Source organism: Aquarana catesbeiana, linkage group LG08 (genome assembly GCF_042186555.1).
Source record: "Aquarana catesbeiana isolate 2022-GZ linkage group LG08, ASM4218655v1, whole genome shotgun sequence".
Lineage (NCBI taxonomy): Eukaryota > Metazoa > Chordata > Amphibia > Anura > Ranidae > Aquarana > Aquarana catesbeiana.
The window spans coordinates 133,570,516-133,849,997 of NC_133331.1; the positions used below are offsets into that span (position 1 = coordinate 133,570,516).

Genomic DNA, 279,482 nt, shown 5'->3' on the forward strand with positions numbered 1-279,482 from the left:
CTGCTGTAAGAGGGAGCTGTGGCTGGTGGTTTTAGCAGTAGCTTCTGGGCTATTTTGTTATGCAGACCCCAGGTCCTGCACTGCACCACTCAGTAAATACAGGGGGAAGGGGAAGAAATGCCTTACCTACCTCTTTCCCATCTGAGGTGGTTTAGGCACACTCGCTCCTGTGCGCCACCTGTCCACCATACAGCATCTCTGATGTAAGAGGAAGCTGTAGCTGGTGTTTTTAGCAGAAGCTTCTGGGCTATTTGAATCCAGAACCCAGGGGAGATTATCTCAAATGCCCAGAAACCATCTGGCTGGCATTGGGGATTTTGCCACAGCCACCGGGCTTGCTTTTCCATCCTTATGGTCCACACGCAAGGAGGATAGCCACCAAAGTGCCCCCCCAACTGCTGTCCCCGTAGGGAGCTACAAGGTTAGGCTGTGTCCTGCCAGTCAGTATATACACCTGGGGGGGGGGGGGACAATGCCGTACGTTCCTCATTCCATTCTGAGGTGGTTTAGGCAGACATCCACCGTAGTGAACTGGTGCCTCCTCAAAAGGAGGATGTGGGCGCCTGCTCCTGCTGACTCTCAGCCTTCCCTCCTGGGTAAGAACGCGGGTCATTCAGGCGGCGCCCTCCCCAGCAGCCCACGCGAGCTACCAGGGGCCCAGGAAAGAACCGACGGCCAGCACCCCTGTCTGAACGGACGCCCGGACAGGTAAGGGGGAAGACAGGAAAAAGGCCCCTGAAGTTCTGGGGACACCACTGTACCCAGGGGCCTTCAGCTCTTAGGGGGGGCTCTTCCAGTTTCTGCTGCCCCCCCGAGGAAAGGGATAGGGGAACCCCCCAGGAAGGATAAATATATCCGGCCAGACCCAGAGGCCCATCAGGTACTAACCAGGCCCGACCCTGCTTAGCCTCCGAGATCAGACTAGATCGGGCAGGCAGCGCCCTCTTTCGCTTTCAGGGTGATGTGGCCGTAGGCCTTCCCAGGCATTTGGTCCGGCTCCCAGGGGGAGACCACCAGCCCCAGGCTTCGGGTCATTTGGAAAAAAAAAAACAGTTTCGCTGTGTAGGGAGAAACACAATCAAAAACTGAGGATCAAGGGGAAGGGTGGGGACTTAAAACAGCTGTCGATTGATTGTGTTTCCTGTAGAGAGGAGCCTCTCATCTCTCAGGTGTGCCGTCCTGGAAGATGACTAAGAGAAAACGAAAAATTGAATACTTACCTTTCCGTAATTTTCCTTTCCTGGTGCCTACCCATGGCAGCATACCAATGGTTGGTTGCTCCGCCCCCGACCAACCCACAGGACCACTTTAACTCTATAAATAAAAGAGTTGTTCCTCCCCACCGTCATTCTTGTAACTAGATCTCAGAAAACTAAGGATTATTGAAGGGAGGGTGTATGCTGCCATGGGTAGGCACCAGGAAAGGAAAATTATGGAAAGGTAAGTATTCAATTTTTCGTTTTCCTGGTGCCTCCATGGCAGCATACCAATGGTAAATAACTCGCTTACAGGGAGGGTACTGCAATAAGAAATTTAATGAAAAACTACAGCCTTGACATCTGTAAGGTTCTTTCCCCAAATTCCCGGGAAGTAAGAACCTCTGGGTCTACACTATAGTGAGACATGAAAGTGTTGAATGACGACCAACTAGCTGCTCGGCAAATTGTCTCAGGGGAGACCTGCGCCAATGCTGCCCAAGAAGAGGCCATTCCCCGAGTGGAATGCGCGCTGACCGCATCTGGAACTGCCAGACCACTAGCCTGATAGGCCCTTTGGATTAATTTTACGATCCAGCTTGCCAAGGTCGTCTTGGATGCTGCCATTCCCTTTCTGGCGCCTTTTGGGATGACAAACAGTCTTTGATCTTTGCGAAACTGTTGTGTTGAGCTTAAATAGTGTCTCAGGGATCTGGCTACATCTAGCTCATGTAATCTTGAAGACTCTGGATCTTCTCCAAATGCTGGGAGAACCCATTCCTGATTAAGATGATAGAGAGAAGGTACCTTAGGAATGAATTGATGGATGGGTTGCAAAACCACCCTGTCCGGGAAGAAGGTGATGTAAGGTTCCCGTGATCCTAAAGCTTGGATTTCCAATACTCTGCGAGCCGAGGTGATGGCAATCAAGAATACTGCTTTTAAGGAAATGTCCTCTAGGGTGCAATCTTCTGTGGGAGCAAAGGGAGGATTTGATAGGACATCTAGCACAATCGTCAAGTCCCATTTGGGGTATAATGCTTTCCTGGGAGGTTGCAATCTCAGGACTGCCTTCAAAAAGCGTTCGACCAGAGGGTTCAAAGCCCATCGTGTATCTGTCAGGGCTGAGAGAGCCGAGACCTGGACCTTAAGAGTGTTTAGACCTAAACGTAGATCCAAGCCATTCTGTAGGAAGAGAAGCACATTCTGGACCCCAGGATCCAGGGGATCGAAATGATTAAGCTCTGCCAGTTCTGTACATTTTCTCCATTCTGTAATAGGTGGAATTAGTGGAAGACTTCCTTGCCTGTAGAAGTGTTTGAATAACATTATGTGAGCACCCTAAATCATCCAGCCTTTTCCGCTCAATTTCCATACCCTCAAGTCTAGGATTTCCGGATGCGGGTGAGAGAAGTCGTTTTGAGACAGAAGGTCGTTCAGGCGTGGAAGAGGAAGCGGTCTGCATACAGCCAAGTTGACTAGGAGTGTGAACCACGGTCTCTTGGGCCAGTATGGGATTACTGCCAAGACTGACTTTCTCCGTCGTCAGGTACTGAAGAAACCTCAATATCAGAGGAGTCGGAGGAAATGCGTATCCTTTCTGAAAATTCCAAGGCTGGGCTAGAGCGTCTACTCCTGCTGACTCTGGGGACGGGAACCTTGAGAAGAACAGAGGCGTCTTTGCGTTAAATGGAGAGGCAAATAGGTCGATTTGGGGGGTGCCCCATTGTTGGCATATCCAGTCGAAAACCTTGGGATTCAGGGACCACTCGTTGACGAATGATCTTGACAGATAGTTGGCTAACTGGTTCTCGGACCCTGGGATGTATGAGGTCCGCAGGTTGATTAAGTTCCTCTCGGCCCAGGTCAGAATGGGCGTGATTCTGGTCATAGGCCACTGCCGCTTTGTTGTCCATCTGTAGGAGTATGGATTTTCCTCTGAGGTAGGTGGCTAAATGTAAGATTGCCATCCATGCCGCCCTTAGTTCCAGTATGTTCGATACTACCGCCTCCGAATTAAACTACCATCTCCCTTGGACTAGTTGATCTTGAAAGTGCGCACCCCAGCCCAACTGACTTGCGTCTGACGTAAGAATGGTCCATGAGATGGGCCCTAGGGAACAGAGAACCTGCAGGTTGGATGGTCTCGTCCACCACCAGAGACTGGACTTCATTATGGATGTGACTAATATCCTCTGATCCAGGCGATTCTTCCTCCACTGTGCCAGAAAGCCCAGTTGGAATCCCCGCAGATGCCACCTGGCCCACTTCACCATGGGTATACAAGAGGAAAGGGAGCCCAGGAGACTCAGACAGTCTGATGCCAACATGGAATGGCTTGCCAATACTCTCTTTACCTTCCTTATCAGGACAGGAATCTTTTCTAGGGGAAGTGAAACTGCCCTCTCTGGAGTGTTGAAAAGTGTGTAGGTGTGAGCTGGCTTTTCCAGTAATTGATTAACCACCCGAACTTGCTCAGGGTGTCTAGGACCAGCCGTACATTCATTTCTAGGCTCCTTTTGTGCTGGGATAGAATGAGGATGTCGTCCAAGTAGTGAAGCACTCGAATCTCTTTTTCTCGAAGAGGAGCTAGGATTGCCACTAGCACCTTTTTTTTTTTTTTTTTTTTTTTTTTTTTTTTTTTCTTTTCCCGCTTCAGTTAACTTTGTCCAGGGACTATCGTCAGTATGTTGTTCACGTATGTCCCAAATCCAGTCACATCATTACGGCCATACAGTGCTTTCCCCCTTTTTTTTTTTTTTTTTTTTTAAAGCATTAGGCTGTGCAGGTATTGTATTACAATATAAATTTCGGTATGCACAGTTGCAATGATATCGCCTTACAAAATACATAACATACAGGGCCAGTTAGCCGTCTATTCGCCTGAAGCTATTGTTCATACTTTCCTATCTGGTGTATCCCCCCATCCGCCCTCCTATATCCCCCCCCTGTTTATCCCCTATATGTGCAAGGCACCTAGGTTCCATACATTGTTTCCTTTTTTTCTCTTTCTTCTCGGCTCTGGCCTCTGGGCTGCTCTTAGCTCAACCCACCCCATTAATAAGAAGCGGATGTTCTCGGCCCTAGGATAGTATGGATGAGGGGGACGGCATTGTTTGAATCCAGAGGTTCCACATTCCTATGAATTTATTGTGACTGCTTGACCTAGTGTGGAATGTTCTCTCATTCCACACTGTGGAGTTAACAGCTCCCAACCAATCTTCCGGGGTAGGAGGAGTTCTTGATTGCCAAGACTGTGCGATTAATTTTCTGGCTTGGAACAGGCATCTTGCTACCGCAACCGCCATGTTCCTGTCTCTTAGATCCTTAGTAACGTGCCCCAGCACGCAGGTCCTAGGATCTATCTCTAGCTTAATTTTAAACGTGGTGTTTATTTTCTTTACAATCTCAGACCAGTATCTCACTAGTTTTGGACATCTCCAAAACATATGGATCAGATCTCCTGTTTCCCTGCATCTGGGGCACTCATCATTGATTCGACGGCCAAACATAAAGAGCTTTTTTGGCGTATAGTAGGACCTGTGCAATAGCATCAGATGGGAGGCCTTATGTGAGGGAGAGACCGACACCTCCGGTCCTAATTCTAAAATCCTTTTCCACTGTGTGTCCGTTATCTCCCCCACATCGGCCGCCCATCTGTCCCTACCCCCGAAAGAACCTACGTGCGTATTCATTTTCTTTATTAGTTGAGTATATATCTCTGCGATTAGCCCCTTGGAGGTCTCTGATTTTATTATTGTTTGTAATAGTGGGATATTACACCATGTGGGGGGTTGGCTCCCGAACTGCTTGCTTAGGGCGTGTCTGATCTGTAAATAGCTATAGAGTACACGGCTTGGTAGCCCGTATTCGTGCCTTAGTTCCTCAAAGGGTTTCAGGGAATTCCCTTCATATATCTGAGTCAGTCGACGAATCCCGTTCCTTTCCCACAGTTTGTTCCTATCGACAGGTAATAGTTCCTGCAGATTCTTATTGTTCCAGATTGGTGAGTATTCTGAAAGTCCCTTGTACCCCATTATTCGCTTAGCTGTCTGCCAGACCCTAGTGATCATTTTAAGTGTCGAAGTCTCTCCCTGGAATGAGTCTGCCTCCAGTGCCTCAACCAGTGAGCTATGTGGGCTTCTCTGCAGAGCAATCTGGGCGTTCTTGCTTCCCCCCCCGTCAATGGCGCATCCCCCAAGTTGCTGCAACTGTGCTGCCAGAAAGTAGGTAAACGGGTGTGGGACCCCCAGTCCCCCCTCCGTGGCGGGGCATTGCAACTTTTGTAGGCTTATCCTGGCCTGTCCTTTTTTCCAGATTAGTTCCCTAAAAAGGGATTGGATTCTTTGGAACCACTTCTCCCCAATCCATACTGGGGAGTTGTGGAGCAAGTATAGTAGCTGGGGCAGCCATACCATCTTGATCAAGTTAACCCGGCCCGCCATAGAAAGGGGGAGTCTACACCAGATGTCACATTTTTTTTAAAATTTTTAATAAGAGGGGGGCCAGGTTGTCTTCGATGAACGTACCAGGGTCCTTGGACATCACGACACCCAGGTACTTCATTTTCCCTGTAACTCTCAGTTGGGGTAAGCTCATTGAGATAGAACTGGTCAGTGGATCGACCGGTAGGAGCGATGATTTCTCCCAATTGGTATTCAGCCCTGAGAGTTTTCCAAATTCCTCCACTAGGTGCATTACTTTCTCCAATGAGGAGGGTATATCCCCAATGAAGAATAGAACATCGTCCGCAAAAAGCACTATTCTCTCTTCCTCGCCTTTTCTACGGAAACCCTGTAGATCAGGTGATGATCTCACCACTCCCGCCAGTGGCTCCATAGCCAAGACGAACAACAACGGGGATAGGGGACAACCCTGTCTTGTCCCTCTTTCGAGGGGGAAGCTTTCCGAATAGTCGTTGTTTATTTTGAGTTTTGCCCTTGGATGGTTGTAAAGTTAATGTCTAATGTTGGTGCTGGTGGACCGACCGGGAATAAATCCCGATTGATCTGAGTGCACGAGTTTTGCAATACATTTGTTTAATCTGGACGCTAGCACCTTTGCTACAATCTTGGCGTCTGAACACAGCAGTGATATTGGTCTATATGAGGTGACTTCCAGTTGGTCTCTTCCCTCTTTTGGTATCACCACTATGTCAGCCTCCAACATTGATGAGGGTAGCCTCCCGTCCTTAGATGCTTGTTCCAGTACTTTTAGCAGCTCCGGAAGTAGGACCTCCCCATACTTTCTATAGATCTCCAATGGCAGACCATCCGGGCCAGGGGATTTCTGGCCTGACAGCTCTGTAACAGCCTTTTGCAGCTCCTCCAGGGTCAGGGGGGACTCCATCTCGCTCCTATCCCCTTCCGAAAGCACTGGCAGATCCACCCCCTCCACAAACCCATCCATATCGCGCCGGTTCGACCTCCGGCGCGACCTGTACAGGTCCCTGTAGAACGCGGTGAAGGTCTCTAGGACCTTAGCAGGTTCGGAGGTAACCTCGCCAGCCGGTGTCCTAATTGAAAGAATGGCCGATGGGGAAAGGTTAGACTTAGTTATAAGTGCCAGCATCCGACCTACTTTCTCCCCTTCGCCATAGTAGTTTTGCTTTTGGAACAGTCTTTTATTTTCTGCTCTTCTGTTAATTAATTCCCTATATTCTAGTTGTTTACTGAGCCAGACCTCTTGCTTTGCGGGGGTTGGGTCCGTCACATACTGTGCCTCTGACTCCATAGCCTCCCTACTGGCCCTCACCTCCCATTCCCTTGATTTTTTCTTAACTATGACAACCTGTTGGTGTAGTAGTCCCCTAAGGAACGCTTTTAAAGTGTCCCACACTATCCCCGCAGGGGCTCTGTCTACGTTGAACGTTACAAACTCTTTTAGTTTGGAAGTAATTTCTGCTGGGCTGCTTATTAAATCCAACCATAATGGTTTTATTGTCCACCTTTTCCGGCTAGGTCTAACATTTAAATTCAGGGTCAGGATCAGGGGGGAGTGGTCTGAGATACCCCTCGGCTTATACTCTATGTCCCCTATTATTTGCAGAGCTTCACTGTTGCCTACTGCCATATCTATTCGTGAAAGAGTGGAGTGGGATCCCGAATAACAAGAGTACTGTCGGGTTTTTGGGTTATGGGATCTCCACAGGTCACACCACCCGACTTCTACCAGAAGTTGGCCTAAGCGGCCTTCCGATAGCCTTTCTGCCCAATTTATAGGCGGAAAACAGTCCATTTTATTATCCAAAACTACATTAAAATCCCCCACCAAAATTATCGGTACATCTAGCTTGTTCTCCACAAATTCCAGCAGCTCCAAAATGATCTCTGTTTTAAACGGGGGAGGGATATAAATATTTGCTATTACCAGAGGCTTGTTTTCTATGACGCAACTTAAAAAGACATAACGACCCAACGTGTCGATTCTGGCTTCCCTGCAGGAAAACGGGATGCCTCTCCCCACCAATATGCTCACCCCTCTTGAATATGAGGTGTGGACTGAATGATACTGTGCTTGAAATTTATAGTTCCGAACATGTAGTTTGGTATCGTTAGTGAGGTGAGTTTCCTGCAGGCAAGCCAGTCCAACGCCATGAGCTTCCATTACTGCAAAAACTGCTGCCCTTTTAACTGGGTCACCCATACCCCTGATATTCCAAGAGCCTATCTTTAGCATTTTAAGAAATGTTTTGATAGAGAAGGCAAGAGTGCATCAAGAAGAGAGGGAGGAAAAAAAAAAAAGAAGAGACGAGAAAAAGGGAAAAAAAAAAAAAAAAAAAAAAAAAAAAGAAAAGAGAACCCAAGAAAAAAAAAAAAAAAAGGGAAGAATATCCAAAAGGAGAGAGCGTTTTGTTTGTGTGCTGGTGAATGCCAAATTGTTCGTGAGCACTATGGTTGTGTTAAAAAAAGACAAAGAATAAAAAATAAATAGATTTGGGACGGGCGGAGGGCCCCCGCGTCCGGGGGCTCCCCCCCCCCCCCCCCGTATTTCCAAGCTGCAAGTGCAAACTCCACGTGCTAGTATACTTTACATTTATTATTACAGGCCCACCCTTCGTGACTATATGTGCCTTGTATTTGCCCCATTGCCTAGCCCTATGTCTCACTATAGACCCCCCTCCCCCCCCACCCACAGCTTTGTGCATCCCCCTTGTTACCACCCATGTTTGTGACCCCCCCCTCTGCCTAGTTAGGCTAGCCCTAGGGGCTGTGCTTGTGACCTTATTCTCCCCTCCCAGCCATACTAAGAATACCTCCCCTTGATTGTGCTGAAAAAATATATTATAACTCGCTACCACATACTTACCCCCCTTCCCCCCTCCCTCCCCCCTCTTCCAAAACCCCAAGACAACATTTAAAGCATACAAAACTAGTGAGATCACATCCTTTCTCCGTGTTCCCATCTCACACCCCACCCCCCTTCCCCCCTCCCGCGTCCCCCGTGTCCATTGCTGGTTGCTATGGGAAAAAAAAAAAAAGACAAAAAAGGATAACAAACAAAAAAGAGAAACAAAAAAGAAAAACCCAAGAAAAAAAAAAAAAAGATTTCACATTGTCCTCTTTTCCTATCCAGGTTTGATCTTATTTGAACACTAGCCCTGCAAATCCGCTTTGTTGTCGTCTAGCCACTTTGTTGCCCCCGCTATAGTGTCAAAAAAGTGGGTGGACCCCAGGGGTGGACCGGAGCGGTGCGAGGGTCCCCAACCTGAGGAGTTCCTGGAGAGGTGGCTTAGGGGAGTGTTTGGGATGGAAACCTATCATTGATAATTGAAGCATCTACCGTTGGAAGCAAATCAAAAAGCTGGGCATCTGCTTCAGCAAGTGGGTATAATTTGAGAAAACGATTGTAAGCTAAGGGTCTTTTATCCACCTTCTGCCATTCATCGGTCACAACTTCCTTTATTTCTTCCATTAAGGGGAAGGTTGATAATTTTTTCTTTCAGGTGTGGAAAATATTTCTTTGCTTTAGATGGAGGCTCTGGATCTTCCTCCCATTGGATTGCGTCCTTTACCGCATTGATAAAGGGTTCCACTAGAGCAAAATCAAAGGCTGAAGCATTCTCTTCTCCCACATCCGAATCGCTTTCAGAAATAACCTCTGTGTCTGGCTGTGGATTGGGTGTATTCACTGCTGCTTCATCTGCGGGTGGGGTTGCTTGATCTTGGGATAAGGCTAACTCCCGGATAGAGCCTTTGATCATTCTTTTGATTGATTCCATTGACTCGAGTTTCTCTCTCTCTTTGTCTCCTGTAGCTTCCAGGAGGCATTGACCACATACCAATTTATCAGGGAGGGCTTGTTTGCCACACACCCAGCATGCTTTCTCTCCTGGATACACAGGTCTGTGCTGGGAGTCCTGTTTACTAGAGGTATGTCAGGATGATCTGTGCCCACTGCGGGAAGTATGGGCCGAGGATGAATGAGAATGACCCGAGCTCCTATGGTCCTTTGATCTTCTATCCGTAGAATCTCTATGGGATGATCTGCGGGAAGATCCGTGATGCGGGCTAAGACAAAAAATAGAAACAAAGACAAGGGTGTTTCAATCAGCCCGGGGTGCTCTTTTCTCTTGATAAAAAAAAAACTTACCTGAAAGTTACAGCCCTTACCTAGTGGTATGTTGAGGATCTTTTTGATGCGGCATTATAGTACTAGGGACAGCTGAAAAGGAACGATTAAAATTTAATATAAAAGTAGTTAAAAACAAAAAAGGATTTTGCAGAGGAGGGAAGAACAAAAATTTTTATATATATATATATATATATATATATATATATATATATATATATATATATATATATATACTCCCATTCCTCCCTGGTACCTTGGCTGGGCTCCATAGCACAGAGTCAAAAAGGATAAAGGAGCTGGAGAGGACACATCATAGATGCTTCCTCTAAGGCAGCTGCTCCTCTATTGACAGTAAGCTCTCTTATATACTAGAGAGCGGTCTGGGAGTCCCCAGATGGCCGCCGTCGGCTTCACAGTGCTACCCAGGAAAGCAGAGCCGAACGGCGCGCGAAGCGCTGCACACTCAGAGGAGAGCTACACAGGCACATGAGGCATGCTGTGGAGGTAGGCAAAAACCTCATAGCGTTTTTGTAAAAAGCACAAGCATTTAAGCATTCAGGGTTTTAGTATGCCGAACAAGGGAATATATAGGGGAGAAAACTGGCTCCTGTTAACCCACCAAGCCCCAAAAAGATCCACAGAAAAACGGGCTCCCATACTTATCTGGCGCTTTTAGCAGCCCAAGCAATGGGACTCCATACTGCAGGAGAGCATGAACCTGCAATGGTCACACCATAAAGCGGTGAGGTAGGGCTGAGCGCTTGATCCTGTAGGAATGAGGACAGAGAAAATAATGACGGTGGGGAGGAACAACTCTTTTATTTATAGAGTTAAAGTGGTCCTGAGGGTTGGTCGGGGGCGGAGCAACCAACCATTGGTATGCTGCCATGGAGGCACCAGGAAAATTGTTTTTTATATATATTTTTGGGGATATTTATTATAGCAAAAAGTAAAAAAATAGCGCAAAAAATAAAAAGCGCAGGGGTGATCAAATACCACCAAAAGAAAGCTCTATTTGTGGGAAAAAAAAGGACGTCAATTTTGTTTAGGAGCCGCGCAATTGTCAGTTAAAGCGACGCAGTGCCGAATCGCAAAAAGTGCTCTGGTCAGGAAGGGGGTAAATTCTTCCGGGGCTGAAGTGAGGAAAAAAAATGAACTTAAATGATTTTAGCAAATGGCTGCAATGTAACAAAGAGTGAAAAATTTAAGGGGGTCTGAATACTTTCCGTCCCCACTGTACTTGCCAAAGATTTCCAGCTTTGCTCTACATGATTCAGAATTTGCCACAGTGTACTGCCTCCTAACTAATCCCTTCCCCCTACCACTGCCACGGATCCCAGGAGTCCTAGGATCCCTAGGAGTTTTCTGTCTATTGATAGGTCCACTCACCTCCCCAGTCCATGGTGTGCAGGCAGTGTGCTGTAACCTTTAGCAACCAGTCAGTGAACAGTAATGATGTGCACTAACCTCTTGCAACCAATCATTCAACAGTAAACTCTAGCAACCAATCAATGAGCAGTAATGATGTGCAGTACCTCTAGCAACCAATTAGTGAATGGTAAGGATGTCCAGTAACCTCTAGCAACCAATCTGTGAGCAGTATTGATGTACAGTAATCTCTAGCAACCAATCAACAAGCAGAAGTCATGTGCTGTAACCTCTAGCAAATAATTAGTGAGCCATGTGTGCTGTAACCCTTGCAGTCAGTCAGTGAGCGGTAATGATACACTGTAACCTCTGACAACCATTCGCAATCACTGCCCGATCTGATTCAGGAAACTGCTATTTTTTGTATGTCTCAGAGCAGGTGGAGAATAAAATTGCATGGGGGGGGGGGGGGGGGGGGGGGGGGCGGAACACCGCTTTAATGCTAGATATGTCAAGTTTTCAAGCATTAATGCATTCCAGTTGCCAGAAAACATTCATATTGGCCATTGAATTAATTAACACTCAAATGCTTGACACACCTAAACCATACCTCCCATCTTTCTGAGATTGTAATGAGGGACACCTATTAGCAAATGTAAGTAGGCATGGGACAAACCCCCCTGCCACGCCCCCTTAAAGGAGAATTGTACAAAAAAAATGATTAGTTAAACCCACAAGGGGTTTATTACTACTACTATTCCTTTATATTGGCTTTTGACCAATGCAGCAATTTAGAAGTTGGATGAAAGGTTTAGCACTGTGAAACACTTTTTTGAAAGATAAATACTGCATTTTATATACAACTATACAGATCAGACCAAAATGAGGGACAAATAAGGGGGAAAGAGGGACTTTGTTGCAAATCAGGGACAGTTGGGAGCTATGACTAAACACATGTGCAATGCTCTGCTTTAGGCACGTCTTCTAAGCAGCCTTCTCTTGCATTCAGAGTGGCTAACAAAGCGTGTGTATAAGGCCTAGAAAGCCTTGGGTATGCACTCATCTGCTGTGCCGCTCATCTCTCATGTGGGGCTTCTAGCCCTACAGCTGGCACCTTTAAGGAACCAGCAACCACCCTGGAACGCAAACACGTCTTCCCAGCTCCCAGAACCCCCCGCGACCGGAAGCTGGCCGGAGTTGCGTGTAGACGCATCATGTGACCGCGGTGCGTAGGAGGGACGTTCCTGTCAGACCCCCGGATTGGGGAGCTCCTTGATTAGCGGTGGGTCCCTGCCCACCACCACGGAGCGCTTTACCGGCAGCAGGAGGTGGCGGCCCCTGCAGCGCTCCCGGGGGCCGGCCTGGCCGCAGCTCGTGTAGGCAAATGGTGGGTCCGGAGGATGGCGGCGGTCCTGTATTCCAGCGCTGCGGGGAGGACCTGAGCGAGGAGAGGGAAGAAGAAGAGGAGGCCGGGGACGGCAGAGACATCCTGCAGCTCTATATCACCGGAATGAGGCTCACCAACGGTGAGGTGGGCGGCTACCTCCCCCCCGGGGGCCCGGAGCTCCGGCTACCCAACGGAGGGCTGAGCGAGAGGCCGCCGTGCTCCTGTCACCGTCAGTGCTGCTCCTCAGACAGCCACCCTCTGGACGGCTCTTCCCCGTCCGGCGCCCCCCCATCTCCTCCGCCACCGGGCAGCTCGTCCAGCTCCGACTCTTCCCCGCTCAGCGCGCACACTGTGGCCGGATACTTCGTCTCCGCCGAGGCCGATCGGTTCCGCTTCTTGGATGTCACCCGGAGCTCCCGCAACACGTTCGAGGTGAGCCGGCGGCAGAGCGCCCCTGACCACCTGGATGACGGCCTCAGCCTGCCGGAGGGGGGCCCCGGGGCCCAGGAGCAAGACGGGGAGCGGCCCTGGAGGATGGGGATCGCTGACTTCTTCACCAGGTGAGCTCCGCCCTCTTTACTCACATCTCCATGGTGAAGGGACCACGAGGGAGGGGCCAGGTGTGTGCTCCATCGTGGGGGCCCCACGTTGTGCATTCCATGACAGTCAGAGCAGGGAGGCTGCCAGAGCTGAATGTCATGCCTGGCCTTTAATGTCACTGAGCTGCTATGTCCACACAGGCAGTCAGTGTGCTTTGCACAGGCCTGCTCCACTCCAGAGGCTCCCCATATGTAGGGATCAGAACACTGTGCTGTCTGTACATGCTAAAGTTGGTCAGTGATAGCAGAGTGCTTGTAGGCGTATATAGCATGATCATTGACCTCAGTGTGATCTCCTTATACCAGATCCTAACATGTTCCCAATGCTGCAGCCGCTGTGTGTCATCACTTGCCTGATGAAGGGGTCCTGTATGACTCCGAAATGTTGCACTAACGTTTTGTAATGTGATCCTGCTTCAATAAAAAAAAACGTTTGCACTCTATCTGATGATCTGTGGTGCGCTGGCAAATATCCTTATTGTGGTTTTCTGATTAAGTCTCCAGCTGGTGGTTGCTGCAGCACCGAAAACTCTTAGGGTCCTTTCACACTGGGGCGGTTTGCAGGCGCTATTGCACTAATAGCGCCTGCAAACCGACCCGAAAGTGCAGCTGCTTTCACACCGGAGCGATGCGCTGGCAGGACGGTAAAAAAAAGTCCTGCTAGCAGCATCTTCTGAGTGGTGAAGGAGCGGAGTGTATACCGCTCCTGCCCATTGAAATCAATGGGACAGCGCAGCTATACTGCCGGCAAAGCGCCTCTGCAGAGGCGCTTTGCGGTGGTTTTTAACCATTTCTCAGCCGCTAGTGGGGGGTAAAACCGCCCTGCTAGCGGCCGCATACCGACGGTAAAGCGCTGCTTACAATAGCGGCGCTTTACCGCCGACGCCCACCCCAGTGTGAAAGGGCCCTCAAGCTTTCTCCAGGAACGTATGCAATGGGAATACTGAGTACTACTTTTTTTTTTAACTCAGCCGCGTTATTCATTCACAGAGTTCTGTGTGTGAATGAACTACAGCCCTGACATCCCTTGTGGCTGTCTGCTTGTAGTTCTCAATGAACCACCACAGCACTGTGTTAGTTTGATTCTTCCTGTCAGTGTATCTGCTTTCCTGTACGGGGACTCTGATAGATCTGCAGTAGACCTGCATGGCACCAGTGTTCTGCTGATCGCTGGTGCTATGCTTTACATGCTCCAAAAAAATAAATGCACTTTTTTTTTTTTTACCTGCAGAAAAATGTACATTTATTTAACTTTAAAAAAAAAAAAAATAACATCCTTTAAAGAATACATTCACCTTTCATAACATGTTCCACCCATATGCAGTGTGTAACATGTTACTGTAGCAGAGGTCTGTGAATACTACAGGTACCAACATCCTTTGCAGCTGTCTGCTTGTAGTTCTCAAAGAGGAAGTAACCTTTCCTTGATTGTATGTCACACTATAATAAGGCTTACCTATAGGTACTGTATCTCTTAAACTTGCACCGTTTAGGAGATATTCACTGTATACTGTGCCGATGACCTCACCGACACATGCGGTCTGAAGAACTGCTGCCTGTGCTGTTTTCAGAGCCCTGTGCCATGACCTGCGTCTCCCACGCGCAAGCACAGGAGTGATGTCACGCAATTTCGTCCAGTCACACAGCCGGAGTCTGCGGACCTGGGAGGAAGATGGGTGAAGATGGATGTGGCCTCCAGCGAGGTCAACGAGGCCTTTGTTTGCAGGTAAGTTTCACATAATGTGGTAGTATGTGATGCATGCTACCACATTATGCCTTTACTTTACAGGTCAGCAAAAAAAAAAAAGGGGTAGTGTTTACTTCCTCTTTAACTGCCAGGGTGCTGTTGAGCGCTGTGGTAGTTTAGTTGATTCTTACTGTCAGTGTGAAACTGCCTGCCCATATGATGTACAAGCAGACAGATACACTGACAAGTCTGTGGAGGCCCTGCATGATCGCTGGTGCAATGCTTTCTAGGCTCCTATAAAAAAAAATAATAGTAAATGCACATTTTTTTTTTTACCTGCAAAAAAATGCATTTATTATTTATCTTAAAAGTGAACATATCCTCAAAGGGTTACTAAATCCTCGTGTTTTAAAAAAACAAACGTCATACTTGCCTCCACTGTGCAGATCGATCCTCCTCTTCTGGGGTCCCCCGGTAGCTCCTCCCCGCATCGGGAAACCACCTAGGAGAAGCGCTCTCCGCGTGGGCGCGCTCCCGAGTCCAGCTTTTGCGTCCATAGACACAGAAAGCCGGACTCGGCCCCAGCGCCCGCGTCGTTGGATTTGATTGACAGCAGCGGAAGCCAATGGCTGCGCTGCTATCAATCTATCCGATTTAAGAGCCGAGCCAACGGGCAGAGAGGGTGTACGCGTCTCCGGTGTGGGAACGAATGCAGGGAGGGCTGGGGTTCTTCTCAGTTACAGAAGTTTTTTCACCTTAATGCATAGGATGCATTAAGGTGCAAAAACACAAGGTTTACAACCTCTTTAAATTGAACAAGAAGCTGATTGGCTACTGTGTACAGCTGCACCAGCTTTTAAACTCTCCAGTTTTAGTAAACCAACCCCACGCTGTGTAGCTGCCCTTGCTATAAGTGTAGGCCATTTATGTACCTCATAAAGCTTGACTTGAAAACTCCTAGGACATTGTCAAGCAAGGCCCAGCCTACTATTCGCCTTCACCATCGCAGGAGTAAGCTCTCAAATGTGTAGCTCAGAGTTGCTGCTCCAGGGGAAAGAGAGAATATGTTAGTAGGCTTGACTGCTTGTCAATCGCCTCTAAAAAGCAAGGCATTCGGATGGAAACTGACAGGCAGTTTGTTTCCATCTGAACTCCCCATAGAGGAGAGCAGGCTTTGTCCATGTCAGCTCTGCATAGTGGAGCAGACACAGACCTGTTATCCGCCTGCTCAGCAGGGATCAGAGAGAGATCCACCTCTGAGCAGGCGGATCTGCTTGATGGAGTCTCCCCCATCTGAAAGGGGCCTAAATATGGCAACAATATGTTCTATATAAAATTGTTCTGTGTATGGCCACCATTAGACATGCCTCATGTGTGAAACCGAGCAAAAGGTTTCAAGAACCTGATGTATAATGCAGAACATTTAAATGCAACTTAAACTTCACACCAGGGCTCGAAAAATCCCAGGCGCCAGGTCACCATAGCAACTAGAAATTGTGTCCTTAAGCCTGGGCTTTTGTCAGTCGTACGCATACGACACTCACTTGCCAACTGCGCTACAACGGAAAGACGGCTACAGCTTGATCGTCTATTGATGTCTTCCCAGGACACTGATAATAAGGGCACTGATCATCAAAATTTTATAAAAGAAATAGAGAAAATAGGTTTTGTTTTTCAAAATTTTCGGTCTTTTTTTGTTTACTTAGCAAAAAATAAAACGAAAGCTCTATTTGTGTGAAAAAAATGATAAAAATGTTATATGGGTACAGTGCTGCATGACCGCGCAGTTGACTTTCAAAGTGTGACAGCGTTGAAAATTGGCCTTGGCAGGAAGGGGGTGAACGTGTCTAGTAGGCAAGTAGTAAAAAAAAAAAAAAACTGGCTCCTAAATTCAAAAAAATTTGTCAAGGCCTGACTAAGCCCCGGTTCACATCATTGCGATTTGCCAGCAATGGAACCGTCCAAATCAGTGCAACGCCGCACCGATTCTCAAAAGTAGTTTCTGTACTACTTTTGGCGATTTCAGGTGTGATTTCAATAGACTTCTTTGCAGGAAACCACACGGATGTCTCTGAAATCATCAGACTAACGTGGGCATGAACTCGCACGATTTCAATACCGCAGCAGTGTGAACCTGGGCTTAGACCCCTTTCAAACTGCAGCGCTGCTAAAGCACTGGTCGTTTTTGCGGTGCTTTAGTGCCATTTTGGGCGCTAGCGGGGTGGATTTTTTAAGGTCACGTTAAGTGACCTAAAAAAAAGTCAATTTTTGAGCCGCTTTTAAGGCACTTTGGAAGTGCTATCCATTTATTTCAAATAATGGGCAGGGTCATTTTGAAAGCGCTCTCGAGCCGCCCCAAAGATGCTGCTTGCCGGACTTTGTCTAATGTCCCACAAGCACGCCCGAGTGTGAAAGCACTCATTGCAATGAATGAGAGGCAGTTTTCAGGCGCTTTTTAGAGGCTATTTCTAGTGTTAAAATGCCTGAAAACTGCCTCAGTGTGAAAGGGGTCTTACAGTGTAAATTACATTGTCAGGTGCTTGCTGGATTTTTCTGAATAATAACAGTTAGAGCTGCACGATTCTGGCCAAAATGAGAATCACAATTTTTTTGCTTAGAATAAAAAGATCATGATTTCAGCAACATAAAATCTTTCACATTATACAAAAAAAATTGGGCTAACTTTACTGGTTAGTTTTTTTTTTTTAATTCATTAAAGTAATTGAAAGACCGCTGCGCAAATACAGTGTGACATAGTATATTGCAACAACCACCATTTTATTCTTTAGGGTCTCTACGAAAAAATATATATAATGTTTGGGGGTTCTAAGTAATTTTCCTAGCAAAAAAAAATATTTTAACTTGAAACCAACAAATGTCAGAAAAAGGTTTTGTGTTTAAGACCCCTTTCACACTGGGTCGTTTTGCAGGCGCTATTGCGCTAAAAATAGCGCCTACAAACCTACCTAAAACAGCTGCTGCTGTGTCTCCAATGCGAAAGCCTGAGGACTTTCACACTGGAGCGGTGCGCTTGCAGAACAGAAAAAAAAAACTCCTGCAAGCAGCATCTTTGGAGCGGTGAGGAAGCGGTGTATACACCGATCCTGCCCATTGAAATCAATGAGGTAGCGCGGCTATACCACCGGCAAAGCACTTTGCGGGCGGTTTTAACCCTTTTTCGGCTGCTAGCGGGGGTTAAAACCGCCCTGCTAGTGGCCGAATAGCGCCGCTAAAACGACGGTAAAGCGCTGCTAAAAATAGCGGCGTTTTACCGCCGACGCACCCATCTCCCCAGTGTGAAAACCAGCCTAAGTGGTTAAACTTTCCTAATTTACACACAAAGCCTATTCCTTTGACAAATTGTTACAATGTTTAAACTTAGTTCCACTGTAAGAATGCTGTGATTCTTGGCAGACTGCCCTTTTTTTTTTTTTTCCTTTCTTTTGACGGCTGTCGGCTTCAGAAGAGCAGTGAGAATTCTTTGCATAGAAAGAATCATGAAACACTTTTGTCAAGATCACAATGGGGAAAAAAAATCGCGATAAAGATTCTTGACAATTAATCGTGCAGCTCTAATAACGGTGAACCCTGGGCCTGTCTATGAAGAGTGTTAGTAATTGCTTGTATTCTTGATATAAAATATTACCTGTTGATCCTGGCAGAAATTGTGTCCTTGTAACTTCTTATACCCTGAACTAAAATTTCAAACCATGTTTATTGACCTTACCAGTTTTCTTCTGTGGTTTGTAGAACACCCTCCTATGCTATTCAGAGGAGGGTGGGTTTATAATCCATATCATAAGAGCAGCCTAGGGTGACAATGCTGCTCCTCCATAGATACTGTACAGTGAGTAAGAGTTGTCACCCTAGGACAGGAAGTGTTACTGACAAGATTACCAGATAAAAGGCTGAAAAAGAAAACTGTGACCCATCTACTTTATCTAAGGACGGCTAAGCTGCAATAGATAACCTTTTGTGTTCTTGGGTTTTTAGATACACTTTACCTGTCAGATGCATCTGCAAGCATCATGACTTTCTTTTAACATTGGATCACTTTTCCAAGATATCATTCCATTTGCATCCCCAGTGCAAAATAATGTTGTCCATGTATATGTATAGAAAAAGTGCATGAGCTTTAAGTCACATTTTTCCTTAGGGCTGATAAATCTGACAAAGGTTTATTGTATGTCATACCCTGAAAAAGTCAGTTTTTATGCTGTGTGTTTTCTTAATTGCACTGAAAAGATAGTTTTCCCTGATTAGTCATCAAAGTACATTATAACAGTCACAGAAGTCAACTTTTTGTACAATTACTAAAATGTATTGGGTTTGTTTTTCAAGAAGTGCCATAAGACTGGAGCAACAAAAGTGTAATTGATAACCAAAAGGCACACTGGGGTTGATTTACTAAAACTGTAGAGTGAAAAATCTGGTGCAGCTCTGCATAAAAACCAATCCGCTTCCAGGTTTTATTGTCAAAGCTTAATTGAACAAGCTGAATTTAGAATCTGATTGGGTACCATGCAATAGCTGCACCAGTTTTAGTAAATCCCCCCCCCCCCCCCCCCAATGTCTTAACAAATATATAAAGGTAAACAAATCGGTGAATAAAAATTTGTTTGCAATTGTGCGTCCCACAATTGCAAACAAATATATTAATCTAAAAGAAAGAACAGAGTTTTTTCTTTAACTTTATGTTGGTTATCCCTTCCCTCTTCCCTCCTATGGATAGATGGAGGAGAGAGGGTAGGAGGGATAAAAGTTTTGTGTCTTAGACCCTTTTACACTGGGGCAGTTTTTGGGAGCTTTAGCACTAGAACAGCACCTGTAAAGCGCCTGAAAACTGCCTCCCTTGCCACCCCAGTGTGAAAGCCCGAGTGCTTACACTGGAGCAGTGTGCTTGCAGGACGTTAGAAAAAGTCCTGCAAGCAGCATCTTTGGGGTGGTTCGGGAGCGGTGTATACACCACTCCCAGGCCGCCCCTGCCCATTGGAATGAATGGGCAGTGCTTCCGAATCCGGCTGAAGACCGCTTTGGAAACGCCGCAATACAGGCTCTTTTAACCCCTTTTTGTGGGTCAAAAGCACCCCGCTACTCCCCCAATAGCGGCGACAAAGTGCCGCTATAACAGTGGTATAGCGCTGCTAAAACGAGCAGCACTTTACCGCTAATGCTTGGGCAGCTGCAGTGTGAAAGCAGCCTTAAGCAGAAGATAACGTGTGTGTGTGTGTGTGTATATAGATATGTAATATTCTCTATATCTCTTGAAAATTGCAGATAACTAGATGTTATCCGGTGAGCTGTATGTCTAGGGGAAATATAATTTATCAGTTGCTATGGCAGTGTTAGTGCATTTTTTTAATATTATTCATTGTATTTTCTTCTTACTTGAATTCACAATAAAAATTAATTATTAAGAAACAAAGTCCGTCCACAGGCGAAGAAGTGCTGATTGGAAATCACACCTGATTACTACTATGCTCCAACACCAAACCCAACATCTTATCAGACCTCTAACATAAAGCTCATAAACTCATGAGGACTATCCAGGGTAACTGTCGGATGAACCCTTATAAGTGGGCATCACAACTCCTCAAATCATTATGAATGGACCATGGAGAGAGAGGAAAAGGACAGACTCATTTTGCAATTCTGTGAGTTTTATTATAAAAGGCACCATCGGGTAAGAGAAAAAAAGAAATGCAGCATGTATCAGCCAAACGCTGTCTGCCAGCAAAAGTGATGGTGTCAGTGACTCGGACTCTGCCCAACATGTTTCATGGCTGAAGAACAACTTCAGGGGCCAGTGCCATGCAAAGAATAAAATGGTGATTGTTGCAATTTTTTATGTTTCATTTTCGTGCATACAGACACAACATAATTCCAAACTTCTTAGTAAAATATAAAAGATGATGTTTTGCCAAATAAATACCAAATATGTCAAGATTTAAAATGTTGCACTCCTGTGAAATGGTGACAAGCTCTATGGTACCTAAAAAATCTCCAGTGTCAGCTTCAAGCCCTGTAAAAGTGATTAGGTGGCTGTAGAGCTGCTCGGATCACTTCTACATGAAAGCCAGTTGTTGACTCAAAAAAAAATCCAGGACGTTTATATTGGTACACTGGACAGGAAGCAGCTAGGTAACTCCCACAAGTAATGCTAATGCCTCCTAGATTAAAAGAGCTGAAATCCTATAAAGAAAAGGGCTAAATAATGCTTGATGTCCTTCAGACAGGAATGAAACCGGATATATTTGATTTGCTGCAGCTCACAATGTGCAGTGAAATTGGAGTAAACCATTTCAGGACAAGGGAGGAGCCTGAGGGCTGACTGAAGGTAAGGTTGGAGATCTGTCTTAAAGCGGAACTCCACCCAAAAGGGGAAGTTGTGCTATAAGTCCTCCTCCCTTGCCACATTTAGCATGCCATTTTTTGGGGAGGGAAGTGGGTATCTAGTTTTGACAGGTACCTGCTCCCACTTCTGCTTGAATGGCCTAGTCGATCAGAGCGGAAGTCTTCCTCTCGTTTTCCCTCCCTGCAGTCTTCTGGGACATATCGCTGTCTTCTGGGACCATTAACAAAGTGCAGTGTGGCTTGCGCATGCCCAGTGGGTAGCTGGCTGTTAAGCTGAAAGCAGCATTGGCTGCCCACAGTTAGGATGCTGGTGCCAGGAACCTGAAGGCTAGTAAAGAACCAGCCCGGGTGAGAACAGTGCTGGATCCCTGGACAGATAAGTGTCCTTTTTAATTAAAAAGTCAACAGCTATAGGATTTGTAGCTGCTGGCTTATTAATTTTTTGTTTTTGTTTGTTTCCCGGAGTGTACCTCCTCTTTTAAAGAATAAAAAAAAAATCCCTGTTGGATGGTCAATGTACATTGCAGGGATTTTTTAACAAACTGTTAGGCTACTTTCACACTGGGGCGTTGGGGGCGTCGGTGGTAAAGTGGCGTTATTTTTAGCGCTTTTAACCCCTGTTAGTGGCCAAAAAAGGGTTAATAGTGCCACTATGCCGAAGGATCGGCGGTGCTGCCCATTAATTTCAATGGACAGAGGCGCTTACAAAGATGCGGCTTGCAGGACTTTTTTTGGCGTCCTGCCAGCGCACCGCTCCAGTGTGAAAGCACGCGGGCCTTCACACAGGAGTGAGAGGAGAGGCTCTTTACAGGCGCTATTTTTAGCGATATAGCGACTGTAAAGCGCCTCAGTGTGAAAGCAGCCTTAAGCCCCATACACCCTATCAGATTTTCTGCTGGTTTTTGTCTTCAGATTTACCAAAACCATATAATATGAGGTCAAACCTTAGGAGTTTTAATTTGTATGCAATCAGGCATGCCCTTGCACTACATGGTTTTAGTAAATCTGAAGACAAAAATCAGCAGAAAATCTGATCGTGTGTATGGGGCTTTAGAGTCTTACCTGTTTCTCTTACGAAGGAGTAGCAGTTTCTTCTTCTGTCTTATGTCTTTTAGGTACCGATTCCCTTTTTAATTACTGATCAGCTAACACACTAGCAGGGCTCTAATGAGGAAAGGTGGAGCACCTGCATACCTTTTTAGAAGTGGTTAACCCTTTAGGAACATGTCACCAAAAATTAAATTTTTGTTGCAGAGGATGCCTAAAATCTGACTTGTATCTTTAGTGCAGTGTTTTTACTCCAGTCCTCAAGGCGACCCAACAGGTCATGTTTTCAGGATTTTCCTCAGATGAAACGGCTGTGGTAATTACTAAGGCAGCGAAACTGATCAATTACCTCTGCAAAATAATGGAAAGCCTGAAAACATGACCTGTTGGGGTGCCTTGAGGACTGGAGTTGAGAAACACTGTCTTAGTGAAGACTTCTGGGAAAATCAGTGAACCAATCACAGAAGCAGTAAATTATATTTCTGGGGGTGTTCTGTACACCAGCTCTGTATAAAACACCTCCAGGTTGATTATTACATTAACATTTTTACAGCAAGTTATACTAATTCAGATTGAAAAGGGAAAGGTACAGTATGACCACAGGTTATGACCGCTCTGCTCCTGTTCAAACGCCCTTGCAATCTGTCACTTGCACTTGTAAATATTTTATTATATATTTTCATGTGACAACACTGAAGAAATTACACTACATTGTAGCAAAGTAGTGAGTGTACTGTACAGCTTGTATAACAGTGTAAATTTGCTGTCCCCTCAAAATAACTCCATACACAGCCATTAATGTCTAAACAGCTGGCAACAAAAGTGAGTACACTCCTGTGACAGTGAACATGTCCAAATTGGGTCCAAAGTGTCAATATTTTGTGTGGCCACCATTATTTTCCAGCACTACCTTAACCCTCTTGGGCATGGAGTTCACCAGAGCTTCACAGGTTGCCACTGGAGTGCTCTTCCACTCCTCCATGACGACATCACGGAGCTGGTGGATGCTAGAGACCTTGCACTCCTCCACCTTTCCATTTGAGGATGCCCCACAGATGCTCAATAGAGTTTAGGTCTGGCCAGTCCATCACCTTTACTCTCAGCTTCTTTAGCAAGGCAGTGGTCGTCTTGGAGGTGTGTTTGAGGTCGTTATCATATTGGAATACTGCCCTGCGGCCCAGTCTCCGAAGATAGGGGATCATGCTCTGCTTCAGTATGTCACAGTACATGTTGGCATTCATGGTTTCCTCAATGAACTGTAGCTCCCCAGTGCCGGCAACACTCATCCAGCCCCAGACCATGACACTCCCACCACCATGCTTGACTGTAGGCAAGACACACTTGTCTTTGTACTCCTCACCTGGTTGCCGCCACACACGCTTGACACCATCTGAACCAAATAAGTTTATCTTGGTCTCATCAGACCACAGGACATGGTTCCAGTAATCCATGTCCTAAGTCTGCTTGTCTTCAGCAAACTGTTTGCAGGTTTTCTTGTGCATCACCTTTAGAAGAGGCTTCCTTCTGGGATCACAGACATGCAGACCAATTTGATGCAGTGTGCAGCGTATGGTCTGAGCACTGACAGGCTGACCCCTTCAACCTCTGTAGCAATGCTGGCAGAACTCATACGTCTATTTCCCAAAGACTACCTCTGTATATGACGCTGAGCACGTACACTCAACTTCTTTGGTCGACCATGGCGAGGCCTGTTCTGAGTAGAACCTGTCCTGTTAAACTGATGTATGGTCTTGGCCATCGTGCTGCAGCTCAGTTTCAGGGTCTTGGCAATCTTCTTATAACCTAGGCCTTCTTTATGTAGAGCAACAATTCTTTTTTTCAGATCCTCAGAGAGTTCTTTGCCATGAGGTGCAATGTTGAACTTCCAGTTACCAGTATGAGAGAGTGAGAGCGATAACACCAAATTTACCACACCTTCTCCCCATTCACACCTGAGACCTTGTAAAACTAACGAGTCACATAACATCGGGAAGGGAAAATGGCTAATTGGGCCCAATTTGGACATTTTCACTTAGGGGTGTACTCACTTTTGTTGCCAGCGGTTTAGACAATAATGGCTGTGTGTAGAGTTATTTTGAGGGGACATCAAATTTACACTGTTATACAAGCTGTACACTCGCTACTTTGTAGCAAAGTGTCATTTCTTCAGTGTTGTCACATGAAAAGGTATAATATATTTACAAAAATGTGAGGGGTGTACTCACTTTTGTGAGATACTGTATATGCTATATTTTATTTTTTTTCCTACAAAAGTCACATTTTTTAAGTTCTGCATGCTGCCTATATAACTTCCTATACTGCGTGTCACTTCTAATAGCTTAACCGGTTTTCTTCTAAAATTGCCCTGTATTTGGTTTCATCCATCTTCCCATCAACTCTGACCAGCTTCCCTGTTCCTGCTGAAGAAAAGCATCCCCACAACATGATGCTGCCACCAAAATGTTTCACGATGGGGATGGTGTGTTCAGGATTATGTACAGTGTTCGTTTTCCGCCACGCATACCGTGTTGCTTTCAGGCCAAAAAGTTCAATTTTGTTCTCATCTGACCAGAGCACCTTTTTCCACATGTTTGCTGTGTCTCCCACATGTCTTCTCACAAACTGCAAAGGGGCTTCTTCATGGCTTTCTTCTTGTTACCCTTCCATAGAGGCCAGATTTGTGGAGTGCCTGATTAATAGTTGTCCTGTGGACAGATTCTCCCACCTGAGCTGTGGGTCTCTGAAGCTCCTCCAGAGTTACCATGGGCCTCTTGGCTGCTTCTCTTATTAATGATCTCCTTGCCCGGCCTGTCAGTTTAGGTTGACGGCCATGTCTTGGTAGGTTTACTGTTGTGCCATACTCTTTCCATTTTCGGATGATGGATTGAACGGTGCTCTGTGAGATGTTCAAAGCTTGGGATGTTTTTTTATAACATAACCCTGCTTTAGGCCCCTTTCACACTTGTGACTGTGACGTGACTTGAAGCAATGCCTGTATTATCTTGGTCTATGGACCTCAAGTTGCATCAAAGTCAGACCATAGTAGTGCAGATGCTACTTTGAAGTCGCACAGATATGAATGGTACTCCTTGGAAATCATAGAATATGACTTGTCATGGGACTTTGCAGTCCCAAGTGGCAGGACAAAGTCATACAAGTGTGAAAGGGGCCTTAATCTTCTCCACAACTTTATCCCTGACCTGTCTGGTGTGTTCCTTTGCCTCCATGATGCTGTTTGTTCACTAAGGTTCCCAAAAGGCTCATTGTTACACAGTAAGAAAATTGGGCGAACATTTTCGTCCAACTTTTAACAGCTGTTTTTGCATTTTCGTACGAAAATTCCCAAAAGGACTAACTCCAAAATGTTTTTCGTTTTTAATGTGTACTGTTTTTGTACAAGAAAAATTTGAAAAAAGATTGCGCATGATCAGAAACCATAAACGACAAAAAAAAAAAAAAAAAAAAGCCTTTGTCGTATGAGAATTTTCGTTCATCGGTTCTGATTTGCTGTGAGACATCGAGAAAACTTGGACGAAGGTTTTGCCTGATTTTCACATAGCGTGTACCCCACTTAACCACTTCAGCCCCGGAAGGATTTACCCCCTTCCTGACCAGAGCACTTTTTTACAATTTGGCACTGCGTCGCTTTAACTGCTAATTGCGCGGTCATGCAATGTTGTACCCAAACGAAATTTGCGTCCTTTTCTTCCCACAAATATAGCTTTCTTTTAATGGTATTTGATCACCTCTGCCGTTTTTATTTTTTGCGCTATACACGGAAAAAGACTGAAAATTTTGAAAAAAAATGATATTTTCTACTTTTTGTTATAAAAAAAATCCAATAAACTCAATTTTAGTCATACATTTAGGCCAAAATGTATTCGGCCACATGTCTTTGGTAAAAAAAATGTCTAAGTGTATATTTATTGGTTTGCGCAAAAGTTATAGCATCTACAAACTAGGGTACATTTTCTGGAATTTACACAGCCTTTAATTTATGACTGCCTATGTCATTTCTTGAGGTGCTAAAATGGCGGGGCAGTATAAAACCCCCCACAATTACCCCATTTTGGAAAGTAAACACCCCAAGGAAATTGCTGAGAGGCATGTTGAGCCCATTGAATATTCATTTTTTTTGTCCCAAGTGATTGAATAATGACAAAAAAAAAAAATTAAATTACAAAAAGCTGTCACTAAATGATATATTGCTCACACAGGCCATGGGCATATGTGGAATTGCACCCCAAAATATATTCAGCTGCTTCTCCTGAGTACGGGGATACCACATGTGTGGGACTTTTGGGGAGCCTAGCCGCGTACGGGGCCCTGAAAACCAATCACTGCCTTCAGGATTTCTAAGGGCGTAAATTTTTGATTTTACTCCTCACTACCTATCACAGTTTTGAAGGCCATAAAATGCCCAGATGGCATACCCCCCCCCCAAATGACCCCATTTTGGAAAGTAGACACCCCAAGCTATTTGCTTTGAGGCATGTTGAGTCCATGGAATATTTTATATTTTGACACAAGTTGCGGGAAAGTGACAATTTTTTTTTTTTTTTTTTGCACAAAGTTGTCACTAAATGATATATTGCTCTCACAGGCCATGGGCATGTGTGGAATTGCACCCCAAAATACATTTAGCTGCTTCTCCTGAGTATGGGGATACCACATGTGTGGGACTTTTTAGGAGCCTAGCCGCGTACGGGGCCCCGAAAACCAATCACCGCCTTCAGGATTTCTAAGGGTGTAAATTTTTGATTTCACTCTTCACTGCCTATCACAGTTTCGGAGGCCATGGAATGCCCAGGTGGCACAAACCCCCCCCCCCCCCATGACCCCATTTTGGAAAGTAGACACCCCAAGCTATTTACTGAGAGGCATGGTGAGTATTTTGCAGCTCTCATTTGTTTTTGAAAATGAAAAAAAGACAAGAAAAAAAAATTTTTTTTTTCAATTTTCAAAACTTTGTGACAAAAAGTGAGGTCTGCAAAATACTCACTATACCTCTCAGCAAATAGCTTGGGGTGTCTACTTTCCAAAATGGGGTCATTTCGGGGGGTTTTGTGCCACCTGGGCATTCCATGGCCTCCGAAACTGTGATAGGCAGTGAAGAGTGAAATCAAAAATTTACGCCCTTAGAAAGCCTGAAGGCGGTGCTTGGTTTTCGGGGTCCCGTACGCGGCTAGGCTCCCAAAAAGTCCCACACATGTGGTATGCCCATACTCAGGAGAAGCAACAGAATGTATTTTGGGGTGTAATTTCACATATTCCCATGGCATGTTTGAGCAATATATCATTTAGTGACAACTTTGTGCAAAAAAAAAAAAAAAAAATTTGTCTCTTTCCCGCAACTTGTGTCACAATATAAAATATTCCATGGACTCGACATGCCTCTCAACAAATAGCTTGGGGTGTCTACTTTCCAAAATGGGGTCATTTGGGGGGGTTTTGAACTGTCCTGGCATTTTATGCTTAACATTTAGAAGCTTATGTCACACATCACCCACTCTTCTAACCACTTGAAGACAAAGCCCTTTCTGACACTTTTTGATTACATGAAAAATTTTTTTTTTTTTTTGCAAGAAAATTACTTTGAACCCCCAAACATTATATATTTTTTTAAAGCAAATGCCCTACAGATTAAAATGGTGGGTGTTTAATTTTTTTTTTCACACAGTATTTGCGCAGCGATTTTTCAAATGCATTTTTTGTGGAAAAAACACACTTTTTTAAATTTTAATGCACTAAAACACTATATTGCCCAAATGTTTGATGAAATAAAAAAGATGATCTTAGGCCAAGTACATGGATACCAAACATGACATGCTTTAAAATTGCGCACAAACGTGCAGTGGCAACAAAATTAATACATTTTTAAAAGCCTTTACAGGTTACTACTTTAAATTTACAGAGGAGGTCTACTGCCAAAATTACTGCCCTCGATCTGACCTTCGCGGTGATACCTCACATGCATGGTGCAATTGCTGTTTACATTTGACGCCAGACCGACGCTTGCGTTCGCCTTAGCGCGAGGGCAGGGGGGACAGGGGTGCTTTTTTTTAGATAGATTTCTCCTCTGCCCTCAAAGCATCTGACCACACCAAGATCGGTGTGATAAAATGCTTCCCCAATTTCCCAATGGCGCTGTTTACATCCGGCGAAATCTAAGTCATAAAATGCTCGTACCTTCCGGTTTTTTAGGCCATAGAGATGTTTGGAGCCACTCTGGTCTCTGATCAGGTCTATGGTCAGCTGGCTGAATCACCGGCTGCATTCTCAGGTTCCCTGTTGAGACAGGAGAGCCAGAGAAAAAGACGGTTGGGGGGGGGGGCATTCCCTCCCACTGCTTGTAAAAGCAGTCTAGAGGCTAATTAGCCACTAGGATTGCTTTTACATGAAAGCCGACTGCTGGCTGAAAAGAATGATACCAAGATGATACCTAAACCTGCAGGCATCATTCTGGTATAACCACTCAAAGTCGTGAATGGCGTTCCTGAAGACAAAAAAATGGTTAACAATAAAGCACAGTAAACGGTAAAGTATAAAAAATTGCATACCTGAAAAGCAAACATGATAAAACATAATAACAATAAAACATTCCAGAATAGAATACAGTAAAAAAGAGCAGAACAATAGAGAGAGAACAATAAAACGACAGCTATTTTTTTTTATTTTGTGTTTTTTTTTTTTTTTTACACTTTTTTTTTTGTAACTGTAACTTTTATAACTGTAACCGGTTCCAGGTTCAGGTCTCTCAAAATGCGATGGCATCTTGGGAGACCCTGTGAAAGTGTGCCTAGTCTGTGCAATGCTGTACCCTACGCTAATACTCAACTAGTGCATGGTAGCGTTCAAAACATTCACCAATGCAAAGATCAGGATTGTCAGGACAGGAGGGGAAATAATAGTGGGTGTCACGCCTATATCCATGCTTGCTGCAGACACAACATCTTTTTTGGGGGGGTTCGTTGGGTAGGGGTACTCGGGAGGACATAAAGAAAATGCCTCTCGTGCAGCCGACTGCATTTGGTTGGGGATGTGAATGGGGGAAGTACAGGCGCTGCAGAAGTGGTGGGTTCCCAATTAGGATTGGCGAATGCAGCAGGATGGGCACGACGGGCCTGTGTTTGTCTTTTTGGTGGAAGCGGGACACTACTTGTGCTTGCCACCTCGCCAGCTTGAACTGCACTTATGGGACTCGCCACGTCACCACGTGTTACTGCAGTGCTGGTTTGACTACGACCGGGGTGTACTAGGCCGCTGGCGCTTGCCAGTTGACCAAAACACTACCAAAAAAACTGTTAGCGATCGCAGGGATCAGGCCTGACTCTGCGAACGCTGCAGTTATGTGTTTAGTGTTTTGTAGGTGTCAGTGATCGATTGATACTGCACTTGGATGGGCTGGGCCGGGCGGAGGGGCAAAACGCAGGTGATAGCAGGTATCTGGGCTGATCCCGCTAACACTGCGTTTTTTGGGAACCCTAAACTGCTGGGGACGCTAGTATAGATCTGATCAGATCAGATATTGATCCGTTCAGATACTATACCACTAAGAGAGGCCTATGCTGCGTGCGTGGGTGTTAGCGGTACTGGCGCTAACCTGATGCTGCTTGGGGCTGGTGCTTGCCAGTTCACCAAAACGCTACCAAAAAAACTGTTAGCGATCGCAGGGATGAGGCCTGACTCTGCGAACGCTGCAGTTATGCGTTTAGTGTTTTGTAAGTGACAGTGATCGATCGATACTGCACTTGGGTGGGCTGGGCAGGGCCGGGTGGAGGGGCAAAATGCAGGTGCTAGCAGGTATCTGGGCTGATCCCGCTAACACTGCGTTTTTGGGAACCCTAAACTGCTGGGGACGCTAGTATAGATCTGATCGGATCAGATATTGATCCGTTCAGATACTATACCACTAAGGGAGGCGTATGCTGCAAGCGTGGGTGTTAGCGGTACTGGCGCTAATCTGACGCTGCCTGGGGCGACGCATATCACCGCCGGGCGATCAGGGGGCTAAACCTTTATTCGGTAATAAACGGCGGGTGCCCTGACACTATAAAAAATAAACTAACTAACCAGCGTCACCCGTAACAGTTATACGGTGATCAGTGGTGAAAGGGTTAACTAGGGGGCAATCAAGGGGTTAAAACATTTATTAGGTAGTATATGGGGGTCCCTGTCGCTATAAAACGCTGACGGCGAACCTAAATATTTACGTCCCTAACTAGCGTCACCAGCGACACTAATACAGCGATCAGAAAAATGATCGTATAGCGACACTGGTGACGGGGGGTGATCAAGGGGTTAAAACTTTATTGGGGGGGTTAGGGGTATCCTAGACCTCAAGGGGGCTAACCCTAACTGCCCTAACACAGTAACTGTCACAAACTGACACCATGCAGTAATCAGAAAAAAAAAAAACTGCTTGGTGTCAGTGTGACGGGGGGGGGGGGGGGGGGTGATTGGGGGGCGATCGGGGGTGTAAAGTATGCCTGGCATGTTCTACTGTAAGTGTATGTGTTGTGCAACTCACTCAGATGTCTTCTCTCCTCGCTGCCAGAACGGGAACTGCCGAGCCGAGGAGAGATGACATCACATCCTCTGCCTGTGTGTACCACACACAGGCAGGGGAGGATTCTCATTGGCTGGGAGCGATCACGAGGGGGGGGCCACGAATGGATGGCCTCCCCCTCATCACTGAACGCTCCCAGACCAAAGCCGACCGCCTCGGGCACCGGGGGGGGGTCCGATTGGACCCCCCAACCGCGGGAGGCAGATCACGTATGGGTACGTGATTCTGCCTGCCCGTGCCATTCTGCTGACGTATATCAGCGTGAGGCGGTCGGCAAGTGGTTAACAAACCCAAGGGTTTCACAGAACAACTGTCTTTATACTGAGATTAAATTGCACAGGTGGACTCTATTTACTAATTAGGTGACTTCTGAAGGCAATTGGTTCCACTAGATTTTAGTAAAGGGGGCTGAATACAAAATGCACGCCACAGTTTGCAGATATTTATTTGTAAAAAAAAAATTGAAAACCATTTATCATTTTTCTTCCACTTGATAATTATGTGCCACTTTGTGTTGGGCTATCACATAAAATACCTTTTACATTTTTGGTTATAACATGACAAAATGTGGAAAATTTCAAGGGGTATGAATACTTTTTCAAGGCACTGTATGTAACTGGTAGCATGGAAGAGAACTTTTATTACTTACCACTTTGTGTTTTAGGTTACACGTTCAGAAGCAGTCTGTTACCCAGTGTGTAGTGTAATATGTACTGTACATGCATGGTTCAGTGCAGCACCTTCTGGAAAAGTATAGAAAAGAGAAGTGAAAACAACCCCAGCTGTGAGAGATAAAAAAAAAACTGTCTAGCAGAGCATAGAACCAAACAAAGCTTTTTAACATTAAGGACTGAGCCTCTTTTTGAGATTTGTTGTTTACAAGTGTAAAAAATGGTTTTTTTTGCTAGAAAATTACTTAGAACCCCCAAACATTATACATTTTTTTTTCTAACACCCTAGAGATTAAAAGGGCGGTTGTTGCAATACTTTGTCACACTGTATTTGCGCAGTGGTCTTACAAGCGCACTTTTTTTGTTGAAAAAATTCACTTCTTTGAATTAAAAAATAAGACAACAGTAAAGTTAGCCCTTTTTTTTTTTTTTTTCTTTTAATAGTGTTAAAGATAATGTTACGCCGAATAAATTGATTCCCGACATGTTACGCTTCAAAATTGCGCCCGCTCGCGGAAACTTTTACCCTTAAATATCTCCATAGGTGACATCTAAAAAATTCTACAGGTTGTATATTTTTGAGTTACAGAGGAGGTCTAGGGCTAGAATTATTGCTCTCGCTCTACCGATTGTGGCGATACCTCACGTGTGGTTTGAACACTGTTTTCATATGCGGGCGCTACTCACGTATGCGTTCACTTCTACACGCGAGCTTGACGGGACGGGGCGCGTTTACATTTTTTTTTCTTATTTATTTTACCTATTTTATTTTTACACTTTTAAAAAATAAATAAAAAATGGTGTCACTTTTATTCCTATTAAAAGGAATGTAAACATCCCTTGTAATAGAAAAAAAGCATGACAGGACCACTTAAATATGAGATCTGGGGTCAAAAAGACCTCAGATCTCATATTTACACTACAATGCAATAAAAAAAAAATTGTAATTTAAAAAAAATATGGCCCTTTAAGAGCTATAAGCCCCTCTCCCGCTGTCGATAAAAGTGATCTTGCGGCGAATCCGCCGCAGAGACCACTTTTATCTGTAAGGGGACCGCTGGGCGAAGAAGAGCTAAGAGAATAGCTGTTGCCATAACAATGATATTCCTCTTCAAAATTAAGACGTACATCAGCGTGCAGCGGTCAGTAAGTGGTTAACTGTTCTGCTGTGTTGTTTGCATGGCTTGGAAGCTTGATGTCCTATTTTTTTTTCATTACAATCAATTTCTGGAGTTGGCCATATGCCATAACTGGTATTTCATTCTAAAATACTCTATTAAATCAATCAACAAAAAACAGTTTTCCAGTTCTGTTGCGGTTTGAAATACTGAAAGGGTGATAACCCAGGTAAGAAAACCGGAGGTAAACGAGAAGGGGCTCCAAGTGGAAAACGCTGCAGCTTAACCCTTTCATGACTAAGCCTATTTTTGAAATTTGGTGTTTATAAGTTAAAATCCGTATTTTTTGCTAGAAAATTACTTAGAACCCCCAAACATTATATATATATTATATTTTTTTTAGCAGAGAATCTAGAGAATAAAATGGCGATTGTTGCAATATTTTATATCACACGGTATTTGTGCAGCGGTGTTTTAAACGCAAATTTTTGGGAAAAGGGACACTTACATGAATTTTAAAAAACCAAACAGTAAAGTTACCCCAATTTTTTTCTATAATGTGAAAGATGATGTTACGCCGAGTAAATAGATACCAAACATGTCTCGCTTTATAATTGCACGCACTCGTGGAATGGCGACAAACTACGGTACCTAAGAATTTCCATAGGCGACGCTTTAAAATTTTTTTACGGTTACCAGGTTAGAGTTACAGAGGAGGTCTAGTGCTAGAATTATTGCTCTCGCTCTGACGATCACGGCGATACCTCACATGTGTGATTTGAACACTGTTTACATATGCGGGCGCGGCTTCCGTATGCATTTTCTTTGCTGCGCGAGCTCGCAGGGACGGGGGCGCTTTAAAAAAAAATTTTTTTCTTATTTATTTTATTTATTTTTATATTTATAAATTGTGTTTAAAAAAAAAATTGATGACTTATATTGCTGTCACAAGGAATGTAAACATCCCTTGTGACAGTAATAGGTGGTGACAGGTACTCTTTATGGAGGGATCGGGGGTCTAAAAGACCCCCGATCCCTCCTTTGCACTTGAAAGTATTCAGAACGCCGAAAACGTCGATTCTGAATATTGTTTTTTTTTTTTTTTTTTTTTAAATCGGCGCCATTGGCAGCCGAGTAAACGGGAAATGACGTCGCTTCCATGTTTACATTTAGAAGGCTGGAACAAAGCCGCCCACAGCTTCGTTCCAGCCCGCCCCCAGCCGCTGGAGGCAGCCGATTGGTCACCTGGCCTCCCGATCGAACGGGAGGCCCGGTAACAGCGGCGGGAGGGGGAGACATCCCCTCCCGTTGCTCCGGTATAACACCCGAGCGGCTTTTAGCTGCATCGGTTGTTATACCCGGAAAGCTGATCGCCAGCTGTAAAAAACGGTACCGGGATGATGCCTGCAGCTGTGGGCATCATCCCAGTATAACCCCGGAAAGCCAAGTACGCACATCTGCGTACGCTCGGTGGGAGGGGGTTAAGTATAATTTAAAATGTATTTATTAGTAGAAACATGTATAATGCCAATAGAGAATTGTCAAACATTCACCACACCATATAAAAGGCACTCGTGACTAGAGGTCGACCGATATATCGGCCGGCCGATATATCGGCCGATATTTGGCTTTTTTTACTTAATCGGCATCGGCCGATTGTGCTGATAAAAAAGCCGATTATAACTTCAGCGGGACTTGCAAATGACTTCTGTAATAGAAGTCAATTGCAAGCTGTTTGAAGTTTGTTTTCTCTCCTCCTCTGGGCAGCCTGCCAAATCTGATAAGAAGATACATTTGTATCTCTTAGGGTTCTTTTTATCAATAGACTGAACTCCGTGGAGAAGTTTTCAGTTTAACCATTTAAAGACTAAATCTTTTTTGACATTTGTTGCTTACAAGTAAAAATCCTGTATTTTCTGCTAGAAAATCACTTAGAACCCCCAAACATTATATATATTTTTTTAGCAGAGACCCTAGGGAATAAAATAGCGGTTGTTGCAATATTTTATGTCACACGGTATTTGCGCAGCGGTCTTTCAAACGCAATTTTTTTTTAAAAAATACACTAATTAAAAAAAAAAAAAATAAAACAGTAAAGTTAGCCCATTTTTTTTTTTTTCGTCCAAAAGTTTTGATTACCTGTTTTTGTGTATTTAATATTTAAGATATAGTTTTTTTTTCAATCTAAATTCTACATACAAGTGAACTGATTGGAGGTTTGTTTTGTTCAATAAATGTTTAAATGTAAAAAATTTTCTGTATCACTTATTACTTAAGGCTGCTTTCACACTGGAGCGGGCATGCGTTGACGGTAAAACGCTGTTAGTTTTAGCGGCGCTTTACCGTCATTTTAGCGGCGCTATTCGGCTGTTAGCGGGGCGCTTATAACCCAGCTAGCGGCCGAGGAAGGGGTTAAATGCGCCCCTGAAGTGCTGCTGCCAAAACGTTATGCAGGTGCTTCGGCAGCGGTGCGCATTCATTTTAATGGGCAGGAGTGGTGGAGCAGCGGTATACACCGCTCCAAAGATGCCGCTTGCAGGACTTTTTTTTTACATCCTGCCAGCGCATCGCCTCAGTGTGAAAGCACTCGGGATATCACACTGAGACTGGAGGGGAGCCGTTTTACTGGCACTTTACAGGCGCTATTTTTAGCCTAAAAAAATGCCCCAGTGTGAAAGGGGTCTAACTGTTAGATTTTATGAGATGAAGGGGGAAAAAGAAAAAAAAAAAAAAAAATCGGCCTAATATATCGGCCCAAAAAAATCGGCATCATATATCGGCCATCGGCCACCGCGATTTCTAAATATCGGCATCGGCCAGAGAAAAACCCATATCGGTCGACCTCTACTCGTGACAATGTTGTCAAGGGCAACAATTAAAAAAAAAAAAACCCGGGCTCTCAGACATTCATCCAATCATACCAGAGGAGGACACTGATTGCTCAATGGTGGGAGAAAAGGATCAGCTGTCAAATTATATCACTTATGGCCAATGGATACAGCAGAAAAGGAAGAATAGAACGGTAAATCGATGCATTTGTAGTGCCACATTCAATATTAGAGTCAATAAATAGGAAGAAACCCCCTAGAGTGGACTTTTTAGGCACACTTAATTAATTAGCAGTGAAAGTATTCTTGAGTAGTAACATCGTAGTAAATTGTTTTATTAATTGTTAGACATATTAGATAAAATACATAGGGAATAGAATGTTTAAACAATTGATAACATTGTCACCATATCCTAAAATGACAAAAATGATCCTCTTGCATCCTATGCTTTTCGGAGTACAGATATCTCCTTCTTCAGGGTTGTATATTGAAGATAAAAATTATCTACAACATAATTTGCGGAAACAGTAAGTATCTAGCAATGAAAGTACATTATGATATAAATGATATTTACAAATTTTGTAGATACATTTGCATTTACTTTTTAGATGGCGCAGTGAATTAACATTCCATCATATTAAATTTAAAAATGGAGAAAAGAAGAAAAGCATCAAAAAGGGAGACTGTGCTGAGTTCCTGCTTGGGTATCACACCAATCACAAGGAAAAGTAGAACCGCATGGTATGCCTATTCCAGAGAGCCGATTCTCAGCCCCTACTAAACCCCCACAGAGGGGGGATGGCCAAAGGAACTCGCTGGGGTCAAAAATAGGTAGCTCCTGCAATGGACAGTATAAATATTTACCGAGTATAATAAAAAGTAAAACATTGTATTATACATTTATTGAGTCCTTAAGTGCCAGTTCACACTGGTGCGATGCGAGAACACTGCGAATCCACTGCGTGTTCCCGCATCGCATGTCAGTTCACACTGCCATATGCGAATCGCTGGGGAGTGTCAATACATTGTTAAGGCCCCCCCCCCCCAGTTCAGCTCACATATCGCACTGCGAACTGACAGTTCAGACATGAATCGGATTGCATATGTCCAAACAGAAAAAAGGGTCCTGTGCGTGTTTGCACCGAATGCGGTGCGATATCAGCCATACTATCTCTATGGCTGATATCGCACCACACAGACATCGCATGTAATGTGAACGGCAGTGCGCTGCGAATTACATGCGATGTCTGTGCGATGTTTGGCATCGCACCAGTGTGAACCGGCACTTATATCCAATTATCAATTATCAGTGGCTCTCATCCTACCTATCCCAACGCACCTTCAGTGTCACTTACAATTCTACTTCCTCCACTCCTCTTCCCTTCTCTGTCGGGGTCCCCCAAGGTTCTGTTCTTGGACCTCTTTTATTTTCAATCTACACCTCTTCCCTGGGTCAGCTGATAGCCTCTCATGGCTTTCAATATCATTTCTATGCTGATGACACACAAATCTATCTCTCCACCCCTCAACTCACTCCATCAGTCTCCTCACGCATCACTAACTTACTAACTGACATATCTGTATGGATGTCACACCACTTCCTCAAACTCAACTTGTCCAAAACCGAGCTTATAATATTTCCTCCCCCACGTGCCTCTTCCCCTGACTTCTCTGTGAAGAGCAATGGCAAAACCATCCACCCGTCCCCACATGTCAGGGTGCTAGGTGTTATCCTAGATTCTGAACTCTCCTTTCAGCCCCACATCCAATCACTTTCCAAAGCTTGCCGCCTCAACCTCCGCAACATCTCTAAACTACGTCCCTTTCTAACCAGTGAAACTACAAAGCTCCTGATTCACTCCCTGGTTATCTCTCGCCTTGACTACTGCAACTCACTCCTCATTGGCTTACCTTTAAATAGACTATCCCCCCTTCAGTCCATCATGAATGCTGCTGCCAGACTCATCCACCTTACAAACCGATCAGTGTCTGCTACCCCTCTCTGCCAATCCCTCCATTGGCTACCACTCGCCCAACGAATTAAATTCAAAATACTAACAATAAGTTACAAAGCCATCCACAACTGTGCCCCCAGCTACATCACTAACCTAGTCTCAAAATACCAACCTAAACGCCATCTCCGTTCCTCCGAGGATCTCCTGCTCTCTCGCTCCCTCATCACCTCCTCCCATATCCGCCTCCAGGACTTCTCCCGAGCCTCACCCATCCTCTGGAATTCCCTACCCCAATCTGTCAGACTGTCTCCAAATTTATCCACTTTTAGGCGATCCCTGAAGACTTTCCTCTTCAGAGAAGCCTATCCTGCCTCCATCTAACAACTGCATTATTTTCTCCATTAGCTCATCCCCCACAGCTATTACCCTTTTGTATAACTTGACCCTCCCTCCTAGATTGTAAGCTCTAACGAGCAGGGCCCTCTGATTCCTCCTGTATTGAATTGTATTGTACTTGTACTGTCTGCCCTAATGTTGTTGTAAAGCGCTGCGTAAACTGTCGGCGCTATATAAATCCTGTATAATAATAATAATAATTATCGATATTTGATGTTGCTATTTTGATTGTGCCTGAATATTGTAGATGATAGGCAGCCAGGGCAGAGGAAGGGTTCTGTTGTGAAGGAGCTGATTTCAACTTCAAAGGTATAATGGACTGAAAATGATTTAGTAATTTGTAGGACTAGACTAGAGAATAGAATGCTTAAACAATTGATTGTCACCATATCCTAAAATGACAAAAATGATCCTCTGAAAAAAAAATCTATCTATCTAGATATATATCCAAATAACACGCACAAGCTCATCTCTTCGCCACATACAGCCACAAAGACAAGAGAATTCTTCTTGGGCAGTGTAATAGTGCTCAGACGAACACACTTAGACCGAATTTTAATGGTTCGCAAAATGGTCGGCCCTCACGCATGTTCACTTCATCAAATCTGGCCCTCTTTGAAAAAAGTTTGGACACCCTTGGTATATATAATGTGTGTGTGTGTATATGTATAATATGTTTTGCCTTTCATTCCTATTTTAAACTGAATGGGTTGTTTTATAGGGTGAACGTATACTATCACTTTTTTTTTTTTTTTGAGAGAGAGAATCTGCTTTCTCTGTGGAGTTCTGCAATGGACACCCTGCCTGTTCAAAGACTTGTGTATGGTACACTTATGAACAGGGATGTTTGCCAGTTCCAGTGATGTCTTCAAGCCTTTAGCTGTTACTCATTTGTTCGTTACCTCATTGAAAATTTTGTGTTGTGCCTTGGGAGTCATCTTGGCTGTGTGCCCACTTCCTGGAAGTGTTAGCCACAGTACTAAACTGTCCATTTATAAAAAATTTGCCTTGACTGATGGATGCCTAAACGCTTGAGATTGATTTGTATCCATTTCCAGCCTTATGTGCTTGATCATGTCCTCAGAGCACTCCTTTTTGTGAGGCATGATTCACATCAGCCGTTGCTTCTTTTCAACAGCAATCTTAAAATGTCTGTCTTATTTAAAGTAGTTCTAAACGACCTCTCCAAACTCATTTTATTAAACTCCAGGTAGCTGTAGTTGAAGTAATTAGTCTATGAGTTCACTTACTTTTTCCTTCAGCACTGTGACTGTTTAACCACTTGCTTACTGAGCACTTAAACACCCCCTCCTATCCAGGCCAGCTTTCAGCGCTGACGCACTTTGACAGTTGCGCGGTCATACAACAACACTGTACCCAAATGAAATTTTTATCTTTTTTTTACCCACAAATCGAGCTTTCTTTTGGTGGTATTTGATCACCTCTGCGGTTTTTATTTTTTGTTAATAAAAATGTAAAAAGACTGAATTTTAAGAAAAATTTTTTTTTTTATATATTTCGTTATAAAAAATTTAAAACGGGTAATTTTTTTTTCTCCTTCATTGATGTACGCTGATAAGGCGGCACTGATGGGTGGCAATAATGGGCACTGAGCAGTTACACTGATAGGCAGCACTGCTAGGTGGCACTGATTGGCACTACTGGTGGGCATTGATAGGTGGCACTGTGGGCACTGTTAGGTGGCACAGATGAGACAGATGTGCCTCTTCCACTTCGGGACCGATGTCCCTCGCATCTGAGCCCTTACTTGGATCGGTGATCACCCGAATCTCGGTGATTCGGTGATCGCAGAGCATATGACGGCCTCCCGGGAATTCAGGTCCGCGCTGTGGCCGTCATTCAGCCATAGCGCGGATGTCCAGTGGTTAAAGGATATGTAAAGGTTTGTTTAAAAAAAACAAACATGTCATACTTTCCTCCTCTGTGCAGTTGGTTTTGCACAGAGTGGCCCCTATCCTCCTCTTCTGGGGTCCCTCAGCAGCGCTCCTTGCTCCTCCTCTTCTCGAGTGCCCTGTTGGAGAGCCACTCTCCCTCAGGGCACTCATGCGAGCACGCTCACTTGTCCTGCTGCGTCCATTGACACTGACAGCAGGACTCGGCCCCGCCCCCCGGGCCCGCATCATTGGATTTGATTGACCGCAGCGGGAGCCAATGGCTGCGCTGCTATCAATCTATCCATTCAGGACTCGAGTCACCGGCTGGAGCTGGTGTGCTCGTCCTCGTCGCTGGAAAGACCAGGTTCAGGTAAGTAAAAGGGGGGCTCTGGGGGGCTGCTGCATCACAGGAGGTTTTTCACCTTAATGCATAGAATGCATTAAGGTGAAAAACCTTGAGGGTTTACAACCCTTTTTAAATGGTGTGTTCATTAAAGACATGAGAAATTAGAATTGTTATGCTTTTTCTTGTCACTGTAAAAGCTGACCATTATAAGCACCCCTGTCTCTGTTAAATGGTTTGTCTTAACCCTAGAATTGCCACATTTGCTAGACATCTTGGTCTGTTAAAGGAACTTAAAAAAAAAATAGGGCTTCTTTTACACGTGGCTTGTCCTCTGAAAAGCAATCCGTGGTGGATCTGATGTCTCCTTACTGGCTGCGGTAACCAAAGAGTACCATGCTGCAACCGTATGTAATGAAAACAGGTCATGGTGCACTGGACTCTTAATGGTTAACACACACGGTCCAGGTGAAGTTGGTCAACTGGTCACCTTATTATTTTTTTATTTATGGATGTCTTCAATCAGGTCTTCATGAAGAATCCTACATACAGTGCCTTGCAAAAGTATTTTCCCCCCTTGGCATTATTCGTGTTTTGTTGCCTCACAACCTGGAATTAACATAAATTGTTTGAGGATTTGCATAATTTAATTTACAGAACAAGCCCACAACTTTGAAGATTTTTTTTTTTTTTTATTGTGAAGCAAACAACAAATAGGACAAAATAACAGAAAAAGTCAATGTGCATAACCATTCACCCCCCTAAAATCAATACTTTGTAGAGCCACCTTTTGCGGCTATCACAGCTCCAAGTCGCTTTGGATAAGTCTCTATGAGCTTGCCACATCTTACCACTGGGATTTTTGCTCATTCCTCCTTGCAAAACTGCTCCAGCTCCTTCAAGTTGGATGGTTTGCGCTTGTGAACAGCAATCTTTAATTCTGACCACATATTTTGTATTGGATTGAGGTCTGGGCTTTGACTAGGTCATTTCAACACATTTACATGTTTCCCCTTAAACCCCTCAAGTGTTGCTTTTAGCAGTTTGTTTGGGGTCATTGTCCTGCTGGAAGGTGAACCTCCGTCCTAGCCTCAAATCACACACAGAGTGGTACAGGTTTTGCTCAAGAATATCCTTGTATTTAGCACCATCCATCTTTCCCTCAACTTTAACCAGTTTCCCAGTCCCGACTGCTGAAAAACATCCCCACAGCATGATGCTGCCACCACCATGTTTCAATGGAATGGTGTTCTTTGGGTGATGTGATGTGTTGGGTTTGCACCAGACATAGCGTTTTCTCTGATGACCAAAAAGTTCAATTTTAGTCTCATCAGACCAGAGCACCTTCCTCCACACATTTTGGGAGTCTCCCACATGCCTTTTCGCAAACTTAAAACGTGCAATTTTGTTTTTTGCTGAAAGTAATGGCTTTCTTCTGGCCACTCTGCCATAAAGCCCAACTCTATGGAACGTACGGCTTATTGTCGTCCTATGTACAGATACTCCAGTCTCTGCTGTGGAACTCTGCAGCTCCTCCAGGGATACCTTAGGTCTCTGTGCTGCCTCTCTGATTAATGCCCTCCTTGCCGGGTCTGTGAGTTTTGGTGTGCTGTCGTCTCTTGGCAGGTTTGCTGTTGTGCCATGTTCTTTCCATTTGGTTATGAGAGATTTGATAGCGCTCCTAAGGATCATCAAAGATTTAGATTTTTTTTTTTTTTTTTTATAACCTAACCCTGATTTGTACTTCTCAACAATATTGTCCCTTACTTGTTTGGAGAGTTCCTTGGTCTTTATGGCAGTGCTTGGTTAGTGGTGCCTCTTGCTTAGGTGTTACAGCCTCTGGGGCCTTTCAAAAAGGTGTGTATATGTAATGACAGATCGTGTGACACTTAGATTGCACACAGGTGGACATCATTTCACTAATTATGTGACTTCTGAAGGTAATTGGTTGCAACAGAGCTTTTTATGGGCTTCATAACAAAGGGGGTGAATATATACGCACATGCCAATTATCAGTTTATTTCTGAATAGGATGGAAACAAATCCAAACAATCACATTGTCTGTCTGTTTTTTGAAAGAATTTATTTGCAAATTATGGTGGAAAATAAGTATTTGGTCACCTACAAACAAGCAAAATTTCTGGCTCTCACAGACCTGTATCTTCTTCTTTAAGAGGCTCCTCTGTCCTCCACTCATTACCTGTATTAACCACTTAACAACCGGCCCATAGCCGAATGACGGCTGCAGGGCGGTTGCTTAACTCTGGGAGGACGTCATATGACGTCCTCCCGGAATTCCCCTCTCGCGCGCCCCCTAGGGCGCGCACCCGAGCACATCCGTGATCGCGGCCGTTTACCATGTGACGGCGCTATCACATGTAAACAGACCGGCGTCATCTGATGACGCCGGTTCCTCTCCTCCCCTCCTGTGTACCGATCGGTACACTGAGCGGAGAGGGGGATGGATGGATGGCTGCAGCGCTGTGGGCTGGATGTGTAGTGCCCACAGCGCTGCACAGAGACATCCAGCCATCCATGCTCAGCCATCCCTTCTGCTGTGCAATACTCTGCAAAGCCCACATTACTCTGCAATACCCCCATAATACTCTGCAAAGCCCACATTACTCTGCAATACCCCCATAATACTCTGCAAAGCCCACATTACTCTGCAATACCCCCATAATACTCTGCAAAGCCCCACATTACTCTGCAATACCCCCACAATACTCTGCAATACCCCCACAATACTCTGCAATACCCCCACAATACTCTGCAAAGCCCTGCCATACTCCGCCATACTCCGCCATACTCTGCAATACCCCGCCATACTCTGCAATACCCCGCCATACCCTGCCATGCTGAGCCATGCTCGGCTGTACTCGGCCCCTGTATGTGGCCAGGCTGTGGAAGTCTCACACGTGATATCGCCGTACTCAGAAGTAGGAGAATCTATTTTGGGGTGTCATTTTTGGTATGAACATGTTATGTGGTAGAAATATTGTATAAATGGACAACTTTGTGTTAAAAAAAAATGCGTTTTAACCACTTCCCGCCCGCCGGCCGTCATACAACGTCCTTGACTTTGTGCGGGGATATCTGAATGATGCCTGCAGCTACAGGCATCATTCAGATATCCGCTTTTTCAGCCGGCGATTCCCTACACCATAAGAATGATCATAGTGGCTGTTCCACTGCTTGATCGTTCTTACGGGAGGCAAGAGGGGATGTCCCCCCCCCCTCCCGCGCTTCTACCGACTCACAGCTACGATCGAAGCCAGGATGTTTTTTTTTTTTTTTTTTTTTTTTTTTTTAAATTTCAGGCTTCCCAGGATAGAGGTGAGATGTGGGGTCTTATTGACCCCATATCTCACTGTAAAGAGGACCTGTCATGCCATATTCCTATTACAAGGATGTTTACATTCCTTGTAATAGGAAAAAAAGTGGTCAACTTTTTTTTTTTTTTTTTTTTTTTGGAAAAAAGCATCAAACTAAAATAAATAAAGTAAAATGAACAATAAAAAAAAAATAAAAATTTTAAAGCGCCCCTGTCCCTGTGTGCTCGCATGCAGAAGCGAACGCATACGTAAGTCCCGCCCACATATGAAAACGGTGTTCAAACCACACATGTGAGGTATTGCTGCGATCGGTAGAGCGAGAGCAATAATTTTGGCCCTAGACCTCCTCTGTAACTCAAAACATGTAACCAGTAAAAAATTTTAAAACGTCGCCTATGGGGATTTTTAAATAGCAAAGTTTGGCACCATTCCACAAGCGCATGCAATTTTGAAGGGTGACATGTTGGGTATCTATTTACTCGGCGTAACTTCATCTTTCACATTATGCAAAAACATTGGGCTAACTTTACTGTTTTGGTTTTTGTAAAGCACAAAACAGTTTTTTTTCCAAAAAAAACGCGTTAAAAAAATTGCTGCGCAAATACCATGCGAGATAAAAAGTTGCAACGACCGCCATTGTATTCTCTAGGGTCTTTGCTAAAAAAAACATATATAATGTTTTGGGGTTCTATGTAATTTTCTAGCTAATAAATGATGATTTTTACATGTAGGAGAGAAATGTCAGAATTGGCCTGGGTGCTCCAGAACGCCTGAAGGTGCTCCCTGCATGTTGGGCCTCTGTATGTTGCCATGCTGTGTAAAAGTCTCACACGTGGTATCGCCGTACTCGGGAGTAATAGCAGAATGTGTTTTGGGGTGTAATTTGTGGTATGCATATGCGGTCTGTGAGAAATACCCTGCTAATATGACAATTTTCTGGAAAAAAAAAAAAGTAAAAAAAAACATTGATTTTGCCAAGAATTGTGGGAAAAAATGACAACTTCAAAAAACTCACCATGCATCTTTCTAAATACCTTGGAATGTCTTCTTTCCAAAAAGGGGTCATTTGGGGGGTATTTGTACTTTTCTGGCATGTTAGGGTCTCAAAAAATTAGATAGGCCGTCAGTACTTCAGGTGTGATCAATTTTCAGATATTCGCACCATAGCTTTTGAACTCTAACTTTCAAAAAGACCAAATAATATCCACCGATTTGGGTTATTTTTACCAAAGATATGTAGCGGTATAAATTTTGGCCAAAATATATGAAGAAAAATTAATAATTTGCAAAATATTATAACAGAAATGAAGAAAATGTATTTTTTTTACAGATTTTTCGGTCTTTTTTCTTTTACGGCGCAAAAAATAAAGAACCCAGCGGTGATTAAATACCACCAAAAGAAAGCTCTATTTGTGTGAAAAAAAGGACAAAAATTTCATATAGATACAGTGTTGCATGACTGAGTAATTGTCATTCAAAATGTGAGAGCACCAAAAGCTGAAAATTGGTCTGGTTAGGAAGGGGGTTTAAGTGCCCAGTTGTCAAGTGGTTAATGGCACCTGTTTGAACTTTGTTATCAGTGAGGATACAAAATAAGGTAGTACTGAGTATTACCAGGGAGGCAGACTTTTTAGGCTAAGAAACAGTGGAGAAGATATAGCAGTATAAAAAATACAAATTTATTGAAAAATACAAATATCTAAAAAACAATGACAATTGTAACATATAGCATCTATGATTATTGTGCAGTGAGCCCTTGTATGTCTACGCGTTTCACCGTTAGGCTTCCTCAGGACACGGCCAAGGTTCACAGATGAGACAGAGAAGGGCATATGTCTCTCTATCTTAAATTGGAATGCAAAATCATGCAAGTCACGGTAGCATGAGAAAGTTCAATCAGCAGTAAGAAAGTATTTTAGATATAGCTAAATATCTCAGAAGGGGCATGTAAACAATATTCCTAATTAAGGGAGCAGCCATTAGAGGGAGGAGGGCCAACACCGGATGCACCACTTAGATCCTGGATTTAGTATTAGCAATGCTGAAGGCTCAATACAGTCCCATCGCTGCATATTCAGGATACAAATAATCTAGCGTGCCCCTGGGAGACAGCAATACACTGCACAGGTAGTGCAAAAGCCAAGGGGGTGAATACTTTTGCAAGGCACTGTATGTTTTGCAGTTACGTGATGCAAGATCCTCCCTTTTTTTTTTTTTTCTTTTTTCTTTTTGTTTTGAAGTTTTATGCTTCACACAGCAGTCTTGGTTATTGCTCTGGCATGTCCTATAAATCGTTTTTTAATCTCGGGGTTAGAAACTTTTTATCTGACCTTGCAAAGTCCTTAAGGGCTCATTTCTTTCAATTCCATTCCACTTTTTTTTTTTCCCTTTTTATTGGCACGCATGGCCTCCAAGCCAAGTTACAGTAACAACTGTGTTCACAACTGCTGTAGCATCATAGCAGAAGAATGTAAAAAGATGTTTCTGAAATGTATGTCTTCACTGAACCCGCAGTGTTAAAAATAATTGCAGTTTATGATGAGAAACTAGGAGATCTTTAGTAAAAAGCAGCCCATTTTACACATTGTTAGGCATGCATTTAACCCCTTGTTCACCCTAGATGTTAACCCCTTCCCAGCCAGTATCAATAGTACAATGACAGTGTATAGTATTTGCAGTGATCACTGTATTAGTGTCACTGGTGATGTCAGTTCACCTACTAGCGCCAGTTAGTGTCAGATTGCCCACTGCACTATTGCAGCCCCATTATAAGTCACCATTAGTAGAATAAAAAAAATAAAAACAAAATTCCGGTCCGTATATAAACACCATAGTTTGTAGATGATATAACTTTCATGCAAACCAAGCAATAAACAATAATTATTGAGATTTTTTTTTTTTTTTTACCAAAGATATGTAGCAGAATACATTTTGGCCTAAATGTATGAATACATGTGATTTTATATTATTATTTTTATTATTATTATTATTATATTTATTGGATGTTTTATAGCAGAATGTAAAAAATATACATTTTGTTTTAAAAATATTCTGTCTTTTTTTTTTTTTTGTTTAACCACTTCAATACCAGGCACTTAGACACCTTCCCGCCCAGACCAATTTTCAGCTTTCAGTGCTGTCGCAATTTGAATGACAATTGCGCGGTCATGCTACACTGTACCCAAACAAATTTTTTATCATTTTGTTCCCACAAATAGAGCTTTCTTTTGGTGGTATTTGATCACCTCTGCGGTTTTTATTTTTTGCGCAACAAATAAAAAAAGACCGAAAATTTTGAAAAAAAACAAGTTTTTCTTTGTTTCTGTTAAAACTTTTTTGTAAATAAGTACGTTTTCTTCTTCAATGACGGGCACTGATATGGCGGCACTGACGGGCACTGATACGGCGGCACTGATGGGCACCGATGAGGTGGCACCAATGAGGTGGCACTGATGGGCACTGATAGGCGGCACTGATGGGTACTGATAGGCGGCACTGATGGGCACTGATAGGTGGCACTGGTATGCGGCACTGATGGGCACTCATAGGCGGCACTGATGGGCACTTATAGGCGGCACTGATGGGCACTCATAGGTGGCATTGATGGGCACTCATAGGTGGCATTGATGGTTACTTATGGGTGGCACTGATAGTTGGCACAGATGGGCATGGATGGGCACTGATGGATGGGCACTGACAGGTGGCATGAATGGACACTGATGGGTGGCTCTGATGGCACTGCTTGTTTGCAGTGATGCCCCTAAGGGTGGCATTGCTGGGCATCACTGCAACATAATGGTGCCAATCAGTGCCCATTTGTGGGCACTGATTGGCACAGATTTGGCACACTGGGCACATGTGGATGGCCATGGGGTACATACCTGGCCATCCACATGTTGCCCCTTCCCTGGTGGTCCTAGTGGCGATCCCTGGTGGTCCAGTGTGGCGATCTGCGGGGGGGCTGCGCTGATAAACAATCAACGCAGACCCCCCCTGCCAGGAGAGCCGCCGATCGGCTCTCCTCTAATCGCGTCTGTCAGACGCGAGTGAGGAAGAGCCGATCAACGGCTCTTCCTATTGACAGCGTGATCAGCCGTGATTGGACACAGCTGATCACGTGGTAAAGAGCCTCCGCCGGAGGCTTTTTACCAAGATCAGTGTAGCGGTGTGTCAGACTGACACACCGCTCCACCGATCGCCGCGATGCGCGCCCCCGTCATATGACGTCCAGTCAGGATAACAGAACCACTTCCCGGACGTCAATCCGCTATAGGGCGGGCGGGAAGTGGTTATAAATGTATGAATACATGTGATTTTATATTATTATTTTTATTATTATTATATTTATTGGATGTTTTATAGCAGAATGTAAAAAATATACATTTTGTTTTAAAAATATTCTGTCATTTTTTTTTTGTTTAATAAAGGAAAACCCCAGTGGGGATCAGAGAAAACTCTGTGTGAAAAAAATGCTATCAATTTAGTATAGGTACAGCATTGCATGATTGCGCAATTACCAGCTAAAATAGCACAGTGCTGAATAGCAAAACATGGCCTGGTCATGGAGTGGTTCTGGAGCTGAGGTGATTAAAGCATATACAGTTGCTACACAAGACATATAATTGAATCCCCTTTCCTTTTCAATCTGCAGCGCTGTAATTTTTTCTTAAAATGCAATATGGCAATCCAATCCCACTGTTGCTGGGAATAGCGGATAATATACCGGCCCCACAATCCAAGAAACTGTTTGTTTGTGTTTTACACAGTCTTTTACGCTAGGAAGGCAATACTGCTTAGGTGGAAGGGGACTGAACCACCGATGGTACAACAGTGGAAAAAGCTCATTAACTATACAAATTGACCTACCTAGGCCGCAATTGTCCGAAAAAATTGACTAAAATATGGGGCTCTTGGGTGCGTGAAGAAGAAATTGACCCTTGACTAAGAACAGAGACCCGAGGGCACCCACCCTGAACCCTTTGAGGCTCTGGATGGCTCAGCTTGAATAGGTGAGGTCACGCCCTTATGAGGGGATCCCTTCTACATCTTAGATATAGAACTTATAAATCAGGGAGATTGGCTTTTTGTATATTAATGAACAGACTGATATCACTCAGGTATAGGCATCTTATCCCCTTTTTTCGGAAAGGATGAAGGAGATTTCATGGATCGAGCTCCTAATTCCTCTTCCCCCCTTCCCTCTCCTGTCCCCAACTGGATGTTTCTACTTTGGTTATTAATATTTGACTGCTAGAAGGTTAATGATTTATACCCGCATCTGCTATATTTGATTTCACTGCATATTGTATGTACAATATTTTAGTTTTCCCTCTTTTTGTGTTTGTTTTTCCCCTCCCTTTGTATTATTTCTGTTTTGTTACACTTGCTTCATAAATAAAAAACATGCAATATGGCAGCCTTGAGGCCCTCTATACACAGATGATTTTCCAGAATGCCCTCCCAGGAACGTAATTTCCTGCTTGCATGATTGGCTCACTGATTTTCCTAGAAGTCTGCACTAAGATACAAGTCAGATTTTAGGAATGTAATGTATATTACCCAGAAGGGAAAAGATGTGATTTTCCTTCCTGCAACCACGGAGCACACACCTCTCACTTCCCAGTATTTAGGATAGCAGCGAGATGAGCTCTCTAGTGCCTGGTGCTCACTTGCTGACACATAGCATAGAATGACTGCCTGAAGCCTGAAACTCGTGAATATTCTCTTCAATTTTGTTTTTAGCAAGAGAAAAGCATGTTCAGTTGGCATAAAGATGAAGTCTATGTATGAATTGTCTTGCATAGTTACATTGGCCCAGCTTGGACCAATGTAAATAAGCATATCTCATACCTGAGTGATCCCTGTGGAAGCTGGAAATCACTGTAGTAGTTTCTGCTACCACGGCGATAGCTGCAGGCTTTGGGCCCAGGGCTGGGAGGTTGCCCTTCTACATAGTAACCACAAGGCTTCATTGCGCTGGTTTCCCTTAGCCGAGATGGCGATGGCAGTACCCGAGATCCGATTAAAAAATCGGCCCGAGTAAAGTCACCCCTGCATTCGTGGACAGGTAAGTGTCCAATTACTTAAAAGTTGGCACCAACAATATTTGTAGCTGCTGACTTTTAATTTTTTTCTGAAGGAGCCTGGAGCTCTGCTTTTAAGTGCTAATTGGGAGTCTATTTTCTCCCTTTACCTAGATTGCTTGTAGGGAGCGCCAGGTGGTTGTCCTCTCCTCCTGAAGAAGATAACTTGTCATTTACTGTTTAAGTGCAAGTCTCAACATACACTGGCATTCCACAGTTAGTTTCGTGCATATTTGTTTTTAATTTATTATTGTGACTAACTTGTTTCCTAGACATCTATTCAGTGTTCTGGAACAATAGGATTTAACAGAATTTCAATGTAAGCATGTCACAATGTCCTGCTGGCTTTTTCTGACAAGTGTGTTTTATCTGCAAGCAACAGTCTGTCTTTTTATATTTTTCAAGCTGTGCCATCCAATGCCCTGTTGTGTTTCCTTTTTTTTTTTTTTTTTCCAGCTGAGCCTGCCTCTGTGATAAGAGCCTTGGTGACAGTAATGGTGACCAGTTTTCTAGACCTTATCTTTGTTCAGTGTAAGCTGTTAACTCCTTTCAAGTGTGATGTTTTGTAAAGGTCCTCAAAAAGATGGAGGAATAATCTTAATTTTTAGAATTTGAGGTTTTCTTGCTTCATATAAATTGTCCTTGTTAGGGTTTTGAGAGAATTCCTAAAAGTGGCTGTAAAGCCTGAAGGTTTTTTTACCTTTTTATGTAGGACTGCAACTAACGATTATTTTCATAATCGATTAGTTGGCCGATTATTGTTTCGATTAAGTTAATAACCTTAAAAAAAGTGTGGTGTATAATTTAGTTAATATGTAAAGTTAAAAAAGGCAATTTATTTTTTAATATCTATGCAGTGGTAAATATAAATAACCAACTATATGGTTAGGGAGCAAAATATCTAATCCGCTCTGAGAATAACAGAAGAGATGTACTGTATATACTATTATAGGAGATATACTGTATACACTATTAGAGGAGAGATATACTGTGTATATACTATTAAAGGGTGGATCTGGTAATTATCAGACTCAAATTTTTTTTATTTAAAAAACAAACAATGGCTTCCTTCAAAAAAAAATGTCATTTTAAGAACGTTTGTTCAATTTTCTAATTGCTAGTTGGGTCAAATTGACGTTCATTTTCAACCACAGTGACGGGAAAATTTGGAAATAATAGAAAACTTCTTGGTCAAAGGAAATTTTCAGACAGTGTATGTGGTTTTCGTTCAGAAATTACATTTGGTTTTATGTGGCCAGCATAAGGCTGGGTACACACCTATGCTGTTTGCTTTTGATGTTTTTCTGCAGTGCTTTTTGCTGTGCGCTTTGATTTTTGAGCACGTGATTTTGCTGCGATTTGCATTTTTGGCCAATTTGTTATTGGGCAAATTGAAAAACACAAATTGCTGCAAAAACGCATTACATGCTTTTCTGCAGCTTCCCCATTCAAGTATACAGAACCAAAAAAGCACCGTTTTGCTTTTTAAAAAAAAAAAAAAAAAAAGTCCCTGACCCTTTCCAAATACGCAGCAGCTGAAAAAAGCAAAGATGTGAATGTGTCCCATAGGAAACCATGTAAATGAAATGTGCGTTTCTGCGAAAAGCACCAAAAAACACATAGGTGTGAACCAGGTCTAAGACGTTTAGTAACATAATGGGGTTAAAAAAAAACTAAAATTAGCCCTTTATAGTACAAAAAAGAAGATAATCACTGCTGTAAGGGGTTAAATTTTTTACTGTAGAACTGTGAAAGTAATATTTACAGTAGTGATTATTTGCTCGTTTTGTACTATAAAGGGCTAATTTTTAGTTTTTTTTTTTTTTTAACCCCATTATGTTACTGGCCAATTAATCGATTATGAAAATAGTAATCGATTAATTTTATAATCGATTAGTTATTGATTAATCGATTAGTTGTTTCAGCCCTACCTTTATGCATTCTATGCATGAAGCTAAAAACCTCCATTGTGCTGCTCCCCCTTATACTTAAAGCCCAGTCTCGATCCAGGGATGTGTACAAAACCCGAGGCTCTCCCGGGTGTCTCCCTCCTGATTGGCTGAGGTGCAGGAGTCATTGGCTCACTGCTGTCAATCACAGCCAGGGGGCGGGGCTGAGCCGTGCTCTCTGTGTCTTATGGGTGCAGAGAGTCGGCTCAGGAGCAGGCACTCGGCAAGGAGGAGGGGGAGCTGAGAAGAGGCTTGGGGCTGCTCTGTGCAAAACCATTGCACAGAGCAGGTAAGTGTGACATGTTTGTTTTTTGTTTTGTTTTTTTTTTAATAAAATTTCCTTTACAATCACTTTAAGAAATGTATATTTTTGTTTGAACAGTTTTCTCTTTATATGTTGTAGCCTTTTGATTTATATTTGTATCAGGAAAGTTGATTTGCTTTCAAAGTTATAGTTCTTGCTTGCTATCCGTAAGGTCAAGGTTTGTAGCACTGATGTACACTATCATTTCTAGGGTGCCCTTGGCACTCTGCATTTAGATCTTTGGGCCAGTGTGAACTGAACGTCGTGAGGTTGTACCTGTACTGTAGATGGGTACCTAGCTCAGGACAGCTTTTTATCTGCACGGATTACAAAATAAAGCATAGTGACTGAGAGAAGGATGCTTATAGATGGACAGATAATGGGGAGACCTTTGCCCACCCTCGAGCACACCAGTACCTGTTGCTATATTTCACCAGTAAACAAAAGCAACCCACGTGTCATGCAGCTCAGAAAAAGAGATCACTGCAGGGGCATGAGTGAGTAACAATATCGTTTTTAATGCTTTTTTACCCATTTTTTGATTATCCATATCAATATTCATTAATCCCTTTTCCAACTCCCCTTCTCCCGGAGCATAGATTCATTTCTTCCAAACATTCCCAGACTACTGCTTCAGGTCTGCTTTATTCACAATCTATTGAATGCAAATAAACGCAGTGACCCAGAATGATGGATTCTCATACTTGGATAAGTAACAGGTGGAGAGACATTTACTCATCTTCACTCGCACCAGCTGCAGTGTGCATGAGGCCTAAGAGGCTTGTCTGTGATATATTAAAAATACTGGCTACAATAATGAAAAAAAGATGAGGAAAATAGATTGGGCCAGAGATGAAGGACATTTTTTCCTAGCCTGCCACTGAATTGACAACTACACTGTAGAAGTATACTTATATCTTTAAAATGATTTACAATAATATATTGACCAATTTGTATTTTAGAAAGTGTGCAGAATTTGGTTATCCAATAGTTTGCATGTGCAGTCCAAGTTTGGCCACTTTCTCACTTTCTTTTGTTCTCTATTATCCAATAACAAAACGGGCATTAAGCTGTTGCTATGTGTGTGTGTGTGTGTGTGTGTGTGTGTGTATATATATATTATATAATCTATAACTTAGTTATATATAGTTTTATTTTTTTATTTTTTTCATATCCCAAGTAACACAAAAGAAACTAAAATAAGCCATTTGTTAGGAAATCTATAATGAAATTTGATAGAAAGTTGAAATTTGTCTTGATTCAATAGCGTTTTCCGGGTAATGGTCCTCATACCACATAAGGAATTTTAGTGCACAGCTTTTTGGTTGACAGCCTTTGGAAAATAGATCACCAGTCATATCTGTTGCTGTTACTGAAGTTGGAAAATAACATTGAGATTTACCAGAGCAGGGAAAGTTGTATGTTCTGTATTTCCAGGTTTCCTCTCTGCATCACTGGAAATTTCCAGCTTTGCTTGTCTAACCCTTGGATATTTTAACTGTGACATGAACAGCCAGTTAAGGTGTGTGTGTGTGTGTGTGTGTGTGTGTGTTTGTTTTTTTTGATAATTTTCTTTGCTTCTGAATGAATATCTTCTTCAATTTAATAAATCAAATAATTTCTTTCACTACAGAAGGTGAAAAATTGTGTATGCCTTCTTACATACTGTGTACTGATGGAGACAAATGCTAATTTGCAATGCACCTATTGGCATAGTTTTCAGTCTGTAGGACAGATTTGTTTTACTTTTAACTACATTCGCTGTTACTTCTCTAGGAGTGTATCTAACAACCGGAGTACCTTAAGTGTGACATGTCTACACCTAAATAAGGAAAGTAATGGCTCCTTTGTTATGAGCCTTGGCTACTGCTCTCTGCTCTGTTATGTAACAGTTTCCAGGATGCAATCAATACCTTATAGTGGACCTAGCATAAGATATATGTTTACATCTGAGGTACATACTTGCTAATTCTTTTGTATGTGAAGCAATCAGGGCCCATTCACACTATCAACATTGGGCTGCATTACCTAACACAGTCCAATATAAGAACAAGACAAATAGCCCTATGCCCTATTGTTTCCATTCATACCAGTGCACTGCGTTGGTGTGCACTGAAAAAAGAAAAGACCTGATGCATTTATTGGGCAGCTCCTTTTGATGCGTTGTAACGGAACACATTGCAAAACCTGGCAGCTCATAGTAATGACAAAGAGAACCAGTAAAAGTATTTTGGATGGGATTTTTTAGGTGCATAGTTAACAACAAATGCAATAGAACACAATTTCTATTTTCAATTTTCGGTCAAACGAGACATTAAGTGATACTATATAAATATTGTAGGTTTTGAAAAATAACCCTTTACATGTTTTGCCATCCTGGCTTCATCAGGAAGTACGTTCAAGGGATATGTCCTAATAATAGGAACATATACTTTTAACTTCATTCCCGCCTGGCGCCGCCTGAAGAGGAGTGGATTGGTCAGCCTGACAGGTGTAAGTGGACGCTGGTGGAGATGCGGTGCACATGCGCAGGTTTCATCTAATCGTCCACATCCCGCTGTGACGGCACACGCTGGTGGAATTGAGTCGGCGGCCATCTTACCAGAGCCCATGAGGGAGACCATACAACACATGTGAGTCAGCAAATGGAACTTGCTGTGCTTGTCATTCCTAACTTGTTTGTAGTGGCCATACAAGCATTAGCTGAGATTTAGTCATAATTGGGACTATACCTTTTGCTTTATATTAGCCTGGCCAGCCTGTCTAGTGTGGAAACCATCATTTATTGCCCACTTACATGCCCTTTAAGGTAATTTATGTTTATGCACAGCAAATTACATCCATACCCAAGTGCCTTTTTATAGATGGTAAATGTTTTTAATGAGCCTCAGTTATCTCTCTTGCCTTTCAATTGGTAGTTTTATTTCTTACATATACTTTTATGAATATTCCTTTTGATGGTAGAAGGGCAGAAAGGTTCCATTATGGACAGTAGGTAAGAGTATGACCCCTTTGCTTTATGGGTGCCTCTTTTTTCCATATATAGATTTGTCATTACCATACTGAGCTACATCCAGCAGTGCTGATTTGGCTCCCCCTGTTGACTGCTTATATTATTGCTTTTAGTAAGTAAAGCTGAAAATTATGTTATACTTTTAAAGTGTTACTAAACCCACAATAGTAAAATCAGTCTGTATATGCAGTAAAGCATGCTTGTTATACTCACTGTGGAACCTAAGGGGTTAATCCTGTGCATTGTGTAAAAAGGCTTTTTGATCCTGTCTTCTCTGATCCTCCCCCTTTTACTGTCCCCAATCTGTCTCCTGATAAGACAGAGCCTTTGGAGTCGCTCTGCACATGCTCAGTTTGGTGTTATTGATAGAAAGTTTTTTTTCTTTTTCTTCTTCTCTTGGGAGGGTGCGTGTGATGAGCACAGGGCCAATCAGCACTGTCCCTGCTGTGTATTGGGCCAATCCCCTTTTTATTTTTCATCCTTCCATCTTGATGCATAATAAGTGGCGAAACATGTGGAAGATTATATGCAAAGGGTTATTTTTTAATATCTACAATATGTATACAGTATCGCTATATTATTGTCTCATTGTTTTAACAAAAATTTGTAAATAAACATTGTGTTCTTTTAACAGTATTACATTTGTTAATAACTACGCACCTAAAAAATCCCATCCAAATTACTTTTACTGTTTTTTTTTTGTTTTTTTTTTTTCATTTAAAAGGGGTTAGTTCACCTTTACAGATAATCTGTAAGGTTAACTTACACTGGACCCCCCCGTCCCACTGTACCTGAGGCATAGGGCTTAGACTGGGGATGGAAGCAGGTTTAAGCTTGGATAGGATTTCACTGGACTTCAACTTTTAAAGTGGTTGTAAAGGCTTCAGTTTTTTTTTACCTTAGCTAGTTTAGCTCTTTGAACATTTTACGTGTGTTCACGGAGTGAACTTTTAATAACAAGTTGATGGCTGCTACTGCTTGTTTTTCAGCTTTTTGCTCTTCTTGTGAAAGTGATGTGGCGGTTGTATAGCCCTTCAGCAAAAGCTTCAGACTGGGTTAGAGCTACAGCCAGCATTTTAGAGAAACAAAGTTGCTTTCAATATGCAGCAAAGCCTCCAAACAGGACTCAGCTGATGACTGATCAATGTACCGACCCCATACCCCCTGTACCGGTACCATGTGACCGCTGTAACCAATCACAGCAGGTCACATGATAATTGTAAACAATGGATGGCTTTCTTTCTTTGTGTAGTGTTGCTAGCTGTGATTGGTCACAGTAAACGCATGGTACAGACTGGGCCAATCAGCCCATCTGTGCCATGTGATCAGCTGTGGCCAATCACCGCAAATCACAACAAAACAAACTCAACCGATTTCATTTAGTAAAATGCTTGTATACAGCAATGAAATGAATTGCTATACACGAACATAATATGTAAAAAAAAAATATTGATCGCTTCCCCAGAGTAGTACAATCTTACTATGGTAACTGTTATATTGCTCTGGTCAAAGTGTTTTAACATATTTTTATTTATTTATTTTTTTATCATATATTTTTTTCTTCTTTTTTATTAAAATGTTTTTTTTTTTCTATTGTCACCAGTCAGTGTTTCTGATCACCCCCACACCAGTTAGATTGAGATGCTGTACTGCACTAGTCACTGTATGTAAAAGAAAAAAAAAATAATAATTTCCTAATTTTCCAAAAAAAATACAACTTAAATAAACTCGCCATGCCTCTTACTAAATACCTTGGACTGTCTGGATATCTGTGCTGTCCTGACATTTTTGTGCCTCCAAGAAATGAGATCGTCGGTACATCCAGGATTGATTAATTTTCAGATATATACCATACGTTGTGGACTGTATAACTTTCCTACAGACTAATAACACTGATTTGGGTTATTTTCAACAAAGAAATGTAGCAAAATAAATTTTGGCCTAAATTTATGAATAGAGATTATTTATTTACAAAATTTTATAACCGAAACGAAGAATGTGTTTTTGTTTTTTTTTTTTGTTTTTTTCCAAATTTGTTTAGCAAAAAATAAAAACAGTGGTGATTAAAAATGACCAAGAGATGACCAATATGACCAAGAGAAATGATGACAGTGATGCTTGAATGCGCAATTGTTATTCAAAGTGTGACAGCGCTGAAAGCTGAAAATTGGCCTGCTGGGCAGGAAGGGATTAAAAGTGGTAAATGTTTTGATTAGGCTACTTTCACACTGGGGTGGAGCGTTGGTGGTAAAGTGCCGCTAATTGTAAAATTTCGTCCGGTAGCGGTGCGCTGTTAACCCCCACTAGCGGCCAAATAAAGGGTTAAAAGCGTACGCAAAGTGCCACTGCCGAAGCGCTTTGCAGGCGCTTTGGCAGTGGTGCCCATTGATTTCAATGGCAGAGGCGATGAAGGAGCAATGTATACACCACTCCTCCACCGTCCGAAAGATGCTGCTTGCAGGACATTTTGTCACGTCCTACAAGCGCACCACCCCAGTGTAAAAGCACTCGGGCTTTCACACGGGCTGCAGGGGAGGCGTTTTTCAGGCACTTTACAGGAGCTATTTTTAACCCAAAAGCACCTGAAAAATGCACCAGTGTGAAAGGGGTCTTGAGGTTCTTGTAAATTTGTTTAGCTGGATGCTGCCTAGGCAGTTTTGACAATCAAAAAATTTCGGTAGTAGCAACCCTTAAGTGATTGTAAAGTCATTATTAAAAACAAAACAAAAAACTAAAAGTTTTTTTTATATACTTGTCTCCTCTGTGCGGTTGGGTTTGCACAGAGCAGCCCGGATCCTCCTCTTCTTCTAGTGTCCCTCTTTGCTTCTCCTGGCCCCTTCCTCCCTATCGAGTGCCCCCTCAGCCAGCAGCTTTCTAAGGGGGCTCCCAAGCCGAGTCAGAGCTCCATGTGTCCATTCAGACACGGAGCCCCGACATGGCCCCACCTCCTTTCTCCCCTAATTGGCTGACTGACTTTGGCAGCCACGCTAGCCAATAGCCCTGCTGCTGTGTCTCAGCCAATCAGGAGGAGAGTCCTAGATGGCTTGGACACTCTTAGAGATCGCTGGATAGAGATGGGGCTCAGGTTAGTAATTAGGGGGTGCTGCATTAAGATAAAAAACCTGCCTTTACAATCCCTTTAATATTTTTCCCTAGATAAATTAGCATTTAAAGTCTCCTTGTTTGCTTTTGTGTGATGATCATAGGTGTGGAAGTAATCTCCCTGGCTAGATTGGTTCAGCATACAGTGCTTTCCAGCTCAAAGTAAATGAGCTGGTCGGGAAAATCAAGAAATTGTACTTAAAGCGTCATCAGTTAGATTCCCTCTAGTTATGACTAGAGCCTCTCTATGTTTACTGCACATTTTACAGCAGCGTACTTGCCCACGAAACGTACAGTACCCAGTTTGTTTCCTTTTTGGAACAGTTCCTAAGTGCAAATCATAAGTATGAAGTAACTATCTTCCTTAAGAGTCTTCTCTTTTGACTAGTAAATATGGTCTTATTTATAAGGGTGTGTTTTCTACATATTGTTTCTGGCAGGAAAAGGATTGAGATTGCAACAATGTCATTGACATTCCTCCTCCTCATTCAGAGATGAAACTGATAGGCTAGCTGGCATCCCCAAAAAAATAAAATCAGAGGAATTACATTGTTCGTGTGTTTATTTAGATTAGGTCTGACTTTCTGTAATGTCCTTTTTTTTTTTTTTTGTTTTGTTTTTTCTTAACTGATTTTATCAGATTATTAATAGCGCCACAATAAAGTACACTGCAGTAGAAAATAATTGTGACTTAGGGTCGATTCACACATGGGTAACACGACTTTAGCGCGACTTTGTACCGCGACTTCAACGCGGCTTCAGCGCGACTTTAGCGCGACTTCAGCGCGACTTCGGCAAATTACGAGGTGACTTGAAGTCGCCTCCATGACAGGCGACTTTGCCTGTGGCCAATCACCTCTCTGGGAGGGAGGGGGGAGGGAGGGGTTTTCTCTGCAAAGTCGCTTGAGAGATCCGACTTGCAGGCGACTTACATTGAGTTGAATGGGTACAAGTCGCCTACAAGTCGGATAGAAGTAGTACAGGAACCTTTTCTGAAGTCGGAGCGACTTCAGTAGTGTCAATTAAGACGCTCCCATTGCCTACCATGATAATCTAAATGCAAAGCGACTTGGGGCGACTTGAGGGCGTACAAGTCGGATCCCAAGTCGCCCCAGTGTGAACCGACCCTTACAGTACTGTGTAAAAGTTTTAGGCAGGTGTCAAGAAATGCTGTAAAGTAAGAATGCTTTAAAAAATATACTATATTTTAATTGTTAATGTACAAATTGAATTGAATGGCTGAAGCCATTTATTATCAATCAACTGTGTTTACTGTTTTTAAATCATAATGGCAACAAGAACCTACCTAAATGACCCTGATCAAAAGTTTACATACTCTGGTGATTTTGGCTTGATAACATGCACACAAGTTGACCCAAAGGGGTTTGAATGGCTATTAAAGGTAACCATCCTCACCTGTGATCTGTTTGCTTGTAATTAGGGGGTGTGTATAAAAGGGTCAATGAGTTTCTGGACTCCTGACAGACCCTTGCATCTTTCATCCAGTGCTGCACTGACATTTCTGGATTCTGAGTCACTGGGAAAGCAAACAAAATTGTCAAAGGATCTGCGGGGAAAGGTAGTTTAACCAGGAAAATAGTTCAGGATGCAAAGAAAAACCCACAAATAACTTCAGGTGAAATACAGGGCTCTCTGAAAACATTTGGTGTGGCTGTTTCAAGATGCACAATAAGGAGGCACTTGAAGAAAGATGGGCTGCATGGTAGAGTTGCCAGAAGAAAGCCATTACTATACGCCAAACAGCACAGAGACAAGCCTCAAATCTTCTAGCACATAGTCATTTGGAGTGATAAGACCAAAATTGAGCTTTTTAGTAGGGGTGCGCATCTTCACTGGCCTCACGATTCAATTACGATTATCCGGTCCACTATTCGATTCGATTTCACGATGCGTCACGATTACTGCACACAGTTTTCATCCAAAAAATTCAAGTAGTCAGAAGAACTCCATTTTTTAAATTTTATCTGTTCTTAAAAAAAAAAAAGACAACCCTCCCCTGCATGTAGCAAAGTGTAAACACAGCAGAAGAGGAGCTCCAAGCTGCCCCCAAATGACTACAGAAGATGGTAAGAGACTGCAGACATGATACAGGAGATGGTCAGAGACTGCAGACATGGTACAGGAGATGGTCAGAGACTGCAGACATGGTACAGGAGATGGTCAGAGACTGCAGACATGGTACAGGAGATGGTCAGAGACTGCAGACATGGTACAGGAGATGGTCAGAGACTGCAGACATGGTACAGGAGATGGTCAGAGACTGCAGACATGGTACAGGAGATGGTCAGAGACTGCAGACATAGCCAACGTGCACACAGCGTCCCTCCTTGACGCAGGGCAGTAGGGGGATGACGTCAGTCAGGGGCAGCAAGCGGGAAAAGCCGGCGCGGCTTACTCCTGCGGCTCTTCGGCGGCTTTCGGCTCCGTTCGGTCATGGAGGCGGGGCTTAATGCGGCACAAGGATGACGTCATCAAAACATCGATTACACCAGTCGTAACATCTATGCCGCATCGTGTATGGTCGAATCGCGATGTTACGATTAATTTCAACAGCCCTACTTTTTAGCCACATCCATAAACGCTACATTTGGAGAGGAGTCAACAAGGCCTATGATGAAATGTACACCATTCTTACAGTGAAACACGGAGGTGGATCGCTGATGTTTTGGGGATGTGTGAGCTACAAAGGCACGTGAAATTTGGTCAAAATTTATGGCAAGATGAATGCAGTATGTTATCAAAAAATACTGGAGAAACATTTGCATTCATCAGCTAGGAAGCTGCGCATTGGACGTACTTGGGCATTCCAACATGACAATGATCTAAAACACAAGGCCAAGTCATTGGCTACAGTAGAAAAAAGTGAAGGTTCTGGAGTGGCCATCTCGGTCTCCTGACCTCAATGTCATTGAGCCACTCCGGGGAGATCTCAAATGTGCAGTTCATGCAAGATAGCACCAATCATTTACAGGAACTGGAGGCTTTTTGCCAAGAGGAATGGGCAGCTTTACCATCTGAGAAGAAAAAGAGCTTCATTCACAAATACCCCAAAAGACTTCAAGCTGTCATTGATGTTAAAAGGGGCAATTTACGGTATTAAGAACTGGGGTATGTAAACTTTTGATCAGGGTCATTTGGGTAGTTCCTGTTGTCATTATGACTTAAAAAGACTAAACAGTTGATTGATAATAAATGGCTTCAGCCAAACACTAAACATGAGTGAAAGAGAAAAGTTTTTGTGTTATCATTCATATTCTCTGAAAAATGGCCAAGAAATCATAAATTCTGCTAGGGTGTGTAAACTTATGAGCACAACTGTATATTGGTTATAAGATTAACCAGTTATACCAAGCAGGTGCTAATGCTAATCAGTTTCATGTAGGTTGAAACACAGTCATTAACTTAAAGAGGGAGTCCCACAAAATTTTTTTTAAAAAAAGACTGCAGCTGCTGACTTTTTAAATATGGACACTTACCTGTCACAGGGTCCAGCGATGTCAACACAGGAGGCCGAACCGTCCCTCGGTCCTCGGATGTTGTCACTGCCATCTTCGGTATGGGAATCAGGAAATGAAGCCTTGCGGCTTCACTTTCCGGTTCCCTACTGCGAATGCGCGAGTCGCGCCGCGCAATCTGAATGGTCCGTGCTGTCTCTGGGACCCGTGTGTATCCCGGCAGACAGCGCGGCGGGACAGGAAGAGGCATAGACTCCCGTGGGAGTCTATGCCCAGAAGTGGGTGCAAATACCTGTCTTAAACAGGTATCTGCACTCCCCTCCCCCCTGAAAGGTGCCAAATGTGACACCGGAGGGGGGGTTCCCGAAAAGATGTTCAATTTTTGTGTGAACCTCCGCTTTAAAGAGCTGTGTAGGAGGCCTAAAAAGTGGGTGAGGAACAGCCAAACTTAGGTGAGGTTATGGAACACAATTTAATGTCACAGGTCGTACACCATGGCAAGACTGAGCACAGCAACAAGACAAAATCAGCAAGGTCTCTCCTAGGCAAAGATTTCAAAGCATACTGTGGTTTCAAGATATGCTGTCCAAGCTCTATTGAAGAAGCACAAAGAAATGGGCAACACTGAGGACCATAGACACATCGGTTGGCCAAGGAAACTTACAGCGGAGCTAGAGCCCCCCCCCCCCCCCCTCCAAAAAGGCAAAGTCAGCAGCTACAAATACTGTAGCTGCTGACTTTTATTATTAGGACACTTACCTGTCCAGGGATCCCTCAATGTCGGCACCCCGGCTGATTTTCCAATTGGCTTTCGGGTGCTGCCGCCGCCATTCATGCTAACAGGGAAACCGGCAGTGAAGCCTTCGACTTCACGTCCGGTTCCCTACTGTGCTCGACACATCTCGCTGCAGCCAGGTCTCCCGGACGTGGGGTCAAAAACAGGTACCCATTCACCCCCCCCCCCCGATCTGCTGATGACCTTAACGTGGAATTAAACCCTCTCATCCTTTATAGCCATGGAAGTTGCTTCTGTTTGATCTGCAACTGCCATGGTGCTGCACATGTGATCAGTTATGACATCAGCCATTTGATGGTTTGACAGTTTGGTTGTGGAAAGAAGCAAATGTTACAGTTAGCAATCCCGGAATTCCAGGAATCAGTTTTTTGAAGCCGCTAAAAAATACACCGGTTTAGTTCTGCTTTATGCTTTACTTCTGCTCAGGGGTTCTGGGATTCAGCAAAATGGCAGCCTCCAGCAAGAAGAAACAGGAGCAATGCTGAAGACAATTTACAGCACACGCTCATTTTGGTAGCGTAATTATTAATGTGGAAGGTATGTTCCTTGCTAAAGAGGGTTTTTTCTCAAGTTATTATAAAGTTCTGCTTTAATGCAGCTTCCCTTCAACATTGGAAGACGTCTAGCAGTGCCATCAGTACAGAACTGGCAGAAACCGGTTGGACCCAGGTACACACATACCTCTGACTTGGAAACAAAGCTAAGCAAGTCAACTATGCACAAAAACCTAGAAACTGGGGTGCAGAAAAATGACTGAGCCTTCGAAATATGAAATATTTGACTGTAGCAGAAAGCAGTTTGTTCACTGCAGAGCAGTACAATAATGAGTGTCTGCAGGCAACAGTGAAGCATGGTGGAGGTTCCTTGCAAGTTTGGGGCTGCTAAAAATACCACCAAGAGAAAGCTCTCTCTAAAAAAAAAAAAAAAAAAAAAGCTAAAAATTGTGATTGGGTACAGCGTTGCATGACCGCGCAATTGTCATTCAATGTGTGAGAGCGCTGAAAATTGGCCTGGGCAAGAAGGGAGTAAAAGTGCCCAGTAGGCAAGTAGTTAAAAAAAATTCTAGTCAGCAGCTGTAAATACTGTAGCTTCTTACTTTTTAAGAAACAGACACTCGCCAGCACAGGAGTCCAGCGCTGTCTTTACCTGGGCTGGTTCTTTGTCATTTTCAGATGCCCAGTGCCACCCTCTTGGCTGTGGTAGCTGGGTGTCACTTCTTGCTGTTTTACAGCCAGCTCCCCACTGCATATGTGTGAGATCGTGCACTGGCAATCATTAGATGTGGTGGCTGCATTTGTTTTCTTTTGTAGGCTTTTTTTCCTCTGTTTTCACCTAGTGATTTGGTTAGTAACTTCTTTGTTAGAATGCCCCTACCCTGGATGAATATGCATAGAGGGCACGGCAAACGGTAGTATTGTCAGTCTGGGGGGGGGGGGGGGGGGCGCGATGTTAGCTGTATTAGCAGATTTAAATATCAGTTACCGCAATTTTTTTCCCCTTTTTTAGGATAAGGTTTTACATGAATAAATAAAAGCTCTTTGAAATCCTTTAAGGCACTCTGCCGCCAATTCATATCTATCAATACAGTTAATTCTTCTAAATGCCAGTAAGCATTTTTGGTAGACAGAATGTCTGCCCTATTAGGCTAATTTTGTAAAATGAGGAGAGTGACAGGCTTGGCAATATGCTGTGCGTTTAGCGACCTATACAATAATGTAATAAATTCCCCATTTTATATAGTGTTTCAATCCAGGACTGTACGCTCTGGTGAGGTTTCTATGATCCTTTTGTTCGTCTTGGTGTAGATAATCCTGTGTTTGCAAATGTGGTATTAGTTTTGTGAATGGTATTTGAGTTTGTGGTTTTGCGGACTATTCATAATTCCACGGAAGCACTGAACCTATGTCTGACTACAGGTGACCCGCATTGTATTTTTCAATAGTTTTTCTTTTCTCATTACATCTTGCAACAGGCGATGCCAAGGGCTCATTTCCACTTTTGCATTTCACATGTTTTTTATGAGCATTTTAAAATTGCTTTTTAATATGAACACCAGGTTTAATGCAAAATTCACCATAACAAGTTCTAAAACATTGTGAAAAAATAAATGCATTTGCAAAAATGTAAAGAGTTAACAGGGAATCTGTGTGAGACATTATATTGAAACTTTCTGTAACTTTGTGTCTGCTTGAAATAATTTCTGACATGTTGCAATCCGCAGCAAAGACTCTCCTTTTTATCATTAACCACTTAAAGTGTATGTAAACCCAATTCTTGAAATTTGAGCTGGGCGCATATATCTGCAGTGTTTTTTTATCTCTCTTCATGGCTTTCTCCTGCTCCTCTTCTATCAGTATAACTTCTGACAAGTTCTCTGATAAAACCAGCCTGAAATTTGTGTCAGGGTGGGTGATTAGCAGAGAGCTGGTCTATTTACAAGTCTCTGCCTATGTGGAGAGGGGATCTGTGCCTTTCCTCCAATCAGCTGCCTCACAGTGTATGGCAAGAATCCACACCCACAGATAAATCAGGAAGTGAAAATTCTAACACGATGTGCACTTTCTAAACAGTATATAAAGCTGAAGACAGCAGATATACATGTAAAACTTATGTAGGAGGATTTGTTTCATCTCAGTGCATCATCTGAGGCTGTTCACTTCACTGGGTATATGTGAGAGTGACACGTACCTCGTATGTGAGCCTGACGTGCAGAGGGAGACCTCTCGTACAGCCCTGGTTCCCAGATCACTGGAGTTGAGGACAGTGACCGTAGGAGCACAGTGGGGTATGAGTGCCTGGTGGATTCTCTGGAACTGGAGATGTTGTCCACTGGGAGACACTGGAACTGACTGGAGTGCCGGGTGCAGGTAAGCTGGATACAAGTCAGCAGGTAAGCCGGATGCAGGTCAGCAGGGTGCAGGTGAGCTGGATGCAGGTGAGCTGGATGCAGGTGAGCTGGATGCAGGTCAGCAGGCTGCAGGTCAGCAGGCTGCAGGTGAGCTGGATGCAGGTCAGCAGGATACAGGTCAGCAGGGTGCACACAGCAGGCAGAAGCAAGGTCAGACAAGCCGGGTCATACACAGTGGATCAGTTCAACAGATTCGGCAGGCAAGGAATAGTCAAGTTCGGGCTGGTTTCTGGTAACAGGAGATCAGACAGGCAGGTAAACAGAATCAGAGTCAGGGAAAGCCAAGGTTCAGGATTGGAGACAGCAGCGTGGTCAGAGAGCCAGGTCAGGTGATCGGATGCTGATTACAGGAACAGGTCACAGGTGAAGCTGCAGATCAAACAGCAAGTGCTGAATTGTGGAAGCCCCTCTTAAAGGCCACTGGGCGCCAAAGCCGAATCACTGTGCGTGCGATCTCTGCGATCGGCACATGCGCATTGGCGCACGCCTGTTCATTACTGGGAACCTGTTGGTGGGGATGCACCTGAGCCCTGTTGCAGGTCTGGAAGTAGTATGTCCATGACAGAGAGTTTACATCCACTTTAACCTCTTCCGGTCCGCCGCACACCGTTATACGTCCTAACTTTGACGGGGGATATCGTTCTTATGGCAGCAGCTAACTGCCGTAACCCGGGTACCCTTGTGTTCGGCCAGCGGTCCGGTTTCTGATAATAGTGGTCTCTGCGGCAGATTCGCCGCATGATCACTTTTATCGGTGGCAGGAGAGGCCCCCCCCTCGCCGCGCTCTGGTGCCCTCCTCTGATACCCGGTTCCGTCGGTAGCGGAGGCAATCGGATCTTCACCCTGGCTGGGCATGGAGACGAGTGATGGGAAGATGGGCCCCCACCCGTCTCCATAACGATACAGGGCGGAAGCGAAGTCAAAACGTCACTTCTGCCCACAGCTCTTAAAGGGACATTTTTTCCTTGTCAAAAGAAGTTTATTGAGTATACAATGTTATAAAGATACATAAAGTAAGTTTACAAGGATCTATAAAGTAAGCTCATTGTTTTACAGTAGGGTTTATATAGGTAAATATCATGAAATTTCAAATATTAAACATTGGGTTCACGTAAACCTAAATTAAAGATATATATCATTTCCTTAGTTACTTTTGTAGGTATTTAAATGATTTATACCTACTATACATATTGTTTACAAGTAGAGTGTATATAGGTCAAATAAATTCTGATAATGAGCTTTAATCGTAAGGTGGAGAAAAGGAAAGAGAAAGAAGAAAAAGGGTTGAAAGGTAGAGGTATGGTCCACAAGGTTGTCCCGCTCGTCAGTTTATTATTCTTTTTAGTTCTCTTTGAAGCCTTAGAATGGGTGTCTCTGTAAGTCATTTAATCTGTTACCATGGCAACAGGACAGAGTCATTGAAGTTTGACAGGAACTGTTGTTTTATCCAAGGATGCCAAAGTTTTTCAAATTTTGGAATTTGATTTTGATCGATGACTACCATCTTAGCATGGGACATTGTATTATTCATTCTGTGAATTGTTTCTGCTAGTACCAATGTAGGAGATTTCCATGCCTTGGCCACTGTTTGTTTTGCAGCCGTTATTAGTTGGATCATAAGTTTGAATTGAGAGAGTGTTAACCATTCCGGTTTTAGATTAAGTAAAGTTAAATATGGATCTGGTTGTATTATTTTTTTAAATATTTTAGATGCAATCACGAAGACTTCCTTCCAGAAGGTTTGGATTACTGGGCACGTCCACCATATGTGTAAATATGTGCCTATTTCTGGGCATCCTCGAAAACAAAGAGCTGAGGTATTAGGTGAATATTTTGCCACTCTAGCGGGTACAAGGTACCAGCGAGTTAGGACTTTATAATTTGTCTCCAGTGCTAAGATGTTGGGTGAAGATGACTTAGATGTGAGCCATATGTTAGACCAGTCCGTGTCTTCTAAAGTTCGTCCCAGGTCCTCCTCCCACCTCTGAACGTAAGAGGGTCTATTAAGATTTGCTACTCCATATAATTGATTATAAAGTGATGAAATTGTACCTTTAGCAAATGGATCTTTTGTACAGATTGATTCAAAAATGGATAATTGGGATAATGGTGTATCCCCCTTTAGGAATGGTGTATAGAAATTTTTGATTTGGAGATATCTAAATATCTCAGAGTTTGGTAGATCATATTTTTCTCTAAGCGATGGGAATGAAAGGAATGATTTAGATGCTATGAAGTCATTTAGTGTCTGAATGCCTGATGTTGTCCAAGCTTTAAAAGAATTTGGGTAGATCCATGCCGGAAAAAAGGCCGGATTTCTGATAAAAGAAAGGAGAGGATTGTGTGGAGATTGTAACTGATATTTGGTTTTTAGTTTATCCCAGTGAGATAAGAAGTGTTTAGTTATGGGATTATGAATTTTAAAGTGGTCTTTAGGATCAAGTCATAATAAATTTGATATTAATAGAGGGTCATTTTCTGAAGCCTCTATAAATACCCATAATGGGATTTCCTGTTTTGCATGGTATTTGGACAGACTGGCCAAATGTGCTGCTCTGTAGTAGTTAGTAAAATGAGGGTATCCCAGGCCTCTTTTATTTTTGGGAAGATGTAGTGTGTGTATAGGTATACGTGGTTTAGAAGAGCCCCATATAAACGAAGTTGCTCTTTTTTGTACTATTCTCAAAAAATAGGAAGGAATTGGAATAGGGAGGACTCTGAATAGATAAAGCAATTTGGGTAGAATAGTCATTTTGATTGCATTAATCTTCCCTATCCAGGATAAAGGAAGTTGCGACCATTGTTTTATTAGATTTGTGATCTGTCTTAATACAGGAGGATAATTGGTTGAGAATAAGTCAGAATGAGATGCTGTTAAATGAATTCCAAGATATGGGATTGATTTTTCTGCCCATGTGAATGGGAGTGCAGCCCTAGCCGGGATCAATTCCATGTTTGTGAGTGAAATATTAAGCACTAGGCATTTCTTAGGATTAATCATAAGGCCGGATAGGGCTGCAAATCCATCAAGAGCTGGTATTAAGTTAGAACCAGAGACCTGTGGTGATGATAGAAAAAGTAATATATCGTCTGCAAATATACATAATTTGTGTGTAATACCTCCTACTTCAATGCCAATTATAGTTTGGTTTGTTCTGATGTATTGGGCCATGGGTTCGAGTATAAGGGCAAATAATAAGGGAGATAATGGGCAACCCTGTCGGGTACCTCTTTTATTAAAGGCTTCAGATTTGTGTCCAGCATATTTTATATAGGCTTTGGGTTTATTATATAATGCTTTGATCCATGTTAAAAAGTGGGGTCCAAAACCCCATTTTTGTAATGAATATTGCATATATTGCCAGGATACTGTGTCAAATGCCCTCTTAATATCGAGAGATAGAAAACATAAAGGGATTTTCCGTTTTTTAGCAATATGTGCCAATAACACTGCCCTGCGTATATTATCGCCTGCCTGTCTATTTGGCATGAAGCCTACTTGATCTCTATGTATTAATTTTCCTATAATGCTATTGAGGCGTTTTGCTATTATTTTTGCTAATAATTTAATAATCGAGGTTTAACAGAGAGGCCGATAATTCACACAGGAAGTATCATCAGAAAGGGGTTTTGGGATCATACAAACAATTGCCATTAGTGTTTCTTGCCGAAAAGAATGTCCATCTAGAAGTTTGTTAAAAGTTTCAGTGAGAATGGGAGAGAGAATTTCTGAGAATGTTTTATAGTATAAAGCCGAGTAGCCGTCTGGGCCTGGTCTTTTGTTAAGTTTTAGGTCTTTTATGGCGTTAGCAACTTCATCTATAGTTATAGGCTCATCCAAACTGCTTTTTTGATTCTGAGATAACTCAGGTAAGGTTATTTTTGAGAAGAAGGATTCAGCCTCTGTAGGATTAAATTCATTGTTTGTCTTGTATAAAGTTGCGAGATGTGAGTGAAATTTATGGACTATTTTAACTGGATTACAAGTGTAAACATTTTTTGATAATTTCAAACGTATTGGTTTGAAAGATTTGTTAGTTGAATTTAATGCCCGAGCCAAATATGTACCTGGTTTGTTTGTATTCATGTAGAAATTGTGTTTGGAGCGTTTGAGGGATTTATCAACTGACTCAGTGAGAAATAGATCGTATTCCAATCTAGATTTTTCCAGATGAGATTTTGTACTCTGAGATGGATTATCTTGAAATGATATGTAGGCTGCATTAAAATTGAGTTCTAGTTTTTTGCTAGATTTTTGCGTTCCCGTTTAAATAGTGCCATTTGTCTTTGTATTGTACCATGCAAGACAGGCTTATGAGCTTCCCACAGTGTTATTGGGGAGATGTCTGTTGTATTATTAATTGATATGTATTCCTTTAAAGCTTGTTCAATGGCCATCTGATGTAGTGGGTGTTTGAGCATTATGTCCGGTAAGTACCACGTTGGGTCATGCGCTTTTGGTATGGCTGAGGCTATTAGTGTATACTGCATTATGGTCAGACCACGGAATCGGAATTATATCTGATGCAATAATTTCTGGTATCATTCCTATTGTTAGAAAAATATGATCTATTCTGGTGAAGGTTTGATGAGGGTGCGAGAAATAAGTGAATTTCTTTTTCATTGGGTTACTTTCTCTCCACGAATCTACCAGATTGTATTTGGAAAGAAGTTGAGAAAAAGGTAATCTAGAGGTTATTTTGGATGGTGTAAAAGGTGATTTATCTAGAAATGGGAGGAGGACCTGGTTCGAATCCCCACGCATTATCACTGTTCCTATTTTGTGTGTATTAATCACTTGTAATATATGCGAGAGGAATGGTGTAGGTTGTTTGTTAGGAGCGTAGTAGGAAATCACCGTGATTGCTGTATCCATTATATAACCCATGAGTATCAGGTATCTACCTTCTGGGTCTTTAATTTCTGATGATAAGGTGAATGGTGTGGATCGGTGAAATGCAATTAGAGTTCCCCTTTGCTTGGTACAGGCAGAAGCCGTGTAAATTTGTTGATAAAAAGGAGAAATATATTTTGGAGTAGAATCTTTGGTGAAGTGTGTTTCTTGGAGGCATACTATGTGAGCCTTCTTGTTATGGAAAGTACGGAAGGCTTTGGTCCTTTTTTGAGGGACATTTATTCCCTGAACATTCAGGGAAAGTATATTCAGTGGTGCCATGGCAATAGATCAAATAGTTTTGACTTACTTTTTGTTATGCAGAGCTGACTGCGCAGATCAACCTGTGTGGACTGAAGAGATGAAAAGATAGAAAAGAAACCAGTGAATTCTGGAGTAAAGAGTAAACAAAAAACATATGAGATTAGATGATACATTGTATAAATTATTTTTTGCAAGTAATCACAATTTACCCGTGAAAGAGAATAAATATCTCTCTCAGGGGAATAAGTGCCTTCGTCACACTCCCACATAATATGGTTGGGAGAATGAGGAGGGCTAATGGGGGTACACGGATCTTCCGCTTACAGGAGAGAAGTGCTATGTCAAAAGACATCAAAATGATGTTTCATTAATTGGAGTGCAGAATATAGTTTTTGTTGAAATTATTTATTCCAGGGTGGTTGTATATGGTTAGTCTTGCCCTAGGCTAAATAATTCAGTTAGAAAGGTACTGTTAATAACTTTGGTATTGATGAAGATAGTTTGAATTATTTTGGGATTTTAACCCTTTTAGAGTAAACAATTACATATTTTATTCATATGTAACTGTTTAGATATGTTAACTCATAAAATTGAGGTTGTATTGCTTCAGATTAGAATAAACAAAAACATAATTCTAGGAACTAGTTAGGTAATAATATATTTGTTTTAAGAAAAGAAAGAAAAAGCTTCCATTACTTCTGGATTATTGAACATATTTGTCCTAAAAAGTAATAAATCTATTGTTATTACCTGATAATATATAACTGAACAAGAATTTCCTTATTTCACTTATATATTCTAAGGCTATATGAATCAGAAGTAATAAGAAATATAACTGGAATGTAACATGATCCCACACAGTGTGTGACTATCAGAGTGCAGTTACATTCAGTTATAAATATAAGTTTTTTATAGAGAACCATCTCTTAGTATAATAAATGAAGAGATATCAGGAATTAGGATGTCAGTCCATTGAATCTTCTTGGTCCATGGATGATGTGGCATAACGGCCTCTTTTGTGAGAATGATGATTCCCATTTTGTTCTGAAATTTTCTGAGTGCTGCCTGAAGGTGAAGATGATGCCATTCTTCTGCGTGTGGGAGAGCTGCTGCTTGTGGGTTCTGTCAGATTTAATTTTAAAAGGGTTTGTTGTAGTTCATCTGCTGATCTGCTTCTGTAAATTGTACCTTGGTAGTTAAATCTGACTGAAAAGGGGAAGCCCCATTGATACATAATGTTGTGGCGTTGCACTTCCATTAGTTGGGGTTTCATGGATCGTCTTTTAGTAATAGTAAGTTGGGATAGGTCAGCAAAAATTTGATAATTGTGTCCTTGAAAATTAAGTTCCTTTTTTTCTCTTGCAGCAATTAGTATTTGTTCTTTCGTTCTGTAATAATGAAATTTTGTGATTATATCATGTGGGGGTCCATCTTTCTTTTTGGCTGTGAGGGCTCTGTGTACTCTGTCCAGTTCTAAACGTTCAATAGGGATATCTGGCTTTAGTTCTTGTAATAGAGCAGTAATAGTAGATTGCAGGTCTGTCACAGTTTCAGGTATTCCCCTTATGCGCAAGTTTGAACCTCTGGCTCTATTTTCGTAATCTTCGAGCTTAGTTTGAAGTATTAAATTCTCTTTTTTTAATTGTTCCAATTCTGTTATATTTTCTTGGGTTGTAATTTCAATTTCATCCATTTTTATTTCTAAGGCTGCGGTGCGGTTTCCCAGCTCTCTTATTTCTTTGGTTAGGCTTTTTGTTATTTGGTCTGAGGTTTGTTTTAAAGCCTTATGAAGCATCTTTTCAAATTGTAATAATATTACTGGGGATGCTGAGGAGGCTTGTGGAGAAGTTTGTGAGAGGATTTGTTCTGTGTCTGACTCAAATGGAGAGTCTTGCTGTGACATTTTCTGTCTGTGAGAGCGCCCTGATGCTGTATATTGTGAGGTGACTGGAGCTGCTTTAGTTGCAGTGAGTGCCTGTGAGCTCTTTGTGAGGTGATTTTTATTTCTGCCACGGTTTCCTCCCAGTACCATATTTCCTGCCCAAACTTTCACAGTTTGTTCCCAGGGGCAAAAAGGTTCAAATGGATACCTTTTGAGCCTGCAGGCTCCGCTTTGTCCTTCTCTTCTCTCCTCAGCGGTGTGGAGCTCTAACAATGCATGTCTGCTCCGCTAGGCTCCGCCTCCTGCCCCCCAAAGGGACATTTTTTAATAATTTTTTTAAATGACTTTTTTTTTTTTTTAATTGTATTTAAATGTAAATATGAGATCTGAGGTCTTTTTGACCCCAGATCTCATATTTAAGAGGTCTTGTCATGCTGTTTTTTTTATTACAATGGATGTTTACATGGTATTAGTTTTGTGAATGGTATTTGAGTTTGTGGTTTTGTGGACTATTCATAATTCCACGGAAGCACTGAACCTATGTCTGACTACAAAAGAAAAAAAAAAAAAAGGTAAAATAAATAAGAAAAAACATATATTTTTTTTTTTTTTAAACATGCCCCGTCCCACAGAGCTCGCATGCAGAAGTGAACTCATACGTGAGTAGCGCCTGCAAATGAAAACTGTGTTCAAACCACACATGTGAGGTATTGCCGCAATCTGTAGAGCGAGAGCAATAATTCTAGCCCTAGAACTCCTCTAACTTAAAACATGCAACCTGTAGAATTTTTTTAAACGTCGCCAATGGAGATTTTTAAGGGTAAAAGTTTGTCGCCATTTCACGAGTGGGCTTATTTTTTTAATTCAAAAAATTGTATTTTTTCCAAAAAGAGTGCACTTGTAAGACCTCTGCGCAAATACGGTGTGAGTATTGCAACGACCGCCATTTTATTCTCTAGGGTGTTAGAAAAAAAGTATAATGTTTGGGGGTTCTAAGTAATTTTCTAGCAAAAAAAACAGTTTTTAACAAGTCCCTAAGTGGTTAAGGACCGAGCTTCTTTTTGAGATTTGTTGTTTACAAGTTAAAATCTTTTTTTTTTTTTTTTTTTTTTGCTAGAAAATTACTTAGAACCCCCAAACATTATATATATATATTTTTTTCAGACACCCTAGAGAATAAAATGTCAGTAATTGCAATACTTTGTCACACTGTATTTGCGCAGCGCTCTTATGCCCCGTGCACACGGTCGGACTTTGTTCGGACATTCCGACAACAAAATCCTAGGATTGTTTCCGACGGATGTTGGCTCAAACTTGTCTTGCATACACACGGTCACACAAAGTTGTCGGAAAATCCGATCGTTCTGAACGCGGTGACGTAAAACACATACGTCGGGGCTATAAACGGGTGGCAGTGGCCAATAGCTTTCATCTCTTTATTTATTCTGAGCATGCGTGGCACTTTGTGCGTCGGATTTGTGTACACACGATCGGAATTTCCGACAACAGATTTTGTTGTCGGAAAATTTTATATCCTGCTCTCAAACTTTGTGTGTCGGAAAATCCGATGGAAAATGTGTGATGGAGCCTACACATGGTCGGAATTTCCGACAACAAGGTCCTATCACACATTTTCCGTCGGAAAATCCGACCGTGTGTACGGGGCATTACAAGCACAATTTTTTGGGGAAAAATACACTTTTTTTAATTAAAAAATAAGACAACAGTAAAGTTAGCCCAATTTTTATATCTCTCACATGTGTGGTTTGAACACCATTTTCATATGCGGGCGTGACTTATGTATGTGTTCACTTCTGTGTGCGAGCTCGGAAGGAGGGGGCGCTTGAAATTTTTTTTTTTTTTTTTTTTTTGCTAATTTATTATACTTTTTATTTTTTATTTTTACACTGTCATTTAAAAAAAAAATGGTGTCACTTTTTTATTTCTATTACAGGAAATGTAAATATCCCTTGTAAATGGAAAAAAGCATGACCTCAGATCTAACATTTTAGACTTATCGTATTTTCCGCACTATAATACACACCTTTTTCCCCCAGAAAGATGGGGGAAAATGTCTCTGCGTCTTATGGAGCGAATGTATGTTAGGCACCGCCGCCGGCAATGCCCCCCTCTGCGATCTTCCGGCTGGGCCTGGCATTGTTGCTGAGACAGAAGACGGAGCATTCGGCTGCTCTGTCTTCTGTCAGGAGGATGGAATGATATGCGGTAAGGCTGTGTTAAGCCATTAGTAAGGCTGTGTTTATGGCAATGGTCAGGCTGTGTTTATGGCAATTGTAAGGCTGCATTTCTTTGTCACTGGTAAATATTTTAGGACATCATTTGGTGTCAAAATATTTTTTTCTTGTTTTCCTACTCTAAAACCTAGGTGCGTCTTATGGAGTGGAAAATATGGTAAATGCTCTTTCCCCTTTTAAGATCAATGGGCGGGAGTGACGTTTGACATCGCTTCCGTCATCCATCATTTTATGGAGCCGAGTGGGGGCCATCTTTCTCTCACTCAGCATCCAGTCTCACAGGGGAGAGGACCCGATCGTCTCCACCACTACCGACAGCCCCGGTAAGCAGTAGAGTTGACCGTAGCAGGGGGCACCTCTCCCACTGCCGATAAAAGTGATCTTGTGGAAAATCCACCACCGGGACCACTTTTATCTGAAAGCCAGCTGCCCACCGTTTAAGAGGATTCCAGGGTTATGGCAGCTATCTGCTGCCATAACAGCGGTATTCCACGTCAAAGTAACAACGTATAACGACGGCGGCTGGTCATTAAGTGGTTAAAGTGGACCTTCAGTCATTCTTTTTCAACTTTTCCATTTATTAAATCTTCTGCCCTTGTTGTTTTACCTTTTGGATAGTAAAACATTTTTTTTCTGCCAGTAAATATCTTATACAGCCCACTTCCTCTTTCTGGTCTGGTCATAAGTGTTAATTTTTGGCAGCAAATTTCGATTTAGTTTTAGTCTTAGGCTCCTTTCACACTGAGGTGCTTTGCAGGCGCTAAAGTGCTAAAATATCGCCTGCAAAGTGCCCCGAAAGAGCTGCTCAATGCACTCCAGTGTGAAAGCCCAGAAGGCTTTCACACTGGAGCGGTGCGCTTGCAGGGCAGTCATAAAAGTCCTGCAAGCCGCATCTTTGGAGCGCATTAGGAGCGGTGTATTTACCACTCCTAAAGTGCCCCTTCCCATTGAAAACAATGGGGCAGCGCTGCAAACCCGCCCGCAAAGCACTGCTGCAGCGGCGCGTTGCAAGCGCTTTTAACCCTTTTTCAGCTGATAGCGAGGGGTTAAAACCCCCCCCGCTAGCGCCGCTAAAACAACGTTAAAGCGGCGCTATATTTAGCGCAGCTGTACCGCCGCCGCCCGCACGCCTCGGTGTGAAAGTAGCCTTAGGACTAAAATGGCATTTTAGTTTTAGTCCCATTTTAGTCTTCTGCAATTGTTTTTTAGTTTTAGTCATATTTCGTCAACTAAATCTCCAGTACATTTTAGTCGTCTAAAATCGAATGGGTGTAATTAAATTGTAATGCATTAGTTAACATTTCTCCACGATTTCCAAACTCATTATATACTGCTGGAGTTAAAAATCAAATATGCTATTATTTATGGTATTGAGGTATGAACATGCACTACAGACCAGTGTTAATTTTGAAGTCAAATTTTTAAATCTAGTTTTAGTCTTAGTCGTTTTGACTAAAATGGCATTTTAGTTTTAGTCCCATTTTAGTCTTTTGACTAAAATGCCATTTTTTAGTTTTAGTTGTATTTTAGTCATCTCAATTGTTTTAGTTTTAGTCGTATTTTAGTCGACTAAAATAGTATTCAGTTAGTCAACTAAAATGTTTTAGTCGACAAAATTAGTGCTGCTGGTCATTAGCCTAGGCTTATGACATCATGCACAGCTCTCTCACTATCATGAGAGTTTGCCAGGAAGGGAGGGGGATGAGTCATAAAAGGGCCAATGAAAGCTGCAGAGCTGGAGGAGGCCTTGCGTATTTGTACTTTCGACTTTTTTGTGTGACGGATTTGTGTACTGACCATACGAAAATCTTACGTCAAGCCTTTGTCCGCCGAAAATTTACTAGCCTGTCATCCAACATTTGTTGGCCGAAAATTGGACAACAATTGTCAAAAGGAGTGTACTAACGGTAAGATTTTAGAACAACAGTCTGTCAACAGACAACCCCCTGCCAACAATCATACTGTGTGTACGAGGCTTTACACACCACAAACCCAAGTATGCTGGACATGTTCTTTATTTAAACAGATGGCATGCTGCCAGGCTCCCTAGAAATATATACTGTAGAATATTATATCTTTTGCAAGTTTAATGGACTTGGGTAGGACTGTGACCATTTATAAAACATTTTACATTGTTCTTTATAACTGGTTAAAAAAAATCTGGATGCTGCTTTGTTATTATTATTATTCGGGATTGATATAGTATAGCGCCAACAGTTTGCATAGCGCTTTACATCATTAGGGCAAACAGTACAGTTACTATACAATTCAATGAAGGGTGAATCAGAGGGCCCTAAAGGAAATAGATGGGATTTCTTAAAGCGGAGTTCCATTGTAGTTGCTGACTTTTACTATTAGAGCACTTACCTGTCCAGGCATCCAGCTGTGTCCTCACCCGTTCTCAAGTGTTGGTGCCGCCATCTCGGCTAAGGTAAACCGGCAGTGAAGCCTTGCGACTTCACAACCTGCTTTCTACTCTGCATGCGTGAATCGCGTTGCACTCTATGAATGGGTGGGCTGCATGGGAAGGAGGAGGGGGTCGAACTTCCGGCTCACTTTACTGCATCAAACTCAGCCGAAAGTGGAAGTGTGTACCTGTCTAAACCTTCCTCTTCATGTTCAGCTTTCTAGCAGAAGCCTGAAAGTTTTGTGCCAATATTGATTGGTATTTGGAACTGTTCATAATTCTCTCTACCTTGTCCAGCTGAATAAAAACAGCCCCAAAGTATGATGTTGCCACCACCATGCTTCACTGTGGGTATGGTTTTCTTTTTGTGACGTGCAGTGGTCTTTTTGTGCCAAACATATCTTTTGGAATTATGGCCAAAAAGTTCAACCTTGGTTTCATCAGACCATAACACGTTTTCCCACAGACCAGTTAGCCTAACATCAATAGTATGTAAACTATTGAAGGGGATGATAAGGGACTATATACAAGATTTTAGTAATAAGAACGGTATTATTAGCAGTAATCAGCATGGATTCATGAAGAATCGTTCTTGCCAAACCAATCTACTAACCTTCTATGAAGAAGTGAGTTGCCATCTAGATAAAGGAAGGCCCGTAGACGTGGTGTATCTGGATTTTGCAAAAGCATTTGACACAGTTCCCCATAAACGTTTACTGTACAAAATAAGTTCCGTTGGCATGGACCATAGGGTGAGTACATGGATTGAAAACTGGCTACAAGGGCGAGTTCAGAGGGTGGTGATAAATGGGGAGTACTCGGAATGGTCAGGGGTGGGTAGTGGGGTTCCCCAGGGTTCTGTGCTGGGACCAATCCTATTTAATATGTTCATAAACGACCTGGAGGATGGGATAAACAGTTCAATCTCTGTATTTGCAGACGATACTAAGCTAAGCAGGGCAATAACTTCTCCGCAGGATGTGGAAACCTTGCAAAAAGATCTGAACAAATTAATGGGGTGGGCATGGCAAATGAGGTTCAATGTAGAAAAATGTGAAATAATGCATTTGGGTGGCAAAAATATGAATGCAATCTAAACACTTGGGGGGAGAACCTCTGGGGGAATCTAGGATGGAAAAGGACCTGGGGGTCCTAGTAAATGATAGGCTCAGCAATGGCATGCAATGCCAAACTGATGCTAACAAAGCAAACAGAATATTGGCATGAATTAAAAAGGGCATCAACTCCAGAGATAAAACGATAATTCTCCCACTCTACAAGACTCTGGTCCGGCCGCACCTGGAGTATGCTGTCCAGTTCTGGGCACCAGTCCTCAGGAAGGATGTACTGGAAATGGAGTGAGTACAAAGAAGGGCAACAAAGCTAGTAAAGGGTCTGGAGGATATTAGTTATGAGGAAAGGTTGCGAGCACTGAACTTATTCTCTTTGGAGAAGAGACGCTTGAGAAGGGATATGATTTCAATATACAAATACCGTACTGGTGACCCTACAATAGAAATAAAACTTTCGAAGAAGAGAGTTTAACAAGACTCGCGGCCACTCATTAAAATTAGAAGAAAAGAGGTTTAACCTTAAACTATGTAGAGGGTTCTTTACTGTAAGAGCAGCAAGGATGTGGAATTCCCTTCCACAGGCGGTAGTCTCAGTGGGGGGCATCGATAGCTTCAAGAAACTATTAGATAATCACCTGAATGACCGCAACATACAGGGATATATAATGTAATACTGACACATAACCACACACATAGGTTGGACTCGATGGACTTGTGTCTTTTTTCAACCTCACCTACTATGTAACATGCTTTTGGGAGATTTCAGATGTGTTTTTGCAAAATTTAGCCGGGCTTGGATGTTTTTCTTTGTAAGAAAAGGCTTCTGTCTTGGCACAAAAAGAACGCCATACTCACACCTTGTTGACTGTTCTTTTCTACCTCCTCATGACTCAGTGTCTAGCCTGCTTAGTTCATCCATGTGAGAGCTAACAAACCCATTGACTATTTATACACAGACACTAATTGTAATTTAAAAAGCCACAAATGTGGGAAATTAACCTTTTAATTGCCATTTTAATCTGTGTGTGCCATCTTCTGTGTCTTTACCAAGGCCAAACATTCCAGGGTATGTTCACTTTTTATCTGGGTCATTTGGGTGATTTCTGTTATCAGTATGATTTAAGAAGGATCCAAAAAACTATGTTGTGAAATGGCTTCATGTGATGGCTATGCTTAAATAAGAGAATATGAATGATAGCACAAAAACTTTTCTTTCACTCATGGTTAGTGTTTGTCTGAAGCTATTTATTATCAATCAACTGTGTTTACTCTTTTTAAATCATAATGGCAACAGAAACTACCCAAATGACCCTGATCAAAAGTTTACATACCCCAGTTCTTAATATCTTTATCTTCTCAGATGGTAACGCTGCCCATTCCTCTTGGCAAAAAGCTGCCAGTTCCTGTAAATTCTTGGGCTGTCTTGCATAAACTGCACTTTTTGAGATCTCCCCAGAGTGGCTCAATGATATTAAGGTCAGGAGACTGAGATGGCCACTCCAGAACCCTCACTTTATTCTGCTGTAGCCAATGACAGGTCGACTTGGCCTTGTGTTTTGCATCATTGTCATGTTGGAATGTCCAAGTACGTGCCATGCGCAGCTTCCTGACTCGTGAATGCAAATGTTCCTCCAGTATTTTTTTGACAACATACTGCATTCATCTTGCCAACAGTTTTAACCAAATTTCCTGTGCCTTTTGTAGCTCACATATCCCCAAAACATCAGCGTCCACCTCCGTACCTTTCATCATAGGCCTTGTTGACTCCTCTCCAAATGTAGCGTTTATGGTTGAGACCGGTTTTTATTTTCTTTGCGCTATAAACAAAAAAAGACCAATTTTGAAAAAAAAAAAATGTTTTACTTTCTGCTATAATACATATCCCAAAAATATATTAAAAAAACCTAATTTATTCATCAGTTTAGGCTGATATATATTCTTCTACATATTTTTGGTAAAAAAAAAACGCAATAAGCATATATTGATTGGTTTGTGAAAAAGTTATAGCCTCTACAAAATAGGGGAAAGATTTATGGCATTTTTATTATTTATTTATTTTTTTTTTATTAGTAATAGCGGCGAGCAGCAATTTTTAGCGTAATTGCAGCAGACAGATCGGATACTTTTGACACTTTTTTTGGGGACCACTGACATCTATACAGTGATCAGTGCTATAAAAATGCACTGATTACTGTATAAATGACACTGACAGGAAAGGGGTTAACACTAGTGGTGATCGAGGAGTTAAATGCATTCCCTGGGAGGTGTTTCTAACTGGGGGGGAGGGGACTGACTGGAGGAGGAGAGAGATCGCTGTTCCTGATCACTAGTTAAGTAATATAAATTTTGCTTCTGTTGAAAGCAGCAGCTGCATTTGTTTATCTTGGTTTTTCATCTGTCTGATAACCTGATTATATTTGTTGTCAGAACCTTCTTGTGCCCAAGGCTGTAGGTAAAGTATCTACCCTTGGAAACACTGGTGAAAGCTAAAATAGCTGTCGTAATATGTAGGTGTGTTTAAAATGTAGGCAGGTTTAACCACTTCCATACGACCTATTCTGGCACTTCTCTCCTACATGTAAAAATCATATTTTCTTTGCTAAAAAATTACTTTAGAACCCCCAAACATTATATGTTTTTTTTTTTTTAGCAGAGACTCTAGGGAATAAAATGCCTATCATTGCAACTTATTACGTCACACAGTATTTGTGCAGGAATTTTTCAATGAATTAAAAAAAAAAAAAAAAAAAAAAAAAAAAAAAAACAGTAAAGCTAGGCAATTTTTTTGTATAATGTGAAAGATGTTGCTACACTGAGTAAATAGATACCCAACATGTCACGCTTTAAAATTGCGCACACTCGTGCAATGGGGCCAAACTTTGGTACCTAAAAATCTCCATAGGCGACGATTTAAATCTTTCTACAGGTTACCAGTTTAGAGTTACAGAGCAGGCCTTGGGCGGTGCGCTGGCAGGACGGTGAAAAAAGTCCTGCAAACCGCTTCTTTGGAGCGGTGAAGGAGCGGTGTATTCACCGCTCCTAAACCGCTCCTGCCCATTGAAATCAATGGGACAGCGCGGCTATACCGCGGCTATAGCCGCGCTGTATGAGGGATTTTAACCCTTTTTCGGCCGCCAGCGGGGGTTAAAACCGCACCGCTAGCGGCCGAATACCGCTGCAAGAACGACGGTACAGCAGCGCTAAAAATAGCGCTGTTGTACCGCCGACGCCCCCACCGCCCCAGTGTGAAAGGGGCCTTAGTGTTGGGTAAAACCCAATATTTATGATTTTGGATCATGCTAAACATGACAGATAGTGAGGGTGAGTCTCCCAAATGCTGTCATAGATAGGGATTATAACACCTGTCAGGTTTTTTTTAGCTATCTACTCTGTCCAACACATACAACAAAAGTTTTGGCTTTGGTCATATTTTAAGCATATCTGAATAAAATAGCAGGTCCTGTTCTCCGATTCCTTGCAAATCCTAATTGCAGCAATAACTCAGGGAGTACCAGAAAGGTTGTGTATTCACACTTCATTTACCCTTTTACTGGCAACAACCTAGAAATTACATCTGTGACAGCGGGGGTGGTTACACACACTCCCAGCTGCTGCAGCTGTCGGAAGTGTGCGTAAGTCTGACAAGTTGGCTGTCAGGTGCTGGATCACTTGCACATGCTTCGGTAATGACTGGAGCATGTTTTCCTGGCTTAATGTAGATTGTTTGGACCCAATTAAGCCTTTTCAGTCACGTGGATAAGACAGATAAATTAATTAAAACAACTAAAGGCAAACTTTTTTTCTTTTTTCTTTCAGTTTTGAATAGAGTGGAGAGGGATTATAGAACCCTTTTAGGGAGATTCGCCCTCTTCATTTGTTATGTTTACTGTTCTCATTTAAAATGAAAGTAAAGGAAAATCACAAATTTTGCATTATAATCATAACCAGAGATTCCCTCACGTTGGAGGGATGTCCTCTCACTTCCTGTTTTGTCTATGGGACAGGAAGTGAGGGTAAATCCCCCAAATGGGACACAGATGGTAAAAAAGAAAACTTATAGGGGTTATAATTCTCCCTTACTCTAGCTACAATGGGAAAAAAGTTTTGCCTTTAGTTCTAGTTTAAATGAAAAGCTAAAGATGAATTGAGTTTCTTCTGAAGCAAACTTATGCTTAAAATCTAGAATGTGGCTTTCTCACAGGGATTCTTAAGCCCAGTATATTGCGACAAGGCAGTTGAAAATATAGTTCAGCACTTCCACACATCTACCTGTGGCTAGGCACTTGGCATTCTTCTAGCCTCATTTTAAAGTGATTGTAAAGTCTCGTTTTTTTTTCCTATAAAAATAACAAACATGTTATACTTACCTGCTCTGTTGCAGTGGATTTGCACAGAACAGCCCGGATCCTCCTCTTCTCAGGTCCTTCTTCGGCGCTCCTGGCCCCTCCCTCCTGTTGAGTGCCCCCACAGCAAGCAGCTTGCTATGGGGGCACCTGAGCCGAGTCACAGCTTCCTGTGTCCATTTAGACATGGAGCCCCACCCCTCTCTCTCCTGATTGGCTAACTGACTTTGACAGCAGCAGCCAATGGCACCACTGCTGTGTCTCAGCCAATCAGGAGGGAGAATCTCAGGTGGCTGAAGCACTCTTGGACAGAGAGGGACCTCAGATAAGTGTTAGGGAGGCTGCTGCACACAGAAGGCTTTTTATCTTAATGTATAGCTTGTACCTCCCCAGTATGGCGGCTGGATAGAATGGACCTAGGAAAAACAACAGCTGCAAACGACTAATGTTTGTTTTAAAATACACAAACCACGTGTCATATTGTCTGATGGAGAGTATTGTCTAGGACTCATTCCCCTGAATGAATGAATGAATATCAGTAGAATCTTTATTTTAGATAAAATAAACAATCTTCAATAGAAGTAGTGGCGCTAAATAGCAGATTAAAAGAAGTGAAGGTGAATCTATATACCATAAATTGGAAAAGTGTTAACCTTCTCACTGTTGATGGTGAAAAAATAAATATATATAGTGGTAATCCAGTAAACACTCCCCTTTGCAGGTGGGGATCTGAGTAATCACATAGTGATATCAAAATAAGCAATTAAACATATGAATAGTGACAATAGTCCATAAGAATCGGTGATATGATAAAAAAAGTAGTAAAAAATGAACAATAGATGAAACAAAGTCCATGCAAAATATTCAGTGCCAATAAAGTGGATAAAAAAAACTTTTCATGCAATAAATTGTCTTCCATCACACCATCCGTGACTGTGATCCACTCTTATGGAGCCGCACTCACCGGAAAGATATGCCTTGCATTCTCATGCTCGGCCAATAAGCAGAAATATAGCCTCCCAGGGGATAACCAAAGCAAATGAGATCATATTGCAGCAGAAGGTGTCCTTCAATCAGCAGCGCTCATCAATCATATCCAAATGAAAAAAATAATGCTTCCCATAGTGTGATAAGGTATAAAGATTTATTTAAAAAACGCTTCCAAAATCCTCAATCATTGTACTCACACTAATAAGTTAAAAACCAGGCATGAACGAGTAATGACATGGCTGTGGTGTTGAATAATGGTCACGGCGGACCCAGGATGCAGTGTTAACCTCACCCTTATCCCCTCGCTGGATCCTCAGCAGCGCGAGGAGATTACCACCGACCCACGGACAGCACGAACAGCTCAGCTCAGCACAACACGTCACATGTGAATCTTGGATGATAGGTTGCTGTACAGACCCGCCTCCGACATGTTTCGTCACGATGACTTCTTCACAGGATTGGCTGTACGGCACGGCAACCCTCCCCTTTATACCCTAATGTCAATTGCTGACGAAAGGGAAATTAAAGCGCATGCGCATATCCCGTGTCCCCGTAAGCACAATACAACGGGTTCTTATACTAAAAAAAAAAACTCTTTGAGATACATTTAGTGAACACATAATAAAAATCACAGATGATTTAACAGTATTATATCATTTGGGCTTCTGCATGTTCATATTAATACATTAAACAGAAATCCAACCCCATAAGGAATGCAGTAGTATCCACAAATTGTGCATCAATGGGGAAAATTATAATTCACACTAGATAAAACATCTGAATAGCAGCGGTATTAGATAATAAAATAACATTACATAGACTGAAGTGATTAACCTGCAGTCAAAATTAAGTTTGACCTAAAAAACTACTGGACATGATAAAAATAGTGGTGCTGTTCACTGACAGCACCATAAAAGGTGTATATAAAAAAATAATTTTTTAATAGAAAATATATAAAAATTAATTTTCAAAAATATCCATTCTATATGAAACAGATTTTCCGAAAAAATAAAAATACTGAATCTTCAAAAATTGTTGATGAAGCAATTTAAGTCCAAATCTATGTTTAATCCTCTTGGATGGAGGCTTTTTAAAAGAAAGATCCATTTAGTTTCTCTCTGTGAAAGATCTCTGACCCGATTGGAACCCCTCCATGAAGTGGAGACGTGGTCAATCCCGCAAGATTGTAGCAAAGATGGGTCCTGTTGGTGTTTTTCCTTAAAATGTAGGGACACACTGTGATATTTAAAACTGTTTTTTATGTTGGTTATGTGCTCTGCCACCCGGACTTTTAATTGTCGTTTGGTTCTTTCAACATAATATAATCCGCATGGGCACCAGAGCAGATAAACCACATAAGATGAATTACAAGTCATGAATTTGTCAATCTCAAATGTTTCATTATCAATATTAGACACACTAGTGGTTCCCCTATTAATTGTACTGACAGTTCTACAATACATTTTTTACAGGAGAAAAATCCATTGAAATTAATTTTTAGGTCTAATACATTTGGTGGATCTAAAATCTTCTTCACAATATGATCACAAAAATTCAGAGCCCTCCTGTAAATAAACTTTGGACTACTAGGTAAAATCTCACCCAAGTGTCTGTCTCTACATAGAATATACCAATATTTTTTAAAAATATTTTCTATTTCCTTATATTGATAATGGAAACTAGAAATGAATCCTATTTGGTGAGAATCATTAACCACCTGATTATTCCTCTTAGCAAGGTATTGATCCCTTGGTATATTCGCGACTTCAAAGATGGTGTTATTCAACATGGTCTCACTATAACCCTTTTGTATAAATTTTTCTTTAAGCATATCAGCCTGTGCTAAGTAATCAGTCAGTTCTGTGCAGTTCCGTCTTACCCTTAGCATTTGGCCTTTCGGGATATTCCTAATCCAGGCCAGGTGATGACCACTTCTAATAGACAAATAGCTATTCCTATCTGTTGGTTTTAGGTATACTTTAATGATAAGCCTTGTGTCGGATTTGTTGATGGTTAAATCCAGAAAATTTACCTGCGAATCACTAATGACCTGGTCTAATACAATGTTGTTCATGTTATTGTTGAGATGTAAAAATTGAATGACGGATTCCTCAAATCCTTCCCATATGAACAGGAGATCATCAATGAATCTTCGATATAATTTTAATTGGGGTCTGTTCTGGTTGAAGACATGGCGATCGTCCCATTCCGCCATGAACAGGGTGGCGAGGCTGGGAGCAAATTTAGCTCCCATAGCCACGCCAACCTGCTGGGAATAGAAGTGATCATGGTACCAAAAGTAATTATGTGCTATGCAGAAATCAAGTGCCTTCCCTAGAAAGCTCTTTTGTATGTGTGGGATATCATCCTGTTTACTTAAGGCCCAATTAAGTGCCAGGAGGGCATCATCATGTTGTATGATGATATAAAGTGACCGAACATCGGCTGTTACTAAATAAGTTTCACCCGAGGGGTCTATCTGGATTTGGTCCAACAGTCGTAGAATATCTGTGGTGTCCCTAAGATATGCTTTGGTAGCGGTGACACTGGGTTGGAGAAACTTATCTAGGTATTCACCATGTCTAGCAGTCACCAAGCCTATGCCGTTAACAATTGAGCGTGCGGATGGATTTTCTATACATTTTATGAATTTTAGGTAATGTATATATTACAGGGATCCTGCATACACTAGGTTTCAAATATTTTCTTTCTTTCGGGTTCAGAGCATTGTTCCTAAGTCCCCACTCAACCAATAAATCAAGTTGTTCTTTATACGAGTTAGTGAGGTCTGATCGTAGTTTCTTATATGTAACCTGGTCCCCCAGAAGATCAAGTAATTGGTGATGATAAAAAGACTTATCCATAACCACCACCCCTCCCCCTTTATCCGCTGGACGAATAATGATGTTACGTTCCAGAGACTTAATCCCTTCTTTAATATGTTGAGGGTTTACGCGTTTTTTAGGGGCAACTCCTTACTATCTTTAAGTACAAGGTTTTTGAAGACCTCAATATAATGGTTATTGGATACCTGAGGATTAAAAATAGATTTATTCTTTAGGCCACTGTCAAACATTTCCGTGGAAACAATCGTTCTATTGGACATGTCTGCCGGGTGGCCCAAAAAATACTTCTTCAAATTTAACGTTCGAATAAATTTATGTGTGTCTATATACACATCAAATTTATTCATTGTTTTCCTGGGTGCACACTTAAGGCCCTGATTTAGTATATTCATTTCATTGGGGTTTAATTCTACCTGACTTAAATAGAAAATTCCCGTATTTAAGTTGCTCTCATTCTTTTTTTGAGATTGTTTTCTTCTCCCTGCCCTGCACCCCCTACTTCTCTTCGGGGGGATATTCTGTCTCTGTTGATATAATGGGAAATGGTGTCCGTGGTTTTGTGGTATGGGGTTGAATTCCTCCCCCCACCTTGCGGGTTCCTGGGATGCAGATTACCTCGTGGGGTATCCCCTCCTCTCCCTCTGTTCCCCCGTGGTTCTAAAAAAGAGTCCCTCTGTTGGTAGTGCCCATTATAATTTTCATGGGTTAAGAGTGAGTATCTATTTTGGGTGGGAATGGGGTACCTGGGGTCGGGATAATGATTTGTAGGGTATTGATAGCTCTGTGGGTAAGGAGTATGTGTATCATAAGGATACCTTTCCCGGCTCGGTTGTCTATATTTATTTTTTTTATATACACCTTTTATGGTGCTGTCAGTGAACAGCACCACTATTTTTATCATGTCCAGTAGATTTTTAGGTCAAACTTAATCTTGACTGCAGGTTAATCACTTCAGTCTATGTAATGTTATTTTATTATCTAATACCGCTGCTATTCAGATGTTTTATATAGTGCGAATTATAATTTTCCCCATTGATACACAATTTGTGGATACTACTGCATTCCTTATGGGGTGGGATTTCTGTTTGATGTATTAATATGAACATGCAGAAGCCCAAATGATATAATACTGTTAAATCATCTGTGATTTTTTTCATTATGTGTTCACTAAATGTATCTCAGAGAGTTTTAGCATAAGAACCCGTTGTATTGTGCTTACGGGGACACGGGATGCGCGCATGCGCTTTAGTTTCCCTTTCGTCAGCAATTGACATTCGGGTATAAAGGGGAGGGTTGCCGTGCCATACAGCCAATCCTGTGAAGAAGTCAACGTGACGAAACGTGTCGGAGGCGGGGCTGTACGGCAACCGATCATCCAAGAATCACATGTGACGTGTTGTGCTGAGTTGTTCGTGCTGTCCGTGGGTCGGCGGCAATCTCCTTGCGCTGCTGAGGATCCAGCGAGGGGATAAGGGTGAGGTTATCACCGCATCCCGGGTCCGCCGTGACCATTATTCAACACCACAGCCATGTCATTACTCGTTCATGCCTGGTTTTTAACTTATTAGTGTGAGTACAATGATTGAGGATTTGGAAGCGTTTTTTAAATAAATGTTTATACGTTATCACACTATGGGAAGCATTATTTTTTTCATGTGGATATGATTGATGAGCGCTGCTGATTGAAGGACACCTTCTGCTGCAATACAATCTAATTTGCTTTGGTTAGCTCTGGGAGGCCTTATTTCTGCTTATTGGCCGAGCATGAGAATGCAAGGCATATCTTTCCGGTGAGTGCGGCTCCATAAGAGTGGTTCACAGTCACGGATGGTGTGGTGGAAGACAATTTATTGCATGAAAAGTTTTTTCATCCACTTTATTGGCACTGAATATTTTGCATGGACTTTGTTTCATCTATTGTTCATTTTTTACTACTTTTTTTATCATATCACTGATTCTTATGGACTATTGTCACTATTCATATGTTTAATTGCTTATTTTGATATCACTATGTGATTACTCAGATCCCCACCTGCAAAGGGGAGTGTTTATTGGATTACCACTATATATATTTATTTTTTCACCATCAACAGTGAGAAGGTTAACACTTTCCCTATTTATGGTATATAGATTCACCTTCACTTCTTTTAATCTGCTATTTAGCGCCACTACTTCTATTGAAGATTGTTTATTTTATCTAATTTATTTTTATACTAGTTGGCAGCTTTAATAATCACCATTCATTAATATTTTTTTCAGTTTGCCTATAAGCGCAGTGGGGGGTTATTTTGGTGCCTTGTTGCGCGGCACTCGAACACCGTTTTTTAGAATCTTTATTTTGTTAGTCTCACTGTTCTTTGATAGTTGGAATACATTTATAATGATTCTCTGTTTTTGAGTTATTAGTTATTGCCTCAGAAACCCTCCACTGATAGAAAGCAAGGTCAAGAAACAATGAAGAAATTGTTTGTTGAATGCTCTGTGTTCACATCCAGCGCTGCATAATTCACGGGCTTTGACACATGGTTTCACTCAGAATTCACAGGGGAAGAAGAGAAAAGGAAATAGCTGCGGTAGATCACAAGAATTGTAGAAATAAAAAATGCTTGCAAACTTCTAGACGGTTATTATTTTTGATGATTTTCTTTTCTCCTTTTTGTATTTTGATTATGGAAGCAGTGTGATCATTATTATGCTTAATATTATCTTTTTACTGGAACACTTGTGCCTTTATTTGAAATGAGAAATTATTTGAATACAGCTCTAGCATTTGCAATGACCAGTTTTAATCAAAGGAAACAAATGTTTCTTGAGTTTAGTGAATTTGCATGGATGCATAATTTAAAAAAAAATGTTGCTGAAAAAAAAAGTGTTCTCACATGAAAGAACACCAGTGTCTTAACCTGTTCACTACAACTGTGCAGTTTAACCACTTCAATACCGCACATAGTCAAATGACGTCCTTGACTTTGTGCAGGGATATCTGAATGATTCCTGCAGCTAGAGGCATCATTTAGATATCATTCTTTCCAGCCGGCGATTCTGTGCACCATAAGAATGATCATAGCGGCAGTTCCGCCGCTTGATCATTCTTATAGGCAGCGAGAGGGGACGTCCCCCCTCCCGCCGCCATCCGGTGCTTCTCTGGGCTCTCCCGTGCCATCAGGAGCCCAGAGAAAGAATCGGCCAGTGCCGGATGACTATGATAGAGATTTATGGTCACCAGTCATCTCTATGACCGTCGAAGGCCCAGGCGCGAATTTTTTTTCACGATCTCATGCTTTTCAGCCTGGAGGAGAGATGCGGGGTCCTATTGATCCCACATCTCTCCATAAAGAGGACCTGTCACATAGATTCCTATTACAAGGGATGTTTACATTCCTTGTAATAGGAATAAAAGTGATCAAAAAAATAAAAATATAATTAAGTAAAATAAAAACAATAATTAAAAAAATAATTTTAAAACGCCCCTATCCCCGGTATCTCGTGCTCAGAAGCGAACGAACACAAGTCCCGCCCACATACGTAAACTCCATTCAAACCACACGTGAGGTATCGCCACGTGCGTTAGAGCATGTGCAACAATTCTAGCACTAAATAAAAACAGAATCTGTTGCGCTTAATAAAACATATAGTAGAAGCTGCTGACACAAACATTGCTGGATACAATTGAAGAGATATCAATAGGAATGGTGCAGCGCTAAAAAATATTAATGTAAAAATGTCCCAATAAGAACCAAAATAAATGTGGTCAAACAAAAGTCCTCTCCGTCAGGAAGAAATAATACTTTAATCAGTGAGATCCATATTGAAAGGAGACACAGAAGAGAGATGAAAACACTGTCGCCAACACCCAAACAAACGACCCTTACCATCAGTGTATGGGTTATACACGTGTGTAGAAAAAAGGCAGTCTTCATAGAATAAACCAACGATCTTCTAATGGAGTAGCACCAACATATTCCCCTCTGAACTAAATGGAAGGTTTTAGATCTCCTTTTGGTAGTTGGATATTAAACCAAGTATACTCCAGTATGCATATGCACCTCAAGATCGTGGTATGTAGGGAATAAAAAGAAAACACTCATTGCGCAATCTCCATAAACAAGGATAATTTATTGAAACGATAAACACTCACATTTAGTAAGAAGGTATACAGCAGTGTGAAGCGTCCAGCACTTCTAACCACAATGATGGCCGCCGTGTCACCGTCACACCGCGTCCTGCGTCGCCAGTCTCTATCATCGCCCAACGTTTCGTCATCAACATGTGTCTTCAGGGGCGCTTCACACTTATTCCCTACATACCACGATCTTGAGGTGCATATGCATACTGGAGTATACTTGGTTTAATATCCAACTACCAAAAGGAGATCTAAAGCCTTCCATTTAGTTCAGAGGGGAATATGTTGGTGCTACTCCATTAGAAGATCGTTGGTTTATTCTATGAAGACTGCCTTTTTTCTACACACGTGTATAACCCATACACTGATGGTAAGGGTCAGTTTGTTTGGGTGTTGATGACGGTGTTTTCATCTCTCTTCTGTGTCTCCTTTCAATATGGATCTCACTGATTAGAGTATTATTTCTTCCTGACGGAGAGGACTTTTGTTTGACCACATTTATTTTAATTCTAGCACTAGACCTCCTCTGTAACTCTAAACTGGTAACCTGTAAAAATTTTCAAAGCGTCGCCTATGGAGATTTTTAAGTACCGAAGTTTGGCGCCATTCCATATGCGTGCCCAATTTTAAAACATGACATGTTAGGTATCTATTTACTCGGCGTAACATCATCTTTCACATTATACAAAAAATTGGGATAACTTTACTATTTTTGTTATTTTTTAATTCATGAAACCGTTTTTTTTTTTTTTCCAAAAAAAAAGGCGTTTGAAAAATTATTGCGCAAATACTGTGTGAGATAAAAAGTTGCAATGACCGCCATTTTATTCCCCAGGGTGTCTGCTAAAAAAAATATATATAATGTTTGGGGTTCTGAGTAATTTTCTAGCAAAAAAATGATGTTTTTTACATGTAGGAGAGAAGTGACAGGGTGGTGGATGTGCATTTCTGGAGTATTGTTTATAACCAGCAGTCCAGAAATAAGGCAAGGGTGTCCAGGGCGCCTGTTAAATGTCAGTGATTGAACTCAGTGATGGAACTGTTTGTTAGACAGCTCAGATCACAGGCTAAAGGCACAGAGCCGATCTGAGAGATGTGCACAAAGCTACTGTTTACATTAGTGATTACTGTGATTGGCCATTACAGCTATCACAAGGCACAGAGCAACTTAAATTGACTCTGTGCCTTTAGCTTGTAATCTGTGCAATTCAGTAAGAAGAAGAGGAATATAAACCAGCTCTCACTAACCCCCCCCCCCAAAAAAAAAGGGGCACACTAAGTACAGAGAGTCATACATACCATAAATTGGGCACACACCATTACCACAAACCTTTTAAAGGTTCATTAGCCACCTTGAGGGGGCACTAACTCAACCAAAAAAACATTTTTTTTTTTTTTTTTGTTTTTTTTTTGTTTTTTTTTATTTTTACCTGGTGATTTAGCTAGTAAGTCTCTTGATTTTTCAAAAGAACAAGCTATCCTGCAGATATAGCATTTAAAGAGATGAGACAAACCATTTACCACTGATGGGATGCTTGCAGTGATCAGCTTTTAGTTATGAAAAACTTTATCCCAAAAGGAACCAAGCTGTTTGTTGTAACTGCTTAGTAAGTGTTAGCTAGAGTTTGTCTTCAATGTATTGGTGTATCTAAATCTGCTAGTGCAGCTAACACTCCCCACACGCTGACAATGCTACTGTCCAAAGGTGTCTCTGTTGATCCTCCATCAAGAGTGAAGGCACTCTAAGGCCTATTTCACACTGACTTCAGCTTCCATAAGCGCAGTGTGAACAGCAAGCTTTTTCAAAGCGCTCAGTCGCTTTCTCTAAGCCTGTAAAGTGCACTTCAGCTCTTGTTTGAAAAGGTAATACACCGCTCCTAATGGGAGTGCTGATTATTACTTTAAACCAGTTGCTTGCAGGTTTCCACGGGCTTTCAATAAGCTTCAAGTAGTGCTGAAACCTGCTAGCAGCCTGTATAAAGTGCAATCATCACTCCCATTAGGATCTGTGTTAAACATTTGCAAACTGAAGCTGAATGGTACCTTAAAGTGGGAGTAAACTCCCATGTATGATGTTTACCTATAGATAAGCCTATAATAAAGGTTTACCTATAGGTACAGTAAATATCTCCTGAACGTGCACATCACCGGTGCATGCGCTTTTGAAGGAAGGGCATACCCGTTCTGTTCCTTCAGAGCTGTGCCATAAACAGCAACTACAGCGCACACATGTGGGAGTGATGTCATTGCTGACTCGGCCATTCATATCGTCCTAGCCCACGAATCTGAAAAGAAGACCGTGTGAAAATGAAAGTGCCTTCAGCGGTGACAGTGTGTTGCTGGAGGGCTTGGTTTTCAGATAAGTCTGTCAAAATGTGTTAGTATGCGATGCATACTAGCACACTATGACTTAAACTGCACGGTGGCCCAATATTTGATGCGGTTTACTACTGCCTTAAACTAAGCTTGCTGAAAGCTCTGCAAATGTTCAAAGCTTGCAGTTTGCACTGCTCTTATACAAGCTGAAGCCTATGTAAAACATGCCTAACACAGGTATGCTACTGGCAAGATCACCAGGTGAAAACAGAAGGGGGGAAAAGGCAAAAAAACCCCACAAAACTATTACAGCCATCACATCTTATGATTGGTAGGCTGCAATACATTACATTTTTGGGTTAATACTGCTGTAAAACATTTTCTTTTTTTAATCACATGCCACATACTTACCTAAGCAGTTTAGCCATTTGTATTTGTGAAACTTTTATATATATATATTTTTTCTTTTCTTTTCTTGCATGATGTAGGTTAAGGGTGGCTTCCCACTGTGCTTTGAGCAAACCGCAGCTAACCTGCTGGTCTCATGTGGGTTAGCTGTGCTTTCCCACAGCGTTCTATGATGTCCTGCGGTTTTAGTGTAGTTTCAGAAAGCGCACCAAAGATGCACCATGCAGGAGTTTTGGTACGCTTTCTGAAACCACACCAAAACCACAGGAACTCAAAGAAGTCTATGGGAAAGCACAGGTAACCCACATGAAAACCGCGGGTCAGCTGCACTTTAGCAAGTTAGCAGCAGGGCAGTGTCAAGATACCCTAAAACTTCTTGAAATTTGTATCATTGCCTTTGTCCCTGTTTGGAGAATGTCTCCTCGATTCTTTACTTGATAACTAACACCTGTCGCCAAAGCAGTTAGTAAATGCAAAGCTGCAAAAAGGAGACTCCGCCTTTAAAATCTGCCCCTCACTCTTTGTTAAAAAAAAAAAAAAAAACTTTTTGATTTGTCTTTTAATAGAGATTTCCCTCTCCCATCTTGATCCAATAACAAGACATGTGGGGAAATTATTACAATGGGAAAATAACAGTGAATACCTGATCTAGGATAATTTGCTCACTCTACACAGAACGGGAAAAAGTACTAAATGATAAAATAACTAAAAAAAAAAAAAAAGCAACGATTGAGTATTATTGAGTTAAAATGATTATGTAAAGACCCATGTGTTCAGATTAAATGGAAGATGTGAAAGTCTGTTGAAACGCCAAAGTGGTTGCTTTGTTAAAGGCAAATAGACTGTATTTTTCAAGTGCTGTTGCACTCATTTTCCCCAGAGCTTACAAAATGTGAAGCACTGCTGATTTCCATCATCCAATCATATGCTCCTTGCACCTGATTGGGTATGGTTTACAAAGAGAAGCTTGGCCACAGAAAGGCTCGGTTCACACTGGGGCGACTTGTCAGGCGACCTAGTCGCCTGACAAGTCGCCTCCCGTTCTGTGCTATGGAACCGTTCTAATTGGAGCGACGCAAGTCGCTCCGACTTAGAAAAAGGTTCCTGTATTACTTTGGGGGCGACTTGGGGCGACTTGCATAGACTTCTATGCAGAAGTCGTCTCGCAAGTCGCCCCGCAGTCGTTTGCAGGTCGCCTCGCTGAGGCGACCTGCAAGTCGTGCCGCCCATGTGTGAACCGAGCCTTACTAAGCTCTGGAGAAAATTAATGCAACTGCACTTGCAAAGTGCACAGTCTATTTTCCTTTACTATTTCAACCACTCTGCCTTTTCTTTCTGTAATGTACTAATTGGTATACATTATGATCCTAACTGCCTGTTTCCACATCTGCATGTATAGGCATGTGGCCAGAGGCCCAGTAAGGTGCTGGCATAATGGCTTTGGATACATTTCAGGGACCGGGTTATCAATGGCCCTAAGAAGTAACAGCTATAGGTTGGGTCCTTTGTATTGTGTCTCCATAAAAGTATCTCTTGGCTCCTTAATGTGGCATTTATTTTCCTTGCCATATGATATTCCTAAGCAATATGAAACACATTTTTGTGAGTGTATATGTATTTCAGACAGTATTGGCTATACATAAAAAGGGTGTTATTTTTTAAAAGAACTCCCTTAAATATCAAATACTTGTTTGCACCACATTTTTCAACCTTCCATGAAAAGCTGTGAGTTGGCAGCCCCATTGAAAGCAATAGGAGGCTTCTGGTTCTTGCAGCTAATCGCAGCCACCATGTACAGTAATTGCTCATACAGTGATCGACCCTGTATGCAGGCAGCCAGTGTCCAGGGCCCATCAGTGGCAGGCAATTGCTGTGTGTGATTACATGCAGGTGGCCGAGGTTAGTTGTGAGCCGGCTGATTCTCTTGCTTTCTATGAGGCTGCCTCTCATAGCTAGTTGCAGGAACCCCCCCCCCCCCATGAGGTTCCCTACCAGGATGTGTTTGATCAAGTACCTTCGTGGCAGGATTGAAAGTTTGTTTGTGAAAACTGCAAATTTAAAATGATTTAAAAAAAAGGTTTTGAACTGTTAACGTCTTAAAACTTTTTGCGTACCAACACTGTAATTATGTAAATGTACACATAGGTCACTCTGCTTAACTTTTGCCATGCAGTTCATGATAGAATAGCAAGAATGAGTACACAAAGTTTAATATGCTCTTGGTAATTGAATAATCTATTGTCTGACATGCTGACAGAATAGTTGCATCTCTTGTCGTTGTTTAAAATAGATGTATTTTGAAGTCTTAAAGTAGAACCCTTTTTTTTCCATTTTAGATTAATAGTAGTTTTGTGCCATCCATGTCTCATTGGGAAGATGAACCTTAACTTCCTGTTTCATAGCCAAACAGGAAGTGAGAGAAAATGCCTGCAAATTAAAGGGAATCCCTTGGGGCTCTTCAGGCCACCAGAACTATGTTCCCATTTTAGGATTTCAATTTCCATTACTTTTCTGGGGACATCCCAAAATTTGAGGTTTTTTTTGCTTTTACTTACACTTCTTAATGATAATGTTATGCAGGACAAAAATAGAGGGTGAACAGGGGCACAGACAACAATAAAAAACTAACAGGTGTTCTAATTCCTCTCCACTCTATCCAAAACTAAAAAGAAAAAGTTTTGACTTTGGTTAATACTTTCAGACTTACATTTTTTTTAAATAAACGCCTTTTTTCTATCTCAACAGAAACTTCTTCTCTAAAAAATCGAAAGATCTAAAATCACCTGGACTAAGTGCTCCCGGCTGGAAGTTGTTTGGTAAAGTTCCTCCTAGAGAGAATGTTCAGAAAGACAGTAAATTAATTCAGCAGGTTGGTAAACTTTAATTTTGGTTCTATTTACTTATTTTCTGCAGTAAGACCCTGTCATTTTACTTCATAAAAACAGTAATGCACTTCTCCGAGAAACTAAAATCAATGCATTGCTAATGCTAAACATTCCAACTATTCCAACATTCACTCAAATTGCCTGAAATTATAAATGTCTGTAATTTGTATATTAAACTATAACCTATACTTTTTCTACAGTTATCGTTTATAAAGGGAAATATATTTGCCACTTGAGCAGACCTGGGCAGATTGCGGCCCCAGGGCCATATCCGGCCCTATGGCTGCCTCTGTCTGGTCCAGGATGCCTCCATTGTCAGCATGCTTCTCTGAGCCTGCCATCTTCTTCACTGAGGAAGCGGACAGGCTCAGAGAGGCATGCTGACCAATGTCCATGTGGAGAGCTACAAGAACTGTAAGTAGAGAGACTGAGGAGCTGATCAGTACAACAGGAAAGCTCTGATGTGAGAACCTCACATGAGCACTACAGTCACATGCATTGTACACAGTTGTTGCCTGGCCCCATTGAGATCAGTGAGCTAATTTGACAAGCAGTGCTGCTTGTCAAACTCTGTACCCAAAGTTAAAAATGCCACAGCCACAAAGTAGAGCATCATGGCCACGACATGTGCATAACCCATTCAGCTGTTATTTTACAGTTCAGGTAGGTGGCTGGGGCTGATATAACTACGGCTTGGCTGCCAGTTTTTACCAGCCCCCGACAACCCGTCTGGAAGAGACCTATTTTAGTAGCAGTTTTACCTACTATTTGTTTTCTATATTTTTACGTTCTCTGGTCCAAAATTAATATTGAGCAGAATTAAAGTGGTATTAAAACCAAAAGCAAAGATGTAATAAATTGCAGCTTACCAATTGTTAGATATAGTAGCATTATTATTATTATTATTATTATTATTATTATTATTATTATTATTATTATTATTTTTTAGCTGGTGATCTGTCTATTAACACATCTTCCGTATTAGAGTTCCCCATACTAGATGAAGGAGCATAGGGGGCAACATTTAGATCCACTAACAAATTAAAGCTGAACTCCAGCTCACACTTTATAAGCAGTTACAGGAAACAGTTCTTTTTTTACTTTTGAGATAAAGGTTTTATATAAAAGCTCATCATTGTAAGCACACCTGTCAGTAAATGGTTTGTTTCAACCCTGTAAGTGATACATATGCAGGGCAGCTTATTATTTTTGAAAAACAGACTTACTGGCTTGATCACCAGGTAAAAATGAAAGCAAGTCTATAAAAGAAAATTAATACAGCTATCACATCTAAAAATTGGTTTACTGCAATATTATAAATATTTGTTTTTGGGTTTATTACTGCTTTAAGTTTGGCCCTCCACAACAGTCCCAGTTTCTTGTGTGGCCTCTTGGGAAAATTAGTTGCCCACCCCTGCACCAGAGTGAGCTCTTGATACCTTGGCAAAATTACTTTTTTTGCTATAATTTTTTTTTTAAACTGATATTTTATAAATATTTGTAAACAAAGAATATGTATACATATTAAAGATAAACAATTGATATTTGACAAAGGATCCCCAGAGCTCAATGGGTTATCTAAAGACCACGTGGCAAAAGTCATAAATCTGACGCATTCACTTTTGTGTGTACGTTTTATTTTGACCTTTTGGATGCCTATAAACATCATTTTTATTACACAAGGTAAAGAGGGAGGGGAAAGAAGGTAAATGGACTCTCTATGGTTAGCGCCACCTCCAGATTGAATTAAATGTATTTTAGCAATTGCAATATTTCATTTATTTTTTAATTATTGGCCATGGCTATTTTAACCCCCTTTTTTTACAGGTGCAGGGCTGTGATGACAGATGCTGGTAGGAGGGCCTCCTGACCATGTAACACTTTGATTGGCTACATGATGTCATGGGAGCCTTTCCTACTGGCTCTTGATAGTCAGTAGTTCACTGTTAGCTGTCATAGTTGTACACACAAAATAGTTGGCCCACCTTCTCTCTGCCTGGCTCCTCACATGGCATTACTTGGGCCTGGCTATCGCTCAGGAAGTAAACAGAGCCTTGTGCAGGGCAGTCATACATTTTCTCATTTTCCCAATTATTTCAAGGAGCTCTGACAATGCAGTGCTGGGGATGAGGTGGAGTAGATCTAAGCCGAGTCACCTTACAATGCTATCTTTTTACACTGTTACCTTTTTGTTTGCATTGATGGTGGCCTGTACAGGTTTGCTTTAAATGTACCAATGACACTTTGAGGTAAAATGAATGATGACAAATTGCCTAGTACAAACCATTGTTTTATGTTTGACAAATAAAACAGATGATTTTAATAGCCTAGTACATTTCAGTTATCTCCTCCTCACCCTGCATATGTTATCTGTGGTTTTGTGGCTTGCTATCTTTTATTATGCCCTGAGCAGGGAGAAGCAGAAATCCTCAGTGCCATATAAAAACTTTGGTCATATGAATAGTTCATGCATCTGTTGAGCATTTATTTTTGTATCATTGAGAAAAAATCTGCAGAAAACAAATGTTATTCTTACTTCTGTGTAGATGTTTCTTAATGTGAAAGTGTTCTAGTATTCTTCAGTGAGTACATCTAATACAGGGGTAGGCAACCCCTGGCACTGGTGCTGCAAGCGGCACACAAAGCCTCATTTGCCAGCACTCGACTCCCTCCCCATCAGCAGAGCAGCACAGGGAAGTGTCAGTTAGACACTTATGCATTCCAATTCCAGAGTTCCCCACACCTGCACTAAGGGGGAGGCACTGTGCCCCCACACATTGTAAAAGATGGGAAACATTGTTTGGTTCTCTAACTTTGCTGTAGCTGCGATCGTCAGCTTTTGCATGGGGAAGAGATTGGGTGCAGTTCTGCTTGGGGGGGCGGTCCCTATTTCCAGAAGGAGGAGGACTGTGATTGGCCACTGCTAAAGCCAATCACAGTCCTGCTAGCCCTGTCCACCATCTGAAGGAAGATGACTCGCTTGGTTGCCGCTACCAATCTCAGAAAGAAGGGATCTCACTGTGATTTAGAAAACCACAATCAGGTGACAGTTTGTGGAATTACTGTTGAGCTTCTGGGAACTTTGTTGAAATTATTCCTGATCCTTTGCGTCACTTACTACTGAACCCCTGCACTCTGTGTCCCTTTAGGCCAGAGCCGCACATTTTCTCAGCTGCGGGGGCCAAACTTATGATCCTGCACACAGGCCTACTGCTATCATAAAATACCCCTCACCTGTGCTCATCATTGCGCATCCATTCCAGATGCTTGTATGTAACATCTCATACATTCCATACATCCCATACAAGCACGTGGACTAGATGCGAGAGTTGGATCAGCAGGATGAGTGTGCCAGGACAGGTAGATGTGTCTCACTTCTGCTTCCTTTTACCACTCTGCATATCACACATATCATAGATGAGAAGAGGGTACAGTGATGGAGCAGATGAGCAGGAGGGTACAGTGGTGGGGAAAATGAGCATGAGGCATTCAGAGGTGGGACAGATGAGCAGGAGGGTACAGCAGTGGGGCAGATCTGCAGGGAGGTACAGTGGTGGAAGAGATGGGAAGGGGGTTCAGTGTTGGGCCAGATGAGCAGAGGGGTTTAGTGTTGGGCCAGATGAGCAGGGGGGTTTAGTGTTGGGCCAGATGAGCAGGGGGGTTTAGTGTTGGGCCAGATGAGGAGGGGGGTTTAGTGTTGGGCCAGATGAGCAGGGGGGTTTAGTGTTGGGCCAGATGAGCAGGGGGGTTTAGTGTTGGGCCAGATGAGCAGGGGGGTTTAGTGTTGGGCCAGATGAGCAGGGGGGTTTAGTGTTGGGCCAGATGAGCAGGGGGGTTTAGTGTTGGGCCAGATGAGCAGGGGGGTTTAGTGTTGGGCCAGATGAGCAGGGGGGTTTAGTGTTGGGCCAGATGAGCAGGGGGGTTTAGTGTTGGGCCAGATGAGCAGGGGGGTTTAGTGTTGGGCCAGATGAGCAGGGGGGTTTAGTGTTGGGCCAGATGAGCAGGGGGGTTTAGTGTTGGGCCAGATGAGCAGGGGGGTTTAGTGTTGGGCCAGATGAGCAGGGGGGTTTAGTGTTGGGCCAGATGAGCAGGGGGGTTTAGTGTTGGGCCAGATGAGCAGGGGGGTTTAGTGTTGGGCCAGATGAGCAGGGGGGTTTAGTGTTGGGCCAGATGAGCAGGGGGGTTCAATGGTGGGACAGAAAAGCAGGGAGGTAGAGCAGTGGGGCAGATGTGAAAGGAGGTCTATTGGTGGGACAAATGAGCAGGGGGTTACAGTGGTGGGGCAGGAGTGCAGGGGGAACAGAGGTGAGGCAGAAGAGCAGGGGGGTACAGAGGTGAGACAGATGTGCAGGAGGTACATTGGTGGGGAACATGAGAAAGCTGGTTACAATGCTGGGGCAGATGAGTTCAGTGTTAGGACAGATGAGAAGGTGAGACAGAAGAGCATGGGGATACGGCGAGGGAGCAGATGTGCAGGGAGGTACAGTGGTGGGGCAGATGAGTAAAGGGGGTAAATTGTTGGGGCAGATGAGCAGGGGGGTTACAGTGGTAGGACATAAGAACAAGGGGGTACAGTGGTGGGGCAGATGTGCAGGAGGTACAGTGCTGGGGGGGGATGAGAAGGGGGCTCAGCGGTGGGACAGAAAAGCAGGAGGGGTACAGTGGTGGGGCAGATGAGAAGGGGGTTACAGTGGTGGGACAGATGAGCAGGGGGGGTTCAGTGTTGGGGCAGATGAGAAAGGAGGTACATTGGTGGGACAGATGAGCAGGGGGTTACAGCCGTGGGGCAGAGGAGCAGGGGGGTACAGAGGTGAGGCAGATGTGCAGAGGAGAAATGAGGTACATCAGTGGAACACATGAGCAGGGGGTTACAGTGGTGGGGCAGGAGAGCAGGGGGTACAGTGGTGAGACAGATGTGCAGGAGGTACAGTGGTAGGGCAGATGAGAAAGGGGGTTACAGTGGTGGGACAGATGAGCAGATAAGTTCAGTGTTAGGACAGATGAGAAGATGGTTCAGCGGTGAGACAGAAGAGCATGGGGGTATGGTGGTGGAGCAGATGTGCAGGGAGGTACAGTGGTGGGGCAGATGAGAAAGGGGGAACATTGGTGGGGCAGATGAGAAATGGGGAACATTGCTGGGGCAGATGAGCAGGGGGTTACAGTGGTGGGACAGAAGAGCAGGATGGTACAGTGGTGGGGCAGATGTGCAGGGGGTTACAGTGGTGGGGCAGATGTGCAGGGGGTTACAGTGGTGGGGCAGATGTGCAGGGGGTTACAGTGGTGGGGCAGATGTGCAGGGGGTTACAGTGGTGGGGCAGATGTGCAGGGGGTTAGAGTGGTGGGGCAGATGATCAGGGTGGTACAGTGGTGGGGCAGATGAGCAGGGTAGTACAGTGGTGGGGCAGATATGATCTGAGGTATGAAGGTGCATGAATTGAGGCTGATCTGAGGCATGTGAGTGCAGGATGTTTTCTCACTACTAAAGTAGTTTACAGCATTTACTTTATAAAAAAATAATTTTCATGACATTTTCTTGTTATAAAATCACACACTGTGCTCAAAAGGTTGCCTACCCCTGATCTAATATGTTTTTATAGACCTGTATATTGAACATAATCATTTTTAGTAATTTAGAATTAGCCAGAATTTATTTAAAAGCTTACGTAGTTGCTTTGTTGGCATAATTATTTTATCAGGAGTTGTACCTTCTAGTCTGTGACTGGCGTACAAGTTCAAAAGCTTTTAGTTGTTATTTCTTACAAATGCAGCAGAAAAAGCACTAACTATTTCAGGATTCTCTGGGCTGACAGTGGGGAAACATCTCAGAATTCCAGCATTGCCCCCCTATAAAGCTCTTTAAAGAAAGGATTTTGGCCTGATTCTTAAAACGTAACAGGTGATCATCTTTTAGTGATCCTTCATACCCAGCAGAGATAGCTAAGGTTTTATGTACATCTGTGTATGGACATGTTGAAATGAATAATTCCCAACTGACCTTTTGCAAAGCATTCATTCCGAAATTATTATAACTTTTTAGGTCTGCTTGGCTCCTTTTATCTAGACTACCTTGTCTGTACCCAACAGTGTTGCATTATAGAGCCCGGTAGTTTAGAGCCCTTGCACACTGGGGCGGTTTGCAGGCGCTATTGCGCTAATAATAGCGCCTGCAAACCGCCCCGAAAGTGCCGCTGCTTTCATTCCAGTGTGCAAGCCCCGAGGGCTTGCACACTGGAGCGATGCGCTGGCAGGACGGTAAAAAAAGTCCTGCTAGCAGCATCTTCGGAGCGGTGAAGGAGCGGTGTGTATACCGCTCCTGCCCATTGAAATCAATGGGATGGCGCGGCTATACCGCCGGTTTGCGGTGGTATTTAACCCTTTCTCGGCCGCTAGCGGGGGGTAAAACCGCCCCGCTAGCGGCCGCATACCGACGGTAAAACGCCGCTAATAATAGCGGCGTTTTACCGCCGACGCCGCCCCCCGCCCCAGTGTGCAAGGGCTCTTAAAGCAGACCTACAGTTAAAACCCCTAAAGTTTGGCTGCCGGACGGGGATTGCACATAGTTAACAACATAGTCTGGATGAAAAAACACACAAGCCCATGAAGTTCAACCAATAGAATATGTAGTTAATCAAAAAAAAATAGTTTGTAGTTTCCTAATGCAGTAATAGAAATTTTCCATCTTGCATAATTGTTTCCTGCGCTTACTTTACTAAATATATGCCATCTGTTTTGTTAGCATAATTCTTTGTGATGCTGTTACGATGTTAATGAAGGGACCCATCCAAGGCCAAAGCTTTCAATTTGGTGTTTTGTCTGGTCTATAACACAGGGCATTTTTTTAGTGCAACAAAGATTTGAGTATTGAATGAAATACAATCTTTTATGAGGGGTAAAAGTTGGGATTATTTAACCACTTCAGCCCTGGAAGAATTTACCCCCTTCCTGACCAGGCCATTTTTTGCGATACGGCACTGCATCGCTTTAACTGACAATCGCACGGCCGTGCGACGTTGTACCCAAACAAAATTTACTACCTTTTTTTCCCCACAAATAGAGCTCTCTTTTGGTGGTATTTGATCATCTCTGCGTTTTATATTTTTTGCGCTATAAACAAAAGAAGAGCGACAATTTTGAAAAAAACTCCATCTTTTACTTTATTTTTTCTATAATAAATATCCCAATTTAAAAAAAAAAAAAAAAAAACATTTTTTCCTCAGTTTAGGCCGATCTATATTCTTTTACATATTTTTGGTAAAAAAAAAATGAAATAAGCATATATTAATTGGTTTGCACAAAAATTACAGCGTCTACAAAATAGGGGATAGATTTATGGCATTTTTATTATTATTTTTTTATTTTTTTTACTAGTAATGGCGATCAGCAATTTTTTTTTTTTTTCTTTTTTTATCGGGACTGCGATATTGCGGCGGACAAATCGGACACTTTTCACACAATTTTGGGATCGTTAACATTTATACAGCGATCAGTGCTAAAAAAAAAATGCACTGATTACTGTATAAATGTCACTGGCAGGGAAGGGGTTAACACTTGGGGGCGATCAAGGGGTTAACTCTCTTCCCTAGGTGTGTTCTAACTGGGGGGGGGTGGGACTGACTAGGGGAGAAGACCGATCGGTGTTCCTACTTAGTAGGAACACACAATCGGTCTCCTCCCCCTTCTCGCTCTGTCACAAACGATCGCGGGTGCCTGTCAGTCATCACGCCCGCTGGGCACTCGCATCAGCTCCAGGGACACACTGCAGGCGCGCGCGCGCCTCCTACAGCGTCTTTAAGAGCCGGTGTACAGCTACAACGGCTCGCCCAGGGGAGCCATCCTGCTGCAGTATAACTGCGGTGGCTGGTCGGAAACTGGTTAAAGTGATACTAAACCCAGGACCCTGCATTCACTATATCTGGTCATGGAAATGCAATTATTTTAGTAAATATAAACTCCTAAATACTCATTGCTCATCAGCAGTATATAGCAGTCATGTGACTTCTTTTAGTGTCTGGTTAAAGCTTGTAGGAGGAGTCTTCATTCTGCACTGACTGTCCTACCAGGATGCAGAAACCCTGACCCTCTATCTGGACAGTGCTAATTGGCCCTGTGCTGATCACATGCAACCTCCCTCAAAAAAACAACTCTGGCTCTGTATTATCAGGAAATATATTGGGGACAGTGGAAGGAGGGAAGCATCAGAGAAGACAGGATCTAACAGCCTTTTTACACAATGCGAAGAGTTAACCCCTTAGATTCCACCGTAAGTATAACATCTATACTGACATTTCTGGACCCCCTTTGAAAATGGCAGTGTGACTGTCTTTGGCTTCAGGGCTTTGAGTCTCTGGAGCATAATTAGCTGCAGCATGTGATGTCAGTGAAGCCACAATCAATATAGGCCTCATTCACATGGGTATACCACAAACAGGCTTTTTTTTTTTTTTTTTTTTCAGCCTCTCTACACTCTAGGTGCGGTGTACAGGCAGCCCATTCCAATCTGCTCAGCCCCGAACAAACTTTCTTTCTTACTTATTTGCACACCTGTCACATTAAGCACATTGGCTGCATCTGAGCAGCCGTAGCTTTCTAATAGATTTGAATGGGCTTTCTGCACTCGACACCTGGAGTCAAGACGCTGAAAAAAATGAAAACTGCGTAATTGCATCGTCATAGGTAAACACTAATTAGGGTGGCCCAATTGGACCTGTGGACCATAAAGCAATGGAAGAAGGTGGCCTGGTCTGATGAATTATGTTTTTTTTTTTTTTTTTTACATCGTGTGTGGCTGGGTGCGTGTGCATTACTTACCTGAGGAAGAGATGGCACCAGGATGCAATATGTGAAGAAGGAAAGTGGAGGCAATGTTTTGCTGGGAAACCTTGAGTCCTACCATTCATGTTGCTGCTACTTTGACACATGCCACCTGCTGTTGCATAGCTGCCAACTGTCCCGAATTTCCCGGGACATTCCCGGGACTTGGACTTCATTCCCGGATTTGTGGCGTCCCGAGAAATGTCCCGAAAAATTCGGTTCCGGTTTTTGAAACCGCCGCCGCCGCTAGAGGTCGGCGGCCGGCGGAGACATTGTCTCCGCCGGCCGCCATTTTGTTGGAGTTCAGGAAGACGGCTGGGGGGGGGCTAGACGAAGCTTCTGCGTCGCCGCCCACCCCCTGCCCCGCTCCGCCTCGGCCCGCCCCGCTCCGCCTCGGCCCGCCCCGCTCTGCCTCGGCCCGCCCCGCCTCGGCCCGCTCCGCTCCGCCTCGCCCCGCCTCGGCCCGCCCCGCTCCGCCTCGCCCCGCCTACCCCCCGCCCCGCTGCCAGTCTGTTATGGAAAGGGGCGGGGGTTCTAGGTGGGGGGTGAGCGCGCGCACCGCTGTGGGACACGATGTGAGTGGGGGGGGGCACAGGGGACACCTGATGTGAGTGGGGGGGGGCATTGGGGACACCTGATGTGAGTGGGGGGGGGGCACAGGGGACACCTGATGTGAGGGGGGGGGCACTGGGGACACCTGATGTGAGGGGGGGACACCTGATGTGAGGGGGGGGGCACTGGGGACACCTGATGTGAGGGGGGGACACCTGATGTGAGGGGGGGGGCACTGGGGACACCTGATGTGAGGGGGGGACACCTGATGTGAGGGGGGGGCACTGGGGACACCTGATGTGAGGGGGGGACACCTGATGTGAGGGGGGGACACCTGATGTGAGGGGGGGGCACTGGGGACACCTGATGTGAGGGGGGGACACCTGATGTGAGGGGGGGGCACTGGGGACACCTGATGTGAGGGGGGGGCACTGGGGACACCTGATGTGAGGGGGGGGCACTGGGGACACCTGATGTGAGGGGGGGGCACTGGGGACACCTGATGTGAGTGGGGGGGGCACTGGGGACACCTGATGTGAGGGGGGGAGGGCACTGGGGACACCTGATGTGAGGGGGGGGGCACTGGGGACACCTGATGTGAGTGGGGGGGGCACTGGGGACACCTGATGTGAGTGGGGGGGGCACTGGGGACACCTGATGTGAGTGGGGGGGCACTGGGGACACCTGATGTGAGTGGGGGGGCACTGGGGACACCTGATGTGGGGGGGGGCACTGGGGACACCTGATGTGAGGGGGAGCTCCGCCGGGGACTCCTGATGTGAGGGGGGGCTCCGCCGGGGACTCCTGATGTGAGGGGGGGCTCCGCCGGGGACTCCTGATGTGAGGGGGGGGCTCCGCCGGGGACTCCTGATGTGAGGGGGGGCTCCGCCGGGGACTCCTGATGTGAGGGGGGGCTCCGCCGGGGACTCCTGATGTGAGGGGGGGCTCCGCTGGGGACTTCTGATGTGAGGGGGGGCTCCGCTGGGGACTTCTGATGTGAGGGGGGCTCCGCTGGGGACTTCTGATGTGAGGGGGGCTCCACTGGGGACTTCTGATGTGAGGGGGGCTCCGCCGGGGACTCCTGGTGTGAGGGGGGCTCCGCCGGGGACTCCTGGTGTGAGGGGGGCTCCGCTGGGGACTCCTGGTGTGAGGGGGGGCTCCGCCGGGGACTCCTGATGTGAGGGGGGCTCCGCCGGGGACTCTTGATGTGAGGGGGGCTCCGCCGGGGACTCTTGATGTGAGGGGGGCTCCGCTGGGGACTTCTGATGTGAGGGGGGCTCCTGATGCAAGGACGGACTCTGCTCGAACATCTGAAGCAAGGACGGACGGCTGGTGGCAGGCGACGTGGCAGGTGACACGCTCAGGGATCCCACTGATTCTGCATTATGGTGAGTTGAATGATTTCATTTTATATTACAATGTAATAATAGAAATAATGCGCTTCAATCATCCTGACACCATAACAACCATGGTGCCGGGATGATTGAAGCATTAACACCAGGTGTTTGGAGTATCTTTATCTGCTGATTGTTAAACTTTCTAGAATACACATATTTTTATTGTGTAGGATCTGGGGCTGCTGTCCCGTCATTTCCCTCTCTCTCCCCCTCTCCCCCCCTCTCCATCCCTCATTCATTTCAGACTCTAACCACACCCTCTAGAGCCACGCCCATTTAAGCCACGCCCACAATTTCGCGTAAACCACGCCCATTTTCCGGCGCGGCGCGCGGAGCGCGCCGCACTTGTCTGTTTTTGATAGGCCACGCCTGCTGGTGAATGCCCCGCCCCCTAATTATTGGACAGCTCCGCCTACAGCCACAAAAGTGTCCCACATTTTTTTTTTACAATGTTGGCAACTATGCTGTTGCCAGCCAAGTACACACCTTCATGGAAACTGTTCCCCATTGGCCTCTTTCAGCAGGGTAATGCACCCTGCCATACTGCAAAATAGTTCAAGATTGTTTTGAATAACACAACAGCGAGTTTGAGGTGTTGATTTGGCATCCAAATTCTCCAAATCTCAATTCAATCGAGCACCTGTGGGCTGTGCTGGAAAAACATGTCCATAGAGGCCCCACCATGCAACTTACAAGACTTAGTAATTGTAAAGGATCGTTTTTTTTTTTTGTTTTTTTAGAGAACAAACATGTCATACTTGCCTCTGCTGTGCAGCTTGTTTTGCACAGAGTGGCTCCTAACATCCTCCTCTAGGGTCCCCTGGCGGCTGCTCCCCGCCTCAGATAACCCCCTAGGTGAAGCACGCTCCCGAGTCCAGCATTTGCGTCCACTGACACGAATGCCGGACTCTGTCCCGGCACCCGCGTCATTGGATTAAGTGAGGGACATAAATATAAGATGTGTATATATTAGGTGTTGTACTGCAATATGAATCACAAAAAAAGAAAGTGATACAAAATATAAGTCATATATGTGTATAGTTATGCATGCGATTCTGAATAAACAATTCCTCATACATTTTCTAAATGCGCTTTTTTTAAATTAATTTATTTTTTTTTTTTACATCAGCTTTGATCCTAGCTGATGTAAGAGGACAAAGCTTATGTTTAAAAAAAAAAAAAAAAGTGTATTTGACCCACTTATTTAAACTAAGGGGTCATGGAGCATTGGTGGGTGTGGGCCAAGGAGGGGGAGCATGAGTGCACACAGCACACTGAAGAGTGAATAGAGCGAACTTTACATTTCTGAGCACTTTAGCATGGACTTTTCTGTTTGCAGCACTTTCATATGGATTTTCCATTGAGCACATTTTATATGGACTATTTCTAATTTTTTTTTTTTTTGAATGTTATTTGATTATATTTGCAGTCTAAGGAGGGGTTTTATAATGCATAGAAAATGTATGGGGAACCCCTGATCTGAAACAAGGATGCAACAAGTGAGGATAGAGAGCTCATCGATGCTCTCAAATCAGTGGCCCAAAGTAATAAAACTATTGAATCACTGTAACAGTCGGCTACTGGCATTTAGAGGAGAGGTCAACAGTGACAGCCTATAAATTTCTGTGTGGGTTTACTGTAAAAATACAAGGTATATAGTGCTTTCCTGTTTGAAAATAGAGGTCTTTTAGGAGCATGAAAACCATGCAGATGGCAACTTGCTGCACATGTCCAATCAGTAAACACAAATTGGTTGGTTAAGGTAGGTTATTGCAAATGAAGGCTACACCAGGTAATAAATATACAGTATGGTTTCATATTCTACCATCAGTGAACTTGTTTCAACCCCGAGCCTCCTCTTCTGGGGTCACCTGCTGGCTCTCCTGGCTCCACCTCTTCTGTGAATGTTCTCATAGAAAGCCCGCGGCACTCGATACCGAGCTGTGCAGCCTGCATCTACAGACATGACTCAGTCCCGAAACCCCCCCCAAATTGTATGTCCATGGTGTGATTTTATAGAATTTTAAATTTGTAGTCAGCCATTCTTTGCCAAAGCTGCCCTGAAATTTAAGTGGAATTCCATGTAAAAAAAATAAGTTTTAATTGTATGGATATTAAAAACTTTTATATTATGCAATATTGAAATTGCTAAATGTCTGATCAGAACAGTCTGATCCAGATATTCAGCAATATTCCTGTGCTTCACTGACAACAATATGCCTGTGCGCCCCAATGTGGCTGCTCGCAGGCACTTCCTGCAATTGTTGTGGGTATCTGTGCTAGCCCCCATCCTGCCACCCCTGCAATGATCACTCTTACCGACAGCAGTGGAGCAGGCATGTCATTTCCAAGAGTGACACTACTTTTCAGGAAGAAGCAAGCCCACCGGCCGACCTACCACTGCGAAAGGTGAGGCATAATAGTCAAAGGTACAAAAAACAAGGCATTTTAAAAGTTTTAGACCTACATACTGACTTTCATTACTGAAATGATTGTGGGGGATTTTTTTTTAAAAAGGGGGAAGTTACGCTTGTTTGCAACGATCCTGGTTTTGACAGGTACCCGCACCCACTTCTGGTCAGATCACTGTGTGGATCTTGAGAAATTACACTTTGCTACATTGTAAAGTAATGAGTGTACAGCTTGTATAACAGTGTAAATTTGCTGTCCCCTCAAAATAACTCAACACACAGCCATTAATGTCTAAACCGCTGGCAACAAAAGTGAGTACACCCCTAAGTGAAAATGTCCAATTAGCCATTTTCCCTCCCCAGTGTCATGTGACTCGTTAATGTTTCAAGCTCTCGGGTGTGAATGGGGAGCAGGTGTGTTAAATTTGGTGTTATCGCTCTCACTCTCATACTGGTCATTGGAAGTTCAACATGGCACCTCATGGCAAAGAACTCTCTGAGGATCTGAAAAAAAGAATTGTTGCTCTACATAATGATGGCCTAGGCCAGTGATGGCGAACCTTGGCACCCCAGATGTTTTGGAACTACATTTCCCATGATGTTCAAATACACAGCAGAGTGCATAAGCATCGTGGGAAATGTAGTTCCAAAACATCTGGGGTACCAAGGTTCACCATCACTGGCCTAGGCTATAAGAAGATTGCCAAGACCCTGAAGCTGAGCTGCAGCACGGTGGCCAAGACCATACAGCAGTTTATCAGGACAGGTTCCACTCAGAACAGGCCTCGCCATGGTCGACCAAAGAAGTTGAGTGCACGTGCTCAGCGTCATATCCAGAGGTTGTCTTAGGGGAATAGACATATGAGTGCTGCGAGCATTGCTGCAGAGGTTGAATGGGCAGGGGGTCAGCCTGTCAGTGCTCTGACCATACGCCGCACACTGCATCAAATTTGGTCTGCATGGCTATTGTCCCAGAAGGAAGCCTCTTCTAAAGATGATGCACAAGAAAGCCCACAAACAGTTTGCTGAAGGTAAGCAGTCTAAGGACATAGATTACTGGAGCCATGTCCTGTGGTCTGATGAGACCAAGATAAACTTATTTGGTTCAGATGGTGTCAAGCGTGTGTGGCGGCAGCCAGGTGAGGAGTACAAAGACAAGTGTGTCTTGCCCACAGTCAAGCATGGTGGTGGGAGTGTCATGGTCTGGGGCTGCATGAGTGCTGCCGGCACTGGGGAGCTACAGTTCATTGAGGGAACCATGAATGCCAACATGTACTGTGACATACTAAAGCAGAGCATGATCCCCCTACCTTCGGAGACTGGGCTGCAGCGCAGTATTCCAACATAACGACCCCAAACACACCTCCAAGACGACCACTGCCTAGCTAAAGAAGCTTAGGGTAAAGGTGATGGACTGGCCAAGCAGCATCTGTGGGGCATCCTCAAATGGAAGGTGGAGGAGTGCAAGGTCTCGTACATCCACCAACTCCGTGATGTCGTCATGGAGGAGTGGAAGAGGACTCCAGAGCTTCACTCCTGTGAAGCTCTGGTGAACTCCATGCCCAAGAGGGTTTAGGCAGTGCTGGAAAATAATGGTGGCCACAGAAAATATTGACACTTTTATGCCCTGTTTGGACATTTTCACTTAGGGGTGTACTCTCTTTTGTTGCCAGCAGTTTAGACACTGTGTGGCTGTGTGTTGTTATTTTGAGGGAACAGCTAATTTACACTGTTATACAAGCTGTACACTCACTACTTTACTGTGTAGCAAAGTGTCATTTCTTCAGTGTTGTCACATGAAAAGATTATAATAAAATATTTACGAAATTGTGAGGGGTGTACTCATTTTTGTGAGATACTGTATAATCAGTTTGAAGACTGTACAGAAAGCCAGTGAAGTTCAGAAACACAGCATTGCCCCTGTCCTCTCGGCAGAAAATCAAACCACGTCATTTCCGCTTTCTTTAAACTATCAGTAATTTCTGATTTAGACGAATTGGTATTGGACACAACACCGGTTACCGAATACCGTCCGGTACAGGAAGATTTTGCTGTTTTCACAGCACAGCGGCTAACGAGGACAAAGTTGTCGCCGCCTCGGAGGTGGCCATTTTCTTGGTTAGTTTCGGAGTGGCGTAACAATTGGCCTCTTTTGTGCCACCTGTTAGTGATTCCTGTATTGAGAAGCAAAGAAATGTTGCTCAGTATATACATGATCTGTTTGTTAAAACACTCCAGACAAACAAAATGTGTACATTGTATTTAAAGTAAAATTTTTGGTAATGTTATATTGAATACCTTTTTTATATATTTTACAGTGCTTTTACTTGTATTCTTTATGTCACTAAGGCTTGAATTCTGTTTTTTTTCATCAGGATGACAGTTCTGGCAGTCTATCCTCCGTCTCAACACCAAATCTTTTAAATGCGGGGGTATGGAATTTAATATAATTTTCTCGTCATCCTTTGCTCTATGCATGGGCTCTCTTTACAGTCAGTCTTTATTTTGCATGGAATGTTCACTCCAGCATGTTTAATTCCCTATTCGTCAAAACCACTGCAACAATTAACACATGTGCATCATGCTTCCATTTATCCTGCTTCATGTAGTCTTTATAACGCTTAATGTTGCACCTCTTATCTTGTTTTAAAATACATAGTTTAGGAAATAAAATCTTTTTTTTTTCCCAATTAATGGACTGCTAAACATAACATTATCTCTTTTGTTTTGTTTTATATTCATGTATATGTGCAGGCCAAATTATTCAGATAAGTGATAGGATTTAGAAAAACATTCAGTTCTTTAACCACTTTCTGCCCGTGCTGTTGTCGTATTTCAGCTTACTTTGCCAGGAGGGTGTACATGTACGTCCTCTCGTGATCCTAGGCTGTGTGATTGCTGAGTCCTTTGGACTCAGCTGATCACAGATCAGGGTAAAGGGCCAATCACACTGGCAATGACAGCTGATCACAGGATGTAAACACAAGCCGGTTATCGGCTTTTCTTTACTCACGCTGACAGCCGATAATCAACTTTTGTTAAAGGCACATCGGCACTGATCTTCGAGGGCACTGATAATCAGTGCAATGATTATTAGTGCAGTCCCAACAGTGCCCACCAGTGTTGCCAATCTGTGCCTCATCATCAGTGTCACCTATCAGTGCTGCTGTCTCCTCATCAGTGCACATCAGTGAAGGAGAAAAATTACCTGTTTGCAAAATTTTATAACAAACTATGAAAAATGTTTGTTTTTTTTCAAAATTTTCTGTCTTTCTGTTTGTTTAGGAAAAAAAACAGTGTTGATTAAATACCACCAAAAGAAAGCTCTATTTGTGTGAAAAAAAAGATTAAAATTTCATATGGGTACAATGTTGCATGACCGCGCAATTGTCATTCAAAGTGCGACAGCGCTGAAAGCTGAAAATTGGCCTGGGCGAGAAGGGGGTAAAAAGTGACCAGCAGGAAAGTGGTTAAGCAGTTAAAGCTGAACTAAACCCACCAATTTAATAGTTATGTTTAATGAACTTTCAAACTCTCTGACTGGTGTCCTAGCTCAGGGGTCCTCTGGGCCATGGACTGGTATCGGTTCGTGGCCTGTTGCTGAGCAGGCCGCTGTCAGAGTAGGAGGGGAGCCCTGTCACAGACAGCGGTATAGTTAGCAGCCTGTGTGTCCTGTGTAGTATTCTGTCATGTCTCCCGAGTGACCACCGATGTCAGCCTATTAGCAAGACAGAGGGTGGGACGGCTGCAGATCATGACCGAGAGATTGTATAAATGAAAGTTGTAAAGGAAGAAGGTTTTTTATCTTAATGCATCCTATGCATTAAGATAAAATACCTTCTGTGTGTAGCAGCCTCCCCAGCTACCTACCTGAGCTCCTTCTCTCTCCAGCATTGTCCACGATCCCCTCAGCTATCAAGTACACTACTCCTGATTGGCTGAGATAGAGCAGCGGCGCTATTGGCTCCCGCGGCTGTCAATCAGCCAATCAGGGGAGAGGGGGTGGGGCCAGGTCAGGGCTCCAATTCTGAATGGATACACACAGCTTTGACTCGGCTTGGGTGACAACCTGTAGCAAGCTTCTGGTTGAGGGGCACTCAAAAGAGGGAGGGGCTAGGAGCAGCAAAGAGGGACCCGAGAAGAGGAGGATCCAGGCTGCTCTGTGCAAAACCAACTAAACAGAAAAGGTAAGTATAACATATTTGTTATTTAAAAAAAAAAAAAAAACAAGCCTTTACAATCACTTTAACCAGTTCCAGACCAGCCGCCGCCAATGATTTCTGGCCTGGACCTGCTAAACGGTCCTGACAAATGAAATCCTCCCCTGCCTGTGTAAGTGTAAACACAGGTAGGGGAAGTGATGTCATCCCCCCTCGTGGAACTCTTTTCCGTTCCAGAGAGATTAGAGAAGACATCTCAGAGTAAGTTACACCAACACTACATTGACACAGTACCCGTAGGCACACTTGTCACCCCCCCCCAATCGCGCACAGTGCCACATCACACGGCGCATGTGGCACTGTGCGATATAATCGCCGGGGCTTCCCCCAACGGCTTGTAGAGTCCCGACTTAGACGCGGGGAGAGAGCCTGCTTGAAATTTAATCATTTGTTAGTAGTGGAGGGATTCACGGAATGTTTTCATTCTGTCCTCCCTTCACGCAGATACGACAGTCCAAATTCCTATGTTCCAATTCCAAATGCCTTGCCGGAGAAGCGGTGGTGATGCAGAAGGAAGAGAGTGGGATCCCTCGGCAAAACAGTCAGGCAGTCAAAGTTTTTGTATACGTGCACACCCACGAACAAGTTTGTATTCATGTGGAGGTGGGGGCCTGTAAAAAATGGGGGTTTTTAGAATTATTTTTTCTACTTGGCTTTATTCATATTAAATAGAGCCCAATAAGTCCCCTATATGATAGACCCTGACATCTCCTTAAAGAGAACCTGTCACCTACACTAGATCATCCTTACATTCAGTTAGTCAAGCACAAGCTATACTTGATTAGCTTCTTACACAGCCAGAGTGGTTTGAGATTGACAGCTCTGAACCTGAATTGCTCAGAGCTGAGCACTTCCAGACCCATTCTTTACAGAGGAGATCAGCTGGTTTCCCAAAACTTTCCATCCTGACACCTGCCATGGAGATCCAAGGCATCCAGGGAGTATTGGTAAGCCCGGGACATTACATGTATACGATGTAGAAGTGATCGATCAGTGGAGTGATTTCTAAAAGGAAAGCTGACAAATCATCGTAGTAGGTAAACAAATCTTTACGCTGATGGCAGAAAAAGAGTTAAAGTTGCAGGCAGCAATCACATGATCCAGTGTTTAGTAGTTCCAAACTGGAACTGAAGTTTTCTTCTGAAAATGTCAACAGCAAAGCTGCTTGAAACTTGTCAAAAGCTTTGCAAAATGCTTGCTGTACACACTGCTCTGGCATATTGTCCTAGAACACTGAATTAGGCTGGGTTCACACATGCGGCCACGACTCGCAGCAAGCGGTCTGGTGCATCTCTGTTCATCAATTCTGGTGCAAATCGGGTCCAAATTTTTGCCTGAATTAGCACCTGAATCGGAACCAAATATGTACAGGACCCTTTCCAAAAGCACACCGCGGCCAGGTGTGTGAACCAGCTCCATTGTGAACCGGGCACACTCTCCTGTCATGCGAATTGGATGGAAACCCGCATCCAATTCTTGAAAGTGTGAATCCAGCCTTACTGTGTATCAATAGAAATAGATTTTCATGTCACAATGAAAACCGATCTCTGCAAATGAATTTCAGTAAATTAAAATGAAAATGCACAAAGTATATACCTCCTATAATAGGATGCACCTAAATCATCACTGGTGCAACCAATTATTTTCCAGTCACTTACCGGTAGCTTGTTTGCAAACTTGTGTTGTCAGCTCTGCTCTGTTGCTTTTGTTAAACTACTTAACCATTCCCCCTCTCAGATCTCTACAACATAAAGGCTAATCATTCTGTAGCCATGATAAGAACTGGGAAGGCTAAATAGCCTCTTTCAGATAACACATGAGGTGTGCAGAAGACTTGGGACAGCTTTGATTTTCTGAAAAGTGTTTTTATTTTGCTGACATCAAGCAGAACTGACAAAATGCTTCTAATGGCATTTTTAACTGGCCAAAAGGGAGCATAAACTTAGTTTAGCACAATTTATATGAGTAAATGTCACATGGATCCATATTAGAAAACATCAATTTGGAAATGTAAATTGTGGATTGTCATCTACTTTTTAACACCCCCCCCCCCCCCCCCTTTTAACAGGGTATGTAATATGCACATATGAATCATTAGCTGAATTATAGCAGCCGTTGCAAGTCTGAACTGAGTCATTGTCAGTACCGCTTCAGAAAAGCATAGACACAGCTGGGGCTTGACTCATTAATCTAGGCCCAGAGAGCACTATCCATAAATTCACTTGTGGTACATGAGGGGATTCAGCAGAATGACCTCATCCCAGCTTGCAGATATGAAAGGGAGGGACCACTTGACCTTGTGAACTTTTGGCTGCTTCTCTGATGGCATCATTTGGATAAATTGTGGACATCATATTTGCGTTGCCAGGAGCAGGAATAAATTGGAACTGTGAATTAAGATTAACCAGACTGCTCAAGGACAAAACTCTACATCTGAATGCTTTCTACATGAACAGCATAGCATGCAGAGTGAATTTTAATTCACAATGACTCACATAATCTGACCAGTTAGCGATTCGCTAGTTGCTGTTAAATATAAGTGCACAATTAAAAAATACTTTTCTCCAGTTTGTGGATAATGGACCTGGAGAGAATTTAGATTGATTCTAACTAAGCATACAGGGCAGTCACAGTGCCTGTCTCTGTAAGCTGTGTAGCAGAACAGCATATTTGCCATGGTTAACTCCTTCCCTCCCCACTTGTCACTGGTTGTTAGGGGTGCTGTTGGCTTCACAGTTGACAGCCTCCTAGCAACCGATGGTGCTGGGCGTAGCTTGATAGGGAAGCAGAGATGCTAGATCCCCATTATGTCCTCTCTTTCCTTGTGATCGGCAGTGGTCAGATTCTGTCATCCATAGCAGGCTATCTGTGGTCTACGGATCCACACCCTGACTGCTGTCAGTCACAAGGGGAGTAAACCTGATGAGGAACTAGTGCCTGTAAATCCCCAGCAGGCTTCGCCCACCCATAAAAAACTTGGTGCTGCGCTGCCTGTGTGATAGCTCTAACTGCTGGAGGAAGCTTAGCTGCATTGAAGACCTAGTAACCATATAGACACTCTGGTCGTACCATTTGAGTATTTAGTCCAAGAAATTTGGAGAAAAGTCCAACTCTGCAGGAGTGCTCCAGGGCAGTATTTCAAATAATTTACTCAAGCTATGGGAAGTCTCTCTAAAGCGAGAGGGAAAAAAATTCCTTCTAATCTCCTGTTTCCTTGACAACTGTTGAATTTTAGATTTCCCATTATTTCCTTACACATTGGTCACCAGGTAATAACAGAGAGGGTGAGTTTGCCTTCTCACAGACAGCATTAAAACCCTGACAGGGGTTCTAACTTTTACCTTTGCTGCTCTACCTATTTAAAAAAAAAATTTCCATCCTGTTCTTTCAAATTTTTCTTTTTGTCACTGTGGTCAAAAACGAATGTTGATTTGAACCACTAACGATTAGAAAAAGAACAAACTGTTTTTTTTAGAACATATTTTTTCTAAGGATTCACGTTTGAAATTCTACCCATCTGTGGCAAGCTTAAATTGGTTCTACAGTCAGAAGGTTTTTTATCTTAATGCATTTTGTGCATTAGGATAAAAAAACCTTCTGTGTGCAGCAGTGCCGTCAATCAAGTTTCTCTTATTCTGTCTACTAGAGTCCTCCTTTGGGTGTCCTCTTCACTGCCTGTTTGATGTGCTTACCTCCTATAGGTGGAGGCAGCACTTCCAGAGGCTGGGTCCTCTGTCATAGGCTCCAGAGATAGAAGAACTCATGGGGGTGGTGTGGGGACCAGTGCTCAAGAAGAAAACGTGCAGGGAAAAACACATGGTCCCCGGGTAGGATATTAGATTGACTCATTGGGGAAACTTTGATCCATTGCATTGCATGATGGCTTAAAGTGGACCTTCAGTCATTTTTTCACCTTTCCATCTATTAAATTTTCTGCTGCTGTTTTACCTTATACAGCCCACTTCCTAAATACCTTATACAGCCCACTTCCTTTCTTTGGTCATCAGCCGAGGCTTATGACACACAACTCTTTCTCACTGTTGTGAGAGTTTTCTAGGAAGGGAGGTGGGTGAGTCATAAGAGAGCCAATGAGAGCTGCAGAGCTGGAGGTGTGCATCTGTGTTCAGCTGCCCTCAGTTTAAATGGATGCAGCCAGACTTAGTGGAGGAAGATTTCTGCAACATATTTAGCAACTACAGAATCACAGTATATGTAAAATAATATGCAAAGTGGTTGGAGGGAAGCTTCAGAATGGCAAAGATGTTTTTATTACAAATTTTATGAGCAGACTGCAATTCCTCTTTAAGCAGGGTATACACCTATAGAAAATCAGCTGGTTCACGGGGAACCAATCAAATTTCGATTTATTTGTATCTTTCTCTGTTCGCCAGAATCAGACATTAGAGCAGCTTCTGTCGAACGGTCCTGCTGGAAAACCCAGCATTCCATCAGTGCATGGAGCCAGTGAGATGCCGTGCTGATCATGGTATTCTGACAAGGGGGAGACCCCGCTGTAAGAATATAATAGCACAGCGGGGAAGATTCCCTCATCTGCAGCACTTGTGTGGATGCGGGACTCGGGGTTTCTTTTTTTTTTTTTCAACCTACTGGTTGAACGACAAAAGACTGTGTACACCCAGCTTTAAGCCGGGTACATACTACAGTTCTTTTTCCATGCAATGCAGCGGGTTGCACGAAAAAAACTGGCTGAGCTGTTGTGTTCTGACATGGGGAGAATAGCCCCCTCCTCCCAGAACACTCCAATCAGTGCTCTCTGCCATTGGCTGAGAGCGCTGATAGGGAGTTGGTCGGGTATGCACAACTGACAGAAGTTTGACCAGCCTCTGTCGGACAGATCGGATATACACAGGCAGAATGTCAGCTTTTTTTTTTTTTTTTTTTGAACCGGCAAATATCTCCCTACATTCTGCTCGTGTGTACAGGGCTTTAGGGAGAAGTGTTTAGAATGAAGACTGACAAGGGAGTTAATCGAGGAATAATGTACTATTTTTAAATGTATTTTTTTCCTGGAGTAGGGCTTCAACAAACTCCAAATGATGCAGTCTTAATCCTGTCAAATCTTTTTATTTCACTGCAAGCCTACTAGACGGGAAAACACACTTTGTAGTCTTGAATAGGCCAAACCCTGGTGTTATGAGCAGAGAGCTCAGGAAATTGACTAATTAACTTGGTAATGCTGACACTTGCCCCATTGATTCATGGGAAGTGTGAATTTTAATGATTTCACTCTAATTGGAGGATGCTTGGTGCTTCCATTTTACAGTTGGAATCTGTTATAAAGACAATGTATAATGTGCTATAAATATAAATATTAGTAAACGTTTAACAATAAATGTTGGCAGTATTCCCAGAATACTGTTATAGTAACTACTTGATTATGGAAGCAATACTGTATATGCTAAAGAAATATTTTTGTAATACATTAAAACTATTTTTGAACATACTGTGCAGGAAACCTTGCATATTTATAATTACAGTGGCTCTTTGATCCAAAGAAAAGCAAACAGACTGCTTACCACTTGGTAAATGACATAAAAAGAAAGTGTATTAAAGTGTTTGTTAATCCAAAAAAATCAAAATACAAAACGGATCCTGTTTCCTTAAAGCATGTTATTCAGCACAGTGTTTGTGCTGTGTAATTTGGCCCCCTGTATCACCTGTAATACCTAGCTGATCCTGCCCGGCTATACCCATCCCCCTGTACTTAGATCATGATATATCAGGCTGCGGAGACCTGACACTGTTGTCAGTGTACGTGCCTCCGTCATACGCAGCCCTGCTCTCCTGTGTCACCTCTGTCCTCATCCCCCTTCTCCTCCCTTCTGCTCGTACCAGTGCCCATTTTTTTCACACAAATAGAACTTTCTTTTGGTGATATTTAATCACTACTGGGTTTTTGTTTTTTTTGTGCTATAAATAAAAAAAGACCGAAAATTTTGTGAAAAATTCCCCTTTCTTTGTTTCTGTCATAAAATTTTGCAAATCTGTAATTTTTCTTTATAACTTTTGGCCAAAATTTCTACTGCTACATATCTTTGGTAAAAATAACCCAAATCAGTGTATATTATTTGGTCTTTGTTAAAGTTATAGAGACTACAAGCTATGGTACCAATCATTGAAAATGTATCACACCTGATGTACTGATGGCCTATCTAATTTCTTGAGACACTAACAAGCCAGGAAAATACAAATATCCTCCAAATTACCCCTTTTTGGAAAGTAGACATTCCAAGGTATTTAGTAAGTCGCATGGTGAGTTTTTTGAAGTTGTAATCTTTTCCCACAATTCTTTGCAATATGAAGATTTTTTTTTCTTTTTAACTAAATTGTCATATTAACAGGTTATTTCTCTCACACAGCATATGCATACTTACAACTACACTCCAAAACGCATTCTGCTACTCCTTCTGAGTATAGCAATATCACATATGTGAGCCTTTTTCACAGCCTAGCCACATACAGAGGCCCAACATGCAGGGAGCACTGTCAAAATGAAAACGCTTTTTTTTTTTTTTTTTTTTTTAACACAAAGTTGTCCATTTATAAAATATTTCTAAGACACAGCATGTGCATAGCAAAAATTGCACCCAAAATACATTCTGCTACACCTGAGTATGGCGATACCACATGTGTGAGACTTTTACGCAGCCTAGCCACATACAGAGGCCCAACATCCAAGTAGCACCTCCCAGTCATTTGTACTCCCCAGGAGTACAAATTATACATATAATTTCATGACTACCTATCATTTTTGAAGGCCCTTCATATTTCTAACACATAGCATGTACATACCAACAATTACACTCCAAAATAAATTCTATTGAGGAAAGGGTAAAAAAAAAAAAGTATTACCTGTGGTTTTAGTAGTGTCCACAGAGGAGAGCATTGGTCCAGGCAGCAGCAGGCAGGGATGTGCTTAGCGACAACAATAGTAATGATCCAGACAGCAGGCAGGAATATTGTCTATGGCCAGTACAGGGATGTTGTCAGCACAGCCAAAGCATTTGTATATAGGAATTGTCCAGGCAGAGACCGCCAGCACAGCCATAATATTGGTCCTGGTACACTGTCACTGGCAGACACTCATTATTGTATCGCTCTCCAGCCCTTCATAAACATACTGCCTCTTGCTACAGCTAATTATTTCCATAGTGCAGGCAGAGGTGTGGTCAGTTCATGCAGCAGGCAGAGGCATGATGGCAGTAAGTCAGCAGCAGGCTAAGTGCCACAGTCAGGTAAGACCTGGGAACAGGGGTTGAGGCTTCTCCCAAATCTCTTTGAAGCCTCCGGACTCCAGACCCTAATCTGGAAATTACAAAACCCAGAGAAAACAAAAAAAATAGTTTTCTCCATCCAAGAATAACAATTCTGGAGCCCCTCACATATGTGAGACCCCTGTGTACAGTAGCAGGGCAACAGATTGGTCCAAGCAGTAGGCAAAAGCATAGTCGATAAAACAGGCCAGGGTCAGTTCATGTGGAAGGCAGTGGCATGGTTATTTGAGGAAGCATTGAAAATGGTCAGCACAGATGATGAAAATGGGGAAATGTTAAAAATATGAGCTAATATTTTAGGGATGTGTGATAAAGTCGGAACCATTTTCCAACACATAGGCAGAGTTGGGAGGGACACTGGGGACAATGGTAGCTGGTATCACTTTGAAATCATCTTTTTTTGGCGTCTTCGGCCTGCTTTAGATGGTGGATTGTTATCGGTGAAGTGGCGGTCATGAAGTCGGCTAACCGCATCAGAGCGAAGGTTGATACATGAGGGACGTTGCAGCAACTTCAATGAATTTTAGGAAGGGGATTTGGTGTATATGATATATGCATTATAAATGGCAAAATGAATGAGATAAATCACTACTTTCTTCTCCTCCTTATTGCCAAATAGGGCTGTAGCATTTGGTCATTGAAATCCCCCCCCCATGTAGAGATTATATTCTTGGATGCATGTTGGCTTTTCAATGGGACCTTGTCTTCTCTGAACCTCAACTGTAGTGTCATCATGGATGGTGGACATCATATACACATTTCTGCTATCCTTCCACCTCCAAAGCCAGCACTTCGTTGCTTCTCAAAGTTGTTTTTTCCCCCCTTCGCAGTTTTTCATCTACTATAGATTGTGGGAAGTTCTTTCTGGAGGTTCCGCAGGCCAGGGTTTTTGCAAGGTATAGGTGTTTGAAAAGGGGCAGGCTGGTAAAATAGTTATCCAGGTTAGGGCTGCAACTAACGATTATTTTCATAATCGATTAGTTGGCCGATTATTGTTTCGATTAATCGGATAATAACCTTAAAGTGTGGTGTATAATTTAGTTAATATGTAAACTTTAAAATAAAAGGCAACTTTATTCTTAAATATCTATATGCAGTGGTAAATACAAATTACCAACTATATGGTTAGAGAGCAAAATCTCTAATCCACCCTGAGAATAACAGACAGAAGAGATATACTTTTATATACCATTAGAGGTCGAATCTGGTAAATATCATAAGACTCAAAGATCACATTTTTTATTTAAAGAAAAAAAAAATGAAAGACTGTTTTGGCAATTTTCAGACAGAAGTGTAACATATTATGTATGACAGACAGACTCCCTTGTCATAGGCAGGTGGTTTGATAAAAGCTATCTGCGCCTGCTGTCACTTATGCTGGCCATAAAAAATGAATGTCTTCCTTCAAAAAAAATGTAATTTTAAGAACATTTGCTTGATTTTCTAATTGTTAGTGGGTCAAATTGATGTTCGTTCTCGACCACAGTGATGGGAAAATTCAAAGGAGCAGAATAGAAAACTTCTTGGTCAAAGAAATTTTCAGACAGTGTATGGAACCTTCCACATGGGTTTCAACTAACACAATAATGTCAGTGCGCTGGTCTTTTTCAAAAGGATAAAACCGCAGTTTTAGTTTTATTCCGCACATTCCACGTTTATTATTTTCAACTGGGCCATTATAAGAACACAAAATGAGGTAAAGGCTTAGTGGACACACAGACCCCAGAACCAGATAACAATAACTGGGCATATAAGAAAGCATACCAATTAACTAATGTATCGATAAATGACACAATACAGATACTCTAACATCTAATTCGCTCGTAAAGAAAAATCACCAGCCCAAATAATAATACATTTACCCACCCAGCTTCACACATGCCCCAACTTGTGCAGGCATAAGTCCCAAAAGTAAAATCAACAAACATGAAAACCTGTAATAAGCACCAACGTGGTGCCCGGGTTAGAAGGGACACCATCTGGGGTAGTAAACTTGAGGGAAAGAGTGATCCCCTTTACAGTCCTCCGGGGGGGCGAAAATCTTCTGAAAAGTAAGGCATGTAGTAGGACTGAGGTGGTATACCTCACGTGGTCAACAAGGGAGATGAAAATCCAACCACAGAGCAACACCGCTAACGTTGGCTGTAATAACGCACAATACCAGTCTATAAACAATGTTTAACTCCACCCCGCAGAAAACTTCCAAAAAAGTAGTGGATAACAGGGACATCTAGGAATGAGAGGAAACGAGTCTTGAGCTACAGTAATTGTTCACAGCATTAGTTCAGTGCCCTCCAATAAACATAAAAGTGAATTCAAACAGGTTTGTAACAAGGGTAGCATCTCCTAGGTAGGGGGGAAAGATATGTAGTGCAAGGGCCCACAGAGTACTCACGACTCAAGTGAGATTTAGCTGATTCAGCCAGGCAGTGGCTGCCTCTGGTTCCTCAAAAAAGTGGACATGATCCTCTCCAACCACCTAGACGAGTGCGGGAAACAGGTATACCGCCTCGGTCCTACCACAGGCATTACCTTTCAGAGGATTTTCGTCCCCCCGGAGGACTGTAAAGGGGATCACTCTTTCCCTCAACTTTACTACCCCAGATGGTGTCCCTTCTAACCCGGGCACCACGTTGGTGCTTATTACAGGTTTTCATGTTTGTTGATTTTACTTTTGGGACTTATGCCTGCACAAGTTGGGGCATGTGTGGAGCTGGGTGGGTGGTAAATGGCGAACACGTAAGCGCCTTTTCACTTCTGTCTTTGACTTCTGTGAATCGACTGCGTTGTTGCTGAACCTCCGCAGCAAAATCAGGGAACGCCAGAATCTGATGATTGTGTAAAGGTATTTTGCTTTTCTCCTGATAGCGTCACGATCCTTATAGTTTAGAAACGTTGCTATTAAGACACGTGGAGTTGCTTCCTGGGGTGTTTTTTTTTTTTTTTGGCAAGCATTTGGTGCGCTCGCTTCACAACAAACAATTGTGAAAAGGCCGCTCGCCCATATGTAGTAATGAGCAGCTCCTCAAGAAATGCAGCAGGGTTATCTCCCTCCGGGAGGCCTATGAAGCATAGATTGTTCCGTCTCATACAATTCTCAAGATCATCTTGTTTCTGTTGAAGCTGAGCAATATGGCGACTTGTCTGGTCATCCGAACCAACTCGATGCCGCAGCTTCTGTAGATCTTGGTGAAGCAGGGAGATATCCACCTTTACCTCCTCCAGCTTAGTTGTGAGAGAAGTTTGGCAGGCAGTGATTGCCTCAAGGATCTCGCTCTTATCAGCAGTCGGTGGACTTGGAGAGAAGGACGGAGAGCTGCCATCTTTGGCCTGCGGGTCCTTGTCCTGGTGATGGAATTTATCCAGTTGTGCAGCCGTGTCTTTCATGTTGCGGGGAGGTGACATACTTCCACGGTTTATCGGAACACCGCGGGTAGATTTCCTAGCAGAAAGCTTGATAAAAGAACGTCAGAATCTAATAAGATATGTACCGCCGGCGGAGCTCAGCCCAGACACGTCCTGCCGCATTCAGCTCCAGGCCATGCCCCACTCACCATGCTTTTTACTAAATACCTTGGACTGTATAATTTCCAAAAAGAGGTATTTTGGGGGGTATTTGTATTGTCTTGGCATGTTCGGGACTCAAGAAATTATATAGTCCGTCAGTACATCAGGATTGATAGATTTTCAGATATATACCATAGTTTGTGGACTTTCACACAGACTACACCCTGTTCCAAATTATTATGCAAATTCGATTTCAGTGTCACAAAGATTAAATATTTTGTTTTTCTGTTTAATTCATGGATGGCATTGTGTCTCAGGGCTCTTTTGATCACTGAAAACAATCTCGGACACCTGTGATAATTAGATTGCCAGGTGAGCCCAATTAAAGGAAAAACTACTAAAGGAGGATGTTCCACATTATTAAGCAGAGCACAATTTTCAAGCAATATGGGGAAGAAAAAGGATCTCTCTGCTGCCGAATAGAATGAAATAGTTCAATGTCTTGGACGAGGTATGAAAACAGTAGATATTTCAGGAAAACTTAAGCGTGATCATCGCACTATTAAGAGATTTGTGGCTGATTCAGAGCACAGACGGGTTTCGTGCAGATAAAGGCACATTGAGGAAGATTTCTGTCAGATCCATGCATCGGATCAAGAGAGCAGCTGCTAAAACACCATTACATAGCAGCAAACAGATATTTGAAGCTGCTGGTGCCTCTGGAGTCCCACGGACATCAAGGTGTAGAGTCCTCCAGAGTTTTGCAACTGTGCATAAACCTTCCATTCAGCCACCACCAACCAATGCTCACAACCAGAAACGGCTGCATTGGGCAGAAAAATACATGAAGACTAATTTTCAAACAGTCCTGTTCACTGATGAGTGAACCCTGGATGGTCCAGATGGATGGAGTAGTGGATGGTTGGTGGACGGCCACCCTGTTCCAACAAGGCTGCAACGTCAGCAAGGCGGTGGGGGAGTTATGTTTTGGGCCGGAATCATGGGAAGAGAGCTGGTTGGCCCCTTTAGGGTCCCCAAAGGTGTAAAGATGACCTCTGCAAAGTATGTAGAGTTCCTGACTGACCACTTCCTTCCCTGGTACAGAAGGAAGAACTATGCTTTCCTTCATAAAATCAACTTCCTGCATGACAATGCACCATCTCATGCTGCAAAAAATACCTCTGCATCAATGACTGCTATGGGGATAAAAGGAGAGCAAGTCATGGTGTGGCCTCCATCCTCCCCTGACCTCAATCCTATTGAGAACCTTTGGAGCATCCTCAAGCAAAAGATCTATGAGGGTGAGAGGCAGTTTACATCCAAACAGCAGCTCTGGGAGGCTATTTTGACGTCTTGCAAACAAATTCAAGCAGAAACTGTCCAAAAACTCACAAGTTCAATGGATGCAAGACTTGTGAAGCTGCTATCAAATAAGGGGTCCTATGTTAAAATGTTACGTGACCTGTTAAAATGTATAAAAAGTTAAAATGTTGTTTATTGATTGAAGTAGCTTTTGATTTCAGTAAATATGCTGCAAACACAACAAATGACAATTTTCAGTTCTTTACAACCTATAAAGTGTTTTGAAACTTGCTGTGCGTAATAATTTGGAACAGTGCATTGTAAGTTTTTTTTATTTTGAAAAAAATAAACTGTTCTCATTAGGAGGTTTGTTCAATAAAATTTGAATTATACTCTTAATAGTTGATAACATGAGAATCATGCTGACTGTTGTTTACATCAATTATTTAGGTAAATGAGAAAAATATCATTGACATAATAATTTGGAACAGGGTGTAAATAATATACACTGATTTGGTTTATTTTTACCAAAGAAATGTAGCAGTATACAGTGCCTCGAAAAAGTATTCATACCCCTTGACATTTTCCACATTTTGACATGTTACAACCAAAAACGTAAATGTATTTTATTGGGATTTTATGTGATAGACCAACACAAAGCGGCACATAATTGTGAAGTGGAAGGAAAATGATAAATGTTTTCAAAATTTTGAAAAAAGATAACCACAAAAACCCAGTGCTGGTTAAATACCAACAAAAGAAATCTTACTGTTTTTAAAAAAAAAAAAAGGATAAAAATTTAATTTGGGTACAGTGTTGCATGACTGAATAATTGTCATTCAAAGTGTGAGAGCAATGAAAGCTAAAATTGATCAGGGTAGGAAGGGGGTGAAAGTGTCAGGCGTTAAAGTGGTTGTAAACCTCAGACATATGACATATTTCTATAGTGTTTACATGCCTCTCTCCAAAGCACGAAGTGTCATTTCAAGTATGGTTTAATTTACCTTTTTAACTGGTTCCCGACCGGCTCACGCAGATATACTGCGGCAGAATGGCTCTCCTGGGCGAAATCCCATACATATACGGCTTTGCCCAGGAGAGCCAACAGAGGGATAGCAGGGGACCCGATGTGCGTGGCCGGCGGGCATGATCGCATGCGTGAGCGGCAGCACGGGGGTTTGTGTGTGTAAACGCACAAACCCCTGTGCTGTCAGAGGTGAGAAGACAGATTGTGTGTTTCTACAAAGTAGAAACAGCGATCTGTCATCTCTCCTAGTTAGTCCCATCCCCCTACAGTTAGGGAACACAGTTAACCCCTTGATCGCCCCCTAGTGTTAACCCTTTTCCTGCCAGTGACATTTACATAGTAATCAGTGCATATTTATAGCACTGATTGCTCTGTAAATGTCAGTGGTCCAAAAAATGTGTCAAAAGTGTCCAACCTGTCCGCTGCAATGTCGCAGTACCGCTAAAAATCGCAGATCACTGCCATTACTAGTAAAAAGAAAAAAAAATAATAATAAAAACGCCATATAAATGCCATAAATTTTTCCTAGTTTGTAGACGTTATAACTTTTGCGCAAACCAATCAATAATTAATTGATTGATAATTATTTTTTTTTTACCAAAAATATGTAGAAGAACTACATATCAGCCTAAACTGAGGAAAACTTTTTTTTTTTTTTTTTTTTTTAATTGGAATATTTATTATAGCAAAAAGTAAAAGATATTGTATTTTTTTTCAAAATTGTCGCTCTTCTTTTGTTTATAGTGCAAAAAATAAAGACCGCAGAGGTGATCAAATACCACCAAAAGAAAGCTCTATTTATGGGGAAAAAAACGTCAATTTTGTTTGGGTACAACATCGCACGACCGCGCAATTGTCGCAGTGTCGTATCGCAAAAAATGGCCTGGTCATTGAGCAGCCAAATCTTCTAGGGCTGAAGTGGTTAAGTGATGATTATTCCTTACCTCATCCAACATTATTTTTTTATGTTTGATAAATCTGTTTTAAACAGTGTGCATTCTCATTTTTCTGCCTGGAGGTGGCTCTCTTTTCAATTTCAATCTAATTTCAACCTCCATACCATCTGCTAATAGTATCTCTAATTGAGGATTGTTGAAAGCTTTCATAAATTAAAAGAGACATGTAGGGCTTGTGATGCCCTCTATGGAGTCATCTGTAGTGGTTCACCTTTCAGAGGATGTTTGACATGTGTTGAGGTGGTGTTAGGTCACCGCCATAGCATCTGTTTTAACCCCTAAAAATCAATGTGCTGCAACTGCCTGCAGGGGGATAATTATTTTCCCTGTCACGGCCTGCAGTTGGAGGAGCAGAAAAAATGCAGCTCATCCATGGGTTTTTACTACCCCCCAACCACAAGTGTAAATGAGGCTTTACTGCTTTGCTTTTTCTCTGTATTAAATGGAACTCCAATGCACAGTAAGGCACAACAGGTCCAATTTTCCATGTGTTGGCAGCCCATCCAAATGACTTTACTAACTCCACTGAAAAATAATGCAGCAAAAAAAAAAAAAAAAAAAAAGTACATTTGCTGTTTGCCAAATGAGCCTGCAAAACATTGCAAGTGTGATCAGTTGGCAAGCTGGATAAAGTGCCAATGGAGTACCAGTCTGGTAATCGCAGTGTTCCATTGTGAACTCCATCTCCCCACATGGCAAGTCCATTCGTTCACAGATCCCAGAGCCCCACACAGCTACGCAAAATTCAAGAGTGATAGCTGCCATAGGGGAGACAACCCCCTGCACACTGTCAATGGGATGCTCCATCTTGATTTAATAGATGCAGTTGGCTTTTAATGCAATGCATGTCAACACACATCATACCATGTTTTTTAAAGCACCACAAAGGACCCAGGTAGGTTGAATAATGACTTGCATACGCCTTATTAAGTTACACATCTCTGCTTACAGGGTAGTTCACCTATTGTAAAAAATAAATAAATAAATGCATATCATTTTTAATTTCATTTTTTTTTTTTTACCCTGCAGCCTGTAAAGCACTGTATCCGCGATCAGCAGATCATGGGTGCAATGCCAGGATCCTGCAGACTCTGTCAGCCAGTATCTCCCATAGGGGCAGAAGGTTACTGCACTGCATGAAGAATCAATTAAATATGAGAGCGCTCACTAGCTGCCTCGTAGTTCATTGAGAACTACAAGCCATCTGCCACATTGGCAGACGATACTTGTAGCTCATTCATTCACAGGAAACTGTGACTGAAATACATGGGCATGTGGCCACAGGCTCGTATGGCGGCACTGTTTTTGAATTGTGACAGCAGGTGCGGGGAGAGGATATCCTGCCAGCTGTCACAATGAGGGATCAGAGATGTAGGCAGGTGCACTTTAGTAACATATTACATGTTAAACCCTAAATATTCAGGGAATACTTATTCAGGGAAGCCTATCCCACACCCACCTAACAACCCCATCAAATCATTCCCAGCATCTATTACCTTTTGTACCACCACCACCCCCTCCCTTTAGACTGTAATCTCTGAGCAGGGCCCTCCTGTCCCTTCTGTACTGTAATTGTACTGGCCCCCCTCTACGTTGTAAAGCGCTGCATAAACTGTTGGCACTATATGAATCGTGTATAATAATAATATGGGTGTAACATATTACCAAAAGTGAAATTATCCTTTAACCCCTTCCGTCCACTGTACATATATAAAGTCCTCAGACGGGAAGGGTGATATCTCGGTCATTGCTGCATCAATGATCGAGATATTTTCTTCTCCCAGTTATTCCCTACAAAGTAAAATGAATCCTATAGGCTAAAGAGTATTACTTTTACTGGGCTCTCCGGTGCAATCGGGGAGCCCAGTAAGGATTCGACCGGCGACATCTGGTTTTTGGGACACAGTGAGAGGAACGGCTGTTGTTCCTCCTACTGTATGATGTCAACAACCGGAAGTGACCAGGCTTTCATTTCTTCTGGTTTTGGCTTCTGACAGAATCTCTCATCAGAAAATTTGATTGACAGCACTAGGAGCCAATGGCTACTGCTGCTATCAATCTGCCCTGTGAGGAGAGAGATAGAGTTGATGCTATCGGACACAGCGCTGGATCAAGATTGGTCTCCAATAAGTATAAGGTGGAGCTGGGAGAGCGCCACACAGATGTTTTTTTACTTCAATGTTTAGAATGCATTAAGGTAAATAAACTTCTACCTTTCAACCAAAATGAGCCTTTAACAAAATGGCTCACAAGTGAGAACTGGTCTGTTCAGTTTTGCATGTTTGTTAGGTTATTTTGTCCACATTTTAGTTTTGTGGGAGTCTTTATTTCTAACAGAAAACAGAAATGTATATACATTTATTATCCATAGAAATCCCTTTGTAATAAAAACATTTCCAAATTTGGATAGCTGCTAATACAGTAAAAGTTTTATAAACCATTAAACTGGTATTGTACTCTTCAGCAAAACTTGATGTGGGCTAGATGGGGAAAATATATTTTAACCACTTGAGCCCTGGACCATTATGCTGCCTAAGGACCAGAGGTCTTTTTCCAATTTGGCACTGCGTCGCTTTAACTGCTAATTGCGTGGTCATGCAATGCTGTACCCAAACGAAATTTGCGTCCTTTTCTTCCCACAAATAGAGCTTTCTTTTGATGGTATTTGATCACCTCTGCAGTTTTTATTTTTTGCGTTATAAACGGAAAAAGACCGAAAATTTAGAAAAAAAATGATATTTTCTACTTTTTGTTATAAAAAAAATCCAATAAACTAAATTTTAGTCATACATTTAGGCCAAAATGTATTCGGCCACATGTCTTTGGTAAAAAAAATGTCAATAAGCATATATTTATTGGTTTGCGCAAAAGTTATAGCGTCTACAAACTAGGGTACATTTTCTGTAATTTACACAGCTTTTAGTTTATGACTGCCTATGTCATTTCTTGAGGTTTTAAAATGGCAGGGCAGTACAAAACCCCCCCAAATGACCCCATTTTGGAAAGTAGACACCCCAAGGAAATTGCTGAGAGGCATGTTGAACCCATTGAATATTTATTTTTTTTTTGTCCCAAGTGATTGAATAATGACAAAAAAAAAAAAAAAAATTTACAAAAAGTTGTCACTAAATGATATATTGCTCACACAGGCCATGGGCCTATGTGGAATTGCACCCCAAAATACATTCAGCTGCTTCTCCTGAGTACGGGGATACCACATGTGTGGGACTTTTTGGGAGCTTAGCCGCGTACGGGGCCCCGAAAACCAAGCACCGCCTTCAGGATTTCTAAGGGTGTAAATTTTTGATTTCACTCTTCACTGCCTATCACAGTTTCGGAGGCCATGGAATGCCCAGGTGGCACAAAACCCCCCCAAATGACCCCATTTTGGAAAGTAGACACCCCAAGCTATTTGCTGAGAGGCATGGTGAGTATTTTGCAGCTCTCATTTGTTTTTGAAAATGAAGAAAGACAAGAAAAAACTTTTTTTTTTTTTTCTTTTTTCAATTTTCAAAACTTTGTGACAAAAAGTGAGGTCTGCAAAATACTCACTATACCTCTCAGCAAATAGCTTTGGGTGTCTACTTTCCAAAATGGGGTCATTTGGGGGGGTTTTGTGCCACCTGGGCTTTCCATGGCCTCCGAAACTGTGATAGGCAGTGAAGAGTGAAATCAAAAATTCACGCCCTTAGAAAGCCTGAAGGCGGTGCTTGGTTTTCGGGGTCCCGTACGCGGCTAGGCTCCCAAAAAGTCTCACACATGTGGTATCCCCGTACTCAGGAGAAGCAGCAGAATGTATTTTGGGGTGTAATTTCACATATTCCCATGGCATGTTTGAGCAATATATCATTTAGTGACAACTTTGTGCAAAAAAAAAAAAATTTGTCTCTTTCCCGCAACTTGTGTCGCAATATAAAATATTCCATGGACTCGACATGCCTCTCAGCAAATAGCTTGGGGTGTCTACTTTCCAAAATGGGGTCATTTGGGGGGGGGTTTGAACTGTCCTGGCATTTTATGCACAGCATTTAGAAGCTTATGTCACACATCACCAACTCTTCTAACCACTTGAAGACAAAGCCCTTTCTGACACTCATTGTTTACATGAAAAAGTTTTTTTTTTTTGCAAAAAAAATTACTTTGAACCCCCAAACATTATATATTTTTTTAAAGCAAATGCCCTACAGATTAAAATGGTGGGTGTTTCATTTTTTTTTTCACACAGTATTTGCGCAGCGATTTTTCAAACGCATTTTTTGGGGAAAAAACACACTTTTTTAAATTTTAATGCACTAAAACACACTATATTGCCCAAATGTTTGATGAAATAAAAAAGATGATCTTAGGCCGAGTACATGGATACCAAACATGACATGCTTTAAAATTGCGCACAAACGTGCAGTGGCAACAAAATAAATACATTTTTAAAAGCCTTTAAAAGCCTTTACAGGTTACCACTTTAGATTTACAGAGGAGGTCTACTGCAAAAATTACTGCCCTCGATCTGACCTTCGCGGCGATACCTCACATGCATGGTGCAATTGCTGTTTACGTTTGACGACAGACCGCCGCTTGCATTCGCCTTAGCGCGAGAGCAGGGGGCGACAGGGGTGCTTTTTTTTTTTTTTTTTTTTTTTTTTTTTTCTTTATTATTTTTTTTGCTTTTTTATCTTATTTTTAAACTGTTCCTTTCATTTTTTTTTTTTTTTTTTTTTTAATCATTTTTATTGTTATCTCGGGGAATGTAAATATCCCCTATGATAGCAATAGGTAGTGACAGGTACTCTTTTTTGAAAAAATTGAGGTCTATTAGACCCTAGATCTCTCCTCTGCCCTCAAAGCATCTGATGACACCAAGATCGGTGTGATAAAATGCTTCCCCAATTTCCCAATGGCGCTATTTACATCCGGCGAAATCTAAGTCATAAAATGCTCGTAGCTTCCGGTTTCTTAGGCCATAGAGATGTTTGGAGCCACTCTGGTCTCTGATCAGCTCTGTAGTCAGCTGGCTGAATCACCGGCTGCATTCTCAGGTTCCCTGTTGAGACAGGAGAGCCAGAGAAAAACACGGAAGACGGGGGGGGGGGGGGCTTTCCCTCCCACGGCTTGTAAAAGCAGTCTAGAGGCTAATTAGCCACTAGGATTGCTTTTACATGAAAGCCGACCGCTGGCTGAAAAGAATGATACCAAGATGATACCTAAACCTGCAGGCATCATTCTGGTATAACCATTCAAAGTCGTGAATGGCGTTCCTGAAGACAAAAAAATGGTTAACAATAAAGCACAGTAAACGGTAAAGTATAAAAAATTGCATACCTGAAAAGCAAACATGATAAAACATAATAACAATAAAACATTGCAGAATAGAATACAGTAAAAAAGAGCAGAACAAGAGAGAGAGAATAGAGAGAGAGAGAACAATAAAACGACAACTATTTTTTTTTATTTTATATATTTTTTTTTTTTTTACACTTTTTTTGTAACTAACTTTTATAACGGTAACCGGTTATAGGTTCGGGTCTCTCAAAATGCGATGGCATCTTGGGAGACCCTGTGAAAGTGTGCCTAGTCTGTGCAGTGCTGTACCCTACGCTAATACTCAACTAATGAATGGTAGCGTTCAAAACATTCACCAATGCAAAGACCAGGATTGTCAGGACAGGAGGGACAATAATAGCGGGTGTCACGCCTATATTCGCGCTTGCTGCAGACACAACATCTTTTTTGGGGGTTCGTTGGGTAGGGGTACTCGGGAGGACATAAAGAAAATGCCTCTCATGCAGCCGACTGCATTTGGTTGGGGATGTGAATGGGGGAAGTACGGGCGCTGCAGAAGCGGTGGGTTCCCAATTAGGATTGGCGAATGCAGCAGGAAGGGCACTATGGGCACGACGGGCCTGTGTTTGTCTTCTTGGTGGCAGCGGGACACTACTTGTGCTTGCCACCTCACCAGCTTGAACTGCACTTATGGGACTCGCCACGTCACCAAGTGTTACTGCAGTGCTGGTTTGACTACGACCGGGGTGTACTAGGCCGCTGGCGCTTGCCAGTTCAATAAAAAGCTACCAAAAAAACTGTTAGCGATCGCAGGGATCAGGCCTGACTCTGCGAACGCTGCAGTTATGCGTTAAGTGTTTTGTAAGTGACAGTGATCGATCGATACTGCACTTGGGTGGGCTGGGCCGGGCGGAGGGGCAAAATGCAGGTGCTAGCAGGTATCTGGGCTGATCCCGCTAACACTGCGTTTTTGGGAACCCTAAACTGCTGGGGACGCCAGTATAGATCTGATCGGATCAGATATTGATCCGTTCAGATACTATACCACTAAGGGAGGTGTACGGTGCGTGCGTGGGTGTTAGCGGTACTGGCGCTAATCTGACGCTGCTTGGGGCTGGTGCTTGCCAGTTCACCAAAATACTACCAAAAAAACTGTTAGCGATCGCAGGGATCAGGCCTGACTCTGCAAACGCTGCAGTTATGCATTTAGTGTTTTGTAAGTGTCAGTGATCGATCGATACTGCACTTGGGTGGGCTGGGCTGGGCCGGGCGGAGGGGCAAAACGCAGGTGCTAGCAGGTATCTGGGCTGATCCCGCTAACACTGCGTTTTTGGGAACCCTAAACTGCTGGGGACGCTAGTATAGATCTGATCGGATCAGATATTGATCCGTTCAGATACTATACCACTAAGGGAGGTGTACGGTGCGTGCGTGGGTGTTAGCGCTACTGGCGCTAACCTGACGCTGCCTGGGGCTGGTGCTTGCCAGTTCACCAAAATGCTACCAAAAAAACTGTTAGCGATCGCAGGGATCAGGCCTGACTCTGCGAACGCTACAGTTATGCGTTTAGTGTTTTGTAAGTGACAGTGATCGATCGATACTGCACTTGGGCTGGGCCGGGCGGAGGGGCAAAACGCAGGTGCTAGCAGGTATCTGGGCTGATCCCGCTAACACTGTGTTTTTGGGAACCCTAAACTGCTGGGGACGCTAGTATAGATCTGATCGGATCAGATATTGATCCGATCAGATACTATACCACTAAGGGAGGCGTATGCTGCATGCGTGGGTGTTAGCGGTACTGGCGCTAATCTGACGCTGCCTGGGGCGACGCATATCACCGCCGGGCGATCAGGGGGCTAAACCTTTATTCGGTAATAAACGGCGGGTGCCCTGACACTATAAAATATAAACAAACTAACCAGCGTCACCCGTAACAGTTATACGGTGATCAGTGGTGAAAGGGTTAACTAGGGGGCCATCAAGGGGTTAAAACATTTATTCGGTAGTATATGGGGGTCCCTGTCGCTATAAAACGCTGACGGCGAACCTAAATATTTAGGTCCCTAACTAGCGTCACCAGCGACACTAATACAGCGATCAGAAAAATGATCGCTTAGCGAAACTGGTGACAGGGGGTGATCAAGGGGTTAAAACTTGGTTAGGTGGGTATCCTAGACCTACAGGGGGGTAATACTAACTGTCCTAACACTGTAACTGTCACAAACTGACACCAATGCAGTAATCAGAAAAAAAAAAAAAAAAACTGCTGGTGTCAGTTTGTGACAGGGGGGGGGGTGATTGGGGGGCGATCGGGGGGGGGGGGATCGGGGTGTTTAGTGTGCCTGGCATGTTCTACTGTGTGTGTGTGTGTGTGTGTGTGTGTGTGTGTGTGTGTGTGTTGTGCACTCACATACCTGTCTTCTCTCCTCGGGCCGGAACGGAAATTACCGAGCCGAAGAGAGATGACATCATTTCCTTTGCTGCTGTTTAGCATACAGCAGCAAAGGAATGATGTGATTGGCCTGCGGCGATCGCGAGGGGGGGCCACGAACGGATGGCCTCCCCCTCACCACTGATGGCCGCTGGACAAAAGACGACCGCCTCGGGCACCGGGGGGGGGTCCGATCGGACCCCCCACCCGCGGAAGGCAAATCACGTATATGTACGTGATTTTGCCTGTCCATGCCACCTTGCCGACGTAAATCGGCGTGAGGCGGTCGTCAAGTGGTTAAAGTGATATTAAACCGAGAAGTGGTAATTGCCATAATTCACATCAATCATTCACATCAATCATATACAGTTAGGTCCAGAAAATATATATGGACCTAACTTTAAAGTGTCATTAACACGGGCACGATTTTCATACTTTTGGACCTGTATGCCACCAGAATAAAATTAAAACAAAACCATCCAAATTAATTTGATGTTCAGACTTTCAGCTTTAATTCAAGGGGTTGAATATAAAGATCAAGAACAAATTTTAGGAACTGCAACCATTTTTATACACCGTCCCTCCATTTTTAGGGGCTCAAATGTAATTGGACAGATGAATATAATCATAAATAAAATGTTCATTTTTTTTTATATTTTGTTGAGAATCCTTTTCCGGCAATGACTGCCTGAAGTCTGGAACCCATGAACATTACCAAAGACTGGGCTTCCTCTTTTCTGATGCTTTGCCAGGCTCTAACTGCAACTGTCTTCAGTTGTTCTTTGTGGGTCTTTCAGCCTTTAGTTTTGCATTCAGCAAGTGAAATGCATGCTCAATTTGGTTGAGATCAAGTGATTGACTCCTTCAAAAGCTCCTGGGTTGTTTTTGCGGTGTGTTTTGGATCATTTCTCCATCTGTACTGTGAAGCGCCGTCCAATCAATTTTGTTGCATTTGGCTGAATCTGGGCTGATAGTATATCTCTAAACACTGTAGAATTTATCCGGCTGCTTCTGTCTTCTGTCACATCATCAATAAACACCAATGACCCAGTGCCACTGGAAGCCATGCATGCCAATGCCATCACACTGCCTCCACCATATTTTACAGATGATGTGTGCTTTGGATTATGAGCTGTTCCAAGCCCTCTCCACACTTTTTTCTTGCCATCATTTTGGCACAGATTAATCTTTGTTTCATCCTTCCAAAGAATTATTTTCCAGAACTGGTCTGGCTTTTTTAGATTTGTTTTTGGCAAAGTCTAATCTGGCTTTTCTATTCTTCAGACTTGTGAATGGTTTGCACCTTGTGGTGAACCCTCTGTGTTTGCTCTCATGAGGAGTTGTGTACAATCAAGTCTTCTCTTGAATGTACACAACTCCTTTATTCCTGCAATGCTGTTGTGTGATCACATGATCTCTCCCTGTTCTTGCATCTCCAGGGAAAGATCCTTGGGAGGGGCTTCTGTTACTCTGCTGATGTTTTGCTCTGTTCAGTGTGAGTCTGTAGCTGACCAGCCCTGCTTGGTGCTGTGCCAGTCACATGGCTAAAAAAAAGTTTCAGAAGTGCAATTCAAATTAAATTATACATATCAAATAACTGTTTTACAGCTCCTTATACATCTCAATTTAACATCAAACGTGTATTTTTTGTGCATTAATATGGTGTAGGCAGAGTCAGAGATGAAGAGGTGAAGGCAGGATCAACAAGGTATATTTCACTCTACACAAAACTAACGCTTTCGTGGCTTTGTGAGCATACGCACTCTGTTATATAGCATATAATGAGAGTTTTTCATAGTCTGGGTTTAATGACACTTTAAAGTGTTTTTCTTTACTTTTAGGAATATGAAACGCGTACAGGGAGGGCATGTAAAGTCCCAGCACAATCTGCAAGACGTAAAAAATTTGAATTTGAGCCACTGTCTACAACGGCTCTTATTTTAGAGGATCGACCTGCGTAAGTATAAATCTATGCACTGTTGCTTTATAATGGGAAGTGTGAGCGTTTTCTTTTATCAGTAAAATATAAAAATTATTATTTAACCCTATTGGAATAGCAATTTCCAGGTAAACCTTCCCCTGTGCTGATGGTAAGTTGGATGGTTCTCTATTTACAGTTAGCAGCCAACACTGCACAGCTGCTAGCTTTCAGACTAAGTTGTACTGTCCACTGATAATTCTGAATCAATTGGTGGTTCCTGTGCTGGATGACATTGGATATAGATCTACAGTATCTCACAAAAGTGAGTACATCCCTCACATTTTTGTAAATATTTTTTTATATCTTTTCATGTGACAATACTGAATAAATGGCACTTTGCTACACGGTAAAGTAGTGAGTGTACAGCTTGTATAACAGTGTAAATTAGCTGTCCCCTCAAAATAACTCAACACACAGCCATTAATGTCTAAACCGCTGGCAACAAAAGTGAGTACACCCCTAAGTGAAAATGTCCAAATTGGGCCCAAAGTGTCAATATTTTGTGTGGTCGCCATTATTTTCCAGCACTGTCTTAACCCTCTTGGGAATGGAGTTCACCAGAGCTTCACAGGTTGCCACTGGAGTCCTTTTCCACTCCTCCATGACGTCATCACGAAGCTGGTGGATGTTAGAGACCTTGCACTCCTTCACCTTCCATTTGAGGATGCTCAATAGGGTTTAGGTCTGGAGACATGCTTGGCCAATCCATCACCTTTACCCTCAGCTTCATTAGCAAGGTAGTGGTCGTCTTGGAGGTGTGTTTGGGATTGCTATGTTGGAATACTGCCCTGCGGCCCAGTCTCCGAAAGGAGGGGATCATGCTCTGATTCAGTATGTCACAGTACACGCTGGCAGTCATGGTTCCCTTAATGAACTTTAGCTCCCCAGTGCTGGCAGCACCCATGCAGTGCTAGACCATGACACTCCCACCACCATGCTTGACTGTAGGCAAGACACACTTGTCTTTGTACCACACACGCTTGACACCATCTGAACCAAATAAGTTTAACTTGGTCTCATCAGACCACAGGACATGGTTCCAGTAATCCATGTCCTTAGTCTGCTTGTCTTCAGCAAACTGTTTGTGGGCTTTCTTATGCATCATCTTTAGTAGAGGCTTCCTTCTGGGACGACAGCCATGCAGACCAAATTGATGCAGTGTGCGGCGTATGTTTTAAGCACTGACAGGCTGATCACCCCCCCCCCCTTCAACCTCTGCAGCAATGCTGGCAGCACTCATATGTCTATTTCCCAAAGACAACCTCTGGATATGAAGCTGAGCAAGTGCACTCAACCTCTTTGGTTGACCATGGCGAGGCCTGTTCTGAGTGGAACCTGTCCTGTTAAACCACTGTATGGTCTTGGCCACCGTGCTGCAGCTCAGTTTCAGGGTCTTTTGCAATCTTCTTATAGCCTAGGCCATCTTTATGTAGAGCAACATTTATTTTTTTCAGATCCTTTGCCATGAGGTGCCATGTTGAACCTCCAATGACCAGTATGAGAGAGTGAGAGTGATAACATTTAATTTAACAAACCTGCTCCCCATTCACACCTGAGACCTTGTAACACTTAACGAGTCACATGACACCGGGGAGGGAAGATGGCTAATTGGGCCCAATTAAGACGTTTTTACTTAGGGGTGTACTCGCTTTTGTTGCCAGCGATTTAGACATTAAAGGCTGTGTGTTGAGGTGTTTTTTGAAGGGACAGCAGGTTTACAGTGTTATACAAGCTGGACACTCACTACTTTACATTGTAGCAAAGTGTCATCTCTTCAGTGTCGTCACATGAAAAGATATAATAAAATATTTACAAAAATGTGAGGGGTGTACTCACTTTTGTGAGATACTCTGTGTGTGTAATATAAATGTATGTGAATATATATATTATCTCTGTCTAACAGTGCAGTTAGCTGTGATGGGGTATGTCGCCCAGGATTTTCAACGAGACAGGTTGAGGGGCTCCAGGATGATTGTTTAATGTGGAGCAATCTGTTTTGTCAGTTTCGTCTGTGGTTTGTAAAAACCAATTGGGGACCTGGAGCCTGGAGATTTTGCAGCGATTTGAGTGGGAGGAAATCTCCAGTCTTGGGACCAGCATTTGGCAATAGCCAGGACATTGATTGATCAGGTGGCTTCTGGGCTAATAGTAGAGTCAGGACCAGGATTCTGGGCTCCACCCTTCTGAGGACTCAGTGTGCATATCTGCACGGCCAGGTGGCTTGATAAGATATATAAAATAAGATAACTGTTGGTGTGGGGAAGCTTCTAATGTATCCATCTAGCGTTGATAAGTGGCATACACTGTGTCACCCATGGTGGAGGAAGGGCCCAATGCTATTCCCATCACACTGGCTAGTGTGGAACGCATGCCGCATCACTGCGATCAGGAAGTGTGGGTGGATTTGTGTTCCACCCGATACTTCTGGTTTCCACTACATCACTTCCACTCATTATTGCGTCACTTCTGGTGTGACGGCTTTAGGATGTTATATGCTGACGCTGACATGCATGGGAGACACAGCTCCCTCTTGCGGCACGGAGGTCCACAGGGATTGATGGGGAAGGTGGTACCTATGCAAATGGGTGTGGCAAGACCTGCCATCATGTGGGTGTGTATATATAGAGATAGTTAGAAGAGGCCATTCATTCATCGCTTTGGTAAAGTAGGGAGTGTACAGATTGTATAACAGTGTAAATTAGCTGTCCTCTCAAAATAAATCAACACACAGCCATTAATGTCTAAACCGCTGGCAACAAAAGTGAGTACACCCCTAAGTGAAAATGTCCAAATTGGGCACAAAGTGTCAATATTTTGTGTGGCCGCCATTATTTTCCAGCACTGTCTTAACCCTCTTGGGCATGGAGTTCACCAGAGCTTCACAGGTTGCCACTGTAGTCCTTTTCCACTCCTCCATGATGTCATCATGAAGCTGGTGGATGTTAGGATGCACAATAGGGTTTAGGTCTGGAGACATGCTTGGCCAATCCATCACCTTTACCCTCAGCTTCATTAGCAAGGTAGAGACACAGCTCCCTCTTGCGGCACGGAGGTCCACAGGGATTGATGGGGAAGGTGGTACCTATGCAAATGGGTATGGCAAGACCTGCCATCATGTGGGTGTGTATATATAGAGATAGTTAGAAGAGGCCAGTCATTCATCGCTTTGGCTCTGAGGAAGAGGGTCCTCCCTCGAAACGCGCAAGCCACCCTGTAATACCGTCTGGTCCTTCGGCATCTTTGATTCCAGCCATAGACCTAAGAGTCACCGCTCGCTATTGCTATTGCTTTGATACGCATGTTTACCACGTTTGTATGCGAGTATAACCATTGCTGTTTTACCTTCATTAAAATTATTTTTGGTAATGCACAAGGTCTGTGCGCCCTCCCTTCTTTTTGTATAAAGTGCTGGGGTATAGACAGTGTGTAGTTTTTTTCTGGGACCTTTTTTTATCTTTTTTCTAAAAATTTGCATTTTTCGATAGCTGTGCTAAGGGATATATTTACCTAACAAAGAAAAAATAAATAAAATGTATTAATGCTTTTTTCAGTTGTCCTGCATTGTAGTTAACAGCTTTAGTGTCTCTGGATCCATTAAGAGTAGGTGTTAATACAGTTCTTTGGCCTGATCTAAGCAGTCCTAATTCATAAAACACACTTATTTATCGTTTTAGAAATCTACCTGCCAAGTCCGTCCATGAAACATTACGCCACCGACAAGAGTATGATGAAATGGTTGCAGAGGCAAAAAAACGAGGTAAGTTAAAAAAAAAAAAACACACACACATTTATAATTAACAAAATATATATATATATATATATATATATATATATAATTGCACGATTAATTGTTAAATCTAAATTAAACCAACCCCCCCCCCCCCCAGTGTAAAAAAAAAAATAAAGTAGCTGGCAGTAGCTGAAGGAGAGATAAAAAGAAAAATTGTATCCTTCTGTTCTTTTAGAGGTCAAAGGGATGAACTTCGGTCTGCATATGAGGTCAGTTTAACCCCTAAAGACTAAGCCTTTTTCTGACACTTGTTGCTTACAAGTTAAAATCAGTATTTTTTGCTAGAAAATTACTTAGAACCCCCAAATATATAATTTTTTTTAAGCAGAGACCCTAGACAAGATGGCGGTCGTTGCAATATTTTATGTCACACTGTATTTGCACAGCGGTCTTTCAAACACAATTTTTGGGAAAAAAATACAGTTCAGTGAATTATGAAAAAAAAAAAACAGTAAAGCTACTTTCACACTGAGGCATTTTTCAGGCGCTAAAGGGCTAAAAATAGCGCCTGTAAAATGCCTCCCCTGCCACCCCAGTGTGAAAGCCTGAGTGCTTTCACACTGGAGCTGTGCTGGGAAAAAAAGTCCTTCAAGCAGCCACTTTGGGGCATTGCCCGGGGGGGGGGGGGGGGATACACTGCTCCTAAAACTCCCCAGCCATTGTAATCAATGGCCAGTGTTGCCAAAGCGCCCACAAAGTGATTCTGCAGCGGCGCTGTGCGGGAGCTTTCAACCCTTTTTTCGGCCGCTAGCGGGGGTTAAAAGTGCAGCTAAAACCACGGTAAAGTGCCCCTAAACAAAAAAGTGGTGCTTTACCGCCGTCGACCCACCCCAGTGTGAAAGTGCCCTAAAGTTCGCCCAATTTTTTGTATAATGTGAAAGAGGATGTTACGCTGAGAATCGTAATCTTTATTCTAAGCAAAAAAATTGTGATTCTCATTTTATCCAGAATCATGCAGCTCTAATACATATATACTACAGTATTTAGGCATTCTAGTAACTTATTTTACTCCTAGTAAAATACACAGATCAAAAGCAATTTCTCAGTGGTAGAAGGCAGAGGGCAGGTATTTAACATCATGCACACTGCACAGCTAGAGCTCAGTTATTCCTGAATGGAGGAAGGGGCCCATCCCCATCTAACAGGGTCACAGGGAAGCATAAACAGTTGAGGCTGTTAGTTACCTGCTATGTGCTGGAGGGGCGTGTGGCTGTCACTCTGGAGGCTATGGAGTCAGTGTAGAGTATTATCAGTGATTCATGCAGAGGGAAGAGAGATCTGAGAGAAATGACATTTGGTGCTTTAGATTGAAGCTAGTACACATTATAGAAGGATATGGTTTGTTCATTTTTCATGGTAGATGTTTACAATCACTTTAAGGCTGGCCATACATTATAGTTTTCCTTAAGATTTGCCAAAACCATATACTACGGGGTCAAACTTAAACACTTTCAATTTGTTTGCAATCAGGCAGGCCCTCACGCTTCATAGTTGAAGGTAAATCTAAAGGAAAATGAATAAGAAAATTGTATGTATGACCAGCTTAAAACGGTGTTCCGCCGGGGGGGGGAAATACTGTAGCTGCTGACTTTTTTAATATATGGACACTTACTTTTCCAGGGAGCCCGCGATGTCGGCACCCCAGCCGATTTCAGATGGGCTGTCGGGTGCTGCCGTGCCATTTGTCGTAAGGAAAACCGTAAGTGAAGTCTTTCAGCTTCACAGCCGGCTCCCTACCACGCATTCGTGAAGCGCGCTGTGCTTTTGAACTGGCCCGGCGACGGAGGAGGGGGGGGGCAGACTTCCGAGGGATGGTGCCGCGGCACTATCTCCCGGAAGTGGGGAAGGGTACAAGTCAAAAACAGGTACCCGTTCTCCCCTCCCCCCTGAAAGGTGCCAAATGTGGCACCGGAGGAGGGATGGAAGCAGAAAAGCTGAGGTTTCACTTTTGGGTGGAACTCCACTTTAAGGTACAGGTCACATACTGTGGGAGGGTAGCGATAAAGGGGTTAGTATTCAGATCTACAGAATAAGGGAGGTAAGGTGTTAATATACATGTCACTAGAGACAGGATGGAGATCCAATGGACAAGGAAGGAGGAGGAGGTGAAATGGAAAAATTAAAAATTCTCACAAACCCCCCCCACCCCCTAAAATCACTGCTATGTGTGCTCTGGAATCAATGCGCGATCATTCATTCATCAGTTTCTACTTTCATCATTTTAAGAGAAAGTGACAGGCTCTCAAATGAAATCCGTACACTGTTTACATTGTGATTGGTCATTACAGTGATCACATTGCACAGAGCCGCTGGAATGAGCTCTGTACACTGTGTTTACAGCACTGCAGTTAATTAATATGGAAAGATTTTATTCTAAAATGTTATTAGCATGTTGATGGGGAATATAAAATACAAGCAGAGTAACCGCTTGCCGACCAGGCGCCGCAGTTGCACTGCGGCAACCTGGCTCGGCTGCGCGAATCGCCGTTATGTTACGTGGTCGCGATGACCGCCAGGCTCCCGCGAGCGCTCGTGACAGGGCGAGAAGTGGGATCTCTGTGTGTAAACACAGAGATCCCGGTTCTCTGAGGGGAGAAGAGACAGATCGTGTGTTCATACAAAGTATGAACACCAATCTATCTCTTCCCCTAGCAAGTCCCATCCCCCCTTCAGTTAGAACACTTAGCAGGGAACACAGTTAACCCCTTGATCGCCCCCTAGTGTTAACCCCTTCACTGCCAGTGACATTTTTACAGTAATCCATGCATTTTTATAGCACTGATCGCTGTATAAATGCCAATGGTCCCAAAAAATGTGTCAAAATTGTCCGATGTGTCCGCCATAATGTCGCAGTCACGATAAAAATCGCAGATCGCCGCCATTACTAGTAAAAAAAATATATAATAAAAATGCTATAAATCTATCCCCCATTTTGTAGACGCTATAACTTTTGCGCAAACCAATCAATATGCGCTTATTGCGATTTTTATTACCAAAAATATGTAGAAGAATACATACCAAAAAATACCAAAAAATTTGTTTTTTTTAAAAAAAAAAAGGGGGGATATTTATTATAGCAAAAAGTACAAAATATTGTGTGTTTTTTTTTTTTTTTCAAAATCATCACTCTTTTTTTGTTTATAACGCAAAAAATAAAAACCGCAGTGATGATTAAATACCACCAAAAGAAAGCTCTATTTGTGGGGAAAAAAAAGTCAATTTTGTTTGGGTACAACGTCGCACGACCGTGCAATTGTCAGTTAAATCGATACAGTGCCGAATCACAAAAAATGGCCTGGTCATTCAGCAGCCAAATCTTCTGGGGCTGAAGTGGTTAAACTTCACTTTTAGGGTTTGCACATTTCTGTGTATCGATAGAAGCAGTGGATTTAATTTAAAATAAATCTGAGGTCTTTTGCACTTCTGACATGACCTATTGGAGGTGGATTACCTTAGAACTAATTCAGTAGGCTTTCCAAAGCCAAAAGACTTCCTCAAATTGGAGGTGCATTATGATGAAATAACATTCCGTAGGCTTTCCAGGGCCAAAGGCCTTCATCTATGCTATTTCACATAGTAGCAGACTGGATAATTGTACTGCTTTTCACTGTGAAATTCAACTAAATGGTCTGCTTTATTGCTTGTAGATACATTTATTTCTCTGCTGCTAGTTGCTTTTTTTGTAATAGAACAGATTCAGCTATAGCTGAGAGAATGGGTTGTATACATTTGGTGGGAAGCCTAAGGTTAATTACAGACTAGAGTGAGAATTGATTTAATGTAACAAAATAATGGTTTTCATTATCTTTCAGTTTAGGATTAATGTTTGCAGAGGTGAAAGGCTTGTTCTACTCTGTGACTGAAGTGTTAGCTGTATATGGATGTGGTAGCAAGATACAACCATCAAACAATCATTGTCTTTGCATGCACAGTTGTGAGGCTTTAGGAATACATATTCATTTGGAGTAGTCTGTACAGTATATGCACCCATTCACATCGCTTTTGGTTTCAAATGGATTTCAGTATTGTCTGTTTTTAATGCAGACAATGTGGAATAGTTTGTGGATCTGTTGGCAATGTTTTCTTGTTTTTTGTGGGCATAAACTTATTACGGCGTATGGCTGAAATTTTGACAATAAACACCACTGTTTGCCAGGTGAGTATTTTCTGCATTCCTAAATAATGCAAAAATTCTAGAAGTGCTGCATATGCAGAATCCATCTATATGTACCCATTAATTTGCATAAACGTTTCCCCATTTTTACTAGATATTTATTTTCTTTTTTATCATACAGTGCTGTAAAAAAGTATTTGCCCCTTCCTGATTTCACCATCAATCATTTAACTGAGGTTCTTCAAAGGCTGCATTCATTCATAAATGCAGTCTATAGTTTACTACTGTAATGCTGTCATTGCACACAGTGTCACATGGTACAGGCCAATTTCACTGGCCCTGTACCAAGTGATCACTTTGACCAATCACAGCAGTAACATGGGCTGCATTTATGAATGAATGTGTTCTTTGTTAACTAATATGATTGTTGTGATTGAACACAGCGATCACATGGTACAGAACCAATTACACCAGTCGTGTACCCCGATCTGTGAACAGCGGTCACAGATTGCGATGCTGCGCACTCTAGGGAGCATGCACGAGCGGCCTGTGCAGGAGGACATACAAGTACTTGTTCCCATTTACACCATCTTATAGCAGGTGTAACATGGTCCAAAGGGTGGGGTTTAGCAGCCCATAGCTGATTTCATTTTTCGCTCAACCAGCTGAGACATTGTATTCTGTCTAGGGGACTCGCTGGGGGACTCGCAGCCATGGGTTGCGGGCACTGATCGAATGCTGGTTTTCCAGCATGCCCGTTCAAGGCCAGTCATTAGATAAGCTTATGTAGATCAGACTGCTCTACACATGTGCTGAAAGTCGGCCAATTCCTAGGTGCTGTTACTGGATCTGTAGGTAAGAAACCTTTTAACATGCTCACAATAAAACTGTATACAGTGAGACATGATTGCAAACATGCTGAAATATAGATTCTGGATTTACACTTTTACCGTCATCACTGTAATGCCCCGTACACACGGTCGGACTTTGTTCGGACATTCCAACAACAAAATCCATGGATTTTTTCCGACGGATGTTGGCTCAAACTTGTCTTGCATACACACGGTCACACAAAGTTGTCAGAAAATCCGATCGTTCTAAACGCGGTGACGTAAAACACGTACGTCGGGACTATAAACGGGGCAGTGGCCAATAGCTTTCATCTCTTTATTTATTCTGAGCATGCGTGGCACTTTGTCCGTCGGATTTGTGTACACACGATCGGAATTTCCGACAACGGATTTTGTTGTCGGAAAATTTTATCTCCTGCTCTCCAACTTTGTGTCGGAAAATCCGATGGAAAATGTCCGATGGAGCCCACACACGGTCTGGATTTCCGACAACACGCTCCGATCGGACATTTTCCATCGGAAAATCCGACCGTGTGTACGGGGCATAACTGTTATAGCAGCACTTAATGGAACACTTTAAGTCTGTAACCCCTATGGTAGTTGTATTTTTGCCGTTACCCAACATCGCAATGGTGTTCAGAACTCTGTTCCAAAATACTGTAATATTTGGGGTTCTGGATCAGTATCCAGCCGTATCTAAAACAACCAGTCTTTGCCTTCACAAAGGGAAAAGACAACCGCTGATCTTCAGCATAAACCATCAAAACAGTCCATACCTCTGGAACAAAATAAACCTTCGGTTCGCTGGCAGCGTACCCTTGTCGCACAATATCATATAAGTCCCCACCTGTTCCATTGGTCTAGAAAAGGTCACAGCAGCATCTAAGCAAAATAAAAAGCCCGCAGCCCTCTGTGTGTCCAGTTCCACACAAAACCTCATCAACCTGCTGGCTGTTCCTACCCTAATAAGGTGGGTCAATCCTGAGTACTCAAAATTGCTTCACTTGTCATCCCTCTTAAAGGGACCACAACCCAAACAATGGTGACACCCCTAGACAAAAATGAACATTTAACCATTGCAATGTGGGCTCCACACTGTAATGCCACGTACACACGGGTGGGAGCTTGTTGTCGGAAATTCCGACCGTGTGTAGGCTCCATCGGACAATTTCTGTCGAAATTTCCGACAAACAAAATTTAAGATCTGGATCTCAAATTTTCCGACAACAAAATCCGTTGTAAATTCCGATTGTGTGTACACAATTCCGACGCACAAAGTTCCACGCATGCTTAGAATCAAGCAGAAGAGCCGCACTGTCTATTGAACTTCATTTTTCACGGCTTGTTGTACGTCACCGCGTTCTTGACGTTCTGAATTTCCGACAAGATTTGTGTGACCATGTGTATGCAAGAGAAGTTTTAGCCAACATCCATCGGGAAAAAAACATGGATTTTGTTGTCGGAATGTGCGATCATCTGTACGCGGCATAAGGGTAATTTTTGTTTTCCTGTGCCCTGAGTTGAGCTTTAAGTTTGCCAGTATTTTTCACAGATGCTTGATGCGATTGTGTGCCCTGCACCTTGGTATATGCACCCTTGGCCTGCACTGGTAGTTGATTTTCTTGTGTATAGTATTTTAAACGTATGCAAGTTTTAGTGTGCAAACTTTGAATTGTGCTCTTTAAACACTGTGGCGCCAACATAAAATGAGAGATTAGAAAGAAGAAATATAGATGGTACTAAAATTCAGGATGAGTAAACATTTATTGGTTAGATGCTGTTTACAGCCCGCGGATGAAGCATCAATTGAAAGTAATATAAATCCCTAAACCCCATGTGGCTTTTCATAGAGAATTACTGCTGAGAGTAATTTCCCACTTTATATAGTTCATCATTTGTGCCCAGCAGTAGTACATCTGGCAGAGAGAGAGAGTTTGAAGAAAAGTAATGATGGGGAATAGTGAAAAGAGGGAGGGAAATATTTACTGACCTTTCAATTTTCTGTGTCACTCTGAGGTACAATTACTAAACTGATATATTTATTTTGATTAAATGACTTGTTTTATACTTCAGGGAGAACATGATCTGCCCACACTGGCTTTCTTCACTGAGCTTTCAAAGGCCTCCCTTGTGGCATGATATAGTTTGTAATTTATTTGGAGATTATATGCTTTGCCTGCAATACCGTGTGTATATGTGTGTGTGTGTGTGTATGTATATGTATATGTGTGTGTGTGTGTATATATATATATATATATATATATATATATATATATATATATATATATATATATATATATATATATATATAAATCAGTACTCATTATGTAATTGAATCTGATGTCCTTTTACATCAGTTTATTTGTGATCTAAGGGGTGAAAGCTCACCAGCATGGAGATGCTGGGAAAAATTTGTATTTTTGGAGATTTCCTTAGTATCCTTAGTCAAATATATTTCAATATAATTGTCTTTGCTACTATATAAAAGCAGTGTTGAATTACTTTGAGCGATCGGTGTATTATGGGCCCTGTATGCTAAATAAAAATATGGTTTAGAAGGCTGTGTAGCTATCTGTAAGAATACACCGTTTGAATTATAAAAAAAAGACACATTTTTTCTTTATAAATGAGATGCTAATGGCAGAGCTTGTATGGAGCCAATCACCATTTTGTAGGAGGAGGAAAGACGTGGCTTTGTGTCTTCGTGCTGCCTGTGTGAGCATGGCACTGTGAACGGCTGCATTAAACATTAGTTCACATAGATGAGACTTCTGTGGGGCACCAAAGGTCCCAGCAGGCACAGAGGGCACCAACATAATGGTATTCTGACAGAACAGCCAAGCCACAGTTTGAGAAGGAAGCTCAGGGAACAAAAATAATAAAAAAATAAAAATAAATAAGCAGTGCACGTTGGTTCTGTTTGCATCTCATTTATTAAAAAAAATACATTACTATCACCTTATTACCTTGAAAATACCAAATTTTATGTTGTCGGGTTGGATGGATTACATATATTGTTACATAGGTTGAAAAGAGTCCACCTGTTCTCATGGTTTTACATCATATTTTCCCCCCCAAGATTAGGCTCAGAAGAGCAGAACCTAAAGTAGTTGTAACCCCCCCCCCCCAAAAAAAAACGCTACTGTCCCTTTTAAGGCGCGAAATATAGCACAGTGCTTTTTACCATGCTATTTGTCGCTTTCTATGCTGTACAATACCTGGCTGATCCTGCCTGTTCCTGTCTTCCCTTCTGTAAACTGACCACCTTTATCATGGCTGCTGATCTCTGCTAGCATGATCAGTTTATGTGACTTTGTCATCCAGCTATCTCCTCAGTGTCTCTGCATCTCCCCTTCCCTCTCTCCCTGTCAGTTCAGTAGTCAGTGGGAAAGCTGATCCTCTCCCCTCTCCTCTCATGCCTGTGTAATTCTATTCCTTGCAGCTGCTCCAGTGCTTTTAAAGTAAAGAAACCTGCATTCATTACTTTGATTCCATGTTTTAGGTCCCTGTTCAGTACAGTGTGTGTGTTTTCCTAAAATTATAATGCTAAAATACCTTCTTTCCAGAGCCCTGCTGTGCAGACACATGACCTCCCTCTACTAGCTTGCATTCATCACAGGGAAATCTCAGCCCCTCCCACTGTACTCACTTGGGAAGGGAACCAGAGGGAGGTCATGTGTCTACACAGCAGGACTCTGCAAAGAAGGTATTTAGCATTATAATTTTAGGAAAACACACGCGCTGTACTGAACAGGGACCTAAAACAGAGAATCAAAGTCATTAAAGTGATTGTAAGGTTTTTTAAAAAAAAATAACAAACATATCATACTTACCTCGCCTGTGCAGCTCGTTTTGCACAGAGTGGCCCCAAACTTGCTCTTCTGGGGTCCCCCGGCGGCTCTCGCTTCTCCTCCCCACATCAGATAACCCCCCCTGGGAGAAGGATTACCTTGCGGGCGCGCTCCCGAGTCCAGCATTCGGCAACCATAGAGGCCGAATGCAGGACTCGGCCCCCGCACCCGTGTTATTGGATTTGATTGACAGCAGCAGGAGCCAATGGCTGCGTTGCTATCAATCTATCCAATCAAAAGCCGAGAACCCCAGGCAGAGAGACAGCGTGTCTCTGTCGGGTCAAGCTCCAGGGCTCAGGTAAGTAAAACAGGTGGGCCGGTCACTGCCAGGCATTTTTTCACCTTAATGCATAGGATGCATTAAGGTGAAAAAACACGTAGGTTTACAACCCCTTTATTAAATGTAACTTTACAATCACTTTAATCTATAAACAAATATACAAAGCTCAAAAAAATGTTGGATACATTAGAGAAGGTTTTTTTCAGGCACAAAAGAAGGGAGTGGAAACCATCACTTAGGTAGTTGTTATTGTGAAAAATGCCCCCATGCACCCCCCCTCCCCCCTGCTCTGTTCACAACTCTAAATTTTGGATTGCCCAATACTTTAGCCAGGGGTGCGCCAAGAGAGCCACTTAGTGATTTGGTACCCAGTCGCGGACCACAATGAACTATGGGGTTTTATCACCCCCCCAATCTACAAATGTAAATGAGCCCTTACTGTCCTGAGCCCCCAAAAAGGCTACTTTCACACTGATGCAGTACGGTTTTACTGCACCGCAGCTGCAGCTTTCCTGCCGGATAGCTGCACTGAGCCATGGACTTCTATTAGATCTTGCGAGTGTGGTGCACTTTCTGAAAGCCAAAACCCACCTGATCACTATCTGGGTGTGCCAACCTGCCAACCCAGAGCATGTGCATGCGCTCCCCTGGTTTGAGGTCACTGGCAACATCAGAGGGGTCAGCTGGCCACAGGTTGAGCACCCCTGCTTTTAAGCCGTAGTAACGGTCATCTGGACAAATGGGATTCTTTTCTTCACTGGGGACACAAACTGCAATAAAAACCTGTCTAAAAGGAGCAGAGTAATAAAACCTGGCAGGGCTTATAAACCATCACCACTCTATCCAAAACTGCTAAAGTTTCTTGGCTTTACATCGTTAAAGCATATCTAAACCCAAAAAACAAAAAATGTAATAGATGTGGTTGCATTCGTTTTTCTTTCTTCATACTTTTCACTTTATTTTAACCATTAAAAATTCACACTTCCTGTCTCTTCATGGCTCTATTTATTTCATGGAAGCTGCCATGGTTGTCACATTGTCTACCTTAGTTCACCTCCATTACATGGTGGATTGATGGGACTAGTAGCTTACACAAAAAAGAGAAGGATGTTTGTACTTTCTTTTGAGCTTACGTGAAGTAGCAAGGACCCTGCATTTCTGGCAAGATGAATGGTATTTTCTGTACTTGCTGAATATGTTTTTAGCGTAAAAAATAATGCAGCCACCACATCTAAGGACTAGAATATATGAAATGTTTGTTTAGGAACTAGTTAAACTTGTAACCTGCATCGCTCAGTGCCAAACAGGAACTGCAAAAGCAAAATTTTCAGGAATACTGCTGCTTGCTATGAGCGCACTATAACCTATCGATCCAATGTAAAATAGTGTGCAGTGTACCTTTTAAGACCTAAATCAACAGCAGAAAAGAGGTCCAACAGCGCTTTATATATGAAAGGGTTAACCATTTTGCTCAGTATTCAGAAGTGTATGAAACACGATGACAGCCAAAGGGTTAAAATTTCCAGGGGCCAAGCAAGCATGTAAAAAACAGAGACCACAAATAATAGTGCCCACTACTGTAGTATTTAATGCAGTGCTTCTCAACATTTTTACCTTTGAGGAATCCTTGGCAATAGTTAAGATCTTGGCAAAACCCTAAATAAAATGTTCAGATCTACATCTTACAGAACATGCCTTTTTCCCCTTAGTCCCCGCTAGCTCTCCTCTTGTCCATCCCAGGTGATATCACAAACTAGCCTGGGACAGACAGAAGAGGAGGACCTGTGGAGAACAGTGCAGCAAATACCAGTATGCTTCCTTCCACCACACTGCAAATCCATAACACAGGGTTTCTCAAATGGGGTTCCTCCCCAAATCATTATTGTGACGGGTGTATATCCACCCAATGTTTTCAATATGCACTGATAGTGCGCATTGATGCCTGATGCCTCCTCTGTATTTGTGGCTCCTGTAAACTCAGAGGGTGGCATCGAGATGAGTGCAGAGAATGGGAATCTGTGGCTGGATCAGGAGATGACATCTAGTGTATGGCATGGATGAATGCAAACTGCAGAAATGGGGATCAGAGCTCATGGGCACATGACTGGATGAGACTAAATGTAGCAGGAGGTGAGATTATGTTAGCTTTATGTACAGTTATGGCATAACATAATGCGATTATGTTTTCACCGCCTGCCACATTTAGTCTCATCCAGGTGTGTGCTCCCCCCCTCTGCAGTCTGCATCACTGCTGCCATACACTAGATGTCACCTCCTGCTTTAGCCATGTGCTCCCTTTCTCTGTTGAATCCTCAGTCTGTATTCACTGCTGCCTTACACACCCCTGGGGACTTAATGTATCACCACCATATATTGCACTCACATAATGATGCATATAACAGGCTTTTAATTCAGTGGCAACATCCACAATCATACAATTTAATGCAATACTCGGCCAGCCCATGTTGTCAGAAGAGCCACTCCACTTTGCAGAAATCTGGGAAAATGGCGGCAAGTGTGGGAATATCAGCAGACTCCATCTTTGCACGTTAAGCTCATCAGGGCTTTTTCAGAAAGTCTGTGAGACCAGGATGAAAGCAGTGTGGGTCTGCCAGGGGGGACAGTGCTGGATCAAGAGTGGTGTCGGGTAAGTGTTTAGGGGGGGTGCTAGAGGCAAAGACAGTGAAAATATTTTTTACCTTAAAGGGTAAATTCGCCTTTACAGAAAATCTGTAAGGTGAACTTACACAGGACCCTGTCCCCATCCCCCTCTCCTGCTGTACCGGAGTCCTGCGATCCCCTGCCGTCAGGCACTGGGATTCCGCTTCACTGGTCCGGGGTTTTGAAATCCTCCTGGTTTTCTCTCCAGCACTGACAGGGCAGGCTAGACAGTGCTGACCAATTAGGGGATTAAGCCACAGGGATTTTAAATCACCGGATCGGGGGGAATGGGGAGAAGGGGCCCAGTAGAAGTTCACCTTACTGATTTTCTGTAAAGATGAACTTTCACTTTAACCACTTGCCGACCGCGTTCTAGCCGAATGACAGCTACGGCGTGGCTGGCCAGTTCTCGGACGTCTTCCCATGCGTGCATGGGCATCGCACACTGTGATCACTGTGTCCTACAGACACAGCTGATCACAGATCAGGGTAAAGCGCCAATCAGTGACTCTTTACCACGTGATCAGCTGTGTCCAATCACAGCTGGGCACGATGTAAACACAAGTCGGTTATCAGCATTCCTTTCCTCAGGCTGGGTTCATACTGGTACAACAAACGCTCCGACATTGGGAGCACATGTCACATGACGTGTATAAATCAATGGTTCCCTATGAGAGCCGTCTTAACTGGTCTGACACAAGTCGGTCCGACTTTGAAAAAGATTCCTGCACTACTTTGGTCCGACTTTAATCCTACTTCAGCCCGTTGAATATCATTGAAGTTAAGACGATGATCCGACTCTAGCATCCGACTTGAGCTCTGAGGATCTTGAAGGGGAACCCCACGCCAAAAAAAAAAAAAAAAAAAAACGGCATAGAGTTCCCCCTTTAAGAACATACCAGATTCGGTCTGGTATGGATTTTAAGGGGAACCCCCATGCCAAAACGGCATGGGGTCCCCCCAAAATCCATACAGACCCTTATCTGAGCACACAGCCTGGCAGGTCAGGAAAGGGGCTGGGGACAAGCGAGCGTGCCCCCCACCCCAAAGCACCTTTTCTGCATGTTGATGGGGACAAGGGCCTCTTCCAGGCAACCCTGGCCAGTGGTTGTCAGGGTCTGCGGGTGGGGGCTTTTCACAATCTGGAAGCCCCCTTTAACAAGGGGGCCCCCAGATCCCAGCCCCCCACCCTATGTAAATGTGTGGGGAGTACATTCACCTAAAAAAATAAATAAATAAAAGTGCAAAATAATAGTATATATAAACAATACAAGTAAACATACACTACAAACAGTGCTATTGTTGAGCAAAAAAATATATATAAATATCATGCGGCCAACTACGCACAAAAGTGATTACACAGAGAGGTACAGAGTCTGTGAGGTGATCAGGAAAATGTCCATAAGTGATAATACAGCTGAATCGCAGTGTGCACCTTCCACCGGTCAGTAGGATTTCACCCTGTGTTGACACTCTCCCCCTAGGGGGTCAAACTCACCAGAACTGCAAGTTAAATAAGCCTCCAAGAGAAGAAGATCTCCTAATCACATCTCCCTCAGCACCACTCCAGGGGGTTCAGGGGGGGTCACAAAGGTTAGAAGACTCCTTTTCTCCTAACTCCTGCCTGTGTTCACAGTGACGGAGAAAAATTACCTGTTTGCAAAATGTTATAACAAACTAAACTACTTTTTTTTTTTTTTTCGGTCCTTATTCGTTTAGCAAAAAATAAAAAACCCAGCGGTGATTAAATACCACCAGAAGAAAGCTCTGGGTGAAAAAAAAATAATAAAAATTTCATATGGGTACAGTGTTGCATGACTGCGCAATTGTTATTGAAACCTGAAAAATGGCCTAGGCAAGAAAGGGTAAAAGTGCCCATTAGGCAAGTGGTTAACCACTTCAATACCAGACACTTTCGCCCCTTCCTGCCCAGGCCGATTTTTAGCTTTCAGCGCTGTTGCAATTGAATGACAATTGCACGGTCATGCTACACTGTAGCCAAACAAATTTTTTATCATTTTGTTCCCACAAATAGAGCTTTTTTTTTGGTGATATTTGATCACTGCTTGGGTTTCTATTTGTTGCGCAACAAATTAAAAAAAGACCAAAAATTTTCAAAAAGTTTTTGAGGTGATGAGGTGGCACCAGTGAGGTGGCACTGATGATGGGCACTAATATGCAGCACTGATGGGCACTGATAGGTGGCACTGGTATGCTGCACTGATGGTCACTGAAAGGCTGCACTGATGGTCACTGAAAGGCTGCACTGATGGGTACTTATGGGTGGCACTGATGGGTATCAACGATAAGGAGGCACTGACTGGCATCATTTGTGGGCACTGATTGGCATTGATTTTGGCACAGATTGGCATCCCTGGCGGCCATGTGTGGTATTAACCACTTGACGACCGCCTCACGCCGATTTACGTCGGCAAGGTGGCACGGACAGGCAAAATCACGTACATATACGTGATTTGCCTTCCGCGGGTGGGGGGTCCGATCGGTCGTCTTTTCTCCCACGGCGATCGGAGATGAGGGGGAGGCCATCCGTTCGTGGCCCCCCCCTCGCGATCGCCGCCGGCCAATGAGAACATTCCTTTGCTGCTGTATGCTAAACAGCAGCAAAGGAAATGATGTCATCTCTCCTCGGCTCGGTAATTTCCGTTCCGGCCCAAGGAGAGAAGACAAGTGAGTGAGTGCACAACACACACACACACAGTAGAACATGCCAGGCACACAAAACACCCCGATCGCCCCCCCCGATCGCCCCCCCCCGATCCCCCCCCAATCACCCCCCCCCCCCCCCGTCACAAACTGACACCAGCAGTTTTTTTTTTTTTTTTTTTTTTTCTGATTACTGCATTGGTGTCAGTTTGTGACAGTTACAGTGTTGGGACAGTTAGTATTACCCCCCTGTAGGTCTAGGATACCCCCCTAACCCCCCCTAATAAAGTTTTAACCCCTTGATCACCCCCTGTCACCAGTGTCACTAAGCGATCATTTTTCTGATCGCTGTATTAGTGTCGCTGGTGACGCTAGTTAGTGAGGTAAATATTTAGGTTCGCCGTCAGCGTTTTATAGCGACAGGGACCCCCATATACTATCTAATAAATGTTTTAACCCCTTGATTGCCCCCTAGTTAACCCTTTCACCACTGATCACCGTATAAGTGTTACGGGTGACGCTGGTTAGTTTGTTTATTTTTTATAGTGTCAGGGCACCCGCCGTTTATTACCGAATAAAGGTTTAGCCCCCCGGTCGCCCGGCGGTGATATGCGTCGCCCCAGGCAGCGTCAGATTAGCGCCAGTACCGCTAACACTCACGCACGCAGCATACGCCTCCCTTAGTGGTATAGTATCTGAACGGATCAATATCTGATCAGATCTATACTAGCGTCCCCAGCAGTTTAGGGTTCCCAAAAACGCAGTGTTAGTGGGATCAGCCCAGATACCTGCTAGTACCTGCGTTTTGTCCCTCCGCCCGGCCCACCCAAGTGCAGTATCGATCGATCACTGTCACTTACAAAACACTAAACGCATAACTGCAGCGTTCGCAGAGTCAGGCCTGATCCCTGCGATCGCTAACAGTTTTTTTGGTAGCATTTTGGTGAACTAGCAAGCACCGGCCCCAGGCAGCGTCAGGTTAGCGCCAGTACCACTAACACCCACGCACGCAGCATACTCCTCCTTTAGTGGTATAGTATCTGAACGGATCAATATCTGATCCGATCAGATCTATACTAGCGTCCCCAGCAGTTTAGGGTTCCCAAAAACGCAGTGTTAGCGGGATCAGCCCAGATACCTGCTAGCACCTGCGTTTTGCCCCTCCGCCCGGCCCAGCCCACCCAAGTGCAGTATCGATCGATCACTGTCACTTACAAAACACTAAACGCATAACTGCAGCGTTTGCAGAGTCAGGCCTGATCCCTGCGATCGCTAACAGTTTTTTTGGAAGCTTTTTATTGAACTGGCAAGCACCAGCGGCCTAGTACACCCCGGTCGTAGTCAAACCAGCGCTGCAGTAACACTTGGTGACGTGGCGAGTCCCATAAGTGCAGTTTAAGCTGGTGAGGTGGCAAGCACAAGTAGTGTCCCGCTGCCACCAAAAAGACAAACACAGGCCCGTCATGCCCATAGTGCCCTTCCTGCTGCATTCGCCAATCCTAATTGGGAACACACCGCTTCTGCAGCGCCCGTACTTCCCCCATTCACATCCCCAACCAAATGCAGTCGGCTGCATGAGAGGCATTTTTATGTCCTCCCGAGTACCCCTACCCAACGAACCCCCCCAAAAAGATGTCGTGTCTGCAGCAAGCGCGGATATAGGCGTGACACCCGCTATTATTGTCCCTCCTGTCCTGACAATCCTGGTCTTTGCATTGGTGAATGTTTTGAACGCTACCATGCACTAGTTGAGTATTAGCGTAGGGTACAGCATTCCACAGACTAGACACACTTTCACAGGGTCTCCCAAGATGCCATCGCATTTTGAGAGACCCGAACCTGGAACCGGTTACAGTTATAAAAGTTAGTTACAAAAAAAGTGTAAAAAAAAATATATATATATAAAATAAAAAAAAATAGTTGTCGTTTTATTGTTCTCTCTCTCTCTATTCTCTCTCTCTCTATTGTTCTGCTCTTTTTTTACTGTATTCTATTCTGCAATGTTTTATTGTTATTGTTATTGTTATTATGTTTTATCATGTTTGTTTTTCAGGTATGTAATTATTTATACTTTACTGTTTACTGTGCTTTATTGTTAACCATTGTTAATCATTTTTTTGTCTTCAGGTACGCCATTCACGACTTTGAATGGTTATACCAGAATGATGCCTGCAGGTTTAGGTATCATCTTGGTATCATTCTTTTCAGCCAGCGGTCGGCTTTCATGTAAAAGCAATCCTAGTGGCTAATTAGCCTCTAGACTGCTTTTACAAGCCGTGGGAGGGAATGCCCCCCCCCCACACCGTCTTCCGTGTTTTTCTCTGGCTCTCCTGTCTCAACAGGGAACCTGAGAATGCAGCCGGTGATTCAGCCAGCTGACCATAGAGCTGATCAGAGACCAGAGTGGCTCCAAACATCTCTATGGCCTAAGAAACCGGAAGCTACGATCATTTTATGACTTAGATTTCGCCAGATGTAAATAGCGCCATTGGGAAATTGGGGAAGCATTTTATCACACCGATCTTGGTGTCATCAGATGCTTTGAGGGCAGAGGAGAGATCTAGGGTTAAATAGACCCCAATTTTTTCAAAAAAGAGTACCTGTCACTACCTATTGCTATCATAGGGGATATTTGCATTCCCCGAGATAACAATAAAAATGATTAAAAAAAAAAAAAATGAAAGGAACAGTTTAAAAATAAGATAAAAAAGCAAAAAAATAATAAAGAAAAAAAAAAAAAAAAGCACCCCTGTCGCCCCCTGCTCTCGCGCTAAGGTGAGCGCAAACGGCGGTCTGTCGTCAAATGTAAACAGCAATTGCACCATGCATGTGAGGTATCGCCGCGAAGGTCAGATCGAGGGCAGTAATTTTTGCAGTAGACCTCCTCTGTAAATCTAAAGTGGTAACCTGTAAAGGCTTTTAAAGGCTTTTAAAAATGCATTTATTTTGTTGCCACTGCACGTTTGTGCGCAATTTTAAAGCATGTCATGTTTGGTATCCATGTACTCGGCCTAAGATCATCTTTTTTATTTCATCAAACATTTGGGCAATATAGTGTGTTTTAGTGCATTAAAATTTAAAAAAGTGTGTTTTTTTCCCCAAAAAATGCGTTTGAAAAATCGCTGCGCAAACACTGTGTGAAAAAAAAAAAAATGAAACACCCACCATTTTAATCTGTAGGGCATTTGCTTTAAAAAAATATATAATGTTTGGGGGTTCAAAGTAATTTTTTTGCAAAAAAAAATAACTTTTTCATGTAAACAATGAGTGTCAGAAAGGGCTTTGTCTTCAAGTGGTTAGAAGAGTTGGTGATGTGTGACATAAGCTTCTAAATGTTGTGCATAAAATGCCAGGACAGTTCAAAACCCCCCAAAATGACCCCATTTTGGAAAGTAGACACCCCAAGCTATTTGCTGAGAGGCATGTCGAGTCCATGGAATATTTTATATTGCGACACAAGTTGCGGGAAAGACAAATTTTTTTTTTTTTTTTTTTTTTTTTTTTTTTGCACAAAGTTGTCACTAAATGATATATTGCTCAAACATGCCATGGGAATATGTGAAATTACACCCCAAAATACATTCTGCTGCTTCTCCTGAGTACGGGGATACCACATGTGTGAGACTTTTTGGGAGCCTAGCCGCGTACGGGACCCCGAAAACCAAGCACCGCCTTCAGGCTTTCTAAGGGCGTGAATTTTTGATTTCACTCTTCACTGCCTATCACAGTTTCGGAGGCCATGGAAAGCCCAGGTGGCAAAAAAAACCCCGAAATGACCCCATTTTGGAAAGTAGACACCCAAAGCTATTTGCTGAGAGGTATAGTGAGTATTTTGCAGATCTCACTTTTTGTCACAAAGTTTTGAAAATTGAAAAAAGAAAAAAAAAAAAGTTTTTTCTTGTCTTTCTTCATTTTCAAAAACAAATGAGAGCTGCAAAATACTCACCATGCCTCTCAGCAAATAGCTTGGGGTGTCTACTTTCCAAAATTGGGTCATTTGGGGGGGTTTGTGCCACCTGGGCATTCCATGGCCTCCGAAACTGTGATAGGCAGTGAAGAGTGAAATCAAAAATTTTCACCCTTGGAAATCCTGAAGGCGGTGCTTGGTTTTCGGGGCCCCGTACGCGGCTAGGCTCCCAAAAAGTCCCACACATGTGGTATCCCCATACTCAGGAGAAGCAGCTAAATGTATTTTGGGGTGCAATTCCACATATGCCCATGCCCTGTGTGAGCAATATATCATTTAGTGACAACTTTGTGCAAAAAAAAAAAAAAAAAGTGTCACTTTCCCGCAACTTGTTTCAAAATATAAAATATTCCATGGACTCAATATGCCTCTCAGCAAATAGCTTGGGGTGTCTACTTTCCAAAATGGGGTCATTTGGGGGGGTTTTGTGCCACCTGGGCATTCCATGGCCTCTGAAACTGTGATAGGCAGTGAAGAGTGAAATCAAAAATTTACACCCTTAGAAATCCTGAAGGCGGTGCTTGGTTTTCGGGGCCCCGTACACGGCTAAGCTCCCAAAAAGTCCCACACATGTGGTATCCCCATACTCAGGAGAAGCAGCTGAATGTATTTTGGGGTGCAATTCCACATAGGCCCATGGCCTGTGTGAGCAATATATCATTTAGTGACAACTTTTTGTAAATATTTTTTTTTTTTGTCATTATTCAATCACTTGGGACAAAAAAAATAAATATTCAATGGGTTCAACATGCCTCTCAGCAATTTCCTTGGGGTGTCTACTTTCCAAAATGGGGTCATTTGGGGGGGGTTTGTACTGCCCTGCCATTTTAGCACCTCAAGAAATGACATAGGCAGTCATAAACTAAAAGCTGTGTAAATTACAGAAAATGTACCCTAGTTTGTAGACGCTATAACTTTTGCGCAAACCAATAAATATATGTTTATTGACATTTTTTTTACCAAAGACATGTGGCCGAATACATTTTGGCCTAAATGTATGACTAAAATTTAGTTTATTGGATTTTTTTTATAACAAAAAGTAGAAAATATCATTTTTTTTCAAAATTTTCGGTCTTTTTCCGTTTATAGCGCAAAAAATAAAAACTGCAGAGGTGATCAAATACCATCAAAAGAAAGCTCTATTTGTGGGAAGAAAAGGACGCAAATTTCGTTTAGGTACAGCATTGCATGACCGCGCAATTAGCAGTTAAAGCGACGCAGTGCCAAATTGGAAAAAGACCTCTGGTCCTTAGGCAGCATAATGGTCCGGGGCTCAAGTGGTTAAACCCAAAAACAAACCATTATTGCAGCTTACTATTTTTTAGTTGTGATGGCTGCATTTGCTTTCTTTTTTAGGCTTTTTTTTCTATTAGCTGAAGTTTGGCTTCAGTTTGTTAGTGTATTTAAATCTGCTAATACATTTAACACCCCCCCCCCCCCCCCAGACTGACAATGCTGCTTTCCAAAGTTTTCCCTGTGCTCATTCATCCAGACTGGGGGCACTAATACAGGAGGGGTGTTACTGGCCAGATCAAGCTTAAAAAAAAAAAAGGAACCAAATGTAGCCACCACATTTTAATTTTTGAGTTTAAAACTGCTTTAAGGTTAAAAAAAAAGAAAAACCCTTCTGCCTTTAGAGCCACTTTGATAACTTGTAAAACCACTCTCTGTATATGGGATACCATTTTGGGTGTCTCATTGCATAATCATTTGTTGGGAGGAGTCAGGAGCGAGCAATTGCAAGTAACTTTATGAATAAGAATAATTCATCATTAACCACTTCTATACTGGGCCTATTCTAGCACTCCAATCCTACATGTAAAAATCATTATTTTTTTTGCTGGAAAATTACTCAGAACCCACAAACATTATATATGTTTTTTTAGCAGACACTCTAGGGAATAAAATGGCGATCATTGCAACTTTTTATGTCGCAAGGTATTTGCGCAATAAATTTTCAAACGTGTTTTTGTTTTTTGAAATAAAAAACAGTTTAATGAATTAAAAAAAACAAAACAGTAAAGTTAGCCTAATTGTTTTGTATAATGTGAAAGATGTTGTTACGCTGAGTAAATAGATACCCAACATGTCATGCTTTAAAATTGCGCACACTCATGGAATGGCGCCAAACTTTGGTACATAAAAATCTACATAGGCGACAGTTTAACATTTTTTACAGGTTACCAGTTAAGAGTTACAGAGGAGGTCTAGTGCTAGAATTGTTGCTCTCGCTCTAACGCATGCAGCGGTACCTTTCATGTGTGGTTTGAACGACGTTTACATATGTGGGTGGGACTTGCGTGTGCACGAGCACACGGGGACGGGGGAGCTTTACATTTTTTTTTTTTTTTTAATTGTTCTACTTTTATTTTTTCTATTTTTGCACTTTTTCTTTAAATTTTTTTTCTATTTATTTTTTTGATTACTTTTATTCCTATTACAAGGAATGTAAACATCTTTTGTAATAGGAATGGTACGTGACAGGTCCTTTTTATGGAGAGATCTCTCCTCCAGGCTAGAAAGCATGAGATCAAAAAAAAAAATAACGATCCCATGCTTTTCAGCCGCTACCGCGGCTTTGTTTACAACCGCGGCCCGGACGTGACGTCATAACATTGCGCCCGGGCCTCCGAAAATCTGTATGCTCATCATCCAGCGGCAGTGGATTCTTTCTCCGGGTCCCCGATGGCACGGGAGAGTCCGGAGAAGCACCAGAGGGTGGCAGGAGGGGGGTGTCCCCTGCCGTCACCTGTAAAAACGATCAATTGGTGGAACTGCCGCCATGATCATTCTTACGGTGCACAGAATCGCCAGCTCTAAAAGATAATACCTGAATGATGCCTGTAGCTGCAGGCATCATTCAGATGTCCCCACTGAAATCATATGACGTCCTTGGGCTGGAAGTGGTTAAAAGACAGAAAATGTCTCCATGTTCAGTTTTGGAAAAAATCTAATGTCTTGGAGGCATATATCTTTAAAAATATTCAAGGTCCGTTTCCTTGGCAAAAATTTCCAACAGCAGCCCAAAGTCTGTTTGTTTTGTGAACTTTATAAACAATGCAAGTAAAGTACATACATTCTACATGAAAATTAGACATTTGCAATTTGTTTAGTTCCGAATTAGTTTATTAACGAATTTCGACCAAGTTTGGTAATTCGGTAATATCTGAATTAACGAAAACCCGTTAACTAATTTTTTTGAATATTCGTAAATTTGATTATTTTAAAATTCATAAATTCGGAAATTTGAAAATTCGGAAAATCAGAAATTCAAAATCCAAAAATTTGAAAACCCGAAAATTCAAAAAATCTGAAATAACTAATAACTTAACTATTACTAACTATTAACTCATTTACAAGTAATCCTTCTAAAATTCTATACATTTTTTTATGACCACTTATCAAATCTTTTTCACGCTCCAGACACTTATGTTGATAATCTAGATGAAAAATACTTTTCTTCAATACACCTACCTACAATTCCGAAACCTCTTTTTAAGTTATTAGAAAACATTTCTGTACCTGAAATTCTTTTGGCCGTTAAGTCTCTCAAAACTAATAAAAAAACCTGGTCCAGACGGTCTTTCTGCTCTTTGCTATAAAAAATTTGCAGATTTCTTAGCCCCTCAATTATCCAAATATTATAATGCTATAATACAAGGTGATAAATTAAATTCACATACACTTCTTGCCTCCATATGCATGATACCTAAACCAAATTGCGACAATACTACTTGGTCTAACTTTCGGCCTATTTCTCTTCTAAACTACGACGCTAAAATACTTGCAAAAATTTTAGCGACTCAATTGAACACTGGAATAAATAAATTAGTAAAGATCAAGTAGGCTTTGTGCCTAGAAGACAATCGAGTGATAACATTCGCAGAATATTACATCTTATCCATTTAGCTAAAAATATAAAAATTCCTTGTTTCCTCTCATCTCTTCATATTAGGAAAACATTTAATACTGTCCTCTGGCCATACTTAAATTTTCTTCTTAAAAAATGGGGCTTCGGTCCTCACTTTTTTTTGTTTAATATATTTTTATTGATGACAGGAAGTCCAGTGCACAGAAATAGGTGCCCATCACATGCTTGGGCATAATAAACATACATAAAATGTTATACATTCCATCTTATACTGGGGTACAATGTAAGGGTATGCACGCAGGGCATGAGCACTCACAAAAGACCTAAACCATAACATTTGAAACAGAACCTGATCCTGACATATTTTTCACTTATATAAACATCTAGACATTACAAGTAAAAGAGGGAGATAGAGAAGAGAAGAAAAGAACAGGGATAGGGCAGGAGGGAATGGGGGGGTGAGAATGGGAGAGGGAGGGGGGGGGAGGGATGGGAGGGGTGCCCACCTCAGCCAGGGCATTGGATTTTAATATACAGGCACTTTACGTGTTCGAAGCCATAATTTCCGCGTACGCCGCGGAGTACTTGAAGGCGAACCACTGGGACCATATTTTCCTCCCTAAGTCTGATTTGTTTCTGAAGGAGAAGGTTAAGTCCTCCATATAGTACGTGTAGTCTACCTCACATAACCATTGGCGCAGGGAAGGTATTTTTGGAGTTTTCCAGAACCTAGGTATGAGGGTTTTGGCAGCGTTTAATAAATGTGGTGTGATGGATTTTTTATATGGTCCCACTGACTCGTCTGTACAATGCAGTAATACCTGCCAGGGGTCATTAGGAACCTCCGAGCCCTGGATTTCTTTTATCCAATGGAGGATGGTAAGCCAAAAGGGTCTAATAAGTGGGCAGGACCACCAGATATGAGCATGCGTTCCTCTCTCTCCACATCCCCTCCAACAGAGAGGTGAGACCTGAGGAAATAGCTTGTTGAGTACAGCAGGAGTGTAGTGCCACCTGGTCAAAAGTTTATAATTAACTTCGGCTGATTTCAAGGATATAGATGATGCGTGAGAGAGTTGAAGAATAGTAGACTTCTGGGTTTCCGTAAGGGTCTTAAGGAGATCCTTCTCCCAGTTGCGAAGGAAGCTAGGATATCCTGCGGTGCTCAATGATCTTAGTGATTTATAAAAATAGGATAGGGGTTTCTCCACTGGGTGGTCATTAACAAAGGCTGTTTCTATCACTGTTAGGTTAGATACATTGCGCAATGGCTTAGGAAGGGTTTTAATGAAATCAGATAATTGCAAATATCTCCATAGGTCCATAAGCGGTGGGTTCGGAACCGTTGTGAGCATGGACATAGGTAAAACGTCAGAGTATTTGGTGACTTGATGTAGCAATACTGAGTCCCCAAGATTCCAGGAGTGTAATCTGGGATCAATGTTACCAGGGGGGAAATACATGTGACCAGTTATTGGCATGAGGGGGGAGTTGCATTGCCAAGCGTGCCTTTTACAAAGTAAGTCCCAGACCCGTAGGGTATAACACGTGAGAGGGGATGTTCCCCCAGCTAAGTGCCTGGTTTTCTTCGGGATCCAGATTAATGGGTAGAGGTCAGTGCCCCCCAATGCCACCTCCAGTGATACCCAGAGTTTTGAATCTTTATGATATTTCCAATCTGAGATTCTGGATAAAATGGTTGCCAAGAAATATTGTTTGATGTCCGGGAGGGCCAGACCTCCCTCCGCCTTTGATCTAGTAAGAAGCGATCTGGTCAACCTGGGACGACGTCCACCCCAGACATATCTGCAAATCATAGTTGTTATGCATTTAAAGTACTCAGCTGGAATTTGAAACGGTATCATTTGGAACAGTAAGAGCAGCCTGGGTAGTACGTTCATCTTAACCACTCCTATCCTCCCCAGCCACGAATGTGCAAGTTGAGACCATTTTTGGAGATCAGATTTGATCGAGTTTAATAGAGGCATAAAATTGGTTTGGAATAAAGAGGACAGTGTGGGAGTAAGGAATATACCTAGATATTTCATGGCTTTTTTTTGCCAACTAAAAGGGAAAGATTCTTGTAGGTGAGTTGCGGTTTCTTTGGGGACTGAAATATTTAGGATTTCAGATTTTGTCATGTTAATTTTAAAGTTTGAGATTTGGTTAAAGGTCGAAAAGGCCTGCATTAAGTTGGGAAGAGTAATTCTAGGCTGTTGAATGTAAAACAAAATATCGTCCGCATATGCGGCATACTTATGTTCAAAAGAGCCCACAGTAATGCCGTGAATGTTTGGGTTGTGTCTTATAGTTGATAGGAAGGGTTCTAACGAGAGGGCGAATAAAATCGGTGAAAGGGGGCATCCCTGACGAGTACTGTTATGTAGAACGAAGGGGTCACTAAGAGTGCCGTTAATTCTGATTTGGGCTGTAGGATAATTATAGAGGGCTGCTATTTGGTTCAGGAAAGAGGGGCTCAGCCCCAGTTGAGCCAGGGTTGCCATTAGGAACTCCCAGTCCACCCGGTCAAACGCCTTCTCGGCATCCGTTGACAGCAGCAGGGTGGACTGGGAGGACCCACGCACGTGCGCGATCAGGGAGAGGGCACGCAGAGAGGTATCGCGTGCCTCTCTACCAGGAATGAAGCCCGTTTGTTCATTCGAAACCCATTTTGGGACTAAGGGGAGAAGTCTATTAGCTATTAGTTTTGCGTATAATTTAGCGTCAATATTCAAAAGGGAGATGGGGCGATAACTACCACAACAACTCGGGTCCTTTCCTACTTTGGGGATAATTGTGATGTGTGCATGTAGGGTTTCTGGTCTAATGGGGTCTCCGGAGGGAATTGAGTTAGCATAGTTAGCAAGTCTTGGGAGCAGAATGTCCGCAAAAGAGCGATAATAGGAGACCGTAAGCCCATCCGGGCCCGGAGCCTTGCCCGATGCCATGGCCTTGAGAGCTCTACGTAGCTCTTCGGAGGTGAATTCACCGTCTAGGGTTGACAACAGATCATCTGCTAATCTTGGGAGTTTAGCTTTTGCAAGGTAGTCTTGTATAGCCTGTTTGCGGGTAGCTTGGTCGGGTATATTGTGTTGCACGTGGTATAATTGTTGATAAAACATTCTAAACTCGGCCGCTATAGCAGGGGTGTGGTGAACTAGCTCGTCAGTTCTAGATTTAATTTTAGCAATGAAAGTTGCAGCTTTTTTTTGTTGCAGAGAGCGAGCCAGCAATCTACCAGGTCTATTGCCCCATTCGTATGAACGTTGGGCTATAATGCGAAATTGCTGTTTTTGTTCGATATGAAAGAGATTTTTCAGATCTTCTCTCTTTTTGGTTAGGGCCTCAAACACCTGTTTTGCTAGGCCCGCTCTGTGCTGTCGTTCAAGGGCGCCTATATCTCTGAGGAGTTCTGCTTGCTGTGTTGTTTTCTCTTTTTTTTTCCTAGCCCCTAGTTCAATGAATTTTCCACGTATGAAGGCCTTATGGGCCTCCCAAAGTACTCCCGGGGAGATCTCCGGGCAGGCGTTATCCCTGAAGTATTGTACCAGTTCCTTGGAAATAGCGGTAGTGTCTATGTCTTCCATGAGTAAGTGGTCGTTTAGTTTCCAATTAACAATCTTAGTTGGGATAGATGGGATTTTTATCTGAAGGATAATTGGTGCGTGATCTGATAATGTGGAGGTTTCTATCTTTGAGCCAATGATAAGGGGGAGATGAAAGTGATCAATAAAGAGGTAATCAATGCGCGAGTATGAGTGATGTAAGTGTGAAAAATGGGTGTAGTCTCTCGCCTTAGGATTGAGGATTCTCCAGACATCGATTAGCTGGGCGTCATGCAGACGTTTGCGTATGAGTGTTAATCGTCTGTGTGTGATACAGGATGTGCCTGTGGATGTGTCAATAGGGGGCTCCAAGGGGGCATTAAAGTCTCCTGATAGAAAGACACACCCCTGGGCAAAATCCGTCAATTTAGTAAGGGTGGCGGTCAAAAAGCCAGTTTGGTCTCGGTTGGGAGCGTATAGTGTGGCGATAGTGCATAACATACTACCCAGCTTGCCCCTAAGAAATAGAAATCGCCCCGAAGGGTCGCTTACCATAGTTTCGAACGAGAACGAGGTACCCCTGCGAAAGCCAATGGCCACACCTTTGGACTTGTGAATATCAGAAAGGCTGTAGTACCATGTGGGGTACATTGGGGAAAAGAGTTTCACTGTTGTTGTGTGTGTCAGATGGGTCTCCTGCAGGCAAACAATGTCAGCCCGCAGGCGATCCAGCTCTCTAAATAAATTGTGACGCTTACCTGGAGCGTACAGTCCTCGGACGTTGAGTGAAAGTATGTTGAGCTTAGCCATTGACTCCGTCAGGGGGAACCCTCTCCATCCATTCCAAAAGCCCATTGAATCTGAGGTGGACACCAATAAGAAGGTTAGGGATGGGGTAGGGTGGGGTAGGGGAAAACCAGGAGAGGAAGGAGAAGAGGATAAACAGGGAGAAAGAAGATAAGAAAGAAGAAGGTAGATTACCAAATTGCATCGTCACAGTCACCACCCATTCTGTACTTAGGCGGCAATCAGCACGCATAACACTGCAGTGCATGATGGGGATAAATCGCGAGCCCCGTACACCCGGGGCCCCAACCCCAAGGGGGACGGGCCCACGAGTGCACGGGACCCCCCGACATCCCCGAGGGGACGGGTCCGCCGCTCGGAACGACAAACAGAGGGCGCTCAATGTGGCGCATCTGTCCGTCCCAGAGCTCCGGAGCCGGCACAAACAAAATGTTATAACACCACACCCAAGAGGCATTTGCCAAACACATCAAATTCAAATTTAACCTTATAAAACATTAAACCAAGTAACTCCGGTAGGGTTACTGTCCCGGTAGCCTTTAGCTATGTTTCTCTAAACCAGGTGTCCAAAGAAGAGAGCGAAAGAGATAACAACAAATAAGAAAGAACAAGATCCGTTATATCAGATCAAATATCTTAATACTTGCGGCCACCACTGAGGACACAATGTTGCTGGCCATCGCCAGGGTCCATTTGCTTTCGAATAGGAGTCACCCAACTTGTGGAGGAGGAGGTCCAGAAGAGCCTGATCTGCGCTTGTGATCTACTTTCTGCCACCGTGGTTCTGCAGAGGGGGTAGGGGATGGGATGAGATCTTGCCATCCTGGGAGTTCTGGTATAGGTATATTGAGATCTGTGCAGAACTTTTCCAGGCCCTCTGGGAAGCGAAGTGTCACTGTTTTGCCCTCCTTGTGCGCGATGAGTGACGCAGGGAACCCCCAGCGATAGTTAATCGATGCTGCACGGAGCTGTTCAGTTAAGGGACGCAGAGCCCTGCGTCGGTCCAGCGTTTCCCTGGCTAGGTCTGGGAAGAATAAGAGGGAGGCCCCGTCAAAGTCCAGAGGTGATTTTTCTCGGGCCTTCTTCATGATTATTTCTTTCTCTTCGAAATAATGCAGCCTGCATATCACGTCCCGTGGGACTTCCGATGACAAGTTGCGGGGGCGGAGGGCCCTGTGAGCTCGGTCTATTTTCAGAGGAAAGTCCGCGGGCTGACCGAGCAGGCCGTTAAATATACCTCGCAGTGAAGGAAGGAGGTCGTCATCTCGTTGCCTCTGGCAACCCTCTTATCCTGATGTTATTCCGCCTATTGCGGTTCTCCTGGTCCTCGATCTTGTAGAGGGCCATTCTATGCGCAATAGAGAGGGTGCGGGTGGTGTTCTGCAAGGCCCTAATGGCGGTCGCGTGGCGATCCAACCGTAGCTCGGTCTCCTCCACCCGCTCCAACACGTGCGAAAGATCCGATCTCACCGCGGAGAGCTCCTTTTTGATCGAGCGCTCCAGCCCTGCGAACAAGGAGGTCAGCTCTGTCTTGGTGGGGAGATCACTCACGAGCGCCGCAACCCCAGAGTACTTGGAGGCGCCCTCCTCTCCTTCTGAGCAGGCCGAAGTTGCTGGGGAGTGTCTCCCGGGCTCAGATCTGTGGCGGGAGGTGGAGCACGCACCGCGAGGAGAGCGGCCTAGCTCATCCATATCAAGAGCGTCCTCTGGATCGGTGGCCAGGTATCGTTTTATGGATCCCGAAGGGGTTCCTTTTTTAGGTAGGGACTTGCCCGATCTCTTCCGCATGTTGTGGAGGTTCGAGCCGGGTAAAAATCTTGGGTTAAGCCAATGAATAGTAGTGTCAGCGCCGGAGCTCGAGGAAGACACGTCTTTACCACTGCATGCCGAAACCACGCCCCGGTCCTCACTTTTGCAACTGGGTTAAATCTCTCTACGATAAACCAAAAGCATTTGTACAATATGCAGGATTTCGATCGCCCCCTTTTGAAATTCAAAGAGGCACTAGACAGGGATGCCCTTAATATACCCACTATTATTTCGACTAGCAATTGAACCTCTTGCAATTATGATTACAAATAAGGTTAATATTAAAGATTTAGATATTGCAAATTATCATCATAAAATCTGCCTTTTTGCTGATGATGTCATCTTATTTATAACACAACCCTTGACCACCTTACCCAAATCTAAATCTGGAACTAGTTGCTTTTCAAAAAATTTCTGGTCTTTATATTAATGATATTAAATTGAAAACTTGAACATTAATATGTCAAATACCGTTATTATTCACAATTAAAACACATTTTCCTTTTCCCTGGGAAGACTTTGCCTTATCTTATTTAGGCATTAAACTCACCTCTTCTTACGATTCCCTTTATAATGCTAATTTTCCATCTATTATACGTCACTTGAAATCTCTTCTTGAGACATGGAAAAACTATCAAATCTCATGGTTAGGACACATAACATCTATGAAAATGTTTTTTTTTATTATCCAAATTACTTTATTTAGAGTACTTCCTATTAATATTCTTTCCCATATTCTAAGATCAATTCTATATTTAGTACTTTCCTTTTATATGGCAAAACCATAAACCCTTGAATAAGTAGAGAGACTCTTTTGCAAACAAAAAAAAAAAAAAAAATGGCGTACTAGCTGTTCCTAATATTTCCGCATATTATTCAACTGCTCAAATATCTTATCTTATGGGTTATCATAACTATTCAGATCATCCCTCTGGATTTTCCTAGAAGCCTTTCAAATAGACCCTATATCAATTGATACTATTCTATGGATTCCTAAAAAAATGTGAAATTCTATTGATAACCTCATTATCACACATTCCATGTTAACTTGGGATAAATACAAAATTAAAAGTAATTTTATGTCCCCTTAGGCTTCCCTATTACCAATTGTACGTAACCCAATGTTTCTGCCGGGATTCCATGAACACCTTTAATTCAAATGTTGGACTTCTAAAAATATTAATAAAATCTACGATCTAATAACTCCCACTGGAGTATTAAATCTTAACTCTATGAAACAAACTCACAAATGACCTCATCAAGAACTTCCCAGATACCTTCTAATTAAACAATTTGTATTATCAAACTATAAGATCTTCGCGCATTCTAAACTCTCCACTCTTTGAACATTTTTGTAAACTTGATCCTACTGCTAAAGGTCTCCTCTCAATGATTTATTCATCCATACTTGATAATACAAAACCTCATTCATATATGACAAAATGGGAAAATGATCTTGGTAAATCTATAACAGAAGATGATTGGAAACAAATTTGGTACACTACTTCCCACTGTTCTATTAATACTGCCGCAATAGAATGCAGCTACAAATTGCTCATGAGATGGTATTTGGTTCCCCAGCCAAATAGTCAAATTTAAACTAACTATCTCAAATAAATGCTTTAGAGGTTGCTTGGATATAGGAACCTTTTTACATATATGGTGGGAATGTCCTAAATTAAAACAATTTTGGTTTGATATATACATGATTTTTACCATATTTGGGAAAAAAACTTTACAAAAACCCTCTAATAGCCTTATTAGATCTCAAACCGAAAAACTTTACCAATACCCACTTCCGTCTTTTGACATTTTTATTCACTGCTGCTAAACAAACATTGGCAAAAGCATGGTGGTCTTCTACTCCAAATTCCACTTCGGTCAGAAAGAAAATGAATGTGTTTATGTCCAATGAAAAACTTGCTGCTATTGTTTGTGATGTATGTTTTGTACTGATTTTCTTTCTTGAAATAAATAAAAAAATATTTATGAAGGGAAAAAAAAAACAAAAAAACAAAACAAAAACTAACTATTAAATTATAGGTATTGGAATTTCCTTTCAAATTTGGCTGTTAGTAAATGTAATGAATACGAATTTATCCAAAGCAACGAAGCGAACACATTTTTTTGGTAGAGCATATGTCTAATGAGAATACTTAGTAATAGTACTTAGTGGTTCTAAACACAACCTTCAAACCTAGTGTTTTTAAACACTACATTAAAAAAAAAATACATTGCTTTCTTAAAGGCTATTCCAACCTTTTGAAAGTAATAATAAATGCACATGTAGTTACAGGAAAAAAATTTGCAAATCCCCCCCCCCCCAGTCATCTTCCAGGACAGCCCTTGAGAGATGGAGCTCCTCCCGGACAGCAAACACATTGCCTCCAGCTCTTTAAAAGGCGATCCCTTAGGCATCTGGTCAGTTTTTTGTGTTTCCTCAGTCGGAGGAGACATGTTGCCTGGAGGAACCATCTTCTAAAGGGGAGATGGAGTTGGAGAGCATCCATCATCAAGGGCTGTCAAGAACCAGCCGAATATTCCCTTCACCTTTTCTCTCTGCAGGTCACAGGTTCCCTCCGCATTGGTATGGAGTTCCCCATCCCCCCTCTCTCCGGTGCCTGGCGAGAGACTGGGCAGTGATGGCAGAGCGGCGGCAGCAGTGAGAGAGACACTCCTCGCTGTAGAGCCAGTGACACGGAAAACGTCGGGCGTCATGGCAGATATGATGTAATCACTGCGTGCCGGTGGTTGAGGTTCTTGCCTTTGGCACAGAGAGCAAGGGGAAGGCCGAGCCGGCGTATAAAGGAGCAGCAGCATGAGCTTTATACACCAGCAAAGGAGCATCATGGAGGTTTCCCACGTTCCGGGGGAGTCAAACGCTGCCTCATCATAGGTAGGCTGGCCTAGCCAGAACCTTTTTCCTGTGTATCAATGTTTTACAAAGGGGAGCTAGAAGACCCTGGGGTAACCACCTTATTAGCTTGGTTGGGCACCTTCAGACTCGGGACAGGAGGAAGGCCAGGAAGATTCAGCAATACCCACAAGGTTCAAACTTTCCCAGGAGGAAGTGGATGAACTAGTGGGGGCAATCTATGAAACCTTAGAGATGAAGATAGAAAAAAACCACACTCTCAAGGCATGACAAAATGTACAAAGGGTTGAATAAAAAGAAATCCAAGGTATTTCCAGTGCACATAATCATGACAGATTTAGTGCTTAGGGAGTGGTCAGAACCAGCCAAAGACCCTTCTTTTAAAGTAGCTTGAAAAGATTTCCATTCAATGAGGACCCAAACTCAGTCTGGAATCAATCCCCAAAATTTGATGCCCCCCTAGCAAAAGTGTCAAAACACTTAGATCTGATCTTTGAGGACATGGGGCACTTGGGGGGGTGGGGGGCCCCATGGACAAAAGAGGCAACATAATCTTAAAAAGATCATGGGACGCCGCTATGGTAAACCTCAGAGCAGCACTGGCAACAACTTGCGTAGCCCGAAATTTTGAATTTTGGTTAAAGCAGCTGCAAGCGCCCCTGACGGCAGGTACCCCTAGGGGAGAGCTGTTAAAATCTTTCCCCATCCTCTTTAAAGCAGTAGGCTTTACTGCGGACGCATCGGCCGAGTCTGTAAATCTGTCAGCCTCATTATCTGTAGCAGCCAGGAGAACCCTTTGGCTCAAAACCCAGCTTGGAGACACAGCCTATAAGTTACGCTAATGTAGTGTCCATTTTTCGGGCAGGTTTCTTTTTGGCACTCACCTAGATGAAGCCTTAGAGCATACAGCCGATAGGAAAAAATGGTTAAGAAAAAATCATTTCCCAGAAAAAAATGTTCCTATTAAGGATAACTGAGAACACAGGAAAAAGGAAAGCCAAAAAAATCACTAGTCCGCCCAGAAAGGGAGGCAAAATACAAACGTGCTTTTTAACCCTCCTTACAAAAATCCCAAACCGCGGTGATGCCAGCTGCCAAGTGGGAGGAAGATTAGAGGAATTCCTTCCACAGTGGAAAAAAATAACCTCCAACAGTTTTGTCAGGGAAGTGATCTAGAGAGGATATGCCTTAGAGTTCAACCAAAGACCTCCCGTAAGACTATTGATTACTCAATTATCCAGGGACCCGGCAAAAGCTCAGGCATTGCCACAACTCATAGGGGAACTAGCAGACTAAAAAGTCCTCATACCCCAAACAGGAAGAAGGAAAGGGTATTTACTCGCTTTCATTTTTAGTGCAGAGACCGTCAGGCAAATACCGCCTGATCTTCAACCTAAAGCCATTAAACACAGCCATACGTTACAAAAAATTCCGAATGGACTTAATCTACTCTGTCAAGAATCTGCTCCAAAAAGATTGTTTCATGGAAAAAAATAGACCTAAAGGGCGCCTATCTGCACATCCCCATCAGGGAAAGCTCTCAAAAATGTCTCCGCATAACAGTACAGATAGGGGAAAGGGTCTATCACTTTCAAAGCCGAGCCTTACCCCTCGGCCTCTCCTCGTCCCCGAGGATCTTTACCAAGATCCTCGCAGAATCCCTGGCGCCACTAATTCTGCAAGCCTTAACAAATATCCCATACTTAGACGACTTGCTGTTTAATAGCACCAACAAAAGAGAAAACTACTAAAAGACCTAAAAGTTGCACAACAGTGGTTATCCCAGTTAGGATGGATCATAAACATAGAGGAATCAAATCTCTCTCCCTCTCAAGAAATCTTGTTCCTAGGTTACACTATTCGTTTCAAGGAACACAAAATAGTACTCCCACAAGAAAAAAGTTGATCGCATGGGACAACGGATGGCACAGATGCAGAAAAATCTCCCAGTTACAATAAGGGAAATTATGTCAGCTTTAGGACTTATGAAGTCCTCCATCCTGGCGGTCAAATGGGCCAGGTTTCACCAGAGACCACTCCAGTCCTTCCTCCTTCAAAATTTGTTGGGAAAAGACTTGGAGGACAAGGTGTACCTTCCAGAAAAAACAAAGCAAATCCTATGGTGGTGGAGAAACCCAGCCAATCTACGAGAGGACTACTGTGGACCTTCCCAATTTCACGCATATTGACTACAGATGCCAGCAGTCAAGGATGGGGGGCTCATTTAGAGGGACAATGGGCCTAGGATACCTGGACTCAACTGGAGAAGCGCTCATCCAACTACAAAGAACTCAAAGCTGCAGCCAAAGGAATCTCAACATTCCAGAGTCAACTCAGAGGCCAACACATACAGGTCAGGTCGGACAATACAACCTCTGTAGCATACTTAAACAAACAAGGAGGGACCACGAGTCCCATCTTGATGAGTATAGTGCAGAAAATATTCTCCTGGGCAGAGGAGAATCTGGAATCTCTCTCAGCAATCCATCTCAAGGCAGTACAAAACAACCTAACTGACTTTTTGAGCAGACCGTTAATCTCACAAGAAGAATGGTCACTAGATCCAACAGTGTTTGTGGAAATAGTTTCCAAGTGAGGCCTCCCAGAGATCGACTTATTTGCCAACGAAGCAAACACCAAACTACAAAGTTTTTTTTCTCGTTAAACACAAGAGATCAGCCATTGGCAGTCGACGCCCTCCAGAATGCATGGACCTTTGGGCTATATTACGACCTGAAAGTCTGGAAGAAGTTTAACCTCTGGCTAACAGAGAACGGAAAAAGAGAATATGATTCTCCAATAATTCTAGAGTTCCTGCAAGAAGGCTTTGATAAAAACATATCCTTAAGCACAATTAAGGTACAGCTTGCAGCCCTATCAGTCTACTTGCAGTGATCCCTACAACAGGATCCGCTCATAAATAGCTTTTGTAAAGCAGTCTCCAGACCATGACCGGTGCCATGTCGTAAAATTCCCACGTGGGACTTGTCTATCCTGTTAAAAGCAGTCATTAGGGAGCCTTTTGAGCTGTTATCAAAGGCGTCCTTAAGACTGATTACCCTCAAAACGTTTTTCCTTATCGTTATGATGTCTGCTCGCAGGGTCAGCGAACTGCAGGATTTGTCAGTTAGAGAGCCCTTTATGCAAATATTGGAGGATAAGGTAATTCTCAGGACTGACCAAGCATTTATCCCCAAGGTTGCTTCTACCTTTCACAGAAGTCAGGATATAGTGTTGCCCTCTTTCTGTAGGAGGGCAACACTCCACAAGGGCATTAGCCACGTTCTGGATGAAAAAGTGTCGGCGCTACCCCAGAGCAAATATGTAAGGCCGCCACGTGGTCAAGCATGTCTATGTTCATTCGACACTATTGATTGGACGTTTTAGGTGGTCAAGATCAAGCATTTGGGAAGAAAGTCCTCCAAGCAGTGGTTTCCCCCCCCTAAAAAATTTGGTGAGTACTTGTTCATCCTCTCAAGGGCTGTCCTGGAAGACGACTGAGGGAAAACCGGAGTTAGACTTTCTGGTAACTCTGTTTCCAGGTCTCTTCCAGGACAGCACGTTCCCAACCTTTGTATGTCTAAAATGAATTGTATGTACGGTTTAACTATATTTCAATTCCATCCTTTGGTTCTTGGATAAAACTGACCAGATGCATGAGCCTTTTAAAGAGCTGGAGGCAATGTGTTTCCTGTCCGGGGGAGGAGCTCCATCTCTCAAGGGCTGTCCTGGAAACAGAGTTACCAGTAAGTCGTAACTCTGCTAACTCTGATTTTTTGCACAGGAGCCTGCAAAGCATTGCACCCATGATCAATGGATACAGGTGCAATGCTCGGCTTCTGCAGACTCTTCCTCCAGCTCTATATCCCCAATTACAGGTGTAACATGATGCAAAAGATGGATTTAACCTTTAAATCTTGTTTTTATTATATTTTTTTTTACCTGGTGATCTGGCTGCCTTTGGAGCTTCCACTCTGAGACCCCCTTCACTTTAGGCAATTTGGAATCACAGGCAGAATCGTGGGGCCTTAGGGGGTTGAGTCTTTTACAGAGCTTGCTTTTGTGAACTCCTTCACTGCTACTTTGCAGGCCAATCATGAGCTGCCACATTCCAGTTTGCAAACCTTCACTCGCTGTAGTGATTGGGCATAGCCACAGGTAAATTATCCAGAAAAATTCAAATGTCAAAAGAGCCCATGAGCTGAAAATAAATAAATAACCGGGTGGGAAAAAATTCCTGAAAGTTTTTAGATCCACTTTTAAAGTTTTAATTATATGTTTTGTGACTGAACCTTCAGATATGGGTAATCTGCCGCAACCCAATCTAAAAGCCATTTTACATATAGTGTAAATCAGTGGTTCTCAACCGCAGTCCTCAAGTACCCCCAACAGGCCATATTTTGGGAATTTCTCTTAGATAAAATAGCTGTCCAAAATACCAAGCCATTGACTCTGATTTAAAGGACCTGTGCAAGGTAAAGGAAAACCTGCAAACATGGCCAGTTGGGGGTACTTGAGGACTAAGCTTGGGAACCACTGGGGTAGCTTTATAGCTGCATGCTTTATGTTTTCAGGGCATTTGAAGTCTTGATGGAAATAATTAAAAAAAAAAATCCAATTTGTGTTGTACAGTTACACACAAGAGTTGCCTGTGCCCCTGGTTTACATTTCCTCTTTTCATTGAATTATTGGACCTGCAGTATGAGTAGCTCAGGCGACATGGACAAATTCTGTAGGGGCTTCAGACACATGTATTTCTGTGTACAACCAAGATTTGTCAGGAATAAGATTGCAGCTTTTTCACATCCAGAAGTTCATTAAATCTGGTTTTGAATCTTAGTTGAGTATTAACACAGTGTAGATATTTGCCAGCACACCATGGATCTTCAAATTGAGTCCACACATTTTTTCACTGAAGTATGGCCACATCACAAGTATGATCCAGTCTCCAGCTGGTTGTTGCTGCAGCACCCATTATTCTGGAGCTTTTTCTAGGAATGTGTGCGATGGGAATATGGATGGTTAATTGAGTATTTAGACGTGTTGAATGGATATTGGGTACATGCAGAGGGCAAGGCCAAGCTTTTCTCTCTTAAATATTACACACAGGTTTTCACAGATTCCCCTAGATTATACATAAATGACAATTGCTTGTACCAGGTCACTAATGAAGTAGTGGAGAATGAACAAGATTACTCTGGATTTTGAACCTTCAGAACACTATGCTCTATTTTCTCTACAGAGGTAAAAGAGGCACAGAGGAGGAAAAAACAAATGAAAGAAAGGTTCAAGCAAGAGGAAAATATTGCAAGTGCCATGGTGATCTGGAACACCGACATCTTGCCAAACTGGGATGCCATGTAAGTGTGTTCATAGTGCTAGCTTGAAGTCCAAGCAGCCAACTTTCTTTTGGGAAACACTTCGCAACCCATCAAAAACACTGATGTTTTGTAAACGGTAGAAAAAATATACAACACACTTTGATGTGTTTACATATTCTGATGCTTATTTGGTCACATAATTTTGGAAGCTGCTGTTTAAGATGTTTTTGGTTTGCCCATCCAGTGAATGTACAAGAAAACTGTACCGTAAATTCCTTACTGACTTCATTGACGGACACAGCACCCACCCCTATTTTTTTTGGAGTTTATACTTCTGACACTGCTTTGTGATCAACTGGCTTGCCTTTAGCAGAGAGGGTGTTTATACCACTGTGGACTTGACCATAGGTGGTACTGTGTTCTTTTTCTGTCTAGTGTCAAACCCCAGTAAGTGGCAGAGTAAACCCTATGGTCAAAAATCGGAAGAGCTGTGTCCTTTGAACTCTGAGAAAGTGATTTTACACTGAGTAACAAGAATGCTGTTTTGTGTGTTTTTTTCTTTTTAAGCAAAAGGGGGATAAAGGTTTTCTAGCAAAAAAAAATGCAGAGAAGTGAAAATATTGAAACATTCGTACACATTTTGCTTACTTTACAAAGCCGTGTAGTCTATTTATAATACTTTTCATGGAAGGTGTCCTTTTTCATTATGCCAGATTTGTGCCACAAATTACAAGGATTTATCCCTGTGTATGTAGCTATGAATTGATTATTCCTTGGTACATTATTTCTTTTTTTTTATTACTAGCAATGACATAATTGTGTATACAGTTGGACAGGAAACAGTTTTATGTGATGTTGTTTATAGGAAAACATAAACAACAAACATATTTCTAAGATTTTTAGTGTAACATATGTCCTTTAACTCCCACGGGTGGATGACTGTGTTTCAGTTGTATTAAGTTTTCTTTTTATCTTCAGGCGGAATACAAGAAGAGTGCGAGACCTCTGGTGGCAAGGCTTACCTCCTAGTGTGCGAGGCAAAGTATGGAGCCTGGCTGTAGGAAATGAGCTGAATATCACTCCAGGTGAGCGAAACCCCTTCATCTGTGCAATTAACTGCTGTATAAATCTGAAATTAGATGCATGTGTACATAATTGGTTATTGCCCTTTACACTAATGGCAATCTGTTTTATGCTTCCAGAGCTTTATGAAATTTTCCTATCTAGGGCTAAGGAGCGATGGAAGTGTTTTAGTGAGACAGGCTCAGAAATTGAGATGGAAGGTAAATTCTTTATTATCATCTCTTATGCCATTTAAGGTATCTATCCATGAGTATTGCATACCCAGTATACTCAATACTGGACTGGGCATTTGTTAGACATTCATTCAGTGTTTTATTTGCATGTGTATATGAAGCTAAACCGTTCAGCCAAGCAAGTAGAGGGTTAGCTGTCTAACAAATTAACATGCCACACGATTACTTTGTAATATAAGCAATGCTCATTTTAGTGAGAAGACATTCGCCATTTTTGGATGTCTGTACTTTACTTTACTGGCTGCAATACAGTATTTAAAAATTGTTAAGGAATGGAAAACAAGTGGCTGGCAACACTCAAAAAGATTAATTTAAATGTGCATGAATGTGGTGTCTAATTTGATAGATAATAAGACTATGTTGCACTGAAAAAATCTACAGCCAAAATATTTGGTTGGTTTTGTATTAAAGTGCCATTCCTTTTGCTCTGCAATCTAGCAGTACCTGGGCATAGGCTTTTGTAAGGCCCCTTTCACACTGAGGCGTCAGCGGTAAAGCGCCACTAGTTTTAGCGGTGCTTTACCGTTGTTTTTGCGGAGATTTTTGCCCGCTAGCGCGGTGCTTTTAACCCGAAAAAGGGTTAAAACCACTCACTCATGCCGGAGATTTGGCGGCAATGCCCATTCATTTGAATTGGGCAGGAGCGGAGTATACACTGCTTCAAAGATGCTGCTTGCCGGAGTTTTTTTTAACGCCCTGCCAGCGCATTGCCTCAGTGTGAAAGCCCTCGGGCTTTCACACTGAGACTGCAGAAGAGCCGTTTTTCAGGCGCTTTACAGGCGCTATTTTTAGCCCAAAAGCGCATAAAAACACCTCAGTGTGAAAGGGGTCTTGGTCATTTATGGCTTACTGTCTCCTAACACAGCTTTCTAACAATTCTGAAGCTGTAAAGGCCTATGTAAACATTCTTCACCTTCATTTTATCTTCCTTTTGTCCTTCCTTTCTCAGTTGATTAAAATTATTTATTTTCATTGGTTTACATCAGGCACAAAAAAAAAAATGCTCCAAGCAATTGGGAAAGGAGAGATGATGGCTAAATTAACATGTCTGATTTTTAGTCAGTTTTCACAGGTGTTTACTGTTTGCAAGGTCTTCATGCACACGTACTGTTGGGATAGCCAGAAGAATGGCATAGATCCTTGGCAGGATATACAGTGGATAGAAAAAGTCTACACACCCCTGATAAAATGTCAGGTTTCTGTGATGTAAAAAAAATGAGACAAAGATAAATAATTTCAGAACTTTTCCCACCTTTTAATGTGACCTATAAACTGTACAACTCAGTTTTACATCAAACTGAAATCTTTTAGGTAGAGGGAAGTAAAATAAGAAACTAAAATAATATGGTTGCATAAGTGCACACACCCTTACACTAATTCTTTGTTGAAGCACCTTTTGATTTTATTACAGCACTCAGTCTTTTTGGGTAAGAGTCTATCAGCATGCACATCTTGACTTTGCAATATTTGCCTGCTTTTTTTTGCAAAAACACTCCAAATCTGTAAGATTGCGAAGGCATCTCCTGTGCACCGCCCTCTTCAGATCACCCCACAGATTTTTCAATCGGATTCAGGTCTGGGTTCTGGCTGTGCCATTCCAAAACTTTAATCTTGTTCTGGTGAAGCCATTCCTTTGTTGATTTGGATGTATGCTGTGGGTCATTGTCATGCTGAAAGATGAAGTTCCTCTTCATGTTCAGCTTTCTAGCAGAAGCCCAAAGGTTTTGTGCCAATATTGACTGGTATTTGGAACTGTTCATAATTCCCTCTACCTTGACTAAGGCCCCTGTTCCAGCTGAAAAAAACAGCCCCAAAGCATGATGCTGCCACCACCATGCTTCACTGTGGGGTATGGTGTTCTTTTGGTGATGTGCAGTATTGTTTTTGCGCCAAACATATCTTTTGGAATTATGGCCAAAAAGTTAAACTTTGGTTTCATCAGACCATAACACATTTTCCTACATGCTTGGATGTTTTTCTTCATAAGAAAAGGATTCCGTCTTGCCACTCTACCCCATAGCCCAGACATTTGAAGAATACAGGAGATTGTTGTCACATGTACCACACAGCCAATACTTGCCAGATATTCCTGCAGCTCCTTTAGTGTTGCTGTAGGCCTCTTGCCAGCCTCTCTGACCATTCCTCTTCTTCTTTTTTCATCAATTTTTGAGGGACGTCCAGTTCTTAGTAATATCACTGTTGTGCCATATTTTCTCCACTTGATGATGACTGTGTTCCATGGTATATCTAATAACATGGAAATTCTTTTGTACCCTTCTCCTGACTGATACCTTTTAACAATGAGATCCCTCTGATGCTTAGGAAAGATCTCTGCAGACCATGGCTTTTGCTGTAGGATGCGACTAAGAAAATGACAGGAAAGACCTACTAGAACAGCTGAACTTTATTTGGGGTTAATCAGAGGCACTATAAATGATGGCAGGTTTGTACTGACTCCTTTTTTACATGAGTCTGAATGTAATTGCTTAATTCTGAACACAGCTACATCCCCAGTTATAAGAGGGTGTGCACACTTATGCAACCACGTTATTTTAGTCTTTTATTTTTACACCCACCCCCCCTTAAAAGTTTTTAGTTTGTTTTTCAATTGAGTTGTACAGTTTATAGGTCACATTAAAGGTGGAAAAAGTTCTGAAATGATTCATCTTTGTCTCATTTTTTTTTTTTTTACATCACAGAAACCTGACATTTTAACAGGAGTGTGTAGACTTTTTATATCCACTGTATATCCCCAAATAGATGGCACTATAAATGTGTCAAATATACTTTAAATAAGAATTCTAGGCATATTTTACATAATTGCATTGGCCCAGCTTGGACCAATGTAACTATGCATATACCATACCTGTGGGATCCCTTTAGAAACTGGAAATCACTGTAGTAGACAAATAATGTCATACCTGGGATTCTTTAATGTGCAAATATATAAACTGTGCTCTACCGAAAGTCCTTATAATGTGCAACACAGCTTTCTTGAAATGTCCAGGAAACAATCCTTTTTGTTTTTTCCAACTCCATAAAATAAAATCTAAGTTCTCCAAATCCTGTGTGTAATTAGAATTTCTTCAGTAAAGAAACACCTCAAATTCCCTCCTTGGTTACTTCTCTGCCGCAGTATGTCTGGTCAGCTCATACCCTGTCCGCCTTAAGCCTAGGTTCAGACTAGTGTGATCTCAGACATCGCATGTGATTTGCACACGCCCTGCAGGTGCCAATCACATGTGATGTCTGAGCAATGCGAGTTCAGCCATACAGTTGTATGGTTGAACTCGCATTGGATTTGCACAGAAAAAGGTGCAGAGACTTGTTTTTTCCCGCATTGGAATCGGATCGCATGGGTGTTATCTATGTGATCTGTTTCCTGTACGAATCTACAGTTCGCGCTGCAATCTGCGAACCGTTTTGTGGGTGTCATTAACAAAACTCAGGCCCCTTTCACATTACCGTGACTTCAAAGTCGCGCAATTTTGCCACGATTTCGCTGCGTTATCAGGGAATGCCTGTGTAAACTTGAGGTATTTGGACCTCAACTTGCATAAAAGTTGGACCAAAGTAGTACAGGGACTACTTTGAAGTCGGCACGACTTGAAGTCGCACATATATGATTGGTTATCATTGGAAATCATGGGGAATGACTTGTCATGCAACTTTGCAGTCCCAAGTCGCAGGACAAGTGGCACAAGTGTGAAAGGAAACTTGTTCAGGGAAGCCTACCTCACCTACATCTAAGAACTGTACCCGAACCACCTTCATCAGATCTTACCTCGCGGCTATTACCTTTTGTACCACCTCCCCCCTCTTTAGATTGTAAGCTCTACGAGCAGGGTCTTCCCGTTCCTTCTGTATTGAACTGTTTTGTAATTTTACTGTCCCCCCTCTACATTGTAAAGCGCTGGGCAAACTGTTGGCGCTATATAAATCCTGTATAATCATAATAATAATTTACCATAAATCTGTGTACACACCAAAATGGAAATTAATTTGCCACATTAAAATGTCCAGTTAAAGTGGAACAACAACCCCAATTTGAAAAAAAAAATTGTATGCGGTGTAAAATCTACAGAAAAACAGAATGCAATGATTTGCAAATCTCATTAACCCATATTTTATTCACAATAGAAAATGGTAAACCTATCAAATGTTTATTCTGGGAAAATGTACCGTTAAAAAGGGGTAATTTTGAAATTCATGGCAGCAACATGTCTCAAAGTTGGGACAGGGCCATGTTTACCATGGTGTAGCATCCCCTCTTCTTTTAACCACTTGCCCTCTGGAAGAAAGCAAGAGGTGGTCACACCAAATACTGATTTGTTTAGGGTTTTCCACCCGGCTGCGTCACTCATTCACAGTCCTCCGTGAATGAAAAACTGAAGCTAAAAAGCCTTTGTTGCTGTTGGCTTGTAGTTTTCAATGAACTACCACAGCACTTTGAGCGCTGTGGTAGTTCATTTAGTCTTCCAGCGATAATGTATCGGCTTGCTTGAACGAGGTACGAGCAAGCGGATACACTGACAGATCTGCAGAAGACCTGCATGGCACCAGCGATCTGCTAAAAAAATTATAAATGCACATTTTTTTACCTGCAAAAAAATGTGCATTTTAGAGATGCACTGAAATTTTGGCGTCTGAAAAAAAAATATGGGCCAAAAATGATGTTTTCTGCATTTTGCAGATAGAGAAAAAGGTGCCGATAATAGCCCCGAAAATGTATGCGATTTTGCTGTAATTTTACCACAATTTTGTGAAAATTGTAATATAACTGCGCTAACCCAGTGAGAATCAAAAACAACAAAGCTGTTACACAGGAATGTGACAAGTATTCAAATAAGATAGTGTAAATAAATGTAGCGCTATAACAAAATATAATGTAAACACATATATCTAAACTTAATGGTGTTCAAAAATTAGTGAATGTTGAAATCCAATCAATATAATATAGATGTGAAAAACTGAAATAATATAAATGTGATGAAGTCCAATAGTGAAATGGATAGAAAGTCCAGCTGAGAAATGAAAAAATCCTCCAACGTGTAATTCAACCGCTAGTGAATCCTCGAAGTGAAAAAGATTAAACACTCTTAGCGACACCGAATCTGACAAGCTTAGAAATCCAGATGGATGGCTCTCCCAGATGAAGGTAGGGACCCCCGATCTCAAAAGACATGGCTGGAACAACCTCAGCAGTATCCACCAAACCGAAGAAGGGGCAAAGCTCATCGCTCTTTACATTGCTTTTATCTCTGTGATCACTTTTTTAATCGCTTTATACTGGTTGGTTTCAATAAACCTACTTTTTTGATCTGCACCATTGGAGCACTCCTTTCTTTTCTTCCCCCTATTTTGGTTTTATGAGAGATTTTTGATGTTCCTATTGGATGTGTCGTTTCTTTGGTTTGGTGGATACTGCTGAGGTGGTTGTTCCAGCCAAGAGGAGATGTCTTCTGAGATCCGGGGTCCCTACCTTCATCTGGGAGAGCCATCCATCTGGATTTCTAAGCTTGTCTGATTCGGTGTCGCTGACATCCGAATCCACCTGCTCCGCTAATAGTGTTTAATCTTTTTCACTACAAGGATTCACTAGCAGTTGAATTACACGTTGGAGGATTTTTTCACTTCTCAGCTGGACTTTTTATCCATTTTACTGTACCTAGGGTGTGTTTTTCATGGGTCATGTGACTCAAAACTGTATCAAAAACATAACACAGATACAATATTGATGTTTGTTTTCTTGCTGTGTTTTTCAATGCATTTCAACGGGGAGGTGCGTTTTTCTTGGTGTGTTTTTTTTTTTTTTTTTTTTTTTTTTAACTGGCCAAAAATGCAGCAAGCAAGATTTTTAACACCACAACGGACCAGTGTGAAGCCGTACATAGAATTTAAAGGGATGCATTCTTCTTGAGCTTTTCTTGCACTAAAGGTGCCTATAATGGCCGACAATAAGTTCATATTAATTTAAATTCATGATATTGATTAAAGTCGTATATATATATATATATATATATATATATATATATATATATATATATATATATATATATATATATATGTGTATATATATATATATTTAATTTTTAAAGGATAAGTGAACTTATCCTTTAAGGTATAATTGACATATTCATAGCGCTGTCTTTTGGGGGATACATATGTGTGATTACAAGATGGCTAATTGTTTTATTTCTTTTTTTTTTTGTTCATACTTGTAAATATATAGACCCTTACAGGAATGCCTATTGTTTTGCCATGTCACATAGAGAGTTAAAGGGTTAGCCATGGACTGAAGATTTCGGCATACTAGTGTTAATTGAAATCTATGGTCACAGCATACATTTTCATTTTATAACATCAGCATTGTGATAATACAAACAATAGGTATTTTGACAATCAATTATTCTTTTACTTGAAAAATCTCCTTTCATGTTGTCAGTGCTGCCTGTCTGCTGGCCATCTCTTTCCACAACTTCCTGTATTCCCTGCATGCTTTGCAGCTTCTTCTCTGCTGTTTACTTTCAATTTCTAAGCAATTTCTTCATATCCCATTGTACCTTTGTGCCTGCAAGCAGAGATTCCTGTACGGACTGAATCTCGTGCTCTCAGTACTTCTGTAGTTCAGAAGGCAGGCTCTGTGAAATGTGTCAACAGGGTATAGTGAATTTTTTAACTTTTTTTTTTTTCTTATGAAATATGAATTTCTAAATTGTCTGTTACTTGGTCTATATTAGTGGATTTATGAAAAATTGTACCTAATGATTTATTTAACTTTAACTTATTTAATAAATAGCAGTGACTGTTTTATATAGATGACTTTGAGTGGAATGCCATGTCATTTTTCCTAGGCATTATATTTTCTTTGTGTCTTATAGATGCAGGAGTGTCGGTCGCTGACAGGGAGGCCAGTCTAGAGTTAATAAAGTTAGACATATCCCGAACATTCCCATCACTTTATATCTTCCAGAAGGTAAGGCAATGTTCCTAATGTATTTCAATGCAAAGGATATTTTTTTAAGCTTTGTGCACACTTATAAAAACTGGAATAAAGTAAAACATGACTAAACGTGGAGTAATTGCCCAAAGTGGCCAATATTAGCATTTTAAATTTACGTTGATTGGATATTTAACAACTTCTGCTTTATTCTCATTTCTTTTTCTCACTTTTCTAAATTGTCCATATGGGCAAGATTTTTTTCAATGTGTGTGTTTGTTTTTTTTGTTTTGTTTTTTTTTTTACCAGTTTTCTAAACTACTACCATTTCTGAAAATTCTCTCATACATGCAACATTTTTTTGCTAGAAAATTACTTTTTCTAGCAACCCCCCTAACAATATATATATTTTTTAAAGAGGTCCTGGAAAATGTAATGGTGGGTGTTGGAATTTTTTTTTTTGTTGCACAATAATTGTGCAGCGTCTTTTTTGGAAAAGTATACTTTAATGAATTTTAGTGAACCCAAACACAATATAATGCTCAACATATAAATGGTGATTTATGCTGAGTAAATAGATGCAAAACAAGCCTTTTATAGGTTACTAATTTAGAATTGCACAGGAAGTCTGGCCCTAGAATTATTGTTCTCACTCTGACGTTTGTGGTACCTTACATGTGTGGTGTGATCGCTGTTTACATATGCATGCGGGACCTATTTTTATTATTCTCATCTATTTTATTTTATTCCTTTTTACACTGTCTCTTTAAAAAAAAAAGTTTATCCAACTTAATTGCTGTCACAAGGGATAAACAACATCTCTTGTGCTAGTGTGGGCCATAACAGGTCCTCTTTAAAGAGAGATCTGGGCTTTATAAGACCCCATATCTCTTCTGTGGCCTCCAATGCATCTGATCAAATCAAGATCGTTTTGATCAGATGCTTTCACAAGCCTGTAACCGCTTGTAAAGAACAAATCAAATCTGGAAGTGACTAAATTCTAGTCACTTTTAGTTTCTGATGTCACACAGTGTGAGGAACAATATTGGTTTCTCTCACTGTGTCCAGGGAAGCCAGTGTTGCTGGTGCCGTCATTAACAGGCTCCCCGATGGGACGGGCGAGCCTGGTAAAGGAGGCAAAAGGAAGGGGACCCCCTTCCACTACCTGTAAAAGTGATCCAACGGCTGTAAAGCCACTAAATAGATCAGTGGCATTGCTGTATCTGCTGTGCATTGTATTCTATTTTTTTTTTTTTTCAAGGTGGTGTTTGCTGGTCTCCCTTCCCTCTACTTAGCAACACCTGCCCAAGCGCATTCTGTGCCCATAGCTGGAATAACAGAGCGTGAGAAATATAGCAGGGCGTCACCAGGGAATGTACTGGGGGTCTGTGGAAGCGAACCAGCCGCTCTACAGCTGTCAGGTTGCTTCCACCGGAAGGCTGGCAGTTGCCCTGTAGCAGCCGGGAGTGTGTGTAAAACCCTAAAAACTAAGGTGGGAAGGGGTAAGTTTAAAAGGACAGCTATGCAACAGGTGGTCAGAACGGGTGCCAGAGCTGCTGACAGGTAAGCCATTGGGCGATTTTTACGTTTATCCGTATTAAATATGGGTGCACTGACAGTAATGTGGCATACAGAACATAAAACATTGACATTTTATTTTTTGTTTCGTGTTTGTTTAGATGCTGCAGTCTATTGATACGCTTGGTAGCTGTAAAACTATACAGTATATGCAATGAATAAAGGCTTCTTCAGGTTTTTAGTTTAACAAATTAAGCTGGGATACTGACCAATTTACTCCTGCTTTTTTTTTTTTTTTTTTTTTCCAGGGGGGGCCATATCATGATTTGCTTCACAGTGTGCTGGGGGCATACACATGCTACAGACCAGATGTTGGTTATGTAAGTGGATCTTTCAGCAGAGTGATATTTGTTTGTTTTATTGGGATCTTTCTGTTTAGTTATTTCTTTTGTACCAGATTCTGCTGTATCACTTTTTTCTTTATCTTCACTCATTTTTTCTTCAGTCTTTTTTCAGCGGGTCATAATATTTTCTCTCGTTCGTTGGTGGACACTTGCTTCTTCGTTGTCTTCTTGACCACAGGGTTTATAGTGCACCTACAGCAGCAGGAAACTAGGCAGAAAATAAACTCGGCACCACCTATGGGCAGCCCTAGCTGGTGCAAACCCCCTCTCTGTTATCGGCAAACTAGTTATCTCTGCCTAATGTTTCAGGAGTAAAGATCTAGTACCCTGCTGGGACCTGTGGTTTCATAGATTTTTTTTTGGGGGGGGGGGGGTTCTACTTTTTTTTTCCCTGAAAATTTTCCTGCAAAGATCTTAAATCAATAGCCAAGCTGGCCGACAGGCTGGATTATCTAGATCCAGTGGTTACCCCAGTCTGGCCATCAAGTGCACACCCACTTTTAGCTATGCGCTAAGTCAGCTGTGACTACCCCATTTGGATTAGGGGCGGCCGGCAAGTTGAACGTCTTTTAGGGGCACATATGACCAGGCACCTGATGTTCATGTCGCAACACTACCCTGGCTGATAGCCCCCCTACCTAGGTGGGAGGCAGATCTCTCCATGGAGTGTCACCTACTTACTCCATGGGAGTGGTAAGTAGAGCTCCCCCTTTCCCATCCATGCGGGGTGCAGGTGCTTTTAGGGGATGGTCAGTCCTGCAGGGTTCTCCTCCTCTCTTCTATGCCCTCTGTTGCTGCTGGGACCCCTATCCTCCACCACGCTCTAATCCCTCTCCCCTACCCCTCACTCTCTCTCCATCTCCCCTACCCCCATCTCTCCATCCAGCTGTGGGTTCCCAAGCATCCTGTGCAGGGCAGTTACCTGAGATTTCTGAAGGCTTTGCTGGATCCTCCCTGATCTGAGCATTTAGCAGAGGGGTTGTACATTACCCTGGGAGGAGTGGCACAGTGCCATTTGTTTGTGCTGTGTGTGGCAGGCACCATGCTGCTTGGAAGCCGGTGGCCATTTATTGGGGTCTAGCACCATGGTTACTATGTGGCGGTCATTCTCTTGGGGTCTGACAGCCTGTTTACTATGTGGTGGCCATTTTCCTGTCATCCAATGGTGGCCAATATCTTGGGGCCTCGCAGCCTGTTTCCTATACTTATCAGTGACCATTTTTCTATGACCCAGTGGCGTCTGTGTTGCTCTATCTGGGTACCTGGGTGGTGGGGGTGCGGCGGCAATTTTCTCTAAACTGCGTGGCGGCAGCCATCTTGCGTTTCCTTGGATGCGGCCCCTCTACTTTCCAAACTCTGTTTTGGCGATGGTGCTTCGGCGTGTGCTGTGGCTCAAGTGTTTGTCTGTGGGCCGTACATCCATAGTGGCTTTTGCCCTTAAAAGGTGAACGCTCTTTCGAAGCTACTTTGGACGACATTGTTAAGCATCTCACTAGGGAAAAATACTCCTTCATCCACAGTCCAGGAAGGGGAAGGAGCCTCGTCACAAGAGGGCCCTTTTTCTGCACACACAAAAGATTTTTCATCCCTCTGAATCCCCAGACAAAGGCAGTACATCTTTGTAGGTACCATGCAGCCATGGTCTCTTAAGCCCACCTAATTTGGGAACAAGTCCTCCTCGGAATGAAGGGGTGTCTACGCTGGTTTGCAGCTCTGGGGCTCTATGCCTATAGCAGAGAGGGAGTTTATACCAGCTAGGACTGCACATAAGCAATGCCGAGGTTCTTTGCTGCCTAATGACGTACTCCTGTAGGTGGCGCTATAAACCTTGTGGTTAAGAATAAGAAGACAAAGCTGTGTCCATCAATGAACTCAGAGAAGGGGATTTTACAGTGAGTAACAAAGAATCCCATTTTTGCCAGTTTGTTTTAATAATATATATGTAGTTGGTTGATTGTATAGAAATAATCCTGTACACTTATGTAGGATTGCTGGTAAAGAAACCAAAAAATACCTGGCAGTCAGGTGAAAATGTAGAAATCGTTCGAAGCAGCTATTCTGATCTTCAGTTTGTGTAACGGTTAAAGTGTTTTAAATGACAAGACTGAGCAACTGCCTTAATTGTGTTTGAGCCTTATTTTATTTAGTGATAGATCTTACCTAAATGCATGCGTTTTTCATGAACTTTGTGATTCACTTCATGTATGTTGTGGTGCCTTGTGCTTTTAGGAGTGTGTTGGTGCCATTTTGACATATTTTTGCATGGAATTAATGAAAAATAGGCACATAAAACATAAAAGCATGTACTTTGACACTGCTTGTGCTAAAGAGGTTATTTAAAGTGGTGTTCTGGCTGAAATTATACTTTTTAAATAAAAATACCCCTATAATACACAAGCTTAATGTATTCTAGTAAAGTTAGTCTATAAACTAAGGTCTGTTTTGTTAGTTTATAGCAGTAGTTTGTTATTTTATAAACTTGCAGCAGGCCGTGGCCATCTTAAGTCTGGGCATCTGAAGCCAGACTGTATTTCTTCCTGGATCTCATCCTTGCAGATCTCGCACATGCTCAGTGCAGCACAAGCAGTGTAATAGGTTTCAGGTCAGGTTTCCATAGCAAAGGCAGTGTCAGAGGAAGTTGCCACCCCTTCCCAGAAGGCATTGCAAACAGGAAATGATGTGATGGGCCACGGCCAGGGAGGAGGAAGTGAAAAATGAATACAGCAGATATACAGTAGGTGCTGAGAAAAAAAATAAAAAAATATCCAATTCGTTTACAGTGCACAGTTTAGTGAGGGATGCTGAAGAGTTGTAAAAATGGGTGGAACTCCACTTTAAATGCAGAATATAGCCCTGGGGCACACATGACCTATCTTCCTACATCTAGACACCTGCAAGCTTCAGGTTTATGTATGCGTTTCTCTCCCCCACCAACGACCATGTCTTGCACCTCTATCTTCCAAAATATGCACTAGCAGCCTTTTACCCAAAAACATCATACTATATTTAATAGGGGTGTTGAATATAATCGTAGCATCGGTGCGTCGCAATTCAGCTGTCCGCGATTCTGCATTGATGCTACAACCAGCTAATCGATTGGCGGATAACGTCATCCCGACTTGCCATGCCTCTCCTGGGAAAACGCTCCCAGGGTACTCTACTTACAGGAGGTAAACTAACGGTGTCTTATTGAATCCCATCTTAAAGTACATTAAGTTCCCCACTGTACATGCTTTTTTTTTTTTTTGCTTTTGTTTTTTTTACCCTCCTCAGAAGCCACATGACACAGTGCAAAGAAAGCTAAAGCCCGGTACACACATACCAAAATTGTGCTGTCTTCTGTCAAACAGTTGTAGTGGAAAACCAGCATTTGATCGGCACCCGCAGCCAATGGCTGCAAGCACTGATCTGTGTATTTTAGCAGGGGGAGGGGAGCCCCCACTGTCAGAATACAATTGAACAGCGTGGGAGATCCCTGCATCGGCATTGGTTGTATTGACACTGTGATCTGTCAGTTTTTTATTTTTTTGTTCAACACGCTGGTACGCAGTATACTGTACATGTATACCCTGCTTTAGGCCTGTTTCCATGCACTGCAGACAGTGTTGCAGGGTGCTTGTCTGCATGGAGGAGCTTTTTTCAATCACCATGGCGACCAGGCAATTGATTTGTCTACCTCTGCCCTAGGGTCTTCTTTCCATTAAGCTAATTGGAGAGGAGAAAAAATGTTAAGATTCACACTACAAAAGGAAACAAATGACTTACCACTTTTACTTTAGTAAGTGATTTATCCACTCTGTATATTACCTGTGATTAAAGAGGAACTGCAGTCTGTTCACATAATTTATAATAAAAACATTTTTGCCATTCTGGAGCTTCCCTCCAACCACTTTGCATATTATTTTTTATATACTGCGATTATTTACTTGCCAAATATGCTGCAGAGGTCTGCCTCCACTGAGTTTGGCTGCAATCATGTTAACTGTGGGAAGCTGAAGCTGCTGTCTGTTCACTTCCTGGATTTACACAGGACTCCACCAGCTCTGCAGCTCTCATTGGCCCTCTTATGACTCATCCCCCCAGGCCTTTCTGGCAAACTCTCACAAGAGTGAGAGAGAGTTGCGCATGATGTCATAAGCTTCGGCTTTTTACAAGACAAGAAACAGGAAGTGGGCTGTATAAGGTATTTGCTGGCAGAAAAAAATTAACTATCCAAAGTTAAAACAAGGGAAGATTTAATAGATGCAAAGTTGAAAAATGACTGAAGGTCCTCTTTAAGCTTTATTAAATAGCTGCTATACAGATGTAATTGTAGAAAGTTACATTTTATTTTTTTTTTTACATTTTGCTTAGTGTTATGTACTCTGCCAGTCTTAATTTGCATCATTTTTTTTTTTAAAAAGAAGGGAGTTCAGGGTACAAATTTACGAACGCCTCCTTCTCTGTCAAGGAGATTTGGAAGATATCGTAATGCACTGTACAACAGAAATGTGGCCTTTTAGTGCCAGTAATGCCCATTTTTCTCTAAGTTATATAAAGCCCTGGCCACAGTTACTGAATAGGAGTACCGAATAGGAGTTTTCTAACTCAGAATAAACATTTAGCAAAAGTAAAATGGGGTTTTGCTATATTCCCTAATTCTGTTTTACATTTCTAGAAAGTTAAATGTGTGCCTTCTACATGCAGACTGACTGAGATGCTGTCCTAAATTAATCGCTTCAATTTTCTTTTTTGTTTTTCTCTTGTAGGTCCAAGGCATGTCCTTCATTGCAGCAGTCCTTATTCTGAACTTAGAAGAAGCTGATGCATTCATCGCATTTGCAAATCTTCTGAATAAGCCATGCCAGCTGGCCTTCTTCCGGGTAGATCACAGCATGGTACGCCATACCAATATCTCTTCACATGGCGTTTCTTCATAGTGAATTACTTTTGCTTCCTGCATTGGCAGTGGCATAAAGAACCGTTATTGGGATGCTTTCAAGATAGACTGTTCTCTCACTGCATTTTACTGTCCTTTCCTTTGTGACAAAATAAAATGTACTCTAGAACTGTTAGTAAGTTTGTGTTTTAATGCAAACAGTAAATTGGTTTGTGTTTTGTAAAATACAGTACTGATTTTTTATAAGTTTTTTTTTCTTTTCTAGCATATTCCTCCCAAAAGTTGTATTTTAATTATGGATGTAATTTGGTGGGCTAGTTTAGCTTTTTAAATGTCTTGAATACTCCAACTCTGAGATATTTGTGCCATAGCTCCTGATTCTGTTCCTGTCCACCTGGGAGTTTTGAGTGTTTCCACCTCCCTGTCCTGCTGCTCGTCCTGTTGTGATTTCCATAATGTTAAAGAAAAGATCCAGCAGAGAGTGGAAGTCTAGCATCTACTTAAAAAGGGGCTCATTTAGACCAGAGAACAAATAGTTATTTCCTCTGTGCTATACACCAGTGGTTCTCAACCCTGTCCTTATGTTCCCTCAACACAGTGTTGCCAACCTACCAGATTGAAATTTACTGCCACAAACAAGTTTTTAATGGCATTTACAAAATACAGTATTTAGGCTACAAAAAAGTCTGCAATTAGCAATGTGATTTTAGGTAAATATTAAGGCAAAAAACATATTTCTTATTTTCTTTTTGATATAATAAGTAGCTTAGGGACAGGATTAAGGAGGGTAATAAATTAGAATGAGCAGGCATACACACATGAAATTGACTCTCGCAGTGACACTGACAGCAGTGTGCAGCAGCACAGATGATGACACCTCACTGACATGACATGTCCCCTCTTGTGTCACAATGACAGTCTCTCTCCACGCCAGGTGGTCTCTGCTGTCCACTCCAGTCCAAACAGCACTGACAGTCCCTCTCCCAGCTTGCCAGTAAAATACTGATGGTTGGTAACACTGCCCCAACAGGCCATGTTTTGGGAATTTCTCTTAGATAAAATAGCTGTCCAAAATACCTTTTATTTTCACCTGGTGATCTGGCCAGTAAGTCTGTTGTTTTTCAACAGAGAAAGCTGTTCTTCAAATGTAGTAGTTACACAGTAGTTATTACATTTGCCACAAGGAGCGGTACTAACACTCCTTGAAGAGGGTCTACCCCCTTTTTGTATGACTCCTTAATGGATATAGATCTCCTAAAAGCTATTTCTGGCTGTTGATTGACATACTTCGAGACCACATCATCCACAAAAAGCAAGTACCAGTATTTACTAAGAATATCTTGAACTTGCTTGTGCTGCCCTGAATAATGCGTGATTATTCTAATCGTTTGAGGGCTAGATTTCCTTTTAGACTTGTGGATTAGGCTAGCTCAATCTTGATGTTTAACTCGTTTATAGGCCTTCTTAAGGCATGTTTTGCTGTATCCTCTATTCATCAGATGCGATTGGAGGGCCCTAGTTTCCCTCACAAAAACTTTTTCATTCATACAATTCCGGTTCATCCCAAGATTTTGATTGTACGGAATACTGGAGATGGGAGAAATGGAGTGTGAACTGGTTGCATGTGAGATCGTATTTTCTGCGGATGGCTTTTTATACTAGGATGACCCTAAACTTCCATTAGGGTTGGCATAGATTTCAACATCTAAAAAAGTGCGTTGGTGCAACCTGCGTGCTTTTTGTGGAACTGCTCTCCTCCCCTTATGCCCCGTACACAAAATTGGACTTTCCGACAACAAAACTGTGGATTTTTGTTCGAAGGATGTTGGCTCCAACTTGTCTTGCATACACACGGTCACACAAATGTTGGCCAACAATTATGAACAAAGTGACGTACAAGACGTACGTGATATCTCCATTACGAGCGCTATTTATATCTCCGGCTCGTACTTGATTCCGAGCATGCGTGGACTTTTGTCCACACAATCGGAAAGTCCGACAACAAACATTTGTTGGCGGAAAATTTGAGCACCTGCTAGCCAACATTTGTTGGCGGAAAGTCCGACAACAAATGTTCGATGGAGCATACACACGGTCGCCAACAAGCTCACATCCAACATTTGTTGTCAGAAAATCCAACCGTGTGTACTGGGCATTACTCAGCCCAGGGAGCAAACACCTGAAGTTTGATACGCATGCAAAAACGCTTGAACACACGAGAGAAAGAAATCTAAATCACCAGCAACATGCTCTGGTCACTTGAGTGCTGTAGTTCTGCAGTCAGTGTTGTGAATTTTGAAGTGCTTAGAATATATAAATTCATTAAAGTGTATAGTCTGGGCACATGTTCACTTTAACACCATAACATGGTAACTGTTTGATGGAGGAAAAGCTAGTCACATAACTTTGACAGTCACTAGAGACTCCCCTATTGGTTGTTTTTTTTGTTCATCAGTCTTTTTAATAACACTTTACTTACATTGGTGTGCTATTGACATAATTGCAGCTCAACATTTTTTCCAGGATGCTTTTTTCTATAAAAGTAAATGTGTCTGATTTTACCAGATATAATTACAAAGAAAATTACTGATCCACTAATTTTATATTTACAATTGTATTCCTGTGTTTAGTTGTAAAGTACATCTAGTGATGTATATGGGAGTTAGATTGGAGCGCTAAAACTGAAAAATACATCATAACATGGGCATTATTTTATATCTTGACATAGGATGAAAGATATCTCCGTCATTGCTTCTATTTTTTCAGACAGCTCTCCCAAGAGCAACATGCTTACTGATTATTCTGTCTTTCCTTTCTAGATGCTTAAATATTTTGCAGCGTTTGAAGTTTTCTTTGAAGAGAATCTCCCCAAGCTTTTCCTACACTTCAATTCCTATGGTCTTACACCAGACCTCTACCTGATAGACTGGTATGTTTATTGTCTTAAAAATGTTAGCTACTCATGTTCTCAGTATTTCCATTCTTGATTTTTTGTGGAAAAACTTGCCTTGAATGTTTTCCCAACAGGATATTCACACTATACAGCAAGTCACTGCCACTAGATCTTGCCTGTCGCGTGTGGGACGTGTTCTGCAGGGATGGAGAAGAATTCTTGTTTAGGACAGCTCTGGGAATCCTGCGACTTTATGAAGATATTCTCTTGCAGATGGACTTTATTCACATAGCACAGTTTCTGACTAAACTGCCTGAAGACATTACATCTGAGAAGCTCTTTAGCTGTATAGCAGCCATTCAGATGCAAAACAGTAATAAGAAATGGACACAGGTGAGTGGAAATCCTTTAAAGTGGAAGAAAAGCCCAATTAACTTCTTAAAAATGTTCTCTCCCCCCTCCTCCTACCTAACCAGTATTACAAAAAAAAAAGGTGTGTACTTACGATTTTAATGCAGTTCGGTCAAGTGATTCTATAGCTCCATCTCCCCTGTGTCAGTTGAGCTGTAGGGAAGAGGAGGGAGTGTCGGCAAGGGCAGGGCCATGGGAGCCTTTCCTAATCGTGATGCCCCATGCTGAGGATACGTTAGTGGTTATAAACTCTCCCCGACAACTTTGTCCCATGTAAATCAGCATAAAAAACCCTAATGAACACTGCTTGTAGATATCTCCTTACTTGCTTAGTATTGTTGTAATCCTTTTTGTTCATTAGAATGACTACACTGAGCATGCCCAGATCTCCCCTGATTTACGACACACTCTGTGTACTTGTCTGTCTATTATCAGATCTTCCTACGGCACAACACTGAAATCCCACGAGACTGTATAATCACTCTGAGCTTCCTACTACACCCTATGTGGCATCACATGGAGTGTAAACTTGGGCATTGGACAGCATTACTGCAGCCTTATCAGCTGAAGCTGATAAGACTGACACAGGCAAACACGAGATAATTGCCACAAGTAAATACTATGAAATAAAACAAGTCATCAGAGTGGGAGAGTTTACATCCTCTTTAATAAACGTCTTCCTTGTTTTAACTGTGGGCAGCGGAAGCTGCTGCCTGTTCTCTTCCTGGATTTACACAGACATAGAGGCACACCTCCAGCTCTGCAGCTCTGATTTGGCCCTCTTATGTCTCATCCCCCCTCCCTTCCTGACAAACTCTCACGAGAGAGAGCTGTGCATAACGTCATAAGCCTAGGCTTTTTACCAGACAAACAGGAAGTGGGCTGTGTAAGGTATTTACTGGCAGAAAAGTTAAAACAACAAGGGCAGAGGATTTAATAGATGGAAAGATGAAAAAATGACTGAAGTTCTGCTTTAAGCCGGAAGGTGACAATGTTCCATAATACTGTAATCATTGGATACAATATTTGAATCGTGCAGGACACAGGACTTGTAGTCTTAGACCATGGGTTATGCTGCTACCTTCAGGTGATTGTACACTGGCAAAAAGTTTCGCTAGGACCCCCCGTAGAGCATTTGCATGTAATCTCACCCTCTCCATGAGGGTTACATTTTTTGCTAATGTCCTTAGAGAATGTGATTGTTCTCCAGGGAAGTATTTATTTAATTATTATTATTTTTAAACTATTTAAAAATTTTCATCTGAATATTCTATCAACATCTATAACCTTATTGCCTTGCGATACCTGGCAGTTTCTGGATCAGTTACCCTTGGTGAGTTCCTCTGAGTCCATACTGAGACTCTGCTCCGTGGGACCAGCCACTGGATTCTGTTTTAAGCCCTTGCCTTGGTACGATGTATGAAGTTAGCTGCAGGGTGCTATACAGGCCCAGGGCCATGCCCACAGTGATGGACAAAACCAGGACTGTAATAGGTTTAAGGCCATGACAAAGCTATAACAGGGTTTCCCTGTATATGTACTCCAGTTCCTGGCTTTTCACAACATTATCTGCAGGTCATAACACACTATGTTCTTTAGTAAGCAGAGGATTTTGAATCATTTACTTGTAAATTGTGGTAATTCCTGCCATTTTGTAATTTCTTGCCATTTTTGAGCTCTCGCAGCTCCTCCCCACATCAGATAACCCCCTAGGAGAAGCGCTCTCCCGAGGGGGTTACCTTTGCGGGCGTGCTCCCGAGTCCACCATTCGGCGTTCGTAGACGAATTTATGACTCGGCCCCGCCCCCAGTGCCCACGTCATTGGATTTGATTGACAGCAGCGGGAGCCAATGGCAGTGCTGCTATCAATCTATACAATCAATAGCCGAGAACCCCGGGCAAGGGAAGAGCGCGTCCCCGCCATATGAAGTTCCAGGGCTCAGGTAAGTAAAACGGGGAGCTGGGGGGGGCGGTCACTGCCAGGTGTTTTTTCACCTTAATGCATTGGATGCATTAAGGTGAAAAAACACAAGGGTTTACAGCCCTTTTAAGAAAAGGTGGACATATCCTTTAAGAAGTACAAACTGTTTTCCACTGTGGATACACTAATTGATGCAGTGTACTCTAGTCTTTGCGTAACAGCGCCTGATTCTTCACAATCTAAACAGACACCTATGGAACTAAGGGATTAGCTAAATCTAAAAAGTCTTTTCATATACAGACACAGATTTGAGCACTTTATAAGGACTGGCTAAGCCCTGAGAAGGTTTATTCTCCTCACAAGCTTTTTGCTGATGTTTATCCCATGGGTTTTAAATAGTCTATTCTTAATAGTGGATTCTGCCATTTCAGTTCTCAAAAAAACCCTTACTGTTCCTTTTGATGAGGATGTTTCCTTCTTTAGGGATTCTGTTGATAGGCGTTTTAAAGCCCACTTAAAGGCCATAGTTGCTCTTGAATGTTCAGCTCTCCAGTTGGCAATTTCTGCCATGTCTGTTTGCCAGGCTATCCCAACTGGTTGAGACAGATGAACAAAGATTAGAATGTGTCTTGAAGACCCTGCTCTTTTAGAAGAATCACAGCTGATGCTTTCAGCCTTTTTGTTGTGCTGATGCTCTTGAGATTGTAATTCTCCAAGTTTCAAGAACCCCACTTTAACTCTGTGCATATACACTGAATTTTGTGGCTAAAAGCTTTGTCTGCTGAACATGCTTGTAAGAAGCTTTTTCTCTGCATGTTATTCGAGGGTGATCAACTCATTGGAAAATCCCTTGACAAATTCATCAAGAAAAGATTTGTGGGAAAGATACGCCTACACATAATGAAGAAGTCAAAGACTCTTACTCCTACAGTTTTCAACTCTGTTCGAAGCAATCAGTACTTTCACCTGGGTGTCAACCTCAAAACCCAAAGCTTAACAGCTTAACACACCTCCTTTCATTGCAAACCCTGACCCACAAAGCCTTCCCAGAAACCCCCCCCCCCTCGCCACTCTAAATCTGAGATGCCCTGGACCTCTGGGTCCACTCACTTCATACATCATGGGACACAGAGTCAGGCTAATATTCATTACCTGCTGGGCTATTTTCATCTCCAGGTGAATGGACACTGGTAGACCAAAGGTCTTTAGACAGGAAGTGATCCCCTATATAACCCCTCCCACAGAGGAAGCACTTCAGTTTTTTACCAGTGTCTGCAAGGTGGATGGCACGGTTTTTTTGAGCTCTCTGAGCTCCCGGTCTCTAGTCCCACAAACGGTTCTTAAATGAATCAAGGGATTGACCAATCAGATCCATTTGACACAGACTTTATATGCATAGATAAATGGTACCTGAGCCTCGCAAAGAAGACTCAGGATCCTGCGAGGTTTTGCCTGTAATGCGGACACTGGACCCTGCGAAGTGGAATCCTGGAGACCCCAACGCTAAGGCATTCCTGCAGGGTGCTCTACAGGTCCAAGGGAGTGGACCCTAAATCAGTCAAGCTAGCTAGAGACTGGACACCCGTGTGCGGTGACCATACGGGGGAGTTTTTGGCTAGCTGTGTTTGAAAAGTGTACTTTTTTTTGCTTGCATCTGGCTGTGTTTTACCTGTATGATGGTGCACGGCGGTGCGCCATTTCACCTTGGTTCACCATGGCGCACGTGTGTTCGCAAGAGTGATGCTGGATTCAGCAGTTTAATGGCCATGGTGCATGCGGCTTCGCCGCACATGCGCAGTAGCCTTTCTCTGGGAGCACGAACAAGCATGCAGTGCTTCCAGAAGGCAGCTGTGGGGCACAGAGCAGACTCTGAACAGGCACTTGGAGCGGTTCATTTCTTCTTACCCGGGCCACGTGAGTCACCAAGTGTTGCTTGGCAGGCTTAGGTGCTTAGCAGGATTGTTGCATAGGGGCTTGGTGAGCCCTTTTAAAGGGTCTCCCTTTTGAGGTGTTTTTACACCACACCCAAATACTCCTTCTTTTTTTTTTTTTTTTTTTTTTTTTGTGGTTAGTAAATGTCTTCAAAAAAGAGGAGTGGGACTAACACTACAGGGAAGGGCACTCCTATGTCGTCAGTAGTTCCTGATGAACCTAGTCGTATCCCCTGAAGGACCAGAGGCTTCTGGGCAATCTGAGCCACTGCACCTATCTGGTATTGTGCCTACAGTCAACGCTGCTGTTTCACCCTTTATCACCAAGGATGAACTGTCCTCGACCCTATCCGGATTATAACACAGGATTGCTGACAGGATTGCCTCCATCCCGCACGGTGGCAAGAAGCGCGACAGATCCCCCTCCCTAGAGCCTCCTAGTTTGGAGCAGGAATGGATTAAGAATAGGGAAGAGCTAAAAGCTCAGGATTCTGTGCAGGGCCTGGCGGATGAGTCTGCTTCCGAGCAATCTGGACAAAAAGATATCCAGTTAATGTCTGCCTCTCAGTCACAGAGGCTTTTCATCCTGACTCTGACTGATATGGTTCATTCTGCCTTTAAGTTGCCTCTTGCAGATGTGACTGAGCCCTCCTGGTCCTCTTGGGATCCCTGAGGCCTCTTCAGGCCGCACAGGCTTTCCCCCTACACCCCCTGCTGGAACAGGCATTGTATGCTGATTGGGAACATCCTGACAAGATTTTGTTGTTCTTAAGAGGTTTTCCCTTTTTCTATCCCATGGATGAAAAGTTTGTTAAAAAAGGGAGCATGCCAGCCATAGATGCAGCAGTCTCTTCCTTAAACAAGAACTTAACTTGTCCGGTAGATAACTCACAGGGCTTGAAAGACCCTGTTGACAAGAAATTGGAGTTATTATTAAAGGCTTCCTTTTCTTTGGCCAATTCAGCTCTTCAGCCTGCTGTTGCAGCAATTGGTATCTGCCAGTCCATAAAGGATCAAGTCAAATGGCCTAATAGGCCTAACCAGGGGGATGATCTGCCTGAAAATAAGACAGATATTCCTCGAGCACCGTGTTTTGCTGTTGACGCCTTAAAAGGATTCAGTACAGCAGGTTTGTCTTGTCTGTATGTATACACAGACGTCTGTGGCTTAAGAACTGGTCAGTCGAGCTTTCTTGTGAAAAGTTATTGGCAGGTTTCCGTTTTCAAGGGGAACGTTTATTTGGTGATCGTTTGGACGAATATATCCAAAAGATGTCCGGAGGGAAGCGTTCTCTACTTCCTGTGAAGAAAAGCACCAGGCATCCCTTGTTTAAAACTTCAGGGATTGCTTCCTCAAATGTCTCAGCGCCAAGGCAGTTCTGCCGCCAACAGGGTGCTAGGGCCAGGGGCAAGCCGCAAGGCCAGGGCCAGTAAAAGCCCTGGGTCCAAAATTCTTCTAAACCCAGCAGCAAGCCCTCCTTTTGAGTGGATGCCCCCACTCCATCGGGTGGGGGGAAGGCTGCTGCACTTTGCGGACATTTGGAGAACGATAATTCAAGACGAGTGGGTCACCTCAATTATATCCCACGGTTACAGACTGCAGTTGGGGGGGTTCCCCCTCAGAGGTTGTTAAGATCCAGCATTCCCTCGGATCCTCCAAAAAGACTTATTGCTTCAGGCACTACATCATTTAGTGCATCAAGGAGTGATTGTACCGGTTCCTGTATCCGAAAAAGCGAACCTGTTTTACGGTTTAAAAACCAAACGGGGTCACGAGGCCCATTTTTGGACCTAAGATGCCTGAACCAGTATCTACTAATCCAGTCCTTTCGGAATGGAGTCTGCTCAATTGTAGCCTCGCTCTAGATGTAAATATAGATTGATATAAAAGACACGTATTTACACGTACCTATCTTTCAGCCTCATCAGAGGTTCCTGCGATTTTCAGTAGAGGAACGTCATTTTCAGTTTGCGGCTCTAGCCTTCGGGCTTGCTACAGCTCCCCGGTTGTTCACAAAGGTTCTAGCACCAGTACTGGGTCTTTTAAGGCCCCAAGGAATCCCTGGTGCTTGGGTATCTGGACGACCTCCTGCTTAGAGATCACTCATTACAAGCTCTAGAACAGAGCATAACATGCACAGTGCGGTATTTGAAAAGCTTAGGCTGGATCAGAAGTACAGAGAAGTCAACCTTGAAACCAGCTCAAGGTCTAAAGTATTTAGGTCTGATCCTAGATATGGTCCAAGCAAGTATTCTTGCCACCCGCAAAGATCTGTGCCCTGAAGAATCAGATAAGGGTCTTCTAGGGAGGATGGTATCCTCCTTCGAGGCGGTGCCCTATGCCCAGTTCCATTCCAGGCCTCTATAACAAGACATCTTGTTGGCCTGGAACAGGAGAGGACAAGCCCTGGATTATCCAATGTTATCTCCTCGGGCATGCTTAGGCCTAAACTGGTGGTTCCAGAATCAGAACCTGCGAAATGGAAGATCCTTGAAGAGTACTGACTACAGATACCAGTCTGTCAGGCTGGTGAGCGACCCTAGAGGGGCTCACACAGCTCAAGGGAAATGGTCAAGGACAGAACAGATCCTGCCCATCAATGTCTTGGAATTACGGGCAGTACGACTGACCCTACGGTCATGGACAGTGGAGCTTCAATACTGCCCTATCAGGGTTCAGTCCGACAATGCCAGTACAGTGGCCTATATAAACCACCAAGGCAGTACCAAGTCTTTCAGCTCTGAAGGAGGTGAACCACATACTAGTCTGGGCAGAGGGACATGTGCCGATTCTATCGACAGTCCATATCCCGGGAGTAGAGAACTGGAAGGCAGATTATCTCAGTCGCCAGCAGATCTGCCCGGTGGAATGGTCCCTACACCCAGGGGTGTTCCAGGAAATTTGCCAATGTCGGGGATGGCCAGAGTTTGATCTACGGGCATCCAGGTTCAACAACAAGCTACAGCAGTTTTTGTCCCAAACGAGAGATCCTCTGGCAATTGGAGCAGATGCTCTGGTAGTCCCATGGAGTTTATGCTTTCCCTCCGATCCTTCTCCTTCCACATTTGTTGCGCAGGATTCGGAGACAGGGGGTTCCAATCATTCTGGTGGCACCTGCCTGGCCAAGAAGACTCTGGTTCCCGGAGATTGTGAGATTGGCAATAGACGGGCATTGGACGCTTCCATGTCGCCCCGATCTACTGTCTCAAGGTCCTATAGTCCACCCCAATTTACAGTCTCTAAATTTGACAGCATGGCTATTGAAGCCAGGGTGTTAAAGGACCATGGCATCTCGGGACCAGTGTTGTCTACCCTAGTGAATGCTAGAAAAGTTGTCACTAGGAAGATCTATCATAAGTAGGGATGGCCCGAACACCCCCCTGTTCGGTTCGCACCAGAACATACCGAACAGGCAAAAAATTTGGCAGAACACACAAACACCGTTAAAATCTAGGGGACACGTACATGAATAATCAAAAGTGCTCATTTTAAAGGCTTGTATGCAAGTTATTGTCATAAAAAGTGTTTGGGGACCCGGGTCCTGCCCCAGGGGACATCAATGCAAAAAGTTTTTTAAAAATGGCTTTTTTCGGGAGCAGTGATTCTTTTATTGCTTAAAGTGAAACAATAAAAATGAAATATTAATTTAAATATTGTGCCTAGGGGGTGTCTATAGTATGCCTGTAAAGCAGCGCAGTTTTCCCGTGTTTAAAACAGTACCACAGTAAAATGGCGTTTTTAAAGGAAAAATTGTCATTTAAAACGGATCGCGGCTGTAATGAATTGTCGGGTCTCCGCAATATAGTTAAAACTCATTGAAAAAAAGAGCATGGGATCCCCCCCCCCCCCAGTCCATTACCAGGCCCTTTGGGTCTGGTATGAATATTAAGGGGAACTCCAAACCAAAATTAAAAAAAAAAATTGCATGGGGGTCCCCCTAAAATACATACCAGGCCCTTCGGGTCTGATATGGAAATTAAGGGGAACCCTGCGCCAAATTTTCTTTAAAAATGGTGTAGGGGTCCCCCCAAAATCGCTTTTAAGGGGAACCCTGCACCAAAATTTTTAAAAAATGGCGTAGGGGTCCCCCCGAAAATCCATACCAGACCCTTATCCAAGCACGCAACCTGGCAGGTTCAGGAAAAGAGGGGGGGGACAAGAGAGCGCCCCCCCCCTCCTGAACCATACCAGGCCACATGCCCTCAACATGGGAAGGGTGCTTTGGGGTAGCCATGTTGATGGGGACAAGGGCCTCATCCCCACAACCCTTGCCCGGTGGTTGTGGTGCTCTGCGGGCGGAGGCTTATTGGAATCTGGAAGCCCCCTTTAACAAGGGGATCAAGGCCCCCCTGTGTGAAATGTTAACGGGTACATTGTAAGTGTTCACAAAAAAAAAAGTGTCAAAATGTAAAAAAAAAGAAAAGAAAAAACAAGACACAGCTTGGGGACAAGTCCTTTATTAAAAAATAAAAAAATAAAAATGTCCCACGAAGTCCATTCATCTTCTTCTCCGACGGACCGAAAAATAAAAAATCTGCCTCCATGGGAGGCGGACGTTTTTTTAAAAAAATTTTGCATTGATACATGTCCCCTGGGGCAGGATCCAGGTCCCCAAACACTTTTTATGACAATAACTTGCATATAAGCCTTTAAAATTAGCACTTTTGATTTTTCATGTTGGTGTCCCATAGTCTTTATCGGTGTTTCAAATTTTCCCCGAACACCGCATATTGTTCGGTGTTCGCAGAACATCCGAAAAACCAAAGTTCAGCCCGAACTTGTGCTTGGGCCGAACCGTTCGCCCATCCCTAATCATAAGGTCTGGAAGACTTATATTGCTTGGTGTGAAGCATCCTCGGAAATACGTGATTGGGAGAATTCTCTTTTCTACAGTCAGCTGAGGAAATCAAATTGGCTTTGAGTACAATCAGAGGTCAAGTTTCGGCCCTATCAGTATTCTTCAAAAAGGCCTTTAGGCAGGGTGTCTCCCTCCCCTCAAGGCTATTGCTCTGGGACGTCCCAGCAGGTAATAAATATTAGCCTGACTCTGTGTCATGATGTACTCAAAAGGATTTTACAGGTAAGTACGAAAAATCCTATTATTCCCATTTTCCCACTACACCATCGTCGTCTGTGTTTTTCTGTGAAGGACCAGCACTTCCAGTTTATGGTGCATCCATTCAGGCTCTCATCTGCACCTCGAGTGTTTGCCCTACTTTGGCTCCTCTATAAACCCAGGTCATTCATGTCACAGGTTACATTACATTGAAGACCTTCTATTGCAAGACTCCTAAGCCAGGACCTTGTCTGCCAACGTACAAATAACTATTCAGTTCCTGCAAACCTTTGGCCATATAAAGTGGTTGTAAATGTTTTTTTTTTTTTTTTTTTTTTAATAAAAATTGATTTATACTTACCGGCTCTGTGGAAAAATTGCACAGAGCAACCCCAAACCACCCTTTCTCAGGTCCCCCTCCAGCGAATCTGGCTCCTCCCCTCCGTTGTGTGCCCTCATATAAAGCCACTTTCTTCCTGTCTGTGTCTATAGACACAGATAGTGGAGCTTGGCTCCGCCCCTGTTCCCTTGTCACTGGCTTTGATTGATAGCAGCCAGAGCTGATTGTCCTCGCACCCTCTGGAGTACATTCGTCCAATCTTAGACATAGCCCATGCCAGAATCTTCCTCAATCAGGAGAACATTGCCTCCCTTAGGTCCAGCTCTCATACCCTCATGTCACAAAGACACCCCTCAATTTGATCCTGCCTGAGGATTTCAGGTCTAATGGTGACATACTTCAAAGCCATTCCCTTTGCCTAGTTTCGCTTTAGACTTGTTCAAGCAAAGATTTTGTGTAATTTGGAATAAAGCAGATCCATTCCCTGGATCACCCAGTACCTCTACCCAGCCAAACAAAGATCCTCCTCGTGTGGTGGGTCTCCAATTTTGCCCTGGAATTGGGGAAGTCTTTTCTTTTCACTGAACTTGTAAAGTGGCAATGACAGATGCAAGCATAGGCTGGAGAAAAGTTTACAACCTCCTGACTGTCCAGGGAATGTGTTCCCTGCAAGACTCAACTCTCCAACATACTGGACCTGGGAACCATTAGATTGTCTCAACAACCTTGGACCACCCTTCTACAAGGTCACCCAGTCAGAATAGAGTCACAGTGGCCTTAGTAAATCATCAAGGCACCAGAAGTTTAACAGCCCTAAAAAAAAGTTAAAAACCTAAACGGCCAGAAACTTTCAATCCATCTCTCTGTCGTCCACATTCTGCGAGTGGACATTTGGTAAGCAGACTTCTGAAGTTGTCAATGCCTACACCCGAAAGAGTGGGAACTACATTTTTGTGGTGGGACTTTTTGTCCATCAATGTATACCAACATTTGTAAAACAAACTGTACATTCAATAAAAAGAAAACCTTTCATGTTGTACAAAAAAAATACACATAAAATCAAGGCTGACAATTATTACACATTTCTCATGCAAGATGATAAAGTTACACACTCACTGTACCATCAAAAGTCATAATAGTGACAGATATTATGAGACATATGTTGTTTTTATGGAAAACTCAATGCATTTTGAAGCATTCTTCTTCAGGGTGTAGAGAGAACTGCTGTCTGGATGCTCCAGGAGGTGTGTCTGTATCCTGGAGTCAGTGGTAAGAGGCGCCCCCCCGGGTATTGATGGCCATGGCACCTGCAGGTGGAGCCATATTGCTAAATGGGCATTTCAATGATCTTGCAGGGTGTATCTATGGCTTTTTCGCATTCCCTTAATCTGAAGGAAGAAGGATCAGGGATCATGGCAGAGCTGGCATCAGAAGGGGTTAGATGACCTCACCAGAAGTGATGATGTGTCTTGCCTGGTAGTGATAATATAGAAAAGATAAGGAGGAACCATCTTGTATGGGGGCTAAAAAATAAGGGCAATTGGCTTGTTTGGTACTATGCACTACACCTATAGACAATTAGACATCAGATAAAAGGATGACTCCTTGAGCATACAAACAGTTGTATGGGGAATCTTGGAAGATACTGCAGGCTGAATCCATAGTGGTGTTTGGGGAGAAGGTATGCAATATTTTAATAGAGAAATTGGACCATTGGATCTAAACCTGGTGCTCTCTGCTCTTTAAAGATTCCTTTTGAACCATTAGAGACATTCCATTGACAGGCCTCACCTTTCAGGGTGCCTTCTTGGTTGCCATAATGTCTGTCAGGTGTGTTTTGAGTTAGCAGCTGTCTTATAAAAATCGTTTTCTTGTTTTCACAAGGTCAAGGTGGTTTTGAAACCAAAATCTTCCTTTTTACCTAAGGGAGTCTCCTCTTTCCACCTCAGTGAGTACATCATCATCCCTTCCTTCTGTCCTGCCCCAAAACAAGACAACCAAATTGACTTAAACTGTGTTGGGCTGTCTACTTGGCAGCTCTGCCTTTTGTGGCAAGATGTTGTCCCTTCTCGTTCTACCTTGTGGTCCTTGTAGAGTACACAATTCTTTCCACTCCACCATTGCCAGGTTCCCACTCCCATTCCCATCGGAGCCCTTTCCACAAGGGCTGTTGGTGTCTCCTGTTATCTGCATATTTTGTTCAGACTCTTTAAACCCTCCTGTTTCCTGTTGGCTTGTTGACAGTTCTATGTTCCTATATTGTTTCCTGACTCTCAATTTTATTGCTTGGGTGTGCCCCATTGTCTAAAGCCTAGTACACACCACTAGTGTTTTTTCATTCAACCCAGTGTGTTAATGGGGAAAAAAATGGACACCTCTGGTCGGAGCCGCTGTACTATCTCCACTCCAGTCAGTGCTCTCAGCCATTGGCTGAGCGCACTGATAGGGAGCTGGTCAGCTGCTGGTTTTCCAACATGCTTGTCCAACAGAAGCTGGCCAAATGGCCGGCCTCTATCGGACTGGCTGCCATACACACGGGCCAAATGTCGGCCAGATTTTATTCAACCGACTGATTTCGCTCGACATTCGGCCTGTGTGTGCTAGGCTTAAGAATAAAAGTCCTGTACGGTATGATTAAGATAATAGGAATTTTGACTTACATGTAACTTTCTTATCTTGGAGTACAGTACAGGACACATGTCCCTCACCTCTGTGTCCCGATAACTCCTTATTACTTTCTTGAAAACTGGAGCCTCTCTAAGTGGGAAGGCTTCTGTGGATATACTCTACGGTGGCCCTATTAAATTTTTTATTTTCCAGTGTCCATTCACTTGAAGGTAGCAGCATATAACCAATGTTCTAGGAATACAAGTCCTGTGACCTATACTGTACTCAAGGAATTCAAGATATGTCAAAAGTTCAGTTTTTTTTCTTTCATTTTTGTATACTTGACAGCCTGTAAAAAAAAGTGTTTGTTTTATTGAAATAGTGTATCAAATAAAATATAAAAAATTACAAGTTATGCCATTTAGTCATAGAGTCATTGTCAAAATAGGCAAATGATTAATGTTTAGATGGAAAAGAGTATTATGGGTGATTGAGTCTAAAGTTTTTGGTATTTGGATCATGGAAGCGTTTACATATATGAGAAACAATATCTAATAATGGAGGAAAAGTGCTTGATGCCTTCAATCAAGCATGGTAGTAGAAATTTAACTGTATGGTGCTGGTAAGATAGTAGATTTACACAGGCTGTGAGGAATAATGAACTAGAAATATTACCACTTTTATGTCATGCCATACCCTGTGGTTGGTGTTTGGTAAAAATGTATTATGCAGTAAGACAACGATTTTAAGCATACTTCTATGCAAAATCTAGTTAAGAAACTGAAAGCTGGAGTACGGTCTTTGATGAGCTAGCTGACACAGTCGCTAGATCTCAAACCTGTGAAGAGCTTCAACATTAAGTTATAGAAAAAGCCAGTCACACCTCTAAGAAAAGCTATGAAAGCCATTGAATTGTGCAAGAAATAACAATGTATAACAAGAATATACATACTGGAATTAACAATAATACAATAGCATATTTCTCATTTTCTTTTTCTGCTTTCTGTATTGTAGGTATTTGCATCACTAATGAAGGATTACAAAGAGGGTGAAAAGAATAGCCCTGCATCAAAAACCTAAACACTTAAGATTTTTCTGAATACATGAAACCACTCCAATGAACAGAAGGACACCATGTGTATCTTAGTATTGTAAACCACTACGGATAACTATGATCTGTGGATCCCTAGGAAATTGCACATTGACTACAGTGGCTGTGGAAAATAACATTTTCTTGTCAGTATTAAAATGAAAACACAGATATTTGCATTTGGTTTCTTGAGGACACTGAATGCAGTTTTTTTTCCAGCTACAAGGATCATATTTAATATACAAAAGTTATTTAATGCAATAAGCCTTTGTAACAGAACTTTAACTTGGTACACTAAGTGATGTTTTTAAAACAAGATGCACTTTTTATTTTTCCTTTTAATTAATGGAAGTGCAAAATTGTCTATCAGGCATCTGTCAAACTACAGTCTGAACCAAACTCTGTGGTACTCATAGACCCTAGATTCACATGGGTTCAAGCGGACAGAGGACCAAAGATGTGTCGGAGATTTTGTGCAGGGTAGGTAACAGCTGTAATGGAATGATGGCAGTGTTTCTGTAGCGCGTATGTTACAAGCAATGAGAATACCAATAAACAGCAGCACAGTGAAAGCAGATAAGTATTAAGACTATAACTACTAGAACGTGGCACTCCTGCCAAGCACATTGAAGAACCAGTAAGAACTCCTGTTCTCTTTATTTCTAAATAATTTGGATAGCTTTTATCACAGTAAAGCAGGTTTGTCATGGAAAACCTATAGACCCAAAAAAAACACTGTACTGTACTTTTAATACTGAAGCTGAATTGCAGTGTATTGTTGATGTTAAGCATAGATTTGGTAAGAACAGTCTGCTAAAACGTTTTGCCCCAATTTTTTCTGCGTGAGAAATATTGTGGCAAGGCTGTGACACTTTGAGTAAGAAGCTTATAAATTAATTTTTTTTGGAACTAGAATTGAACATATTCTTTGCTAATGAAGAAAAGCTCAGTATTATACTCTTTTATTTTCTAGATGCTCATTGGGTTGTATTACTGGCATTTTATATTTGTTGAGGACTTTGACGTTACAATGTTACATTTGGGTTTCTAGTTCTGCTCACCTTCCACAATCACCCCAAGGGGCCCCACTCTTCCTTTATATATCTTTCCTTAGTTTAGGTATAACTAAAGGCAAAACTTTTGCTTTTTTAGTTTTGGATAGAGTAGAGATGGATTAGGTTTTTATTGTTGTCTGTTTCCCCATTAGGGAGATTCACCCTATTTCTCATGTCTGAGTTGTCCCCAGAAAAATAATAGAGGGGAAATCTACCAAGTTCTGGTGACCTGGGGGGCACCAATGGATTCCTTTATTTTGCAGGGATTTACTCTCATTTTGTTTGGCTATGGAACATGACGTGAAGGTAAATCTCCACAATGGGACATAGATGGTGAAAAAAAAAATCTGACAGGGGTTATAACTCCCTCCTTGTATCCTAAATGGGAAAAAAAAAAGTTTTACCTATAGCTCTACTTTAACATTTAGGAGAATATGGAAGCATGAATATGGGAGGCAGAAACAGGGTAGGAACAGCTGAGATACTTCAATTGAGATATTTCACCCCATTAGTTTTCAGAAGAAACAAGAAGTCAAGGAGAATTACCTATCAATTGCTAAAACAGAAAATATTGAGTTGGATGCATTTTTGTTTTTTGTGGCAGAATCATGCAGCATTCCCCCAGTTTGAATCGCCACTGTCCCAAGTGGATACAACAGCCCTTTTTTGTTGAAACCCAATACATTGAAAGAACTGACAAATATGTTTTTACTTTGTATTAAATAGAAGTGAAATATCATGCATGATATCCATGTAATCTCATGGTGTGTACCATCATCCCAATATGTTTAGAGTATTAAAGTTTTTTGAGATTTTAACGTTACATTCATTTAGGTATGAATACACATCCATAATGCAATCCATATTTTGTTTAAAACGGTCTTGAAAAACATTAAAAAAAAAAAAAAACTATTTTGAGGCTTGTCAGCCTGTTAAAACAGCCTGTAACCTGAATATGTGTTTAATACTAGATGATTGTACCTCAAAAGTCCAGGTAAACTTCTTTTCTATGCTTTTTGTCTAAGAGTTTATCTTAAATGTCATGGAAGGGATTTTGATGGCTGTTCTTTATGTCCCTGTTATACCACTATTGTTTAAGTTATGTTACAGCTGAATATTGGGCAACAAAAACACTTTTTATAAAGTTAATGCAGTACTAAAGTGCTGTTACTTCTGCCAGTAGTTGGGTAACAAGGTACATTCTTTTAGAACACAGATTTCCACTACAGTGTTCACCGACAACAAATCATTGACACCCTGTTCTGTTCGGCTGTTAACAGAAAAACAAAGGAAGCCTTAAAGCGGAATTCAACACAACACCAAAAATGTAATATATTGCAGCTTAACAATCATTAGATGAAGTGGCTGTTATAGTTTTCTTTTTTGACTTTTTACCCTCTGTTTTCTCCTGGTGAACTGGGCAATAAGACACCTCCTGTATTCTGCAGACACCACTCTGGATAAAGGTGCACAAGGGCCAAATTTGGACAGCAACATTGTAAGTCTAGGGGGAGGGGAGAAATAATAGCAAACTTAAATAGAGTAACAAATTAAAGCGGACTCTAGCTAATGCTTTATAATGAGTTACAGCAAACAATTTTTTTCATTTTGGGATAAAGGTTTTACATAAAAGCTGATTATTTTAAAAGAGAAGTATGTTTTTAAAAAAAAATAAAATAAATAAGCATACTCCCCTAGATGGCTACAGCACAGATCCCAGCTGCGTCTGTCACCAGCGATCTCTCAGACTGAGAACTGAGCGATCAAACACCGGTGACTCACTCATTGGCTCTCTGCTCTGCCCCTCCAGCGCTTACTGGAGAGCTGGGCTCTAAAGGGGACGAGAGTGGCTAGGTCAGTCTCCCAGCAATTCGCTGAGAGGTTGAACCAGCTGCCAGTTCAGACATCTGGGTGGATCCCGACTTTAAAGTCAGGATCTTTCCTGAGCATTGACCAGCTGTGTGATTTCAGCTGACAGTGGGCTTTATCCCACTGTCAGCTGAAAACAAGGAACTGCACTCCTGTGATCCATAGGAGAAGCATGGCTTTGGCTATACTTCTACTTTAAGCACCTCTACCAGTGTTCAATGGTCTGTCTCATCTCTGTTACTACAAAAGAGTTTTCTGTTGAAAAACAACATGACCTACTGGCTGGATCACCACATAAAAATCGAAGAAAGCCTAAAAACAGAAAACTAATGCAGCCATCATCTTTAAGACTTGGTAAGCTGCAATATAATAAAGGCTTGCTGTTCAGTTTAAAACTGCTTTAACGTGTAGAAGGATTCAAACCTTTGTCAGGATTTTCTTGTCTGTGTCCCTGTTCTCCTTACTTTTTGTTGTGTCAACACAGAAATGATAGGAAATATCCACAGTGTGAATGAAAGGAGCAATAAAAACCTGAAATGGGTTGTAACCTTCTTACGCTGTGTTCCTGTATTGGGGAATTTTCCTCTTGCTTCTTGTCTCATTCACCTGTTTCTAAGGGGGACAAAGATGGCTATAAGGGTGTAACTCTTCTCCGCTCAAAATTTTGAGTGGAGGTGGCAATAAAAAAAACTGTCAGGTGATTTAACCCTTTCTCCAGTCTATCCAGCACATAAAAAAGTGCTTGGAGTTCTAATCAATGCATGTTTGTTCTCCTTATTTAAGTGTACTGTGTTTTCTGTAAGGTTGGATATACATTATAAAAAATTCTTCAATTTTCTTTAGATTTACCTTTAAATATGTAAGTGTTTAGGTTTTACCTCATATTATATGATTTTGGTAAATCTAAAGGAAAATTGTATAATGTATGGCCAGCCTTAGTCAATATAGGCCTGTGCATCTAACTCCAAAATGTAGGAACAATGTAGCTTTGATGCCAAGGCTCAAGATACATTGACACACGGGGGATTATGTATGAAAATTATACATCAATTATATTATCAAAACAGGTCTTGTTGCACATGGTGGATCACAGAAAAATTGCCTGAGCCATCCAGCACAGAGCGAAGTGTCTACTTGCCAGGGTTGTAGGTGACCTCTCCTCCCCTACCACTGCTTTACCAACTGGCTCTGGGCAAGAGATACTAGTAGTCAAGGTATGTTTTCTAGACCCCATGGCAGCCAGTATTTGTGCAGCTTAGACATAGTGTATAAAATTTCAGAGAGTTATATGAAAACTTTGATGTTGCTCATAACAATCATTCACCTTCTTCCTTTTACTTTTTCTAATGTAGATAAATTGAGACATTGGTGCTAAGTACTATATATAGACCGATCTCGTAGAGGATGAATTCATACCTTCTATATCATCTTGCCAGTAATACCTTTTCATTTCTCTAGGTTTTCATACTAATGTTTAATATAACACAATTATGCCTTTTGTCATAAAGGCTTGTTTCTAACATGTCTGATCTTATTCGTCTGTTGCGTTATTCTGCACACCTTGCATGTGTACAGTGGGGAAAATATTTATTTGATCCCCTGCAGATTTTGTAAGTTTGCCCACTTACAAAGAAATAAAGGGTCTATAATTTTTTATCATAGGTGTATTTTAAATGATAGAGACAGAATATCAACTGAAAATCCAGAAAAAAACACATGATACAAATGTTATAAATTGAGTTGCAGTTCAGTGAGTAAAATAAGTATTTGATCTCCAAGCAAAACATGACTTAGTACTTGGTGAAGCAACCCTTGTTAGACGTTTCTTGAAGTTGGTGACCAGGTTTGCACACATCTTCAGTGTTCTGGCTAAGGGAAAAAGGTTCTTATTCAAGATTGCACAATACATGGCCCCATCCATTGGCCCCTCAATACAGCAAAGTCAGCCTGCACCTTTAGCAGAGAAGCAGCCCCAAAGCATCATGTTTCCACCTCTGTGCTTGACTGTAGGGATGGTGTTCTTTGGGTCATAGTCAGCATTTTTCTTCCTCCAAACAGGGTGAGTTGAGTTAATACCAAAGAGCTCAATTTTGGTCTCATCTGACCATGGCACTTTCTCCCAATCCTTCTCTGAATCATTTAGAAATTTTAGATGTTCACTGGCATGAGTGTACATGTGCCTTCTTGAGGAGGGGGACTCGCCGGCAAACTTACAAAATCTTCAGGGGATCAAATAAATATTTTTCCCCCACTGTATGGTGTAAACAGGGCACATAGAAAATAACTGCTTTTAGGTGACCTGTTTACATGATTTGTGTGCAGTAAAACACAACTCAACGGACATAGAGTAAATAAGCCTAAGGCACGCAGAAAAAAGTCAGCAAAAACCATGGTGGACCGTGAGCTTGGCTTAGATTATCTAGGGGTAAGAGATGGCCATTCTTAGGGAGAAACGTTAGGAATTGACTAGCTTTGAATGTAATCGCCTGCAACAGATTATATCTCCCGCCCATACCATCACTGTTCTAGCAGTTGAAATTTGCTTACCACACAAGGCAATCATCAGTTGTCTGTGATTGTGTTCTGAGAGCTTGTGTTTTGAATTTTACACAAAGTAAGAAAGCATCTTTCATTTTCAAGTCCAATGTCTAACAACCTCACATGTATACACTACAGTGTTTGTACTTATGGTTCCAGGTAGGTTACATACACAGGTACTACAGCTGCTACAGTTACATAATACTACAGAGTAATTAGAAAATTACTTTAAAAAGTATTTAAGGATTTAAGTATTTGTGCTATACTTAATTCTTTAATACATGAGTTCATGTGTCATCCACAGACCACAAAACACTGCTTCAGTACAGTTCTGCTAACAGAGAGAATCCTTGGCAGCATATGTTAAAGAATATGTAAACCCAATATTTCATATTCCAAATATGTGCCTGATGTACCATATATTTGTGTTAAAAAGTATCCTGTTCTTTGTATTGTTTTCTTTGTGTGGAATACCTGGTGATCCTGCCAGTCCCTCTGCTTTCATATTAAAAACTGACCATACTAGGTATGAGAGCACACCGCGGTCATTTCTCTAGCTGCGCTGAGAAGTCGGCCTGCTCTCCTCCGATGATAAGACTTGTCCTGACATGCCACCCCAAACCCCACGCAGCCATTCACTGGAAAGATCAGTGTGCTGCTGTTTCTCCTCCTCCTCCAGCTATCTGAGTTCTTTATGCAGCTGAGAGCAGAGGGTTTATACACAATTGTTTTTTGCCTTTCATTTCTATTCTAAACTGAATGGGTTGTTTTACAAGGTGAGGGTTTATGTATACATTAACATTCAAGTTAATGACTGCCATGGCTAGATACAGAGCCAGAGTTGCCATGATAGTATGGCAGATGTGAACAGTAAATGTGAATCCCAGCATTCCGTATTGTTTTCATACTGACAATATTCAATTCATACCTTGTGATTTCTCGAGATCCTGTATGACTGCTTACTAACAGTAACCAAACATTCTTTGTTTTTTTTAAATGTCTGCTTTTAAAAAAGCTCTTTCAGTTTTAAAATTTTATTCTTGCTATTTGTATGTATAACTCTTTCAATGCAACATGTTCAGTGGGGTGAGAGTTGTCTGAAACTCCAATAGTGGTATTATGATGTGCAATATTGAATCTCCAGGCAAGTTTTTTTTCTAATGTGTTTTTTACCCCTATAATGTCAATTGTTTTATATGGTCTGTAACATGTTCCATCTGGCAGACCGCTGTTTCAGCGCAAAGGATGCAGGCAGTTTGCCAATTAAAGCAATTTTTAATGGAAAGCTATTGGTAAAGTTGAAGTAGCTTTTCTAGCATATTGTTTTTTCACATAAGACATGCAGATGTGCTTACAACTGCTCAGTCTTACCAAGGCCTTGCATTTCTGTTTCAGATTTTAAATGTAGTTCCAGATTTACAGGACTTCCAGTCACATACATGATACTCAATGAACATCTACTGGTGAGGAAACATTTTGCTCCTCTGAAGAATGAATATCTTATTCACACAAGGTTCCTGCAGTTTAGGAAGGGGCTATGGAAACCCATCCATAATACCACATGAAAAGGACATAAACATATGTTCTTTCTCTGGCACTTCTATGCTGCAGTTTGTTCTTATAACTGTTTTGTAAACTCGTGTAATAGTTTTCAGAAATCACCAAAGTGCCACTGAGTGCCGATTCATGCACCATAAGAGTAGATTTAAACATGCGTCTAAGTCTACCTCTCTTCTGAAATCTAATCCCCTTTCAGATTTAGATTCAGAGGCAATTGGCAGGCAGTGGATAGGCAATATGACGCCTCCTTGCTGCCTGATTGAACCCAATTTTTGCCAACAAACGCACAGCAACTGCGTGCATTGAACACAGTTGCAGGGTGCTTGCAGCGCTTCCCAAATTCACCTGAATGTGTCACATTTGGCCAGCCTTGCCCCCAACCGTTCTCTACATGTTGGGTAGATTTTGCCATGGAGCATCACAACCACTGCATGTAAACACCCCTGTCTGCTGCCTATTGCAGTTTAACCACTTAAGGACCAAGAAAAAAGAAAAAGGACCAAGAAAAAAAAAAAAAAAAATTATATATATATATATATATATATATATATATATATATATATATATATATATATATATATATATATATATATATATAATTTTTTTTTTTTTTTTTTCTAACACCCTAGAGAATAAAATGGAGGTCATTGTAATACTTTGTCACACCTTATTTGCGCAGCGGTCTTACAAGCGCACTTTTTTTGGAAAACATACACTTTTTTGAATTAAAAAATAAGACAACAGTAATCTTAGCTCAATTTGTTTTTATATTGTGAAAGATAATGTTATGCTGAGTAAATTGATACCCAATATGTCACACTTCAAAATTGCGCCCACTCGTGAAATAGCGACAAACTTTTACCCTTAAAAATCTCCATAGGCGATGTTTAAAAATTTCTACAGGTTACCAGTTTTGAGTTACAGAAGAGGTCTAGGGCAAGAATTATTTCCCTCACTCTAACGATTGCAGCGATACCTCACGTGTGGGTTGAACACCTTTTTCAAATGTGGACGCTACTCACGTATGCGTTCGCTTCCGCGCGTGAGCTCATCGGGATGGGGAGCTTTAAAAAAATTAAATTTTTTTCTTATTCATTTTACTTTCAATTTTTTATTTTGACACAGTTTTTAAAAAAAATACAATAACATTTTGGGTTACTTTTATTCCTATTACAATGTATAAATGTAAACATCCCTTGTAATAGAAAAAAAGCATGACAGGACCACTTAAATATGAGATCTGGGGTCAAAAAGACCCGGATCTCACATTTACACTAAAATGCAATAAAAAAAAAAAAGAAAGAAAAAATGTCTCCTTTTAAGAGCTATGGGCGGAAGTGACATTTGACATCGCTTCCACCCTCCCATGCCATGAAGCCGAGTGGGGGCCATCTTCCCCTCAGTCGGCAGCCAGCCAGCCACTACCAGCATGTCCTGTAAGCGGCAGAGATGACCAGAGAGTGTGGCGGGAGGGTGTGGGCACCTCTCCCGCCACTGATTAAAATTGATCTTGTGGTGAATCTGCCACAGAGACCACTTTTATCTTACCGGGGTTATGGCAGCTAGCTGCTGCCATAACCCCGGTGTTTAGCTTCAAAATACCGACGTACGGGTACGGCGAATTTGCGTGAAGTGGTTAAGTCGGTGATAAATAATGCACATTTTTATACCCCCCAACTGCATGTCTAAACTTAATATGCGATCGCACATAGAAGAGTCAATCCAAAACACACTGTATGAGCCCCAAATACAAAGCATGGAGTGCTGTGGGGAACAGGTCATTCACTTAGCTTGGTACTTACCATAGCTAAGGTCTCTCGTATAATACATCTTAGAGTAGTAGTCTTGGGTAAATTTTACACCTTTTTAAGCAGAAGCCACTTATTTTACCAATACTTTTCCTTTAAACTGTTTCATTTTCTGATTCTCCTTCCTATCTAAGCAGCAACATTTTTACTATTATCTTGTGTAAGTGCATTGCTTACTTGTAATTGTTTTTTGTAGCCCCACCTGCAGTTGTGCGTGAAATAAGGATACAAATGTAAACTGTTTAATCTGTTACCAGGCCTGGACAGCAATGAAGCCATGGAGGAACGAGACCAGACTGGCTCACCCTTTTCCTGTTTTTGTTGCTGCTCTAAAACTTTTATGAAATACACGTGTAAACGCGAATGTTACATATAATTTATGTATTTCTTTTATGTCATTCAAAGTATTTCTAATTTTTTTGTGGCTATTGTACAGTTTTCTTACTTTTCAAGTATAAACATGTATATAGAACATGTACATAGAAGGGACTTAGCCTTCATTTGAAACCACTAGATGAACACTTCCGATGTAAATAAAACTTGGAAGCTGAAACTTTTACAGAGTGTCATGTCTGTTTTGTAATATGCAGCAATTGCAGTTTAAAGCTGAGCTCCAGCCCATTCTGGATATTGGGTTCTGAATAGAGTAGGGAGAGACCCTTTTTGAATTTTTTATTTTCGTCTGTAAACAAATTGCACGTTTTTCCTTAATTTTCTGTACTTGTGACATCCATGCAAGAAATGAGGGTGTGGTTGTCATGTAACTGGAAGTTCTAACATTTCCCCATTTAATTTAAAATGTCTTTGCGTTTCCCTGCTTCCTTATTGGAACAGTTAACCATTACTTCTTGTTATAAAAAGAAGAGAAGGGTAGTATTAGCACTAGGGAAATGGCAATAAAAATCTCACAAAGGCTCTACTCTTTTCCAATCAATGCAAATAAAAAAAAACATTTATGGTTGGAATGGGGCTTTGACAGCTAATATTCTTTTTTTGTTTCAATCATATGGGATATTTTTTGGAAAGTATTAAAGACAATACACTGGTCCTAGAATCAATGCTTCAAAATTTCAACTATGCCTTTAAAGCACTCGCCAAAAATCACTTTATAACCCTGACTCCGAACATGAGGCACCAGCTTTTACCCCCAAAGTACAGCCAAAGCTTGTATTTGGATATATTTCTCCTATGGATCACAGAAGTGCAGGTTATTCTGCACTCCCGTTACCCATTTTCAGCTGACAGCGGGCTCAAGTCTGCTGTCGGCTGACGTCACAGAGCTGGCCCAGGCTGGGGAAAGATCGCAACCATATGGTTGGGATCCATCTAGAAGCCTGGATCGGCACCTGGCTTACTCTCAGCAAGTTGCTGAGAGCCTGAGCCATCGGTTCCCGACTCCTCCACAGCCCAATGCTCCAGTGAGCATGGCGGTGCAGAGCAGATGGCAGTGACTGACTGTTCATGAATTCCTGCAATAAATGGCACAAATATGTAACAAGAAAACAGAGTTGGCATATTTTTAGCCTGCAGTTTTAAAAAGGTCAGATGACTGGATGATTTAATAATCCTTTTTATGGTCCTCCCCTAATTATTGAATGTGGTGGCAATGTATAGCCATTATCACAAATCTTATTTTATATGAGCAAAAATATTATTTTCTTTCAATTACACTGGAAATGGTTTCCCGAAGCCAGACATCCCTTTCTAATATAAGTGGCATTGTGTGTTGAAGCATAATTCTAACTTTGTTATACTATCAAAGCTGCTGACTTAAGAGTTTTTGCTACTTTGATACTAAGTCAGCAAGATATAGACTCCCACCCAATGAACTGCATTTTACAGATGAAGCTTCTTTTGTATAGAATCTGATTTTTTTTTCCAACACAAGTTATAGGTTTCAATTATCTGAGTGAATAAAGCTGTCATACGCAGCTCAGGTAAGTGAAGGCATGGACATTAGCAGTCTAAAAATGCACAGAAATTCATTTTTAATCTTTTCTTTTTTTTTTTTTTATAGCCAAAACAATTAAATTTTTTGATGAGATAAGAAGGGATTTAGAACTGCCACTTTTTTATCACCAAAAATCACAAATTTACCCTGAACAAGAGGGTATTCTGGTATGGATGCCTGTTCCTGTGACAGCTACGAAAATATTTATCCTCGCTTTGTAGAAATTTTCTTTCATATGTCCGTGGCATAGAATGTTATAAGATAATGGAATTGTCTCATAGATTAAAACATTTAAAATGAAAAGTGTGCTCTTACAAGGGCATGAAAATTGAAGATCTTAACCCATAAGTCAAGGTGAGTCATAAGGTGGCTGTGAGTGGCTTATCTCTCTATGATGCTTCTGCAGGATAAATCATAACTAGGATGAGAAAAAACAAAAAAACTTCATAATCCCCTCCATGCTGTCCTACATTGCATCTAAGGCCAAGAACTAAGCGGTCGCATGACTGCTGATCCCTCTGGTCTCAGTCTCCCCTGAGCGGAGAGCAGTTACTGTCAGTTCACTGCTGCTCTCCACTCTTGCCCCTTTAGCAGTCACTGGGCGCAGCTGGCTCCACTTCTCAGCTGTAAGCTGAAATGCGGAGCCAGCTGTCAGGCAGCATGGTGGAATCCAACAATATTGTCAGGATCCTTCCAGAGCCTGGTGCAGCTCCGGACCATGACACTTCCACCACCATGCTGGACTGTAGGCAAGACACACTTGTTTTTGTACTCCTCACCTGGTTGCCGTCACACACACACTTGACACCATCTAAACCAAATAAGTTTATCTTGGTCTCATCAGACCACAGGACATGGTTCCAGTAATCCATGTCCTTAGTCTGCTTGTCTTCAAACTCTTGCGGGCTTTCTTGTGCATCATCTTTAGAAGAGGCTTCCTTCTGGAACGACAGCCATGCAGACCAATTTGATACAGTGTGCAGTGTATGGTCTGAGCACTGACAGGCTGACCCCCCACCCCTTCAGCCTCTGCAGAAATGCTGGCAGCACACATACATCCATTTCTTAAAGACAACCTCTGGATATGACGCTGAGCACCTGCACACTTCTTTGGTCGACCATAGCGAGGCCTGTTCTGAGTGGAACCTGTCCTGTCAAACCACTGTATGGTCTTGGCCACCGTGCTGCAGCTCAGTTTCAGAGTCTTGGCAATCTTCTTATAGCCTAGGTCATCTTTATGTAGAGCAACAATTCTTTTTTTCAGATCCTCAAAGGAGTTCTTTGCCATGAGGTGCCATGTTGCACTTCCAATGACCAGTATGAGAGAGTGAGAGCGGTAACACCAAATTTAACACACCTGCTCCCCATTCACACCTGAGACCCTGTAACACTAACGAGTCACATGATACCGCGGAGGGAAAATGGCTAATTGAGTCGAATTTGGACATTTTCACCTGGGGGTGTACTCACTTTTGTTGCCAGAGGTTTAGACATTAATGGCTGTGTGTTGAGTTATTTTGAGGGGACAGCAAATTTACATGGTTATACAAGCTGTACACTCACTACTTTACATTGTAGCAAAGTGTCATTTCTTCAGTGTTGTCACATGAAAAGATATAAAAAATGATTACAAAAATGTGAGGGGTGTACTCACTTTTGTGAGATACTGTGTGTCTGTATGTATATATGTATATGTGTGTATATATATATATATAAATAGTGGGAATGGAAAGTATTCAGACCCCCTTAAATTTTTCACACTCTGATATATTGCAGCCATTTACTAAAATCATTTAAGTTCATTTTTTTTTCCTCATTAATGTACACACAGCACCCCATATTGACATAAAAACACAGAATTGTTGACATTTTTGCAGATTTATTAAAGAAAAACTGAAATATCACATGGTCCTAAGTATTCAGACCCTTTGCTCAGTATTTAGTAGAAGCACCCTTTTGATCTAATACAGCCATAAGTCTTTTTGGGAAAGATACAAGTTTTTCACACCTGGATTTGGGAATCCTCTGCCATTCCTCCTTGCAGATCCTCTCCAGTTCTGTCAGGTTGGATGGTAAACGTTGGTGGACAGACATTTTTAGTTCTCTCTCCAGAGATGCTAAATTGGGTTTAAGTCAGGGCTCTGGCTGGGCCATTCAAGAACAGTCACGGAGTTGTTGTGAAGCCACTCCTTCGTTATTTTAGCTGTGTGCTTAGGGTCATTGTCTTGTTGGAAGGTAAACCTTCGGCCCAGTCTGAGGTTCTGAGCACTCTGGAGAAGGTTTTTGTCCAGGATATCTCTGTACTTGGCCGCATTCATCTTTCCCTCGATTGCAAACAGTCGTCCTGTCCCTGCAGCTGAAAAACACCCCCACAGCATGATGCTGCCACCACCATGCTTCACTGTATTGGACAGGTGATGAGCAGTGCCTGGTTTTCTCCACACATACCGCTTAGAATTAAGGCCAAAAAGTTCTATCTTGGTCTCATCAGACCAAAGAATCTTATTTCTCACCATCGTGGAGTCCTTCAGGTGTTTTTTTTTTTAGCAAACTCCATGCGAGCTTTCATGTGTCTTGCACTGAGAGGCTTCCGTCGGGCCACTCTGCCATAAAGCCCCTACTGGTGGAGGGCTGCAGTGATGGTTGACTTTCTACAACTTTCTCCCATCTCCCGACTGCATCTCTGGAGCTCAGCCACAGTGATCTTTGGGTTCTTCTTTACCTCTCTCACCAAGGCTCTTCTCCCCCGATAGCTCAGTTTGGCCGGACGGCCAGCTCTAGAAAGGGTTCTGGTCGTCCCAAACATCTTCCATTTAAGGATTATGGAGGCCGCTGTGCTCTTCACCTTAAGTGCAGCAGAACTTTTTTTTTCTAATCTTGGCCAGATCTGTGCCTTGCCACAATTCTGTCTCTGAGCTCTTCAGGCAGTTCCTTTGACCTCATGATTCTCATGTACTCTGACATGCACTGTGAGCTGTAAGGTCTTGTATAGACAGGTGTGTGGCTTACCTAATCAAGTCCAATCAGTATAATTAAACACAGCTGGACTCAAATGAAGGTGTAGAACCATCTCAAGGATGATTAGAAGAAATGGACAGCACCTGAGTTAAATACGAGTGTCACAGCAAAGGGTCTGAGACCATGTGATATTTCAGTTTTTCTTTTTTAATAAATCTGAAAAAATGTCAACAATTCTGTGTTTTTATGTCAATATGGGGTGCTGTGTGTACATTAATGAGGAAAAAAATGAACTTATATTGCAGCCATTTGCTAAAATCATTTAACAAAGAGTGAAAAATTTAAGGGGGTCTGAATACTTTCCGTCCCCACTGTATGTATATGTGTGTGTGTATATATATATATATATATATATATATATATACATATACACACACTGGCATCTCCTAACATTTGAATTTCATCAAAAAGTTAATTTATTTCAGTAATTCAATTCAAAAAGTGACTCATATTTTATGGTTATATTAACACAGGTTTATACAGGCATCGTGGAACAATAACAAAAACAGGACCCCCAGAAACCATGTCCTTGGGGTGGACCATAACATGCATGTAATCAGTGCAACAGTAGATAACCCACTAAGAAAAAGTTTTAGAGGGTGTGTAACAATATTCGTGGAGAGAAGAGACAGTACTTAGAGAGAGGAAAGTGAGAGAGCAAAGAAAGAGAATAGAAGGAAGAAAGAAAGAGAAGACCTAGGGGTGCACTTCTCCTCCATAAGCATAATGTCATTGATTTCATTCACCCATAATGATGAGGATGGAATCGATGTGGTCCTCTAGTGTCTAGAGATTAACTGTCTAGCTGCGGAAAGGAAAAAATCTAAGCAGACTATTTTTTTGAGATTTTACGGCACCCAGGAGTATAGATAATAAGGCTATGGAGGGGGAGGGGATGAGGGGCTTGTCACAGCCCTCTGCATAAACCTGAAAGATATGCGACCAGAAAGGGCTCATGCAGTCACATTCCCCCAGATGTGTAGATCTGTTCCTCTCTCTGACTGACAATGCCAGCATATATCGTAGAGGTTGGGAAGATCCAATGAACAGTCACAGGATCGCGATATCATCTAGACAACTTGTAATTTTTCTCCTGTGCGTAACCGGAGATAGAGGATTTATGGGTGAATAGATATGCAGTGTGCCAATCCTCAGTGGAGACCTCAAACCCCAACGCCCCAGAAAATTTGTTGGTATACACGGGAAGTGCATTGTGAGTATGGGCCAATATAGATTTATAAATTGCTGGGGACCTCTGGAAGAAGACATAAGCGTTCAAACTCCCGCAGGGGTCTATGCACTTCGCCCGAAGCGAAGAGCGATTTACAATAGTTGGACAAACAAAATTTTGTCAACCAATTGATTGATAAAGATGTTGCTTCAGGGTGGCTTGGATTTGAGGAAGGTGAGTAACATTCCCTTCGACAGTACCAGACTTGGAGTGCAGCTCTTGTTAAAGGGGAGAGTGTAGTGAGAGATTTATATGAGGTATCATGGCCCCAGATTATGGCACGGAGGTCTAAGGGAAACAGATCTTGCTCCACCAAAGTGGAAACATTATGTAATGGGCGCGGGAACCACTCCAGCAGCTGAGATACAATTGTGGAGGTGTAATCTATTTTAAAGTCAGAAAGTCCCATCCCACCCTCTGATTTGGGTTAACAGAGAAGTTTGTGCTTTAATCTAGGGTAACCCCCACGCCAGACGAATCGGATTGCAAGAGTGGAGAGTACGAAAAAAGGTAGAAGGGAGTGCAATCGGAAGAGTTTGAAATAAGTACAATCATTTTGGAAGTATATCCATTTTAAGTATATTGATCCGACCAAACCAAGAGGCCTGAACATCTTGCCATGTCTCAGTCATCCGTCTTATGTTTTTGAGTAATGAGCAATAGTTGAGAGTGTAAATATCGGGAATAGGCAACGGAATGGCGGTGCCTAAATAAGTGATCACTTTGGGCTGCCAGCGGAATTGGAAGTTTGACTTAAGAGGTAAGGAGTGTGTCCCTGGTGTAGGGAAATGTTCAGGGCTTCTGTTTTAGCGAGATTTAATTGAAAGTTGCTATAGATGCCAAATTTATGCAGTTCTGCCGAGATAGAAGGGACACTAATGTGTGGTTAGGTGACATACAAGAGGAGGTCGTCCACATAAAGTGATAATTTACAGGGAGCCGAAGGGGTACTTATACTGTTTATGGAAGGGTTAGATCGTATAGCTTTCCCTGCCGGGTAAACTCATATATTTTATATAGATGCGTTACACACAGAGTGATATATTTTAAGCATTTCTTTCTTTGAAGTTTTTAGGATTGTGGCTTACAGCTGGTGAAAACCCAAAATTCAGTATCTCAGAAAATTTGATTATTACATAAGATCAATTGAAAAAAAGGATTTTAAAACAGAAATGTTGACTTACTGAAAAGTATGTACATGTACAGTATAGTATGCACCCAATACTGGGTCAGGGTTCCTTTTGCATGAATGACTGCATAAATGCGGCACGGCATGGAGGTGATCAGCCTGTGGCACTGCCGAGGTGTTCTGGAGGCCCCAGTTGCTTTGATAGCAGCCTTCAGCTAGTCTGCATTGTTGGGTCTGGTGTCTCTCATCATCTTGACAATATCCCACAGATTCTGTATGGGGTTTAGGTCAGGCGAGTTTGCTGGCCAATCGAGCACGAGATACCACGATCATTAAACCAGGTATTGTTACTTTTGGCAGTGTCGGCAGGTGCCAAATCCTGCTGGACATGAAATCAGCATCTCCATAAAGTTGGTCAGAAGAGGGAAGCATGAAGTGCTCTAGAATTTCCTGGAAGAGGGCTGCTCTGACTTTGGACTCGATAGTCGATAAAACACAGCAGACCAACATCAGCGGATGACATGGCTCCCCAAATCATCACGGACTGTGGAAAATTTTGCATTTCATTTGGAAATCAAGGTCCCAGAGTCTGGAGGAAGAGTGGAGAGGCACAGAATCCAAGTTGCATAAGGTCCAGTGTGAAGTTTCCATAGTCAGCGATGATTTGGGAAGCTGGTGTTTGGTCCACTGTGTTTTATCGAGTCCAAAGTTAGTGCAGCCCTCTACCAGGAAATTTTAGAGCACTTCATGCTTTCCTCTGCTGACCAGCTTTATGGAGATGCTGATTTAATTTTCCAGCAGGAATTGGCACCTGCCCCCACTGCCAAAAGTACCAATACCTGGTTTAATGATCTTACTTTTACTGTGCTTGATTGGCCAGCACACTAATCTGACCTAAACCCCATAGAGAATCTGTGGGGTGTTGTCAAGAGGAAGATGAGACACTAGACCAGTGGTTCTCAACCTCACTAGTGCTGTGATCCCTTGATAAAATTTCCCAAGTTGTGGGGACCCCTAACAGTAAAATTATTTTCGTAGCGTTGGTTATCGGCACCCAAGGCAAGACAAGTAATTTACGCCCCTAACCCACGGACATTATGAGTCCCTTCCACTTGTACAGTATTAAAACCCCTTTTGGTACATTTTAGAATGTACCGCTCTTACTCTTTTTTCTCCTTTCTTTCCCTTTTATCCCTCTCTATCCTAATTTCTTGTTTTTTTTCCCCGCCCATTTCTCATATTCTTTCTCTCCCTTTTTCTTTGTTCCTTCCCCTCTTTTTCCTCTCGCTTCCATGTATTCTCTATTTTTATTCCTTCTCTTACTCTTTGGTGGAGGGGGTGGGAGGAGTGGGGGGAATGGGATGAGTGGTAGTGCTGGCGGAAAGTTGGGATGAGTGGCAATGCTGAGGGGAGTTCTGATCGGCCAACTTAAGTGCTCTTGATCAAGGTCATCTGCTGATCTGAGAACTGTAGTGGGGAGTTTTAATGGCAACTATAATCACAGGTAGTGTTACTCACTGTGTTTCTGGCTTCACTGTGTCTCCGACTTTGTGGTGTCTCGTAGCAGTGACACCTGTGTTGAAATCAGGAGATAGGGTCTCCTCCAGCCCCTCCCACTTCACATTCCTCTCCACTCAGCTAACCTCTAGTCTCTGCCCCCCAGCCATGCCGTTAACTGAATGGGCGGCTGAGTGGGCTGCCGCATGCTCCAGAAACAGCCCAGCTGAGCAGCCGCAAAAAGGCTGGGAGAGCGTAGCGGGCTTCAGGAACAGCCCAGGATTCAGTGACTCCTGGAAAATCATCATTTGACCCCAAGATTGAGAACCACTGCACTAGACCCAACATAGCACACGAGCTGAAGGCCGCTATCAAGCAACCCGGGCTTCCATAACTTGGGCTTCCATAACACCTCAACAGTGCCACAGGCTGATCGCCTCCATGCCACGCTGCATTGATGCAGTCATTCATGCAAAAGGAGCCCCAAGAGGTATTGAGTGCATACTATACTGAACATGCGCATACTTTTCAGTAAGCCAACATTTCTATATTAAAAATCCTTTTTTTTGGTCTTATGTAATATTAAAATTTTCTGAATTTGGGGTTTTCACTAGCTGTAAGCCATAATCATCAAAATAAAAGAAAAATGCTTGAAATATGTGTGTAACTCATCTATATAAAATATAAGTTTCACTTTTTACATTGAATTTCGGAAATAAACTAACTTTTTGATGATATTCTAATTTTATGAGATGTGTGTGTGTGTTTGTGTGTATATATATATATATATATATATATATATATATATATATATATATATATATATATATATAATGTGTGTGTATTGTAGAGGGGTGCCTGTGAAACAGGTTAAAATTACCGGAAAAGTGATTGATGGGATATATGTTCCTCCACGGATTCTTAGATTTGCAATTTTTTTTTTTTTTTTTTATAAATTCTGTTTATTATTTTGTAAATTATGACATACAACAATGGACGTGTCAGGAGAACACTGTCCATGGAAGGTCAACATGACCACATATCTATCTAACAAAGATCTACTATCTAAAAACTCTTTATCCCCCCTCCCCAACTCCCCCCACCCACCACCCTTGAACCACAGCTCGACAAGATATTATGATCTTAGGAAGATCTGCAGGTTATGTTTGCATAAACATTAATGTATCAATGATCACAGCAGAGAATGCCTCTAACATCAGATATTATAATAGACAAGGCCTCCAGAGAAGATGATTTATCTAATGGGAACATCTATATTTAGATCGCCTCTTCCACTATCCTACCGTGTTGCTAGAATTGAACCACGCTTGCCACACCCTATCAAATTTTTTCATGCAACCTCTGGCCTCATAGGTAGCTTTGTAGTATGGTAACATGGAATTTACAAGCCTCTTCCATGAAGAGATATTCGGAGCCTCTGTCTTTTTCCAGGCCAACAAAACAGCCTTTCTTCCATGAAAGAGCAAAACATTTAGCATTGTTCGCATGGCACGTGTGGGTACTACTTCATCTACCAATCCAAGTAGACATACTCTAACATTCATTGGAATCGGTACTGATATTAATTCAGCAATACAGGTTGTAATATCAGTCCAAAATTTTTGAATATGGGGGCAGCTCCAGAAAATGTGGTCAACATCCGCAGGCGAGTAAGAGCATCGCCAGCATTTTACCGCGGGGAAAATCTTGTCTAATCTAGCTGGGGTATAATAACTTCTATGCAGAAATTTGAACTGAATCAGCCTGTCTCTTGCGGACACCAGATGTTTAAATGGCTGGGTCCATAAATCGTCCCAATCTTCCCCCTGTACCTCCGGGACCTCCACCTCCCATCTCTCTCTGCATCTGGCGATCGCCAATGGGGATACCTTGAAGAATTCTTTGTAGGTGCTTGAGAGAGGCTTAACCAAATCTTCATCTGACAACAACGTTTCAAGAGACGAGGGCAAGGACTCCACCCTCACCTCTCGAAACTGCATCTGGAAGGCGTGACGAATCTGCAAAAACCTAAATAGATATGAATTAGGGAGCTCATGTCTTTGTAGTTTGTAGTTTTTGTAAGGGTTAGAAGCTCGCCATATGTTGTGATATCTTTTAATGTCTTGATTCCTTTAACTGCCCAAATCATGGGATCTGGTAAGTTGAAGAATTGAGGTAGAGCTGGATTCATCCAGATGGGGGTTGAGGGCAACACTCCCCTATAACTAGGACATGCCAATTTTATTGCTGTCTCCCAGGCCTTAATAGTTGCTTTCATTGTTAGGGTCAGAGGCAGCTCCGACCTAGGGCCCCTAAACAAGGCAAATCGGAGACTGTCATATGACCCCAAGTGAGCCGCCTCGAATACTGTAGCTGCATCCCCATCCTCAGCAATCAACCACCTATGAGCGAAAACCATTTGCCCTGCTATATAGTATTTTTGCCAATCAGGCAATGCCAGGCCTCCTTGATCCCCAGGTTCCTGTAATACCTTGTGACCAATTCTTGGGGACTTGGGAGCCCAGATGAAAGTTGAGATGATACTGTCCAACTTCCCAAAATATGATTTCGGAATCCAGACAGGTGCATGTCTCATGAAGTACAGGATAACAGGGAGAAATTTCATTTTTAATAAACTGATGCGACCTATTAGAGACAATGGGAGTTTTGTCCATGTTTGTACGTTTTGTTTTAACAGTGTTATCAGAGGTAGCATATTAAGAGGTATGTAATCCTGAACATTCGCTGTAATCTGTACTCCCAGATATTTAATGGACGAGACCCACTGCACTGGCAGATTAGGTTCTGCTCCTGCCCTAGCCCCTGGGTCTATTGGCAGAATGGAGGACTTACCCCAATTCACTTTTAGTCTCGAGAAAGTTGCAAAGTGGTTAATAATTTCCAGAGCCGCTCCCAAGGAGTCCCTGGGGTCATCAAGGAATAACAACATGTCATCCGCGTATAATGCCAGGGATTCATCTATTGTGCCCACCCGTATAGATTTTATTGCTCTAGATGACCTCAGTGCTACAGCCAGAGGTTTCAAGGCAATGGCAAATAGGAAAGGGGATAATGTGCAACCCTGTCGAGTTCCCCTACCCACCTCAAAAAAATCTGAAGTGGATGTTCCCAATCTGACTGCTGCTTTCGATGTCTATATAGCATGGCCACCCACTTCCTGAAGCGTGGGCCAAATCCCATAGTTTCCAAGACCTTGAACATAAACAGCCAGTCTACAGAATCAAAGGTCTTTTCAAAATCAATAGATACTACTATTCTAGTGCTGGGAGCCATTGACTGAATTTGCAAATGAGTGAATAGTCTCCTTAAATTAGTGTCTGTCGACTTCCCCGGCATAAAACCTGTTTGATCTATGTTGATAATCGAGGGGATTACTGCAGCTAATCTAAGGGCCAATATCTTCGTTAAAATTTTAAAATCTGTATTCAACAGAGCTATTGGCCGGTATGATGCACAGTCCTGTGGGTCTTTCCCTGGTTTCAGTAAAAGAACCATATAAGCCTCCAGCATAGAATCAGGTAAGGTATCGTGTTCATGGCAATAATCCAGGAGTAAATTAATTCTAGGGGCCAAAACCTCAACGTTAGCCTTATAGAAATCCGCTGGAAACCCATCTGGTCCTGGGGCCTTGTTTGGGGGGAATGCAAAAATTGCCTGCTCAATTTCCTTGGTTGTAATTTTAGCTTCTAAATTAATCATGTCGGTTTCTGAAAGTTTAGGTATTGATAAGTTACTTAAAAGGGAATCCAAGCTTGCTGGGTCGTATGAAGGGATTGGAGAGTAGAGAGAAGAGTAAAACCTGACAAACTCCTGCATAATCTGCCCTGGTTCACTAAGCAGAGTTCCCCCCTGAGTTTTAATGAGGGGAATGTTGGTGATCTGATGGGAATCAGCAACCAACATGGCCAACAATTTCCCGTTCTTGTCTCCCTCTGCAAAGACTGTCTGCACCCTTTTTACCATATCTGCACGGGCTTGACCCGTGAAATGTATGGAAATGGAACGTCTCGCCTCCAACAAGGCGTCGTACGAGGCCCTCGTAGAGCACTCCGCATGGGCCCTGGCATTTTCCCTTTCCCATTGTTGTAAAAGCTCAGTCTCCTCCCTATCCTGCTTGCATGTTGTTTTGATGTCAGAAATAAATTCCCCCCTTGTCACTGCCTTAAAGGCATCCCATACAACATGAGGTTCAGCTGAATCAGCATTGGAGGACCAATACGACTGTATGGCCTCAGTCGTCTGGGCAGAAACTTGCTCATTTTGTAGCCAACCGGGCGAGAGTCGCCAACTTTTTCCCCGTGCTCCCGAGGCAAAAGACAGAGTAACTCCAAGGGGGTTATGATCAGTCAGACCACCGGCTAAATATGTTATGTCTTTCACATATGGAAGCAAGAGATTATTCCCAAAGGCGAGATCTATCCTGGCTGAAGATCTGTGGGCCATTGACACATGCGAGAAGCATCTATCCGTTGGATTTTTCCAACGCCATAACTCCGTAAAATCCGCCACAGACCTCCATCCATTCAGATCAGTGGAACTTCCCCTAGCCGGGTTGGAGGTGTCCAGCACCGCATCAAGAACCGCATTGAAATCCCCCAATACCATCACAGGGAGGTGAGCATAAGGTGCCATTTTAGTCAAGAGATCATATAATATTTTAACCTGAAATGGAGGAGGCACGTAAATATTTACAATTTTGATAGTTTTGTGACATATATCTAAGACTATCGCCACATATCTACCACTTGGGTCAGTGAACACTTGATGAATTGTGCAGGGTAGAGTTTTGCAAATTAGGATGGAGACTCTCCTAGCAAACGTGGAGTATGTTGAGTGTATTGCCCTCTGAATCCATGGTTTGCGTAAAGAAAGGATTCTACTACCATCAAGGTACATCTCTTGAAAGAGTATGATATGTGGACGGGTCTGTTTAATGTATTGGAATATTGATGCTCTCTTATATTTATGGTTGAGGCCTCGAACATTCCAAGACACAATCCTAATATCATCCATTATTACATCTGCTACTGTCAAACATTAACCGGAGAATCATCTGTAAAGAGGGGTCACCCCCGTATATAGTATCTATCATATCTATAAGGGAAACAAAAGTAAAACATGAACCCCTATGTTGAGCTGTGGTATCAGAACATCCCACCCTTGCTTTTATACCAGAACCAAAACAACCCAGTCCGGCATATAGCTTAATCCCTAAACAGAACAACAAAAAAAAAATTGCGCTGAATTCCCGCCGCAGCAATCGAAAGTTCGGCAGTTCCTTAACTGGTCCAGAGCACCTCCACATGCTCCAACGATATTTATTGGAGTCGTTTAGGATAGTGAAAAATACTGCGTGTACACCCACCTTAGGGAAAGTGTAAGCAGTGAGGAAAAAAATATATGAAAGAAATCCCCCCCAAAAAAAAAAAAAAACACAAACAGAAAAAATAAAGAATAAAAATAACACAAAAAATACTACATAAAATAACACAAAAGGTAAAAGGGGAGGGGGGGGGGAATACTGTAGCCATGATCTTCAGCACCGAAGGAAAATGACATCTCTTCATAAAATTCAGAAACCACGTATCCAAGTCTTAACACCTTGAGGGTATCAAAGATAAGTAGCCTTTATAGGAGAGATACTGAAGGAAAAGTGTTAGCCATGCCTTTTGATGCCACCATAATCCATCTACCTCCCCTAGAAAACATCAGGGGGCGCAAGAAGTCAGGAGCCCTCATGGTACTACTGTTTAGAGGTGAAAAGCAACAGATCCCCTCATCCTCACACTACCGAGTGTGCAACACATTGAGAACCTGTATCTTTATGCGCATGAGCTTAGTAAAAGAAAAAAGGGAAAAAGGAGGAGAAAAAAAAATTAAAAAACAAGTCACATATTAGCACATACCCGGTACAGGTGCAGGTTGGCACGTTTCATCCAGGATATTAAAGTTCTTTGTCCATCCAGTCATAGGCCTCCTCTGGGTTCTCAAAAAATTTCACCGATTCTTTATGTTGGACTTCTTTTTCTCCCAGGCGTCTTCTGACCTCAGTGAACGATCTGCGTTTCTGTTGTGTCGCAGCAGAGAAATCTGGAAACAGCATTACCCGTGCATTGTCGTGTTTAAGCTCTTGTATTTTTCTGGCCTGCGTCAGGATCATGTCCCGGTCACGGAAGTTAAAAAAACGAACCAGGAACGGTCAGGGGAAGGCACCTGGGGGTCTGCTGCCCACTGGGACCCTGTGAGCTCTCTCAACTACATAAGTAGGGGGCATATCTTGCATGGATAGCAGTTGCTTAAAGAATTGCTCGCCAAACTGTGCAGGCCTATCCCCTTCAGCCCCCTCAGGGAATCTCACCACTCAGATATTATTCCTCCTCTGGCGGTTTTCTGCATCTATAGCCTTGTGTTGGAGGGACCTAACTTGGTCTCTGAGTTCAGTGATTTGAGCTCCGTGGTCACGAGAGGTGTCTTCTATGTCAGATACATGTATGGATATGAAAAGTGTAGAAATTGCGCCAACTCCTAAAAAATATGAGGTAAAGCAGCCAACACAACAATCTGACCGTTGTAAATGTAAAAATAATATTAAGGTGTGGCGCTAACAGATAACAGAACACGTGTTAATAATCAGATAACAGTGGTCTCTATAGAGGGGTATCAAATTCTGAAGTGTGTATCTTATTATATTAGTGATGATTTCTTTGCAGAACACCAAAAAAATCAAAGCAAGTAATAAAATAAAATGTAAACGATATCTAACAGTGATAAATACTTCAGTGTACGAAAACACATACAGATAATGAATACTGTATTTTGACAGTGAGTACTGTGTTAGGACCTATATATCCATTAAGTATGAATATTATACATAGGGTAACATATTCCAAAACAAAGTGCAATAATAAAAGTGAACAGAGTATCACAATGTTATGTGTGTATAGCTCAGCAAAAAAAGTGTTCATCAGAACAAAACCTAAAAGTGAAAAGTCCATAGAAGGTGAGTATGTGTGAATGCTGAAAGTCCATCATTAAGTGGATGGAGTGCTCATATTTAACCCCACAACAGTCTGAAAACAGGCAGTCTTCCTGTAGAATGTATAGGAGCTGTATGGAGGGACCCTGAAAACTGGAAGGATTCTTCACTCATTCAGACGGTCTCAACACAGAGGAAAAAAGACATAAGAATGCCCTTACCAGACAAGGTGGACTCACAGGCCCTTGGCAGTGAGTCAAGCGAGCTTGTACCGTCAAACGGTATGATGCGATGATCTGTGTGGTGATCTTATGCGGGGTCTCCTCAGAAGTCATCAGATGGTGTGCCAAATCGGAATCGGGAACCTCCAGGACTCTGCTTCGGTCATCGGGCGATCGTTTCCTCAGCAGCTCATCACATGGACAAGTAAACAGAGGAAAAAAACTTCCACATAGTGTAAAACCTTTTTAGAAAAACGTAGCGTTTTATTGGGGAATAATTTCCAAAAAGTTACAAAAAAGGGCAGTAAAAACTCGGCTCAAAAAATTGTAAAACAATATAAAAGGATAAAAGATGGTATAAAACAGCGCAGTAAGTGATGGTGGGGGTATAATCATAGAAATCCGACGCGTTTCGTCTTCAAAAGACTTCTACTGGGGTATGTATTAGCCCCCCCATCCACTGCGCTTTATATATTCTACTTTCAAATGAAGTGGAACAGCTGATTCGCACTGTTGCACTGTGTGACTTCCGGGTTTGGCGGCGTCACCGATGACAAGCGGTCATGTGATGTTTCTGTAGCCAGTCATGTCCCCATAGCGTTGGTCAAGAGCCAAGCCTCACTCCTGTTCTCCAATCAACATTGCGTCATTCCTATTCATCTCTGTGGTCACATGTCGATCATGTGATCTGTTTTGTGAGGAATGACGACGGGCCGCTCGTAACTTACGTATCACGGGAGATAGGAAGTGAGGACTTGCCAGTCCGAGGCCTGGAATGCAAATATTGCGGCAGTCGGGGATAGTGACATATTGTTGTGTCTGAATGCATGTGACTTGGTCCGCATCCCGGAAATCTTTGCGCAATATATAATTACAAATGTATATAGAGTACATATAGTAAAGGTGATCAACAGAAACTTTACTCATACAGAGAAACACATAAAGATGAATATTACTCCCACATTGCTATACAGTGGTGAGAAGGGCATACCAAACATTCATGGTTAAAAGTAAAATACGGTATATATGGAGTATATTATAATGCAGAGTTATATTTAAGGGACAGGCCGTAATGTACAGCCTGTATAGGATTAATTCATAGAACGTATGTATATATAGACCATTCGTGGAAGAAAATATATAAAATATCAGGGTAAAGATCAATATAGCCTTTGACATGAGTAGGGGGGGGGATATGTACATCTAAATCATAGCCCGGAACATCCCTTTGAAAAATTGAAAATTTCAAGAAAGAATCATCCGTGAAAAAGAAGGTCTTAGTATTGTATGGAGAAAAAAATATCTATATAGTGAAGAAAATGCAGAGATTTGTTACATGTAGAGTTCAGTGGCTCAGATAGTGTTGCCATATGGAAAAAGATTATATTGAAAAAATATTAGATACTAGAATGAATCCCCACCAAACAAAGAGGCTTAATAAAAAGCGTTTCAGATCCCCAATCTGGTGAAATCAGGGGGGATTCACCTAGAAGTTGTATAAAAAAGTTAAAAAAAAGGTAAAAGTAAAACTAACAGCTGAAGAGCTAGGACTAGAAAAAAAAGGGGGGGGGGGGTTTGGAAGAATTGTAGAAATCCAAGGAAATTCTATGTGGTCCAAGGAAATCTTGGACCAACCGTGAGAGGGATACCAACGCTTAAGACTGGTTAATAAAAGCGTTGATATCCCAATCAACATTGAGTCCGTGTGGTACATAACATTTCATGAGGTGTATCCAAAAAGTTTCTAGTTTGGACACACCCCTTACATTCGGTTCCCCCCTCCAGTGTGGAACGAATTTGTCTATGATTTGGAACTTCGTTCCAGATGGGTTTTGATTATGGTAATGTAGATAGTGTTTAGGGACACTATGATTTGTGCGTCCTTTTATTATAGCTGTGATGTGTTCATTCACTCGTATGGAGAAATTACGTATAGTGCGTCCTATGTATTGTTTGCCACAGGGACAGGTGATGAGATATACGATGAACTTCGTAGTGCATGTGGCGAAATGTTTCATCCTATATTCCCTCCCAGTTGAAGATGACATAAATGTTTCGATTTTACGAGATTTGCAGGTGTTAAGTTTGCATACCGTACATTTCCTACAGGGGTAGAAGCCTTTTAGATCATGAAAAAAGGATGGTGTCTTTGGAGGGTCTACTACACCTGGTGTAATCTGTCCTCCTATCGATGGTGCACCTTTATATATCACTCCAGCTTGTTCGGGGAGTAGTGGGCCCAATATTCGGTCGTTTTTTAATACTTTCCAGTGCCTCGAGATAATACTCTTTATCTGTTTATGTTGGATGGAGTAGTTAGTAAGAAAAGCCCATCTGTGTCTGATATCAGAAGGTTTTTTGGGCTGTTCTACTAACAGTGATACCCGATCGACCTGGGCCACTCTTTGGATTTCAAGGTCAATATGTTCTCCATTGTATCCCTTTTCTCTGAATCTTGATTTGATAGTCGCCACTTGCCTATAGTAATCCGACAACAAGGAACAGTTGCGTCTGATTCTCATCAGTTGGCTCCGAGGAACTGATTTCAGCCAAGATGAATGGTGGCAGCTGTCAATCGGGATGTATCCGTTACGGTCGGTGACCTTAAAGAATGTTTTCGTCTCCAGTTGACCGTTGACAGCTGTAATTTCTAGATCCAAGAAATGTATCGTGGAAACACTGGCTTCATATGATAGATGGATGCCTACTTCGTTCTCATTGAGGATCGACATGAAGCGATTCAGTGATTCCATGGAACCTCTCCATAGGAGGAGGATGTCGTCGATGTACCTGGCCCACAGAGCCAATTGTGGGGGGTTCAGGGTCCTGACGACATCCTCCTCCCATTTGGCCATGAAGATGTTGGCCAGACTGGGGGCAAATTTTGCCCCCATCGCTACTCCTTTTGTCTGTAAGTAATAATGGTTGTCATACCAAAAATAATTTGACTTGGTAGCAAAGCGTAACAGATCCATAATAAACCTCTTTTGGGTCCTGGGGATGTTTTCCTCTCTTGACAGAAATAGTTCAACCGCTCCGAGGCCTAAATCGTGGGGGATGTTAGTGTATAGGGATGTAACGTCTGCAGTTACTAATATAAGATCGTTGCTATAGGTGATCTGTTGTAATTTATTGATGGTATCTCGGGTGTCCTTCAAAAACGATGGTATTGTTTTCACTATGGGTTGCAAATAGTGGTCAATATATTTCCCTATACGTGAGGTTATGGAATTAATCCCACTAATGATTGGGCGACCAGGAGGTTGGGTGATGTTTTTATGAACCTTGGGTAGGTAGTCTAGTATGCCTAGCTGGGCTCCAGTATCGATCAGATCCACCAGGGTCCTTTTAAAACCTGCAGTGGGATTTGTTCCAAGAGGCAAGTAGGTTTCTGTATCACTTAGAATTCTGGTCATTTCTGCCTGGTAATCCTTCCTGTCAAGGACGACAATCCCCCCACCCTTGTCAGCCGGGCGGATGACAAGGTCTTTACGTTCGCAGAGAGATTTTAGTCCTATTTTTATATTGGGATCTGTGTAAAATTTTTTCTTTGGGAGTCTGTCCAGGTCCTCCAATACTAGGTCATGGAACACTTTAATGGAGGGAGCTATAGGTGCTGGGGGGTTAAATAAAGATGGATTGGCTAATCCTGAATGAACAGTATGAGAATTTGCAAGAAGGTTTGAAGGCCTGCTTGGATTGGACGCAATATATCTTTGTACATTAAGTTTGCGCACAAATTTGTGCACATCTATAAATGTGGAGAATTTACTTAATTTACTTAATTTTTTGGGGGGGGCAAATTTTAATCCTTTGTTCAAAACACTGAGTTCCGCTGAAGTGAAGTCAGCTTTGCTTAGATTGAAAATACCGTTGTCTTTTACATCCGTTTTCTCTTTCCTCGTGCACCTCCCCCCTCGGGTGCCACGTTTTGTTCTAGATTTCGCGTGGGGTAATCTTGTTCTCTGGGAAAGACTTCAGGGTAAAGAAGGATAGTTCTTTACCCTGTATTGGTTAAGTCCGTTCCGGGGCTGGTTTTATTGGGAGTCTGATAGAGATCTGGGTGGGACAGACTCCCAAGTCCGTGGACTGCAGTTTAATGTATTCTTTTCAGGTCTTGATTAGGGCAGCTGGTCCTAGCTCTCAGGGAGAGAGTGTGTGCCTCCATGTGAGGAGGCAACTAAGAGTATGGCTGCTTATTCTCCAACTTTGGATACAATGTATGTGCATTTGTAAGGACACTTACTTCAAAACCAAGGACTGGTCAGACTACGGACACAGTAAGGCTCGGTAGAGCAGAAGTTTATTTTTGTTTGATGGCAAGATGCCCTTTTTCTTCTGTTTGGGAATATCCTGTGGATTAAACATGATATTTTCCTAAAGAAACTGTGAGTTTGTCCCTGCATTGAGTCTGATCCCCTACAATTGGTGGCTTGGAGCGGGCACAAGACCCAGAGAATGTACTTCTTGCAGCAGCATTTTTGAAAAAAAAAGAGGAAGATTTTTTTTTAATTCACTGGTACCAGTATACTGTTAAGAGAATGGAGGAACTAATCAAACAGCTGGTACAAGCACACACAGACCAACAAGAAACTAACCGCTTGTTGATAACTGCTACCCAAGTGGCCATGCAGAAGGAGTTCAATAAGATCATAGAGTCAGGTACAGTCCCTGACTGACATGTCCTACGTGTGGACAATGTTGCAGATGTATGCAAGCGAGTGCAGGCTGCACTATAGAAAATGATGGCCGAGGATGACATGGAGGCTTTCCTTATGGTTTTCGAGAGGGTGGCAGAGCGTGAAGGGCTACCCCAGGACCAATGGGCTGAGATCCTTGCCCCCTTTTTGATCAGGGACCCACAGAAGGCCTATTTTGATCTGAATGCTGCTGAGGCCCGGCAATATAAAACTCTAAAAAATGAGATTCTGGCCCGCCTTGGCTTAACAATGGCTGTGAGAGCTCAGCACGTCCATGCTTGGAAATTTAAGGTGGACCAACCTGCAAGGGCCCAGATGTATGACCTCATTCACTTCACATGGATGTGGTTACAGCCAAGTTGCCACTCCAGCCCAAATCGTGAAGAGAGTTGTAGTGGACCGCTTTGTGAGAGCCCTTCCAACCTATACAGCGGTTTGCCGGGAGAGTTGATCCTAAAGATGCCAATGAGTTGGTGACCCTCATGGAGCAGTACTTGTGTACTGAGGATTTTCTTCGGGGGGTAGTACCCAAAGAATCCTTCTCCAAGAGACAGAAGCCCACCAACTCGGGAAAAGGAGATTCCGCCCTAAAGTGGGAGAAAAAGGTAAATGCGATTGAGGTTCCTGAGGTGCAAGGTGTGAAGAGGCTCAATCACCAAAGGGAGACCCGCCAGGACCGGGGCCCTATATTGTGCTGGCATTGCCAAGAACCAGGGCACCTGGCCGCCAGTTGTCCGCTAAATCAGGAATCTATGGATTACAGTATGACACAGCAAAGCTCTTTTGTTGCTACACCAAGAGGCACCCCACAACAGCCAGATGGCACTGAGAAACAGATTAGTGTCATTAAAGTGGACGGTTGCCAGATGACTGCCTTGCTGAATTCTGGTAGTCTAGTAACTCTAGTGCATGCCAGTCTCTTGAACCTCCAAGATTTGCAGCGACAGCTAATGGCCATTGTTTGTATTTATGGGGATACCAAGTGCTACCCCACAGCCATTGTGTCTATCGAATCTCCCTGTGGCACCATGGACCATGAGATTGGGGTAGTCCCCAATATCATGTATAACACTGTCCACGGACGAGACTTCCCTTTTTCTGGGACTTATGGGGAAACATCCAGGGAGCAGGGCCCCCAGCTGGAATGGATTCCTACTGCCCGGAACCGCTGGAGGGGCAGAATGAAAAGAAAGAATCTGCAAATTTTCCCTTGGAGGTCCCTGCAGGTGACACAGAGAACCCCCCTCTGGAGTTAGACCTGCTGGACCTGCCCACGACCCGAGAAAAGTTTGACACGGCCCAGTTTAGGGACCCCACTTTAGCTAGGGCAAGGAACAGGTAAAAGTGGTAAATGGGGTACCTCAAGAGCCAGGGGAGGAGGCTCTATTCCCCCATTTTGCTATGGAAAATGACCTGTTATACCGAGAAACACAAGGAGAGAGACTGGAACAGTTGCTAGTACCTCAACCTCATAGACGCATGGTATTAGACCTGGCACATTCTCATGTTCTTGGGGGATATCTGGGGGTGGATAAAACTAAGGAGGGAGTATTGAAACGGTTTTATTGGCCAGGCTTACACAAAGAGGTAAAATTGTACTGTGAATCTTGCTCAGTTTGTCAGCATACCACTCCGGTCTCACATTTCCAGAGTCCATTGGTACCTTTACCCATCATTGAGGTGCCCTTTGACAGGATTGCCATGGATATCGTAGGTCCCTTAGTTAAGTCCGCTAGGGGGCACCAGTATATCCTGGTTGTCTTAGACTATGCCACCCGGTACCCAGAGGCAATCCTATTAAGGAACTCCTCAGCTAAGAGTATTGCTAAAGAGCTTTCTCTTATGATTTCACATGTGGGTATTCCTCCGGAGCTGTTAACTGACCAGGGCACGTCCTTCATGTTGAAGGTTACTAAAGAGTTATGTAAATTGTTTAAAATTAATCACTTATGCACTTCTGTGTACCACCCACAAACAGATGGTCTAGTGGAAAGGTTCAACAAAACACTGAAAGGAAAGCGAGTGGTAGAGGCAGATGGTAGGGACTGGGACTGCCTCATGTTTGCTATACAGAAGGTACCCCAAGCCTCTAACGGCTTTTCCACTTTTGAGTTGCTGTATGGCCGACATCCGAGAGGCCTATTAGATATAGCAAAAGAGACCTGGGAACAAGAGGCAACCCCATTTAAAAGTGTTGTGGAACATATTGCTCAAATGCAAGACCGAATTAGAAAAGTCCCATTGTTAAATCCCACTTGCTTGCAACAGGCTCAGCAGGCTCAGGCTAGAGTTTATAACTGTTCAGCCAAGATCTGAACTTTTAACCCCAGTGACAGAGTTCATATGCTGGTACCTATGGTGGAAAGCAAATTTCTGGCGAAATGGCAAGGGCCATATGAGGTTGTAGAACAGGTGGTGGAAGTTAACTATAGAGTACATCAGCCTGGCAAAAGGAAGCCCTACCAAATCTACCATGTCAATCTATCTAAGCCCTGGAAAGACACAGAATCCCTTATGGTTCACGCACCCTTGGCGATGACTACCGCAGGTCCTTCTGCCGTGCCTGGGGTAGAGATCGCTGAGGCCCTGTGCGTAAGCCAGAAACAAGACCAAGGAATTTCTACTAAGAAATAGGAAATTCTTCTCTGATCTTCCAGGGATAACTTCAGTAATAAGGCATGATATTGTGATCGAGCCAGGGGTGAAAGTTGACTTAAAACTTTATCGCATCCCACAATCTCTGTGCCAAGTGGTCTCAGAGGAAATAAGCAGGATGTTGGAGCGTGATGTAATAGAAGAATCCCATAGTGAGTGGTGTAGTCCAATCGTCCTTATTCCCAAGCCAGATGGAAGCATCAGATTTTGTAATGACTTCAGAAAGCTGAATGAGGTGTCATAAGCATCAAAATTTTATGCTTACTTATCCAGTGCCCAGGGTAGATGAGCTAATTGAGCATTTAGGACATGCTTGATATATCACCACCCTGGACCTTATGAAAGGGGTATTGGCAAATACCACTTGCAGAACGTGCAAAAGAAAAGACAGCCTTTTCCACTCCTGAAGGGCACAGGCAGTATAAGAGGATGCCATTTGGCCTACATGGGGCCCGGCCACTTTTTAGCAGATGATGGATCACATCCTTAAACCCCACCAAGCCTATGCATCTGCATATTTAGATGACGTGGTAATTTTTAGTGCAGGCTGGGAGAACCACTTACCTAAAGTGCAGGCTGTTGTTAACACCCTCTGTTGTGAGGGTCTGGCAGCCAATCCTAAGAAGTGTGCTGTGGGATTAGAGGAGGCCCAGTATTTAGGGTACATTATTGGCAGGGGGACAGTAAAACCCCAAGTCACAAAAGTCCAGGCAGTCCAAAGTTGGCCAAGACCCCTTAATAAAAAACAGGACAGGGCTTTTTTGGGGTTAGTAGGCTACTACAGAATGTTTGTCCCCAATTTACTACATTGGCCGCTCCCCTTACAGCTCTTACCAACGGGGAGAAGTCCACGGGGGTAACTTGGTCCCCAGAAGCTGAGAAAGTTTTACAGAACCTAAAGACAGCCCTGTGTATTAGCCCAGTCTTAATCACCCCAGATTTCACATAGGAATTTGTAGTGCAGATGGATGCTTCAGAAGTGGGATTAGGTGCAGTGTTGTCCCAAGTGATGAATGGGGAGGAACACCCCATAGCATTCCTAAGCAGAAAATTGACCCCTGCTCAAAAAAGATACGCCATTGTAGAAAGGGAATGTCTAGCCATCAAATGGGCTCTTGAAAGTTCAAAATATTATCTGTTAGCATTCATAACTTCATTCATGAACTGACCCAGTTGAACCTTATTAAATCACCACAGCAAGCGTTACTGGGATGCCCAGTTGAGGAGGTGCCGAGACACACGAGTAAACTCATAGCATTTACTGTTCATGTCAGCTAGGATTGCAATAGCCAGGTCATGGAAGTCCCCTGCAATCCCTTTCGACTTGGTGAAAACTAAGTTTTTATGGATCATGGTTAATGAATGCTTTTGACAAAGTTTGGGAACCTTGGATTAATTATCTGTCAGATGCCTTATGAGTTACTACTAGTCGCCCATGTTCTGATTGGATGGGGTGCTGTCAGAAACCATGAAACAGACCAAGACAGAAGTACAATAAAATCACACTTGTTTATTAATAAAAATAAAAAGGTAAATAGAGTAAGCGTAGTCAAAGCATAGCCAGAGTCCAGAAACCGGACCGGGTAGTCAGCCAAGCCAGAGTTCAGTAACCAGATAGGGTAATCAGTCAAGCCAGAGTTCAGTAACCAGATCGGGTAATCAGCCAGGCCAGAACTCAGGGATCCAAGTAGAGGAACAGCAAGCAGGATAAGGAGCAAGAAGGGATGTCAGCAAAGCCAGTCTTTAAACAGGAATGCAGGAAATGGTTTCTTGTGATGTGACCAAGGCGAAGGCAGGAATGAAGTGAGCTGGAGATCTTTAAGTAGGCGGGACTGACAAGCAGATCCACAACAGCTGGTTAACTGTGGAGAGAGGTGAGAGCTGGCAATTAGCCGACAGCTGAGCAGCCAGCTCAGAGAAGGAAGGGCTGAGCCAGACCTGACAGGTGCACTCTTTACTCTACCCTTCCTTCCCTCTTATTTTTTTCTGTCTCTCTCTCTTTCCTTTGTTTTATTGCTCCCTTTGATCTGTCAGTGAGCTATACAACATCAGGCATTATGCCACATATGAAGTGTTGGGGGTGAGGCATGGCCTTGGTTGTTGCTCTTATTACATCCTCTTATCCCCACAAATTCTAGTGGATATAAAATGTCTACAAGCCCCTGATAAAATGTCAGGTTTCTGTGATGTAAAAGAATGAGACAAAGATAAATAATTTCAGAACTTTTTCGACCTTTTAATGTGACCTATAAACTGTACAACACAATTGAAAAACAAACATAAATCTTTTAGGGGCAAGTAAAAAATAAAAAAATAAAATAATGTGGTTGCATACATATGCACACCCTCTTATTACTTGGGATGTAGCTGTGTTCAGAATTAAGCAATCACATTCAAACTCATGTTAAATAGGAGTCAGTACACACCTGCCATCATTTAAAGTGCCTGTCACGTACCTGGTCAGAGGCCGAAGTGCCGAGAGGGCTCCCCTTGTGGCTAAGTGCAGTACACCCCTGAAGATGGTACATAAGATGTAGTGCCCAAAGAAGCACAGGTTACCAGATGGGTACAGGAGAGTAGAGCCGGTGGTCACCTGAAGTATACTGGATAATGCAGGATACACAGCTGGGCCAAAGTCTTTAGGAATCTTCAGTAACACTTGGCAATGGTGTGTGCAGGAGACGGTAGTGGAAGCCAGGCCAGGGGTCAAACACTGTAGAGCTAATAGGAGGAAGAGGCAGGTAGCAGGAACAGGGTCAAGCCAAGGTCAAATACAGGAAGGCAGGCCAGGAACAGGTAGCAGTAGCAAAGTCTTTGATGCAACCTGGGATCATTTACTGGAGATAGCAGCAAAGTCGATAAAGCAAGCCAGGGGGTCAAACCAAGAGAGCAGATCAGACAGGTCAGGAGCAAGCCAGGTCACAACAGGAAATCCAAGTAGAAAATGCACAGAGGCTCAGGAACACAGGAAGGCTGACGACAATTGTTAGAAGGCAACATGATTTAATATCATTTTTCTGGAGTTTCTTTCTGGTTGATACAACCAAGCCTTTGCTTTCTTGGGGGCGGTCTGGAATGTCTTTGTAGCATATCTGAAAGAAGAGATCAGGCCTCCATCAAGACTGAACAATGCTTGGCTCCAGACCATCTGTTGTTATAACATTATGCAAGCAAACTTGAAAGGGACCATAGCTGACAGGATGATTGATGAATGTCCTGCTACAGAAGATCAAAATATCAAAGCCATTGAAGATTTACATGGACAATGCTGCCCCTAGAGACCAATACAGCAGGACGGACAGTAATATAATATATTGAGGAGGACTGCCCCATAAGTACTGTGATTCATCAAAAGTCTAGATGGGATGGCAATCGGGTTGGGTCTGGATGGTGTAAGATTGAAGTATAAAAGGACTGAATGAGTCAGAGAGCTTCCTCTCTCTACCCTTTTCGCTCTTGGTTCAAGCCTGGTGGCTCCCTGAGCCACATGGCTTCCTCTTTTGTCATCCTGAGCCCAGCCGACGAAATAATATCTCAAGGAAAGAATTTTGATAAGTATCTTTGATGTTCTTTTGCCATATACTCTGTATAATTCTCTATAGTATTTCCATGCTAGCATATTCCTATTTTCTTGGGAAATAAATAAGACATTGTTTTACTAAGCAGTGTATTTGTTTTCATAGCTAACCTTATATCATTGTGCTTATCAGAGTTTTAATAGACTAGCTAACTAGGGGAAAAGACAAGTTAATACATATATGCAATAAATAGAGGGAATCCGTAACCACCTTGAATAATATTTATTGTACCCGTTACTACAATGCAGCAATGTGATGGGCTCAGTAGCAGTCTTATATAGGCCAGTAAGTGGCTGCATCTGTCACATTGTGCGTTCACCAATAAGCACCATCACGTATGCGCGTACCTATGTTAGCACCGTTGCGGACCTGCGTACGTCCGTTCGCACTTCTTGCACTAGTGCGCAGGGCAATGTGCCGGAAGCGTCCATTACCAGTACTGGCACTATTGCCAGTTCTCCTATAGCCATTTCCCTGAGAGTGCCTCTGATTAACCCCAAATAAAGTTCAGCTGTTCTAGTAGGTCTTTCCTGACATTTTCTTAGTCGCATCCTACAGCAAAAGCCAAGGTCTGCAGAGAACTTCCAAAGCATCAGAGGGATCTCATTGTTAAAAGGTATCAGTCAGGAGAAGGGTACAAAAGAATTTCCAAGGCATTAGATATATCATGGAACACAGTGAAGACCACCATCATCAAGTGGGGAAAATATGGCACAGCAGTGACATTACTAAGAACTGGACGTCCCTCCAAAATTGGTAAAAAGACAAGAAGAAAACAGGTCAGGGAGGCTGCCAAAAGGCCTACAGCAACATTAAAGGAGCTGCAGGAATATCTCGCAAGTACTGGCTGTGTGGTACATATGACAACAATCTTCTGTATTCTTCATGTCTGGGCTATGGGGTAGAGTTGAAACATCCAAGCTTGGCTAAATTTTGTATAAACTCAAAAGCCAAAAGTCTCCCAAAAGCATGTGGGGAAATGTGTTCTGGTCGGATGAAACCAAGGTTGAACTTTTTGGCCATAATTCCAAAAGATATGTTTGGCACAAAAAAACAACACTGCACATCATAAAAAGAACACCATACCCACAGTGAACCATGGTGGTGGCATCGGACTTTTGGGCTGTTTTTCTTCAGCTGGAACAGGGGCCTTGGTCAAAGTAGAGGGAATTATGAACAGTTCCAAATACCAGTCAATATTGGCACAAAACCTTCAGGCTTCTGCTAGAAAGCTGAACATGAAGAGGAACTTCATCTATTAGGATGACCCAAAGCATACATCCAAATCAACAAAGGAATGGCTTCACCAGAAGAAGATTAAAGTTTTGGAATGGCACAGCCAAAGCCCAGACCTAAATCCCATTGAAAATCTGTGGGGTAATCTGAAAAGGGCTGTGCACAGAAGATGTCCTCGCAATCTGACAGATTTGGAGTGTTTTTGCAAAGAAGAGTGGGCAAATATTGCCAAGTCAAGATGTGCCATGCTGATAGACTCATACCCAAAAAAGACTGAGTAATAAAATCAAAAAGTGCTTCACCAAAGTATTAGTTTAAAGGTGTGCACACTTATGCAACCATATTATTTTATTTTTTTATTTTTACTTCCCTCCATCTAAAAGATTTCAGTGTGTTGTTTAACTGAGTTGTACAGTTTATAGGTCACATTAAAGATGGAAAAGATTCTTAAATTATTTATCTTTGTCTCATTTTTTTACATCACAGAAACCTCACGTTTTAACAGGAGTGTGTAGACTTCTTATATTCACTGTATATATGATCGCTACATGGTTGTTATCCCATTTTTCCCTCTTTCTCTCTTAAAGTGTTTGTTAACCCCCCCAAAAAAATCAGATCCTGGTGCGATCCAGTCCAATGCAGAGGGTTTCTCAACGAGGTTGAGATATACTTTGAGATGCTACCCCAGGCGTTTCCCATGGACAGAAGCAAAGTAGGTTTTGTGATATCTTTGCTTTCTGAGAGAGCCTTGGTCTGGGCAAACCCTCTATGAGAGACGCAAAAACCTGTTGTCTCGAGTTACCCTGAGTTTGTGGCCTCTTTTAAAATGGTATTTGACATTCCCGCACGCTCTGCTTCTGCTGCCAAGTCCATCAAACAGAGTGCGAGAACTGTTTCCGACTACGCCATTGAATTCCGTACTCTGGCAGCAGAGGTTGTTTGGAACAATGAGGCTCTCGTGGCTGCTTTTTCTCATGGTCTCTCGGATTCCATTAAGGATGAGATAGCAGCCCGAGATATACCCACTGAGCTGGAGAAGTTGTTCATGTTTGCCATCCTCGTTGACTCCAGACTCAGGGAAAGACTCTCTTTTAAGGAGCACTTGCAGAAGCCTCTTGTACATTTGCCTCCGAGCTTTGTAATCCCACCCATGCCTCCCTTACCTCCCATGCTTCCTGGTACCGAGTCGGTCAGTGAAGATGAACCTATACACTTGGGCTTCACGTATCTCTCTGCGGATGAGAGAACCTTTAGGAGGAGGGAGAGATTGTGCCTTTATTGTGGCCAGGCAGGTCACTTTTTGAAGTCTTGTTCTACCCATCCAGGGTACGCCCGAACCTTGAGGTCCTGTCACGGACAGACCGTAGATGGCGTTGTTTTGTACCCAGTTATCCAGAAGGATAAGCCCCTTTTTTCGGTCACCCTTTCTTGAGCTGAGTCGTCCGTCGAGATACGGGCTTTAATCGAATCTGGGGCTGCAGGCCTGTTCATTGATGCTAAGAAAGTATGATAATACTGTGCAAATATACAACAAAATGTGACAGCAGCTACACAAAATGTGACAAATTTAAACAGAGGGTGCAAAAAAAATGTAGCGCTAACATACTATATGCTCTGTGGTGCAGTGCAAAGAAAAAAATGTTAAAACCAAAAATCAAATGCGACTGTCAATCACAAAGTAAAAAGTCCAAAATTGAATAAATAAAGTCAGCAAAATCCAAAGGATTCCTTTGGATTTTGCTGACTTTATTTATTCCATTTTGGACTTTTTACTTTGTGATTGACAGTCAAATTTGGTTTTTGGTTTTAACATTTTTTTCTTTGCACTGCACCACAGAGCATATAGTATGTTAGCGCAACATTTTTTTGCACCTTCTGTTCATTGATGCTGCCTTTGTATCGAAGCACTCGATTCCGCTGCAGCTGCGTGACTCTCCACTTGCCATTGAGGCTCTTGATGGGAGACCCCTACAGCCTGCCTATGTGACTCATGAGACAGTCTTGTTGTCCATGGCTGTAGGGGCTCTTCACCATGAGATAATCTAATTCCAATTATTTCCTCACCTAAGTTTCCACTGGTTATTGGTTATCCTTGGTTACAGAGGCATAACCAAACTTTTGATTGGCTCCGTGCTGAGGTTCTCTTCTGGTCGCCACAATGCAGCAAGACATGCTTCCGGAAGGTAGCCAAGGTCCTGTGCATCTCCTCACTCTCCTCCCTGCCGGAGGAGCACTGCTATTTTAACGATGGTTATTTAACGATTGAGCAACCATATGGCCGGTGTGGAGGCAAACTACTGGCTTGACAAAGGTCAAGCCAGTAGTTTGCCTCCACACCGGCCATATGGTTGCTCAATTGACCTCCAATCTGGTGCTATACCTCCTCATTCCCGGGTTTACCCTTTGTCGGTCTTGGAGGATAAGGCCATGAAGGAGTATGTTGCAGACAAACTTTCTCGAGGTTTCATCCGCAAATCCTCGTCTCCTGCTGGTGTTGGTTTCTTCTTTGTGAAGAAGAAGAGTGGTGAACTTAGACCTTGTATTGATTATAGGGGTCACAATAGTTTCATAATTAAGAATGCCTATCCGATTCCGTTGATTACGGAGTTATTTGACCAGCCTCAAGGGAGCAACGGTTTTCATGAAGCTTGATTTGAGAGGGGCATACAATCTTGTGAGGATTAAGGAGGGCAACCAGTGGAAAACTGCGTTTAATACCAGAACAGGCCATTATGAGTACCTTGTAATACTTTTTGGCCTTTGTAATGCCCCGCCAGTTTTCCAGGAATTTGTTAACAATGTCCTCTGAGATTTGTTGCAGTTATGTGTGGTGGTTTATCTCGATGATATCCTCATATTTTCCAAGTCCCCGGAGAGCCAGCACCCAGATGTCTGTCGTGTGCTTCAGAAACGAAGAGAGAACAATCTCTATTGTAATATAGAGAAGTGCGAATTCCATTGCAAACAGGTAAAAATTCCTGGGTTATGTCATTTCCACTGCTGGTTTTTCGATGGACCCAGAGAAACTTTCAGCAATCCTACAGTGGCCCCGACCCATGGGTTTACGTCCTCTGCAGCATTTCCTGGGCTTTGCCAACTATTATTGGAAGTTTATTCGTAACTTCTCATCTCTGGTCAAGCTGACTGATATGACCAGAAAGGATGGTACCCCACAGAGTTGGTCTCAAAGAGTAAGGCCTTTGAAAGTCTCAAGGCTGCCTTTGTTTCTGCTCCTGTGTTGGCACATCGTGATCCTACGTTACCTTCTATCCTTGAGGTTGATGCTTCTGAGACTGGTGTTGGCTCCCTTCTGTCTCTACGTCCTACCTCTGAGAGCGCTTTGCATCCTTGTGGCTACTTTTCCAAGAAATTATCACCTGCAGAGTGCAATTACGAGATTGGTGACAGAGAGCTTTTGGCGATAATTTTAGCCCTGAAAGAATGGAGACTTCTTCTTGAAGGTACCACTGTGCTGGTTCTCATTCTTACTGACCATAACAATCTCACATTCTTGCCTGATGCTAAATGCCTCTCTCCCAGATGGGTGCGATGGGCTCTTTTTTTGTCAAGTTTCAATTACATTGTCTCATTCTTACCCGGTACTAAGAATGTAAGGGCTGACGCCTTGTCACGACAATTTTCCTCCACTTCCAAGTTGGAGTCGGTTCCGGTTCCTCCTGATCGTATTCTGGCTACCGTTCGCACCAGTCTCACTTCTACTTTGGGTGACAAAATTCTTGCTGCTCAGGTCCATGCTCCTTCTGAGAAACCTTGTGACCGCTGCAGTTTCCGTACTGCTGTGCTCCAGACTTACCATTCTCCCAAAGCTGCTGGCCACCCTGGGAAGAATCACCTCTTTTGGGCCATTTCCCAACAATTCTGGTGGCCTAGTCTACATGATGATGTAACCGCCTTCGTAGCTGCCAGTTCCGTGTGTGTTCAGTGTGCTCAGTAAGACTCCACGACACCTTCCAGTGGTCCTCCTACAACCCATACTCAATGGAGGGAGGCCGTGGACCCACCTGTCTATGGATTTCATTGTGGAGTTACTCAAGTCCCAGGGCAACACAGTTATCCTTATGGTGGTTGACCGGTTCTCAAAGATGTGTCATTGTATTCCACTAAAGAAGTTGCCCACTTATAAGGAACTGGCTTCCATTTTTGCTCGGGAGATCTTTCGCTTACATGGGCTACCCAAGGTGATTGTCTCGGACAGGGGTAGTCAGTTTGTGTCCCAGTTCTGGCGAGCCTTTTGTGCACAGTTGGGAATTCAGCTTGCTTTCTCCTCTGCGTATCACCTGCAGTCTAATGGGGCTGCAGAATGAGCCAATCAGTCCTTGGAACAATTCCTACGTTACTATATTTCTGACCATCATAACAACTGGTCAGATCTGTTACCGTGGGCAGAGTTTGCTCACAACAGTGCCTTGAATTCTGCATCCCGATTGTCCCCGTTTATGGCGAATTATGGTTTCCAACCTTCCATGTTGCCTGACTCGTTTGTTCCGCAGAGTTTTTCTGCATTAAAGGAGCATCTCCGTGGTCTTCGTTCCACTTGAGCACAAGTCCAGGAGGCTTTTCGACATGCTAATGATAGGTACAGACTCCATGCTGACCGCAGACGACTGCCTGCGCCAGGTTGGGGACAGGGTCTGGCTGTCATTTCGCAACCTCTGACTTCGTGTTCCCTCACTGAAGTTCGCACCTCGATTTATTGGGCCTTTCCGTATTTTTCGCAGGATTAACCCAGTGACTTACACATTAGACCTTCTTTCTAATATGCGTATTTCAAATGTATTTCATGTCTCCTTATTAAAACCTGTGGTCTGCAACCACTTTACCACCTTAGTGCCACGGCCTCACCCTGTACAGGTTGAGAACCATGAGGAGTATGAACTACAGTCCATTGTTGACTCCCGTAGGTTCTGTGGGCGCATGCAGTACCTGGTGCATTGGAAAGGGTACGGTCAGGAGGAATGCTCTTGGGTCTTAAACTCGGACGTACTTGCCCCTGTCCTCCTCCGTGATTTCCATAGACGTTTTCCCCTTAAGCCTGGTGGTCCTCCGAGGGGGAGGGGTCTTTGAGGAGGGGGTACTGTCAGGGCTGGGCTCAGCCCTTCCTTCTCTGAGCTGGCTGCTCAGCTGTTGGCTAATTGCCAGCTCCTATCTCTCCATAGTTACTCGGCTGTTGATGATATCCTGCTCGTCAGTCCTGCCTACTTAAGCAATCCAGCCCAGAGGATCTCTGCCTTCACCTTGGTCAACATCACAGAGGCTATCTCCTGCATTCCTGCTAAAGACTTGCTTGGCTGACATCCCTGACGTTTGACTTGTCTTACTATCCGTTGCGGTTACTGAACTTTGGCTATGTTTTGACTACATTTGTTCTATTTACCTTTATTATTCAACAAGTGTGGTTTAACTGTACTTCTGTCTCGGCCTGATTTCATGGTTTCTGACACTCCCCCTCACCCGCTCCTCCATGCCTGTGATCTCTGTGTCTCTGTCTCGCCCACCCCCCCCCCCCCCGTCGCTATTAAAAATAAAAAACCTACAATGGTCACTGCCAGCCCCTCTATTAGAGCTTGGCATACCACACAGTGTAAGTCATTCCTAAAAAGGAGGCTTGTAAATACCTATTTAGAGTTATCTTCAGGCTTTACAGCTCCGAGACAGGGCTTTTGCGGGAGGGGCTACATGATCTCCCCGACTGATGTCAGAGGGAGATCTCGGCCCCTCCCACAGAAGCCATGTATTGGAGCTGTAAAGCGGCCTCGAGTTACGTGACCAGCCTGAAGATAGCTCTAAATAGGTATTTACAAGCCTTGTTTTTAGAAATGACTTACATAGTGTGGTATGCCAGGCTCTAATAGAGGGGATGGCAGTGATTTAGCATTTAGATTTAACAAACACTTTAATATTGAGCCCAAAAGAGTGACAGGGAAACTTGAATATACCCACCTCTCTCTCTCACCTTAATGTATATCTATAGCATACTGGTTTGTTTTTATTTTTTTTGTAAGTATTGGAATCTTGTATTTCTCCTTGAAATTTGAAAAAAAAAATTGGAAAAAAACAAATAATTCTGACCATAATGCATATAACCAAAAGGAGTGCATTAAATCAATACATCAATAACATCTTACATTTAATTAATTACAAAAAATGCTGTTGAAATCAATAATGGTACATTGAATAAATGCATCATTTGTTCATCCTACAAACAATACATCGAAAAAAAGATATAAATTGTGCAAAATCAATTCAGTATATAGTTAAATAATCATAAGTCCAATAAACCATGCAGTGTATAATAAAACATCTTCCACAAAGTGATAAATGTGATTAGGCCTTCAACGTGGTAAAGTGCCTGTGCTTACACACTTTAGGATGCACACCAGTGGTATAACGCACCAGATTTGATGGGCTACTTGTTACAAAATGGTCAAACAGCGCAGGATAACGCAGGATAACATTGCTCAAAAATCCAAGAATCTTTTGGTTCCTAAGATCTTCATACCACTCATGAAAAGAAGGTCTGATTCACAAAAATCAAAAAAAAAAAAAAAAAAGGAGAAAACACTTATAGGGTAAAACAACTTCTTTATTAAAAGGTAACATTAAAAACAATCCAAAGATACTCACAAAAACAGCCCTGCCTAGCACTAAGGATCTAATAGCCAAGACATAAATTGAGCACCACACCAGGCAGTGCACTTCCTGTTTTGAAAGTTGCCTCCTGTTAGTGTGGTGACCTTGCAGTTCTCAAGCCCCATCCAACATGTTTCATCTATACAGATGTCATCAGGAGCGGCGCAGTGATGTTTGTATTAACAAACCATGTTGGACAGAGCTTAAAGTGGTTATAAAGTCTCATAAACACACTCCCATTATCCATTCTCTTATGTGGCAATAGTAATGGGAGTTTTTTTATTTTTTATATAATCTTCTCCAAGTACCTTTTAGATAGAAGCTCTTCGGTGCGGTCACATGGTTCAGTCTGCTCTCACTCCCAAGCAGAGGAACTCCAGTGGGAGGGGCTGTTATTCCTCCCTCACTTCGACCTTGTGAGAACTGGTTTCAGTTTCTTCTCGACGGCACCATAGAGGAAGGGGAGGAGCAGCTGCCAGGGCATAGTATTACTCAATAAAGGCAGGAGGAGAGGGGTGGAAAGAGGTGGGGAGGAGATCGGTTTCACACACAGACTATGGAAATGAGAGGGAGGGGGAGAGTGGGAAATGCAGAGCTGCTGAGAAAGCTGGATCATGGAGGCACGTAATCTGACCACACTATCATGGATCAGCAGCCATGATAAACGTGGTCAATACACACAAGGAAACTCAGGGATAGGTAGGATCAACCAGGTATTGTACAACATAAAAAAGGGACAATTGATATGGTAAACAGATGGCAAAACAAGAACCCTCTGGCGGGACTTTAAAAGGTGATGACTCCAAAAATGTGTATGCACACAAAGGAAATATAAAATTAATATAAGTTTAAAGATGCAAGTGGAGTCCAGTGCAGCCATTTTTCCTTTCATGTTTATCCTTTTACCCCATGTCTTCGTACTCAAAATATCTGTTTCCACATAACTGATATCACAGCATTTTACCACTTTCTCCTGATGAAGAGGAATGATGCATAATCTTGAAACGCGTAGAGTTTCACTCTGTGCATTTGCACAAGAGTGATGTAAACTAAGTGGTTTCTTATGCTCTCATGTGGTTATACTATACTGAATTTGTCTATCTGTGATACAAACTCTCCATGTAGCTATCATTTTAAATTTTGTATCATTAAACTTATATAAATGTTGTTATATTTCCTTTGTGTGCATACGCATTTTTGGAGTCATCACCTTTTAAAGTCCCGCCAGAGGGTTCTTGTTTTGCCATTTGTATGCTTTATTAGGGATGTGGGTGATTTCTCCAATTCCCCATTAGAATTGAGTGATTCCATATAATTGATATGGCAAAATCACTGTGCTATATATTGTGCCTTAAAGGGACAGGAGCAGGTTTGTTTTTGTTTTTTTAGGGTTACAACCAGTTTAAGTACTGCAACATCAGTACACTGACAGGAGGCCACTAGCAGAGTAGGAAGTGTACTGACTGGTGTGGTGCTCGATTTAAGTCTTCGCTATCGGATCCTTAGTACTGGGCTGAGCACTCTGTGAGTACCTCTGAATTGTTTTCAATGTGACTTTTTAATAAAGAAGTCGTTTTACACTATGGACTCTTTCTCCCTTTTTTTATATTTAAGGGGGTTTAGGGAGAGTGCAGGAATGTTTGTATTGGTTTTTACATTTTTAAATTCCAGCTTAATGTCTAATTTATGTATGGTCACCATATCCCAGAGAAAATTAGCATAAGTCATTATTCAAAAATACGGAAATCCTGTCTATACTGCAGTTTTGGGATCTAACCAGCCTAATTAGTGACATCAGTGCTGGTGTCCCGATAAATGTCTTCAACACAACGCATACTGATTGTTGTACAGTCCTTTATATTGTGAGATAGAGCTTGTGTCTTGCAAATCTTACTCTAAGATCTGATTAATTTAGTAGACTTCAAACAGCTAGTGATCTTTAATTGCATCCATTTTAATATCCCTTTATTCACGGCAAAGATTTGAATTTGTATCATCGGTTTTTCAATTCCCAAAATGCATTTTATGACTCTGCAGCCAGCTATTTCACACGCTTTTCTAATTAAAATTAGCCACAGGAATCTCTTAATGAATTCCCTTCAGAGGGTGGAACAGAACCAATTATGTGTTACTGATACAAATTGTATTGTGGCTGATGCCACACTTTTTGTGACAGTCTTGTGTTTTTACAATCCTAAAGCTTCGGTCAGTTTGTAAAATAAAATGAAGTCAGTAACTGCAAATACTGTGTACATCTGTGATTTTAAATAATTGTTACGGGATAAGTGGAACATTAGGCAACAAAAATAAATGTATTACATAGCTTAGCAAGTAGTTTAGGTTGCAAAAAAGTATTATGAATTTGGCTTGTGTGCTTTTCTGAATAGATGAGCATTCTGAGAACAGGATCTTCACCCTAGAAAGAAAAAAAAAAAAAGTCAGCAATTACAAATACTGTAGCTGCTGACTTTTATTAAAAGGACACTTACCTTTCCAGGAATCCAGTGCTGTCTTTACCCGACATATTTACTTTGGAAAGCCGGCTGTGATTACTTTGCAGCTTCACAACTGGCTCCCCGCTGCACATGCGTGAGCTGCGCTTTAAAATCTGAATGGTCCCATAGCCTCCTGGGACCTGTGACGTGTCTCAAAAGGTTGCGGGCAGAGAGGGGGGAGAACTTCAGCTCTCCACCTAAGCGGTCGTAACGGAAGTGGGGATTAGGTACTTGTCATAACCAGGTACCTGTACGCCCTCCCCCAAAACAAAAAAACATCCAAATATGATAGAGGAAGGGGGAAAAAGGAAGAAATGCTGAACTTCCAACTTTGGATGAAGTTCTGCTTTAACCTGTACTGTCCCAGAATGAGGATGATGCTGACTGTTTCCACACATTCAAATTATTCAATGTGGTGGGAGATGGATGTTTAAATTCTGAAAAAATAAGCATTCAACACTTCACATAAAATACATTGCTTACAAAGATTTTCTTATAGAAATAGATGGCAAATTACTACTTTGCTGCTTGTGCCACCAAAACTACACTCCGTTGCTGTGAAATCGTTTCCCAAAGTTTGCAGAGAAACCCAGACTTTCAGGAGCTTCAATCTTCTGGGTCTCTGCAGCTCTCACTGCTTCTTCCTGCTTACATCCACATCACTAAAAAAATCATCAGTTCATTTGAAAAATGTTAAGAGGTGTACCCAAGCTCCTCAGAATAAGTGCTTAAAGTGCAGAATAAGGGTTTAAATGTGTTGGCTGTCCATAGGCACAGCTGGACCCTGTAGGCATCTTGCATTCCGGACACTGAGGTCCATTGGACTATACATTATTTATTATTATTACTATACAGGATTTATATAGTGCCAACAGTTTTCACAGTGCTTTAGTACATGGGGGCAGACAGTACAGCTACAATACAATTCTCAATATGGGAGGAATCAAAGGGCCCTACTTGTCTAAAACAGTTTCCTCTGTGCTTTCCAATGATGAACTGTAGAAAACATGGCACATTGCTCTATATACAATATATATAGATATACTATCTATTTATATTTACTTTTTTCAAACTACTTAACATCATTATACCTATATTTTTGTGGTGGCACAATTTTCAGATTATATTTGACTATAGATAAGCAGTTATATAGTGTGTGACTTTCCAAGAGGATGATGATTTGGATACTTTGGGAATGGGAGAAATGTTTGCTACAATGGCATATAATTGAGTTGGTCACTAAAGGACATTGGATTGCACTTTCTGGCAGGTTCCAATCTAAGACTGACCATACACCTATAGATTATCTGCAGATTTTCTATGGTCAGATGGAAAAAGTGGAACAGATTCCTCCATCTATGCTGAACTGTGTGGATGGAAGAATCTCCCACTGGCCCAAGCTTCCATATCTTGCTAGTGTGAATATTTACAACATCTCCTTTTCTAAAAGCTGATATGATATTGGCTGGCAGCTCCGAAATACGAAAAGGTTGGCCATGCAATAACACCATGCAATAAATAATAGCCTGAATCAAGCTCCAGTTTTGGTTCATTTGTATTGTGGAGTTAGGCTTCATTCCCACAGGCACAGAGGCGTTTATATGCTTTCGGGCAGCCTATGTTCGTGAATGCAGATGCAGTGGCTGTATGGACTCACCCGCACATCCAAGTTTACCAAGAGCCGTGGGGTCCATTGTGGAACACAAGAAATCCCAAATCTTTGAGTTATATATGCTGCCTACAGAAGGATTCATCACTGAAAAACTAAAAAAAAAAATGTAGGCTAGCCCAGAGTATGATACTTCCTACTATTAGCATGCCTCAGTTATGTAGCAAAGCAGTACTGAGAACAAGATCTTAAACACAGAGGGGTGGGACCTTTGTTCCTCAATGGAGGACTCCCAAGAAAAAGACTTAACAGCAAATACATGAATTATATTTCCTTTCTTTTCCACTTGCCTCAGAGATTTCTGCAAGGAAAACCACCTTGTGGGTGAGAGTAGAGAGGAGGTCCACATCTGCCATCCCCCACCTGTTAGACAGGACACCACTAGTGTAGGGACTGTGCTTCTGGGTCCAGGTTGCTGCCTGGTGAGGAAATCTGCCTGCCAGTTGTCTACACCTGGAATGTACAGTTTATCCCTGGACAGGATTAGCTTGACCTTTCTTGCCACAGCGAGACTTATGCCCCGTACACACAGTCGGACTTTGTTCGGACATTCCGACAACAAATTCCTAGGATTTTTTCCGACGGATGTTGGCTCAAACTTGTTTTGCCTACACACGGTCGCACAAAGTTGTCGGAATTTCCGATCGCCAAGAACGCGGTGACGTACACCACGTACGACGAGACTAGAAAAGGCCGGTTCAGAACCAAGCGCGGCACCCTTTGGGCTCCTTTTGCTAATCTCGTGTTAGTAAAAGTTTGGTGAGAGACGATTCGCACTTTTTCAGACTCGTGGCTTTCAGATCGTTTTCTGACGTTCAGTTTGTGCTTGTGGGTTTGTATCTGCTCTTCAGTGCGTGCAGTCAGTTCGTATCAGAGTTTTCTGTGTGATCTTGCCTGCTCGTTGCTGTTTTTCAGGTCGCTCTTCACAGGCCTTGCTGTTCTTCAGTGCATTCTGTTACTTCGTTCTGAGCAGCCGACCGTTTTCTAGCCATGTTTCGTATGCGTACTCCTCGTAGAGTTCGTGCTGTGCGGGGGCTTGATGTTGGGGTCCTGACCTTGACACAAGTCCAGTCCATGAACAGGGTGGGGAGAAGTTCATGGACCAAGAATTGGTTGCTTCAGCGTGACCAGTTCTCTCATATGCCTTTGCTCCGTGAGATCCGTGAGAATAATCCTGATGATTTCAGGAACTTTCTCAGGATGACGGACCCCGTGTTTCACCGCTTGTTGGCTTCGCTGACCCCCTATATCAGCAGGCAGGATACCTGCATGAGGCAAGCCATCACTCCGGAGCAGAGGTTGGTCGCTACCTTGCGGTATTTGGCCACAGGGAGAAGTCTGCAGGACTTGAAGTTCTCGACAGGCATCTCCCCCCAGGCTCTGGGGATCATTATCCCAGAGACCTGTTCTGCCATCATACAGGTCCTACAGAAGGAGTACATGAAGGTAAGATTTTTATCCTTTTATATCACATTTTATTGTATTGAATGTTTGCTAATATATTGTATTTCTTTCCTCATTCCCTAATTACCATGATTGTAATATGCTGTGAATGTCCCCTTTGTCCTCATGCATGCTGGATTTTTATGTAATTATTATTTTAGGTCCTTCATACATATTTGCCCTTCACTAACCTCCCCAGCATGATGTCTCCTGCCCTATATTCACCTCATGTAGTCACTTAACAATGTATTTTATCAGCTCATAGTAGTGCTTTACCCCAAACACCCCCTAAAATGTTTGGTAATGTTATTTTTGTTTTAAATTCAGGCAGAGTGCCAGAGGCTTTTTTTTGTGGTGTCCCCAAATAATTTTTAGTAACCCTCCCTCCCCCAACTGCTAAGTCAGCTGATCACAATTCTCTATCCTCAATCATCTATCTGCTGACTTTGCCAAACCCATACACACTATACCCATCTCTTTACTGGTCAGATTTATGGATGAATTCCCCAAAGCATGTAGTGCAAGGGCCTGCCTGTATACTTTCCAATGGTACTGTTTAAAGTTTTTATATCCTATTATTATCTTGATAGGTAATAGCAGAATGTTCAAATGTGCTCAAATGTGTACAGTGTGTATTTATATCTTTGTATTATGACACTTCTTACCTGTCCAGTGGTCTGCCAATAGTGTAACTAAGGAGGGGCTGTTCCAAGTAATACCCATTATTTAGGCATTCATCTCTCAATGAAGTGAAGAGGGTTACCTGTCCAAGAGTTTCCCCCCCCTATAATGTTAGAAATGGCCCATGAGAGGGGGGGAGGGGGAATATGATAGGTGTACCTTATACTTTGTTGTTGTTAAATTCCCCTTAATAAATGCTATCTGGAGGTTGGCCCATAATGTTTGTGTCTAATCTGCTTGCCATGTTTCTGTGAAAAAATAGTAATGTTTATTGTTTTTTCCTCAACAGTTTCCTTCAACGCCACAGGAATGGCAGACTGTGGCCTCCCACTTTGCCCAGCGATGGGACTTTCCTAACTGCGGAGGGGCAATTGATGGGAAACACGTCCACATCGTCCCACCACCCAACTCGGGGTCGTACTATTATAATTACAACGGGTTTAATAGTATAGTGATGTTGGCGGTGGTGTCGGCTAATTACGAGTTCCTGTATGTGGACGTGGGGAAGAATGGCCGGATGTCCGATGGTGGAGTCATCGCCCAGACGGAGTTCTACAAGCGTCTCCAGAATAGCAGCTTGGACTTGCCACCTCCAGAGGACAATGTTGAAGGTCTCCCATTTGTGTTCGTTGCTGATGAAGCATTTGCGCTGGGGGACCACCTGATGCGGTCATTCCCGATGAGGACCCTCACCCCGGAACAGAGGGTTTTTAATTACCGGCTGGCCAGAGCCCGAAGAGTGGTGGAGGACACATTTGGAATCCTGGCCAGCCGGTTCCGATTATTTCTGACACCCATCCATATGGCGGAGTATAAACTGAACCATATAATACTTGCCTGCTGTGTTCTCCATAATTTTTTAAGAAAACATTCAGCCAACTATGCTGGCTCAGTTGGGCCTGAGGCCGGAATCCCAAATCCATCAACACTGACGGCGCTTGAAAGTGGCCGTCCTGGCTTGCCCTCCCTGAGTGCCCGTGATGTCCGGTTACGCTACCTGGAGTTCTTTGCGGGTAGGGGGGCTATCAATATGCCAGACAATCTGTGAAACCTTTTTCAAATAAAAAACAACCAAAAGAAATTCTTTGTGGACATTTACTGCTTGTGTTTGTTTTAGCTGACCCTGACAGAAATGTGTTGAGTGCAGAAAATGTCATGATTGGGTAACCTTATAAAAAACAGTGTTGTCTGGTACTTCCTAAATGCAAAAACACATTTCACTACAAGTGCACTTGCAACTGCACTGAACCTGCACTTGTAGTGCAAAGTGTATTTGCCCTTAGGAAATAACCCCCATTTTTGCATAAAACAGCAATTACATCACCCCAAAAGTGTTGTAGTGTTGAGACAATAATCCACACATTCTTGAGTAAGCCAATTTTTATACCTGCACAATCACACGTGCATTTACCAAAGGTTTTTAAAACAAACCAACATGTTTGTTGTATAACAATTTTTGCAGTAGCATTATCAAAAATCGAAATATCCATTTCAGATAAAACAGGCCTGTGTAAAACCAACAAGAAAGCCAAAAAACTTGAACTTACAAAGTTCACATTAGGTAAAACCTGAAGGCTATATCAGACATCAGTATTTAGGAACTGGGTTTGATATAGCATTCAGATGGGGGGAAATCACCCCTGGAAAAGCCAAATTTGGAAGATGCACACCAATTTACGAATGTCAACATGTGCTATCTGCCATCAGGGGGGATCAAGGGACGTGTTTTGGGGGAGCAAGCCCTTCCTCAACGCGACTTTATAATTGAGGAAGGGGTTGCACCCCCAAAACGCCTCCATTGATCTCCCGTGATGGCAGATAGAACATGTTGGCACACTGTGTGCATCCTCCAAATTTGGCTTTTCAAAACATTGAAAAAAATTTTATAAGATTGGACCACAATAAAACAAGTGATTTTGTGGGGTTTAAATTCGCCCCAAAACATCAATGATGTTATTATTTTTTTTAATAACATCACTGATTTGTTGCTGTATGTTGTGCAATTCGAGATTACACCCCCTGATCTCCCCGATAAGGATCTGGGCACTTTCAGAAGTAAAGCGTTCTCTCTCCCTCACATCACGATCACCTAAAAAGAGATAAAGAAAACAAAAATAGGTATCAAAAATCTGCCACCATCCATCTCGTTTACCTGAGCCTGTGGTCGCAGACACTCACCTGTTGTGGTGCCAATCTCCACCACGTCTTCTTCTTCCTCCTGCTCTTCTTCTTGGGTTTGCGGTATTTCCCCTTCTTCCAGAGGTGGGGGGTCTCTGGTCTCCTGGGATGAAGGGTGTCCTCCGAGTCTTTTCTCCCCTATGTAAAAAAAAAATGGTATACTTAGCACACAGATATTTGATGGCAGAACTAGAAATAGGAAACATTGCTTGGAAGTGGGGTACAATTGTCTATTTTAGCCGAGTTCCAAGATGTATATTTTTTATTGGCCTTTGTCAAGCTGCAATACTTTACCTGTTTAGTACAAGCTTCACAGATGTAGCCACTGCTATAGTATACACTGGAGCACCTGTGTGGCCCCCCTAATAAAAAGGGTGTTCTGGGGTCCCACACTAGTGCTCCAGTGTCCAGATGTGAAAACAGCTGCTCAATGTCCTCTCCTTACACACAATCTAGTTTGCATTTCATTCTAGTAACAAACCCATCTACACAAACAAATATTTGGCATCCAAGTAGACCCCAAAAAAATGTGGGAAAATGCATATGGCCTAAACAATGGTGTTTTAGAGGCCGAAAGAAAAATGTTTGATACGAACGAATAATGGGCCCATGAACATTAAAGTTGCCCTTTTAAACGTTACAATTACTAAAAGCATATGGAGCAGAACGAACGGAATAAAGACAGAAAGAATAGGAACACAGCACAACTACTTACTTTTTTGCAGCACTCTCCGGATCTTTCGGTACTGCTCTGGCTCTCTCAATTTCAGGTCCGACCACCGCTTCCTGAGCTGATCTTTTGATCTTCGGACCCCGAAATTCCTCTCAAGACTCCTGACCACTTTCGCCATGATCTTGGCCTTTCGGATGTTCGGGTTGGGGTAAGGCCCATATTTTCCGTCATAGTCGGACTTCTTCATGATGTCGACCATCTCCAACATCTCCCCAAAGGACATATTTGTGGCCTTAAAACGTCTCCTTCTGGATCGAGACGTGCCTGGATCCGGGCTTTCCTCCTCCTCCTCCTCGTTCCTGCAATTATCACGCACCTGCTGTGACTCCGCCATGTGCTCTTCACCCACTGCGCCGAACGAAAAGGGGCGGGGAATAGACTAGAAAGAACGTCAGGGGCGGGAGGAGTTACACGCATGCGCAGTGTATATAAAGCGTAACACGCGTGCGTATTACATATGATCTGTGAGCGGAGGAAGGAGCATTGGAGGCGCCGATCGTAAGAACGAAGGTAAGAGACAAACTTGTGCCTATACTGCTTCTACATTGAGGCCTATGTTGTAAAAGATTAGGAGAGTTTTGTCTGACATTAGGCTTTGTCTTGTGTTGTGTCTTGCAGTGAACATGGATATGGTACTCAAAGATAATGACTTCATGTCAGTATTCGTAGATATGTTAAGGGAGCTGCCCTGTCTGTGGGAGATTAAACACCCCCATTTAAAGAACCAAGCAAAGAGGAAGGCAGCACTGGTGCAATTGTTGGTAATTGTGAAGCAGGTGATCCCCACGGCAGACATCACCTATTTAAAGATATTAATTGGTTGCCTGAGGAGCACATATCTAAGGGAGCGCAAGAAAGTCCTGGATTCACAGAGATCCGGAGCAGCAGATGACATCTATGTTCCCAGGATGTTGTACTACGACAGGCTGCATTTTCTGGCAGGCCAGACTGAACCCAGGCCATCCCTCTCCAGTCTTCCTTCCACGCTTCCTTCCCCCCCGGCTGAGGCTTCTGACGCCCAACCTGGGCCTTCCAGGCCACATGTGGAGGAGCCCAGATTGAGCCAGGTATAGCATTCCTCTAAATATTTCTGCTTGTACAATCAATGATGTTAACTAGATGTTAGTTGGGAGTACTAATTTAGGATTGTGATTGATGAAGCAAAAACTAAAACCATGTCCCTTTTTCATACACAGGGAAGTCTCAGCCAGGAGGTGGCCGGGCCGAGCCGGCTGGCTGATCTGCAGGTCCCTCCACCCCCCCTGAAAACAGAAAGTGGCAGTAGGAGGAGTACCCTAGAGGAGGCTGCTATAGGATTCTTTTGGAGGGCTACAGAGGTCCTGGGAACACCACACACCATGGAGGAGAACATTGCTGCCTTCATAGCATATAAAATGCAGAGGATGGAGGAGGGCCAAAAAGTCATGTGTGAGGCCCTCATATTGGAGGCTCTGGAGAAAGGTATGAGGGGCCAAATTACACCTCAGACACACCTTCGCGTTGGTCCTCCTCCTCCTCCTGCAGGTCCTCCTCCTCATCCTCCCTCTCCTCCAGGTCCTCCCAGTCCTCCTCCAGGTCCCCCCAGTCCTCCTCCAGGTCCTCCCAGTCCTCCTCCTCCTCCAGGTCCTACTCCTCCTCCTGCCACATCTCCAACTGCACAGCCACAGCCCGGAATGAAGCGTGGAAGGAAGACCAGACAGTGATTGCCCTGGATCCAGTCTGGTCGGCCAAAAAATGCAGCCTCTTGTGGTACCACAGCCTGGGGACACAGATGTCATCTGCTGCTTTCCGGATCTCTGTGAATTCTGGACCAGACTGCCCTCCCTTACATATGGACTCCTCAGGCCACCAATTTTGATGTTGAAGAATTGATGTCTGCCGTGGGGGTCCCAGGCTTCGCTAATTTCTCCTGTTGATCCAGTGTTGCCTTCCTCTTTGTTTGGTTCTGATCCCTTAATAAAGGATTTTTGTTTTGAATTATACTCTCCTATGTGTTTTACTTCAAAGATGACAGTTGGTTTGTGAGGATTCAGGTACATTTCAAATATACAATGTGAAATGAACAAGGGACACCAACACCAAACAATCTCCTGGAGATTAAATAATAAAAGATATCAATGGTGTTGGGGTAACTTGACACACAAAACACACACAAAAATATTCTGTAGTAAAAATAAAAATAACATTGAACAAAGATCAGCCTTGGAAAAAATCCAAACATTAAAGAAAAAAAAAGGCTTAAAATCCAAAAAAAAAAAAAAAATAATAATATAAAACTGTCAGATGTGACAACTAATAACAATATATTCAGGGAATCCCACTAAAAAAACACAAATAAAAGTTTGTGAGAAGTGTGTGTGAATATGAGCAGCAAAACTACTTAATTCTTGTCACATTATAAAGAAGAAGAGAGTGCGCTGTATTAAACCATTTTTAACATTGCAGCGTGACGAAAGTGCTGTATCCATTGCGAACGCTAAGTTTACCAGAACGAGCTGTCCCGTGTTGGAATTTCTTCTGAGCATGCGTGGCACTTTGTGCGTCGGAACAGGCCACACACGGTCGGAATTGACGCAATCGGATTTTGTTGTCGGAAAAAATCTCCTGCTCTCCAACTTTGTGTGTCGGAAAATCCGATGGAAAATGTCCGATGGCGCCCACACATGGTCGGAATTTCCGACAACACGCTCCGATCGGACATTGTCCATCGGAAAATCCGACCGTGTGTACGGGGCATTATAGTTCGTTTCTGATGGTTAATGTACACTACTGTCATGGTGTTTTTTTGACTGAATTCAGATTGAATGGTCCTCCAACTGGTTTGTGCAATGCTGAAGCGGCAGCCAAATAGCCCAAAGCTCCACAATGTCTATTGGGAGACTAGGTCCCCATCACTTACAGGTTACCCAAGAGTACTCTCCAGCCTGGCAGATGGGGGAAAGGATTTCCCTTATTCCAGATTTTTGAGCCACCAAGCCAAGGATAGCCTGGTACTTGTTGCGAAAGTGTAGAGTCATATAATTTCTGGATTAAAGAGTCTGAACCTATGACTGGGGAATCTTCTCCTGTGGAATGAACACTGTAATCTGAGACTTTTTCATGACCAGGCCAAGGCACTCTAAGCAATTAGCTGGTTCCAGTGCCAATTTTTGAAACTTCAGGATCCACTAGAACCTCTAACCTGGACAGTCAGAGAAGCGTTGTCCTACAGAGCCCTTACAGACAAAAGGAGGTTGTATCCCACAATGGAAATGCCATGAGAATGCAACAGGGATAACAATGAAGCCAGCACACTGGTGAAGACCTGTGCCCAGGGGAGGGCCACAAACTGGTATGAAGGGGTCCCATGGCAAAGTGTAGAAGTTGCTGATGAGCAAAAAGTAAGCGTCTTTGATGTCCACAGAAGCCAGAACGTCTACTTGAGGGAGGGAAGTGATGACAGATCTGGTGCATTCTATCCAGAACTTTTGGACCTAAATTAAATCATACAGAGCCTTGAGATCCAAGATGGGATGAAAGGTGGCAGCTGGCTTGGGAGTAGTGAACAGGTAGGAAAAAAAGCCCTGGAACCATTTGGGCTTGAAAATGGGGCAACCACACCTTGAACCAGAAAACCCAAGAGGGCACAATGAAGATTTGCTAATCTGTGCAGAGTCATGGGAAGGTTGGAAGTAGGAAAATTAGGAGAGAGCTGGGAACAAACTCTAGTTTTTAGCCCTGGGACACCACCTCCTGCACCCAAGGATCTGGAAAGGTCTACAGACGTCTCCCTACTCCAGCAAGTGGGAGTGCACTTTCATACGGAGGTAAGCTTGTCAGAAGATTTGGCAGACTTGGAAAGCCTGACTTTGGGGGTGGACTGAAAGCCAAGCGTAGGGGTTCTTGACAATGAGGTGAAAGGAGTGGAGAAACTAAAACACCGCTTTTTAATGGGCAGCAAGAGAGATGAATTTGCTGTCTGCTCCTTAAATTTCTTCTGCTGTGTAAGATGGGTGCCAGTAGCATCCTTGATGATATCAAGGCCATGCAGGTCAATCACATATGCAACGGTCACAGGTGAATCGAAATGCTACAGCTATCTGTTCTACACATTCAACAACCACAGCAGTGGGTAGATCCCTCTTAAAGGATTTTGAATCCAGTGCAGGACAGCACCTGCAGTCAAGAATAGAGCTCTAGAAACCGCTTCCCACGTCTTATCAGTTGGATCCTTAAAAGCAAGTGCATCTTTTAACTTCCAACAATATTGCATCATGGCCAGTAGATGGAGTTGACTAAAATATAATTAGAATTTGTCAGGGTGGGGCGAATACTGGTCACATTTGTCTAATTCATTTTTTTTTAGAAATAGACCTCATAGTATTGGGCCATGACCATGCAGCAGTCGGCTCACAGGAATGTTTACATTTAGCTTAGGTTCCTCTTGCTTACAGTAACAGCTGCAAGAGTAAGTTCCCATGCATTCTATAAGGACTCCAATAAAGGGCTTATAGCTGGTCTACCAGAAATAACGGGGGACACCATAGTATCAACCTATAGCTGTGACTATTCATTAGCTTCGAATTCGTGTCAAACTCATGTTCGACTCGAACATCGGCTGTTCACCAGTTCGCCGAACAGCAAACAATTTGGGGTGTTCGTGGCAAATTCGAAAGCCGCGGAACACCCTTTAAAAGTCTATGGGAGAAATCAAAAGTGCTAATTTTAAAAATATATATGCAAGTTATTGTCATAAAAAGTGTTTGGGCACCTGGGTCCTGCCCCAGGGGACATGGATCAATGCAAAAAAAAGTTTTAAAAATGGCCGTTTTTTGGGGAGCAGTGATATTAATAGTGCTTAAAGTGAAACAATAAAAGTGTAATATTCCTTTAAATTTCGTACCTGGGGTGTCTATAGTATGCCTGTAAAGGGGCACATTTTTCCCGTGTTTAAAACAGTCTGACAGCAAAATGACATTTCAAAGGAAAAAAAGTCATTTAAAACTACTTGCGGCTATTGATGAATTGTCGGTCCGACAATACACATAAAAGTTCATTGATAAAAACAGCATAGGAATTCCCCACAGGGGAACCCGAACCAAAATTTTTAAAAAAATGGCGTGGGGGTCCCCCTCAAAATCTATACCAGACCCTTCAGGTTTGGTATGGATTTTAAGGGGAACCCCGCACCAAAATTTTAAAAAAAAATGGCGTGGGGTCCTCCCAAAAATCCATTCCAGACCCTTATCCGAGCATGCTACCTGGCAGGCCGCAGGAAAAAGAGGGGGGGACAAGAGAGCGCCCCCCCTCCTGAACTGTACCAGGCCACATGCCCTCAACATTGGGAGGGTGCTTTGGGGTAGCCCCCCAAAGCACCTTGTGCCCATGTTGATGGGGACAAGGGCCTCATCCCCACAACCCTTGCCCGGTGGTTGTGGAGGTCTGTGGGCGAGGGGGCTTATCGGAATCTGGAAGCCCCCTTTAACAAAGGGACCCCCAGATCCCGGCCCTCCCCCCCTGTGTGAAATGGTAAGGGGGTACAAAAGTACCCCTACCATTTCACAAAAAAACTGTCAAAAATGTTAAAAATGACAAGAGACAGTTTTTGACAAATCCTTTATTTAAAGTCTTCTTTTTTCCATCTTCTTTCTTCTATCTTCTTTCTTCTATCTTCCTTCGGTTTCTTCCTCCATCTCCTTCTTCTTCTGGTTCTTCCTCCGGTGTTCTCGTCCGGCATCTTCCTCCGCGGCGTCTTCTTCCCTTCTTTTTCTCGGGCTGCTCCGCATCCATGATGGGAGGCTTCCGCTGTGTGACGCTTCTCGTCTTCTGACGGTTCTTAAATAACGGAGGGCGAGGCCACCCAGTGACCCCGCCCCCCTCTGATGCACGGGGACTTGACGGGGACTTCCCTGTGGCATTCCGCGTGATGTCAGAGGGGGCAGGGTCACCCGGTTATGTCCCCTGTGGGGAACTCCCATGCCGTTTTTATCAATGAACTTTTATGTGTATTGTCGGACCGACAATTCATTAATAGCCGCAAGTAGTTTTAAATGACTTTTTTCCTTTGAAATGTCATTTTGCTGTCAGACTGTTCTAAACACGGGAAACATGCGCCCCTTTACAGGCATACTATAGACAACCCCCAGGTACGAAATTTAAAGGAATATTACACTTTTATTGTTTCACTTTAAGCACTATTAAAATCACTGCTCCCGAAAAAACAGCCGTTTTTAAAACTTTTTTTTGCATTGATCCATGTCCCCTGGGGCAGGACCCAGGTCCCCAAACACTTTTTATGACAATAACTTGCATATAAGCCTTTAAAATTAGCACTTTTGATTATTCATGTTCGAGTCCCATAGACTTTAACGGTGTTCGCGTGTTCAAACAAATTTTTTGCCTGTTCGCATGTTCTGGTGCGAACCAAACACTGGGGGTGTTCAGCTCATCCCTACTATTCATCCTTACTTAAAATTGTGTTCTAGCCAGTAAGCTAATGGCCAAGCATTGGATCTTAAAGAACATTAGGAACTTCATATAGGCCTGGGGGGTTATGAAAAACAGCCCTCCCCAAACAGGATATTACGCTAAACCTATAAGTAAATAAGAAGAGACCAGACCAGAAGGGACAGGGTTAACAAGACTAACAGGAGCTGCATATTAACTCTATTCCAGTAAACTGGTTCATCTACTAACATACAGCAAGGTGATCACTATACACACACTGTGTCACAGACTGAACTATCTGGTATAGTGCACGTGAGATAACAACCAGGGAACAGATATACTTCTGCCACTCAGTAAATATACACATGTATACACCCAGAAGCTATGAGCAACAAAAGTTAAACATTAACTTAGGAACACTTGCCTAAAAAGCCCTGCTTCTGGTCTAAATTAGCATCAGTTCTTCCATAGGGGATTATGGTATGTGCTCCTCTTTCTCTCCCCACTTCCTCCTTCTGGGTTTGCCAAGCCAGTTTCCCAGAGACAGGAAGTGCTGGTATATAATCATACATAACTCTGTGATAGCTAAGTTATTCAGCCTAACAAGCAATAGATAGAAGCACAATCCTACAAGAAACAAACCTATATTTGCATAAAAACAAAACGAGCATAACATGTGGCAACAACATTAAAAAGGAACTTAACCACTTGCTTACTGGGCACTTAAATCCCTCTCCTGCCCAGACCAATTTTCAGCTTTCAGCACTGTCGCACTTTGAATGACAATTGTGCGGTCATGCTACACTGTACCAAATTTAATTTTAATTGAGAGGTAGCCTGGGTGGTATGCTGTGCACTTTAGCAACTTTGTATGCTCCTAACCGTGACCAAGCAGGTTTCATTGCGTCCACTATCAAAAGATTGAAAGACTTCGCCCGAAAGAATTCTGCTTGCTGGGGATTTTAATATACCATTAGAACCTACTATAGACACATCTCAGGGAAATCTAGTATTCTGCATAAACGTCTGATATTCATATACAAACGTTTACATGATGCCCAGTTAATGAACATATGGAGGATTATGCATCCGCGGTCGAGAGATTATACCCATTTTTCCCCAAGTACATCAAACCTATTCTAGAACTGATTTATTTTTCATAGACCATCACCATCTTTCACTACCCATGAACACTGACATTGAAACCTCCCCCATATCGGATCATGCCCCAATTGTACTTAAATTAAAAACTCCCTCCATGCCTCTTAAGACCACTAATTGGAAACTCAATGAGAATCTCATAAATGAGGACATTGATAAGAAAATGATAGGAGAAGAGCTGGCCACCTACTTCAAAGAAAATATGCACCCGGACATCTCACCAGGTATACTTTGGGAAGCGCATAAGGCTCATATCCGCGGTAAACTTATTGAGCTAGGGACTAGGAAAAAGAGAGAACGCATGCACCAACAAACTGAGCTGATTCGAGACATAAGAGCGCTTGAGCAGCAACACAAAGCTAACCAGTCCCAGGCAGTACTTCACACTCTAACATTGAAAAGAGAGGACTTGAAAGCCCTCTTTCACGTAGAGCAGAAGCGACACTTCCGCATAGTAGCACAGCGATTCCATGAGTGGGGTAACAAACAGGGAAGATTATTAGCACGCTCATTACAACAGAAAAAAACTGCCTCCTTCATAGACAAAATTAAACCCTAGATACCTTAGTACACAAAACATCGGATATAGCTAAAGCATTTAGAACGTTTTACCAACGTTTATACCATGTTCAACACACTGTGGCAGACCAAGACACCAGAACTGCACTCATCCATGACTATTTAGCACAGGCCGACTTACCCAGACTGCCATCCGATACCTTAGCTACCCTGGAGGGAGAATTCACCATCTCAGAGCTGCGCATTGCATTAAAGGCCATGGCTAATGGCAAGGCACCTGGGCCAGACGGCTTTACAGTTGCATACTACAGATCTTTTGCAGATATCCTATTGCCCCGCCTTGCCTCCTATACAAATGCGATCTCTTCGGGGGGAGCCTACGCCCAGAAACCCTCCATGTACACATCACTGTGATCCCCAAACCTGGAAAAGACCCTAGTATCTGCAGTAGTTATCGCCCTATTTCTCTACTGAATATAGATGCCAAGTTGTACGCTAAGGTCATTGCAAATACACTCCTCCCTTTAATCCCACGTTGGGTCTTTAGGGACCAAACTGGATTTATCCCAGGAAGAGAAGCACAAGATAATTCTCTTCGCACTTTATCCCTAATAGCCTATGTGCGAAGTTCCTCCCAGCCCACCCTTCTATTATCAACAGACGCAGAAAAAGCGTTTGATAAGGTAGACTGGGAGTACCTTATGGCAACAGTATCCCATCTAGTAATTGGCCTCTCCCTTCTAGCTCATATCAGCTTTATATAACCTCCCCACGGTCCAAATACGAATAAATGGTACCTTAAGTGACCCCTTTACATTTTTCAATGGCACCCCCTCACCCATTTTATTTGCCTTATCATTGGAACCTTTCCTATCGACGTTCAGACATAATCCCTGTATCCATGGGATTACCGTAGGGGGCGTAGAACACAAATATGCTGCTTATTGGGATGACATTTTGTTTTATATACAGAAACCCAGGATCTCTCTACCTAACCTCATGTCAGCATTCTCAAAATTTAGCGCTATCTCTAATTTTAAAATTAATATGACCAAATCGGAAGTTCTAAATATCTCGGTGTCAGACAAGACCGCAGCTCAACTGAAACAGTCCTTTCCCTTTAGTTGGCAAAAAAGTAAGATGAAGTACCTAGTTATATACCTCACCCCTGATCCGGCTTCTTTATTGCGCACTAACTTTGTGCCCCTCCTCAATACAATTAGGGCAGACCTGCAAAAATGGTCTCAAATATCACACTCTTGGTTGGGGAAGATCAGTGTGGTGAAGATGAACATACTACCCAGGCTGCTGTTCTTGCTTCAAATGATACCGTATGGAATACCTGCTGGTTTCTTTACGGTGATTAGATCATTGTTGGCAAATATGTATGGAACAGAAGGCGAGCCAGACTGGCTAGGTCTCTTCTTGTCAGACCTAAAAGGCAGGGGAGCTTGGCCCTACCTAACCTTAAGCAATATTTTTGGGCAATAGTATTGAATAGGATTTCAGACTGGAAGTATCATAAAGACTCAAAATTATGGGTTAACCTGGAAATAGCACTCAGCGGCTCAGACCTTTTTCCCCAAATATGGATCCCTAAGAAATATAGAACTATGTCTTTGACTTCTTCGCCGCTCACGCACTCGACTCTTATGGTGTGGGACTCGCTGTGTAAGGCACACAAATGACCATACAACTCCCCTCTTATGCTACTGACTGGTCATAACTATTTTCCGCCTGTAAACATAGATCCTAGGACTCATGCCTGGAATCTAGGAAATTCACCTCTACTTCACCAAGTTATCACTCAAACAGGCATTGTTCCTATGTCCACATTACTTTCTAGCTCTACAGCGACACCCTTGGAACACTGGAGGTATCGCCAATTGACAGCGTTTGTTCGCTCTCTCCTGAAACCTATCCGAAATAGTCTGGCCTGTCCTGGGTGCCCGCGATGTCGGTCGCCCGAGGCCGACCCGTCCCTCGGCTCTCTGGTCTCGGCAACGCCATCCTAGGTAAGGGAAACAGGCAGTGGAGCCTTGCATCTTCACTGCCAGTTTCCTACTGCGCACGTGCGAGCGGCGCGGCGATCTGTGAATGGCCCCGTGGTGTTCTGGGAACACACACAGTTCCCAGAAGACAACGGGGCCGCTCACCGAGGAGCAGAACATGCCGCGGAATAGGAAGAGGCAGATTAGGAAGACTGCCTAGCAGTCTTTAGGTTTAGGTAAGTTAGGTTTAGGTAAGTATAAAAATTTTTTTTTTCAAATGTTTTTTTAATTTTTTTAGGATTTTTGGTGGAATATTTTTTTTCAGGGTGACCCTCCACTTTAATAAAGAGTTATTAGAAGTCCAGAAGTCCACTATTCTTCTAATGCAGTGGTTCTCAACTCCTGTCCTTGGGACCCACTAACAGGCCAGGTTTGCAGGATAACTGAAATACATCACAGGTGATATCACTTGCTGCTCAGTGATTGCAGTATTCTAGTCTGCATCTCCCCAAGGTAATACTTAAATTCTGGCCTGTTAGTGGGTCCTGAGGACCGGAGTTGAGAACCACTGTTCTAATGGTTCACACCTCATCCACTGCCTCCAAAACAACGGAATTAAACTATAAACTGCTGACGAGATGGCACTATACCCCAGAGGTACTACACAAAATGTTCTCTGAAACATCACCTCTATGTTGGCGAGGGTGTGGCGAACGTGCTACACATGCACATATTTGGTGGTATTGCCCACTGATACGCCCACAGTGGTTGACTATTGCATTGGGCGAAAGAGATTCAAGGTACTGAGATCCCTAATGACCCGTGGGTTATATTACTCCATTGTACAGGCTCACCAGTAGGAACATATAAGAAATCTATAACGCCTCACTTGCTTAATGCAGCAAAGGCACTCATTCCCCGCTATTGGAAGCAACCGACCATACCCTCCCTACGCCAATGGCTAACGGAAGTAGATCACATGTATTACATGGAAGATCTCACTTTTTCCCTCAGAAATAAATCTGATTTAGTCCAGAAAATATGGTCCTGCCGGTTTTCCTTCAAATATACATCTGCATATACGGATATTATATCTCAAAATAAGTAAATGATATGATACATATTGACTATATTATTTTAGAAGGACTGGACCGTGGCAAGCATCCCCCACTTTCCCCCCTCACTCTCCCTCTCCCTCCTACACTTACCCTTGTTTCCCCCCCCCTTCTCTTACTTTCTTTTCTTCTTATCATTTTATGAATTTCGCATATGTTTTATGTTTAAGTGAGGGCCCTCACAGAGTATACTATGATATTTTTGCCACCTGCCAGCTGACAACACCTGTAGTCTGGACAACTGGATTAGCTGGAGACGAAATTACACACTGTAATTAGCCATGTTTAAAGTTTATGACATCATTGTTGGATACTGGAAAAGAGGCGGTCCTTCAGCCGCCCGCTCGCCCTGTCCCCCCCCTCCATCGAATGGGGGGGGCAGGATGACTGTGGCATCCCGTCATCAGAGTCACACCCCAATGATTTGGCTAGTCGCAGGCAGAGATCAATGGCGATTCTCTGCTGAAGACTTGTTGCCAGGTATTGGCTGGCAGGGAGAGGGTGGAAGGAGGGTGGGGAGGGGGGTGGGTGCTGGGGGGGGAGGCTTGGGTAGGAAAAGGGGGATCTAGTCCTGCAGAGGCTCCGCATATGGGTTCATAAAGTAACAAGCGCCTTCATAATGCAGAATAAAGAACAGAGTTCACTTGCCTGACATATAATGTAAAAGGGTTGAATTCCCCTCTCAAGAGACATAAGGTGTTAAGAGAATGAGAGCACCTCAATGTTGACGTTGCGCTTCTTCAGGAGACCCATCTCTCTCAGGACACACACGTTAGATTGTTTTCCAAATGCTTCCCCAACTGGTTCTATAGTGACTCCCCTATTAAGAGGGCCAAAGGGGTGGCAATAGGGTTCTCAAAAAGGACCAAGTTTACGCTCTTGGAGAGGAGCGCAGACCAGGAGGGCCGTTACCTCTTTTTAAAGGTGAGGGTTGGTGAAAGGGTTTTTACTTTGGCAAATGCATACTGCCCTAGTAAAAACTCAATTGAATACCTGTCTCAGGTCCTGAACAAGTTGATGGATTTTAGAGCAGGCGAGGTGATTTTGGCAGGTGATCTTAATTTTTGCTTAGAACCAACATTGGACAGTACATCGAGATTACTGGGAGTTAGTAGGAAACTCTTAAAAAAAATAGGGCAGAAATTGCATGGTTGCCAATTGATCGATGCATGGAGAGTCCAGCATGCGAAGGATAGGGACTATACTTTTTTTTCCTCAGTCCATGGGACCTATTCAAGGCTCGATTATGTTATGGTAGATCATAGTTTATTGGATTATGTGAAAGATATGAAGATCGGAGCCACCACACTGTCTGACCATGCCCCAGTTTTGTTGAAGGTGGGGATCCCAGGACTCCGGAGGCCCCCATTCTCATGGCAGTTTGATAAAAAACTCATCGAGAACCCCATTATTAGTAGCAAAATACAGGAAGAAATAGATGGGTTTTTATCGATAAATGATACTGGTGAGATTTCTGGATCAGTCCTGTGGGAAGCGTTAAAAGCTTATTTAAGGGGCATCTTGATCTCAATAGGGGCTAATGAGAAAAAAGAAAGTCTAAAAAAGAAAGCAGAACTCATAGAAGAATTACATCACCTTGAACAATTACATAAGGCCACTAATGGTAGTCACAACCTGCTCCTACATCAATTAATAACAAAAAGAGAAGAACTAAAAGATATAATGGAGATTGAATCTAAGCGTATCTTAAACAAAAATTTAAAAGAGAGATTTAGATGGAGTAATAAGGTGGGGAAGCATCTGGCAAAAATACTGAAAAGGAAAGGAGGGACCAACTTTATAGATAGGATCCAAAATAAAAAGGGGGTACTAAAATATACCTCCAGAGACATAGCGGAGGAATTTCGGAGATACTTTGCAGCCCTTGATAAGGTTAGGCAAGGTGGGTTAGGTACCCTGGAAAGAGAGGAGAAGATGGATGAGTTTATAAGAGAGATAGGTTTACCAAGTCTCTCGGACAGTGAGGCAAAAGAACAGGATGGACCGATTACGGTAGAAGAGATTGAGAGGGCCTTGAAAGCTTCTCCCTCTGGCAAGAGTCCAGGGCCAGACGGTTTTACATCCCATTTCTATAAAAATTTTAAGGAGTCCCTGATCCCCAAGCTTTGTCAGATTTGGAACGGGATAGGGGGCGAGGAAGAGCTATGTGAGGGGGCTCTGACTGCGTCAGTGACATTAATACCAAAGGAAGGCAAAGACAGCTCGCTGTGTTTGAGCTATAGGCCGATAGCTTTGCTGAACGCAGATATAAAATTATATGCCAAGGTACTAGCCAGCAGATTAAAAAACAAAATGTCGTACTGGATCCATCCAGATCAGACGGGCTTTATACCAGGGAGAGAGGGGAGGGACAATGGCGTTAGGTCGCTCCTGGTGATGGATGCGATGAAGGTGAAGGGGACCCCCGGTCTACTTCTGTCGATTGACGCAGAGAAAGCCTTCGACAGAGTAGACTGGGGTTTCATGTTGAGGATATTGAGGGTAGTCGGTTTGGGGGGTACCATGGTGAATTGGATTAAAGCATTGTATAAATCTCCCTCGGCATTTGTCAGGGTGAATGGTACTCCGTCAGCAGAGTTCAAAATGGAAAATGGGACCAGGCAGGGCTGCCCTCTGTCCCCCCTTTTGTTCGTATTGATCCTGGAACCTTGACTAGCTTTGATTCGAAAAAACCCGGACATATGCGGATGCATGATGGGGAGAGATGAACACCAGCTCTCGGCTTTTGCCGACGATGTACTGTTTTACATCGTTAAACCGAGGATTTCGCTCCCCAACCTTCTGGTCACTCTGAGGAGATACAGAGAGCTATCAAATTATAAAGTCAACCTTAGTAAGTCAGTAGTTCTAAACATCAACATTGATGGACAAGAAGTAACCAAACTTAAGGAAATATTCCACTTTCCGTGGAGTAAAAAAATTAGTTACCTGGGAGTCACATTAGCAAATTCCATAAGGAAAATGTATCTCTTAAACTACATCCCACTCCTTGATGAGATCAAGCAGGAAACTAAAAAAAGCTTGCACCTTCTGATCTCTTGGATCGGACGAGTAAATACTGTTAAAATGACCCTGGCCCCGAAGATTCTGTATAAAATGCAGCTTCTTCCGATACCGCTAGCACAGCCCTTTTTTAGGGTATTGAATAATATTGTTACCAGATTCATTTGGAAAAATAAGAAGCCACGGATCGCCTATAAGGTCCTGAGCAGGGATAAAGCACAGGGTGGACTGGCACTTCCAGACTTTAAAAAATATCATAGAGTTATAGTATTATCACGGGTGTTAGATTGGGGAAAGGAACAGACAGATAAAAGATGGGTAAACCTAGAAAAAAATATGAGTAATGCAAAATGACACCATTTAATTTGGAACCCCCCACATTTTAGGAAGTTAGGCCCAAACGCACACATTTTAACACGCTACACTTTAAAGATTTGGGATCAGCTACACACACAAAAAGCATGGGAGTTTAATTCACCATTTATTTACTTAAAAGATAATGAGTTTTTTCCACCGGGGTTGAGGGAAGTGGGAGGGAATCGGAAACCGAATTGGGATCTGCATCTTGCAGGGTGACATGGGAGGCCATACTCAACGCAACACATAAATCAGCAGTGGACATAAGAACGATAGAAGCAAATTTTAAATGCCTTGCCAGATGGTACATGACCCCTGATAGATTAAATAAGCTTCTTCCGGAAACTTCCGGAAACTGTTGGAGGGGATGCTCTGTCAGGGGAACGATGGCCCACCTATGGTGGGAGTACCCAATTATTAAAAAATTCTGGCAGGAGGTGTTAAAGATCATACAGGTGATAACGGGTTCCGAGATTAAGGAGGACCCTTGGGTATGTTTGTTCCATGGAACTGAAGGCCACATTAGCAAGTATAATGCTTCTCTAACCCCGGTTCTACTAAAGTCGGCAAAAAGTTTAATACCAAAAAAGTGGCAAGAGGCCGCGGGCCCAAGCATTCGAGATTGGTTAATAAGGGTCAATGAAACTTACATCTTAGAGAAGGGCGAAGTTGAAGATACTAGGCCAGAGATAGATGCCGACCTGGATAGAGATAAGTGGGCGAAGTGGATACTCTTTAAAAAAACAGGGAGGTTCGCCGAGAAGTTTTTGTAAGGAATACATGTGTTATTAGTAGCTTACTGCAGGTGGGGTGGGGGGGGGGGGGGCGGTTGGGGTAAGGGATTGTAAGTAGTATTCTATGGGTTTGTGTTTTAACTAGATAAAAATGAAAAGTTATGGTTATGCTACTATGATGTGACGATAATGAGATAGGATATAAAATGAGCTATAAATGGTGATTTAAATCCTCTCAATGTAATCGCTGAAGTAGCAAAAAAAAAGAAAAAAAGGGGCATTTGGTGCACAGAAGGTTGATTTATATCCATGTGGCTGTTAAGGAATATACTGTATTTACAACCCCAATTCCAAATAAGTGGGACGCTGTGTAAAATTGAAATAAAAACAGAATGCAGTGATTTGCAAATCGCATAAACCCATACTTTATTCACAATAGAAAAGAGGAAACATATCAAACACTTAAACTGAGAAAATGTACCATTTTAGGGAAAAAAATTAAATTGATGGCAGTAATACTTCTCAAAAAAGTTGGGACAGGGCCATGTTTACCAAGGGGTAGCATCCCCTCTTTCTAACAACACTCTGTAAACATCTGGGAACTGAGGAGAACTGTTGCTGGAGTTTTGGGAGCAGAATCTTGTCTGATATAGGATTCTAAAATATGTGAAAAACAATTGACGCATTTATACAATAATTCACAATATAACCAAAAACTGTGATTGCTGCTAAAACATCACCCAGTGCTTTTCGCTACATCTGTACATACAGTACATATACCATACATTTAGGTGTAGTGCAATCCAAGTAAATAAACTGAAAAACAAAATGCCCCGTCTTCAAATTATATTAAGTGTCCATGAAAGTCCTCCACCAATTTGCTGTGATCTTAATACTTCCTCTCAACTTCTAAAATATCTCATCCAGGTGTCACATGCATCCACCCTGTGCTCATATCACACACTCACCTTCTTTTATTGACCCCAAATAATGAATTAAGGTCATAACACGCTTTTTGCCCCACCATGGGCTATTAGGCATCTGCTCTCCTTCAGACTTTTCTTCTCCAGCAATATACCACTCTCAAGTAGATATGCATGCAAAAACAAAATGGGACCAGAAATAGTGCTCTCTGTATAATCCAGACATCTCAAGTCTCCCACGACTCGCGAGGGTCTCCCGCATTGGACGGCGGGTTCATGGACACCCGCCAGTGTGGCACGATCTCCCGGCTGACAACCGTAGCAGCCCGAGCCGCCCCCTCCTCCCAGCCAGGGGAGGCAGTGGCCTCGCTATGGTGATCGATTGTGCCAAAGCAGGTGCCGCACAGGACTTCCTATGTGTCCCAGACTGTTACCCCGCCCTCCTCTCGTAACCTTCGAGCTCCCCCAATCAGTGAGCGTCCTGCCCTCTGCGCTGAAAATGGGTTTGCCACCTCCCTGAAATGAGTTTTTGCAGGTTGGGATGTCTGATAATCCTATTTTATTTTATTAAAACTCCCACATAAATGAACTCACATTAAAGAAGCATCCCAAGTGCTAAGGTAACAGCATAAAACAACATAGATTACGGCCAATGCATCCACATATCCAGAACAGTATATCTCTTCAGTGTTTCTCCTGCTCCTACACGCATTATGATCCTAATAATAGCTTCTTCAGTAGCAGTGGGCACGCTCTGTGACTGATCACAGATCAGGATAAAGGGCCAATCACAGCTGCCCTTCACCATGTGATCAACTGTATCCAATCACAGCTGATCACATGTAAACAGACTTGTTAGTTATCAGCAGTCCTTTCCTTACAAGCTGTGTTTGTGTGAGGAAAGGAGTGCTGATAACTGGCAAGCCTGTCAGCACACTGCTTACATTGGTGATCAGTGTCCTGATCATCAGTGCTGCCTATCAGTGACCATCAGTGCCACCTCATCAGCTAGGAAGAAACTAATAAAAACGTTTTTTCAAAAGTTTCCGGCTTTTTTCATTTCTTTAGCAAAATATAAAAAACCCAGTGGTGATTAAATACCACCAAAAGAAAGCTCTATTTGTCTATAAAAAAAAAATGATAAAAATGTCATATGGGTACAGTGCTACATGACCGTGCAATTGTCATTCAAAGTGTGACAGCGCTGAAAGCTGAAATTGATATGTTGATATGTTTTTTATTTTCTACTCTGAATAAAATATGGGCTTATGAGATTTGCAAATTGTTGAATTCTGTTTTTATGAATATTTTACATAGCGTCCAAACATTTTTGGAATTGGGATTGTAAATGAAAGCTTTTGTGTCTGGAGTTCACCTTTGAAGATGAGTTTCGCCCCCCCCCCCAAAAAAAATTAAAAGTCAGCAACTACAAATACTGAATCTGCTCACTTTTACTAGGACACGTACCTGTCCATCAATCCTGCGATGTCGGCACCCCAGATGATTTTTCAATCAGCTCACGGGTGCTGCCGCCGCCATTTTTGATAAAAGGAAACCGGCAGTGAAGCCTTACGACTTCACAGCTGGTCCCCTACTGCGCATGCGCTAAGCGCGCTGCATTGGCCCGATGGTGGAGTAAGGAGGAGGGGGGCTGAGGTCATCGAGGTGCAGTCTCATAAACAGGTATCCACCCCTCCCCCCCCCCCAAAAGGTGCCAAATGTGGGTCTGGAGGGGGAGGCAGATAAGCGGAGCTTCCACTTTTGGGAGGAACTCCGCTTTAAGCTCTTATCCATTCTCCCAGGAAAGGAGAACTGTAGGTT

General features: G+C 42.7%; 1 protein-coding gene across 2 annotated transcripts; it reads left to right on the plus strand.

The window, feature by feature from the left end:
* Window positions 1–12,310: 12,310 nt before the first annotated feature.
* TBC1D12 (TBC1 domain family member 12) lies at window positions 12,311–217,907 on the plus strand. Of its 2 annotated transcripts, XM_073596417.1 has the most exons (14): window positions 12,311–13,085; window positions 95,500–95,623; window positions 111,186–111,242; window positions 136,667–136,782; window positions 140,481–140,563; window positions 177,134–177,251; window positions 178,191–178,297; window positions 178,415–178,495; window positions 185,410–185,504; window positions 187,295–187,366; window positions 192,139–192,267; window positions 195,089–195,198; window positions 195,297–195,555; window positions 208,443–217,907. In XM_073596417.1, exons 1-14 carry the CDS (start codon window positions 12,523–12,525, stop codon window positions 208,506–208,508), a joined length of 1,980 nt encoding a protein of 659 aa, XP_073452518.1. In that variant the 5' UTR covers window positions 12,311–12,522; the 3' UTR covers window positions 208,509–217,907. The 2 variants fall into 2 exon arrangements, with proteins under 2 accessions (XP_073452518.1, XP_073452519.1); XM_073596418.1 differs by lacking the exon at window positions 111,186–111,242.
* Window positions 217,908–279,482: the final 61,575 nt, after the last annotated feature.

Excerpts from the sequence above, each read along its gene's own strand:
- TBC1D12 (XM_073596417.1), top strand. The coding sequence starts at position 12,523 with ATGGTGGGTCCGGAGGATGGCGGCGGTCCTGTATTCCAGCGCTGCGGG. Across the intron at positions 111,243-136,666 it reads CAAATCTTTTAAATGCGGGG|GAATATGAAACGCGTACAGG; the intron begins GTATGGAATTTA and ends CTTTACTTTTAG. Across the intron at positions 140,564-177,133 it reads TGCAGAGGCAAAAAAACGAG|AGGTAAAAGAGGCACAGAGG; the intron begins GTAAGTTAAAAA and ends TTTTCTCTACAG.